The following is a 288,358-nucleotide window of genomic DNA, read 5'->3' on the forward strand; positions in this document are numbered from 1 at the left end:
CTTGGCAAAGATACTGGAGTGGTTTGCCATTTCCTTCTCCAGGTTATTTTATAGACAAGGAAACCGAGGTTAATAGGGTGAAGTGACTTGCCCAGGGTCACACAGCTAGGAAGTGTCTGAAGCCCATTTTCAGCTCAGGTAGATGAGTGTGCCTGACTTCAGGTCAGTACTCTATCCACTAAGCCACTTTGCTGCCTCAGGCAGGTTCTATCAACCTAGAAAAAGTTACAATACAAACTGGGGACTAGAAAATGCTTTTCTCAGAAGACCTACCTCAATAAAATAGAAGAGGCTCATGACCAGAATGATGTCTCTCCTATGTGGTGGATTTCTGCTCTCTCCAGAAATTTAGGTCATCCTTTAAGAATTTGTCATGAGAATGAACAGAGGAACACAGAGATAATCCTAGGTCCTAATATATGATGATATGGTCACAGCTTAATGAATTACTCCTTCTAGGATTATTTTTATTTTGAAAAGGAACTCTTGAAAAACCTCACCCTATCCTTCTCACTCTTCCTTTTGGAAGAAGGAAAGCAAGAATAGGAAGGGAATAGTCTTTTTGCAATCTTTTCTTATCAGATCTGATTGGAAGTATTATGTTCAGTTTGGGTATCACAATTTAATGTCATTGATGAGCTGTGATGGGTAGAGATGAGCCAATGTCATTTGAGGGGAAGCTGAATTGCTGAAGTTTAGTAGCCTGGGGAAGACTCAGGGGGGACATGACTGATAGCCCTGTTCAAGTATATGAAAGCATTTCCCGCACCTCTCTTCAAAGGGCAGAACCAGGAAGCAAATTAGGACTTGCCAGGAAAATCTTTCTAATAATGAGTGCTATCCCAAAGTGGATGGGCTATCTCGAAAGGTAGTGGAGGCTTCCTCTGGAGGTCTTCAAGTAGAGACTGGATGACCTCTTGCTAGGTATATTACAGACTCCTTTGCAGTATGGGCTGGACCAGATAGGTCTCTTCTAACCCTCACAGTGTTTCTGAAAGCAAGCTGTCAAAAGACATTTAAAGCTGTGTCCTAGGAGGCTCTAAAGGGGATTCGAAGCCCTCTTAAAGGAAGGAGCTCAGACTTGAGCGTCATTAGATCATAGACCTAGAGCTGAAAGGGGTGTTAAAAGTCATCTAGTCCAAGCTCCTCATTTTATAGAATGAGGAAACAGTACCAGAAAAGTGCAGTTTACTTGCCCAAAGTCATGGGTAGTAAGTAGCAAACCCTGCATTTGAACCTAGGTCCTTCAGCTCCAGATCACAACCCAGGGCTCTTTGTACACCATTCAGCCCCTCTCTTCCAGAAGACCTAGGCTCTGATCCCGACACCGGACACTTCATCTCCATGACTGTCGGTCATCCCGTGCCAGCAACACTGCCTTCTTCGAGGCCTGGTTCCACCCTTTCCTTCTTTAAGAAGCAGCCTTTCCCGATTACCCTTAGTGCTAGCGCCTGGGCTCTGAGATTACTCCCAGTTCGCCCTCGTAAATGGGTCGTTTGCGTGTAGTCTCCCCCATTAGGCTGAGCTCCTAAAGGGCGAGGCTGCTTTTGCTTTTCTTTGTATCTCCTGCTGCTGCTCCTAGCACCGCGCCTGGCACGCAGGACGCACTTGATACGTGCCTCTGGACGGAGTGGACCTGCCCCGCATTACCACTGTAACCTCGGGCGAACCCTTTCACTTCTCTGGGCCTCAGCTTCCCCAAGCTGAGCTATCTCTAGGGTCCAAGAATCCAGGTCCCATTCACCCTTCCCAGAACGGGCGGCCAGGCCCTTTCCCTGGGGTTTTAAGGCGACTGGGCCTAGCGTGACCTCACCCCGGTTACCCTGCGGGGTCGGTTCGGGACACTCCCCCTACACCCAGCCCCTCTTCCCGCTTCTCCTGCCGCCCCCTCTAACTCTTCGCTCCTTTTCTGGGCGGGGAGCGGAAGTGACGTCAGGCGCATAGGAAGTCCCTGCGGCCGCGGTGTTGTGCTGTGGGTAAGAGAGAGACAGCTTTAGGAGCCCGGGAGAGTGATTTTCGCCTTTCCGAGGCCGGTATCGCGCCGAGACCCCCGGGGAGAAGCAGCCGTCGCCATGTCTGACCAGGTAGGCGGCTTAGGACCTCGGCTTGGCGGGGAGTCGGGCCCACGGCCTTCGATCTCGCGGTCCCTCCGGCCCCCTCGGCTGGGGCCGGGAATGGGGGCGGGGAAGAGAGGGCACAGGAGACAGGGGAGGGGGCTGCGGGCACTGGGCGAGGAGCGAGCCAGGGCCGGCGCCGGACTCCCGAACGTCCGGGGCCAGGTTTCCCGAGGTCGGAGCCTCCTCGCCCCCTGCGAGGAGTCCGAGCACTTCCCCGTGCCCCGGGGCGCCCGAGGCACCTCGGGTCGCCGGCCCCTCGGGCCAGGTGTCAGCCGGCCCCGGAGCTTTGCCCGCCGCCCTGGCGAAGGCCCCCGGGGAGTGTCCGGGCCCCGCGGGGCCCCATCGCGCCTGGCGGCGGCCGCGGGCACCTAGGCCCCGGTTATGTAACGGGAGAGGGAGCTCGCCGCGGAGGGCGGCGGGGCCTCGAGCGCGGGGGGGCCCGGCTAAAGCGCGGATTCCCCGTCGGATGCTGGGGACGCCGCGGCGGCGGGGGCTGCAAGGTCGCCTGGGAGCCCAACAGCGCCGGCTTGTAGCCTGGCGACTGGGCCCTTGGCGGGGCCCGGCCCCGCGCCTGCCCGCGCCTCGGGCTTTCTCTCGCTTGATTTTTCATTATTTTCCAGTGGCTGGGGTGGCTGGGGATGGTGGCGGCTCCCCCGGTTCGTGAACTTTTCCTGTTTGTTACTTTCGATTGGTTCGGCGTTTGCCCGCATTATTGCACCAGCCCCGGCTCGCCCACCCCAGCCCTTTATCTAGGCATTGGCCTAGCGATGACTGATGTTCGCGTCCACCCCGGAGTAAAACAAAAGGAGAGCGACGGAGGAGCTTCCCGCGGGTTTCCGAACGCTATTATGCCCGAGACCCCCTTCCCATCCAAGCCCGGGTGAAGCAATCGAGGCTTTGAGTCCAACCAGAATCTGTGTAGAGGAGTCTTGCCCCACTTCTACGTAGTTTGCCCCGTGTTTATAGCTCATTTACAGCGCACTTGGTAATGTTGAAAGTATTCCATTAAAGTCAAATGGAGAGATTGAGTCAATTTGCTTATAGGAAAGAAAGCCCTAATTTTTTTTTTTCCTTTTCATTCAAAACACTGCGGCAGGGTTGGAATTTTAAATTTGGCAAACTTATCCACGTGTCTGTTTATTTGCCAGTTCTGTGCAGCATTGCTGTTGAGGGAAACACATTGGATTTTAGGAAATTAAGACATTTGGAAACGTTTTTTTGTTATAAAAGGCAAGCCATTATTTAGGTTAGTTCTGGATTGGTACTCAGGACATTGGTACTCAGGCTAATTCCCAAGTTGGCATCTGAATATCATTATAACATATCTCATTAAATTGTTTATTCAGTTACCAGTTAGAGAATACAGAATACATGTGAAAAAATGTTTCATCAGTCTTTTGTTTGATGCTTAAGTAGTACTTGGGAAACATGTTGCAAATGTCTTATGTAAAAGTATTTTGGGGGGAATGAGTGAACCTACAAGAATGAGTGAACCAACAATGAAACAAGCACTTACTAAGCACCTGCTATGTGCTAGGGGATTTACAAATATCTTATTTGATCCTCAAAACAACCCTGTTAACTGTCATTATTATCCTTCATTTTACAGTTTGAGGAAACTAAGGCAGACAGGTTAAATCACTTGCCCAGGATTACAGAGCTGAGAAAGAATCCTGAGATTCAGTACTGGTTTTTTGACTCTAGGTGCAGTGCTCTGTGTACTGTGACACCTTGCAGCCTCAAAATAGAAAGGAATTTTTTTAGAAAATGAAAATTACTGAATATCTTGCTCCAGAATAAAGTAGACAAGAGCTTAGAAAACTAGGAGCTAAGTTAGTAATTCTAGATTGGGAATTCAAATCTTCATCAGTTAACATTTATTAAAAGATGAAAGACCTGATTTTTTAAAAAAGGTGAACAACACTCAGAGGATTTAAAAATCAAGAGCAGGAGTCCTAAATTTTCAAGTACAGTGCCATTCAATTTATAGAATATCATATCAAAAATTCTGCATTAAGTCCCGTTGGAAGGGTATCTTTCTAAGGGACCTCTCAATTTATTATTAGTCATAATGGCAAAAACCAAGGAATAATTCTCACACTTAAACTTTAAAAAAGGTTTATTGGGCTAGCTGTCATCATAGAGAATAAATTACTTGCTTTTGGAGGTAAAGTGAAACTCCTTTATATTGAAGGTGTAAAGAAACAGGACTGACACCTATATATTGTGGATTTAGGAATCTCTAAATGATCACTAGGTAACCACTGGGGGGAAAATGCTTTCTGGGGCACTGGTATGGAAGAGTTGTCTATGATTACTATAATGGCTTTGTATGCTGTATCCCCATAAATCATCCTATCCCCTTCAATCTAAGTGTAGGATCATAAACTTGGAGCTGTATGAGAATTTTTAAAGCTCCTCTATTCCAGCCCCCACTTGATTTTACTGATGGGCCATCTGAAGTCCAGAGAGGTTAAAAGACTCGCCTAAAGGTTCCAAATAGTGAGCTGGGATCAGAACAGGGGTTATCTCCTTCCAGAGCCAGTCTCTTTCCATTACAACATTATACCTCCCCAAAGCCACCTGAAGGCCTACATTAAAGCAAAACAACACAGAAAGACACATTGAAGTGGACCTTTTATTTCTTTATTGGTAAAAGGAGGGCTTTTTGGACTTTGGCATTTCTAAGGTTCTTTTCAACTGTGATACTCTCTGAGCATCCTAGGAAAGAATGAAAAGGGGTCCAACATCAACTGTTTTGTTTCAGCACTGCTGGTTTCCAGCCGTGTATTAATTGGAACAGAATGACATTACAACAAAAAGATGTCTTGTGGAATTTGTTATATAAGAATTTTACTTGTAGTAGTTACTTTTGGGGTGAGGTATCATTGGATTTGAATCTATTTTTACAGGATTCACCTATACATCGTTAATGAACCTTCCAAAAATGAAATTTCTTTCCTCCACAAAATATTCAGGTACATTATATAATCTTTTTTTTTCTGTGGGGGTAGTAATATTCCCTACAGTGTTCTTTATAGCTGGGTAATAATTGTTTATGCTACTAATCTTAGCTGCACTAGTTTGAAGTTGGAATGAGTATGGTAAATTGATTCGTAATGAAAATTTACCAGTTATGTTTCACATATATATAGGAACACAAATATATCAGAATTTAACTGTGACTTGAGCATGTGGTTACTGAAAAAATACATTGTTGAACTCAAAACCTTTATATATAAGCTTCTTTGGGGCAAGGAAAATTTTTCATTTTTTCCTGCATGAGGCTGACTTAGGAGTTGCTGCTCTTGGAAGCTACAGATTGTAATTACAAACCAGTCTGAAGAAACCTCTAGTTAAAGTACTAGCATTTTGGAACCTGAATACAGAGGTCATTTTTATATCACTGATGTAAGAGAAAGGTGAATAGTTCATATTGGAAACCTAAGACATGAGGGAGTTTAAATATATTGTATTTTGCCAGGTGTAGCATTGATACCTCAGCTCAAATGAAATAACATGTAAAGAGCTTAGCAAACTTTAAAATGTTATTTAGTGTCAGTTATTGTTATTTTTATTACCTCCTTTTCCAGTAATAGGGAGGGTACCTAGAAAGAAATGAAATAGATTCATGATTCAGTGGGAACTCTTATGATACTTTTAAGTACTTTCTTTGTCCCCTCTGCTTTGAAGGGAGAAATTCCAAGGAAATGAAAGTGATCACAATTTAAATCTATATTTTACTTGATTAAATTAGGACTAGTGCATTAACCTTCTGATTGTTTTCTCTGCCCCAAGTCTCTTCCCATTCCACTCCATCCTCCACTCACTGGTTAAATTGATCTTTCTAAGGTTCAAGGTCAAACCATGTCACTCCCCCTATTCAATAAACTCCAGTGGTTCCCTGTCACCTCCAGGATTAGTTAAAAACAATTCTCTGTTTGGTTTTCAAAGCCCTTCATAGTCTGACCCCTTTCTGCTTTTCCATTTTCTTTGTACCTTCTCTCCTCCACAGACTCTGCAGTTCAGTGACTGACCTTGCTGTTTGGTGAACAAGACTTCCTCTTAGTATTTTCACTGGTTCTCTCTTCTCTTGGTTTCCCTTGCTTCCTTCAAGTCCCAGCTAAAATCCCACTTTATAGAAGAAGCCTTTCTCCATCTTCCTGAGTACTAGCATCTTTCCTCTGTTGATAGATAATCTCTTAATTGAGCCTATATGAAATATCGTTCGCATGGTTGTTTTCATATTTGTTTCCCCTCATTAGACTGTGAGCTTCTCAATAGCAGGGCCTTTTTTTTTTTTCTGTGGGGGTAGTAATATTCCCTATAGTGTTTTTTATAGCTGGGTAATAATTGTTACCAATTGGGCTTGGTATCTCCAGAGCTTAGCACAGTGGCACACAGCGGGGGGCTTAATGAATACTTCTTATCTGACTTATTGATACTTCATTTTATTACTGGGTATTTCAACTTTATTTACTGCGTGTTCTCTTACTGAGTATTTCAACCTTTGGAGAATCTTACATTTAATATTTAATTTTTGTTTTTTTGTTTTTTTAGTGAGGCAATTGGGGTTAACTGACTTGCCCAAAGTCATACAGCTAGTAAGTGTCAAGTGTCTGAGGCCAGATTTGAACTCAGGTCCTCCTGACTCCAGGGCCAGTGCTCTATGCACTGCACCACCTAGCTGCCCCTAATATTTAATTTTTTTTTTTTTTGGTGAGGCAATTGGGGTTAAGTGACTTGCCCAGGGTCACACAGCTAGTAAGTGTTAAGTGTCTGAGGTCGGATTTGAACTCAGGTCCTCCTGACTCCAGAGTCGGTGCTCTATTCACTGCGCCACCCAGCTGCCCCCCTAATATTTAATTTTAAGAGGTTTGTTGTTCAGTTTTGTTCAACTCTTGGTAACCCCATTTGGGGTTTTCGTGACAAAGATACTGGAGTGGTTTTGCTCTTTCCTTTTCTGGCTCATTTTACAGATGAGGAACTGAAACAAACAGGGTTAAGTGACTTGCTCAGGGTCACAAGTGTCTGAAGCCCGATTTGAACTCATGAAGATGAATCTTTCTGATTTTAAGCCTAGCGCTCTATCCACTGTGCCACCTAGTTGCCTAAGAGGCATGAGTTGTACTAATAATCTTGGTGCCTTTGGGGACTTTTTTTGTCTGTAACTGGTAGAACTGATGTTAGGTTGTTTTTTCCAGTTCTGGAAGCTGTGCAAGATTTATTGGCTAGGCCAGAATATCCCTTCTTCATTCATTCAATAAACATTGAATGCCACTAGCATAGAATCATTTTAATACTGGAATATAACATATATACAAATAGCTATAATATGTAAGTGCAAAATAGAGAAGTACATAAAGCACCCTGTGAAATCTTAGATGATGGAAAGTCATTAACAGCTTGGGTGGAAAGTATTTTAATTGGAGGTTAAAGGAGCGGTAGGAATTTAGTAGGCTCAGACAGTGTTAGAGGAGGGGAGGGATGGGAGAATGGAAAGGCATGGAGGATAAATAGCATGTGCAAAGGCATAGAGCTAACAAGGCATGTGGAGGGGTATGAAGGGAATGCCAAATAATCTAGTTGGTCTTGAGTATAGAGTGGAGTTCTATGAGACAAAACTGTAAATTAAGGTTGATTCCAGATGGTGGAGACCCTTGAATGTAAGACTAAGGTGTTTAGTTAAAAGGCAGAAGAAGTAAGCCATTGAAGGGTTTTGAACAGAAGAGTGATAGGAGCAGATCTATGCATATGGAAGATTGATTTGGCAGTGATACCAAGGAGGTACTTGGCAATACTCTAGATCAGGGATCCCCCTTGCCTGGCATAGTAGCTAAGAATGATTTTTAAATTTAATTAAATTAATTTTTTGGTAGTATTTTATTTTACAATTACATGTAAAGATTATTTTCAACATTTATTTTTGTAAGATTTTGAGTTACAAATTTTTCTCCCTCCTTCCTCTCCAAGAGAGCAAGCAGATACAGGCTATATATGTACAATCATGTTATATACATATTTCCATATAAGTCATCTTGTAAAAGAAGAATCAGAACAAAAGAGAAAAAAAACACAACAAAAAATAACAACAACAAAAAAAGTGAAAATAGTGAACTTCAATCTGCATTCACACTCCATAGTTCTTTTTCTAGATATGGAGAGCATTTTCCATCATAAGTCTTTTGGAATTGCCCTTGATCATTACGTTGCTGAGAAGAGCCAAATCCTTCACAGTCGATCATCACACAATGTTGCTATTACTGTGTACAATGTTCTCTTGGTTCTGCTCACTTCATTCAGCATCAATTCACATAAGTCTTTCCAGGTTTTTCTGAAATCCAGCTGCTCATCATTTCTTTCAGCACAATAGTATTCCATTACATTCATATACCACAACATGTTTAGCCATTCCCCAATTGACAAGAATCCTCCCAATTTCTAATTTGCCACCACAAAAAGAGCTGCTATAAATAAAATCTGATTTTATTTAAGAATATAAAAATACATTAAAAAAACATTCTTAGCTCTGTAGGGCCCAGTATATATACTCAGCTTTAGTTTTCCAACCCTTGGTCTAGATAAGTGGTGATGAGGCCTACACTAGGATGATGGTGGTGAAAATGAAGAGAATGAGGCATACATGGAGGGGGATAGTGTGAAGTAAAATTGATAGGACTTGACACCTGATTCAGTTCAGAGAGGAAAGGGTCAAAGGTTTCCAATAAGACAGACTGAGTAAATGGTGGTACTTTTTTTAATAGTTCAATTTTAAGTTAAAACCAATTACATGTAAAAATAATTTTTAACATTCATTTAAAAAAATTTTGAGTTCTAAATTTTCTCCCTCCATTCTCTCTTTCCTTCTCCGTTGAGAAGGCAAGCAGTTTGATATAGGTTATATATGCAGTCATGCAAAACCTATTTCCATATTAATCATGTTGTAAAAGACAAAAAAACCCCATGAAAAAATAAAGTTAAAAAAAAATAGCATGGTTCCATCTGCATTCCTACTTCATCACTTCTTTCTTTGGAGGTGGATAGCATTTTTTCATCATAAATCCTTTAGAATTTTGGTAAATCTTTGTATTGCAGAGACTAGCTAAGTCATCCACTGTTGATCATTGTACAGTATTACCATTACTGTGTATAGTGATCTCCTGCTTACTTCACTTTTCATCAGTTTGTGTAAATTTCCCCAAGTTTTTGATAGCCCTTTGGGTATGGTCCCAAATTGCTCTCCAGACTAGTTGGATCAGTTTACAACTCCACCAATGGTGCATTAGTGTCCCATTTCTCTCACATCCCCTCTAACATTTGCCATTTTCCTTTTCTATCATATTAGCCAGTCTTTTTATGGTGGGATTTTTTTTTATTTGTTCATTCCTCCAGGCTGCTTCCTGACTTTTACCTTTTTGTTAGGGCTGGGCTTTGTTCATTTCTGGAGGGAAGGTCTGAGCTAGTCCTTTTGCTGCTTTCTTGGGATAATGAGTGTTGTGTCATTCCGGAATCTCAAGCCACAGTTTGGCTGGGAACCTGAAAGCTTTCTGTGCTCCTAAAGTATTTTGATCCAGGGCAAAGTTTGATCACTCCCCCTGACCTCATCCAGAGCTCTGCAAGTTCCTGACCTGTGTTTGGGTTTGTACAATATTAGACTGCTGTTAAAACCTTAACCCTGGCCTATCAGCCAGCTGAGAAACTACTAGTTCAGTGTGACCGAACTGTAAGCTTGTGTTTAGATTCCTGTCTTGGTTATTCTTCTGCAGGCTTCAGGCTTCTAAAAACTGGAACTGAGACCCTGTCCTGCTCTCAGAGTCCAAGTTACATGGTTGCTCTTTTTTTTTTTTTTAAGTGAGGCAATTGGGGTTAAGTGACTTGCCCAGGGTCACACAGCTAGCTAGTAAGTGTTAAGTGTCTGAGGCCGGATTTGAACTCAGGTACTCCTGACTCCAGGGCTGGTGCTCTATCCACTGCGCCACCTAGCTGCCCCTGCTCTTTGTTTTTAAGCTTATTTTTTTCTTCTGCCACTGTTCTTTACTTTTGGGTGCAGTTCCCTCCTCAGGCTGACCTAGGTACGTAAACCCACTGGATAGTGGATGACAGAGTTCCCAGATGGCACCTACAATTGTCTTGATGACCTGCTATGGATCTGGGACTTCTTTTGCCAGGGTCCATAGACTTCTCTGGGTATCTTCTCTATGCAGGCTCCAGCTAGAAAAGTGACTCATTGATTTGGATTTCTCCATCAGGGTTTGGACTGGTGTGTTTTCTAAATCTGTTTGGATGAGTTGGGGGAGGGACAAGGAGGTGTTTGTAATAATTGTTTTCTGCTACTCTCCCATCTTGACTCTACCTCAGTCTTTATTTTCTACTGCACACTGCTGCCACTGCAGTGGTGAATACCTTCAGTGAATATATATTTCCTGGTTTTTGCTTTTCTTAATAAAAATCAGAGATCATTGAACAAAGTTATCTCCTAACTGGGTCCTCTAGTCTCTCAACTTGCCACGATCTCATTAACTCCCATAGATTCAACTGCACTGAGCAAAGTGCCTGGCACATAAATGCTTCTTGACTTACCTTTATGCAGATGTCACCAGGTCTGCATATTTATCCTTAGTCTCTTCCTCCCTTGAGTTTCAGTCCTGCTTCACCTTACCAACTGCTTATGGAGCACTTCAGACTGGACGTCTGCATAGGCACCTCCAGAACGATATTTACTGTTTTTTATAACTAAACTCTACCTTTTCTTCCCTATTTCTATCAAGAGTACCACCCTTCTTCCAGTCACCTTGGTTTATGTACTTGGAATCATCCTTGACTCTTCACTCTCCAACACCTCATCTCCGGTCAGTTGCTTGTCGTGTTCTCTCAGTTCTATTTTTGCAACATCTCTTGGATCCATGCCCTTTTCTTTGTCTTTTTCTTTGCCATTGCCCTGCTTCAAGCCCTTGATGCCTCAAGGTCCACGGCGTAGCAGCCTCTTATTTGGCCTCCTCAGGTTGGGTCTCTCCCCACTCCATCCAGACCAGCCTCGACACAATTGCCAAAGAGATTCTCCTAAAGCACAGGTTGGATCTTGGGGGCACTTTTGCTTATTGAGCTCCAGTGGCTCTGGGGTCCCATTCAGACTTTGCAGCCTGGCTTCAGCCAGCCCTTTCTGTTTTATTGTACATTACTATCTTGCACATGTACTTCAGTGAAACTGGATTATTTAAGTCACACACTCCTGGTTTTCTACACCTCTATGCCTTTGAACAGGGTGTCCTTCATGCCTGGAATTCACTTCTTCCTTCCAGCTGCCTTTTAGCAGACAATATGAATAATTATTATTCAAAGCTCATCTCATGACATTTCCTATCCTAGGAGGCCTCTCCTAATCCTCCCTAATTGCTGGTGTACTCTCCCTTGGAAAGTACTTTGTTTTTATTTTCTATATCTGCGTATTTATTGTTTCCTACTGTCATGAATGTAAGCTCCTTGATGACAGAGACTGTTATACTTGTATCCTAGGTGTCCATTGCATGGTACTTGGCACACAAAAAAGCACAACTGGTTGAATTGAATTGCATTGAATGACCGAATATAGTGTAGAGCCGTGGTGTCCGCTTCCATGGCTGGTAACTGAATGGGATCTTGAAGTCAGGAGAGGAGGATGGAGGTGGTAGGGAGTTCTGTCAAAGTTCCTGTCTGAATAAAAAGTGGTGATCCCATCTCCTGGGCAGGTTGAACTTGTATTTGATGTCAGTTGAGTAGTCTTACTCCAAGAAAAATGGCGACGCCTACACAGAAGATTCCTAAATCACTTTTTGTAGAGCAAGCAAACACTCAGTTTCTAGCCCTTGAGTCCTCAGAAGCCCCAGTCCCCCTATTCCTTTGTTATCTGGAGGCTAAGAAAGGGAGTTAAGGGAGAACTAGTTTCTTTACATTTCAGTGAATATTAGGATTGGAGGCAGCTAAGTGACTCAGGGGATAGAGGGCTGGGCCTGGAATCAGAAAGACCTGAGTTCTAATTTGGCCGCAAATATCTAGTAGCTGTGTGAACCTCAGCAAGTCACTTAACCTTTGTTTGTCTTATTCCACTGGAGAAGGAAATGGCAAACTATTCCAGTATCTTTGCCAAGAAAACAACATGGATATTATGGGCCACAGGGTCCCAAAGAGTCAGATTAAACAGTAACATAGAAGATTAGAGTTAGTTTGTAGGAAATAGACTTCAAGAATTTTTGTAACTTTAATTTTCTGTGGGGGGCTACTTTAAACTCCTGCTTCCTTGTTTTGTAACCAATAAAAACACTTGGGGGTGAAAATCCTGTTACTTATTGGGAGGGGTGGCAGAGTTAGGAATCTGTCTTCCATTTCCATGTGAACCTTGGGAGGAGAATTAGCCAGGTGGACAAGTGAGAGGGTATGGCAGGGAACCAGGGAGCACAGGTGTGACAATCTGGGGTCCTGTAGGAGGAAAGAAAGTACAGCATGGGGAGCTGGCCCAGGATGAAAAGTGATTCCAGGGGGCAAATACTGATCGACAGGGAGGGCTCCATGTATCTGTCCACCTTAGAATCCAGCGAGGAGACTTGATGTTATAAGGCAGAGCGATAAAAGAACTAGTAAGGAAGAAGCACGCTACACACCAGTTAATAAAATATATTCTGAGTGGTCAGAATAGATGCCATGAAATCCATGTTCTATAATTCATGTACTTTGCTCATTTTTGAAGCTCTTTGGCCAGAACTCAGACCATTTAAACTTGAAAGCTTGTAGCAAGTAAGAGAAGGGTGAGGACTGCATATACTGATAGTAAGGAAGGGGAGAGAAAAACTATAAAAAGCAAAAAACACAGCAGTCTGGATTAATTTACTATAGTTTAGGAATATACGACTTTAAATACGTAAAAATAGATTCCAAGGGCATCAACATGTTACAAATGACAAAATGATACAATTATACTAGGTTTATGATGTGCAGCTAGGTGGTACAGTAGACAGAGTCCAGACTTGGAGTCAGGAAACTATCTTCTTGAGTTCAAATTTGACCTCAGACACTTAGTAGCTATGTGACCGTGGGCAAGTCACTTAACCCTCTGCCTCAGTTTCCTCATCTATAACATGAACTAGAGAAGGAAATGGCAAACCCCTCCATTATTTTTGCCAAGAAAACTCCAAATTGTATAACTTGTTCTCCTTTTCCTGTTCACTTCATTTTGTGTTATTTCCTATTTCCTAGGATTCTTTGACGTTATCTCTTATCATTTCTTGTAGTGTAGTAATATTCCATTATATTCCTATACCACAATTTGCTCATCCATCCTCCAAATATTGGGTATCACCTTAGTTTCCAGTTAACTTTTTAAAATTTTCTTTAAATCCTTCCTTTGAAAGTTTTGTTCTTATTCTTCCTTTTCCAGTATTCTCTTCCTTTCTCTTCCAGTTTCCCTGCAGAGTTTGATGTATGTGTGTTTGTCGATAATCATTTATTAAGTGCTTACTATTTGCCAGGCACTGTGCTCATTTCTGGGAATACATAGAAAAGTATATGTGATCTTCATTGGTCTAGACAATGCCTTACCTGATGCAGATCACAGCCCTTTGATGCCTGCGCATCTTATGTCATTCTTGTCTGTGTCCTCCTGTATGTTTGATTTAGCAAGTTCATCTACCTAACTGGAGGTCTTCCAGGGGAGAACTCGGACTGTCCACCCACGTAACTGGTTTTCATAAAGCTGTATAATCTGCAAATAAAACATAAACCCTAATTTCAACTGCATTTATGTTGAAGTTCAACACACATCCCCAAATCATTAGAGTAGAGCCACTCTGACACTAACAAATTAATGAACAATCATTAAGTGCCACTTTGTACCTGGCACTGTACTAGGTGCTGAGACTTCAGATACATAAGTGAGACAGTCCCTGCCCTCAAGGAGCTTACATTCATTCTAGTCAATCAGTAAACATTTATTAAACACCTACAATGTGCCAGGTACTTTGCTAAGTACTAGGGAGAAAAAAAGAAGCAAAAGACAATCTCTGCCCTCAAGGAGCTCACAATCTAAGCAAACAAATATGTATAAGCAACTATATAGAAGATAAATAGGAAATAACAAACAGAAGGAAGGCAGTAGAATTAAGAAAGATTGGGGAAAGCTTCCTATAGAAGTTGAGATTTTTTGCTGGAACTTGAAGCCAGAAAAGCAAGGAGAGATAGCTTTCCAGGTATGGGGGACAGCCGGACAAAATATCTGGAAGCAAGAGATGAAGTATCTTGTTCAAGGAACAGTAAGGAACAGTGTCACTAATTCAGAGAGAGTGTGTGGGATGGTATATGATGTAAGAAGACTGGAAAGATAGGAGTGGCAGGGGCAGGTTATAAAGGTCCCGTCTTCCCCATTTTTTTTTGGCAGGGCAATGTGGGTTAAGTGACTTGGGCCAGGGTCACACAGCTAGTAAGTGTCAAGTGTCTTAAAGCTAGATTTGAACTCAGGTCCTCCTGAATCCAGGGCAGATGCTTTATCCACTGTGCCACCTAGCTGCCCTTATAAAGGACTTTGAATAACAGATGATTTTTTAAAAAAATTTGATCCTGGAGGTGATAGTGAACCGCTGTAGTTTATTGAATATGGTTGTACTTTTTGTGAGTGTGTGCATGTGTGTTTTCATTCCTCCATTTCTGGTTCAAATGAATGAGCCCACTCTTTCCACCCCTTCATGTTTTTGTATGCTCTTATTCTTAGGAACCCTGATTGTGAGAAATGGTAAGTTCCACTCTCCTTCTTCCTTTCTACAATAGAGTAATCTTTTTACCCTCCTTTTTTCTTTAAAACAGACCAATTCATCTTCAGGTCCTCTTTTTTAAATTAACTCCCTCAAAACCTTTTGAAGACATTCAGAATCTAGAGGGACCCTTGTTTCTTCTCCCTCTATTGGAATGTTAGCCCTTCCTTTGTCATCATACAGCCTTAAAAATTGCTCAAGTAAATTTACCCTTTTAAGTTCTCTTGAATTTATATTTATGTTTCAAAATTCCTACTCCACTTTGGGCTTTTTATCAGGAGTACTTGGAAGTCTTCTTTTTCTATTAACAACCTATTTTCCCCCCTATTGAATTATACTCATCATTGCATGGCAAGTTTTCTTCAGTGTTAGCCTTTGTCTTTTGGAATATGGTATTTTATGATCCCCTTTTTATAATAGTAAAAGTTGCTAGATCTTTTGTGTTACCATGGATCCTTGGTACTTTAACTCAACTCTTTCTAGCTGCTTTCTATTTTTTCTTTAATTTTGAAACACTGGATTTTGGCTATGATGTTCCTCAGACACTTCCTTTTGTGGTTTCAGGAGGTGATTAGATTCTTTATTACTTAACCCTCTTGTCTTTTCCTCAACCCTCCCTTTTTCCCCCTTTCCTTTCTCTTTTCCCTTTATATTTTCAGTGTTTTGATTTTGTTCTGATATTTCTTTCAGTCTCATGGCATCATTGAATTCTGTTTGGTCTATTCTAGTTTTCATGGAGTTTATTACTTGAATAAGGTTTATATAACACTTTCTGTTCTAAGTGATTTTCTCCTAATTCTCCTACAGAAATTTTACTTCATTAAAAAAAAAGTCTCTTTACTTTCTAGGTCCTTTTTTACATTGTGGAAAATCTGTTTTTGGAAATCTGTTTTTTCTTCTAGTTTCTGCTTGCAGTTGTTATAAAGTTAATCCTTTTCTTCTAGATTTGATTTTTGGTTATCTGGTTCTCTTAAAATTTATAATACTCCCTATCTTGTGTTTACTTATCTCTCTGGCTACAACCAGACCCCCTCTTCATTTATGTGCTTTTGGTTGGGTTGATCAGGCCTGCTTGGTCACATGGATTCTGACACTGACCTCTACCCGCCAGAGTTTGGCTTCCCCTGAATATTTGAGGTTCAGAGATAAGTGTTAGATTTTCAGGTACCTCTGGCATTTCAGGACATGAATGCTAGTCCCTGAGTGTTGTTGACATGAATGCTTGTCCCTGTACTGGTTGCTCCTGTCACTTTCAGAATACCTACTGATGGGTTTCTGAACTTCCAAGGGCTTTGCCAGAATAGACACTTGTTTATTGGGCTGTTTTTTTGGTTGTGGTAGGGGACTGCATTTGTTTGAGCTAGGGTGGGGTTTTCCAGTATCCCCCTTTCAATATCGCCACTGGCTTGCCATTGGGCCTCTGGCCGATGTTTTATGTAGTTCTGGAGTGGAAAAAGTTATTTAATGTAGTTTCACATTGAATTTCTTGACCATTATGGGATCTGGTGTGATTTTTAGGTTTTTGCTAGAGTGGGCCTGCCTGTCTCTGTGTAGGCCAGAAGTCCTATATGTTGAATATTTTTGGAGATAAAGTACTACATAAATGCCAAATTTTTTTCACAAACAAAATAAATGCAGCTAAAAATTAGAAGGAAGCAATTAACTGGGATAAGAAAATCTTGCAAGTTTATTTTATAAAACTCATATCCAGGATATATATGGAATTGGTTTAAGCATCTCTAAAAGATAAATTGTTGAAAGGTAAAAAACAGCTGATTTTCAAAGAAAGAATTCAAGCTATCAGTAACCATCTGAAAAAAAATCCACATCACTCATAATGAATTACAAATTAAAGTTTCTCTGAGGTTCTACTTCATATCCATCAGATTGGCAAAAATGACAAAAAGGAAAAGTGTTAATTGTTGAAATTTGTTAATTGTAGGGAAATAGGGACACATACAATATTGGTGGAGCTGTGAATTTATTCAACCATTCTGCGAAACAATTTGGAATTGTGCCCCAAAAGTCACTAAACTGCTTGATACCCAGAAATGTAGAAGCAAGAGGAAAAGAACATATATATATATATATATAGTATGCAGAAAAATAATTTGTAGTAGCTACTTTTGTTATACCACTGAACAGGAAACTAAGGGAGTACCCATCACCTGGGAAATGGCTGAACAAATTATGGTGTGTGGATGTAATAGAGTATTATTGTGTTGTAAGAAATGATGAAAGGACCATTTTCAGCCAAATCTGGAAAGTCATGTATGAATTGATGCAGAGTGGAGTGAGTAGATCTGGTAAAACAATTTATACAACAGTAACAGACAAACTTTGATCAACTGTGCTTCTTGTTTGTCCTTTGTTCTCGAAGAGGACGGTGACAGATGTCATGACTTGCAGTGAATTGGATTTAAGTGAGGGAGGGCTGTGCAAGGTCACCAACCTCACTCTCCTTCAGAGCCATCGGGTCCAGTGGCAAGATATACATCAGGATGACTGGAGATGGCCTTGGATGTTTAAGGCAATTGGGATTAAGTGACTTGCCCAGAGTCACACAGTTACTAAGTGTCTGAGGTGAGGCTTGAACTCAGATTCTCCCAACTTCAGGGCCTGTGCTCTATCTACTGTGTTACCTAGTTGTCCCTAAACTGTGCTACCAACTTCCTGCCTGAAGAGGTGATACACTTAATGCAAAATGAGACTTACTATTGGACATGGCCACTGTGGAAATTGCTTTGTTTGATTGCACTTATTTGTAAAAGGGTTTCTTTTCTCCACTCCCTCTCTCCTCCATTGGAGTAGGAATCCCTTCCTACTATAGATCTATGTTCTATTAAAACATTCATTTTCCTAAGCATTCTTTTGAGTTAGGATGTCCATATAGAGACTTGACCAAAATGTGACTAAACTCAACGTTGAGCTATCATGATTTTTTGGGTTATAGATAGGAAATTGAAATTGTTCATTTCATAATGGCCTTTAATTGTTATATATGTTAATTATTTTGAGACTCTTTTTGGAATATTAAAATTTAAGACTTGATGGTTAATATAATTGATTTTTACTATGTTTAATCACATTAGGACATATTTTAAATTCTATAATGATGTAGATATTGTAAAATATTAGCATTATTACAAATTTGGTAAAATAAGAACTTTGTTAATATCTTTAGTTTTTTCATCAGCTACATTTCCCATCCTTCCTAGGTAGCAGCTCTTATAACAAAGAAGAACAAAGAAGAAAAATCAGTTCAGCAAACCTAACGTGATCATACCTCTGCTTTTGCATGGTTGTTTTGGCAATAATTTTGATTATACATCAACGTTTATTAAGGATATTTGATGTTATATGGGTATTTAGATAGATTCTATACAAGAATTACCTTACTTGGAAGGTCAGCACCTTTGTTAAAAGACTTGTCTGCTAAAAGGACAAAACATTCTTTTTAAGGAGCTAGGAAAGACCTTGGAGATCATTTAGTACAATCCTTTCATTTTATAGATAATGTAATTAAGGCCCAGAGAGGTTAAAGGTCATATTGCTTGTTAGTGCTAGAATTAAGCTTAGAACTCAGTCTTCTAACTCATTCTAGGGCCTTTTTGAGACACTGTGGTCAATACATCTTTTTTTTTTTTAAAAACAACAACACTTTATTGATGCTTTTTAAAAATCACTGTCACTTTCCAATTCTCCCATCCCACCTTAACCTCCCCAAGAAGATTTCAGCTACAAATTAGGATAGTTAAGCAAAAAACAAAACAAAGAACCCCCCCCCCCAAAAAAACCCAAACCATAATACATTGGAGTTTTCTTTTCTGTTGAGAGGTGAGAAACATGTTTACATGCCTTATTAAGTCATGTATGCTGTCATGCAAACATTGTCATGTTTACATGTCTTATTAAGTCATACTTGGTTACTGATCAGAGTTCTGAAATCTTTCAATGTTAAATTAATAAAAAAGCATTTATTAAATACTTACTACATGTGAAACACTTGCTAAGTGTTAAGGATACAGAGTAAAAGTAAGATAGTTCCTTTTGTCAAGAAGTTTCCATATCAGCAAAAACTTGTTAGTTTGGGTGGTTGTACAGATTTTTTTTTAAATTATAAAAGTATTTTATTATTTTCCAGTTACATGTAGAGATAGTTTTCAAAATTTGTTCTTGTAAGATTTCTAGTTTCAAATTTTTTCCCTCCCCCCCAAGACAGCAAGTAATCTGATATAGGTTATATATGTATAATGACATTAAATATATTTCTTGCATTAGTCATGTTATAAGAGAAGAATCAGGGCAAAAAGGAAAAACCTCAAAAAAGAAAAACAACAGCACCAAAACCAAAAGAAATGCTATCGTTCAATCTGCATCCATATTCCACAGTTCCTTTTTTTTTTTCCTGGATTTGGAGAGCCTTTTCCATCATGAGTCCTTTGGAACTGTCTTGTACCATTGTATTGCTGAGAAGAATCAAGTCTATTACATAATGTTGATGATACTGTGTGGTTGTACAGAATTTGGAAATAATTATTGTTATACTGAATGGCAAGAGAATGTTATTATATCATAATAGTTTATTAAACAACAAATGAAACCGGAGGTCCATAATATGTTGTAATGCATTCTTGGTTGTGTGAACATGGGTTCTATAATGACTATAATAACCTGTCAGAGTTACACAACTACTAGCCAATAGAAAGGGAAAATTATTTGGACATTGGAAAACTGAGTTGGATGGAGTGATGAACTGAGAGAGCAGAATATTTTTTCTGACTTAAAACTTTAAAGCTACAAGATGGATTATCCAGGAAGTGGATCAGAAAACTTATTAATAAAAGCTTTTAAAAAACTCCCAACATTGTAAATTCTACTAATGTACTTGACCCATTGATGTCTGCCTTTATTACAATCAGTGCTGACTCCCCAAAATCTTGCTCCATGACATGGAGGTGTCCCTGGATTTTTGAAGGCTCCGGGAAGGTCTACCATGCTGGAAAGGAGATTCTGGGAACAGAATGAGTCTTTTCCAAGAACCAGCCTAGTAAATCATAGAGATGCTTATTACCAATAGGCTGGCTGCCTGGTGATGGAATTTCTTTGGCCGTGGCAACCCATGAAACAAACAAAACAAAGACAAGACAAAAAATGAGCCTTAGTCCTGTATTATCCCCCCTCTGCTTATTCAGTGATGGTGGCAGATTAAGTACAAAATGATGGTGGCGGGAAAGGATGAAGAAGGTACTAAGAATCACACAGTTGTAGACAGTCAAGCTTTAATTAGACTGTTGGCACTCTAAATGGGAGATCCTTGTTACAGTGATCAACAAGTGGACATATTTACTGGAGGAGCTAAATAATATTAAATCTGAACAAAAATGAAAGTTGCAGCAAATTGAACTATGGCTCACAGATACTCCCCCCCCCCCCCCGCCCCTCTTCTCTGGCAATGAGGGTTAAGTGACTTGCCCAGAGTCACACAGCTAGTCAAGTGTCTGAGGCTGGATTTGAACTCAGGTCCTCCTGAATCCAGGGCTGATGCTTTATCCACTGCGCCACCTAGCTGCCCTACAGATACTCTTTTGATAGACAAAGAAAGAAGTTGCCCGAGTATATTTTATCATGAACCCCAAAGCTACAAGAAATATTTAATGTGATATTTAGTCTTCACCTACTGCAGTACTAATGATAAACTACCAGGAAAATAATTGCAGCCTATGTAACAACATTGGTTACTGAGGGTGAAGTGGTAAAGAGCTGTTATGAAGAATTTGATAAATCCCTCCCTATCAAATCAATATACCCATGGTCACTTCCGTGCAAATGGAGGAAAAGTTGAAGATGGAGAAAAATACATGAAAATATCTGATTCAGGAGAAAGAAATTAGGCTACAAAGACTTGTAGATCATACAGAAGTCCCATGCCTCTAACCACCATCACTTTATTAAAAAAAAAAAATTGGTAGGTGCTAATCATGGAGAGCACCAAATAATACTCACTATATTTTAACAGATAGGAAAAGACTTATGGATGTGGGATTTATCCCGAAGTCACCTGTCTTGTGTATAGTCACACTATTGGCTCATTAGAATTAAATTAGAATCTCAAATGTAAAAGAAAAAGGAAAATGAAAATTTAATCTCAAATTATTTAAATAAATTATTAAAAATAATCACAGTGCTTGGTGCATAGTAGGTACTTAATAAATGCATGCTGACAGACTTTTGACAACACACATGTCATTAGCACTGACTTAATTTCATCTAAAACAGGAGTCAAAATCCAGCCTTTCATCTTTTTTTTTTTTTTGGTAAGGCCCTTGAGCTAAAAATAACTTCATTTAAAAAAGGAAAGCCATTTTTTCCTCTCACAAATTAATGTAAATTAATTGCAAGAAAGTAAGCAAAAAAGTACAGAAAGTGCTCTAGCAAACATTTGACTCCTTTTCCAAATAGATGATCACTAAAGGCAACACTGAGTAAGAGTATATGTGTCTACAAAAATCTTACTTAGAAGGATGATGGATGAATATGAATGGGATCATCTCAAAGCAGAGAAGTTTGGCAAGAAAGCTTTGCTAACTAAGCAAATTCATCCCAGATATATTCAAGAATGAAAATAGAGTACTACATATAGAAGAAAAGTGGAAAATATTTGCAAAAATTATTGTAACTCCATGAAGGATAGTGGAACTATCACACTTGGAGCCTAATATCATAATCTCTGAGGTACCTGCAGAAGGAGAGGTGGCACAAAGGAGAACAAAGATGAGAAAAGCACTCAGATTGCATCAGGCATACATAGAGGAGATCTGTGTGGATAATGATACAAATGTGAGGACATTGAGGGACCTATTTACAAGGTATCTAAAGGAGGGAAAGCTAGGAAAGGTATGGAAAATATCTTGGACCTATTGATACCAAAAAACAATAAATGAAAACGTCAGTAACTACCAACCTTTATGCTTTCTGTCATCTGTACAAAATGTTTATCTGTAAGTGAATTGAGGGCATTTTTGGATGAGGATATTATTAGTAGGGAGCAAGCAAGTTTTTGCAAATGGTATTAACAAAGGTCACATTTTAACCATGTCACAAATGTCACCATGTCTAAAAGATGTAGATAACATAAGGTTGTATTGTGATTTTTTTTGTATATTGATTATGAAAAATAATTGATTTGGTAGATTTTTTAGACTCTCTTACAAGGAGGCTTTCAGTCATGTGTTGAGATCATTTAGGATTCCTTAGAAGATGTAACAACAGAAAGAATATTTTTAAGTGACTCTCTGATAATAAACACCAGATGAGGCATTAAACAGGAAAATTTGTATGTTTGCCAAAAGTATTCACCAGTGTGATGTGGAGATCAGTTCAGAATCTTGGTTGTATAGGGATTCCCTGTGGATGTTGCGGTCCTTCATATATTTGTGGATAGTAGTACTATGTTGATTACATCAAGTCTCAAAACATTGCAGAACCTCATGGAAAAGATAAAGGAGATTGCCTTGTCCATTTACATAGGAAAGAACAAATGGATGAACAACATCTATTGCCCAAATTTCAAGATGAATCTGAATAGAGGTCTTACAGAGCTTTCCAATGGTATGTATGCATGTCTGCAAGAGACAGTACTGATGGACAGAGTGACCTGGGCCCAAAGTTGAAAAGGAAGAGTGCTCTGCATTGCTTTTGGGAAATTGCATAGGTTTTTATTGACCTCAAGCTTCCCATAACAGCATATGCCTAGTTTTAAAAAATACACATTTTACTGCATGGCAGCAAGACCTGGGCCACAACTACTTCTGAAGAACTAAAGATGAGTATCAAACAGAAAACAAAAGGCTCCCTGTGGCTGTGATCATAGAAGCAATGGGGAACACCAAAAAAGAACAGGAGTAAAGGATATGAAGGAATTGTATGACAGAGAAGATGAACTTGTCATGTGGTGACATGAGCAAAGTGTGACAGATGACTGGCCAGAATATTCATTTGATATTCTTTCAAGGACATGGACAAAAGTCACACAGGATAGGAACCCATGAATGGATGGGTTGTGATCAGGATTGTTGGAGGGAATTCTGAAATTGGCTAAATCACAGATCATTTGAATATTGAATGCCAGCTAGTGAAATTGGGGAGAAAACAACATCAAATTGAACAACTATTTTGTAATTATTTAAAAATATTAATGAATGTTTAAAAAATTTACACATCTTAAATTTCTTAGCAATATATATATATTTTTTTGGTGAGGCACTTGGGGTTAAGTGACTTGCCCAAGGTCACACAGCTAGTTAAGTGAAGTGTCTGAGGTCAGATTTGAACTCAGGTCTTCCTGAATCCAGGGCCAGTGCTCTATCCACTGTGCCACCTAGCTGCCCAGCAATATTTTTACATACTGGTAACCATAACTAAAGCATAGGACCTTACTTAAACTAACAAAATATCATGTTCAAAATAAAATCATATTAACACTCAGATTAACATATTTACTAATGGTTTTTAGCAGCATTCTTTTGGTGTTTAGTTTCTGAGGATATTATGGGTAAAGTCTTGAGAGAAGAAAGAATTTTTAGGAAATTTAGGGAAAATAATCCTCTTTCTTGTAAAGGATTATTATTTATTAGCTTAAATAACAGGGTGAATTGATGGGACCTGTAACACTCTGGACCCTGCTAGGAAATTAAAGACTACACTTCACATATTCTTGTGAAATTCAAATATATTATTTTGGCAAACATACATATTTTCCTGTTTAATGCTTCACCTGGTATTTATTATCAGAGTCACTGAAAAGTATTATTTCACTTACTTTCAGTAATTTAATGTAATAAATTTGAAGGGATTTTTATGTTGTTGATTATAATTCATAACTGTAGGTATAAAATAGGACTTATTTTGTGATGTGATAAAGATTACTATTTTACCTTCTACTTACTGTAGTAGGTGGAGTGAAGTAGGATCAAAATGGATATCAAAGGTCAGAGCAGGTAATTGGGTCCAGAGTCCAGGTTTTCTGACAAAATCCATAGGATTAAGTGGGTATCAAAAATTGTAGCCATGTAGCTAGGTGGTGAAATGAAGAGGGTTGTCAGGAGGACTCATTGGCCTCAGATACTAGCTGTGTGACTCTATTCTAGTTACTTAACCCCATTTGCCTCGGTTTCTCCTCTTTAAATGAGCTGGAGAAGGTAATGGCAAACCACTCCAGTATCTTTGCCAAGAAAACCCAAATGAGGTCACAAAGAGTTGGACATGACTGAAATGACAGAACTATATGGCTCAGAACTAAAGTCAGGGTATTATATAGGTTAGTAGTAAAGATCAAGAAAAGTTGTAGATGATAAACTGAGTAAACAGAATGGAATCAGGAAGATTTAATTATTGGAAGTCACAGGAAAATAAACATAAGTCTATAAAATCAGAAGTAAGAAAATTTATCGAAGTTGAAGGGCACAGAGGTCTCTATACAGGAAACTGGATTGGAGGTGACAAAGAAAAGATGACCTTTATAACTAAGACAACTTTTTGCTGTTTCAGCAGCTTTTTTCTTTTTTTCTTTCTGACCATGTAGTAGCTGATTTTCAAGTTTAGTTTAGAGCTTGCAAGTTGAAATAAGTGACAATACTTTGCGTACAGATTGGGAAAAGAGAAAAGAGAAAAGAGAGAGAGGACAATTCCTGCCTATTGTATCATACAGTTTTAGTTTATTTTATTGGGCAAGTTAGTTAACCTCTAGTGTCCCAATGATTCAGTTGACAAAATGAGGATAATACCTCCTCTTTCTCACAAGGTATGAATTGGGAGAGGTGAGGTGAACATGCCAAGATAACATTCTGAACATTTTCTAAGTTTATAATCCTAACTTTCAGGTCAAATACTATTATCAACAAAGGTTATTTTTATTTACTGTGCCATTTTGCTGCAGTCAGCAAAAATTCAAAACACTGCAGCATGACAAGCAGGCAGGGGTTCATACTAACTAAGCCAGTTCTGTGATCTAAGCTATTTTTATTATAGATACACAAAAGCTACAACTTGTCTATTATAGTCTGTTAATTCTTGAATAAGCATTTTGCTCTTCATAAGATTTATTGGTTTTATATTGTTAGCAGGAAGCAAGTAGATGCCCACATTTAAACTACAGCATATTACATGGGGCGGGGAGGGGGGGTGTTTGTTAAATTTCTGAAGAAGCAATGAAGAGTAGAAAAACATATTTAAGTTTAAATGACTGAATTATATGGTGGTCAGAATGTTTGTTATTAGATAACATAGGAATAACATTTCCAATGACGTGAATTCTCTCATAATTTTGTACAGAGTGCTTTCAAATGAATACAAGAGATTCATTTCCTAAAAATGGCTCATTTTCTTCCTGTGATGTATCATGATAAAGCTGTTTCTCATAATTAATTTTGTTTACTTCCTTTGAAATCTTCTTTTGTTTGAGATTCATATTTTACCTCCCTTTTCTCCTTACCGGTAGGGATTCATCCTGTTTCTTTTATTATATACCTATTTTGTTATGCAATCAATTCCTGCATATCAGCACCTTTGTAGGGAGCACTGGTGCATAATGGTAGATAATCTCAAAGCCATTTCACTTTGACTCTGTAATGGATATCACCATTTTGGCAGCAGATTTTCCTTCCCAATCATGCTTTTTAAAAATATACACCCTTACTGGGTAGCTAGTTGGATCATAATCATGGTTGTCAGTAAAGAGAATATGACCTAAGATTAAAAGTATGAATAATAAAGATTTCACTATGCTAAAACAAATTATTCATAGAAACAAACCATCCTTTCTTTATCTCTCTCCTTCCTCAACTTAGTGCTTTAGACTAAAGTTGACTCACTACCAATTTTTGGACTAATTTCACATGCAGAAAAAAGCTAATAGTATTTTCCAGTACAGAGTTTCTGCTTTAAGTAGAAAATGAGAAATTAATCTTGATTTTTTTTTTCTTTTTTTTTTTTTGGTAGGAAGCAAAGCCTTCTGCTGAGGACTTGGGGGAAAAGAAAGAAGGAGAATACATTAAACTCAAAGTCATTGGGCAGGTGAGTACCATCATTTACCTAATCTATCTGGTTCCATCCCATCCCTTTGTCTTTCCCTTTGTTTTCTTCTTGTTTTTGTTTTGTTTGTTTGTTTGTTTGTTTTTGTGGGGCAGTGAGGGTTAAGTGACTTGCCCAAGGTCACACAGCTAGTAAGTGTCAAGTGTCTGAGGCTGGATTTGAACTCAGGTCCTCCTGAATCCAAGGCCGGTGCTTTATCCACTGCGCCACCTAGCTGCCCTGTTTTATTCTTCTTAAACCTATTTTTTATTCTCATGGAGATCTTGGCCTAGTAGACTTGGTCTACTTAATACTGTCTCTCCCCTTGAATTCTTTGCCTTCTCTTCATATCCCCATTCCTGCCTTGCTGTATCCAAACCCAGGCCTACCCCCACCGTACCTTTGCTACTCATATTAGGGTTATGGACTGTTGAATGGAGCCTGAGGGTATCACATAACCCTTTCAACTGGATTTTTACCAATTTATCTAAAATTTTATCTACCAGACCTTCCCAGTGTGTTATTCTTCTCTAACTCTACTACAAAGGTTTCACACCTCTTTTTTCTTCTATACCATTCTGTCACCCCCTTCATTTTAGTAGAGGATCTCACCTCATTCTTTTTTTTTTTTTTTTTTTGCGGGGCAATGGGGGTTGAGTGACTTGCCCAGGGTCACACAGCTAGTAAGTGTTAAGTGTCTAGGCTGAATTTGAACTCAGGTCCTCCTGAATCCAGAGCTGGTGCTTTATCCACTGCGCCACCTAGTTGCCCCATCTAGTGATTTCTTAATTGCTAAATCTGATGGCGTTTTTTCAATCTTCATTCTTCTTGACCTTTCTGTAGCTTTTTATGCTTGACCACGTCATCCTCTTGGATTCTCTATTCCTTTGGCTTTTGTGACACTGCTCTTTCCTGATTCTCTGCTGGTTCCTTATCCATAGCTAACCTCCAATTATTTGTCCCTGAGGCTCTGGCCTGGTCCCTCTCTGTACTTGCTCTTGGTGATCTCATCCATTTCCTTTGGTTGAATTATTATCTCCATGTAGATGGCTCCCAAATCTATATATCCAGCCTTAATCTCTCTCCTGAGTTCTCCAACTCTGCATCACCAACTGCAGGTTAGAACTCCTTACCTGGATGTTATATCAGCAGCTCAAACTCAATATGTCTATACAGAACTCATTATCTTCTTTCTGAAATCTACCCAGGTTCATGGCCTTGAAGTTATCCTTAACTCTTTTCTGTCCTCCCCATAGCCATTTAGTTGCCAAATCTAGTCAATTAAAAAAAATTTTTTTTATCATAAAAGTATTTTATTATTTCCTAGTTATGTGAAGAGATGGTTTTCAAAATTTGTTTTTATAAGAATTCTAGTTTCAAATTTTTCTCCCTTCCTCCCCTTCTTCCCCTCCCTCCCCCCGCTCCAAGATAGCAAGCAATTTGATATAGGTACAATCACATTAAACATATTTCTGCATTAGTCATGTTGTGAAAGAAGAATCAGAGCAAAAGGGGAAAACCTCAAAAAAGAAAACCCCAAAAAAGTAGAAGTGGTATGGTTCAATCTGCTTCTAGGTTCCACAGTTCTTTTTTTCTGGATTTGGAGAACATTTTCCATGATGAGTCGTTTGGAACTATCTTGGACTATTGTATTGCTTAGAAGAGTCAAGTCTATTACAATTGATCAACACACAGTGTTGTTGATAATGTGTACAATGTTCTCCTGGTTCTGCTTATCTCACTCAGCATCAGTTCATGTAAGTCCTTCCAGGTTTCTCTGAAATCTCCCTGTTCATCATTTCTTACAGCACAATAGTATTCCATTACAACTTGTTTAGCCATTCCCCAATTGATGGGTATCTCCTCAATTTCCAATTCCTTGCCATCACAAAAAGAGCAGCTATAAATATTTTTGTACATGTGGGTCCTTTTCCCTTTTTTATGATCTCTTTGGGAAAAAGAACTAATAGTGGTATTGCTGGGTCAAAGGTTATGCACAACTTTATAGCCCTTTGGGCATAGTTGCAAATTGCTCTCCAGAATGGTTGGATCAGTTCACAGCTCTACCAACAATGCATTAAATCTTGTCAGTTCTACCTTAGAACATTTCTCTGTTCCTCCTTTTTTTTTCTTTTTGGGCAGGACAATGAGGGTTAAGTGACTTGCCCAAGGTCACACAGCTAGTAAGTGTCAAGTGTCTGAGGCCAGATTTGAACTTGGGTCCTCCTGAATCCAGGGCCTGTGCCCTATCCACTGCCCCCTGTTCCTCCTTTTTAAATTTACATGATCACCACCCTATTTCAGACCCATATCACGGCTTGCTTGCGTTATTGCAGCAGCCTCCTAATTGTACTCCCCGCTTATGATCTTTACCTTCTCTAATTCCTCTTCCACACAGCTGCCAAAATAATCTTGAAGTTTTCATCATTGTTATTACCTGACAAAAAAATCTTCAGTGGCTCCTTATTGCCTTTAGGATAACTCTGCTGCTTGGGATTTATAGCAGACAGAGCCAATATTTTTGGCTAACATCAGGAAACACAAGTTGTTTCTAGTTTTTCATTATTACATCAAAGAAGCTATGAATATTTTTATGCAGAAAGATCTTTTTTCTTTTAATAATATCATTATGATACAGTCCTAATAATGTGATCAGTGGCTCGAGTGTTATAATCAGTATTAAAAATTTGTCCTCACCTTCACTAGTAATGTTACAGTAGGCCTGTTTTCCAGTAGTTTGCCAACATTTAATTTTTATTTTTTCTTATAAAATTTGTTTACAATGAGTAATCATATATAATATGTACTTTCTTCATCTGGCCCATGTTTTGATGGGCAAAAAACGGTACAAAAGTTATTTTAGTTTCTGTTGCTCAGAGTTTGAACAATTTTCAAGTGATTGTTAACCATTTGTGTTTCCTCCTTTGAGAATTATCCGTTCACATTCTTTTTAAAACCATTTCATGATCAAGATGTTGGTAGGATTCTATCTAGAATTTAAAGCTGGAAGGAATTTTGGAAGTCATTTTCATTTTTTCACTTGATAAATGAGGAGACTGGGATCAGAAAGCTTAAGGAGCTTGTGGAAGGTTAGCAGAGCTGTCAGTGAACGATGATCCTCCACAGCCAGTTTGTTACTCTTATAAATTTGTATCCGTTCCTTGTCCTGAGTGTCAGATTTTTATCAGATACATTTACTATAAAATCTCTCCCCAATCCCCCTTTAAGAATATTTTGGCAACGTTTCTCTTTTTTGTACAAGTGCTCTTACACAGTAGTCATTTTTGACTGGTAAATATCTTCCATTTGTATCATGTAACTTTCCAAAATTGGGACAAGCAAATTACTAATTTTCTGCCATCTTAATATTTCTCTCTCTTTTTAGAAGATCTTAGATCACTTGGAATTTATTGAAACAGATGATATGAGTTGTGGACCTAAACTTATTTTTTGCCTTCCTCTTAATTGATTTCCTTAATTCTCAGCTATTCTTTTCTCTGATATTTTATAATCTTGGATTTATCAAATGATTTTGTTTTGTGTATTTTTTGGTTCCAAGTTTTCTCTTTTGTTTCATTGATTTCTTTTTCTGCTTGTTACGTGATACCAAATGGCTTTTTTTCTTGCTGAAAAAATTTTATTTTAAACATTTTCTTTTCAAATTTTGAGTTCCAAATTATCTCCCTCCCTCCCTCCTAATCCTCTCCCTCACTCACTGAAAAGGCAAGCAATATGATATCAATTATCCATATGAAGTCATACAAAACATTTCTTTCACAGCCATATTTTTAAAAAAGCAAGAAAAATAAAGTGAGAAAATTATACTTCAGTTTGTACTCAGGATTCATCACTTCTCTCTTTGGAGGTGGATAGCTTTTTTTTTCATCATGAGTCTTGAAGTTGTCTTGGATCGTTGTATTGATCAGAGTAGGCAAGTCTTTCACAGGTGATTGTCATTACAACATTGCTGTTACTGTGCACAATGATTTCCCAGTTGTTCTCACTTTATTTGCATCAGTTCATATAGGTCTTGCCATGTTTTTCTGAAAATACTCCCTCATCATTTCTTATAGCGCAATAATACTCCATTACAATCATATGCCACAGCTTGTTCATTCATTCCCCAGTTGATGAGCATCCCCTCAATTTCCATTTCTTTGCCACCACAAAAAGAGCTGCTATAAATATTTTTGTGCATATAGATTCTTTTCCTTTGATCTCTTTGATCTTCTTTGAGGTAGTAAAGGTATTGCTGAGTCAGTATGCACAGTTTTATAACCCTTCGAGCATAGTTCCAAATTAATTTTCCAGAAAGGTTGGATCAGTTCACAGATTTACCAACAGTACACTTGTCTACCTATTTTCTCCTCATTCTCTTTAGCATTTATCATTTCTGTTGGGTGTGAGATGAATACCAAATAGTTTGGTTAATTTTTTGCTTTATTTTTTAATCTAATAGTATAAGACTTCTCTCTCCCCCCCCCCCATCATGTATCTTATTTTTCTTCATGGTTTCTCCTTAATATTCTCTTAGTTTCATCTTTTTAGAAGACATAAGGATTCACACTGGAGTGTCTGTTTGCAGGGGACAGAGATGTGGGATTAGGAACTATCTTTACAAAGCCATGTAGAGATGCTTTTGAAGCATTAGTGAAAATATTACAGTCTTTTGGGGCCAAATTTAAAAAGTCCTTGATAAAAAGAAGTAACTTTTTTCTTTTCTGTTCTTAGGACAGCAGTGAAATTCACTTCAAGGTGAAAATGACAACACATCTCAAGAAACTCAAAGAATCATACTGTCAAAGACAGGTTTGTATAGTACAATGTAGTACAATTTCCTTTCATCAGAAAAAAAAAACCTTAAGAATTTATTTGAGACAGAATAACCATAGGAAAAATTATTTCCTTTCCTTCCTTTAACCATTAATAACTCTGGAAGAATACTAATATTACTTTTACCATATTTGCTGGGATTTACTTGATGTGGGCCATTTCTCGTTGAGAATTCATAATAGAGGTGAAACCATTTTCAGATGTTAAGTGCTATACAAATGCTAGGTATTAAATCATAACCAATTAGAAAATTTTCTCTGTGTTGGCTCACTGTTGCATTTAAAACTAAAGATAAGTGTCAAGTGTCTGAGGCCGGATTTGAACTCAGGTCCTCCTGACTCCAGGGCTGCTGATCTATCCACTGTGCCCCCTAGCTGCCCCATGATAGTATTTTTCAACATAAACTCTTCAGAATTAGTTTTGAATCACTGTATTGCTGAGAATAGCAATAGTTGATCATTATACAATATTGCTGTTACTGTATACAGTGTTACACTGGTTCTGTTCATTTCACTTTGCATCAGTTTGTGTAAGTCTTTCCAGGTTTTTCTGAAAGCATCCTGCTCATCATTTCTGATAGCAGAGTAGTATTCCATCAAAATCTTACACCACAACTTGTTTATCCATTCCCCAATTGATGGGCATCCCCTCTTTTTCAATTTTTTGCCTCCAGAAAAGAGGTACTATATTTTTTGTACATATAGTTCCTTTTCCTTTTTGTTTTTGAACTCAGTGGGATACAGACTAAGTAGTGGTATAGTTGGGTCAAAGGATATGCATGGTCTTATAGTCCTGTGGGCACAGTTCCAAATTGTTTTCCAGAATGGTTGAATCAGTTGACAACTCCATCAACAATGCATTCTTAGTGTCTCAATTTTCCTACGTTCCCTCCAAATTTGTCATTTTCCTTTTCTGTCACATTAACCAATTTGATAGGTGTGAGGTGGCACCTCAGAATTGTTTTAATTTGCATTTCTTTAACCAATAGTGATTTAGAAGCTAGCTTCTTAAACTGTGGGTTGTGACCCCATTTGGGGTCGTGTAACTGAATGTGGGGGTTGGGGAAAAATTTGGCAACATACCTATATACCCAGGGTTGAGTTAAAATTTCTCAGGCGAAAATGGGTCACGAGTGGAAAAAGTTTAAGAAGCCCTGATTTAGAACATTTTTTCATATGACTAGATAGCTTTGATTACATTGATTGAAAACTGCCTGCTCATATCCTTTGACCATTTATCAGTTGGGGAGTGTGGCTCTTATTTTTATAAATTTGACTCAGTTCTCTATATATCTGAGAAATGAGGTCTTTATCAGAGAAACTTGCTGTAAAATTTTTTCCACAATGTTTACTAAATGTATTTCCCTCTATCCTATTTTCCCTGTTTATTCATTCTCTCTCTCTCATTCTCTCCCTCTCCCTCTCCCTCTCCCTCTCCCTCTCCCTCTCCCTCTCCCTCTCCCTCTGCCCCCCCCCCCCTTCCTCTGCCCTCCCTCCCCCCAGGCAGTTAGGAGATTTTAGTTCATGGTTCTCATCACTCTTACAGGCAGTGTTCTTATTCTTTAATAGATGAGGAAATTGAAACAAGGTATGTAGCATGCCTAAGGTCTTAGTATGGCAGCTAGACTTAAAATCAGGTTTTAGGACTTTGACTAGTGGTTCTTTCCAGTATTGCATACTGCTTATTTTAATTTCAAGTGGCTACATTCTAAGATGAGGAGGAATTACAGCTTTTGGGTATTTGGATATATTGTAATTATTTCTGTAATTCAAGGATTTTTGAGTTCACTGATGTGGGTAATTGTTCCAACACCAAGGATTGCAAACCATCCATGCCTTCTCTCACTTTTTTTGACATTCTTTTTAAATCTTGGATCTTCTAGATCTCAAAGAGTTAGTGTGTGCAGTAGAAAAGGGATGTGATTAGAGTCAGAGGACTTGGTCAGATTTGGGTTTTAGCACTTTCAAGCTGTGTGACCCTGGGCAAATCTGTTACATCTATAATTCTTACATAGATCTAATAAAAGAAAACAGCATTCTGTTTCTAGGATTAAGAAAGATCTTAATTTATAGAATACTACTTATTTCATAGTTTTTTTGATGTTGAGGGAAGTGTTGCATGTAACTTAAAAGGCTATATAAATGTACATTATTTTTATTTCTATTGTTTATATTTAGAAATAAGCATTTAACCTGGAAATTCAAGTTCGTTTGAGTTTGGTACCTTCCAGTTTTCTACATTTTCCTTCATTAAATAAGAAATGGAGACTCTCACAGTTCTCTTTTTCCAGAACTTGATCATCCACAGATGATGCAAAGGAGGAACTAATTGCCCTATTTATTGTTTTAAAATAGAACATCCTTAGCTTGGTGCATACACATTTTGTGTTTCTGCTTTAGCAGGGATCTCCCCGCCCCGCTCCCCCCCCCCCCTTTTTCCTATGATGGCCTATGGCGAGGAAAAAAAAACACCAAAAAATGTACGTTTGATTGCTTCTGGGCAAATTATTTGGTTTCCAGGAAAGACATTTTATAAACAATCTGAAAAGAGAATGATCTTTGCTGTAGAATTAAACCCCTTTATATTTTCAAACAAAATTTCTGACTTAATGTAATCCATTTTCAGCCTATCACTGTCATTACCTCCCTGGATTCCATCTGTTTGTCTTCTCTCAACAGTCATATTAGACTGTCAGAATTAGGTTTATTTTTGTATTTGTTAGCCTTTCTTGTGCTGATTTGTTGCTACAGGAAGATTCTTCTCTTGTGTTGGCAGTCTGTATAATTACAGTTATTTAACCCTGGTCATTGGGCAGCTAGGTGGTGCTCGGTAGAGCACTGGGCCTAGAGTCAGAAGACTCATCTGCCTAAGTTCAAATTTGCCCTCACACACTTAGTAGTAACTGTGTGACCCTGGGCAGGTCATTTCACCTGACTTTCTTACATAGGGAAACACCTGCTTTCTACAGGTTGTTGCTTTTCTCAGTTGCTGCTTTGAGATCCCCCCCTCCCCCGCTCCCTTCCTCAGAGCCACTCAGCTAAGGATAGAGAAGCCCAGCTTCTCTCCTTGGCCGGCCCACTGTCCATTCAAGGAGGTCTGCTGACTTGCTGGGCCAACAATGGCAGGAATGGGAGGGGAAAACCTCTTCACTGCCCTTTCTTTCTGCAGGCTAGTACAGACTTAGAGCTGGTTTCCTAGGCAGCAGCCCCAGCCTCAGCCCCATCTTCCCAGGAGCTCCTTTCTGAGAGAATATCCAGGAGAATTAGAATCTTACTCTGAAATCAAGCTAAATCTTAGTTAATCTTTTCTATTCCCTAAGATCCACCATTATGTCCTGTGTATATTGTCTTTCTCTCCAAGGTTTAATAATTATTGTAGCTCGTGTTCACGTTGTAATATCACATTCTCCTTCTCAGCTTACTGAAAGCAGTATGTGAGGGGCTAGTGTGAGAGAGAGGCAGGCAGCATGGCTTATGGAAAGAAAGAGCACTGGACTGGACAGATCATTTAAATCTCCCCAGTCTTGTTTTCCTCATTTATAAAATGTGGATAATACCTTTTTCTACCAATTTCATAGGGTTTGTGTGGGGGAAATATTTTGTAAACTGTAAAGCATTCTAGAAATGTGTATAGTTATTACTGAGATCTGGGGAAAGCTGGCTTCTGACTTCATGTCTGTTGAAGTCCACTACAAAGTCCTGGCTCAGGCTTCTTAAACAAAAGAGAAGGGGGGGGGGGGTGGTAGGGTGGGAATTAGATAATAATGGCAGCTAGCTAGTGTGTGTATCTATCTATATATCTCTGTCTATCTATCTATCTATCTATCTATCTATCTATCTCACTTTAAAGTTTGCAAAGCACTTTACAAATATAATTTCATTTGACCCTCACAACAGCCTTGGGAGACGGGTGCTATTATCAACTCCATTTTACAGACGAGGAAACCAAGACAGAGAGAAGTTAAGTGACTTTCAGAGGGTGACACAGCTAAAGAAGTGTCTGAGGCTGGATTTGAACTCAGGGCTTCCTGATTCTAGATTTAGCATTCTGCCCAATGTACCACCTAGCTGCTCACATAGGTGGAAATCTTCTTAACCCCTTCTTTTCCCTATTAAAAAAAAATGTAATTTACATCTTTTTTTTTTTTTTTTTAGTGAGGCAATTGGGGTTAAGTGACTTGCCCAGGGTCACACAGCTAGTAAGTGTTAAGTGTCTGGGGCCAGATTTGAACTCAGGTACTCCTGACTCCAGGGCTGGTGCTCTATCCACTGCGCCACCTAGCTGCCCCTAATTTACATCTTTTTAAAAAAATATCACCTACATTTCTTCCCAAAGCAGCTCCCTCTTCAGAGAGCTTATAACATAGAATTTAAAAGGGAGAAAAAAACCAGTTCAGCAAAACTAACACAAAATATTTTTTTTAAATCTGATGTTTTATATAGTGTTCCATACCCTCCATTTCCCATTGTTGCTACTAAGAAAAACATATAGAGAACTTCAAAAGGACTGTATACTTGTTTCAGGGAAGGGAAAGTTGTGATTTGGGGGCTAGGTTGGAGTGGGGGGAGGGAGGAGGAGTTGTCTTATTGAAAGAAATTTTGGTTGGAATTTTAAAGTGGTGACTCTGGATGGGAGAAGGCCCACCAGTTCCTGGAGCACTTAGCTCCCTCCAGCTGAGAAATGTACAACAATTGACTTGCAAGTTTTATACCCTTAACCCCAGGAAGCAGGATTTTGCTACCCTCCGACCCTGCCCTTGTTTGAGCCACTGCTTTAGGCCTGGACCCCCACTTGTTTGGAATTGGAGTGTTCTCATTGTTGGGGGAAGGGAGGGAAGATGAAAGAGGGGAAGGGCAGTCCTCTGCTTCAGTGAAGAGAATGTGTTTCTCCTGGCACACCAAGTTGGACCTGTGAATGCATTTTCCTGAAGAAATAGTAATTGTATTATAATTGGCTTTTTTTGTACTTTGTAGTAAAATAGTAAGATTCAGCTATATAAAGGGTTAAGTAGATTTCTGTGAGCTAACATAGGAATTTATCCACCATTCACAAAAATGCATTCTGAGTTGCAAACACCTGGCTTAGGAGCAAACTTTTGGAAGACAGCCTATTCGGGCAAAATGAGCTCATAGTAGGTATTCAGTTTAGACAGATAATTGATATAACTAGTTTTAGGACAACAATAGAGGGTTTTTTTGTTTTTTTTTTTGGGGGGGCAGGGCAAAGGGGGTTAAGTGACTTGCCCAGTGTTACACAGCTAGTAAGTGTCAAGTGTCTGAGGTCAGATTTGAACTCGGTACTCCTGAATCCAGGGCTGGTGCTTTATCCACTGCGCCACCTAGCTACCCCAACAATAGAGTTTTAATTTAAAAATATTTGAATAATGTTGTATGTTATGGTTATATGAGTGTAATGGGGAATAAATATTTCTTTTTTTTTTTAACTTAATAAAGTATTTTATTTTTTTTTCATTACATGTAAAGATAGTTCTCAACCTTTGTTTATACAAGCTTTACAATTTCAGATTTTTCTCCCTCCCCCCTCCCCTAGACAGCAGGCAATCTGATATAGGATATATATATCCTATATATATATATATATATATATATATATATATATATATATATATACACACATAATAACATTAATCCTATTTCTGCATTAGTCATGTTATAAGAGAAAAAAATCAGAGCAATGATGGAAAACCTCAAAATAGAAAAAAAACAACAGCATCAAAAACAAAAGAAATAGTATGGTTCATTTAGCATCTATACTCCACAGTTCTTTTTTTTTTTTTCCCCCCTGGATTTGGTGATCCTCTTCTATCATGAGTTCCCTGGAACTCTTCTGTGCCATTGCATTGGTGCATTGGTGAGAAGAATATAGTCCATCACAGTAGATCAACACTCAATGTTGATGTTACTGTGTACAGTGTTCTTCTAGTTCTGCTCATCTCACTCATCATCAGCCCATGCAAGACCCTCCAGGTTTCTCTGAACTCCTCCTGCTCATCGTTTCTTATAGCACAATAGTATTCCATTGTATTCATATGCCACAACTTGTCCAGCCATTCCCCAGTTGATGGGCACCCCCTCAACTTCCAATTCTTTGCCACCATGTAAAGAGCAGCTATAAATATTTTTGTACATGTGGGTCCCTTTCCCCTTTCCATGGTTTCTTTGGGAAAAAGACCCAAAAGTGGTATTGCTGGGTCAAAGGGTATGCACAGCTTTATCGCCCTTTGGGCATAATTCCAAATTGCTCTCCAGAATGGTTGGATCAGTTCACAGCTCCACCAACAATGCATTAGTGTTCCAATTTTCCCACAGCTTCTCCAACATTTATTATTTTCCTTTTTTGTCATTTTAGCCAATCTGATAGGTGTCAGGTGGTACCTCAGAGTTGTTTTTATTTGCATCTCTCTAATCATTAGAGATTTAGAGCATGGAATAAATATTTCTAATCAAAGTATTAACTTGTTAATGGTAGCTTAACTTTGAAAGGAAGAGACCTTAGTCAATCTTGTTCATCTTTTGTCTCTACGCTGAAAAAAACTGTAATGTATTAACTTAGCAGTAATGAAGGGCAATTGATATTGTTTCTCTTTCCTGTTGAGGAAAAAAGTTTTCAAGGGAAGCCACAAAGCAAAGAAGAAAATTGAGTCTTAATCCCAAATGGAACACAGCTAAACAATGAAAAACACTGCACAGAGGTCATCTTTCCAAAAAACTCTGGCCTTTCAGAGCTGGTTCCATTTTTCTTTTTCATGTCTTAGAAGCTCTAGATAATTTCTAAATATGCCAGAACATTCTCATTTTCCATATGAAATGAATAGAAAACTAAATTTATCTGAACCATGTAACAGATTGTTTTCCCATCAACTTCCATAGTACTTCAGAGTTTTATTTCTACAGATACTTTTGATTCTAGTACACAATAATCCCACATATGAATCCTAATCAGTTTACTGGCATTTAATTCTTTCATATGTTCCCTGTAATTCATATGGATAATCAATTTACATGATCTCAGACTCATTTAAAAGCATATATGTATTAAAATTTAATATAAAAAGCATATATAAAATCATGTAATTAAAGCACACACACACACACACACATATATTTTTTGGGGGGGCAGGGCAATGAGGGTTAAGTGACTTGCCCAGGGTCACACAGTGAGTAAGTGTCAAGTGTCTGAGGTTGCATTTGAACTCAGGTCCACCTGAATCCAGGGCCAGTGCTTTATCCACTGTGCCACCTAGCTGCCCCACACATATATTTAAAAAATTTTTTTTAAATGCAGAGATAGGAGGTAGAGTGTATAGAGAGCTAGTCTCAGAGCTAAGGAAGACTGGTCTGAGTCTCACCACAGACACATCATGGTATGTGATCCTGAGCTCATAACATAATCATTCAGGGCTCCAGGCAATTCTTGAACACTGTAAAATCACAGAACAGGTGATCTTCATTGGCTAAAGTCATTTGCTCACAGGTATAGAGCTAAATCCCCAAATATATTAAAATAGAGTCAGAATTTTTAAAAAGGAATTCTCTTTGACCTTATGGGTCTTGGATGTGTAACTAGCCACAGTTACTATGCCACTACCTTAGGGTATTAAGTAGGAATTCCTAGCTAAAAGATATTTTCATGTTTGTAGATGAGGTAAGCAGTCACTGATTTGCCCCATAATAAAGTAATGTGCTCATTCTTTCCTCTCAGCTATTGTTAATTCTAATGGCTAATTTGGTTGGGAGTGGTGTCTAGGTCACCAGGGCTTTCTGTAGCTCAGCTGCTAGCTATTGGGAGATGCTAGATTGTTTATTGAGTCTCATTTCTAAATTTAGATCCGCAGAAAGCAGAATTTGCCTGTAATGTTGGGAGTTGAATTGAGGGTTGTTTAGCACATTTTATGTTAACTTTGTGATCTCTGTCATTGCAAGGAGTAGTCAGATTGATGACATCATGGCCTTTTGGAGTATGTTAACCGTACAGCTTTAATTTTATGGGTTATTAGTTCTTTGAAACTTGCTGGAGCATCAGAGTTTGTAATTTTATGCAATAAACATTTAAAGCTAATGCGCTTTTCTAAATTCCTCTTTTCAAAATCTTTTTTTAGGGTGTTCCAATGAACTCACTCAGGTTTCTCTTTGAAGGTCAGAGAATTGCTGATAATCATACTCCAAAAGAGGTGAGTCTTTGTTTTTGTTGCTTGGGGTTTTTTGTTTGTTTGTTTGTTTTTGTTTTGTTTTGTTTTGTTTTTTGGTAGGGCAGTTGGGGTTAATGGACTTGCCCAGGGCCATATATCTGGTAAGTGTCAAGTATCTGAGGCTGGATTTGAACTTAGCTCCTCCTGATTCCAGGGCCAATGCTTTATCCACTGTGCCACCTATCTGCCCCTGAATACCATCTTTACTGGAAATGAGCAAATAAAATTTATTTTAAAGCACTTTTATTCTGAAATCTAATTTGAATTGTGATGACAAAGTAGTCTTTTAGATTAAGTTCCTGTTATTCCTCTTGAAAAATTTATTGTTTGAGGGAAAAAAAGGAGATATAATTATAAAGCCACGAATTTATTTGTATAGTTAGCTACATCTAGCTCCTTTGGTGAAAATGGCCAAATATTTCTCTAGTATGGCATGTTCAGTAGTGAGACTGTGGATCAGTTCTATATCTTTACACATTTAGAAAATGGGCAGAAGAAATGCCTATAATCCCATATAATTAAATTCAATTTAAAAATAGCTCTTTGCCCTACTATTAAATTACATTTTTCTTTTTTCTCTCACAGCTGGGCATGGAGGAAGAAGATGTGATTGAAGTTTATCAGGAACAGACAGGGGGTCATTCAGCAGTTTAGATCATCTGTTTTTTTTTTTCCTTTTCCCTTAATCCTTTTTTATTTTTAAACAATAGTTCTTTTGTAATGTGGTGTTTGACACTGAATTGAAACTGGCACCCTATCTCTGGGAGTCTTACTTTCAAAGTCTGGTATTTTGAATTCTAGTGCTCATTATACACTATCATTTGTTTTCATTGTGCTGAACTCTTGTGATCAAGCCGCAGCCCCCTTCCTACTTCCCTACCATCTTTTTTGAAATACGTGTATGTACATACATGCCACATTCACTAGGACTGTGCATTGCAGGCTTGAAGGTGATAAGATCTGCCAGAGCGAGTGTTCTAAATGACTTTCATATTGACCCTGAAGTTCTGGTGTGTCATTGCTTCACTCCTGGACTATAACTTTCAGTGGGCGATGGAAGTTTTTCAGAGGACTGAACTGTGGAAAAATGATGTATCCTTAATTTGAAGCTACTTTTTAACAAATCTGATGGCCTGGACCAGAAGAGGAATATCAGGTTGGAAATGGAGATGATAGATCAGGTTACAGTCATGACTAACTCCAGAGGTGCTTCACTGAAGAGACAAACCATTTTACGATTTTAAATCTTGTCAGAAGAACCCAGAAAAGTTACTAATTTTCCATTAGCAATTAATAAAGGTATTGATGCAGAAATGTATGTAGCAGACCACTGCTATCTTTTGACTTTATTGTACTTTTTGGCCTGGGACATGGGTTTTAAATGGACATTATCTGTACCAGCTTCATTAAAATAAACAAAATATTTGTAAAAACTGTATTAATGTTCTTTTTCTTTTCAGATTTGGAGAAAAACTAAAAACAAACATCCCCAACAAATTCTTCTAACAGTACAGTAGACATCTGTTAATTCTGAGTCCAAGTAATCATTTTCCTCAGTACTCTGTTGTGATTGTCATCAAATTCACCCTACAGCATCAGACTGAAATTCCTTCTGAATCTGCATAAAAATACTAAATTGTGTCCAATGTAGCTTCGGTGTTAAGTATGTTATTGTATTCTGATTTTTTAAAAATTGGTCATGTCTACATAGTAATTTTTCAGCTAACCAGAAATAGGACCTTTTCCAGTTCTAGATAAATGGGAGTTTACTGTAAATAATGAATGATGCTCCAAAGTCTTATGTAAATCCTTAATCTATAGTGATAATTTTAATACTCTTTTTAACACAGATTATTTCCTGCTAAGTTAAGATCTGCTAAATTTATAGATTGTATACCTTTCTTTGATTTTTTTTTCTTCTAGTCATTTGAAAGATTGATACTTTGTATAAAATTTAAAAAACCAACCCAACTTGTTTCAGATTAGAAGACTGTTTTTCTGTGATGCGTTCCACACCAAAAAAAAATGTTTATAACATCTCATTTCATGTTGAGCTTGATTCGTAGTCATATTCACCTTCCAGATTTGGCAGGTAAAAGTCAGCTGAACATACTTGAAAAGAACAGATGAATTTTTATGTTTTGGGCAATAGCTGAGCTTCAAAACTCTTCTAGTATGAAATATGCATTTCATAAACTATTGTCTCACATATCGTACTAAACACAATTTGAAAATAAAGTAATTGAACCATTTTGCCATATTAATATATTCCTGTATCTATGACTTTAGAAAACTAATCGTTTTCTTTACATATACATAATCTCTGAATAAGTTATTAGAGAATTGAATGCTGAACTGTTTGTTTGGCACCTGTAATTAAATACTTGGCAAAGAATTAAACCATGTTTTAAAAAAGAATTAAACCATGTTTTTTTAAGTCTAGAGTTGTATCTTTTAAAGTCTTGATTGGTAATCTCAGTTGAATGATTTAACTGTCTGGAAACATGAATACATTATTTTGCTACTTTAAGGACTTATATTTTGAATGTTTTGATATGCTGGGCAATAGAGCTCAGGGAAGGAAATTTCTTGATTTTAAACTTAGGGGATTCTTCTCAAGATTCATTGTACTTTGATGCTATGATTAGATTACAGGTGTATGTATTTGGTGTATTAAGGAGAAAATAAATTTCAGTGTAAGCAGTTTGTAAAATGAAAGAGGAATTGGTTTTTCCTTAATTCTGTTTTGCTTGATTGATTCATTTCACTGGCCTCTTCATAAAGTAGCACAAACCAGAAACAGGCTATTTAGATCTACCCTTTCTATTTCTCAGTTCGGGGGCCACAGAACCATATTCTCTGACCTGTCTGATCTACCTAAAGCAAGGTTGTCAGTAAAATATGGGCAGCTAGGTGGCGCAGTGGATAAAGCACCGGCCCTAGAGTCAGGAGTACCTGAGTTCAAATCCAGCCTCAGACACTTAACACTAGCTGTGTGACCCTGGGCAAGTCACTTAACCCCAATTGCCTCACTAAAAAAAAAAAAATAGCATCAGATTGAAAATCATGTTTGTCCAGTAGTAAAGTAACACAGAGCAGCATGGTTAATTTACATTTGTACACTATTAATTCCTATTCAAATTGAGACAGTTGCAGGAAAAAAGTCCTCGTTTAGGAATAACATTGTGTAGGAAATGACATGCAGAAATGAACCTTAAAAAAGATAGTGTAATATAGTCCCCAAATCACCTTTCCTTGAGGTTTTTACTGATTTGTTTGGAATGGCCTTAATGGATAAGACTTGTCAGGTCTATTCAGTGACAAATCATTTCCACTTGGCCTCTACTTAAAATTTCTTTTCAGTTCAGGCATAGAAAATCTGAATCTATGGTCACTTGAGCTTTAACTTTGTATGAGTAGTAGATAAGAACTCTAAAAAGACAGACATACACATACATACATACAAAATGCATATATGTAAATTTTATATAATCCTATACTTCATATAGGATGTAAATTCCTTTCATATTCTCTTTGAAGCACCTATTTTTTTAAGATGGAACTCAGAAGTGAGTCCATTTTGTCTCCACACATGGAAGAACATTTTGTCCAACATTAGAATGGACTGCCTCATGAAGTTTCATACTTTTTTTTTTTGGTGGGGCAATGGGGGTTAAGTGACTTGCCCAGGGCCACACAGCTAGTAAGTGTCAAGTGTCTGAGGCCGGATTTGAACTCAGGTACTCCTGAATCCAAGGACGGGGCTTTATCCACTGCGCCACCTAGCCGCCCCAAGGCAAAATGTTAAAGTTTTGGTGGGAATACCACTTTTTAGAGATAGTATAGAAGGGATTCCAGCACTGGGTGGGCATTTGGACCAGGTGACTTCTAAGACCCGGGCCAGTTTGTAAGATTTTATGGTTCCTAAGTGCTACAGTCCCCACTTCTACAAGCATCCTTTCCTAGTCCTTTTAAATCTTGGTGCCTTCCCCTGAGATGATTTCCAGTTTAACTTTTTTTTTTTTTTTTTTTTTTTTTTTTTTAGTGAGGCAATTGGGGTTAAGTGACTTGCCAAGGGTCACACAGCTAGTAAGTGTTAAGTGTCTGAGGCCAGATTTGAACTCAGGTACTCCTGACTCCAGGGCCGGTGCTCTATCCACTGCGCCACCTAGCTGCCCCAGTTTACCTTGTTTTAACTGCTGTTTGCAATTCATTTTCTACCTTAGACAATGAACTCCTTGAGAGTAGGGTCTGTCTTGCTACACTTCTTTCCACATAATAGATGCTTAATAAATGCTAATTGACTGAGTTTATTTTTCCCTTTTTTTAAAGGAAGAACCAAGAGCACTTGGAAGGTACCTTAAAGTGACCTATCACTAGTAATATAAATATGCTTTAGTAGGGTATTAATAAACGTTAGAGGATTTTTTTTCACATAAAATTAAAAAATAGATTTATTACAATTTACATCCAGTACAACTTAGACTAAATCTACATTCTTAGTACTCAAACCATGAAAAACAAACAAAAAATAGCTTACAGAGTTAGAGGCTCTTCTTGTCCAAATAGGTCCAAAAGAGGTCAGATACTTTATTAAATTAAAATTATTGATCACCTCTTCTTTGCCTTAAATTTCTAGATTTTCTGTTATCAAATCTTCTCTTTTTGAAGACTGGAGCTACTCCTTCTGCCACATCTTCAAGAGAAGTGACTGTATTTTTGTCACTTTTGGGTCCCCACTCATATCAGCAACTAGAGCTCCTACGTATTCATCCTCTGTGGTTGGAAGTTCCAAATCTCTCTTCTCATGGGGATTATCCTCTTGTTTAATTTCTTCCCAATCCCCATAAGGGTTTGGCTTTTTAGGAAATTTGGGTTTTTCTTCTAATGGACCTGATGAGTATTTGAACATTAGATCATTAAAGGTGTCAGTTACAGTGTTCCTATGGATATTAGTTACCTGAGTTTCTTTATAATGACAAACTTCTAAATTTGTGAACCTGAACCAAACTGTTGCTCTTTCACATTACACTTTGAGTATTTGGGGGCTGGAAACAGAGATTTCCTTAAATATCTTACAGTACACAAAGCAGAGCATTTCCTTATAAAGTTGAGCTGGCTTTGATCAAAGTTTAGTAGGCAGTGGGTCCCAATGGGGCACCACAAAGACCATCAACAATGTTATTTAGAAAGAAAGCTTCCCCCTGCCCCAGATAGCTCTAAGCTGTGATCTCAAGTAGAATATTTAAGTATGGATATAATATAAAAAAGTATCTATAAACATAGCTCGTTTAAAGCTAAGGTAAATCAAGTGGGGGTGGTTGATACCATCATGAATCTTTGTAAAGCAAGATTCCTTAAATAGATTTCCCATAACCATTGAATGTAATTTGATTTACAAATTCCACTTATATGTAATTTTTCAGGGTTACATTTACTGAATAAAATATACAATGGTAATGGTCTCAGTGTTTTGCCCTGAGAATGTAGACTCAGCAGTTTTAGTATATCTAACTGCATTACCACTAGAGGCATGTTTTAAACTTTAAAGATCTAAACATTAAAAGTTGTAGTTTGGCTAAACCTTTCTGTTTATTGTTGGGATTGGAAAAGTAATTGAGAGTAGACTATTGCAATAGCTTCATATCTTGCCTCCTCCCAGTCCAATTCAGCCAGTAATTTTCTTTCAAAGTGCTTGCTATGTGCAGAGCATTGTGTAAGTTACTAGGATACTAAGACAGAACAACTGTTCCTGTCCTCAGAGAGCTTAGATTCTCTAATCCATCCTTCTTGTTGCATTTAGACTAATCTTTCTCATACCTTGATCTGATTTTATTCTCCAAAATACTTCAGTGAGTCCTTATTGCTAAATACCTTAGCTTGGCATTCAAGGCCCTTTACAATCTTGTTGTAGTCTACCTTTCCAGCTTGATAAGCTTTTATTAAGGGCCTGCTATGTGTCAAACTCTGTGTTAGGTATTGGGGATATAAAGGCAAAGATTACTTGCCTTCAAGTTTATATTCTATAAGGAGAGAGAATATGTATACATATAGGTGTATAAACAAAACCAATACAAGATAATTTGGAGGATGGGGCAGTGAAGGGTATCAATAAAATCTTTTAAGTTTAAGCTGAGCTTTGAAGGATACTAGGAACTCAAAAGTTAGAGTAATGTATTTCAGTTATAGGAAAAGGCCTGTGCAAAGGTAGAGGAGTGAAATGGAATGTCATGTATGAGGAACAATAAGAAGGCAAATTTGACTTTTGAATATAGAGGGTATGTGGAAGGTAGGTTGGGGCCAGATTGTGAAGATTGTAAATGCCAGAAAATATTATATTTGATTTTAAAGTTATTAAGGAGTCACTGGAGTTTCTTATGTAGGGGAATGAACAAAGTCAGGCCAGTATTTTAGGAATTGTCATTTTGGTAGCTTTATGGAAGAGCCCTGGCCTCCTTTCAGATATCTTAAAACTAGATGTCTTATAGGCATCTCAAACTCTATTTGTCTAAAATAGAATCATCTTCCTGAGCCCCACTGTGTCCTGTCTTCTGAGCTTCCTTATTACTGCTGGGGGCGTTATAATCCTCTCAGTCATCCAGCTTCAGAACCTCAGTGTCGTCCTCAATTTCTCACCCTACATATATCCAATCCATTGCCAAATCTTGTCATTTTCAGCTCAATAGCATTTCTCTCATACATCACTTTCTCTCTCTGCTCACACAGAACAACCCTCATTCAGGCCCTCATCATTTCTTGCCTAGACTGTTTAGTTGGTCTTCCTGTTTCAAGTTTCCTTACTTCAATCCATTCTCCACTCAGTTACCAATGTGGTTTTTCAAAAGGCCTGACCTTCCCCCCCCCCCCCCCCCCAATAAACTTCACCGACTCCATATTACCTCCATGGTCAAATAGAAAGTCCTTTGGCATTGGAAGTTCTTCATAATGTGGTACCTTTCCACCTTTCCAGTCTACTTATACTTTATTCCCTGTACACAAGGTACTGTCCGGCTACATTGGCCTTACTTGCCGTTTATTCAATACATTTCATCCCTTATCCCTGAAACTAGCTGTTCACTGTGCCTGGAATGCTTCCTTATGCCTCTTACCTTTGCCTCTTTCAGAATCAGTTGAGAGCAGCTAGGTGGCGCAGTGGATAAAGCACCAGCCTTGGATTCAGGAGGACCTGAGTTCAAAGCTGTCCTCAGACACTTGACACTACTAGCAGTGTGACTCTGGGCCAGTCACTCAACCCTCATTGCCCCGCCCAAAAAAAAAAAAAAGGAAAAAAGAAAGTCAGTTGAAACTGGGCTCTACAACATGTCTTTCCCAGTCTTTCCAGCTGATAGGGTAAGGACTTTGTGTGTGTGTGTGTGTGTGTGTGTGTGTGTGTGTGTGTGTGTGCGTGCGTGTGCGTGTGCGCGCCCTTATTTGTATCTCCAGTGGTTGGTCTACTACCTGACACTTTGTAAATATTTAATAAATGCTTGTTAACTGGCTGTATTGGAACTGATCCAGGGAGTCCAAATAGGAAGCTGTTGCAATAATCCAAGCTAAATATGATAAGGGCCTGAAGGAGCATGATTGTATGAATGGAGAGCTGGGGAGGTAGAATTGGTGAGACTCAACACTTGATTAGATGGGTGAGTAAGAAGCTAAGGATGACTCTGAGGTAGCAAACCTTGTTAACTTGAAGAATAGTTATGCCTTCTAAAGAATAGTTTGGAAGAGGTAGGTTTGGGTAAAAGACAATGAATTTTGCTTTGGACATACTGAGTTTGAGATGCTGACCCAAATTTGAGTTTGAAATGTCCAATAGGCCCCCGGTGATGTTGATCCATCATCATTTGAGGATAATAGAACTCATGTGAGCTGATGAACTCATCAAGGGAAAATATAGACAGAAGATTAGAGTGTCTATTACAGTCTTAGGTTATACCCCCAGTTAGGGTTGAATGTGGCTGATGATCCAATAAAGGAGGGGTCCATACTAAAGGAGAACCAAGGCAGCAATATCACTGAAGCAAAGGGTGGGGAGATTACAAAGAAGTATAGGTGGTCCATAGTATCCAGTGCTGCAAATGCCAAGAAGGATTGGGATTGAGGAAGTCATCAGGTTTACATTTTCGGTTGGTGGATGAAGTCAGAAGTCAGAAGTCAGATTGTACATTGTTGAGATATGAGAGAGAAAGTGGAGGCACTATGTAGTTTTTTGTTTTCTAAAAGTCTGAATGTTAAAAAGGAGGAAAGATATAGAATGATGTAATCAAATAAGGACTTTTTAAAAGATGGGTAAGATCTGGGCATACTTTTTTTTTTTTTGGTGAGGCAGTTGGGGTTAAGTGACTTGCCCAAGATCACACAGCTAGTTAAGTGTCAAGTGTCTGAGGCCCGATTTGAACTCAGGTCCTCCTGAATCCAGGGCCAGTGCTCTATCCACTGCACCACCTAGCCGTCCCTGGGCATACTTGTAAGTGGGGAATGAGCCTCGATAGGGAGAGTTATGGTGGGGAATGGTTGGGAGGAGAAAGAAGAGAGAAATAGAGAATGTGAAAATCAACTGGAGACATGCTCCTGGAGGAGAGAGGATGGCAGTCTTCCCATGGACTTTATAAAGTCCTTTGAAAAGGATTTTTGAGGTTTGGGGATTTTGTTTTGATTTTTTGCTCCAACCCAAATTTCATTGGTGTAGGGTACTCTTGTGCTGTGGAAACTCCCTCACTCAGAGTAACTTGCAGTTCAGATGTGATTTATAGTCTTAGAGAATTGCCTGAGGGCACTAAGAGGTTAAATGATTGATTGGCTGGTGTTCACACAGTAAATATTAGAGACTAGACTTAAATCCAGGCCTCCCTGACTCCAACCCTCTATCCAACATGTCATGCTATTTCATTCTTTATTTTTGTTTAAAAACACAAACAAACAAAAACCTTTGGTGAATTAACAAAATCAAAGTTACATATAGACATTTAACAAGGATATGTAATGTATCAATGAACACAGTTCTCCAGGCTCCCCAATTCCTCATGATATATGCCAACATTGGTAGGAACAGTCATCCAAACAAAAGGGAGGAGTTTGTCAGGTCCAAAGAGCTTGCTGTCTCTCTCTCTTTTTTTTTTTTTTGCAGGGCAGTGAGGGTTAAGTGACTTGCCCAGGGTCACACAGCTAGTAAGTGTTAAGTGTCTGAGGCCGCATTTGAACTCAGGCCCTCCTGAATCCAGGGCTGGTGCTTTATTCACTGCACTACCTAGCTGCCCCTTGCTGTCTCATTCTTATGGATTATTTTATATTATAGATTATATCATATCCCTTTGCTAAACTGTAAGCTCAATGAGGGCAAAGACCGTACATTATATAAACTTTTATCTGCCACAATGTAGTTTATGCAGTAGGTTTTGAATGGATTGCACCTGGTTGGGCCAGGCCAGTTGAAGTGCAACTCATAACTTGACATTTACACTTCAAATGGAAATTAGAACCCAACATTGTCTTACTTCCCACATGCCAACTTACTTCTCTTTTGTAACAGTCGCAGACCCGGATACTTGTAACAACTGGAAATAAGAGTAGACCCATGGTCGGGAAATGCTCTGAATATGCTTCAGTTCATTGGCTTCCTTTAGTAGCTCTTGACTGAACTGCTGGTGTGCCTCTAAAACTGCCTTCTCCCTGAGGAGACAAACCCCCTAGGATCACAATACTGATTCAGCACCAGGAAAACAAGTGGCATTACTGTGACCAACCACCAGCCCCAAACTGGGATTTAACATATTCCATTTCCAGTGTCTTACACTTGTGGTATCATTGACCACCTAGTAAAAGGAGTGGCACACCTTCTTAGACAACTACAAGGGAGTTGTAAGATCATATAGGACCATCCTCTCAGTAAAGAACAGCCTAGAAAATGCCTTGTCCCAAGTCACACTAGTTAGTTACAGGGGGACTAGAGAGAAGCCAGGTCTTCTGTCTCAATTTCCCTTCTTCACATCATAGCCTCTTTGATGAGTAGCTTTATTGTTTCTACTTTCAACTGCTCAGATTGAGGGCTGTTCATAGACAATTTTCCTTTTCTTTGGTATGTTTTCTTGTATCTTAATATTGGAACATAATGCTGAATTCTGAAAGTTTATTATTGGTTGGAAAAGGCTTGGAGAAGACTTTCTTTGGCTCTCATTTCTTTCTGCACTACCACACTTCCAAATTATATCCCTTATATTCATTCCAAGCCGTGGAGTGAATTTAAGGTAATGTATACATTTTGGGGAAGCTAGGTGGCACAGTGGATAGAGCACCAGGTGGGGAGTCAGGAAGACTCCCAAATTAAATCCAGCCTCAGAGACTTACCAGCTGTGTGACCCTGGGCCAGTCACTTCACCCTGTTTGACTCAGTTCCTCATTTTTAAAATGAGCTAGAGAAGGACAAGTCACTTCAGTATGTTTGCCAAGAAAACCCCAAATGGGGTTATGAAGAATTGAACTTGACTGAAATGACAGAACAAACCAATATATGGGGATATTTTCCATATTCTGCCTCTAGGTCTCAATTTTGATGATTTGTAAATAGGGCAACTACCTACAGCTATGCCTATTGTTAGAGAAATACAGGGCAAAGATCTTTTTTTTTTCCACCTCACTCCTCAAATGTCGTTAAGAGAAGCTCTGAAACTAACTGCTAGCGGCATAATGGACAGTGAAAACGATCTACTCCCTCCTACCCAAATATCAGGCAGGCCTTGGGTATCTAAGTGATGGAAAATAGAGACTTTCCTTCAGGGACTTGCTGCACCTGTTTGGTGTTTCACAAAAGAGCTGCCAATATGGAGAAGCATCCTGGGGGAAGCAGTTAAGCCAAGAAGCAGCAGATGACAGTGGTCCCCTTCACCTTGGCAGCCTTTATCTGGGACTTCCCCAATTCTCAAGGGCAGAGGGGGAGAGGCACAAACATGCTATTCCCTCTTCCTCTCCATATGGTCAGTCATCTGGTTCTAACAGTCCTTCTGTAAGTGAAATATGAGGCCTCTGGTTGGCCTGCTTAGCTGACTCTTCCTTGCTGCAGTCCTGATAAGAAGGAAAAAATCAGACTCAACCTCCTTAGTGCATCATCAGGTGGGTACCTTGTATTGTCTTTGTTGGGCCCTGTCCATTCATCTGGGATTATTTTAAAGTACGACAAATAATTCAGCTATTTGGTACAGGGTGCCCCTCCCATTCTGCCATCTTGTGGATACCAAGATTAATTAGCAGAACTCTACCCCTGGTTAAAATGCCTGATGGCCAACTCGGATACGGCACCACTTGTTCCTCTCTGAGCTTTGCTGTGCTGAGGCCATAGCTAGGTAGGAGGTCTTTATTTCATTTATGTTTCAGGGACATGCTGGTTGTGAGTCTCCCTCTATTTTCCATCTCCTGAGACTTCTAAGTCAGCGGGTTATCAGGGTTCTCATCCAGACGTTAAGCAGGTATTAGGCCTTGCTTGGTGGCATGTCATACACATGCTAGAAATGCCACCTGCTGCCGCTACTCTGCCCCTCCTCTCCCCACTGTCGGTGCTTTTTATTTCCTTTAGTGGTAATGCATGCTTTGGACTATTTTAGCTCTTTTGTGAGCTAGGCCCACAGCTATCTCCCCTCTTCCTCCAGCAAATAAATCCCCAAGTCTGTCTTTTTTTTGTTTATTTGTTTGGTTTTTTGCAGGGCAATGAGGGTTAAGTGACTTGCCCAGGGTCACACAGCTAGTAAGTGTCAAGTGTCTGAGGCTGGATTTGAACTCGGGTCCTCCTGAATCCAGGGCCAGTGCTGTATCCACTAAGTCTGTCTTTTTTTTTTTTTTTTTAGCCAACTCGATAACCCATTCATAGCAACCCTGGAGAAAGAAGGATGAAACTGTTTATGTCTGTCTCTGCAATTCCAGCCCCCCTCACCCTCAGGCCGCTTACCAACCTAGCCACACTGGGAATGCCCAGGACATCTCTTCCATGGGAACCCAGAATCTTAGGGAGGTGTGAAAAACCTGACTTCCAAGTTTTGCCTGGCTGAATCTTAATATCAAGAACTGTTTCCCTCCTCCCCCCCCCACCCCATTCCCCAAATCATGAGAGTCTAGGACTAATCACAGAGACCCCTGCTCCCTCCCCCCTGAGTCACCAGTAGCAAGTACCTTTTCAGTTGCTTGGCCTGTTTCATGGCCTCCTCCAAAGCCAGTCGAGCCTCTTCCTCCTCTTTTAGCTTTTTTGCCTCAGCATCCTTCCTGGCCTTCTCTTCTTCCTCTTCCTTCCTCCTCTGATATATCAGACGTTCCTCCTTGGCCATTTCCATCAACCTTTGCTGTTCTTCCTCAAGCTGTCTTTCCAACTCCTTTTGCCTTTGCTTCTCTGCCTCTACAGGACAAAAAACAGTAACAGCCAACACTTAATATTTTATTTTGACAACAAGGGGGCAGCTAGGTGGCGCAGTGGATAAAGCACTGGCCCTGGATTCAGGAGAACCTGAGTTCAAATCCAGCCTCAAACACTTGACACTTATTAGCTGTGTGACCCTGGGCAAGTCACTTAACCTCCATTGCCCTGCAAAAAAAAAAAAGGAATACTTATTTTGACAACAGCCTTGTAAGGTAGACACTATGGATAGTATTCTCATTTTCAGATGGAGAAACAAGCTTAGATAAGTTAAATGATGCCCTTTGTCACAGATCTGATAAGTATCAAAAAGTAATTGCAAACAGTAATCATTATGAGGAGGGACCGCTAGGTGGTACAGTGGATAGAGTGCTGAATTCATACTCAGCCTCAGATATTAGCCCGGGGAAGTCACTTAACCTCTGCCTCAGTTTCCTCAACTGTAAAATGGGAATAATAGTAGAACCTACCTCCTAGGGTTGTTGTAACGATCAAATGAGATATTTGTAAAGCACTTGTTAGCATGGTGCATGGCACAATGTTAGCTTTTTGGGAAATAACCATCAGCAACCATTATATGTAATGGAGATAAGTTAGAGGCATTCCCATCAGGGGTGAAACAGGGATGTCCATTATGACCTCTATTATTCAATATTGTACCAGAAAGGTTAGCTTTAGCAATAAGGGAAGAAAAAAAAATAGAAGGAATAGGCAAGGAGGAAACAAAACCACCACTCTTTGTTTTTTGTTTTTCGTGGCAATGAGGGTTAAGTGACTTGCCCAGGGTCACACAGCTAGTAAGTGCCAAGTGTCTGAGGCCAGATTTGAACTCAGGTCCTTCTGAATCCAGGGCTGGTGCTTTATCCACTGTGGCCACCTAGGTGCCCCCGACCATCACTCTATTTGGAAGAGAATACTTCACTTCAACATCAGGTGTGAAATTACCAGGGACCCTTGAAAAATTCAACAATTTGGGATCATAGGATTTTAGAAATTTAAGACCTTAGACACCATTGGGTTATGTGCCAGCATGCTGTCCAACCCTTCGGGAATTAACTGGAGCTGAATAAAACACTCCAGTTTAGGGCACTTTAGGCAAGGAGGGAGATAAAACCCAGTAGCCTAGAGGGCTCTTTTCACATCAGTTTGTTCTTTTCCTTTTGAACTAGTCTTCCAATCTATCCTGCCTGTAGCACATTCAAAGCAGCATAATTGACCTCGTGGCCATTGGATTTCTGGTTTAAATTTGAAATAATCCTGCGTGAATTATACTGGGGACACCACCACAAAGAGATCTCCTCGGGGTTCTTCTGATGCCAGGACATAGGCTCCGGACCCTCCCTCTCCCACCTGCCCTCCTGGCTTCCTCCTCCTGCTTTTTCCTCTGTATCTCCCGCATCTTCCTGCGGAATTCCTCCTGCTGCTGCCTGGCACGGGCCTGAGCTGCTTGCTCTTGTTGCAGCTTCCTCCTCTCCTCCTCCTCCTGTTTTTTCTGTTCTTCTTCCAGTCTCTGTTTCTGTAAGCTGAAAAAAATGTAGTGGGAGTGATTAAGACACTTCAGTGGAACAAGCACTTGTTAAATACCTACCATGTGCCAGGCCCACAGGGTGCTGCTATCCATGGAAAATGCAGAGACAGCAACAGTAAAGAATGAGTCCCTACCCCTCAGGGCAGCTAGGTGGTGCAGTGTCACTGGCCCTCAATTCAAGAGGACCTGAATTCAAATTTGTCCTCAGACACGTGGCACTTACTAGCTGTGTGACCCTGGGCAAGTCACTTAACCCCTATTGCCCCACCAAAAAAAACAAAAACAAAAAAACCCGAAAAAGGAAAAAAAAAAAGAAGAGTCCCTACCCTTCAAGGAACTTACATTTGACTGGAAGATTCCTTAGGATAGTGCAGCTATCCTCTTTACAAACCAAACCTGGTATCCTGTCTTTGGCATAATGGGCTCCCAACTTTTTCCAGAGTGAGAATCTTTTTTTTTTTTTGTCAAAGCATTTCCCTGAACCCCATGATATTAATTCTGCCGTTATTATTCGCTGATTGAGAAAATGCATCATAACAAACTATTATGAATTCATCAAACCTTTTAATCGCATTTATGTTTTTTCCTTTTAGGCCCAAATGAAACACTGAATGATAGTAACATTTAAAAGTAAAGTCTCTCATCTTTGGGGTTGGCTTTGCCTCCTTATGATTTAAGGGGTGCCAAAAAGGCCTCCTCCCCTGGAATTCTACCAGTTAAAAATTCTTTGGAGTTTGTAATTAGCTTCTTTTAAGATATAAATCTGGCTTTCAACCTCACACTGAAACTACCTTCTCAGAAGTTATCAGTGATCTCTTAATTGTCAAATCTGATGGCTTTCTTTCTCTAAATCCTCATTCTCCTTGGTCTCTCTGCAGCTTTGGGCACTGCTGACCACCTTCTCCTCTTGGGTACTTTCTCCTCCCTTGGTTTCTGTGACACTATTTTGTGTTCTCTTTTTACTTCTCTCGAGATTTCTTCTCATTCTCTTCTGCTGACTCATCCATGTCCCACTCACTAACTGTGGCTGTCTTCCAAGACTCTGTTCTGAACCCTTGTCTTTATTTTCTCTATGTTCTTTTACCTGGTGATCTCATCAGCTCTCTTATGTAGGTTCAATGATCATTTTTATGCATATGACTCCCAGGTCTATCTGTTCACCCTTAGTTCTTTCCTAAGTTTCGATCCAACCCCAACATCACCTTTTGGACATTTCAAACTTAATGTCTCCTAGGCATCTCAAACTTAACAAGTCCAAAACAGAAATAATTCTATTTCCTTCCTCCCCTGCCCCTTCCTTTTTTTTTTTCTTTTTCTTTTTTCTTTTTTTTTTTGGTGAGGCAACTGGGGTTAAGTGACTTGCCCAGGATCACACAGCTAGTAAGTGTCAAGGGTCTGAGGCTGGATTTGAACTCAGGTCCTCCTGAATCCAGGGCCGGTGCTCTATCCACTGCGCCACCCAGCTGCCCCCCTTCCTTTTCTACTTATCTCTTTCTGCTGAGGGTGTTACCATCTTTTCATTTACCAATTATGAGCTCTTGTAGTCATCCTCAACTTCTCATTTTCCCTCACCCCATATATCCAATCATTCATCAAATCTTGTTGCTTCTCCCTTTAAAACATTTCTTGTATCTGTCCCCTTCTTTCTACTCATTGCGTTACTGATGTTCAGGCCCTCTTCACCTCTGGCCTGGATTATTGTGATAGACTAGGCCTTCCTCCCTCAGGTTCTTTCTATTCTGTCCTCCCCACAGTTACCAAAATGAGATTCCTAAAACACAAGCAAGACTTTGATATTCCCCTGTTTAAGAAACTCTGGTACCTCTAGAATCAAATACAAATGCCTTTGTTTGGCAATCTACCTTCCCTGGCTTATTACATTACTTCCCTTCATACCTTGTACATTTCAGCAAAAGTAGCCTATAACTGTTTGTCACACATGACACTCCATTTCCTGCCTTTGCAAAGGCTGATTCCCATACCTAGAAGGCACTCTGTCCTCAACATCACCACTTTGAATCCCTAGAAATACTGCATCCTACATGAAGGTTTTCCCTCAGTGCTTCCTTCTACTTTCTTGCTTATACTGCTTTACCTTGAAATTCCCTTGTATTTATATATATTTATATATAAAGTAAATACAAGGGAGTTTTCTCATATGTATACACATTTCCCTCTATACAATGTAAGCTTGGGGAGGGCAGGGAAGTCTTTCTGACTTCCTTTTTTGTCTGTATCCCCAGCATAATGCCTGGTACATAGCAGACACTTAATAAATACTTATTGATTGACTGATTGATCAGTTTCAAGGATTTGAGTTCAAAATCAGTCCCATATACTAGCTGTGTGATCTTGAACAGGTCACTTAACCTACGTTTGTCTCAGTTTCCTCAACTGTAAAATTGGGATAATAATAGTACCTACTTACTTTCTACTGTTGTGAAGATCAAATGAGATATTTGTAAAGTGCTTAACAAAGTGCCTGGCACATAGTAGGTGCTATATAAATGTTAACTATTATTAGCTATCATATGATTTCTCTGTAAAAGAGTGGTTTCTATTAGATGGCCTTTCAGGGTCATCTTCTTAACCTAAAGCTAACTTTCCTAATATTATAAACACCCACAAAGTGTTAGTGCAGGATTGAACAGGACTAAGTTATTCTTCTCCATACCCCAAAAGGCCCCTCTCTTCTGTGTCCAGGATTTTCACTAAAATGAAGCACTGATTCCAGGGTGGCTTTGTCCCTTAATGACTCTTCATGAGAGAGTTCTCTTTGTGAAGAATTTCACAGTTTTTTTTTTTAAGAGGGAGGTAGGGGATACAGGTTTCTTTCACAATAACATCTAATTTCTTTTTCTTTTTTTTTCTTTTGTGGGACAATGAGGGTTAAGTGACTTGCCCAGGGTCACACAGCTAGTAAGTGTCAAGTGTCTGAGTTCAAATTTGAACTCAGGTCTCCCGAATCCAGGGCCGGTGCTTTATCCACTGCGCCATCTAGCTGCCCCTGATTTCACAGTTCTTTGCAAACTTCTTTAGCATTAAGAAATACTAGGCTACAGTGGTTGTTGAATGGAAGCTGTTGGACCCCAGGGTATCATCTCCTTTCTTCCCTGCTTTGGAAGGACAAGACTGATGCTATTCCAACCAGATGACAATTTAAACTATTTTAGAGGCCTATCAAAAAGGAGATTCCACAACTTTTTTTTGTTTGTTTTTTTTTGGCCACCCATTCTAGCCTTTCTTTAGTGATAATGAGGATGTCTTTCTAGGGAATGGTGTGGCACAGTGAGAAGAATACTGGATATGAAGTCACAAGTCCTGGGTTCTCATCCTGGCTCTGCCACCTTTACAAGTTGCTACAGCCCCCTAAGCCTCATCTTCCTCCTGCACTGTGCAAGGGGGCTAAGAACATCTGCACTTTGTAGCTCACAGGGTTTAGTAAGTAGCTCTACTAAACGGGAGCTATCGGCTGCTAGGTGGCGCCATAGTGCACAGAGCACTGGGCCTGGAGTCAGGAAGATCTGAGTTCAAATGTGTCCTTAGACACTTCCTAGCTGTGTGACCCTGGGCAAGTCACTTCACCCTGTTTGCCTCAGTTTCCTCATTTATAAAATGAGCAGGAGAAGGGAAAGGCAAACCACTCCAGTAACTTTGCCAAGAAAATCCCAAATGGGTTGGATGTGGCTGAACAACAACAAATGGGAGCTGTCATTAAAACCCCAAGTTGGTCCTCAGGCTCTCCAGGGACAGACACAAGGCAAACTCCTTTACTCTGTGGAAAGAGCCTAGAATGCAGACTTCATGCGGTTGTGGCCAAGCCATCCCTTGCTTCGCCTCCCAATCCTCCGTACCCCCCACTCCACCACCCCTGTGCCCCTTGCTATATCCAGCCTGGAACATCGAGCCAACCAACCGCTTCTCCTCGGCTCTCCTCTGCTGCTCCTGCTCTAGCTCTTCCTTCATCTTCTCCAGCCTCTGCTGCTCTTCTTGTAGCTGCCTTCTCCTCTCCTCCTTCTGCCGTCTTCTCCTCTCCACCTCCTGGAGCCTCATCTCCGCCCTTTCGGCGAGGATCTTTTCCCTCGACACTTTCTCCTGCTGCTGCTGCTCCTCGACAGGGAGGGACTAGGAGAGCACAGGAGAGAAGCAGCCGTCAGCAGCTCATTCAAGTTCGGGTGGTTTTAGCCAGAGGCTTCTGTCTCTGGTCCTTGTTGCCTTTCATCCGCGTGCGGCAGCAGATTCCCCTCACCCACATTGGACCAACTACTACGCAGGTCTCTGAGAGCGCTCTCTTCCAGCGATGCTGGCCTTAGGGAGATGCCGCTCATGGGCCTGCCTCACAGGCTGGCCCAGAGAACCTCACACTCCATATACACACAGTCAGGGATCTATAGCATCCGTTCAACCAGAATTCCATAGGGCCAGGGATCTAGAGCTGGAAGGGACCTCAGAAGCCATCTAGTCCAACCCCTTCCCTTTACAGATGAAAAAACTGAAGCCCAGGGAAGTTAAGTGACTTAGCCAAAGTCTCACAGACAGTAAGTGGCAGAGGAAAGATTTGAACCTGGGTCTTCTGATTCTAGAAAAAGGCAGTGTTCTTGCCACTATATCACGATCATCTCCTATTTGCTGACACACACACACATATAGATATAGATAAATACACATGTGCATAGGCATATACACATACCGCACACATATACAGACATACACATAGACATATACACATGTGCATAGGTACATACACATACCACATGCATACAAATACTATATACGTACATGTGAATAGGTACATACACACACCACACACATATACAGACACATACACATGTGCATAGGTATATACACATACCACACACATATACAGACACATAGACACATACACATGTGCATAGGTACATACACATACCACACGCATACAAATACTATATGCGCACATGTGCATAGGTACATACACATACCACACACATATATAAACACATACACATAGACATATACACATGTGCATAGGTATATACACATACCACACACATATACAAACACATACACACAGACATATACACATGTGCATAGGTATATACACATACCACACACATATACAGAAACACAGACATATACACATGTGCATAGGCATATACACATACCACACACATATACAAACACATACACATAGACATATACACATGTGCATAGGTATATACACGTACCACACACATATACAGACACACAGACATATACACATGTGCATAGGTATATACATACCACATGCATACACACATATACACATGTGCATAGGTATACATACACAAAATAATATACACATGTATATGTTACACATGTACATGCATATCACACATACACGACATGTTTATTATATGTGTACACAATGTCTATGTAATAGGCAGTATATTCACATATTAATATACATACATATAGATACACAAAATATAGATTATATGACATGTGCAGTATCTTGTGTGAAACATGCACGTATGCATATGTGTGTACACTTATATACATACACACATATATCTGTCTCTATCATCTATCTATCTGTGGCACTGGGCTAGGCATTGGGAATATAGAGACAAAAAAAATGAAATAGTCTCTGCCCTTGAGCTTACGTTCTATCAAGGAAACAACAAGTATACACATGAATGAAAACAGAATGTATCCAAGTAAACAGAAAGTAATTGGGGGTGATGGACTCTATGCTGGGGAGATTAGGAAAGTATTCATGTAAGAAGTGACACTTTAGGGGCAGCTAGGTGGTGCAGTGGATAAAGCACTGGCCTTGGATTCAGGGGGACCTGATTTCAAATCCAGCTTCAGACACTGTGTGACCCTGGGCAAGTCATTTAACCCTCATTGCCTTGCCAAAAAAAAAAAAGTGGCACTTTAGCTGATCTTTGAAGAAAGCTAAGGATTCTAAGAGTGGCAGGTGAGAAAGCAGTATGCTCCAGGCAAAGGGGAACAGCCTCTTGGAGGTAGGAAATGGAACGTAGCATAAGAAAACCAAAGCTGAGGACATGAAGAACAGGAACGTGTAGGTGGTTCCCCAGAAGCAACCCCCAGTTTTCTGTTTGGGTCTCCTAGAGACATTGCTCTAGCTTCAAAGTACTTTGTGAACCTACAGTCCTGAAACTATACCTCAGAGGCCCCAATTTATATGTTTATTTTCAGAAGTCAGACAGAGAATACAGTTAATTCAAAGCAAAGGCATTTGCTAAAATGTGAGTAAAGGAGGAAATAGTAATAAAAGTGGCATAAGTCATCTCCATAAAACTTGTTTGCCCACAAATACATGCAGAATCAAGGAAGAGAATCGATACTCATAGTAGTCACAAGAAGAGAGGCATACACATAGGGAACCCATATGGCCAATGCACACATGTGGAGGTCTGAGCAAGGTGTGTGTAAAGAGGGACAAGTAATGTCTCCATTGCACCTGGGCTCTCGGGTCGCTGCTTCAGCTGGCCTTGATCTTGTAGTCTCTCCTGAATACTGTTGGATGTTGCTTGCTCATGGTCTCCACTGATCTAGCTTCTGGCTCAGCTGAAATTCTTGACTAAGGGTAGTGCTATGTTCTTTTACCCAACATGTTTAGAAAACAAAATAATTATCGCTATCCCAGGACCAGCAGAACCTTTTCAATTTTGTTCTCTCAGAATCTTGGCTCTGAGGACAATCACTGAGCAAAAGATTCTCAGCTCTTGCCACCAACTTTGTTGGAACAAAGAGAATGGTTGTCTGGGAAAGCTAGATGCCCCTTTGCTTTTCTGGTCTCTCTTTATTGCACTAAAGAGTCTTAGCAGACTACCAAAAAACCTCAGTGTTCTTGGACATCCTGGAATTAATTAGTATTTTGTGAGTCTCCAAACCTGCTATAACTTGTAGGTTGGGAGAAATTCACTCACCTCCAAAATACATGGTGATACAAATTAAAAAAAAACCCAAAACATTTTACAAAATTCTCATAGGTTAGGAGTTGTCTTGGTACATGTAAAGTCCTGCCCCAGCTTAAAAATAACTGGAGAAAGAAAAAAAAATGAAGAAATGAAAAAAAAGAGAGAAAGAAAAAAAAGGGGAAAAAAAGCTTCCCATTTCTTAGGAAAAGTCTAGTTCCAAATGAGCTCCCAGACTATGTGAGGAATTTATTTACAACATGAATTAAGGACCTGATGTTGGCTGGAAGTTCTGGGTAAAAAATTACTCTAAGGCTCTTCCTTTGGCACAAAGACAGTCCATCAATTTCTCCATTGGATCCATGTAAGAATCACAAAACATTCCAAATCGAAGTCCAGTCAAAAATTTCTCCAATAAGTCCTTATAACACATTCTGCATTCCAAACAGAGGTCTGAACTCATATAGTGCTAGGATAATTAGGCTAGCTAGAGAAGAAATCAAACAGCCTCAGAAAAGGACCCACTATGTTTGGGGCTTTCAAAAGAAGAGATTAAATCCTCAAGGTCAAGGTATTCAGAGTTTCTAGGCCATCAGACAACTTACTCTCACCATTAGGCTCTTGGACAAGTTGTCCATACCCATGTTGCAATACAACTTAAAAGTAAAAAAACCAAAAAAACCCCAAAACCACATGTCTGAGTCTACACAGTATGCTCTTCCTAGCCTTATCTCTCTCTTTTGGTGAGGCAATTGGGGTTAAGTGACTTGCCCAGGGTCACACAGCTAGTAAGTGTCAAGTATCTGAGGTTGGATTTGAACTCAGGTCCTCCTGAATCCAGGGCCAGTGCTTTATCCACCGTGCCATCTAGTTGCCCCAAGCCTTATCTCTTAAGTCATGAGACACTTCCTTAACTAGAGTCCTCTCTCTGGCTCTAGGCACCCATATTCTAGGGATAAAACATACACAGGTCATAGCAGCATTTATAATGGACTTCATACAACAATCATTAGTACTTTAGACTTAAACCATGCAAAAGTTATATTACAAAGCAATAGCTCTGATTAATAAAGGAAACACATCAGAAAACCGAGTAGTTACAGCCTGAAAACTAAAGAGTCTATAAAGAGATCCACTCCCCACCTTGTTCTCTGGAAGAGATGTAAAGGGGCAAAAGTAAAAGAGCCGGTTTTCAAGAGCTCAGAGCCTCTTTAAAAGCTAAGTCCTTTGTCCAGGGCTGACTTCTAAGAGCCTACAGTTCACAGAGTTGGCTAGCTTGATTTTTTTTAAGGTCACCAAAGAGTGTGGCTGGATCCTTAATTAGTCAGCTGCTAGAATTGTGTTTTATCCAGTGGGTCAAATCCCTACTATGTTGTGAAAGGAAACTTCTCATATTCTGCTATTGGGTTATTTAGGAAAATCCTACCACCTGCTTTGATTTTGTCCTCTACCTAATAATTCTGGAAAGAGAGGTTAAGATCAGATTGTGATAGTTTTTTAATTTTAAATTTTTTTGAGTGTGTGTGTGTGATAGTTTTTAAATGCCACCTTCCCTGCAGCCTTTGCAAAGGCAAAATTCACTGTTATGGACATAAAGACCAAGGTAATAAAACCAGAAGATTCTCCGCCCCTTCCCCCTCCCAAAAAAGGTTTTTAGAGAATTTTCATCGCCAACACAAAGACGATTCCTTGCGATGGAATCAAGGAGTGAGCAAGTCCCTTTGGAAAGCTGGCTAACTACATGAATCTAATATGATATCAAGTTCCAGTCAAATGAAAGGGCAGTGCATCAGGGCTATTACCTGACCTTTAATTCAAAAGATGCAATTCAACATTTATTGAGCACCTGTTATGTGCAAAGCACAGTTACAGGTGGAGGGGCTACAAAGTAGTCCCTGCCCTCAAGGAACTTACATTCTACTGGGATCTTCTTAAAAGAGAGACCTCCCAAAGCTTTGAAAGGAGTGAAAAATGTCCTGGAAGTCTGGTATTCTTTATAGCCTGTATCTCATCAGAAGGGTTTTTCTTACCTATACCTTATGATGTATCTGGAACCCAGGTGGAAAATTATCAGCACAGGTCTAGAGCTTCTCTGGAAGGATTTATCTGCTATATCTCAGGCATAATACAAAGTATGTCTTGATAACTTTGAAAACTTTTTAGGACTTTTTATCCACTTAGAAGCCTCAGCTAATTTTACCTGCTCTTTTATTTATATTCTTTGCAGTTTTTTTTTTAAAACAAAAATTGAAAAAAAAAAGAATCCTGTCTCTTCAGAATATCTATCAAGTGGCCCATTAATAAAACATAGCTGGGGGCGGCTAGGTGGTGCAGTGGATAAAGCACCGGCTCTGGATTCAGGAGTACCTGAGTTCAAATCCGGCCTCAGACACTTGACACTTACTAGCTGTGTGACCCTGGGCAAGTCACTTAACCCCCATTGCCCCGCAAAAAACAAAAACAAAAACAAAAAAAACCATATCTGGCTTTTTATCAATGTCTTGTGTCAATCTCAAATCATAAAACCATAAGATATATTAGAGCATGAACCAGAATAACATAATGATAAGAACTAATTCACATTTTTTTTACATTTTAGAAACTACTTTCATAACAACTCCAGGAGGTAAGATGTGAAAATATTTTTATGCCCATTTTTAGAAGAAGAAACTGAGTATCAGAGACATTGCGACTCTCATAATCACACAGATAGCAATCTTACTAGTAAATAACAGAGTCAGGATTCAACTTTGTCTTAATTCTTAAAATATATATATATATATATATGTATATATATATACACACACATATATACACATATGTCTTCAGTTTTAAATATTTTTCCTTCTCCACTCATTGAGAAGGCAAAAAAGTAAAAACCCATTACAAATATGACTAATCATGCAAAACAAATTTCCTATTAGCCATGTTCTCCTAAAAAAAAAGCCATAAAAAGCAATAGAAAGAAAATAGACTTTAATCTTCACTCAGTCCATCAGTTCTCTACAATGCTTGGCATATAGTAAGTGCTGTCTATTTGTTTAGAATTTTATTTTCCAAATTACATGTAAAAACAAATTTTGACATCATTTAAAAAAACTTTGTGGTCCAACTTCTCTTCCCATCCTCCACCCCCAAGAACTCAAGCAATTCAATATAAGTTATACATGAGTAATCATGCAAAACATCTCCACATTAGCCAGGTTGTGAAAGAAAACAGACAAAAATAAAACTTCAGATTTAGGAACTATCAAAAAAAATTATGTTTCAATCTGTTTTCAAATACCATCAGTTCTTTCTCTATAGATGGATTGCAACTTTCATAAGTCCTTCAGAGTTATATTTGATCATTGAATTGCTGAAAATAACCATGCCCTTCACAACAGATCATCTTACACTATTGCTGTTATTCTGTATACAGTACATTTCGCTCTACTTCAGTTAATGTAGGTCTTTCCAGGTTTTTCTGATAGCATCCTGTTCATCATAACTTTTATATAGTGCCTTAACCTTGATAAAGAATTTTCTTCACAATAGCCCAGCAAAGTGTTTTGCCATTATAATCAATCATCATAGCTGTTTCCTTCCATCCTATTCCTTTACCATTATATTTACTCTATTTTCTATCTTCTTTTACCCTATTCCTCCTCAGAAGTGTTTTGCTTCTGACTGCCCCCTCCCCCACTCTGCCTTCCCTTCTTTCACCCTCCCCTCCTTATCCCCGTCCCTTCCTACTTTCCTGCAGGGTTAGAGAGATTGCTCCACCCAATTGGTTGTGTATGTTATTCCCTCCTTGAGCCAACTCTGATGAGATTAAGGTCTTTGAGCTAATTCTGATATGTGTAAAACTCCTTCACTTCCCCACACTTCTCCCATCTCTTCCCCCACTCCATATGCCCTTTCCTGCTTCTTTCATGTGAGATTTCACCCCATTCTGCCACTCACCATTCCCTCCCCCAGTGTATTTCTCTCCCCCCTCAATTTTACCCCAAAGATGTCTTCATGGGGCAGCTAGATGACAAAGTGGACAAAGCACCCTCCCTGGACCTAGGAGGACCTGAGCCCAAATTCTGCCTCAGACACAAGACACTCATCAACCCCACTGCTCCCCCCCCAAAAAAAAAGAGAAACAAAAAAAATAAATGCTTTACAGGTATCATCCCTTCATAATCAATTCCCACCTGTGCCCTCTGTCTCAATTTATTCCTATCATCTGCCCTACTACTCAGAAGGCTCTTATGATTTAGACATAGCATCTTCCCATGTAGGAATGTAAACAGTTTTAACCTTTTAACATCTCTCATGATTTCTTTTTCCTGTTTATCCTTTTTATACTTCTCTAGGGTCTTGCATTTGAAAGTCAAATTTCTTTATTCAGTTCAGGTCTTTTCATCACGAATATTTGAAAGTCCTCTTTTTCATTGAAGTCCCATTTTTCGCCCCTGAAAGATTATATTGAGTTTTGCTGGGTAGGTGATTTTTGGTTATAGACCCAATTCCTTTGCCCTCCAGAATATCATATTCCATGCCCTCTTATCCTTTAATGTAGAAGCTGCTAGATCTTGTGCTATCCTAACTGTGGCTCCACAGTATTTGAATTACTTCTTTCTGGCTGCTTGAAATATTTTTTCCTTGACCTGGGAGCTCTGGAATTTGGCTATAATATTCCTGGAAGTTTTCCATTTGGGATCTCTTTCAGGAGGTGATCAGTGGATTCTTTAAATTTCTATTTTACCTTCTGCTTCTGGAATATCAGGGAAATTTCCCCTGACAATTTCTTGGAAGATGATGTCTAAGCTCTTTCCTTGATCATGGTTTTCAGGTAGTCAAATAGTTTTCAAATTATCTCTCCTGGATCTATTTTCCAGGTCAGCAGTTTTTCCAAGAAGATATTTCACATTGCCCTCTATTTTTTTGTTTTTCATTCATTTGGATTTACTTTATTGTGTCTTGGTTTGTCATAAAGTCACTAACTTCCATTTGTTCAATCCTAATTCTTAGGCAATTATTTTTGTCAGAGAGCTTTTGAATCTCCTTTGCCATTTGACTTTTCAAGCTGTTGTCTTTTTTCTCATGTCTTTTCTTCAATACCTTCATTTCTCTTTCCATTTTTTCCTCTATCTCTCTAATTTTATCTTTAAAGTCCTTTTTGAATACCTCTATGGCCTGAGACCGATTCATATTTTTCTTAGAAGCTTTAGATATAGGGGCTCTGATGTTGCTATCCTCTTCTGAGGGTGAACCTCGATCTTCTTTGTCACTAAAAAAGCTTTCTATGGTTTGCAACTTTCTGTGCCTTCTCAACCCGGCTATCTTTCACTTGACTTTTAATTCCTTCTTAGTGTGGGGTCCTGCTTCCAGGATATACTGTCCCAAGCTTCTGGGGGTCCCAGTTGTTACGATTTAATGAGGGGCAGTTTCTTCACTCACCTGGCCCTTTCTCTGGTCCACAGATAACCCCAGGCCAACTTGCCAATCAACCAGGCAGCAAAATTTTGTGTGCTGTGGTTGCTAGCTCCAACGAGCCTGCACCCCTCCCCCATCTGGGCCGCCACTGCTCAAGGTTTCTTTCTGGTTTCCCACTGGGGTAGGATATCCAAATCCCCCCTTAGCTCCTGTATACACCCTGTAGACTCCCCCCAGCCAGCCGTTTAGCCCTATTACCAGACCATGAGCTTACTTCCAGAAGATGCTGGCCTGCAGTTGATTTGGAGACTCTGGGGTAGGTTTCTCTGATGCAGTCTGTCTGGGGCTGGTTCTGTGTCAGCACCATCGAAGGGCTGGACTCCACTCCCAGACCAGCTCCCCCTTCTGTTGAACTTCCAAGCTGTCTTTGGCTGGAAAATAGTCTCAGCTGTCTCTTTGTGGGTTCTGCTGCTCCAGGAGTTGTTTTCTGGCTGTGTTCAGAGTTTTTTTGGAGTAATTGTGTCAGGAAGTCTGAGCATTTACTGCCTTTCATCTGCCAACTTGGCTCTGCCCCTACTTGCCAGTTGTAAGTGCTGTCTAAATGTTACTAGTTATTATTATTACCTGGAGGTTGATAACATGTTTTATAAATTATGAGTCCTTTGGAATTGTTTGTTACCAGGTTGGTCAGTTACTAAGTCTTTCAATGTTTATTATCTTTACAATATTGCTATTACTATTTAAATTGTTTTCCTAGTGCTGCTCACTTTATTTTTTTCTTTTCTTTTCTTTCTTTCTTTTTTTTTTTTTTCAGGGTGATGAGGGTTAAGTGACTTGCCCAGGGTCACACAGCTTAGTTAAGTGTCAAGTGTCTGACGCTGGATTTGAACTCAGGTCCTCCTGAATCCAAGGACAGTGCTTTATCCACTGCGCCACCTAGCTGCCCCTGCTCACTTTATTTTGCATCAGTTCAAACAGATCTTTCCAGGTTTTTCTGAAACCATGCCCATCATCATTTCTTATAGCAAATAGTATTCCATCATTCATATACCATGACTTATTTAGCCATTTCCCAACTGATGGGCACCTCCACAGTTTCCATATCTTTGCCACCACAAAAAGAGCTGTTATAAATATATCTGTATATATGGGTCCTATTACTCTTTTATTTTTATTTTATTTTTTGGTGAGGCAATTGGGGTTAAGTGACTTGCTCAGGGTCACACAGCTAGTAAGTGCTAAGTGTCTGAGGCCGGATTTGAACTCAGGTACTCCTGAATCCAGGGCCAGTGCTCTATCCACTGTGCCATCTAGCTGCCCCTCCTATTATTCTTTTTAAAAAATTCTCTTTGGGTGTATAGATGTAGCAGTATTACTGGGTCAAGGAATACGCACAATTTAATAGCTTTTTGGACGTAGTTCCAAATTGCTTTCCAGAATGGCTGAACTAATTCACAGTTCTACTAAGTGCATTAGTGTACCTATTTCCCCACATCCTCCCCGGAATTTGTCATTTTCCTCTTTTTTTTTTTTTTTTGGTCATCTTAGTACTTAGGTCATAATTCAATTCTGGGCACCATAATCACTTGTTTACTCTGCGATGCTGAAAACCAAATCATTTTCAAGTGTAAGAGTCAAGAGAGAATGACACCTTCCCTCCCCTTAATTTAAATTATTAAAGTGAATTGTTAATTAGGAAGAGGAATAGGCTAAACACTATCTAAAGGGTGGTTTTAAAATCTGCTTAGATTAAGATCAAATTAACTCCCAAGGTCTTGCCTTATAAAATTATTGCTTAATAAAATCTGCACTTATTTGGGTCAAATATAGGCAAACAAAATCTACTTGCATAATGCATACTATCATGTTTACTCATGGAGAGAGGAGTTGCGCCCTTATTTTAGGGGGTGGGGATCCTTCTATATATGGTTCTCTGGGCCCATTTGTTGCTATACATTTCAGATTCTAGATCCTGGTGTTAATGTGATTAGAGACTTGTGTACAAATGATACTCAATTCATCAATACTCTGCAGTTACTATGTTATTTTGAAAGGCATAGTGGTGCCACTGAGATATGGCAGACCTTCAAAAGATGTTAGTTATGGCTCTTCCACTTACATCCTGTGGCACTTTCTTTTTTTTTTAAGTAATAAACATTTTTATTTATAGTTTTGGGTTCCTATTTTTTATCCCTTGTTCCCTCCCTCCCTTCCCCCTTCCCTGAGTCAGTAAGCAATCAGATATAGGTTATACGTGTACGATTATGTAAAACATTATCTGGACAAATTTCTTAACCTCTTTATGCCTTAAGTTCTTCATTGATAAAATTGCCCTGTATCCTTCACAGAGTTTGGGATGATGATCAAATGAAGTGATATGTGCGAAAGTACTTTGTGGACTCTGATTGCTATATAAAGGTGAACTATTTATGATAATTGTCATTATTATGATTTGAAGTTGAGAATAGTAAATATATCTGCACACAGCATATGTTTAGTAAATAATATTAACTGATATGCCATACTTTGCAAACACTTTGCATTAAAGGGAAAGATACTAGAAAAAAAGTTGAAAATAATACTTTTTTTTTCCCCTCAGGGGAGGCGAAGTGATGACTCAGTCATTTTTCCTGCGCCACCAGGCTTTTGTACCTCTGCCCCAGAAGCCTCACCCTGGGGTGTGCCAGAGCCAAGCTCTAACCTGTAATAGTCCATCGTTAAATTTTCAGTATGAGCCATTTACATCTTAGAAATTGGTGGGCCTACAAATCAGGGCTTGATTTATTATTTTGCTGTCTAGACATAAAAAATGTTAGAAATTCAGATTAAACTTTAAAAAGTATTTGTGAATGTATTTTATTAGGAGCCTGGTTGTTAAACATTTACCAGCACACCCCTGTACTACTCTATAAACAGGGTTTGAGATCAGCAGGAGTACAGTAAAAGGCTCAGAGAATGAAGTCATCTTCAGTCAGGAGTGACTGTAGGCTAACAAAACCTACAACCATCATCATCACCACCCCTCCACTACCACCACCACAGACATTTATATAGAGCTTTAAGGTTCACCAAGTGCCTTATATATGTTATCTAAGTTGAGCCTCACTACAGCCCTGTCTCTTCCCCTGTGCCCCCTTCCTCAGATTGGCGAGTTCCTTTTTCAAACCTCCATCTGAGAGACCAGCCATGTTCTCTTCTCTGAACTCCCCCTCACTTATGACCCCCTTTTATCTGCTATTGTACTCTATTAGAATGAAAGGGGTTTGAGGGTAGGGCCTGTCTTTCTTTTTGCTTGTATTGTATTTGTATCACCAGAAATTAGCACAGTAACTGGCACACAGTCAATATAAATAATATATAGCAATAAAGTGAGTCACATGAATTTTTTGGTTTCCCTGTGCATATAAAAGTTATGTTTATACTATATTGTTGTCTACTAAGTGTGTAAGAGTATTATGTAAAAAAGTATATATATACCTTAATTAAAAATACTTTATTGATTAAAAAAATGCTATCATCTGAGCCTTCAGTGAATCATAATTTTTTGCTTGTGGAAGATCTTGCCTCCATGCTGTTGACTGCTGACTGATCAGGGTTGTGACTGCTGAAGGTTGGGGCAGCTGGGGCAATTTCTTAGAATAAGACAACAATGGAGTTTGCCACATTGATTGACTTCCTTTCACTTGAACACTTAGAGGCCATTATAGGGTTATTCATTGGCCTAATTTCAATATTGTTGTGTCTCTGGGAATAGGGAGACCCCAGGGAAGAGAGAGAAGAAGGGGGTAAGAGAGAGAGGGACAAGGAGAGAGGGAGGGGGAGGGAGTTAGTTGGTGGAGCAGCCAGAACACATACAACATTTATCAATAAGATCATGGTCTTATATGGGTGTGGTTTATAGTGCCCCCAAACAATTAAAATAGCAACATAAAAGGTCACTGATCACAGTTCACCATAACAGATATAATAATGAAAAAAATTGAAATTTTGTGAGAATTACCAAAATGTGACAGAGACACAATGTGAGCACATACTGTTGAAAAAATGGGACTGATAGACTCATTTGATGCAGTGTCCACAAACCTTCAATTTGAAAAAATGCAATATTTGTGAAACGCAATGAAGCAAAGTGCAATAAAATGAGGTATGCCTGTAAATGCTTTCTTTATCTTTCTAGTTTGAGCCTCTATTATTTCAGCTATAAACTGGAGATAGGGATTAGATTAGACTGATCAACAAACATTTATTAAGCTCCTGGTATGGTCCAGGCATTGTGCTAGGTGCTGGAGATACAAATATAAAAATGGGATGGTGTCTGTCCTCAAAAAGCTTCCATTCTACTGGACGAACATTAAAATACAGAAGGCAGCATGACACAGTAAATAAGAGTGTCACACTTGGAAACTTGGATTCATATCATATTCCTGACATTTATTAGCTATGTGACATTGGATGAATCACTTAATCTCCCTGAGACTCAGTTTAATAATCCATAAAATGGGAATAATAATAATAATACCTATATATATATATATATAATACCATATGTAATGATTGGAATGATGCCACCTACTGAAGACTTGCTGTGGGAAAGCTCCACCATGAGGAAAATGCCTCAGAGGCATTGTGGCTTTTCCTTGGCATCAGGAAATGACGTTTGCTCATGGGTGCTGTCTATCAAGGCTACCAGCCAATCAACTTGAGGAGCCTCCTATGGTCTGGGAGGAGACAGGAAGGAGGAAAGGGAGCCTGCGCGGAGAGCTCTGGGGCTTTTGGGGTTCCTGACTTGTATATACTATCTGTAACATGTACTCTCTGCAGAGGCTCTCCCTTTGCAAGACTAATGTCAAAGCGTCGGTTCATGAGGACAAAAAAAAAAAAATCGCCCCTCTGGACAAAACTTTCCTCTCTTCCTTTTCTATATTGTTGTTCACATATTATTAGTTAGCAATAGTTATTATATTCTTTTTACTGTTCCATCAAGGAAACATTCCGTTTCTTGAGGAAGCAAAGGGGGGAAATGTGGTAAAAAAATATGAAAGTTTTTTAACAGTTGGTTAGGATAACTGAAAGACGCCAGTTTTTCTTTAAGGACCACCCTTTCGGGGAGGAGACCAATGGCATGAGCTACGCACGCCAGTGCGCCTGCTGCGCATGTCAGACTGCCTGCTATACACTCGACTTCCGGGGTGCGAGCTGAAAAGACAAGGAGAGAACAGAAGTGGAGCTTTTTCCTACTCCGCTGGTCTCTTGGCTGTGTTGCACAGACAGACGCGGACTGGAGTTTGACTCAGCCCGGCTCTCGGTTAACAGCACGCACTTGACTCGGTCTCTCTCCCCAAAAGTGGCCTTGGGTTTTGGTGAGTTTTATACAGAATATAGACTAAGCCTAGACTTAAGACGATTTGTATTGTATTTCTACTTTCCTATCCTTCTAATCAACATCACCTTGTGACTACCATACAATAAAGGTTCTATCTAGAAAACCGGAAGCTTCTTCCATTTACTAGTCTGGGAGATAAATTAAGGGAAAGGTTAAGTAGGGGAGATTTATGATCTAATATCCAATTTTAATCTCACACATATAAGATACATCCTGATTGCTTCTGTTAGTACCTACCAGTGTTTGTGAAGCTCAAATAAGATAGTGTTTGTAATGTGCTTTATAACTCCAAAACTCTTTAGAAATGTTTATCCTTCAAACCTCAGGTGTAAATCTATGATTTCTCAGATCTCAAGATCTGACTCTAAAATGCTACATTTAGGGACTCTCTCACTGCTTCTTTCTTATCTTCTGACCATATAGACCATGGGATTTATACTAATATTCTGTATGGGAGGCCATGGAGGGGCATCAAATATCACTGATAAAAGTGTGATAAACAAAATATCCGAAACTGACATAGATGTATAACACCAAGAATAATTCCTCAACAGAGAATGTAAATAAAGGTTAAGGACAAAAAAATTTCCGGAGAAGAATTGAAAATAACAAATGATCCCACAGAAATATGCAGCTAGAATGGCAATAAGAGAAAGAGAAATGAAAGGAATTAGAATAGGTAATGAGGAAACAAACTATCACTCTTTGCAGATGATGTAATGTTATACTTAGGGAACCCTAGAGAATCAACTAAAAAGCTTCTTGAAACTGTTAACAACTTTAGCAAAGTTGCAGGATACAAAATAAACCCAGATAAATTATCAGCATTTCTACATATTACCAACAAAGTCCAGCAACAGATAGAGAAATTCCATTTAAAATAACAGTGGCTTGGGGCAGCTAGGTGGTACAGTGGATAAAGCACCGGCCCTGGATTCAGGAGGACCCAAGTTCAAATCTGGCCTCAGACACTTGACACTTACTAGTTGTGTGACCCTGGGCAAGTCACTTAACCCCCCTTGCCCTGCAAAAAACAAACAAAAAACAACACAAAAAACTGTGGCTAATATAAAATACTTGGGAGTCTGCCTGCCAAGACAAACACAGGAACTATATGTCCAGAACTACAAAACACTTTTCACACAAATAAAGACAGATCTAAATAATTGGAAAAATCAATTGCTCATGGATAGGCCGAGCTAATATAATAAAAATGATAATTATACCTAAATTAATTTACTTATGCAGTGCCATACCAATCAGACTTAAGTAGTTTTTGGAGATGGAAAAAATAATAACAAAATTCATCTGGAAGAACAAAAGGTCAAGAATATTAAGGGAACTAATGACAAAAAATGCACAGGAAGGTGACTAGCCATACCAAATCTGAAGTTATATTATAAAGTGTCAGTCATCAAAACTATTTGGCACTGGTTAAGAATTAGAGTGGCAGATCAGTGGAATAGGTTAGGCACAGGAGACACAGCAGTAAATGACTATAGTAATCTACTGTTTGATATATCCAAAGACTCCAGCTTCTGGGATAAAAACTCACTATTTGACAAAAACTGTTGGGAAAATTGGAAGATAGTATGGCAGAAACTAGGCATAGACGAACATCTTACACCATATACCAAAATAAGGTCAAAACAGGTACATGATTTAGACATAAAGGGTGATACCATAGGTAAATTAGGAGAGGAAGGAATAGTTTGCCTCTCAGATCTATGAAGAGGAGAAGAATTTATGACCAAACAAGAGACAGAGAATATTACAAAATGTAAAATAGTTGATTTTGATTACATTAAATTAAGAAGTTTTTGTATAAAGAGAAGAAATGCAGCCAAAATTAGAAAGGAAGCAGAAAGCTGGGAAATAATTTTTACCACCAGGGTTTCTGATAAAGGCCTCATTTCTAAAATATATAGGGAATTAAATCAAATTTATAATAATGTAAGTCATTCCCCAATTGAGAAATGTTCAAGGGATATGAACAGGCAGTTTTCAGATGAAGAGATCAAAGCTATCTATTGCCTAATGAAAAAATGCTCTAAATCACTATGGGTTAGAGAAATGCAAATTAAAACAACTCTTATGTACCACCTGACACCTATCAGATTGGCTAATATGATAAAAAAGGAAAATAATAAATATTGGAGAAGCTGTGGAAAAATTGGAAAGCTAATGCATTGTTGGTGGAGCTGTGAACCGATACAACCATTCTGGAGAGCAATTTGAAAGTATGCTCAAAGGGATATAAAACTGTGCATACCCTTTGATCCAGCAATACCACTATTAGGTCTATATCCCAAAGAGATCATAAACAAGGGAAAAGGACCCACATGTACAAAAATATTTGTAGCTCTTCTTTTCGTGGTGGCAAAGAATTGGAAATTGAGGGGATGCCCAACATTTGGGTATTTCTAAACAAGTTGTGGTATATGAATGTAATGGAATGTTATTGTGGTGTAAGAAATGATAAGCAGGCAGATTTCAGAAAAACCTGGAAAGACTTACATGAATTGATGCTGAGTGAAATGAGCAGAACCAGGAGAACATTGTACAGAGTATCAATAACATTGTGTGATGATCAACTGTGATAGACAACTCTTTTCAGCAATACAATGATCCAAGACAATTCCAAAGGACTCATGATGGAAAATGCTCTCCACATCCAGAAAAAAGAATTGTAGAATCTGGATGCAGATTGAACCATACTATGCCTATTTTTTTGTTTTCTTTTTTGTTTTTCCCTTTTGTTCTGATTCTTCTTTCACAGCATGACTAATGCAGAAATATGTTTAATGTGATTGTTAATGTGATTGTTCATATATAACCTATATCAGATTGCTTGCTGCCTTGGGGAGGGGGGAGGGAAGGGAGAAAGCGAGAAAACTTTGGAAGTAGAAATCTTATAAAAATAAATGTTGAAAACTAAAAAAAAAAACCCAAACCAAAAAAATTTTTAAAAATTAAAAAATGCTTATTGACTGATTAATTATTAATTGATAACAACATAAATGGAAAGATCACTTTGAGGAAGCTGAACCCTGAGTACCTGAAAATCAATATTGATCCTGGGGAACAGATAATGAAACATACCTCCCTTGTCACAGCAGGGAGGTAGAGGACAGAATAAGGTCAGAAGGTTTTGCTCAGTGATTTTTCTTTGTCACAAAGGGAGAGGAAGAGGGTGCAGTTTGGAAAGACTGATGTAAAGATAAAAGGCACCCATAAAAACCTATTTAAAATAAAAAATTTAAAACTATGGGGGAAAATCTTTATTATTTCAGATAAAACTTGGTTTATTTTGGCATTTTAAAGGCCTTCCTTGGTTTTGTTCCCGACTACATTTCTGTGTCCCCCCCCCCCCGCCCCCGCCCCAGGGCAATGAGGGTTAAGTGACTTGCCCAGGGTCACACAGCTAGTAAGTATCAAGTGTCTGAGGCAGAATTTGAACTCTAGTCCTCCTGAATCCAGGGCCAGTGCTTTATCCACTGTGCCACCTAGCTGCCCCTCCTGACAACTTTTCTAGCATCTATGTACCTTCCTTTCCATCATATACTTTTTCTGCTCTAGCCAAACACCACCATGCTATCTTTTCCTAAATTCCACATGAGGAAGAATTATACAGAATGCTGGAGGGTGGAAGACCCTGGTCCAAATCTCAGCTTTGTCACTTGATCTTTGTGTAACTTTGGGTCAATCCTCTTACCTCTCTGAGCCTTCTTTTCCTTCTCTGCAAAATAAGGGAGTTGGACTAGATAGTCTCTCAGTCTAAAGCTACACTCCAATGGCATCCATGTCTGCAAAACATCCCGTCTTTCCTCATCTCCACAGTTCAGGATCTTTTTTGCTCCTTTGAGACTAAGTTCAGTTACCACTGCCTTAAAGTCTATGACTAGAGCTCACATTCTGATTCCCCCAAGTCCAAATCCCCAAGGCTGAACACTTTCTCTCTTCTTCTAATTTTCCTAGAGAACTTTGTGTGGAGCTCTCATTCCCTCCCCCCCACCCCAAGACCAACCATACTATTTTCCCGTTTGATATATTTGTGTTCATGTTATATTTTGCCCAGTAGAATGTAAGGGCAATGAAGGCAGGGATTAAGTTGATTTTCATCTTTATTTCACCAGCATCCAGTGCAGCATGCTACACAGAAGTAATAGTAAAGGCAACATTGGATGTGGAATCAAATTTAAAAAATAATATTTTTCTCCTTTCTGAGTTCCATCAATATATGAAGAGAGATTCTATTCTCCATCCTCGGTCAGAAGCAGAAAACCCATTCTTACCTGGGAAGTATCAGCGATTTTGTCCTTTTCAGAACTTATATTTTCTGCAACAATTTTAGGTTGGGTAGCATGTAATCTTTCATCTCTGGAAACTTGACTTTCAGGAATTTGATACTTTGGAGGAAGTGTAAATTCCTGTGAGTTATAGCTTGAGAGAGAGCCCTCTTCATCAGATGCGTCCTCTGCAGAGTTACTTATCTCTGACTCTATCTCTAGGGTAGTGTCCTTCTGCACCATCTCTTTCATCTTGGCTCTTGGCTTTTTCTTCTTGGAGACCGATGTTGTCTTCTTTTCAATTTTTTGTTTCTTTGGCTTTGCTATAGACACACAATCAAGATACAGGCAATCAGTCAATCATTAAGCAGTTAATAAGTGCCCACTACATACCTGGCACTATGCTAGGCCCTGGGGAAACAGGAACAAAAGTGAGTCTTTGGCCTTGAGTAGTTTCAATCTAGCTGGAAGAGAAAACATATTTAAAAGCTTTCATACCTTAAGACAACACTAAGATTTTTGTGACATCCTGTATTAGTACAAAGTAGACAGAAGGTGATTTTGGGGGGAAAGGCACCGGCATCTGTAGGGACCAGTGAAGGCTTCATGTAGCTTCACAGAGTTTGAGCTAAGTATTGAAAAAAACCCTACTGCAACTTAGTTCATTCCAAGCAAGGATCAAGGCTAGTACAAAAGCATGGAAATGGAAGATAGAACACCAGGCAAGAGAAACAGTGACAAGGCTAATGTAGCTGGATTGTACAGTTAACCCTTCCTCATCTCAGTGGCTCCTTCTCCCTTGCCCCCCCAATCTGGAAAATCTGCATAAAATTTTCTGGGTCTCCCTGCTTATCAAAGAAAAAGTCTGAAGTATTAAGATATTAAAAGATAAAATATGTTGATATTATACAGTATCATACATATATTTTATGCATTTCTTAGTTTCTAAAGTTTTTCTGTGTCATCTACTGGCCTTTGTGTGTTTGTCTGTGACTTCTGCAAAACTCCTGCCAAATTCTCATTAAAATTTTTTTTTTTAGTGAGGCAATTGGGGTTAAGTGACTTGCCCAGGGTCACACAGCTAGTAAGTGTTAAGTGTCTGAGGCCGGATTTGAACTCAGGTACTCCCGACTCCAGGGCTGGTGCTCTATCCACTGTGCCACCTAGCTGCCCCCTATTATTATTTTTTTTCTCATTTAATTTTTTATGCTGACCCATGATGTATTTTGAAACCATGATGGGGCAATTCATTATGTAGTAGGGTTCACTGTAGCATATAGGGAGGGGAGTAATGTGTACTAAAGCTGGAGAGTTAGGGCGGGGTCAGGTTGAGAAAGGCTTTAAATAACAAATAAAGGGATTTATATTTGAAAGGTATAGTCACTTCACCCCAAATATTGCACATATACATCAACAGAAATTTGGCAGACTTGCCATTAGCAAAGCATTCTTTCATCTTGAGAGTTGGATAAATGGCAGTTCTCTAGAGGGAGTGATCTTGTTAGAAGCTCTATGGTTAAGGGGCAGCTAGATGGCACAGTGGATAGAGCACTGGCCCTGGATTCAGGAGGACCTGAGTTCAAATCCAGCCTCAGACGCTTAACACTTACTAGCTGTGTGACCCTGGGCAAGTCACTTAACCCCAATTGCCTCACTAAAAAAAACAAAAACAAACAAAAAAAAGAAGCTCTATGGTTTTCTCTTGGTTTGGACATCCTTTCTCCTCAGGAACCTCCTACCTATTAAGGGTCTCCCATCCCAGTAAGTTTTATTATTATTTTTCCTATGTGCATATTTCCTTACCTTCGACAAACTCTGTTTTGTTTGGGGGCTTTTCTCCTTTGCCAACATTAGGAGGAGCCTTAGACTTGTTTACCTCATTTCTTTTCCTCCTTTTGGTTTTCTCAGGCATCTGTCTCTCCTGGAGAAGAAAAATCAAAGGAAAGGGAATATGGAGAGCCAGAGACACTTTTGTTAGCTGGGGGATGTTTAGGTGGAGTGATGGGAGCAGGATATGTTTGGGGATAGGGAAGGCAATCAGAAACCATATTGGGAATTTTAAAGCTGGTGAGACAAACTGGCCAGATTTGGTTTGGGGTTTAGGGCAACAGTGGGGAAAGAGATCTAAATATAGTACATTTCCTTCTCATTGTTGAAAAGGAGGTATTAAGGGCATCCTTAGTGTCCCTTCAACATCTGTCTTTGATGCTGATGGAATCCTGCTCCCCAGAGCTAGACCAAAAGCTCCATCTATATATATCACAGGGTTCTTGTGAGAAAAGTACTTTGTCAACTATAAAGCATAAAAATATGAGTTGTGGTGGTAGTGGTGATAATGATGGTGGTGGTGATGATGGTTATGGTGGTGGTGGTGGAGGTGGGAGGTGATGGTGGTGGTGGTTATGGTGATGATGGTGGTGGTGTTGGATCTGAGCACCAGCCTAGCCAAGTGCAGATAGCCACATCATCAGAAGTTTGGTCACTAGGCAATACAGGCAAAGAGCTTCCTCATCTATAAAATGGAGATAATAATAGCACCTACCTTCCCAGGGTTGTTGTGAAGATCAAATGAGATCATAGTTAGAAAGTACTTATCACAGTGCCTGGCACAAAATAAGTGCTGAACCATGTGGTTGGCACGGTGCTAAGTGCTTTACAAACCTCTTTCTAGCTTTACTACACATTATGTTCCTCCCTACACACTACAGTCCAGCCTAAGATGAAGGTAGCATATAATTATCCCAGTTTTACAGATAAGGAAACTGAGGCTCAGAGAGCTTTAAAGCACTTGCTCATCATAGCAAGACCAATCAGAACTTGTGCTCTGTTGTCTTAACTGTTGGGAATCCAGGGTGCATACCATGATGAGGCATGGTGTGTAAGCTGTGAATACTATTATTAATTCTTTCTAATCAGGGCAGGCAGCTTTCAAGGCTGCATCATTCCATATCTCCCTAAAGCACAGTTTCCTGGCCTCAGATTAAGGACAGGGAAACTTCTATAAAAGATGAATTTTTCAGGAAATTCTTAGTAGAAGACAATAACTTTGTTGTGGTTGTAGGGCTCCTGCAAACTTCACCTTTCTTTCTCCATGATGGAAGTTCCTATAAAGGCTCTTCATAGAGGAAGAAAGGAAGAAGGTAGTACACAGACTTTGACTTTGGACTAGTCCTCATCTACTTACAGGGCTGATGCTGTCTGCAGCCGATTTGCCAAGCTTTGGGGACACATCTTTCCCTTTTCTACTTCTTGAGAGACGTTGTTTCTCAGTAGGATTCCTCTTAGTTCCCACCTTCTTTGATGGTGCTGGGGCATTTCCTGGAGGTCTTGTGGGAAGGTGCAGCAGTTCATTATCTCCACCTCTGTCAAAACCAATGGGACTGTTCTCAAGGGAGAGATCTCTGACTGGAGCTAGGATACTCCCCTTCTCTTAATCCTGCACTAGCTAAGAAGCTTTGATAGGACTGATCCTTTACTTTCTGGCTTCTTCCTGTAAGCCCTGAAACTCATAGGGTGGGGGAGGTGGTGTATTCTAAGTGTTATTTAATCAAGCATACAATCTGTGCCTTTCCCTGGGCAGCTGGGATTATTTTCAATGAAATTCTTCAGATAGCTGCCTCACCCCACTGAGCTATCTCTTCTATTTGCTTCCAGAGAGAGTAACAAATAATCTTTCTGTGCTCCAAATAGCCTTCCCAGACTCCCTTGCAGGTGCAAGTCACAGAATTTGCTTCTACTCAGTTACCACAGCAAGATTCAGTGAGAGAACAAAGGGAGAACAATTCTAGGGAGTATCAGGATGTTCAATCAGGAGCTGGGGATGGGGAGCCTCCATCAGTCATGCTGCTCTAGCCCCGAATGGGCTTTGGGTCACCTTGTCACATTACCTAGGACACTTTCTCCCTTTCTCCCAATCTAAGGGGGTTTTCTTCTTTAACATGGTGTCTGCTCTTAGAAAAGGACACTTTGAGAGGAGAGAGACAGGTGCTATTGTGACAATTTGAGGCCTCTCTATATGCATTTTGTATTGTCTCTATTGCTTTTCCATTAGCAGTGATTTTGAGTAGTTTTTGCAGATGGAAAGAAGACCCTTTTTAAGGTCACATCTGAGCTTTACTCTCTGCCTACCAGACACAACAAATACAGACTTCTCCAGCAAATAAATCTTCCTGGTGGGATTGTCACAGGGAAATCATCATTTATTCCAAGGCTAGAATTTAATTTGAGGAATGTAACTGTTTGTTTAGCTTTTTATGCCCCTCAACTCATAGCAACCAGGAAAAAAAATGCAAACTGAAAAACAAAAGGAAGGAGAAGCCAAGCCCATTGTTTTCTTTATAAACCTACAATTCTTTGGTGGTTTCTGCCCAAGGAGTGAGGTTTTGTTCCAACTCTGAAGTGCCAAATGATCCAGAGGTTCCATCTCTCTGCTTCTCCACCTCTGTGAACAAAAAGAATATTCATAGAGACCTTCATAGGGTCCTGTGTAATGATATCCTCAGCAGGATTTTGTGCTGGGCTTGGGCTCCTTCCCTCCCTGCTTGCTTGCTTGCTTCCTTCTTTCCTTTCTGGCAATTTGGGTTAAGTGACTTGCCTTGGGTCCCACAACTAGTAAGTATCTGAGGCCAGATCTGAACTCAGGTCCTCCTGACTCTAGGATCCATGCTCTATCCACTGCACCTCCAGCTGCCCCCTATTTCTTATTTCTGGAAGGTGTTCAATGAGTCAATGTGAAATCTCCTTAGTTTGAGACAGAGTGGTCATTACTTTGCTGTTCCTCAGTTTCCACTTTAACTCCTCCCCCAGAGTCTTAAGGATTTACTTTTTCTTTGTAGATTCTTTGTGTTATTTCTGTGGAATAAAACCTTTCTATGGCTTTATTACTTTTCTAGAATAGCAGAATATGGTTTGTTGGTCAGAATCAATCTGTTATTTTGGTTTTAGCTAAGTAAATCACATAATCTGTATTTTAAAAGCTATGATAGAATTCGCTTGACTCAGCTCTTTTTAGCAATACAATGATCCAAGACAATCCCAAAGGACTCATGATGAAAAGTCATATTTGCCTCCAGAGAAAGAACTATGTCATCTGAGTACAGAATCAAGCATACAAAAAAAAAATATAACTCTCTAACAGTTCATTTTTACAGAGATCTAGATAAGCCATGGATGAATTTTGTCCACAAAACACAATAAAATCAATTAGTATTTGTTAAAGACACATACTATCTGCTAGGTGCTGTGCTAGGTGCTTGTTTGTTTCTTTATTCTCTGACCTTCTTTCCTTTTACAATAATCATGTCCTCTATGAGGATGACTCCCAAATATGTAGCTCCAAACCATCCCTCTCTTCAGTGGTTTAGTCCTTTATTTCCAATTAGTCTTTTTAGGTCCTCTCAAAATGAATAAGTCAAAAATGAAACTCATTACCTTTCTCCTCAAAACAGTTCCTTTTTTCTATTTCTATCAATTGTACTTATTCTCCTAGTCACTTGGTCTCAGAACCTTGTGTCACTCTTATCTTCAATTCCCAGATCTATTAGTCGCCATAGACTACCTATTCTTCCTTATCCATTCTTTCCTTTCTTTTCTCATTGCCACATACTAGTCCTCATCTTTTATTCTAGTTCATGTCTGAAATACTGTTAACAACTAGTCTTCCCAGTTTCCAGTCTTATCCCCTTTCTGTCCATCCTACATAGAGCCACCATATTAGTCTTCCTAGGTGACCACTTTGGATTACAATCACAAGAATGATTGTGTGGTATAGTGGAAAAAGCAAAAGACTTCATTAAAGAAACCTAGCTTGGAATGCTTCCTCTGACATTTACTAGCTGTATGACCCCCAAGGTCACTTACCATCTCTGAGTCTTCAGTTTCCTCACTTGTAAAAAGAGCTGGTGTTGTTGTGGGGAAGTGCATTGTAGATCTCAAAGATATAAGTGAATTATTTTAATTTTGTCATATGTCTATTCAAAAACTTTTGGAGGCTCCTCATTGCCTATGAAATAAACTCCTTAACTTTATCTTTTTTTTTTTTTTTGGTGAGGCAATTGGGGTTAAGTAACTTGCCCAGGGTCACACAGCTAGTAAGTACCAAGTGTCTGAGGCCTGGAATTTGAACTTAGGTCCTCCTGACTCCAGGGCGGGTGCTTTATCCACTGCGTCACCTAGATGCCCTCCTTAACTTTATCTTAATACTACCCTCTCAAATAACCAAGTTAGTTCCAATTTACCTTCCCAACCATATCTCCTACTAGGTCCCTACCTTTCATTCAAGGGTGGTCAATTGGCTGTCCCCCCCAAATGAATGTACCTTCCTTTTCCATTTTTTATCTCCATACTATTATTCATATTTTGCCTCAACTCCCTCCATTGCCATTTAAGTGATAGAATATTTATAAAAATGCTTGCAAATGTTAAAAGCACTATATAGGGCAGCTAGATGGCGCAGTGGTAAAGCACCGGCCCTGGATTCAGGAGTACCTGAGTTCAAATCCAGCCTCAGACACTTGACACTTACTAGCTGTGTGATCCTGGGCAAGTCACTTAACCCTCATTGCCCTGCAAAAACCAAAACAAAACAAAAGTACTATATAAATGCAAGCTATCATCACTGTCATTCCTACTTCCAATGTTCTCTTATTCTTCCTCAATATTAGTTACTACTACTACTAGTTATTACCTTGCTAATACCTAACTTCTCCTGCCCAGCCTTATCTGACCATTCTCTGCCCATGGTAGTAATCTTTTCTTCTCCTGAACTCATGCCATTCCCCCACCCCCATTACTTGCCCCAACTCATTTGATGCATCATATAAAGTATGATACTGTGCGTTACCTTTTGGGATGGATATTCTCTCCCTCTGACTTAGATATGAACTCCTTGGAGGAGAATCCATAGCATTGGGGCATAGTGGAGGATTATTGAATTAAGTGGTTCTAGGATAAAATCTCAGCTCTCTCATTTACAAGGTTCTTGACCTTGGGTAAGTCACTTTCCCTCTGTTTCCTGGTCTATACAATTGAGATAATTGTGCTGGCACTGCCAACCTCACAAGATTATGGTGAGAATCCAAGAGACAATGTATGTAAAGGACTTTATAAATGGTAAAGCACTATATGAACAAGAGCTATTGTTATACACTAGGGAATACCATTGTCTTCTAATTCTGGATTTATTTTGATGTAAAAAAAATAGTTATATTGAAAGACAGCATAAATGGATGAGAGTAGTTTACTATTGTGGGAAATTTAGATGCCAACTCCAGGAACTTTTCTTTCTTTTACATAGAGGGAGCAGGGAGAGCTAAGTCACTGAAAATTGCTCATTCCTCTACTCTGGACTCTGGGACAGGGCATAACTTCATCAGCAGAGGGTGCTGTTGCACCAGACATAGACTAGCAAGTTAACTTGAAAAGATCACTTTGAGAGGTAACTACAATGTTTTGGACAAGGATGAAACCCGAGAGGGCCCACATTTGGGACCTGGAAGAAAAAGAAACCAACATGGGCTTTAGAAAGCAAGGGCACAAGCCAATACAGTGATATTGAGAACACTAACTTGCAGGTCTCAGCTGCTTTTTGGGCGTTAGCTGTATTTTTGTGAATTTCAGTCAATTAAAATTTGAACCTTGGCCTTTAGGACAGCAAAGAGTTTCTCTTTAAAACAAAATCTATTGCACATAAATGACATCATGGGCCATCTTCCTGGGTTAGATTCATTGGATCATAGATTCAGAGCTGGAAGATGCTGCCTAGTCCAACCCCTCTCAGAAACATTAAATAGCTTGCTTGTGGTCAGGCAGCTTGTAAAGAAGTGGGATTTGAACCCAGATCATAAGATTGTAGATTTAGGGCTTTAAGGGCATTTAGAGGTTATTTAGAGGTTATCCAACCTTCTTATTTTACAGATGAAGACCTGAGGCCCAGGTGAAGTGATGTGCCCAAGGTCACACAAATGGTCAAGCTGGGATTTGAATTCAGGTCCTGATTAACACTGTTTCAATTTTACTGTGCTGCTTCTCAGTATCTTTGGCTGCAGTATTCAAAAATCCTAGGTTGGACACACCTTGATATGGGATATCATGATGGCTCTAAAAGTTTTCAGAACATTAACCCACCCAATATCCAAGAGACAGAAGAAGGGACAGCAACAGAAGGAAAGCTAACATTTTGCTCAGGGTTGCCATAAACCAGTGACAATCCTTGCCTGCTCTTTCAGATTGTAAATTCATTGAGGACAGGAACTGTCTTTCGCCTCTTTAAAAATTTTTTATTATATTTGTTATTATATATAATATTATAACAACTATAATATATTATATATTATGTATACATTATATTTATATATTGATTGCTCCCTTGGCCTGACCCCTAAAATCCAGTGGCCACTCCCCAGATTTATCTCTTCCATAACCAGGATCTGAGATGTTATAATAATTATGCAAAGAGCATAGTATGAACCTGTTGTGTGTGTGTGTGTGTGTGTGAGAGATGGTTTGTTACATACCAGTGGAGATTATAATATGTTATGGTTCTGAGGCAAATAGGTTTGGAAAGTGAAAGTCTTCTGTCCCCTCATAGTGGACATTTATATAGTACTTAAAGATTTGCAAAGCATTTGATAGATGTTATCTGAATTGATTCTTACAAAAACCCTGTGAGGTAAGAATTTTAAGTATTGTTATCCTCATTTCATAGATAAGGAAAATGAGGTAGCATTCAAACTTAGGTCTCCTCTACCTCTAGATTCAGTACTCTTTCTCTGTTCTTCGTGGTCTCTCTAGGGTAAGTACTAAATGATTTGGAGTCAAAGATAGGACAATGGAAAGAACTCTCCTTTAGGAGTCAGAAGATACAAAAAAAAAAAAAAAGAATCCTTTCCAGCTGCTGGCTCAGGTTTTGGGGGCAGCTAGGTGGCACAGTGGATAGAGCACTGGCCCTGGAGTCAGTAGGACCTGAGTTCAAATCTGACCTCAGACACTTGACACTTACTAGCTGTGTGACCCTGGGAAAGTCACTTAACTCCAATTACCCCACCAAAAAAAAAAGGAGCCAGAAGATTCAGGTTCAAATACAAACCACTTACTACCTTTATGACCTTGGGCAAATCACTTCACTTCCCTGGCCCCAGTTTCCTCATCTGCAAATGAGGAATTTGGCTTAGATGGCTTCCCTTCAGCTCCATCTCTTTAGTTCTGTGAGAGTTATTTTCCATGTTCTGGGAGAGCACTAACATGCTACCTTCCACATGTATAATCTCACTGCAATGATGCCCCACCATAGTGAAGGATTCTGAAGTATAATTAGGGCAGAAACGCAGGAATGCTTAGTGCATTTTGCTTATCTACAACACTAAATGCTACCAGACATTTGATATAACACATTTATTAAATACCTATAATGTTTAGGGTACTGTTCCAGCTTTGCAGCTACTAAGATGAAAAATGACATGGTTCGTGCTCTCAAGGAAGTTGTTACCTACTAGAGCGATGAGATATGTAAACAAATAAATATAAATACAAGGTAGGATGTATGAAAGAGGGATCAAAAAGAGAAGGGTGAGTGATCAGGGAGGGGGGGGTGATCAGGACCACATGGAGGTAACCTGGGACTTTGAAAAAGGGAAAGATTTCATTGGGCAGAGTAATATGCGAGGAGCATGTTACAGAGATGGGGGCAGCACTGGACAAAAGTAGAGATTGGAGAATGGCTCATGTTTCGTTTTGTTCTAAAATTAGTATTTCGTCTTCAGACTCAGATCTATTTTTTTCAGGGCAATGAGGGTTAAATGATTTGCCCAGGGTTACACAGCTAGTGAGTGTTAAGTGTCTGAGGCTGGATTTGAACTCAGGTCCTCCTGAATCCAGGACCAGTGCTTTATCCACTGTACCACCTAGCTGCCCCAGACTCAGATCTGTAACAGAACACAGGATGTCTAAAGAGGAAAAGTATGAAAATAGGGTTGGATAGTGTCAAATGGCAGAGTAAGGAGTTTGTGTTGGTCACAGCATTGATAAGGCCAGTCTGGTGCATTAGGATGGTTACTTTGGCATCAGTAGGAAAGATGGATAGGAAATAGGATGAACTAGAGTATAGGAGACTATTGTTTTTTTGGTGGGGCAATGAGGGTTAAGTGACTTGTCCAGGGTCACATGGCTAGTGTCAAGTGTCTGAGGTCAGATTTGAACTCAGGTCCTCCTGAATCCAGGGCTGGTGCTTTATCCACTGTACCACCTAGCTGTTGGAGACTATTGTAATAATCCAAGCAATAGGTAATTAGGACTTGAACTAGACTAGATGCAAAAGAGAGTGGAGGTAGAATCACCAATTGACTAAATAGGAGAGATGAGGGGAAGAGAAGAGTAAAAAAGTGGGGTCACCCAAATACTGAGCCCAGGCAATGGAGAGGATGGTGCCAGCTGCAGAAATAAGGAATTTAGGTGAGCGTGTGGGTTTGGAGATAAGAAGATGAATTCAATTTTGGACATGTTGAGGTTGAAGTGCTGGGGGCTTATCCAGGTAAAAATGGGTTGCATGCAATTGGGAATTTGAGATCGAGTTGATTGATGATGGAGATTGAGATCTGGAAATCATTCGTATGAAGTTGATGCCATGGGAGTGCATGAGGTAACTAAAGGGGAGAGAAAATGGGGCAGGGGGGGGGGGCGGAAGAGAGAAAAGAAGAAGAGACTGGAAAGCAGAGCACAGACATAAACCATGGATAGTTAGGAACCCAAACTCCAACCACAAAAGAAAAGACCTTTGTGTAATTTCAGGTTTTTGATCTATGGAATTGGGAAATGGATAGCCCATTGATTCTGTCTTTCTATGCGATGACCTTCTATGCCCTTTTGTACCTCTGGTTCTGCCCCTTACAAAACACTTCCACAGTCCAGTCTCTGCATTTACTCCATAGGTTAAAGGAAAACCTTTTTGAAGACCTTTTTTTTTTTTTTAACCCTTTTCATTCTTAGCCAAATGGTAGGGGTTTCTTTCATATATGTTTTGCTTCTTGAGTTGGGAATTGCTCCGGGGGAAAGGTCACTAAGATGATACTTTGTCCTGTTCTCTTATATTTTTTCCCTCCTAAGATGCAACACATTCTTAGAGTTACAAAGTATTAAGCATTACAAAGCTTAAAGTTTCAGATTTTTACATCTCTAGCCTTTCCATTAAGTCCTGGCTTTTGCTTTTGCTTTTATGCCCTAAGCGGCCCTGTTGTGTAGCAAGAGATCTTGGGTCTTATGTTGGGGGGGCTGTCACCGGGAAGAAGAGGATAAAAGGGATGTAATCCACACAGAGAATGGCCCCCTAGCATCAGGCACTAGAGGGAGTAGCTAGGACTGAATTCTGTGCAACTGTTCTGGGCTCACTAACAAGAGATCCTATGTGGGACGAGTTCAGAAGTGAGCAGGCAGGCGTAGCCCATGCTGTGTGGAAAGGTGTGCTTGAAGAACTTCCCTGGTGAGCCAGAGCCCTGGGGAGCTGGAGGAGGTGGAGGCACTTAACTAACAAATGCTGCAGAGCTAAAGATAAGAGAAATAAACTCCCCTGCTCATGCACTGCTGGGAGCACACAGACAACACAACACCACTTCCTTTAGTGGAACCGGCAGCAGGAGAGACAGCTGGTGTTTTCTCAGCTGTAGTTCCTATTACCCAGAAACTAAATTGGTCACAGGACACCCAGGAAAAGCCAGGCTGGGCTGGTCCCACGTCCCCCCCCCCCAAACTGCCCCCTCCAATCTCCTTCTACTCTCTATTCCTTTCAGCATTCTGCTCTCAGATTTTCCAGCCAGGTTCTCCTATGAGTTATATATGAAGTTTCCCAAAATTGTGTCTATTTTAGTTTTTTTTCTGATTTCCCACTCTTTCCATGAGGAAATCCCAAATAATGTAGAATTTCCTTTTGATATAAGAAAACAATAAGTAGAATATACTCTTCTGGGCATCTTGGGGTGCTATTTATTAAACTAGTGGAATTCTCCCTGGTTAACAGTTCATCCAGTTGCATTATTCCAGCTGTAACAGAGACAAGAAGATTTAGGAATTTCAACTCAGATCACATTTGATTATACTAATGCTCATGTCCAGTCACCAGGAAATCCCATCTACTCTGTCATATGTGCTATTGAAAGTCTTCCTATTTACCTTTAATCTTAGGCTTTATAATTATATTATAATATAATACATAATATATGATATCATATTTATTATATTAAATGTGATCATGTATAAGGGGCAGCTAGATGATGCAGTAGATAGAGTACTGAGGCCTGGAATCAGGAAGTCCTGAATTCAAATCTGGCTTCAGACACTTAATGACTATGTGACCCTGGACAAGTAACTTAACCCTATTTGCATTAGTTTTCTCATCTACAAAATGAGCTGGAGAAGGGAATGGCAAACCCCTCTAGTATCTCTGCCAAGAAAACCCCAAATGGGGTCACAAAGAATCAGGAACGACAGAAACGACTGAACATCATTGTATATAAAGTGCTGCTATATGTATGCCAGCTCTTTGTTTGTTTTTGGTGGGGGCAATGAGGGTTAAGTGACTTGCCCAGGGTCACACAGCTAGTAAGGGTCAAGTATCTGAGGCAGGATTTGAAGTCAGGTACTCCTGAATCCAGGGCCAGTGCTTTATTCACTGTACCACCTAGCTGCTCCTGCCAGCTCTTCTTATTATTGCTACTAAAAATTTTTTTTATTGCTCAACTCTTTTCCCTCTCCAATTTACCCTCCCCATAGATTTCAAATTAGTGCAATTAGTAAAGGGAAAGTTTGTTGAAGACATTGATATTCAGTTAAACTCTAGGGGTTTCCTATGACCTTAGGGCAGGGGCTCTTAACCTGAGGTCTGGGAACATAGTTTTTAAAAAAATGTATTTTGGAAACTATATTTGAATGTTATTGTTTTCCTTTGTAATTCTGTGTGCTTTATTTTGTGCTTTAAAAATATATATTAAGAAGGGATCTCATCAGACTGCCAAAGGGGGTCCATGACCCCTGTGTGGGGTCAAATAGAAACTTCTCTGGTATTTGAAGCTCTTCACAACCTGGCTCCAGTCTGCTTTGCTAGGTCTTGTTCACACACACAGCAGTCCAATCAGACTGGCCACCTTGCTATATTCCTCACATAAAATGCCGCATCTCCCCTACAGTCTGCCTCCTATTTATGGAATGTATTCTTTCCTCCTCTTAGCCCATTAGAATCCCTAGTTTCCTTCAAAGTTCAGCTCTAGTGCCTGCTCCTATAGGAAACAATCCAGAGATTACTGTAGCAGTTTGGCAAAAAAAAAAAAAAAAGGATCAATATCAATACATCCTTTGCCAATGGACTCATTTGCATTGTAAGTAGCAGAGAAAAGGCATTGTGAATCTGGACTCCTACCTAGGCATAAAAAGGAGAGCCATGGCAGGAGGTATTGCAAATGAACTGGAGATGTTCTTTTGAGGCAGTGGCCTCCGGCACCTCAGTTAGCCCTTTGTTCTTCCCCTAGCAGGTTGAAAAGAAACCCCATTCCCCCAGGGGCAAAACTAGGGGATTGGCTAAAGAGAAAGCCACACCTGAAGGTAAGAGTTGGAATGAGTGGTGCCAGCCACATGGGGGGGGGGGGGCAGGAGGGGGCAGGGGGGGGCACCCAAAAGGGAATAATTATTGGTCACCTGCTAACCAACCTTTCACCATGTATCAAAAGACTCTACTGGAAGCATATAAACTGACTTGAAAGCGTTAAATGGACTTATCTCTTCCAATTGAATGGAAACTCCTTGAGGGCAGGCACTGTTTTTTTTTTTTTTTTTGTCTTTTTATCCCAAGCGCCTGGTACATAATATACCATGTCTAAAATGGAACTCATCATCTTTTCTTCCCCAAACCTGCTCTTACTCTAAACTAGTGGTTCTCAAATTTTTGGAGACTCCCATTGGTCCACAGACCACATTTTGAGCACTTTTTTTTTTTTTTTAGTATTTTGAGCACTTCTGCTCTAAACTATCCTATTTCTGTTGAGGGCATTACCAGCTGTATAAACTCAGAGTTATTTTTCCCTCTTCCATGCCTCCAACATCAATCAAGTCTCTTGACTGTATATCCGTAACATCTTTTGAATCCATCTCTTTCTCTCTATTCAAACAGTCAATATCCTAGTTTAGGGGTCCTTATCACCTCTCAATGAGCTGCTGTAATTGTCTCAATTTTACTCCTTGCCTCCAGTATCCCCCTCTCTTCAATCCACCTCCCATAGAGTTGCCAAAATAATCTTCCTCTGGCATAAGTCTGATCATGTTACTCCCCTGCTCATAAGTCTTTAGGGGTTCCCTATTGCCTTTAGGATAAAAAGCAAACTCCTAACTGGTGATTAAGTGCTTACACAATATAACTCCAACTTACCTTTCCAGCTTTCTATTACATACTCCCCGTCCTATGCTCTATGTTGTAGACAAACTGGACTACTTAAAAGATAAAAAAAAAAAATAAATCAAGTGCTGGAGGAGCCGTGGGAAGACGGGCACAACTAGTATATACTGTTTGTGGAGCTACGGATTAGTCTAACTGGAATTAGATTTGTGGCACTATGAATTTAGCTAGATTTGAATTGGAATAAATGAATTTGAATTCAAATAAATGAGTTTAGTTCAGTTTGTGGAGTTAGATTGTGGAGCTACAAATTAGTCTCTTCTGGAAAACAGTGTGTAATTTTGTAAGAATTTATGAGAGAAAAATAATATGTGGAATCATATGAGAAAAATCATGAAGCTGCTCATCCCCTTTTGAGCCAATGATCTCACTTACTGAGCATCTATTCCAAAGAGGTTGAAGACCTCTTGATAGGTTCCATGGATGCCAAAATACCAGTAACACTTTTTTGTGGCAGTAAAACCCTGGAAATAGTTGGGTTTCTAACAATTTAGAAACTTGAATAAATGTAAGGAGATACTACTGTGATAATAAAGGAGGGTTTAGAGAATCCTGGGGAGGTTTTTAAAAACTAATTCATGATTAATCAAAGGAGAATGATATGCACCATGATTACAATAACATAAATGAAGAAAACACTGAACGTGTCTAAGCTCTGGTTTAATTTATATCCCTAATACTGTGCTATTATAGTAAAAAAAAAACACAACAAAAAACAAAACAAAAACCAAAAAAACAAAAGCAAATAAACAGTCCCCACCTTCAAAGAATTTTAATTGTTATGACCAATCTTGGTCCAGGAGAAGAGATGATGAAACACTTCTCTACTCTGTGTGTGTGGCTATGGAGATAGAATGTGTTGTATATTGTCAGACACAGTTATTGTTAATTGGTTTTGCTTAACTGCTTTTCCTTTTTTTTCCTTCTCTCTCTCTCTTTCTTTCTTTTACAAGTGAGAGAGAGGGGAGAAAGAGCATATACTGGGAAACGAGAAAACAAAAGGCATTAATAAAACTTTTAAAAAAGTTGCTTGAAATTGACATTCGATCTCTTGCCTCCAATGCATTTGCATACCCCCCCCCCTCATTCCTAGACTATATTGCCTCCTAATACACAGAATCTTGGAATCTTTTACTCTTTCTTTAAGGTCCAACTGAGATGTCATCTTGATGCAGTGGATAGTGAGATAAGCCTGGAAGTTAGGAAGTGGGGAAGATCTAAATTCAAATCTGGCTTCAGACACTTTCTAGTTGTGTAATCCTAGGCAAGTCACTTAATGAAGCTCTGTCTGCCTCAGTTTACTCAACTGCAAAATGAGGTTAATAATGGCATCTACCATGCAGAGTAGATGTTGTGAGGATCAAATGAGATAATAATTGTAAAGTTCATAGTACAGTGCCTGGCATAGCAAGAGCTATGGCTATCACTATTATTATTATTCTCATATTTTTTCTAGTAATTGAAGTTTGCTTCCTCCCCAAATTACCTTTTTTTTTTTTTTGGTTTTTTTGGCAGGGCAATGAGGGTTAAGTGATTTGCCCAGGGTCACACAGCTAGTAAGTGTCAAATGTCTGAGGCCAGATTTGAACTCAGGTCCTCCTGAATCCAGGGCTGGTGCTTTATCCACTGTGCCACCTAGCTGCTCCCAAAATTACCTCTTAATTGTGTATCTGTGAACATGTTGTATCTCTCCATCCCCCAGTGACATATAAACTCCTTGAGGGTAGGTATTATTTCATTTCTGTCATTGTCTCTCTCTCACCTTAGATAGTGCCCTGTACCCAGTAGGCACTAAATGTTTGTTGAATTGCCATGGAGTTGAATTCATTAAGGGTCAGCTAGGTGGCACAGTGGATAAAGCACCAGGCCTGGAGTCAGGAACACTCATCTTTCTGAGTTCAAATATGGCCTCAGATACTTATTAGCTATGTGACCCTGGGCAAGTAATTTTACCATTTGCTTCAGTTTCCTCATCTGTAAAATGAGATGGAGAAGGAAGTGGCAAGCCATTTAACCAGTTCTTTCCTATACAAGCATGTTCTCTGAATTCTTAGGTAAGATTTGACTGACTGGCCTTTTTCTAACTGTTAGCCAAGTAGTAGCAGTGAAAAGAACTTTGGATTCAGAATCAGGAAAGGGACCTGAGTTCTAGTCCCTGTTTTGATTCTTCCTTCCTATATGGCTTCGTACAAATCATTTAATCTGTCAGAGATTAATTTTTCTCATCTGAACAATGTGCTCCCTCTACCATCAAGATCATAAGGTTTTGAGGAAAGCCCTTTTTAAAACGTGAAAGTGTTAAATACATTTGAGTAGTTATTATTAGCGAAATGGTTGCATCAAAAGCAGCCATGTTCCGATTTAACCAATCCTTCAATAACCATTTTAAAACACCTGCTATGTATTAGATATTGTGCTAGGTGATAGGATGTGAAGTTGGCAGAGACTCCAGCAGCTTAGCTAAGAGGCTGTCTCAGTTGTCTATCACACATAGAAGAGGTCTCATGAGAACCTAAGGGGAGAAATTGGGCAGCAGTAGGAATTTACTTTTCCTTCATTTTTGTTTTTTGGTGGGGCAATGAGGGTTAAGTGACTTGCCCAAGGTCACACAGCTAGTGAGTGTCAAGTGTCTGAGGCTGGCTTTGAACTCAGGTCCTCCTGAATCCAGGGCCAGTGCTTTGTCCACTGTGCCACCTAGCTTCCCCCAGTAGGAATTTACTAATGGAAGTACTCTCAGAACCAAAGACCTGGAGGAGACTATAGAGAATATATAGATGAGCAATAAAGATGATCATGGTAGAATCTTTTCCCCTGAAGACTTTGAGATCACCATCTTGATACCATCTTGCTGGCTTTGTGTTGATGTCAGGACCTTATGGGTTTCATGTCTATAACAGTTGAGCCTTGTTGGGGGTAGAAGGGAAAATATGGGCAACCAGATGACACAGACATAGCATTTCTTTCTATTTTGTGTCACTTACTCCACCCCCAGGGGCTCTATTTATGCCTCATGATGTAGGGAGTTGGACGCAAGTCTAGTGTGTCTGTTGCAAAGCCATCCAGACTGACTACAGTGTGATTGGTGGGGTGGGGGGGGTAGGGTTGATGGATGCTGAGACTTGGATGAAGGAAGATATAACAATGTGATGGAATTGCCTCTTTCATGGTTTGTGTCCAGAGTCTGCCTGACTCTTCAGTAAGTCATAGAGCTCAGAGGAAAGTGGAGACAGGGAAATTGATATTGCTTACTCACAAATTCACAATGAAAAGCCAGAAAGTGCCAACAACTTACACTATAAGGGGCACATTTGCAAAGTGGAGTGCACTCAGCCAGGCAGTGCCTAGCAAGATCAATGGTCCTCAAGTGATGTTGTTGAAAGCCATTACAGTTCTGTCCTTTAAGAAATTATAAGGGAGGGGCAGTTAGGTGGTGAAGTGGATAAAGCACTGGCCCTGGATTCAGGAGGACCCGAGTTCAAATCTGGCCTCAGACACTTGACACTTACTAGCTGTGTGACCCTGGGCAAGTCACTTAACTCCTATTGCCCCGCAAAAACAAACAAAAGACAAAAAACTTATGTTTTTAAAAAAAGAAATTATAAGGGAAACTGAGGGGGTGCCCATCAATTGGGGAATGGCTGAACATGTTGTGGTATATGTATGTGATGGAATACTATTGTGCTATAAGAAATGATGAACAGGTAGCTTTCAGAAAAACCTGGAAAGACTTACATGAACTTATCCTGAGTGAAATGAGCAGAACCCAGAGAACATTGTACACAGTAACAGTAACATTGTGTGATGATCAAGAAATTATGAGGCAAAATTTCAGGGTTTTGTAGTCTTCAAGTGCAATGGAAAACATTTAAGAGGAAATGAAAAATGCCTCAGCTTCTCTTTTTTCTTTTTTGTTTTGTTTTTGTGGGGCAATGAAGGTTAAGTGACTTGTCCAGGGTCACACAGCTAGTAAGTATCAAATATCTGAGGCAGGATTTAAACTCAGGTCTTCCTGAATCCAAGGCCAGCGTCTTATCCACTGCACCACCTAGCTGCCCCATCCACCTAGCTGCCTCCTCAGCTTCTCTTACTAGACAAGACTACAGAGACCAAGCTGAGATTTGTGGCTAAGGGGGAAGGAGGGACGAGAGAGACAGCAGTAAAAGAAACAGGTGGAGATAAATTACATGGCTTGTGAGTCCCAGATCTGAGAGGGAGGATAGATACAGGCATTGAAAGAGGGGCAGAATGTCAGTTGCTCCATTGGCCTATAAAGGCCCAGAATCTCAGGGAATAGAAGAACAGAGTAAGTTTTGGTCAGGCTGATTTCCTACCACCTCAGCAATACCAGCAACATCAGGTTCTTTCCCTCCCTGGCTGGAAGCTTGCTCATTAGTGACCTTCTCTATAATAAATAGGCCACCCCAAACCTCTCCGGCCCCCTAAGAATATTTTTTAACTGGCCCTGCTGCTTCTTGGATGGTTTGTGGCCTGAGAGGCGGATCATTTGCTGCATGCTGGGGCTGGAGATGCTGCTACCTTATGCAAATTCAGCCTGCTGCAGGCTTGAGCAGGAGAGAGGCCCCCATGATTAAAGGGACCCAGGGAGATAAACAGATGGAGATGGTGGGATGCTGAATCCCCACAGACGCCTTGCCTTCTCCAATGCCAGAACAAACCCAATTTGAAAAGTAAAGGAACCATCATCTAATTAACTCCTGACTAGCTGTAACTCATAACTACTGAAATGTATCACACGCATACATTTGTTTGTGTCCTTGATCAGCGGTTTAAAAAAAAAAGCATCCAACAACATGGAAAAAATTAAATTGTATAACTCCTGACTCCAAGGAAATAAACCCTGGAAGGGGAGCCTAGAAATAAACAGTAGCAGTTATATGATAATTTGTTTGTAGGAACTGGGAACGTTTATCCTGGAGAAGTTTCAGGGAAGGGACTTGATAACTCCCTTTGAGTATTTGAAGGCTGTCCTATGAAAGAAGGATTTGATTTGATCTGTTTGGCCTGAGAGAGTGAAACCAGGAGTAGTAGGTAGAAATTGCCAAGAAGCAAATTGGGGCTTGTTGAAAAATTTCCCTGATGATTAGAGTTGTCCCAAAGTGGAATGGACTGCCCCTTGGGGTGGGGGTGGGGGGGCTCCCTCTCACTTGAGATCTACAAGCAGAGTCTGGAGGACCACTTGTCAGGTGTATGTGTGGGGGATTTCTTCTGGGGAGGAGTTGGGCCACATGGCTGCCAAAATTCCCTTCCAACCCTCAAATTCAGTCATATTGAATTTCTTTTCTTTCTCTTTATGGGCTAGTGGGAAGAGGATTCCTTGAGGCATGCTGGTAGCATAAAAAGAGAATTGGATAGGAAGCTGGAATGCCCTGAATTACCCAGAGCTCCAGCTATGACCCTGGACAGCTCACTTCACTTTATTTATTTATTTTTTTGCGGGGCAATGGGGGTTAAGTGACTTGCCCAGGGTCACACAGCTAGTAAGTGTCAAGTGTCTGAGGCCGGATTTGAACTCAGGTACTCCTGAATCCAGGGCCAGTGCTTTATCCACTGCACCACCTAGCTGCCCCCTCACTTCACTTTATTGAGCCTTGGTTTCCTCATTTGTCAAATGAGGACAACAACATTTGTTCTAGCCACCTCACAGGGTGCTTTCTTGTGAGGAGAATGCTTCGTAAACCTTAAAATGCCACATAGATGTCATTATTATTATTATTCTTTTGATTCAACACAGGAACAGATTCTTAAATACTTGAAAGAAGGACAGATGGCCTTCTCCAGACCTCCAAGTCAACTTTTGAACTCAGGTCTTTTGCCAAAAATTGGCATCCTAGAGTCATATAAATAACAAAGATTTGTGTGAGTGTTTTTGGAAGACTTCACTGGGGTGCTGTGAGGTACTCTACTTAGATCCTTGTCTAATTTAGAACAGCAAAATTACCTCAAAACGGCCCTCAAGTTCCAAGGAAAATTTGATCCCCAAATTAATGCAAATAGTCTCACAGTCCATTATATAGAGCTGGAAGAAAACCCAGAGGTTGTCAAGGCTTAGGATCATTGGCTTAGAGCTGAAAGTGACCTTAGGGGCTATTTATCTAGCTCAACCTCCTTTTAGAGATGAGAAAACTGAAGTCCGAGAAGGTGAAATGATTTGGCCAAAGTTACCTACGTGGGAAGCAGCAGAGCCAAGATGAATCCAGGTCCTCTGACCTGAAACCCTATGTTCTTTCCACTGTACCATGCCTCTTCTCTTTCAAACACTTTACTTTTCAGATGAGGAAACTGAGGCCCAAAGAGTTAAGTGATTTGCTCAAGGTCACAAGTGTTAAGCATCAGAGCCAAGATTTGAACCTAGGTCTTCCAACTCCAGATGCAGCATTCTGCTCAGTATTCCACAAGGTTTGTCACCTATCGCAACCATTGAGCTTTAGCACTTGGGCTGAGCAAATGCCTGTAGTTCATTCTCTACCAGGAAATTTCACAGTTACCAAATTCATGGGATAAAGCCAGCCCATGGCTCTGTTTCTATGAGATAGAAAGTTTGTTTTGATCAACTTTGTTATATTCATCAAATGTTTTAGGCTGAGCAACCTCCAAATGTACTTGGCCAAGTGCTTGAGTTGTCAGTATTTAAAAACCTGCATATTTAATGTGCTAGAAAGGATCCAGAAGGACTCTGGCTTGCTGGTATCGTTCCACTCTGAATTTGGAGGTGACAAGACCATCAAATATCAGCCTGTAATATCACACACCCATGTAAAAGCCTGAGCAGCCAGAGTTGTCAGGATAACATGATGCTGTTTTATCTGTAGCAGTAGGAGGCCCAGATCACTTTGGAGCAGTTTAAACATATTTTTAAAAGTTATTTATTTTTCCTTGAGGCTAGAAAATTGTGGCTTAAAAATAGTAACATATGAACAGCAAATAGATTAGGCTCTGTGTGAAACCATAAATTTATGATATCACTTTTAACACAGTCAGGACCAGGGGTGAACAAGATAGACAGCCACCTAGGGTGCCCCCCGGGATGCTTTTTAATAGTACTTTGTATAACTGCACATATTTTTATTGCTGAAAACCTGGCTTTCCATGGCACATATGTATTTGTTTTGTGCCACATTAAACCACGTGTTACTGTGAAGCCTTAACGTCTCCCATAAGACATAGGGAATAACATTGTCAAGCCTTGGTTAGAATACACTAATGCCTTGTCCCAGTGGTACATTGTAAGGTATCTTCCCACCTCATCTTCCAAAAGAGATAGGATGTGTTAGCAATGCTTATCTGCAAGTCCTTAAAAACACTGTGTCCACATTCTCTGCCAGTGTATTCTGAACAATGCTCCAGGGACCAATTCCTCTCCTGGGAAGCTATCCATAGGATCTTGAAGCAGGTGACTCAAAGATTGTGGTGGTGTATTGAATCTCTTTCAACAAAATAGACATGGCCTTCCTCAAGAAATCAAGAAGGGTATTTAATGAGGACTTTCAAACTCATGGATTTCAGGGAAATTTCTGTGCGTGTTTTTCATCTAACAAAAATGACTTGTAAAATTTGAAATGTAATTTTAAACAATAATCCTAAAGGAATAGTAAAGTTGGAGGTGATGTAGAAAAACAGGCACATTATTGGTGGATTTGTGAATTGATTTAACCATTCTGGAAAGCAATTTGGAATTAAGCTAACAATGTGACCAAAAGTGGTATACCCTTTGACCCAGAGATCCTAGCACTTTGACTAAGTTGTCCAAAGACAGAAAGAAAGGACACATGTATATAACAAAATATTGATAGCAATTATGGTAACAAAGAATTGTACATGAAATAGTAGATGCCTATTCACTGGGGGAATAGCTAAACAAATTGTGGTTCATGAATGGTACCATGCTATAAGAAATGGTAAACATGAATAATTCAGAAAGGCATTAGAAGATTTAGATGAACTGATACAGAGTAAAACAGAATCAGGAAAACAACATGCACAATGTCTACCAAAATGTAATGGAAACAACAACAAAGAGAAGAAACTGAACTCTAATTATAATAATCAAAATTGGACCCAAGAGCTAAAAAAAAAATCGAGCCTTGTTCAGGCCACATTTAAACTCAGAAAGATGAGTCTTCTTCCTGATTCTAGATCCAGTGTTATCCACTATACCACTTAGCTGCCCCATTATTCTAGCTAAGTGCTAAATTCAGATGTTTTTTCACTGGTAGAGACCTACAGGCCCTAATCTAATTTTTGGCACCTTGGAACAAAGCCCTGGTCACTCTACTAGTTATACAGGTCTTCTCTAGGATCTGTCCCAACTCTAAAATTCTATGATTCCTTAAGTTATCTCATTGTTTTATTTTCATTCCTATACCACATGGGATATGAGAGAGAATTCTAATGTTACAAATTAAATAAACATCTATTATTTACTCATTGTGATTAAGATTGTTGGAAATATGTGAAGGGTGTGTGGTTATGGAAACTGTCTACACTAAGAGAGATTGCAATCAATCTAGAATTTGTACATATGTCTCAGAGAATTTCCCAGGATTCAGAGAGGCTAAATTATTTGATATCACACAGCTATTAAGTGTCAGAGGCAGGATTTGACCCCGGGTCTTCCAAGTAGAACATTCTAAACCCCATGCCACACTGCTTCTCTGGCACTGGGAATGTAGAGACCAAAAAGGCCCTGCCACTCAAGAAACAACATTATGTAAGTGAGAGGGAGGGACTGGCAATAGAAGCCCAGTCCTTAGAGCATGTATAAGAGGTTGAGCCTGCACATCTGATTATGTGGAATGGCTGGGGTGGAGTTGCCCCCAACTCAGGACATGCACAAGTATTCTTGGACTGGTTCTTGTCCACTTACTGAGTGGTAAAGGATGGAGGCTGAGCCAGAGCTGAGAGTGTGTTCACAAGGCACCAGTGGATAAACTGGCTTGTTCCTTCCTGCTGGTCATGCAGCAAAGGGATGAGTTTCTGAGCTCTGGTTGACCCTATTTCTGAACATGAAGCAGGCACAGGATACTTAGATATTCTTTGATTCAGGGGCAGGCCTCCTTCATTCCATGACATCCTTGATTTCCAGAAGCAGGCTCAACCCCTTGCACGAGCTTCCAGGACTAAAATTTTCATTGGCTAATCTTCTTATTACAACTGTACTAGGGGAAAGCCAATATATACAGATAAATAAAGGTAACTGAAATAGGCAAAAAGCACTGACAATTCAGTGAAGCCAGGATGGGTTTATGGCAAGATGATGAGTCTAAGATGAGTCTGAAGGCAGATGAGAATTTGATGAGGAAAGAGTACATTCCATGAATGAGGGAGGTCTTTGGCAAACATATGGGAGAGGAGGTCACATTCAGCATGAAGAAATCTAGTTTGGTTGAGATGTAGAATATGTAGAGGGAAAGAATGTGAAATATGAATGGGAAGGTAGATTAGAGCCATGTTGTAAAGGATCTTTTTTTTTTTTTTTTTTGCGGGGCAGTTGGGGTTAAGTGACTTGCCCAGGGTCACACAGCTAGTAAGTGTTAAGTGTCTGAGGCCGGATTTGAACTCAGGTACTCCTGAATCCAGGGCCGGTGCTCTATCCACTGTACCACCTAGCTGCCCCTGTAAAGGATCTTTAATGGCAACTTGAAGAATTTTTGTTTTATTCTGGGAGCAATAGGGAGCCATGGAACATTTTTGAACAGGGGAATCATATAGTCAGACTCATACCTCAGAAAGGTAATTTTGGCAGCTATGTGAAGGATTAATTTGGAAAGGGGAGAAAATGGAGACAAGGAGACTAATTAGGAGACCATTACAGTAGTGCAGATGAATGGTAATGAGGGTTTTGGCAGCGTGAGTAAGAGAAGAGGATGGATTCAAGATGAAGGTGATGATGTAGATGTAAACTTGACAAATGATTAAATATGGGAGTAAAGGTCAAAGATGACTCTGGTATATTACAAACCTGGGTGATTAGAAGGATGGTGGTGTCTTCGAAGGAAATAAGGAAGTTTGGAAGAAAGGTGGGAATTGCCACCATGGCCCAGAAATAATCAAAACTTCAGTATTACTTTTACAATTTAAAAGTTAAATATACTAGCCATCTTGCTGGTATTAGAGGATGTGCCTTAGAGGTTTTAATCCATTTAGCCCTCTCCTGGGGCTCTGCTCTCTACATTGATGAGTGCCTTACTTGATCCATTATTACAGGTAGTCTCAGTCTTCCTTTGCTTCCTACCTGGCTAGGTGGCACAGTGGATAGAGCACTGGTCCTGAAGTTGGGAGGACCTGAGTTCAAATCTCTCACCTCAGACACTCACTAGCAGTGTGACCCTGAGCAAGTCACTTAACCCCAATTGCCTTAAATATCTGGGGCCATCTCCAGTCATCCTGATGTATATCTTGCCACTGGACTCACATGGCTCTGGAGGAGAAAGTGAGATTGGTGACCTTGTACAGCCCTCCCTCACTTAAATCCAATTCACTGCAAGTCATGACATCACCCCGAAGTCATGTTCCTCTTCAAGCATGAGGTACAAACAACAACAACTCATCAGGTTTCTCCTTTCCAGCCACCTAGGGACCAACCCTCTCCCTTTCCCCACCACGTTTTAGGATCTGGAACCATAAGCAAATCAATACTGCTATTAACGCCTTGAAAGGGTATGCCAGTTTGCTCCCTATAGCTTCATTTAAAGCAAAATACCTTTCCTTGGCTACCACTCCCTCTTAGGTGCTATCTCTCTCATTAGAATATAAATTCCTTGAAGGCAGGGACTAGCTTCACTTTTATATTTGTTTTTACAGAATTTAGATTCATGCCTGGCACATAATAAGCACTTAAATGTTTTTCATTCATTCATTCATTCATTCATTCACAGGGCTTTGGTAGGAAAAAAAAAATCTCCTTGCTGTTCTGACAGCTGTCCAAATTATATATAGTATCTTATTGCAGCTTTAACCTTTAATTGTTATGAAACCATGTGAAGACTTTTGGGACATCCTATACATTAACTTACTACCATGCACTTGACAGCAATGATTAACGTTGAGGCAAGCCATTGGCTTTTGGTTGCTACCCAATGTGAATATAGAACCACTGTGAGACTAAGGATCTAGGTTGATGGGTCCAGAAGATCCAAGCTACCTTGGGTGATGCTTCCATTTGCTTTCTTACCGGTTTTCTGCCTTGGAAGCCACTAAAAGAAGTAGGCTTGCCAACCAGCCAGATCTTGGGATGAAGCTCTGGTTCTAGGGATGTGGGCTATGATAAAGAGTCCAATGTTTAGATTTCTAGCTTTCCAGGAACAAAAGGATCCTCTATCATTTCCATGAGGCATCTAAATGAACTACCTCTGTCTACTCAGCTTCAGAAAGCGTGGGAAGAGCAATATTTTGCTAGGTAGTCTAGGCTAATGTTTCCTTAAAAGGTTTTGAAACCATCTTCAAGTTTTATTTAGCTCAGGGGAATGAGCCTCTGACTATTAATATAGCTTCCTGGTTGCTTAAGTACAAAAACCAGTGTACAAACATTCAGGAGTTCCTCCTTTGGGCTTCCTGATTGGCAGACCCTCATGGCCAATAAGAGGAGTCAGGGGAGTGGGGTCCAACTGAGTCAATGTGTCGTCCTTGCTGAATATTCTTCCCCTTATGTAGCTAAATGAATCTCCTTTGGCTAAACGTAAGATTGTCTACAAGTATCTCATTTAGCCCCAATTAAAAAACCCGAAGCACTACGCTGGCCCAGGCTAACAGGAAGCAGTCTACAAAAGGGGCATTATTTGAGCCAATGGTGGGCAATTTCTTTGTCCACAGGCCCATGCCTAGCAGTAAATAGCAGGAAAAATAGGAGGTGATACCTGAGTCCTTACTGAAATGGGTACCCTGGGCTAGTTGAATAGCTTTTACCTTTTGTTGAACTTTGATCAACTTGAGGCATGGACTTCTCTGTGTCCATGACAGAAGGGGACCTTGCCCCTGGCTGCAGATGCAAGGGAGCACATGCATCTTGTGTTGGTCTCTGGTGTTCTGGAAATACATCAGAACCTGAACATGGTTCCTTAGACTGTATTCGAATTTTCAGCCCAGTGTCTCCATTTCCTAGGAGAGATAATGGAAGGGTAGGTGCTTTTAACAACATCAATTAATCCAGAATCTGTAGTGCTCAAGTCAGGAAATAAGATATGACTAATCTTACCGAGATCGTGTTGATGGTTTTCTGTGATGGTTCTTGATTGTCTTCTCTGATATTCCTGTCTTTTTTTATTTTCCTGTTAAGTTAATAATACCACAAAGAACATTAAATAACAATAGATGGCATTTATATAGTGTTTTTAAGGTTTGCAAAGTGCTCTATGCAGGTTATCTCATTTGATCCTCACAATAACCCTGGGAGGGAGATGCTATTTTTATCATTCTCATTTTACAAATGAGGAAACTGAGGTTTGCTCGAGAGTCAGATAGCTAGTAAGTGTCTGAGGTGGGATTTGATCTCAGGCCTTCCTGACTCCAGGTTCAGCACTCTATCCACTGTGTCACCTAGCTACCCTTCCTCACGGCCTATATACTCTTTGCAAATTCATTGTTCTTTCCACTGTGCTTCCTCTTTTCTTAAGTCATGGAGGATGCCCTCAAACTTGACTCCCTAAGCTCTCCAAATCTTCCCTACAGTTTCTGAAGGCTTGGTCTTCATTGTCAAGGTTATGTGGAGGCTCAAGGTAATAATTAAAATAATTGGGGTAAAGACTCCATTTGGGTTGAAATTATCAAGAATTTTTCCCCTTAATTATCTAGATTACTGTTCATTTTTCGACTTCACTTTGGTAATGGAGGCCTGATTTTTACCTGGAGGTCTCCTCTAGCCTGTCCTTGCCCTTAAGTGAGGCTGTTTTCTACTTTATCAGCAAATTCATGGGCTACTATGGATCAAAATGCTTAATTAGCAGCTAATTTGTTTGACATTTTTAATCTTAATATCTACTCTGAGTTTCCTCACTTGATTTGCTATCCTGAATGTTTCTTCAGTTATTGGTCCATCAAGCTTTCACAGCTGATAAAATTTTCTGTCTTAAGTGTTGAAAGTTGGTAAGGAAGATTACATATTTATCTGTCTCTTATTTTTCTCAGTTTTTTTCATTAGAGATGGAGCAGATCTATGCCAGTAGCATATTTGCTTTTGCACCTAGCAAATGCAGCTCAAGCTCTCTTACTTGTGGGTTTCTGAAAGTTATCCTGGGTCTAAGGCATTTTTGGGGTCAGTATCCATTCAAAACCACAGCTTATGAGTCTCTCCCCCCCCACTACTATTCCTTTGACCAGCTTGAATTTCTCAAGTCACTTGCACATTCATTATCTTTTTTTATCCTCACAGTCCTACCTTGAAATAATTAGTCTTAGGTATATAAATGGATCTAAAAACTTAAAGCGATATGAAAATGTATAACAATTCCAAATCCCACAATCTCTTCTCTTAGTCTCTTACATTTAGTCCAAACTAAGAACTCAATTCAAAGCAAAAGGAATTTGATTAAATGAAGTAGAAAGAGCAATAACAAGGATAATACTACAGAGTGAGTTCTGGAAGTCAGGGACTGTCTTTTTTTTTTTTTAATCCTTAGCACTTCATACAATGCCTTGTACACAGTAGGCACTTTTTAAATGTTTATTGCCTGACTGACATACTCTGACACAGATTTTCAAAGAGGAAACAAAGAGAGAGAATATGTATAGTCACAGCATTTCATACTCTGTAGGTTGTTTTCAAGTTGGAGAGTGCTTTTCTGCTTCTGAAGTTACCATTGCTGATGCCATCTGCTGGGAGGCTTTCCCTGTACAGCTGTGAACTGCTTTCTCCTCTCATATGTGAGCTGCTGACCTCATCTGCTGGGCTATTTTCATCCCTTTGCTACCTTCTGCTGATCCTCTGCTTAACTGTTGCCATTTATTGGGGTCTCCATTATTATGGATCATAATGATGGATGTTACATATCTTCCCCTAAGAAGAGCAATAGTTACAGTATTTCTGGTGCTTCCAGCCCATAATCTCCAGACCAATAGCCAGAAAACCAGGAAAGGTCTTTAGGTCAAATAGGTCTTTGAGTTCATTTGTACCTGCCTTAGCAATCACTTCTCCAGGATTGCCTGCTCTTTAGGCTAGGGTAAGACAATTCCACTCATCTTCCATCTTGGCCTTGACTGCCAGTCCCAGGGCCATGCAAATTACCCCGGATCTTCATTTAGAAGGACAGAGTGGAACTGATGACTTTTGTCCGTACATTCCTGCTGGTGCTACCATCAATGCTCTCCCTACATAAGGAGTCATATATGATCTTAATATGTGTGTGAGAGATTCCTTGTTGGAGCAGAGCCTTTAAGGCTAAAGCCTTCCTCAATGAATTGAATTTTATTTTCAGGTCTGTCCTCCCATTATAGACAAGGAAGATGAAACAATAGCGTTATGATAGTGGCTGATCCCATTGAGAGAAGAGACAGACTGAGTCAATGTCAGATTCTTCTAAAAAACTGGAAAAGATTAGAAAACTAAAGCTAGAAAACTTTAACGTCTAATAGATTCTGATAAAATGTTTCCTCTGTAAAAGGCGTTATACTCCTAAAATCACTTTAAAAACCATTATTTTATTTAATCCTCACCATACTACCTTGAAATAGTCAAGTCACTATTAGGTATGTAAATGGTTTTGAAAATTTACATGATATATAAATGTCAGCTATTTTAACCATCCCAAGACTCTCTTCTCTTAGTCTTTCCTAACATCTGCCAGCTAGGAGATATGTCAGATCTGTTTTCTCAGGACCAGCCTAGTTAAATTCAGAGAAACTCTTCACCAACTACTTGGCCATTTGTTGATGAATTCTTTGTTTGTGGCAATCAGTTGAATAAAGGAAGATACAAAATGGCCTGAGATGTCTCTTTGTGGGTCTTGCAGACCCTTGCAAGAAACCCTTTTACTTATCTTCCAACTAGGAGCAATGGAGAACTGAATTTCTGAGTTAGCTCTCATCCTTAGGCCGGGAGATGAGAAAGAGTTAGAAATATTGACTTCTGTCTTCAGAGGGTTTCCTAGTTTGGGGTGGGGGGTAGTTGGGTCTAGGAATTGAATAGAATGTATATGTCTGTTAAGGGCAGTTTGATGGTGAAGTGGATAGTGTGCCAGGCCTGAAGTCAGGAAGACTCACATCATATTAAAATCTGGTCTCAGACTCTTACTAGTTGTGTGAACTTGGGCAAGTCACTTAGCCCTATTTGCCTCAGTTCTTCATCTGTCAAATAAGCTGGAGAATGAAATGGCAAACCACTCTAGTATCTTTGCCAAGAAATTCCCAAATGGGGTCATGAAGAGTCAGACACGACTGAACAACACCATTAAAGCCTTTGCTTTAATCCCATTAAATGCTTATTATATAAGTCCTTGAGCTAGAGGTAAACAAATTAGGAAACACAACTGGGTAAGGGATAAAGAGATGTGTTTTCCTAGAACAGGGCCTGTGATCTGGTTGCATAATTCACACTAACCCCTAGACCAATGAGAGAAAAGTGTTCTGGTCCACAAAGGGGTGGAACTAAGGGCAAGGAGGCAGCCAGCTTTCTGAGAACCTGGTAGGGTTTAGCAAATGTCCCAGAAGGCCCCCTGGTGTTGGATGGTGTGCATGACAAGTGGAATGAGCATTTGATTGACAGCTGACTGCTGAATAGGACCAGGTAACGCCCCCCTGCCCCCCTCCCACAAGTGTCATGCTAAGAACCACACAGTTGTTAGACCATCTATACACATAAACTGTTAGTACTCTAAATGTGAGATTCGTCTTAAGCAGTCAATGATTTGATATTACTGGGAGTACTGAATTAATAATCTCCTTATAAATGAAACAGAAGATGCCAGAGAAATGTTTGATTGGGAAAGGAAATGGACTTGCAATGTAGCAAGAGCCACTGGACAGCTGAATGTTAAGCTCCTTAAACATCCAGCTCTCTAACTCTGTAGGTTTAATGGGAACTTCCTCCTTATCCCATGGAGAGGGATACTTTATGTATCCTGAACAAAACTTTGGCCATGGCATACCAGTCTTATATCTGGCCATCCAATTACCCAAGGCCCTGTTTCCTCTGCTTCACCCTTTACCCACTTAAAAAATTAATCACAAAGGCATTTCAAACAACCCCTATCTAAGAAGCCAAATATTCTGGGCCAGGCCCAACTCGCTAGTACAGAGATTCAGGCTTGGGGTTAGAATAAAATGACACACCTGTGAGCTATAAAATGTGATAAACATGAAACTAATAACAGAGGACAGCACTTCTAAGATGAAAAATATAGTAATGCAGACAAAATGTCAACTCCCCTCCATCTCTGCATGCACTCAAGCACTGGCTGAACCAAGGGAGAAAGGCTTTTCCCTTGGAACATTTTGGAACTTCTCATGATCTGGGCCTTTTATGCTTCAGGCAGCAAGGAAACAAAACCAGTCATAATCCTGAGAATGATCTCCATTTTTCCTTTAAGAGAAACTAGCCCAGCCTACATAAAGCACTTGCCACTCCCATCACAAGTGGTAGTTATTAATATTTTCTTGGTTACCTTTTTGAGTAAAAGCACCTTTCTTTCAGGTATCTTGAGAATCAATCATCCTTCAATGCTCTCAAAACAGTGCTGGCTCCATCACGGATCTCCTCTCTGGGCACTTGGTTTAGTTCAGCTAGCCTTGCCATCTTTGCTTTCTTGAATGTCATTTCTACTTCTTTGGAAAGCATTTGTGGAGGCTCAAGGTTCATTTGTGGAGAAGAGAGTTTGTTCTGGAGACATCTGCGTATACTTTACATTTTTTTGTCTGTTCTTTGTCCTTCTAGTTTCATCTTTAAATGCCCTTCAGATAATCTGGCTTTTTTGGAATTGTTGGGAAAGTTTCTGTAAACTTGGTTTTTCTCTCCACTGCTTGATGAGGTGATACCATTCACAATCCTTCACTGTCCTTCTCCAGGAGATTTTTGCTAATGAATATGTGTTCTTAAAGGGGTGCTGCTCTTGGCTGCCATCTCTCCTGTTCTTATAGGAGACCAAGGATCTGCTAGTAGAGGTGGTTTGCAGGCTTTTTAGGGTTTTATCTTTGGGACAATTGCTTTCTCTTGGTTAAACTTCCTTAGAAAATGGAAACTAATTTTTTTTTAAAGAAGCATTTTAGATTGGGGGTGGGACATTTTTGATACTTTAGGTATTTTCTTTATATTACCCTGTTGTTTTTGATAAGTTACTTTAAGTACTTAGTACTTACATACCTAGTACAACCTCTGAGTGCAAAGCTTTCTGGGAAGGTTAAAGCCTCTTTCTGTTACCTCATGACCCTCACATGGGATTTTCTTTGGTCTCTGGGCAGGGTAGTGCAGTAAAGAGTTCTAGACTTGGAATCAAGAGAAAGCTAGATGTGATTATGAGCAAATCCCCTAACCTTCTATGGATGGCAGTTTCCTCATCTGCAAAATGGGGATAATAATAACATCCACGGTATCTTCTTCATTGGCTTTGGTGCAAGGATCCAGTGAAATAATATCTATAAATCCCTTTTAAATAATCTAGAAGCAGTGTTTAATTGTCAGCTATTATTTAGGGCTTCAAGGTTTAAAATATATATATATATATATAAATCTCCTCAGCAGCCCTGTGAGTACTATTATGATTGTCCCCATTTTACAGATGGGGAAACTGAGGATGGGAGAGATTAAGTGACTTATCCAGGGTCTTATAACTATTATTGTATTTGAGGCAAGATTTGAACTCAGGTCTTCCTGACTCCAAGTCCAATGTTCTTATCCGTTGCACCCACCCAGTCTTCTAAGGGTTCAGGAATTCTTAGTGAGGAAAACAAAGGTACTTTGAGGAGAGGAATTAATACTAAACATTACAAAAAGAAGGGAGTGATCTGCTGAACAAAGAACTTGACTATAGATCAAGAGACCTGTGGACTGCTCCATCACTGATGGATGGTAAGACCTTTGACAAATAATTTCTGAGTCTAAAATTTGTTTGCTATGAAATGGGTATGATAACATCCTACCTAGAGTGAAGTGTACTAGAGTGTACTAGATTTAGAGTCAGGAAGACCTGGTTTGAATTCTGCCTTAGAATCTACTGGCAAGTCATTTAATCTAAGTCTTAGTGTTCTCATCTGTAAGATAGACATAATAATATCTGTACTCCTTTTCCCAAGGGCTGTTGTGAAGATCAAATGACACAAAGCATGTAAAGTGCTTTCCAAACGTACATATGTGTCAGTTATTATTATAGTTACCTTATGCATAATGTGTTTTAAATAAATATTTGGGAAGAAATGTAATTTGCATACAGTAGGCACTTAATATTTGTTGAACTAAATTGAGTGAATGAATGAAAACACAGAAAGCTTATACACATTAAGTATTTTCATTTGTACAGAGCTTATTTTGAAATCCATGAGCATTAGCCTAGAACACAGCAAATGCTTAATAAATGCTTGATTGGCCAATTTAAACTTCATCTCTGACGATAAATGTTACTGTGAGTTACCCTCTCTGAGCTGCAGTTTCCTCATCTGTAAAATCGGGATTTTGATTAGCTGCGTATGATTAATTAGGTATTATGACTGACTATATAATAATATACATGGGCAACTAGGTGGGGCAGTGGTTAGAGTGCTGGACCTGGAGTCAGGAAGACTTGGGTTCAAATCTGGCTTCACTTATAGCTGTGTGACCCTGGGCAAGCCACTTAACCCTGTTGCCTTCACTTTCCTCATCTGTTAAATGGGTTGGAGAAGAAAATGGTAAACCACTCCAGTGTCTCTGCCAAGAAAATCCCAAATGAGGTCATGAAGAGTTGGATACGACTGAAATGACTGAACAACAAAAATAGAATAGTATCTCCCTGTTGGAAGTGCCAATTAGGATATTGCAAATATCAGAGGAGAGATAGACCTGTGACCAAGTAGGAATAATTTCACTGAAGTTCTAGAATTCATAGAATTTCCTTAGGCTAATAAGCTCATAGATTTAGATCTGGAACAAACTTCATGTACTGAGGAAGGCATTGAAAAACAGAGAGGATAAGGAACTTTTATAGCTCCATACAGGGAATAAATGACTGAGCCAGTGTTTGGACCCTGGTTCTCTGACTCCAAAGATCCTCTATTTTAACACTCTGCTGAGGGAACCCCCAGATATGCAGTCTCAGAGACATCCTCATCTTCCTCCATCACTCTCTCTCTCCTCACACAGTTCCAGTCTCTTGCCAAGTCTTGCCCTTTCTATCTCTATGACAAACCTCACAACTAACCATCCTTTTCCTTCTTTGGATTCATAACCTCTTGCCTGAATTACTGTAATAGCCTCCTACCTGGCTAATTCCTCGATTAAAACTTTCCTCTTTCTAATCCATTCTCCCCACGGAAGCCAAAGGGATAATCTGAAAATACAGATCTGACCGTGTCACTCCCTCATTCAGAAAAAACAAAACAGAACAAAACTCCCCTGGCTCTTTTATTGTCTCTAGGAGAAAATACAAGCTCCTCTGTGCAGTTTATAAAGCTTTTCACAGTGTGGCTCTAGAATACCTCCCTGAATTTCTTACATATCAATCCCTTTCACACATTCTACATTCTGGTCAAACTGGCTTATTTGCTTATTCCTCACACATGACATCCCTTCTCTCTTTTCTGTGCCTTTGTACAGACAGGAAAATGCTCCTTTCTGATCCCCCCCACCCCGAAAGCTCTATTTTCCTTCACAGATCACCTTCCTCAGTCCTCCCTTCCAAAATTCCTTTGCATTTCATCCATTGCCTAGTCCTGTCTGTCGTTTCTGCTTTTGTGACATCTCTTGTATAAATTCTCTCTTCTGATGTTGACTGGGTCAGGCCCTTATTTCTTCATACCTAGACTCTTGAAATAGTCTGCTAGCTGGCTGGTGCCTCTGCCTCAAGTCTCTCTCCTCTCCATTCATATGTCACATTCATCTTCCTAAAGGACAGGTCTGACCATGCCACCTTCTTATTCAATAAACTCCATTAACTCCCTGTCACCTCTGCTATCAAACAGAATGTCTTTTGTTTGATTGTTAATGTTCTTTATGACCTGGATCCTAGCTATACTTTACTCCCCTCCATTTATGGTTCAATTTAGTGACACTGGCTACCTTGCTACTCTGTGTACGTGACAGTCCCCCTTCCACTTCTAGGCATGTTCATTGCTTGTCCCCCATGCCTGGAATTCTCTTCCTCCTCATCTCCTGACTTCTTTGACTTTCTTCTTTCAGATCACAGCTAAAACCCCTTGTACAAGAAGTCTTTCCCAATGTTGGTACCTTCGCTCTGTTGATTCTCCCCAGTTCATACTGTATATAGCATGTGTGTACGTAACTGCATGTTATCTCCCCCATTAGTCTGTGAACTCTTCAAGGATAGGGAGTGTTTTTGTGCCTTTCCTTGGATCTCTAGAGCTTAGCATAGTGCCTGGCACATAGGAGGCTCTTAATAAATGCCTGTTAATGGATTCATTAATAAAGTTAAATTAATATCAATTAATATTAATTGTTAAATTGATATTAATAAAGGAGGCAGCTAGGTGGAGTCAGAAAGAACTGAGTTCTAACCTGGCCTCATATGCTTACTAGCTGTGTGATCTTGGACAAGTCACTTAACTTCTATTTGCTTTACTCCACCAGCAAAGGAAATGGCAAACCACTTCAGTACCTTTGCCAAGAAAACCCCATGGGCAGTATGGTCCACAGGATCACGAAGAATCAGACATGACTGAACAACAACATTAATATTAAGAAAGTTAAAATAAGCAGCAGAGGCCAAACTAGAACCTATATCGTCTAACAGTCTAGTGCTTTCTCTGCTATGCCTCTCCTATTTTAGTAGTAATAAAACTTTCCCACTAGGGGTGTTTTCTGATACCCAGTGAGAATCCAAGGCTCTACCAAGAAGGAAATTGTCATTATCCTTCATTTTACCTGCAGTAAAAGCAAGGTCATGGCAGTGAAAATATTCTTTGTGTGTGTGTGTGTGTGTGGGGGGGGCAATGAGGGTTAAGTGACTTGCCCAGGGCCACACAGCTAGTAAGTGTCAAGTGTCTGAGACTGGACCTGAATGCAGGTTTTCCTGAATTCAGGACTGGTGACCTATCCACTGCACCACCATCTGCCCCTGTGAAAATATTCTCAAGTATTACTTGTTATTATACTCCCATCTATTTCCTGAATAACTCTGGGCCATACAGTATTTTAGGGCAGTTCAGAAGGAGCAAACCAGAAGGGTTAGATCAGTTGACTATGTAGAACAGTCAACCAAGCACCTCCACAGGTTCTTTTAGCTTGAATCACTAGCTAGCTCCATCCTGAGGATATTGAAAAGTTTTGTGTCCTCTTCTGATTCTCTTTCATGGAATTTGCAATGTTGGGAGCCTAGGCATCTCCCAAGGTCCCTTTCAACTCTAAATCTATGATTCTGAGAGAAATGACGGAGCAGCAGACTTCACCTTGTTCAACCATCATTTTGGTCATTGCCAGAGCTGGGACTAGAAACTCAGTCCTCTGATTCTCAGGTCCATTTCTGTGTGGCATAGAGTCCTGAAGTTGAATTCATCAAGGCCTGGGACCTGTGTGGCCATGAGCAAATCACTTAATCTCTCCAAACCCAAGGTTTCTCATCTGTAAAATGGGGCTAATAACATCTGTACTACTCTCTTCATTGATTTGTTGTGAGATAATGTAAAGAAAGTGATAAGTAAATATCAGTTATTCTCATGGACTTTTTCACTAGACATTTTTTTTACTTGTTTAGGGGTAATCTCCTTTGGCCTCACACAGTGTTTTAGGCCAATGCCCTCTGCTCCCATTTGGGGCAACTCTGACAAGCAAAGAATGTATGGGGATACTCAATGAAGTCAGCTCATAGTGGGAAGTAAAGACTGGTTGAAGACTAACCCCACTTTACAATAAAGCAGATGTCTGGCTATCAAGTTCCTCCAAAGGAAAGAGGAAGATGGCATGATATCTAAAAGAGATCTGTTTTGATTGGCTTCTTAATATATTCAGTAACAATTCCCAGTATTTAATTCAAGGTTGTCGTTGAGTGGTTTTAGTCATGGCTGACTCTTTGTGACCCTCTGTGGGGTTTTTCTTGGCAGAGATACTGGAGTGGTTTTCCATTTCCTTCTCCAGCTCATTTTACAGATGAGGAAACTGAGGCACACAGGAGAGATAGGTGGTATAGTGGACAGAATGCTGGATGTGGAGTCAGAAAGACCTGGGTCTGAATCCTGCCTCAGGAACTTATCAGCTGTGTGAGCCTGGGGCAAGTAAGTTGCTTAACCTTTGTCTGTCTCAGTTTCTTCAACTACAAAAGGGTGATAATAATAGCACCTGCCTCACAGGGTGGCTGGGAGGATCAAATGAGATAAATTAATGTTAAGCTCTTTGCAAACCTTCAAGCATCATAAATATGCTATTACTACTATTATTATGTACTCCATCATTTTGTTATCTTTGCTCTCCACCCCTCCCTGCATCAGGAAAACCATCCATCTCAAGAGAGAGCTATAAAATATTAAGAATTATTTTAGCTATTGTTAAGATCAGCCCCCTTCTTAGGAAGTGGTTTGTGATTTTCCACTTCCTTGTCCTCTGCCAGACAAATCCAGATACTTCCTTGATCTGTCCCCAACAGGTGATGCTGATTACCAGCCTAATTCATCCTTGCTTGATGTGCTATAAACTGCCTGTTTTTGCGTGTGTTCTTTCTGATAAAACAGGAGATCTGAGGGCTTCTGAAGCTGTTTTGATTCAGTACAGGAATGTTGTAACTGAAATTCCTGTATGTGTGGATATAAAACCCCTAGTATTCTCAGTGTGAGATCACCTTCAGTAACGGCATAATGTCAATGTACTGTTCACTCATGTAAAATTCTTTCCTGTTTGAACATACCAGCTCTTTATTTATAAAACTTTGAGACTCCCCTGTCTTCAGCACAGCTGCCTCTAAGGACTGAGGGGCTCCCTGGGAAGAGAAACAGAGCGCCTCACTTTCAGAGAAATGAGATACAGCAGGACAAGAGCTAGTCTACATCCCCAAATATTTATAGAAAGAAATTTTCATCATTGAAATGCAAATGGTAGTGCACATTTTAACTGCTAAAGGCATAAAAGAACCCCAACATGAAACAGAGAAAGTCAAACTTGGCTATATTGCTATCCATGGAGGTTAGGGTGGGTAGAAAAGGATTAGGGGAGGCGGCAGACCCATGGGACCATCTTATAGGTTAGGCTTCCTTCTAATAAGATCCTCTTGGTTGAGGCCATCCAAGATGACCATTGACTCTGTAGAAAAAATGGCCATTGTGAAGTCTCAATTGGTCTGTAATGACCAGTCTTGTCCACAGAGAACAAATGATAAAGAATACCACCCCTAGACATGTGGGGAATTGTAGATGCAAAGTGCTGGAAAGAGTTGCTGTGTTGGTTAGTTTGGTTAGTTGGTTAGTGGTTTGTTATAAGGGTTACAATGAATTACTGCTCATTGTGTCGGGATGGGGAAATATAACTAGATATGACTATGCTATAAAAACAAATGTCTTCAATAAAACATTTAAAAAAGTAGCTTGTCTGGGGCAGCTAGGTGGCGCAGTGGATAAAGCACTGGCCCTGGATTCAGGAGGACCTGAGTTCAAATCCGAACTCAGACACTTGACACTAGCTGTGTGACCCTGGGCAAATCACTTAACCCTCATTGCCCTGCAAAAAAACCAACAAAAAAACCCCAACAAAAACCCAAACCAAACCAAAACAAAAAATTAGCTTGTCGAAGAGACAGAGATAGGATAGGGAGACTCCATGAAGGTCCGCTATACTTAATCAGGGCCTACAAACCATTTTGTACTTAATCATCTCTAGTTGTTTTCTCATGTTACTCCATAAAATATGGCCTGCGGATGGATATATAGTGGAAAGATCATTGAATCTGGCCTAGGAAAAGCTCTGGCTTCTAATCTCTATGTTACTAGATATACGATCATGAACAAATCAATCTCTCTGAGCCTCCATTCCTTCATCTGCAAACTGATCATATCTATCTACTTCTTGGGGTTGTTGTGGGGATCAGATGAGATAATGTAGCTAAAGTGCTATATAAATGCCAGTTATTATTATTGTTATTATGTTGTCATTCAAGGCAACTTAGGAATGTTATCCCCTTTTTACAGAAGGCCAAAGTAGCCCTGGAAACTCCCTTTAAGTCATGAACTGAGTCACATTTGAAGTCAGGTAGACTATATTTCACCTCTAAGGCCATGTTGCTTCCTGTTTTTACCAATGTAAAAATGGTGTCACTTTTCAAAGACTCATCAATTTAGGGGCAGCTAGGTGGTGCAGTGGATAAAGCACTGGCCCTGGATTCAGGAGGACCTGAGTTCAAATCCAGCCTCATACACTTGACACTTACTAGTTGTGTGACACTGGGTAAGTCACTTAGCCCTCTTTGCCCCAGAAAAAAAAAAACAAACCCAACCAACCAAACAGAAAAAAGACTCATAGATTAAAGCTGGAAGGGTTCTTAGAGGTCACCATGTCCAACCCCTTCATTTTATGGATGAGGAAACTGAGGCTCAAGGGAGTTTAGTGGCTTGCCAGGTACTAAGCGGGAGAGCTGAGATTTGAACCCAGGTCTTCTGACTTTAAATCCCTATCATACAGGGAGGGGGCAGCTAGGTGGCACAGTGGATAGAGCACTGGCCCTGGAGTCAGGAGGACCTGAGTTCAAATCCGGCCTCAGGCACTTGACACTTATTAGCTGTGTGACCTTGGGCAAGTCACTTAACCCTCATTGCCCAACCAAAAAACAAACAAACAAACAAATCCCTATCATACTGTCTTCAGGTTACCACATGTGTGGTAAACTAGCACAATTGTGATAACAATTATATCCCAGGGGTAAAAGCTATACATGATGGTCAACCATTATGGGCTTGACTGGGGAGGGGGGATAGGGAAGAAGCAGAAATTAACAACCAGAGACCAGTCTCACCAGCAGCACTATTCTCTTAACTCAAGGGGGAAAAGTTGATTTTCCTGGCCAATTTGTCAACTTCTCAGGTCATCGAAGGGGCCACAAACATTCATATGCTATGAGATCATAGTGGGTGTGCATTTGATCATTCCTATACTTTCTAAGAGACTATCTTTCAGATGTCTCCCCATCCAGCCATAAATTCTTTCTCTCTCCTTCTTCAACCCATGACATTTTGTGTTGTTTTTTAAGAATTGGTGATGAATTAGCAATTGTTAGGCCTCCACAAGCCACCAACTTTTCAATGAATGCCCACACCCATTTGTTTTGAAATGTGGCTGGAGATGGAAAGTTTTCGGGACAGATTCCTATCCAATTTCTTGTCATCTCCACCATATATTGGATTAGGTTCTCATTTTGAGATGAGTACCTCCCCTTTTCCTGATCAAATGAGTAGAGCGGGTCCAAACTGGAATTAGACAAAGGAGTCTCATTTTCCACCCTGCCAAACATCATGCATGAATCATAAGATAGGATGTTTTAAGTCAGATATTCAGAATGGGGAGAAAATTTTCCACTTCTCTTGAAGGTAACCATAGTATATAGGCTGGAGGGTGAGGAAGGAGTGTCATGAATAGTTCCCATGCCTGGAACTATCCTTAGTCCTTTCTTGGGGCTGGGGAATATGTGGCAAAATCTCCCTTAGATTATTAGATCCATAAATCCTTTCATAAATAAAAATCCCTAACCATATAGTAGTTATCTTTAATATTTAACGTCCATTAACTATTCTGTTGATGCTTTTCCCAAATGCTTATTGTTGTTGTTAAGTCATTTAATTCTTCTCTGACTCTTCATGACCCCATTTGGGGTTTTCTTGGCAAAGATACTGTACTGGCTTGCCATTTCTTTCTCTGTCTCCTTTTACAGATGGGGGAACTGAGGGAAACAGAGTGAAGTGACTTGCTGTGGGTCACACAGCTAGCCTGAGGCCAGATTTGAGCTCAGGAAGATGAATCTTCCTGATTCTAGGCCTGGCCGTCTATCCACTGCACCACCTAGCTGCTCCAAATGCTACAACTTCTTTTTTGTTTATTTGTTTGTTTGGTTTTTTTGGTGAGGAAATTGGGGTTAAGTGACTTGCCCAGGGTCACATAGCTAGTAAGTGTCAAATGTCTGAGGCCGGATTTGAACTCAGGTCCTCCTGACTCTAGGGCTGGTGCTCTATCCACTGCAGCACCTAGCTGCCCCTACAACTTCTTTAAAAAGATGACAAGAGCTCCATTTGAAAACACTAAATAATATATAATATATAAATATACAAGAATTGTGAGGAAACCTGTGTATACCAACAGGTTTTATTATCCCCATGGAGAAACTAAGGCTTTGAGAAGTTAAATGGTCACACAACTTTTGAGTATCTCAGGTGAGATATGATGCCTTGTCTCTGGATTCTAAGTCCAGCATTCTATCTACTATACCGTGTATTTTTATGTAAAAATTATAAAATAAATATTTATTATCATGGTGTAGTTGGCACAAAACATTTCTCCATAGTCTGATATCTTTCCACAAGGACATGTGGAATCTGGGGAAAGTGGGCTCAAGCTCAGTGAGTTGCTAGGAGCAACTGGTTGTTAGAAGTCTTTTACTTAAGGTACTCAAGAATTCTCCCCCCATACACTAGTCTTGTAGCTTCTCTGTTGGGCTCCTTGTAGGGTCTTCAAGCAACCTTTCCTCAGTGGCTTTCTGTTCTCTCCTTGGTTCCCAATATTTCATCAGCTACTCCAGGGACACCACTAGGACAGGGATGCTGATGAGATCAAAGCTCTTTTGGCCCTCACAAATTCACAAGGTCCTTCTCTTGTAAAGGAGAGGAGACCAAGGCTGAGATCAGGTATCTTATCTTTCCTTTTGCCAACTCCTTCTCCAAAGCTATTCCTCCTTAGGGGTTTGCCTGGAGGTTTCTACCACAGACGCACCAGGTCTTTAGTGGTACAATACCTTGTTGGTATTGTACATGCCTCACAGAGCATGGCCAAGTTCCCCAGTCAATCCAAACAGACTTCCTTTCATATCTAGTTGAAATGTTATTGATTGATCAACTCAGCAGATGTGCCCAGACCTTGTCCACAAGTCTGACTGATTGATTCAGTCAAGATGTGTTTTTATCTGAGAATGGTATCAGAGCTAAGTTGGTTGGTATGATTTGTTGAATGGCTTACAAAGGATTATGGGAATTATAGAAGGATGAGTGTTTAACAACCTGAAAGTTATTTTCCATATATGTGTATGTTGTCCATATGTAAACTATTTTCTTTATGTTTCTCCTGTAAAAACACATATAAATCTATTTCTTCACTTAAAAAAATGACAGCCCTATGAGAATTTATGAGTGAATTTGTCAAAGCATATTTGAATAGCACATGGGAAGATATTGCTGACATTTAAAAGGAGATTTCTCCTAATATAAGGACTAATTTTATACATGCCAGGGAAGATTACAGATCATATATAACACAATTTAGCTAAAAGCTAGTATAAATGCAACATAAACTTTAAGAGGTATCTTGTTAAATTAAGTAAATCTCATCCTTATCTGCTCCTTTCTAATTTTTACCTAGCTAATTACCTCCCAGCTCTAAATCAGATGTTTTGGAGGTAAGATGAGGAGGTAGGTACATGATATTCTGGGAAACCTTCCAAATTTTTACCTTCCCCATCTACATCTACTTTCTCACTTTTTATAACTTGAAATTGTACAAAGACCAGCAGTTCTCAAAGTGTTGTCTGAGGGCCTCTGGGTGTCCCTGAAACCCTTTCAAGGGATCCATGAGGTTAAAACTATTTTAATAATAATAATACTAAAATACTAATTTAATTCTCACTGTGGAGTATGTTGTTGTTCAGTTGTCTTGAACTCTTTCTGATTTTGTGCACCATGGAGTCCATGGGATTTTCTTGCAAAGATACTGGAGGGGTTTGCCATTACATCCTCCAGTTTTATGCAGGTGAGGGTTAAATGACTTGCCCAGGGTCACACAGCTAGTAAGTACCTGAGGCCAGATTTGAACTCAGGTTTTCCTGTCTCCAGGTCCAGTGCTCTATCCACTGAGCCACCTTGCTGCCCAATATGGCATATATTGGTAGATATGACTGACAAAAAATATCTCTGGCTGGGGCCATAATTTTTAAGAGTGTAAAAGGGTCCTGAGACCCAAAAAGTTTGAAAACTTCTGTGGTAGACCTGGATCTAGAAACAAACCCTGGACCTTCTCAACCTCAGAAGAAAATGAGTTTCTAAACACAAGTAACTAAGGTCTACATCTGCCCAGTTCCACAGGATGAATGATTTAGCATCCTGATGGTGAAGCAAACTGGTGGGCTTCCATTTTGGCTTCTCTTGAACCCCTTATTGGGGTTCCCCATCTTCATGCCTATGGCATCAAGTGGGGCTTTTGTCACCTAATTAAAGAAGTTGTTAACACTTGGTCTCTGAATGCCTGTCACTCAGCTCTCTCTGACAAGCTTTCAAAACCCTATGGGTATATTTGGTGTACATGGTGCTTATGTCTGTGTATTCCCAGTCTGAGAGGTCCTCCTCCATTATCTCTAACATACAGTGAGTGAGGAAAGGGGGAGGTCCCTTGCCAAAGCTCACACTGTCCAGCAAATGTTTTGAATCATTCCTGTCACATCAAACTACTTTGCACACAAGGGATTTCCCAATCAATGAACAAGTAAGGTTTGTTCTACTGAGTGCTGGGGTCATCCGCCAAGAAGCTACAAAGTGAAGTCTCAGCTTTTTTTTCTCTTTTGTAGTGCTAGAAATCAGCATGTGGGCTAGAAAAAAAAATCTAAGTTAGTTTGTCACTTCTGGAGAGGGTTAATCCAAATTAAAGAGACAGTTGTGACACAATGGAGTGGTCTCCAAAGTGGGGACTCTGGCTCCTTGAGGGGGGTTGTTCATGACCCCCAGGGATGACAGCATTACTGGATAACCAATTGAAGGGTGGGAAGATGGTGACATTCACCCCACCCAAAGATAGCCACTGGTGGGACCTCTCTATGATACAACCAAAATGAAGAATCCTTCTCCTGTTAAACCCCAACACTTTCCTACTCCAGCCCTTCCTCTGTTATAGAAGCTCTCAACTTCTCCCCCTCCTGAGAGGGTCCCTTTAGGGTAGTTATCACTTAATCCTGACCCAGAAAACAAATCTAAATGTGACATTGGAAAAATTCTTCTCTATCCAGGATACCTACCCCCTCTCCTCAGATCAGAGCTGGGGCAGGGGTGAGGGGCAAAGGGAGTGACTGGAGAGTAAAGGCCCCACCCCACCTCCTCATTTTAGATGGCATGTCACACAGGATGAATAGGCATGGAAATGGTTTGTAATAAGAGTTACATATCTTAGCACATTATTTTCCCTTCAAACTCATCCCTCTTAGGGATGTCCCTATTTCTTCTGAGAAATGTCTCTCCTTTTAGTCACTCAGGGTTGTATCACTCCCAGTCTCTCACTTTTCTTCATCTTACTCAGTCAAGCAGTTGTTAAATCTCATCATTTCTACCTCCACAACATCGCTCCATCTATCTTACCCGACTATTGCAATAGCCTCCTTATGTGGTAGGGCAGCTAGTTGGTGCAGTGGATAGACTGCCAGGTCTAGAGTCAGGAAGGCTCATCTTCCTGAGTTAAAATCTGGACTCAGATGCTTATTAGCTGTGTGACCCTAAGCAAGTCACTTAACCTTGTTTGCCTCAGTTTTCTTATGTGGTAAAAAGTTTTTACAGTCGGTTAGATAATGGAGAGACGCCAGTTTTTTTTTAGGGCCACCCTTTTAGGGAGGAGACCAACAGCATGAGCTACGCACACCAGTCCGCCTGTGACGGACGCCAGATTGCCTGCTGAGCACTCGACTTCCGGGGTGCGAGCTTAAAAGGCAAGGAGAGAACGGAAGTGGGGGCTTTTTCCTGCTCCGCTGGTCTCCTGGCTGCACTGCACAGACAGACGCGGACTGGAGTTTGACTTGGCCCGGTTCTCGGTTAACAGCATGCGATTGACTCGGTCTCTCTCCCCAAAGGTGGCCTTCTGCTTTTGGTGAGTTTTATACAGAATATAGACTAAGCCTAGACTTAAGACGATTTGTATTGTATTTCTACTTTCCTATCCTTCTAATCAACATCACCTTGTGACTACCATACAATAACAGCTCTATCTAGAAAACCAGAAGCTTCTTCCATTTACTAGTCTGGGAGATAAATTAAGGGAAAGGTTAAGTAGGGTAGATTTATGATCTAATATCCAATTTTAATCTCACACTTATCTGTAAAATGAGCTGGAGAGGGAAATGGCAAACCACTAGATCTTTGCCAAGAAAATCCCAACTGGGTCATATAGAGTTGATATAAACAACAATAACTGTAAGTCACTTAACCCTGTTTGCCTCAGTTTCCTCACCTGTAAAGTGAGGAATAATAATAGGATGACAATAGCATCTACCTCCAGGGGTGGTTGTAAGGATCAAATGAGATATTTATAAAGCACTTAGTGCAGTGTCTAGCACAGAGTAGGCACTATATAAATGATAACCATTATCATTATTATTACCTCATATTTAGGGAGCTGATTATTTTGTATTTGAGTACAAGACCACATTTATGATACAACCCGTTGCTCTAGTCCACTACATTAGTTTTCCCTTCCAGCTATGTCATCTGCAAATCTGATGATCATCTATAATTTTATCTAAGTCATTGGTATGAATTTTAGTTTAGTTTTTTTTTTTTTTGGTAAGGCCATTGGGGTTAAGTGACTTGCCCAGGATCACACAGCTAGTACATGTCAAGTGTCTGAGGTCAGATTTGAACTCAGTTCTTCCTGATTCCAGGGCCGGTGCTCTATCCACTGCACCACCTAGTTGCCCCCTTAGGTATGAATTTTAAGTGGCTCTTGCCCAAACCCAGATTCTCCCTGGGGTACATCACTGGAAAATTCCTGCCACTTAAGACATTAAACTCTTAACTCTCTGAGTCCAACCGTCTAACTAGTCCTGAATACAACTAATTGTGTGATTGTTTAATACATTTCTCTCCATCTTCTCTACAATTACAGTATGATATACTTAATCAAAAGCTTTTCTAAAGTCTAGGTAAACTATACTCAGGGCATTCTCCTCATCTACTAATTTAGTAATCCTGTCAGAAAAGGAAATGAGATTAGCCTGGCATGACTTGTTCTTGATGAAGCCCATTTTCCCTTTTTTAATCACTGCTTCTCATTCTGTAATTCATCAACTATCTCTTTAATCATTCATGCTATAATTTCCCCAGGAATTGAAGTGATTGAGTTATAGCTTAGAAACTCTTCTCTTGCCTTTTTTGAAAACTAGGACACTTACCCTTCTTCAATCTCATTGTACCTTTTTAATGTGCCATGATCTTTCAAATGTCTTTGATAGTAGACTCAGCAATCACATCCCATGGGCACATAGTAGGCACTTAATAAATGCTTATTGACTGACTGATTCAGTTCAGTATAGACTGTCAGGTCAACATGGCTCTGATTTCTTACATGGCTGCTGTATTCCTCTGTCCATGGATAAATTCTAAGTTATAGGCAGGGTTGGTAATTTAACCAGTGGGATAGCTGTCCCCTTAGTTTGGTCTACCTAAGATCAGGGAGGATCACCCTTGGTTTCCTTGTCATCCTTTCATCTTGTCTTCCACCTAAAAACCAGTCATCATTCAGTATTGTTTAATATATTAATTGCTCCCAAGGGGACCTAGACTATGGGGAATCTTATACTTGCTATATTTACTGTGTAGGCTACTGTCTATGCCCCAGTTTTCCTGAACAGTTAATAGACCAAGTAAGCAATGGCTTTTAAAGAAGTTCCAACTGGTAATATTGATCTTTTACCAAAGTCTGAAGTGAAAAATGAGGAAGAGGAAGAGGAGAAGGAGGAGGGGAAAGCAGAGAAGAAAAGGAGAAGGAAAAGGAGAAGATGGAGGGAAAGGAGGAGAAGAGAAGAAAGAAAAGAGGAGGAGAAGAAGAAGGAGGAAAAGAAGAAGAAGAAAGAGGAAGAGGAGGAGAAGGAGGAGAAACTGATGGTGATAGTGGTGCTAGGCTGAAAACAAGACACCTCTATGAGCCAGAAAAGAGATACCATGGGTTTTCTGGCAGCTTTACAAACTCTCCCTCCCTTCCTGCCACCATCTACCCACCTATCTATCAGACTAAGTGCAAGTCTGCTGGTTACACTAACACAGGCAGGAAACTTTCTACCTCATTTAAAAAAAATCTTCAAATAAAGATTTTACATCTCCCCTGATACCTTAAGAAACAGATCCCAGTGTATAGAATAGGCTAGATTGGAAGAAGGAATCTAGTGCCTTCATCTCCCTATCTCTAAAATGAGGATAATCACATGCTCCCCTCACCTTTTTGTTTTGTTTTGTTTTTTGGTGTGGCAATTGGGGTTCAGTGACTTGCCCAGGGTCACACAGCTAGTAAGTGTCAAGTGTCTGAGGTCAAATTTGAACTCAGGTCCTCCTGAATCCAGGGCTGGTGCCTTATCCACTGCGCCACCTAGCTGCCCCACAGGCTTTTTGACAAATGAGAATATATACATTCTTTGTCCTTAGACAGAAGCAGATCTTATTCTTAAATTCCAATTGGCATACATATGACAGTTCCATTCATGTCAATAAGCATTTATTAAGCACCTACTATGTACAATGCACTGAACTAGGTGCTGGGTATTAAAAAAATGTGAAAAATAGCTCCAGGGAGCTATTTTACTGGGGGCTGCAACAGCTATGTCAATACAATTTAATCTGAGGAGGGAGAAAGCAGTAAGGGAACATCAGGAATGCTTCCCTTAGGAGGGAGCACCATAGCTGAGTTCTCAAGGAAGTCATGTCCTCTTCTAGTCTGATTAATTGAACACTTTGTTGATATACCTTTGTTGACATAACAGGATCTTTGTTGACTCTGGCTTTGAAGGAACTCAAGGAAATCCTGAATCATCCTCTCTCTCCCCTCTGGAAGACAGGGAATAGCTTCATCCAAATGGATTGGTTTTGCTTTAGGCTAGAGATTTGCATTCCTCTGTGGGATAATATAGCCCATTCTCTGCTTAGAGTGGGAAGTCGGGAAGAAGAAAAGCAGAGACACATAGGAGTAGAGGCTGGATAACCTTGCCAAACCCCCAGAGTTGGACCTTCAGTGTGTGATTTGGTTGTAAGGAGGATAAAATGAGATAGCATTTGAAAAGCACTTTGTAAACCTTAAAGCACTATATAAATGGTAGCTTTGTTATTATTAGGATGATTATTATTACTATTGTGACTACCATTACTATGATTACTGTTACTATCATTACTACTATTACTATGATTATTGTTTCTATTGTTATTACTAATACTATTTTTTTGTGTGTGGGGGGCAATGAGGGTTAAATGACTTGCCCAGGGTCACACAGCTAGTAAGTGTCAAGTATCTGATGTCGGATTTGAACTCAGGTCCTCCTGAATCCAGGGCCAGTGCTCTATCCACTGCGCCACCTAGCTGCCCCAACTATTACTATTATTAATGTTATTTAGTTTCAGGTGCTGCAAGTATCCAGATCAGACAAAAAAAAAAAAAAAGAGGTCAGCTATTTTATTAAAGTCCAAAAGTTCCTTTGTAAACCAGTTTGGAATTCTAGAGAATTTTCCCCATAGAAACAATGATTTATAGAAATAACAAAAGAGCAGTTAGTGTCCTAGGCAAATTCACAGAAATCTATTCAATTCATAAGCATCATTATCAATATTAGCTTGAGTACTGAGGGCTGGAGGTAGACAGGTGGTACCTAGGAAAAGGCAACAGAATACCTTCTAGCATCGGGAAAAGTACTAGAAATAAAATATTAACTTTGGGTCCTTGTACAAAATGCATTTTCATTTAGAATCCTGTATGTAGCTTTACTGATCTTAAAGAAAGCCGTTACTACAGGTCTGAGAACAGAGTATTTAAAATGCTGGAGGAAGTTGAGAGAGGGAGGCATAGCCAATGAGGGGAGATGAAAACGGCCAAGACTCCACAGTGTGGAAAGATGTTGGCTGAGAGCAGTATACAAAACATAGTGTATGAAATACAGACATGTTAATGGGAACCCAAATCATTAGAACCAGGGGGCCCTCCTGAAACTTGAAAGAAACAAATTTAGTACAAATATAAAGAAATATTACTGAATTCCACAGGTGATAGATATGCTTTTTCTTTTTAAGAAGTGGTAAATATAAACTTATTCCAAAACAGATCATGAAAATTCATGGGTAATAGAGTTATTTAATGAGTGATTCAGAGAAGTCAAGAAAGGTTTAAATAAAATGCAAGCTACATAAGGCTGTTTTATTTCTATCTTTGTATTCCCAGAGCCTGGCTAACACAATCCCACAGCCTAGCCTGGCATATCATAGAAAGGGGAAGAGAACAAGCATTTTCTTTTCTTTTCTTTTCCTTCCTTCCTTCCTTCCTTCCTTCCTTCCTTCCTTCCTTCCTTCCTTCCTTCCTTCCTTCCTTCCTTCCTTCCTTCCTTCCTTCTTTCCTTCCTTCCTTCCTTTCGTAGGGCAATGAGGGTTAAGTGACTTGCCCAGGGTCACACAGCTAGTAAGTGTCAAGTGTCTGAGGCTGGATTTGAACTCAAGTCCTCCTGAATCCAGGGCAGGTGCTTTATCCACTGAACTACTTGATTGCCCCCCAGCATTTTCTAGTTGTCTATTAGGCGCTTTGCAAATATTATTATCTCATTCACTTTTCCAAACAATCCTGGGACGTAGGTGCTATTATTATCAGCCCCATTTCATAGTTGAGGAAAATGAGACATATAATGGTAAGTGATTTGCCCAGGTCCATATAGCTACTTAAGTATCTGATGCAAGTTTTGAACTTAGGACTTCCTGACTGTAAGCCCTATCCACTCTTCCAATCAGAAACTTAATAAGTCTAGGGCACCTAGGTGGCACAGTGGATAGAGTGCCTGGCCTGGAGTCGGGAAGAGTCATCTTCCTGAGTTCGAATTTGGCTTCAGACACTTACTAGCTGTGTGATCCTGGGCAAGTCACTTAACCCTGTTTGCCTTAGTTTCCTCTTCTGTAAAATGAGCCGGAGAAGGAAACGGCAAAGCACTCTAGTATCTTTGCCAAGAAAACCCCAAATGGGGTCATGAAGAATCAGACATGACTGAACAACAACTGAAGCCTTTGTTGAATTGAGTTAAGGTACATCCCTACTGTTTTGAGAGCAACACAAATAGAACAGCTCCACCTTTCCACAGCATGCCCCTTGGTAACAGTGCCTGTCAGACAGAATTGGGCTCTCAAGCAGAGACTTGGGTCTCATTCACTCTGACAATTCTTATATCTTTAAATATTGTAGAATTGCCAAATTTGAGAATTGTTCTTTAAGAAATGATGAGTTGGTTGATTTTTAGAAAAACATGGAAAGTCTTGCATGAAATAATAAAAAGTGAAGTGAGCAGAACCAAGAGAACATTGTTTACAGTAACAGCAAAGGATCATTGTGAACAACCAGGTTATTCTGGGTACTATAAATACTCAAATCAATTATAAAGGACCTATGAAGGAAGACGCTTTCCATTTCCAGAGAAACAATAAACAGAGGTATGTATACTATGGTTTTACATGTATTTATAGGGGGCAGCCAAGTGATGCAGTGGATAAAGCACCGGCCCTGGATTCAGGAGGACCTGACTTCCAAATCCAGCCTCAGACGCTTGACACTTACTAGCTGTGTGACCCTGGGCAAGTCACTTAATCCTCATTGCCCTGCCCGCCCCCCCCCCCAAAAGAGGTAGTGTTTGAACCTAATGTTGGTTCCTGACTGATACTCTGTCTTTGCAAGTTAAATACATTTCTCTCCACCCCTTTTTTGTTGTTGAGGCAATTGAGGTCAAGTGACTTGCCCAGGGCCACACAGTTAGTGAGGCCAGATTTGAATTCAGGTCCTCCTGACCCTGGTGCTCCATCCACTGTGCTACCTAACTGTACCCCCACTTCCCCCACCCCACTCCCTTCACAATCTGACTGCTCTAGGCCTGGAGTCCTGTTGCTCAGCACCCTCAGTATAGTATTTTTTGTTTGTTTGTTTTTGGTGGGGCAATTGGGGTTAAGTGACTTGCCCAGGGTCACACAGCTAGTAAGTGTTAAGTATCTGAGGCCAGATTTGAACTCAGGTCCTCCTGAATCCAGGGCCGGTGCTCTATCCACTGCGCCACCTAGCTGCCCCAGTATAGTATTTTAATGTTATAGTCTGGGACAGTGGAAACACCATTGGAGTAGGAATTTAAGTCCCATTTTTCCCCACTACGAACTAGCTATGTGACCTTGGGCACACCTTTATCTCCTTATGCTTCAGTTTCCTCATCTGAAAAATAAAGGGATTGGACTAGTTCTTCAAGGTTTCCCTCAACTCTGAAATTCTGTTGAATTCCATTCTTCACTTCTGTATTCCTTTTAAGAGGCTCCATAGTTCTAAATCCCTCAGCTTCCCCATGTCCCATGGTCCCTGAACATTTATTCATTTTTGCCATTCTATTCTTTTTCTTTTCTTTTCTTTTTTGCAGGGCAATGAGGGTTAAGTGACCTGCCCAGGGTCACACAGCTAGTGAGTGTCAAGTGTCTGAGGCTGGATTTGAACTCAGGATCTCCTGAATCCAGGGTCAGTGCTTTATCTACTGTACCATCTAGCTACCCCCTTGTCATTCTATTCTTGAAATTACACATGTGTCACAATATTAGGTCAACCAGATTTGTAAAATGGGAAAACAAATCATTCTGATGGGAGATCAAAAGACACTACAAAGTTCTAAAAAAGATTAGTGATAAATCTGATGAAAAGGTTTATTTGGTCACCCTTACCTAGAGATAAAACAAGTGAAGGGAAACTTTTGGGTGGTGAGGAAGGTTCAAATCAGTGATGTAAAAAGTGGATGAAGGTCTTCTTTCTCTTTTCTAAGGGGAATGCAATGGGGGGAAACCCCATTAAAGCTTGGCTCTTCTCAGTGGTATTCCTCCTTGACAACATCTCCAGAGAGCTCTGCACCTCCTCAGTGCTTTCTCTGACAGCCCTGTAACCATTTGCCCCCAGGAATGTGTCAGCATGGGCTCACATGGCTAGATCTGTGGAAAGGCTGTGTGATACTTTCAGATCTTATACTTAAATTTATAAGAAGATTAATTACTTTTTCCCAAAGCATTCTGGAAGAACTAAGATTAAAAAGCTGAAAATAAGAAATATTTCCTTAAAAGGAAGCTATCTGCTTATCCTGTTCAAGAATCCAAGAAAGACCTGAACAATGGTGACTATTATGGGAGGGGTGGGGGAGGACCTCCGTGGTCCCTTTTCAGCATTAAATCTGAGATCCTATGCATCTGCATTGGTGACTCAGTCTACTGTGTCCCCTCGAGGTTTTTCTGCCAGACTGGTACACGCTCAGTTCTTTCCTTATAGACTTGTATTCCCTCTTTAAACTTTGTGAGCTATTTAAAAATTCTTACACCTTCAGGTGAGGGCAACTTCACCTTTGGCAAGTGATTTCACTTCTGGGCCCCAGTTTTGCCACCTAAAAAACAAGAGGCTTGAACTGAATGTTCTCTAAGGCCCCTTTTACCCCTGCCACCCTTGGATCCTATAATGCTAGTAGCCTAGTCAGAAGGGGCATTAGAATCACAGACTCTCTGTCCTCTTCCAAATGAAATTTAAGCCTTTAGAGGGGCCCAAGGGAAACAAATCTGAGGGAGAATACAGAGCCTTTTGAGACCTTTGGATGGCTTGAAAAGACTCCCTCCTTCTCCCCCACCCCCCAAAAGCCAACATACCTTTAGGACTTCAGAACTTGGAATGTTCCATGTGCAGTCATTAATATGCAAAAAATGCCTTCATAAATACTTGATACTGAACACAGTAGGGAATCAGTTCATTTGAAAGAGGAAATGGGAGCTTGGAGTTGAAACATGTCTGCTTGTCTTTTTTTTTTATTCCTCTTTTCATCTCCACATTTCCCCTTGTAGTTTCACTCCCCCCTGTCCCTCATAGCCGCTCAGTCCCCCACCTCCATCCCCGGTATCTCCTGGGCTGTTGTTGATTTCAGCTGCTAATTTCACTGCTACTTCTCTTTGCGTTTGATTTAGAGCCCAGACCGCCATTGGCAGATGAGCAGCTTCCACGATCGCTATCCTAACAATTTGCCACCTACGCGCTGGACATGAGGGTCCAACACTTTCTTGCCATCTGTGAAGGTACAGAGATGGCTTGTTAAAAAAAAAAAATCACCACTCTAAACGTCTTTTTGTCGCCGTAGCAACCAGTAGGGGGCATCCTAGTGTAGCATCTTGAAGCTGGTCCTAGTCACAGTCAATGACCCTGCCTTATCCGGACCTCAGGACGCCTTCTGAAATCCAGGTTCTGTGGATTTCCAATAAAGGGTGGCTGGAAATACTAAACTATGCCCTCGTTCCCCTCCTCATCCCTCCTCCCCCTTCCCCTCGCCCCCCCCCCCCCAGTCCTCCACGGGTAAATGAAAAAGTAAATTTATTTTCCATAGTGAAAATCATAATAATGCCAACTCTTAAAGGGAAAATGTGATAGAAAGAGAAAGAGAAGAACAGTAACAACAACAAAAATCTGCTGCTGCTGCTGCAGATCGATTTGGCTTGGAAGCTGCTTGCCTGAATGAAAAAGGATGGACATGTCAGTGAGATTCACCAGACAGAGACTGGAGGCATCTCCCTGAATATCTGCCAGTGGTATATCAGGGGACTGTAAACTAAAGTCTGCTAAGCATGAAGCCTTAGCCCCCCAAATTGATCCCAGATGCTTTAAATGGTAAACATTAAATTAGCCATTTATATCAAGTAAGGATAAGAAAGTAGTTAAAATGGATGTCTGGGACTGTATCATGGCGAAGTGGAAAGAATGCTGGTTTTGGAGTCAAAAGATGTGGGTTCCAATCTTGACTGCCATTTACTTACCTGATGTTGGGTGAATCACTTAATATTTCTGGTCTTAGTTTCCTTATTAAAAAAAATGAGGGGATTAGACTAGATGACCTCTAAAATCCTTTTCCAGTTCTAAATCCAATGAAATTTAATTGAGGATTTGGTAGCCAGAGGAGGTTTGGGCGCTCTCTGATGGTCTGGCTGCTTCAACCATCAGACCTTTCTTCATAAGGAGATGACAACCATTATGGAGGTCTTTCTCCAAAAGAGATTCCCCTCAGTAAATATTAAAAAAATGCCTGTGAGGGGCAGCTAGGTAGCGCAGTGGATAGAGCATCAGCCCTGGATTCAGGAGGATCTGAGTTCAAATGTGACCTCAGACACTTAACAATTACTAGCTGTGTGACCCTAGGCAAGTCACTTAACCCCAATTGCCTCACCCCCCCCCCCAAAAAAAAGCCTGTGAAATCCTCTAAGATGTAGGCAGATAACTGTAGATTCAGGCCTTAGCAGGTAAAGAGAAAATTTAAAGCTTTGAAAAAAGTCTCTCTGTTTCTACAAGGCCACGATCATGGAATCATGGATTTGGGGGGGGGGAAGGGGGAAGGGACCCTAATGGCTATATAGCCTAACCCTTTCACTTTATAGATGAGGTAAGTGAGGTCATCTATCAGTGACAGAGGCAGGATCTATACTCTGGTTCTCTGACTCAAAAATCCAATGTTCTTTCTACTCAATGGCATTGCCAAGATGGTGGGAGACAGTGTTTTAGATGGGAAATTAAAGCACCTGGCTTCTGCCGCTTATGGCCTGTGAGACTCTAGGCAAGTGACTTAACTTGGGTCTTGGTTTCTTCATCTGTAAAACGAGGGAGTTGGATTTAATGGCTTCTGACGCATCGTTTCCAGCTCTAGGTCTATGCTCTTGTGATTACTCATTGGGTCACCTCAGGGACATCAGGAGAAAGTCCAGACTGGCATTCTAAGAGAGCTGGATAAGCAACCCCCCCCTCTGCAGACTAATATAACACAGTGACCTAACAAATCTGGCTTGCTGCTTCTACCACGGTTGCTTGGTTTTCATCTTGTTCCCGTCTAAGAGGAGGGTCTTGATTTTCCTACTATGCGTGGCACGCAGTAGGCACTCAACAAATCTTGTAAATTGAATATAATTCTAATTTAGCCCCTTTCGTGAGAATAATCCTGTTAACAATCCCCCTCTCCACATCTTAAAGTGTGACAGTGGGCCTCCAGGATTCTCTTCAAAGTAAGGACGCCTTCATTTCATGTTTCTCACTCTTTTATTTCTATCTGATTAAAGGTTGATATTAATATAGGGTCTCTATGGACTAAGGTTACTCTGAAAATTTCCCTGGGAAGATTTTAATGTTTGCCTGGGGATTTCATCCATGTGTTTGTGTAGCCCTTTAACTTTAAAAAATTTTTTATTTTGGTCTAGACTTGTAATTTCATCTGCAGAGGGAACTCTGGTGTGGAAATTTCCTCCTCCAACACAGACTGGCAACTCATCTGCCAGTTGTGGGCTTGGAGTTGTGTGTAGAAATGAGAGATGACGAGAATTGCCCTCAGTCTCACAGTTGGAATTGGGCAGAGGAGAACTTGAACCCAGGTCTTCTGAACTCCAAGCATAGTCCTCCTTCTGTTATTCTACAGCAGTTTCCCAGGCTTTTAATGGGAGAGAGGGGGCAGTGGTAGGACACCAATCAAGAAAACATTTTCAACTCTGCCATTGACTTACAGTGTGATGCAATGCTGGCTGAAATGTTCCTAGACGTATAATTTAATTGTTCAAGGGAACTTCTGGTTTGCAAAACCTCTCCATAGATTCATCTTGGCAACTCTCTCTTAATTAATTAATTAATCAATTAATTCATTCATGGCAGGGCAATGAGGGTTAAGTGACTTGCCCAAGGTCACACAGCTAGTAATTATCAAGTGTCTGAGGCTGGATTTGAACTCAGGTCCTCCTGAATCCAGGGCTGGTGCTTTATCCACTGTGCCACCTAGCTGCCCCCTCTCTCCTAATTTATAGTCTTAGGGAGTTGCTGGGCAGTTTGGTGGCTCCATAGTGCACACAGTGCTGGGCCTGGGGTCAGGAAGATCTGAGTTCAAGTCTAACTCCAGACACTTACTAGCTTGTGTGAACCTGGGCGAATCCTTTAAGTTTTCTCTGCCTCAGTTTCTCCAACTGTAATACCACTTACCCCAAGGGTTATTATGAGGATCAAATGAAATAGACACTTAGTAATTGCTTGTTCTCACCCTTTTTTCTCCCCTCAGGGGTTAAATGACTTGTTTAAGGTTAGACAGTATTTGTCATATTCAGGATTTGAATCCAGGTCTTGGCTCCAAGGAACGGGCTGCCTCTCTGCTCTATTATATTTAAATGGTTAAATATAATACTCTTATAGTGTCACATTATGTTATTGGGGTTGATATTAGCTCTCTTGGTGCAAGCATGACCTTTTTATTTATGTGGTCTGTGGTGAATTTATAATGGTTTTAGATATAGTCTCTGAGGTGCTATAAGGCATTTAGATTCTGATAACCCCCCAAAGTATATTAATTTAATATTTTCTTTTGTCACAAAGTCTCCTTCAAAGAGTCTCTAGATACTCACTTATAAAGGACAGCTTCAAGGTAGGCATTTTTATAAGATGAAAATATTGTTCCTATGATAATTCCTTTCCTTATCTGAAAATTTCTACTTTGTTCTTGTTCTTGTTTTTTTTTTTTTTTTTTGTGAGGCAATTGGGGTTAAGTGACTTGCCCAGGGTCACACAGCTAGTAAGTGTTAAGTGTCTGAGGCCGAATTTGAACTCAGGTCCTCCTGACTCCAGGGCTGGTGGTCTATCCACTGAGCCACCTAGCTGCCCCTGAAAATTTCTACTTTGATTTGTCTTATCTCAGCAGCAATCTCCTAGGACCTGCAGACCTATTAAGTGATAACCCATCTCTTTCCTTGACCTCTGGGCAGTCACTTATGTCTTTTTAAAAACAACGACAATAAACTTTCAGAAGTTGAAGGGGAAAAAATGAAAGAGACTAGAAATTGGAGAGAAGGAGGGAAGGACTAGGGAAGCATGCGATCCAGGATGGCAGCGAAGCTAAATCAGGGAGAGCTCAATGTCAACTTTTCACTTTGTTCCTTTTCTAGGTTTCTCAGTTCTAGAAATTCCTTTGGTTTCTTCTACTAGGAGCATTTTAATATAATCACAATTGCATAGCTTCCAGTGGCCAACAACTTTATAAAAATTGGTAAATACATTGCTCTAGAGCCATGTGAAAATGGTTACTCCTATTCTTGGTAGAGCAGCAAATGAGGCTAACCATTTTGGAAAACAGTTTTCAAACTATGCAAAAAAAGTGACTTTATTGCTCATACTCTTGAATGAAGTGATACCATAACTGGGCATATGGCAGGTCAAATACAGAGCAAAAGGTCTTCTATATGCCCAAAATATGCTTAGCAATCCTTTTCTTTATGGTAAAAAAAAGTGGAAACAAAGTAGGTACTCATCAATGGGGGACAAATTGTGTTATGTGAATGTGATGGAATATTATGTAAAAGGAAATAATGGAATATGGAGAATTCAGAGAAACTTGGGAGACTTACTTGAACAGATATAGAACCAGGTAAGCAAGATCAAAAGAATAATATCCACAATGACCATGATAAAATTAAAAAAAAAAACAACACTTGGGGGGGGCAGCTAGGTGGCGCAGTGGATAAAGCACTGGTCCTGGATTCAGGAGGACCTGAGTTCAAATCTGGCCTTAGACACTTGACATTTACTAGCTGTGTGACCCTGGGCCAGTCCATTAACCCCCCATTGCCCCACCAAAACCCCCCAAACCAAAACAAAAAACAAAAAAACCCCACTAAGATACCTAGCAATTTAGATCTACACAATGACAAATCTTGACTCCAGAGGGTAATAGGATCATAAATGTAGGAAGGAATCTTAAAGGTCATCTAGTCTAACCCTCTCACTTTACCAATAAGGAAACAGATTCAGAGAGGTTAGCTTGCTTATTCCCTTTCACACAGGTAGTAAATAGAAGAGTTAGGATTTGAACCAGGTCCATGACTCCAAACCTGTCATGTTTTTACACTGTATTATACCGACTGATGATGAGATAAATTTTTTCCTCTCAGTAGGCTGGTGGTGGAGTATGTATACAGAAAGAGGTATATAATGCCAGACATGTTCAATGTGTTCATTTATTTGTTTACCTGCACTTCTTTGTTATAAGGAAAGTTAGCACAGTGGATAGAACTTTAGACTTGGAATCAGGGAGACCTGAGTTCAAATTTAACCTTAAAATACTTACTTAGCTGTGTGTGACCTTGAATAACCTCCCTCAGAACTCAGTTTCTTTATCTGAAAAATGGGGATAGTAATAGCACCTATTCTTTCAGAGTAGTGAGATCAAATGAGATATTTGTAAAATGCTTTGCAAACCTTAAAGTTCTATATAAATGCTAGCTATTATTATTATTATTACATTAGGAAGTAACAACAATATTAAAAGATAAAAACATAACAATCCAAAGCATAAAAGATTTAAAAAACCCAGACATTATCCTTGCATAGAAACTAATTTCCAGACAAACTCTCTTCTGTTTTTCTCAAGGTTATCTTTTGTGGGCTTTTCCATCATTTTCTACTTTTTATTTTTTGCTTGTTTCCTATCTTAAGCACACTGACCAATTAGTTTATAAAAGACCAGTACATCTTACTTACAGTGGTTAAGTGCTCAGGGTTTTAATGAAGACGCCTTTCTGTCTGTCTTTGTTCACTTACATTGCTTGCATGTGGCAGGTAGGGAAACTGTCTATTCATCTTATTAGTGTACTGGAAAAACCCTGAAATTATTGGATCTAGAAGGGACCTTAATGATTATCTCCAGGGGTTCTTAATGTAGGGTCCAAGAAGTTGATTAAAAAAAAACATTTTGATGACTGTATCTCAATATAATTTGTTTCTTTGATAATCTTATATTTTTTTTATTTTATACATTTAAAATCACTAATTTGAGCAGGGGTCCATAGGCTGCACCAGACTTCCAAGGGGCTTATGACACAGAAAAGGTTAAGAAGCTATGCCCTAGCTCCCACTACACTCCATCATTTTATGAATGAATGAATACACCAAAGGCTGGAAAAGTGAAGAGACTCCCCTAAAATCATTCAGTTAGTAGAAGAGTTAGGAGTAAAATCCACAACTCTGTGCTATCCCTCTCTCTGTCTGTATAGCTAGTAACACATACTAGCACTTGTGGCTTTACCATTGTTCTCTCATGCCTGGAGCCTTACGACTCTTTATAGAAAAAAGCTTGAAAAGCAGGATCAATAACCATACCTTTTCCGCTGACTCTGACATCAAGGATGAGGTTTCATAGGCATTCACATGAAGGACTAGTTTCTGAATGAGTGTTTCCTTCAGTGAAAGGCAGAGAGAAAAGAATCAGAAATTTCAGCTGTATTTTCCCCCTGGTTTTTTATATAAATGATACAGAATCATTTAGATCTAGGATTATAAGGGACATCAGAGTTCATATAATTCAACCTCCAAAATTTTCCAGTTGAAGAAACTGAGACCCAGGTTACATGACCTTCCACAGTCACACAAGTAAGTAAACAGCAGAGAAGGGATTTGAACCTGGGCCATCTGCCTCTAAAACCAGTATTTGTTGTATTGTATCACCCCCACCCACCGAATTCACATTATATGTATATAGCATTCACGTGTACTCGAAACATCTCTACAAAGCCACATTCCCAAAGCTGTTTATATTAAGTGATGCTGAATCTCTTACATACAAATAAGTATTTTCTTGTTTCCGTTTGCTTATTACGGGGATAAAATGGAATTCTTTCTATGACCAAAATTCAGAGACAGAAAGGAAAAATAAAAGAGAAAGACGTTGATAGGGAAAATTGCTGATGTTGGTGAAATATAAATATTGCCTGATGGAAGCTCAATCCTGCTGGAAATCCTCTAGATAGAGAGAATAGAAATCTCTCTTTTCCTATTTATCTGTTGAAGGAGACCTTCAGTGAAGTTCTATTCTGGTCCTTCATCCTGGCATAGAGGTGAATCTGGGGCCTTAGAGGCTGTTGCCCGCAGAGGTCATGCTCTGACAGGTTTTCATCAATCTGGAAACTTTTTAAGTACTAGCAGGTTTCAAATGGTAGAATGTCTATTGTCTAAGGACTGTCTTGCCTAAATTTGAAGAGGTTCGGTTCAATTCAACTCGAGACATTTATCACCCCCGATAAACATGGACCTGTGCTAGACTGCTGGAATGCAAAGCCAAGAAAACACTCATTTGCTTCCATGGATGTTACATTTAGGGGTTGAGGGTGGGGAGGGATACAGCATGTACACAAATAAATAAAGACAAAGCAACTTAGTAGGGAGAGAATACAATAACTGGGAAGATCGGGGAGGTGGTACCTCACCTGATCCTTGAGGAAGATAAGGATTCTTAGAGAGAGTATGAGGAGTGTAGCTATGTATGATTTTTTTTTTGGCGGGGGCAATGATGTTTAAGTGACTTGCCCAGGGTCACACAGGCTATGTATGATTAAAAAAAGAGTCTAGACATCACCATTTCAAGAAATTATCTTACTGCATTTTTTGGGGGTGGGGCAATGAGGGTTAAGTGACTTGCCCAGGGTCACACAGCTAGTAAATGTCAAGTGTCTGAGGCTGGATTTGAATTTAGGTCCTCCTGAATCCAGGACCAGTGCTTTATCCACTGCACTACCTAGCTGCCCATTTCAAGAAATTATCAAGGAAAACTGCCCTGTTATCCTAGATCTAGAGGATAAAATAGAAATTGAAGGAATCCACTGATCACCTACCTCCTGAAAGAGATCCCCAATGAGAACTTCCAGGAATATTATAGTCAAGTTCCAGAGCTCCCAGCTCAATAGTGAAATAGCAGGAAAAGAGATAAGAGATATGGTGTAGGGGGTTGATAAAAGGGAGAGTGGATTAAGGGAGGCAGCAGCCAGAAGCAAAACAGACTTTTGAGGAAGGATAGGATAAAAAGAGAGACAGAGAGAAGGATTAACAAAAGAAAGTAGGATGGAGGGAAATGTACAGTAATCATAACTGTGAATGCTAATGAGATAAACTCACTCATAAAATGGAAGCAGATAGCAGAATGGATTAGAAACCAGAATCCAACAATATGTTGCTTACAAGAGACACACTTGAAACAGAAAGATACACACAGAATTAAAATAAAGGGTTAAGCAGAATCTATTATGTTTTAACTGAAGTAAAAAAGGCAGTAAGTATATCAGACTTCAGATAAAGCAAAGCAAAAACAGACCTAATTAAAGGAGATAATCAAGGAAACTTCTTTTGCTAAAGGTGACATAGATAATGAAATGATATAATTTTTTTTAATAGCAAGTTTCTTGACAATGGCCTCATTTCTCAAATATATAGGGACTGAGTCAAATTAATAGTATAAGGGCTATTCCCAATTAATAAATATGTACAGGCAGTTTTCAGAAGAAGAAATCAAAGCTATCTATAGTCATATAAAAATGCTTTAAATCACTATTGATTAGAAAAATGCAAATTAAAACACCTCCAAGGTACTACCTCACACCTATTAGAAATGACATGCTGGAAGGGGATGAGGAAAATAGATATCCTAATAACCTGTTGATGGAGTTGTAAACTGGTCCAATCATTCTGGAGGACAATTTGGAACTATGCCAAGCACTATATATAAACTTTGCATACTTTTGACTCAGCAATACCACTACTTGGTCTGTATCTCAAAGAGATAAAAGAAAAAGGAAAAGGATCACTATGTACAAAAATATTCATAGCAGTTCTTTTTGTGGTGGCAAAGAATTGGAAATGGAGAGGATGCTCATCAATTGGGATCAGCTGGAACAAGTTGTGGCATATAATTGTGATGGAGTACTATTGTATTATAAGAAATGACCAGGAGGGTGACTTCAGAAAAAACATGGTAAGACTATATGAACTGATGCAAAGTGAACTGAGAAGAACTCAGAGATCATTGTGTACAGTAATAGCAATGTTGTAATGATGATCAACTGGTGAAAAACCTTGGCTACTCTGATATCAATACAATGACACAAGACAATTCCAAAGTAGTCTTGAAGAAAAAAAATACTATCTGCCTCCAGAGAGAAACTGATATATTTTGAGTGCAAATTGAAGTATAATTGCCTAGCTCATTTATCCATTTATTTATTCATTCATTCATTCATTTATCTATCTATCTATCTATTATTTGTTAATTTATTTAATTGTTTGTGCTTGGGTGAGGTGGGGCAACATGGCTAATATGGAAATGTTTTACTGATTTTCACAAGTCAAATTGATACCATTTTTATTTACCTTCTCAGTAGGTGGAGGAAGGGGTGGATAGAAGGGGGAGTATTTGGAACTCAAAAATTAAAAAATGTTAAAAGCAATATTTTTTAAAGGTGAGATAATAAGGATACAGACTTATTTAGTTGAGCAGAGCTAGCCCCTGCATCCATATCTGACAGTGCTTGGTCAGAAAGGTATGTGAACTTGTGTGGCATTGGGGATTCTGACAAGCCTGAGGAATGTGAAGTTGACTGGGCCTATTTAAGCCCTGGAAGCGCATTCCAATTGCTCAAGCGCCAGTCACTTGACCATTAAGTCTTGAGGACATTCCTGTCCGTTAGGAGAAAACTGGCACAGTATATATGAATCAAATATTGTTCCTACAACAAGTTTTAATTGATAAGACTTGACAACTGATTGGATGTGGCTAGGGTTAGGAAGAGGTCAAAGTCAAAGATAACTCAGATTATAAATCTGGGTGACTGGGAGAATGGTGGTACCCCTGACAGAAGTACAGAAACTTGGAAGAGGGGTGAATTTAGGGGGGAGAGACAATGGATTCCATTTGGACCTTCTGAGTTTGAGATGTGTGTGAACCATTCAGGAGAAGATATTCCCTGGAGGTTGACTTTTTTGGGGAAGGGAAGGGGTCGCAGCAATTCCCAAGTCTGTGTACCAAAGTAGTGAGGGGTGACAGTAGAGTATAGACTTTGTCTTTTATTTATTTACTCATTCATTTGGTATTTTTTCCCAGCCTTACATGTAAAAACAATTTGTAATATCAATTTTTAAAAACTTTGTGTTCCAAATTCTCATCATTTCCCCCTATCCCCCCTTAAGAACTCAGGCATTCAATATAAGTTAGTAGAGTATAGACTTCTTTAGGGCAGGTGTGATTGTTTTATTTTTTTCTACATATATTACCAGTACCCACCATTGTGCTCAACATAGTAAGTGATTATATCAATGCCTGTTGAATCTCAGTGTACATTGGTGGAAGGGAGTGATTCATGCCATGAAATCATGGCCCCCTGAAGTATAGCAAAGGGTGCTTCTGGGGATGTGAATAAGAGGAGGGTCCCAGGATTTCATTAGTTTCATTTTTTTCATAAAACAGTACATTTAGTGCAGAGAAAAATATCTGTATCAAGAGATAAGGAGATATCCATTTCTTAAGAAGCAGACCCAACCAAACAGATGCTCTTGGCTTGCATCATGTAAGCCTGGTCATTATATCTATTTATATATTTTAATCCATCACTGTCCTTTATCTTTGAAGATAAAGTCCATTGACAATGATTATGATGTGTCACCTCAAGTGACTGAAAAGACCATGTCCATTTAATGGTCCTTTCCCACAATCTGTATGTGTGAACATTCTCCCTTTGAGTTCCACCCTAGTGGTTCATTGGAGGCTCTCTCATTGTTTGGATCACTGTAAACCTGAAATGTTGGTGGACCTGAAGACTTTCCTTGGAATGGCTTCCCCACTCCTTGTTCCTCATGGTCTGATCCATTACTTCTTTTGTCTCCCAGCCGTCCATATTAAGAGATCAAAGGATGGCAGGATCATCCATTTAGGATTAAAAGGGACCTCAAAATTTAACTAGTCTAACCCCCATCACTTTATAGATGAGAAAAACAAGGACCACTGACCACAGGCTGTTTGAAAATGGGCTTCAGTATATCTTGAAAACATTTCTCTCTTCCTGTCCTGCTTGTAGTTACCCCACTTCATCTTGCCATACAACAGTTACTTGGCCATGGTTCATTCTTCAGACAGATTCGGTCTGCAGACTTGTGTCCCTTCTCTGTACCTTGGAAGGCCCCATTGATAGCCTTGACATAAAACTTATGAATTCTAATAAATGGGGAAATGCTTCTTACACAAGCAGAAGGCTTCTATCACCCAGGGTTCAAGAAATGTAAACACATTTTAGACAGAAGGCTGAAAAATCACTTAGCTTGGCTATGTGACCCTGGCAATTCACTAAAGGTCTAAGTTGTCAGGAGGAAAGACTCTTAACTGAAACCACATTCCTTAGAGATAAAGCAATGGACTGGTCAAACATCCTCTCTGAAGAGCCGGGCAATCTCTAACACTATTATCAAGGCCAAGAAAACTAACTAAATCTGCCAATTCACTGGGGCAGGGCCCATTCCTTTGTGAGCCATAGGGGTTGATGTGTACACTCACAGATTAGGAACTGGATGACATGAAGTTATGGCTAAAAATAGGAGAAGCAATGCCTTTCTGTGGTGAACATTCCTCTGGCTCAAAGATAAACCGTGAACCCTCTCTGTAACTGGCTGCCCACCATCTCATCTAGGAAGGCAGACTCACGGGCCCTTGCATTAATTGGGCTGCGGGCTTTGAGCTCAGAGATAGCATTCTTGCTCGATAATCTGTCAGCTTCGGAGATGACCCTTGTTAGAATCTCATCCCAAACCTCCCTTTTCTTCTTTTCCAGAGCATGGAATCCTTCATCAAACACTCAAAACTTGAAAAGCAGGCTAGAAGAAGAGATTAGTAGTTCAGAAGACAGATCCTGAAATGTCCTGTAATCCAAATACTTCACCAAATGTTCTTAACTCCCAAGCTTGGTTCCTATAAAGAAAGCTTAACCAAATTTCATTCTGAATTTTGATCCTTCTTTTATGTTTTCTTTCTTCCCAGGATGGGAAGACTCCCCTCCCCTACCACCACCCTCCTCCCCGACCTCAATCGGTTTGTCAATATGGAGATGGTAGCCACCAAGGGGTCTACTTATCAGGTGAGGTAAGATATCTGACTCCTTCCCAGATCTTTGTCAGAGCCTGGGAAAGAAAGCTCAGACAGTCAGGCTCCAACGTTATAACAGTGGGTGGCAAGGAAGACAGGGCCACAGTCACAAGCGTTCACAGAAACCTCTCAGCAAGGGTTCAAGGCCAACCCGTTTCCAAAGCCCAAGGTCCCCAAGTTTTACCCGGTGAGAAGCAGTAACATCCTTTAAAGAACAAACTGCACCAAGGTCAGGTGCTGGCAATTCCTGTCCCCAGCTCTCTTTCACTCAAGTATTGGGCTTCTCAACAGTGATCAATGATAGAATTAAGTCAGAGGAAATTTAACTTGTGATTTATAAAGTGCTCAATATAATGTGGCTGTTGCTGTTGCTGTTGTTTTATGTTAGTCTGGTAAATCCTAATATCACTCAAGTCTTCTGGGTTTTTAAAAAAAGTCATTTTTCTTCTTTGGTTTCTTTTGTCATACATGAAAAAAGGGAAAAATGCAAATTCAGATGATTTTTAAAAGTTTTTTTCCAGTGAAAAGTTAACCATAAAAGGAAGGACAATCTTCATCCCTCTGCATAGCCTCTTTGGGCTTTCCTCAAGAGGAAGACTTCTAAAAATACTTTATTTTATACGTGGTGACTCAAGAAGCCAATGACCTATAGAGTGTTTGTCCTGTAACAATAAATCTCAAGTCTCTACTTGTTTAACCCTGGAGACCAAGACCCAAGATAGTAATTTTATATCCTAGACATTATCAAATTTGGGGGACAAGATTTAAGATCCTGCCTACCCCAGACATTTTCGCTTGGAAACTTCTTTGATAGGGAGGGGAGGATGGGGGCTTTGTGTAAATAGTTCTTAGACCTGAAAAAAGTCTCAGGGCCAGATTCAAACCTTAGGGAATTCTATCAAAGGATCCCAAAGGAACAGTCTAGAAGAGATCAGTCAGCCTGAATTTAAATATGGCAATGCCTAGTAAATCCAAGGGAGATTTTTTTTCTTCCAAATTGGAATAAAACATCTTTTTACTCAACTTCTGTTTTCTTAGACTATAGCAAGCCCCAGTCTCAAGGGTCTGGCTATGTCTTGGGAACAAAAGCTTCTCACAAAAGTTAATAAATTATTTTTTATAGTGACATTCGAATGTAAATGGCCCATTACCAAGCTTGAATTGGAAGAAGGCAAGCTTATTAATGGAGTTTTAAGCTTGAGTTGGGGGAGTAACAGAACATAAAACACAGGAGAAACTTTCCAATCAAGCCAATATGATTAGAGAAGCAGAGACCAGTGGTGTTAGCCTGGATAGAATTGTCAGAGAGACCAAGAGTACATCAGCTATATAACTAGTTGGAATGATTTGGGGGCTCAATCGTTCATTGCAAACGTAGGAGGCAATGTGAGCTTAGAGGATCCCTGGACATCCTGGTCTATGCTCCTTGGATACCATCATCTCCATGGATTTTGTGAATTGGACCCAATGAATTTTTCAGTTGGATTAGTTATGAGGCCCAAGAGCATAGATTCATTTTCAAATAAGGAATTGTAGAACACATAATTCACACAAAGCAAAGCAAAAACTTCTAAAAGTATGGAGAATTGCAAGAGAAGTGGTAGAAAAAGGAAGAAGAGAATATGAGTACGCCCTTGGGGAAGACAACTGGAACGTCTGAAGAGTAATGTAGGAGGTAGTAGATCAGCTATTGTAGACATAAAAAATGAAAAAATATATAACCCAGTGTATTTCTATGTATTTGGATTTGTGTACCATGTAGCATGTATAAGGATGTGCTTGAGTACCTTTAGTAACTTCTTGGGATATGTGGGGTTCAGTGCTTTTAGATGATGATGCAATGTACCATACTGCCTACTTGATGTACCTTTTTTGGGGGGGTGGGGTGGGGCAATGAGGGTTAAGTGACTTGCCTAGGGTCACACTGCTAGTGTCAAGTGTCTGAGGCTGGATTTGAACTCAGGTCCTCCTGAATCCAGGGCCGGTGCTTTATCCACTGTGCCACCTAGCTGCCCCGTAGATAGTATTTTATTGGTTGTAACAAGAGATTCCTAGAAGAGATCTGTAACCACTCACCAGAGTTTGACTTGACCTTCCGTACAGGAAAAGTAGATGAGGAATGTTTATTGCTCAGGTTACAACATGGGTTTGGGTGGCCAACTTCTAGAACTTCTGGATCAATACACACATGTGTGTATATATATTTACATGCATCTATCTATCTACGTATATCTCAGAGACAGCTAGTACATCTGGGCAATGAGTTGAGTTCATAATTGAACAAGAAAAGTAGAACAAGGGGAAACAATTTATACAATAACAATATTGTAAAGTCATACAACTTTGAAAGACTTAAGAACTCTGAACAATGCAATAATCAATCATGATTCTAGAGGACTGATGATGAAGTACTCTATTACCTGTTCTCCTTTTCAGTGAGATGCAGTGAGACATACATTTTTTGGACACGACCAAGATAGAAATTTGTTTTACTTGTCTATACATATTTGTTACAAAAGTTTTTCTTTTTCCTTTTTATCCCAGTGAAGGTGGGGTATAAGGGGAAAAACCCTTATTAATTGAAAATTAAATTAAATATAAAAATTCCCCAGAAATGAGTCAAGTAGCTTATAAATAACACATATGTAGGTTTTCTGGGTGGTTGGGTGGGGGGGAACCTTACCTTTCCTGACATGCTGATCCCTTGAGCACTCTTCACCAAGGTTGGTACTTGAATCTACAAACTGATGTGCTGGAAAGAAAAGAGGGAGGTATTAAATGATCATTTCAATATGTGTTGAGAGAATTGTCATGCACACACAAAAGGGGAGAATGAATAAATTATTATTGTGTTAGCTTTTAATAATAAATATTAATACATGAATATAATGGAATACCACAGCACTATTTAGAAACGATTGAAGGATTGGTTCAGACAAATCTGAGCAGCCTTGGATGAACTGTCTCAGAGCAAAGTGAGTGAAACCAAGGAAACAGCAGTATTATAAAGAACTCTGACTGATGTGAAAACCAACTACAATTCCAGAGGATCTGATGATGAAGAATGCTACCCACCCTCCTGACAGAGAGGTGATGGATTCAATATGCAGAATGAATGTAGATTTTTGGACACAGCCAATATGGAATTATTGTTACAGAGTTTTTCTTTTCTTTTCTGCACTGGAATAGGCAGGTGGAAAGGAGAAAAAGTAAATGCTTGTTCATTGAAAAAAATTTAATTAAATTTTTTTAAGGGAGGGGATAGTAATCATGGACAGAAATACTGACTCTTAAGTCCAGAGATGAATTAGATCATTTGGAAAACTTGCAGATGTTGTCATGGAGAATAACCTTTTTTAGGTCACTGTTTAACAATCCCCCAGAAAGGAACAACTAAAATATTAGGAATGCAAAAACCTGGAGCTAAGAGCTTTCATTAGGAGAACAGCACTAAACAGTTAATTCCAGACATAAAATCTGAGTAGATAACACAAATTTGGACAGCAGATGTTTCGCGACAAGCAACATGAGCAGTGGCGGCCTCATTGTGGATGATAGACAAGCATGTGGAATCCACAGTCTCTAGTGGAAGTCCAAATATGAGAGTTGGAAAAGTAGAGTCATGGGGGGGGGTGGAGATTGGAAAATTGCACTGGCAATCCAATTCTAGCCAAAAAGACAGGTTTTTCTCAAAACTCCCCTCCCTCAAACCCATCCCCTTTTGTTATAGATATCTTGGGTGAGAGTCATTCTCCTTCCTTGTTGTTCAGTCATTTCAGCAGTGTCCAACTATACATGACCCCATTTGGGGTTTTCTTGGCAAAGAGCCTGGTTTGCTGTTTCCTTCTCCAGCTCATTTTACAGATGAGGAAATCGAGACAAACAGGGTTAAGTGACTTGCCTAGGGTCACACAGCTGGCAAGTGTCTGAGGCCAGATTTGAACTCAGGAAGATGAGTCTTCTTGACTCTAGTCCCAGTGCTCTATCTGCTGTACCACCTAGTTGCCCATTCTCCTTTCTACAGTTATCATTTCAATACAAAGTGGAAGCAAATTTTCAGACAGTAGCTCAAGCCAGATATTTTAAAGACTGAAGATGTTGTGATGTAAAGACAACAGACCTGAGTGATGGAGAATCCTGTGTAGATATATGTATACATACTTATATGGTATGTATATATGCAACACACACACATACACACACACACATATATATATATACTGGAAGCTATAAATTCATATTTGTATTGTGTGTGTGTATATATATATATAATATATATATATATGTAGATACACAAAGCATATAAATGTATATATTTCCACCAACAGAATATGAACTCCTTAAAAATAAGACTTGTACCTGGAACATAGTAGGTGCTTAATTAATCCTTGTTCATTGATTGGACAAAGAACAGTAACGAGTTCAAGGGGTAGATCCTTGGTTGAAAAGAGATGGTTTGAATCTTTCTTAAAAAGAAACTTAAATAAATGCTGTGGGGGACAGCTAGGTGGCAGTGGCTAGAGCACAGGCCCTGGAGTCAGGAGGACTGGCCTTAGACTCTTATCAGTTGTGTGGCCCTGGGCAAGTTACTTAACCTCAATTGCCTCCAAAAAAAAAATGTGGGATGGAGGGAGCAAGAGAAGAAGAAGAGACTGAGTCAGAGTTGGAAAGGGCCTTAGAAGGCATCTAGTACAAACCCTAGAGAGTCAGTGTGGTATATGGACTGGATTTGAACTCAAGTCCTCTGAACTCAGAATCTTTTCTCTGCTCCCTGGACATCCTTAGGTCAGTCATTTACTGAAATTTCTTTGTACCTAAGTTTCCTCTATGTAAATTGAAGGGATTGAGCTAAATGACCTCTAAGGTCTTCCTCCTTTAAATATTTCAATTCAAAGTATTAATTCAATTCAATAAATATTTATTAATCCTTAAATCATTAAAATATTTATTAATCATTGAAAGGCAGCATGGGGGTAGTGGTTAGAAAGCTTTAGTCAGCAAGACCTGGGTTCAAATCCTGCCTCTGACACTCACTGCATGCTTCTGGACTAGTCACTTAACCCTTTGTGCCTCGAAAGCAGTCTCTATAAGGCCTATAAGTTACAGAACAATTGCTGACCTGGGAGGGAGGGAGTGTCGTTAATGAGAGTTCTCTATGCCAAAGAAATGACAAGTCTACATTAAAAAGTAAACAAGAGTTTGAAGCACTGAGGGGACAAGGCTAAAAAAAAAAAAAAAGATTTCTGGCCGGAAGGAGCTTACATCCTAGTGATGGTGGTGGTGGTAGTGGTGGTGTGAGGTGGGGCTGAGGGAATGGAAGAGAAATAAGACTTGTATACACACAAGTATGAAACGGGGATAAGTGAGAGATCCTAAGTTCCCTTACCTCACCAAATCCTATGATCTATGTTCTATGGTGAATCTTCCAGCCAAATTTGTTTACGAATACTCATTCCTTTGTCATTCCACTACTGATAATAAATACATTAGTGAATAGGTCAGAAAAAAACAAAACAAAACAAAACACGGTAGGGTTTTGATTGATTTGTTACTGTGGTGGGGCTTGCTTAATGGGGCTTGCGTACCAGCAGGCCCACATGTACATACACGCATCCAGATAACTTAGGATAAACAGGGTAACTTGGGATTCTGGGAACTAGCATTGTAGAGAGAAAAAGCCATGATTAGTGTTAATTGTTGACCCTACCGTTCAGAATAGATGCTCTTGAGAATGGAAAATGAGAACAGACATTAATTATTGAGCACGGACCTTGGAGACTGGCATTCTGGATTAAAAGGGGAGAGATAAATTGCATAATGAAATGTTAATTTTTCCCTCAAGAATTGAGTGATCCTGGTTGAAAGGGAAAACGAGGCTAAAACAATCATGAAAGGGAAAGCTCAGTATGTGTTGGGGGCAGAGGCTGTTGGAGGGTTACACAAACAATTCGAGGCTTCCAGTTGTGCCCTTTGCCTCACATCTCCCAAGAAATCCACTGTCGGGTTTCCCTTTCAAACTTATTTACCACAGTTGTCTGTGTGGAGGTTCAACCACTTCCATTGGAGCCCCCAAGACTGAGAAGAGCCACACTATGTTAATGGAAATTGGAGGAGAATGTGACACTTGCGTGCATGTATGTATGTGTGTGTGTGTGTGTGTGTTTTGTTTTTTGCTGGTACTTGGGGGATTTGACTCGGCAGAGACCAGCTGTGCGTGCCACATAAAGAATGAATCTGTGGTCCCTGTGAAAGTTGCTGAGCAAAGTCTGTCTCTTTGACGTCTTTAATTGCTATCTTGTCCCAATTAGAAGTGGCTGGATACTTGGGGAAAATATATCAAATGAATCCTCTTGACTGGGAGGGAAAAGGGAAATAGAAAAGTCACTGGTTAGAGGCTTTCTGGCTCAGGAAGTGTGGTGAAGTTGGTCGGCTTCCAAAAAAAGGACTAAAACAATTAGACACCCTTGCAAACGTGGTTGTTATTAGTGCCAAAACTACAGGTGCTTTCTGAGTGCCACTGAACTCCTTCCTTCAATGGGTGATGTGCAACTGTGTCTTTTCCCATGTGGAGTATCAATCAGTAATGATAATTGCTTTAGACTTTATAAGGCACTTTCACAGTTGTTACCTCATGGGAGCCTACCAATAAACCTAGGAGGTAGGGAGTCTCATTTTACCATAAGAGACAGCATGACATTAGAGAGACCAGGGTTCAAATTTAGCCTCTGATACATACTTGCTGTGGGACTTGTAGACGGGTAACAACTTCTTAATGTGATAGGCAACTCATGGGAGTCACGGTTCAGAAAGGACACTGATAACTGGAGAGTATACCAAGCAGGACAGACAGGATTGTGAAGGGTGTCGAATTCATGCTTGTGAGGAACTGGGGGGCTTTAGCCTGAGGAAGAGAAGACTTAGGGGGATCATGCCAGCTGTGCTCATAAGATTATAGATTTAGAGTTCAGAGAGAGCTTAAAAGCCATTTAGTACAATCTCTTCATTTTATAGATGAAGAAACTCAGGCCCAGAAGAGTTTATAGAATTGATCAAGATCACATAGGTAGGGGGCAGCTAGGTGGCTCAGTGAATAAAGCACCGGCCCTGGATTCAGGAGGACCTGAGCTCAAATCCAGCCCCAGACACTTGATACTTACTAGTAGTGTGACCCTGGGCAAGTCACTTAACCCTCATTGCCCAGCAAAAAACAACCAACCAACCAACCAAAGAAAATCACATGGGTAGTAAGAAGCAGAACTGGGATTTGAACTCAGAACCTCTGACTCCAAATGCACCACATCTTGCTGCTCCTTATGTGTGTTCAGATGTGGCAAGAAACATTAGACTTGTCTTCTTTAGCCTTAGAAGACAGAACCAGGAGCAGTGGGCATATGTTGAAAAAGACGAAAATCTAGGTTTGATTAATTAGGATAAGCATCCTAACAATTAGAGCAGTTAGGGGAATGGGCTGTCCAGTGAGGTGGTGAGCTCTAAATCATGAGGTGTCTTCAAGCAGAGGCTGGATAATCATAATCAGCTATGTTATAGTGGCGATTCCTTTGGTGGGTATGGTTACACTGGATGACTACTGAGGTTCCTTGATTTCCCAAATGCTGTGAAATTACAAATGAGTTACAGATTTGTTCAGTAGAGGAAGTTCTCTATACTGATTAAATCATGGGAATGATAAATGTGTTTTGAGGGATTTCTTAGACCTTGTGCTGATTGTATCCCCCCCTCTCCCCCCAGAATACCATGGGACCGCCTCGCTGAGATCCATGACCACCCAAAGGAGACTAGCCTAACAAGGTGCAAAGTAAAAACTAATGACTGAAGAATGTATATTATTCAGACTATAAATGTGGTTGTATAGGCAGCCTGCTGAGTGAGTCCCTCAGTACATATATCTTGGACAAACACTGCAGATGGACAATGAACTGGGGCCAGAAGTGAATTAAAGAAATAGAGCAAGCTGGATTGCATTTGGGAAATTGTGCAGTGCTTTCAACAATCCCAAGCTGCTCCCTGAGACAAATACACATCTTTTAAATGCCAATATTCTGCCAGTAATGCTAGATGGTTACAAATCATGGAAAACTGTGAAACTGAAAAATCAAATTTGTGAGCCATTGAAAGGATAACAGAGAGATGCATGATAGATCTAAATAGGCTATGGTGCATTATCAATTTTGACTTGTATGTGATGAGTGGCATAGAAGATATGGTAGGAAATTTACAATTGGATATAAAGTAAAGAATAACAATATGGATAAACTCCAGTCCTTCATTGGCACTCAGTAAAGAGAAATCCAAAAGCCCTGAAAGGGGGCAGCTAGGGTGGTGCAGTGGAATAAGCACTGGCCCTGGGATTTAGGAGGACCTGAGTTCAAATCCAGCCTCAGACACTTGACCCTTACTAGCTGTGTGACCCTGGGCAAGTCACTTCACCCTTATTGCCATGCCAAAAAAAAAAGCCCTGAAAGAAGCCCTCCAACATATTGGGTAGAGCCTCTATTGAGGATTTATGGGAGGGCATATTCAAAAATTACAGATGATGAGTTACAATCTGTGCTATTCGAGGGAAGACCCACAACATGGAGGACATGTATCCAACACCTCTTAGATACAAGGCATAGTGCTGGGTGATATGAAGTTGTGTAAGAAATGGTCCCTGCTCTCAGTAAGTTTACATTCTAATTGGGGAGATGAAATATATTTTGTTATTTCAATCCTTTCATGATTATGTGATCTCATGGATGGGAGGGGCTCTCTCTAATGGTCTAGATCTTGACCCATTTGAATCTTCTCATCCTTTGTGTCCATGTCCTCCCATAAATCCTTCACAATGGGACCACCCAACTTGCTGTGGGGGCTAACATCGCAAGGATACCAATACAGCACAAAGGCTATTCATCTCTTACCCTTGCTCTCACTACATGACTGACCATCTCCTTTTCTGGTCATATGGCTCTTTGAGGATATCTTTTACTCTACTTCCTGTGTGCAATTTGTCAATGATAATATACTGCAGCTCGCCATGTGTGTCTCTCCATTGCCCTTTGGATGACCCACATTTTGATTTTTCAGAGATTGTAGTATGCCATGATTCACAGTTGTAGAGTCAAGAGTCATCTCAGTAAATTTTTGTTTTGGGAAGACTTAGAGTCCTTGAAAACACTACACACAATTTCTATTTTTTGAATTGTCTTAAAAAAATTTTTTTAATGACATCTTTTGTTTTTACATCACCTATATTTCCCAATGTGTCCATCCCCTTGCTTTCTATCAAAAATCCATGCTGTATAATGAAGAATAAGATGAGGAAAAAAAAAAAACCCTAGTTCAGCAAACACTAAACCAAACATTGAAACACCACATGCAGAGCACTACACAGTTTCTCAAATGCATTTCATCCTGTTTTTTTCCTCTGGTTCATTCAAGGTCAGTTAGTGTTGATCTACAATGTTGTTGTTGTTTTAAATACTCATGAACTAATTTAATGGATGTTCATAGAGCTGCCTATTAGAGTCTGATAATGAGCATTCTTTATATACTTTCATAGAAATTACAAGCCCATGTAATGAGAGGGTAAATGCTATTGTGGGCTGAGGTGGGCTTCTTAGCAAGAGATAGGACGTTAAGGTGGGCTTTTGAATTACCAAGAATTGGGAGAAATGGAACTAAGAGAAAGAAACCCAATACAATGAAGTGTATTGTATTTACATACATACCTACATACATATGTGTGTGCATGTGAGATAAGGTAGAACTTAAGCAAATATTTTACTTTTTTGTTCTCTTAATTTACCAAAAAATTGATCTCGGGCAGATTCTGATCCCAATGTTGGATTTTCCCCCCCATCCCCCAAATCCAGAGGCTATGGAAATAGCATTAGATTCTCAGCCAAATTGCTGGGGTAGGGGATTGTCTTTGCTATGTTTAGATTCTAGATACCCTTGGGCATATGCCTCAAAGTGAAGTAGCCGGACAAGTATAACCCATATCTGATTGCTCAGCACCTCAGGGAGTGGGGAGGGAGGGAATGAGAGAGGGATAGAATTTGGAACTCAAACTTTAAACAAACAAACAAACAAACAAACAAATAAATAAATAAATAAAAAGGTGAAGTAGCCCTCTCTGAACTTGGGACTCTTGGGGTCCCTCTAATCAGGGCCATAGTGAAATTTCATGAAGGTGAAAGAAAAGATCCCCTACTTCACTCTCTTGATATGGCTGTGCTAGCAGTGCTTTTAAGACCTCTAAAACTATTTGGGGGGATTTTATGCACATCTGATAGGTCCAGGCTGTCCTATTTACAGTGTTAAGCTTAATGCACCTCTCTAACAAGTTCTATTAAGGGAGCTAAGTGTCCTTGTCATTCAAAATAAGACTAATATGAAAAGGTTTTGTTATCAGAAGGAACTCAAGTTGTCTATGGCTTGAATAATTAGTCCTAGGGAATTGCCTAAGACATGTAGAGGAGAGTTTAGCTCAGAGTCATATAGTTAATAAGTGTTACAAGTGAGATCTGAACCCAGGTCTTTCTGACTCTAAGCCCCACTATTCTCTGTCTTTTTTCCTAAAACAGCTGACCTGCATTCAGTTGGTGTTATCTGCTGATGTCAGTCCTTGTGAGTCAGTGGCCAGAAACCACTGGGAGCAAGGGTAAAAGTGCTCTCAGGAATCCCCGCTTTGCCCTCCTTATCATTTCTCCCTCTAAGACTGGAAAGATACACCCATGTAATGAGGATTGATGGATAGAGTGTTGGCCTTAGAGTCAGAAAGACCTGAGCTCTGAGCCTATCTCAAACATTACTAGCTTTGCTACCCTGGGCAAGTCACTTGATTTCTCTCAGCCTCGGTTTCTTTATCTATAAAATGGGAATAATTAATAATAGCACTTATTTCACAATAAGTTGTTATAAGAATCAAAATGAGATAATAAATGTAAAGCACATTTCAAACTATAAAGCATAATGCAAATTTAGCTATTTTTATTATTCAGGTTTGGATAACTATTTTGAGGAGGTCCTTCATAGAAAGAACGGCACATTTTGGTTGGGTGACATTGGCACACAGAAATGACTCTTTTTCTTTTCTTTTCTTTTCTTTTTTTTTTTTTGGTGGAGGATGCGGGCATTGATCCCGAGAAATGACTCTTTTAAAGATGCCTAAACATAGGCATTAGGAAGGAAGTTGTTCAGAGAATAGGTCCTGAGGAAAAGCTATATTTTGCTAACAATCCCATTGATGAAAGAGGACCTTCTATCCCAGAGGACCCAGGAAGTAGTAAGGGAGGCTAAGGGTGGCTAAACACTCCTCCCAACCAAAACACTATTTAAGTGGCAAAAAGAGAAGAAAGGGGGCAGTTAGGTGGCACAGTGGATAAAACATCAGCTTTGGATTCAGGAAGACCTGAGTTCAAATCTGGCCTCAGACACTTAACACTAGCTGTGTGACCCTGGGGAAGTCACTTAATCCCCATTGCCCTGCAAAAAATAAAAATAAAAAAAAGAGAGGAAAAAGGAAAAAACTAATCAACTGAGCATATTCTTGTTCTAATTGTCAAAGGCAACCTAGGGTCAGCTGAAACATTCTTGCGTCATTTATTCAGTTCCTCTAATTCCATGCCCCTAGAAAATGACACATTAGAAAAACCTAGTAGTGAAGCTATCAGAAAGAAAGAAACACTTTTGGAGAGAAAAGTCAGAAACAGGCTAGGAACAAATTGCCAATGGAAATTGTAAAGAAAAACTAAGAATATAGTTCACATGAAATAAAAACGCCAGCTGGAATTGGCAATATGGAGAACAAAAATGTTTAACAGGGAATTGAAACCCAAGATGAATGAAGAGATGGTCGTCTTCAATGGATTAAAGTCACCAGTCTCAGACAAAGAATAGCTCAGATTACTGAAAGAAACTGAGGGTATAATTATTGAGTCACTTAGAGTGTGCTTTAAAAAATCATGGATAGGGCAGCTAGGTGGCGCAATGGATAAAGCACTGGTCTTGGAGTCAGGAGGACCTGAGTTCAAATCCGGCCTCAGACACTTAACACTTACTGGCTGTGTGACCCTGGGCAAGTCACTTAACCCCAATTGCCTCACATACACAAAAAATCATGGATAACAGCACAGACATGGAAAAAGAGGGGTTGAATTCAACAGCTGCTAAATTTCCTTCTAGCTCTAAATCTATGATCTTATGATTAATAATAACCCTCAGGGAAATATGTAATGGAACATATACTGGAGGAATATTTTTGCTCCATTCTGTTCAACATTTTCATCAATGACTTGGATAAAATCATAGATGGTTTACTTTTCTTTTTTTAGGTAATAAACTTTTTTTTTTTTTGCAGGGCAGTGAGGGTTAAGTGACTTGCCCAGGGTCACACAGCTAGTAAGTGTGAAGTGTCTGAGTCTGGATTTGAACTCAGGTCCTCCTGAATCCAGGGCTGGTGCTTTATCCACTGTGCCACCTAGCTGCTCCCATAATAAATATTTTTATTTATAGTTTTGGGTTCTATTTTTTTATCCCTCCTTCCCTTCCTCCCCTTCCTCCTCCCTGAGGCAGTTAGCAATCAGATATGGGTTATACTGGTATGATTATGTAAAACATTACCATATTAGTAATTTTGTATAAGAAAACTTGAATAAAAAAATAAAAAGTGAAAAATATCATGCTTTAGTTTGTTCCATCAATATCAGATCTTTCTTTGGAGTTGCATAGTATGTTTCATCAATAGTCCTTTGGGATTGTCTTGGATCTGTAACGATTGGAATGACGCCACCTGCTGGAGACTTACTGTAGAAGAGTTCTGCCCATGAAGCGAAGGTCTTTGAGGGCAAGACCAGGAGTCAGGAAGTGACGCGGGCTAGTGGGAGGAGGAAGGAAGAGACTGGCGCTCGCTCTCGGGCTCTCTTTCCTTTGGACTCTGGTGGAGAGCGGAGCTAGAAATGTGCTCTTCCTTTAATAGATAGAAATCTAGGCCTTTCTCTCTCTCTTTACCAAATTCTTATTCTCCTTAATAAATGCTTAAAAGTCTAACTCTTGCTAAAGCTTATAATTTATTGGCGACCACTCATTAGATATTTTAGAGAGACTAGCTAGAATTTTAGCCCTTAACAGATCATTGTATTGTTGAGAATAGTTGTCATTCACAGTTCTTAAACAATATTGCTGTTTTTGTGTACAATATTCTCTTGGTTCTGCTCACTTCACTATACATCAGTTCATATAAGTCTTTCCAGGCCTTTCTGAAATCTTCCTGCTTGTCATTTCTTATAGCACAATAATATTACATCACCATCATATGATGGTATACTTTTCTTTTTTCTTTTTTTAATTTTTTTTTAAGTGAGGCAATTGGGGTTAAGTGACTTTCCCAGGGTCACACAGCTAGTAAGTGTTAAGTGTCTGAGGCTGGATTTGAACTCAGGATCTCCTGAATCCAGGGCCGGTGCTCTATCCACTGCGCCACCTAGCTGCCCCAGATGGTATACTTTTCTAACAGCAGCTAAGTGTCACAGTAGATAGAGTGCAGAGCCTGGAGTCAGGGAGACTCATCTTCCTGGGTTCAAATTTGGTCTTAGACACTTCTTAGCTGTGTGATCCTGGGAAAGTCACTGGACCCTGTTTGCCTCAGTTTCCTCATTTGTAAAATGAGATGGAGAAGGAAATGGCCAACCATACCAGTACTTTTGCCAAGATAAGGTCACAAAGAGTCAAACACGTCTGAAAACAACTGAACAAGAATGATTTTCTAATTTGTCAATGGCATGAAACTAGAAGAGATAACTAACCTATTCGTTGAGAGAATCTGGATATGAATGTCCTTGCCAGGCACAAATGATGGACCAAATTGGGTAAAATGAGACTTAAGAGGGATATGTGAAAGATTCTTTACTTGGTTTTAAAAAAAATCACCAGTACAAATACATCATGGGGCAATGAAAATAGATGATAGATAGTTCATAGGGAAAAGACCTGAGGGTTTTAGTGGACTGCAAGTTCAATAAAAATCAAATAAGCAGAGTCACATAGAATTTCAGAGCTGGAAGAAACTTCAATGGCTATTTATAGCAATCTGTACCTTAGGCAGCTAATTGGCATCGAGTGTTGGGTCTGGAGTCACAAAGAACTGAGATCAAATATGGTCTTAGATATTTACTAGTGTGACTCTGGGCAAGTCACTTCACCTTTGTTTACCTCAGTTTCCTCAACTGTAAAATGGGGATAATAATAACACCTACCTCCCAGGGTTGCTGTGAGGATAAGATATTTATAAAGTACTTAACTTAGTGCCTGTTCCATTCTCCTTTAAATACAACATCCCCCTGGGGGCAGCTAGATGACGCAGTGGATAGAGCACCGGCCCTGGAGTCAGGAGGACCTGAGTTCAAATCCGACCTCAGACACTTAACACTTACTAGCTGTGTGACCCTGGGAAAGTCACTTAACCCCAATTGCCTCACTAAAAACAAAAACAAAAACAACATCCCGCCCTACAACATCTCTACCAAGTGGTTAGTAAGCCTTTGACTGAAGACAACCAGAGGGAGGGAACCTACCAACTCATGAGGAAGTTTCATTCCCTTTTAGATTGCTTATTGTTAGGAAGTTTTTCCTCATATCAAGCCCAAGTTTGCCCATCATTGTACCCAGGCAAGATTTTTTAAGTATTTAATTCTTTTGTCTACTGTGTTAACTTCCCCTTGCGCCATGATTTATAATTGTCAAGTCATTGTATTTTGTGAATCATTGCAAGATTCTTCTTTTGAACACACCATGCTACCATTTGTGGAGTGGCTTAAAACATTTTTAGTGGCTCAAACTTTGACCCTTTCCCCTTTGACCATCACCAGAAAGGATGATTTGGCTAAAATCACTTTGCCTTTAATCTCCTAAATTACAATGCTACTTACTACTGATACTGCAGGTTAATGGAATCACATTTACTTTCCAGCTTTTATACCAATTGGATAATGCTGCTGGTGTTTAACACTTGTCTAATTAAAGTGTCCTCTGGAATAGTATAGAATAAAGTGGTTATTTGCAGTTACTTTGAGATATAAGCCATGCAGGAATAAGATTCAGGAGCTGTGGTCAGGCCACACACATTCATGGAAGGACTGGAAAGAATATACAATTGGACTTTTAAATAAAAATGTCATTCAGAGGAAACAAACAACCACTAAGTATGAACCTCTGGAACACCATGGTCCAAAAGTGGCTACTTCAATAGCAGGAAATTACCTTTCACCCAAATGTAATTTACCATAATAGAAAATAATAGGATGTTTGAGCTGGAGAGAACTATATTCATTCATTCATTTATTAGAAGGAACCTAAAAAATCATCTAGTTGAGAAACTAAGGACCAGAGAGAAATGACTCGCCCTAGTTCATCCAGCTAGACAAAGAGCTTGATTGAGAATCTCAATCTCCTGACTCTCATCACTTGAAAAGCCATGACATTAACCTCCTAGATCACTATGTTCTTTATCTCCATCATCAACACCCCTGATGACCATATTTATGCAAACACATCACAATATTTATTGACCATCTGACACTCTCTACTGTCTGCTTTCAGGGTTTTTTTTTTTGCATACTGCTTTGCAAAATGGCTCTAACCCCAAAATCAGCTATCCTCTTTCCCAACAAGCTAACACGCCAGAAGGGTTTTTGGAAATTGTTTTGCATATCTGTCAGGAGCCAGATGATTCACACTGGTGAACCGACGCACATAACACGAATACCTGACCCGCTACCAGTAGCCACCTCTGATTCTAGAGGTTGGCTGGAAAGAAAAGAAGGGCAGTGTTTAGTTTGGGCAAATACCAAAGGGGCGTTATCATTCTCATCAAGGAATCAACCATGTACATTAGATCTCCTCCTCCCCCTCCTCCAAGTGAGGCCCAGGCCTGGAACTTCTCTCCCAAGATTCTCCAGCGTGAGTAAACTTGTTATGCAAACATTAGCTTATTGTACCGAACTACAGAAGCAGCACTGTGTCAGCGAGAGGGGGGAAACTGCTGACTTTGGTCTGATTTTAATGATGTCTCTCCATCGCTGGGAAGTTTTAGGAGCTATAAGGCCAAAATTTTTCCCCTTTGAAAAAGAAGAGTGACCTGGAGTGTGTCAGCTTACCTTCACCTGATGCAAAGTCAAGCTGAAGAGGGAGGTCTGTGCTTTGGACAGAACCCAAGAGAGGCTGGAAAACAATATCTCCAGCAGGCCCCATCAAGATGTTTCCAAGTGCTGGGTCCTGAGAACTCCCTTGAAAATAAACACAAGGCATTAGCCCAGGGGCTCTAACTAAAACCTCTTTTTTGTGTGCTGTGGGCCCCCTTGGCAGTCTGATGAAGCCTGTGGACCCCTTCTCAGATTAATGCTTTTAAGTGTATAAAATAAAGTACATAGGATTGCAAAGGGAACAAATTATATTGAAGTCCAGTCCCCAATATATTTTCTTTCTTTTTTTTTTAGGGGAATGAGGGTTAAGTGACTTGCCCAGGGACACACAGCTGTCAAGTGTCTGAGGCCAGATTTGAACTTAGGTCCTCCTGAATCCAGGGCCGGTGCTTTGTCTACTGTACCACCTAGCTGCCCCCCTCCCCAATATATTTTCAAAGAGAACAACCAAGTTCACAGGCTTCAGGTAAAGAATCCCTGAATTAGCAGGACTAGCAACACCTGAAGGAGTGAAAGGTCAAGAAACCATCCCATTCACAAAAAAACAAAACAAAAAACCCAACATGTTTTGTAGCCCTGCAGGGCAGTCACACACATACATTTGTATGTTTTTGGGTGCTGACAAGAGCCAACTGCTGATCAAGGTGATTATTTCAAGGAGGAGGAGGAGGAGGAGGAGGATGAGGAGAAGGAAGCTTTACCCAGTTAGTGCTTTTAAAAAAGACTTTGGAGGCACTTGTATAAAAATCCCCTGGCACCCAGGCAAATGTTGGCAAAACTGAGACTGGCTGCCTAGCAACAGTGCCCCCTCTTTCCCTTCCTACAAACAGCCCCCTCGGGCTGCACGCTGCCCTTTTATCCCATCTCCTCTTATTTTCTTTCCTCTTCTACACCGCCCTTGACTTTCGTTTTAACCTAGATTTCACCTGTATAAATGTGTTGAAGGGTAGGTGGGATAGGCACTTGGCATGATTAGCTCAAGGTCCTGGAACTTAATAATAATTGACATATAGTACTCTAAGGTTTACAAATGACTGTACATCTGGTCTTCAAAACAATTCTTCCAAATGAGTACCATTTGGTAGGTATTATTGCTCCCCTTTATAGTAGAGGAAAATGAGGTTCAAGGAGGCTAAGTGACTCCATTATGGTCATCTAGATAGTCAATGTCAGAGGTGGGATTTAAGTTTGTTTTTTTCCTTATCCCAACTCTAGCTGCTATTGTACTATTTCATGTTGCTTCTCTATAGAATGGCCTCAGTGCTGGGATATATATCTTCAGGGGCACCCAAAATGTGTGATGATGTCATCATCATCAACAACAACAGTCATTCTGTTACACTACTGACCGGATGATATTCTCTAAAATCTCTGGTTCAAGCCAATTCTATGATGTGACCACTGAGGAAAAAACTAGGAAGTTTCCACCTGATCTGAGGGAAGTTAGGGAGGTTCCAGTGGCTTCTAAGGGACAGTAACTTCTTTTTGAAGAAACTTGGCTTTGCACTAAAGAAGACAAGATGAAAGTATCTATCCTTCCATTCAGGCAAAAAGTCAACAAATGGCCAATAAGCTAAGTAGCAACAGCTGGCATCATGGATGAATGGTGTTTGGGGGCCATACTTTTTCTGTAAGAGTGGCTCCCAAATTCTGTATTTCTCGGATCTTGCCTTGGCTAAAATGAGGCTAGGGGAAATCTCTGCTTTTTTTCTGGACCAGTCTGATATTCACTATGTTTGTTGGACTCGATTTCATGCAGAAGGCACATGATAACTCTGGGTGGCATGTTCGGGGTAAACAGGGTACCTAATGCCTTATCCATTAGCTCAATGAGGCTATGTCATCGCATTGCTCTTGCCAGGGATGAGGAAAATCCAAAATGGCTTGGCAGTGCAAGTTGGTGCAGCGAAGCCTTCAAACATGTACTGACTCTTTAGGAATGAAGCTGCGGGGTGAACGCTAACCCCACTGACATTCCCAAAGTTGATGCTGATTTTCTTCATCAGTGTAGTGACCATCGGAGATCTCATAGTTCTGCCCAGATATGCTATTTTGGATCCCTGTCAAATCACAAGCACACATCAGGCAAGATGGAGTGGTTGGCTACCTGTGAGCTCTTCTGGGAGGCCACACCGGCTGATTCTATCATCCAGAAGTTCTTTGGGATCTCTGGCACCAGATGTTTTCTGCTCAGTCTTGCTACTCTTTGTCTCTGAATCCCTTATTTCATGAGTAATTGCATGTGGGTGAGAAAAATCATTATCTGGACAAAGCAAAGAGAGAGAAACAAATGAGACAAAAGAACATATTTATTAGTAAGAGGGAAACGATAAGAGTATGCATGATGACTCTTAGTGAACAATGTGGGTTAGCTCCAATCATTCCTAATTCTGTTCCTCTTTGGTCTTGCAAAAGGGGAAGTGGACAAGTGCTTTATGTGATTGGATGAAATAGAATTGGCAAGATTATGTGTCTTGCCTTTGGGGGGTAGCTAAGCACTTTAGCCACAACCTATGGGAAGATCATAGACTTAAAATTGGAAGAGACTCTAGATTGTCATGCAATATAATCCCTTCATTTCCTAGGAGAGGACCTGAGGCTCAGGGAAATTAACTGATTTACCATGGTCACACTGGGGCTAGGATTCAAACAGGGGGCCACTGGCCCCAAATCCAGAGTTCCAGAGGATCCTCAGATGAACCAATCTAGTCCAATCCAAATCTAAACAAGGATCTGCCCTGCCATCTTCTTGAGAAGGGATCATTCGGCCTTTTCTCCATTGAGGAGAAATTTCTACCTGAGGCATCCTATTTCACTTGTGAAATTAGGAAGATTTTCCTTATATCAAGCTTAAAACTACCTCTTAGAAAACCCCACCCATCATTCTTTTTTTTTTTTTTTTTTGGTGGGGCAATGGAGGTTAAGTGACTGGCCCAGGGTCACACAGCTACTAAGTGTCAAGTGTCTGAGGCTGGATTTGAACTCAGGTACTCCTGAATCCAGAGCCAGTGCTTTATCCACTGCACCCCCCCCCCCCATCGTTCTTAATGTTGATCTCTTGGGACAAGTTGAATAAGTCTAATAACAACTAACATGCCTGCTATGTGCCAGACACTATGCTGAGCACTTTACAATTATCTCATTTGATCCTCCCAACAACATTGGGAGGTAGGTGCTATTATTATCACCCCCATTTTACAGATGGGGAAACGGAGGAAAACAGGGTTAAATGACTTGCCTAGGGTCACACAGCTAGTAAGGTGTCTGAGGCCAGATCTGAACTCAGTTCTTACTGACTCCAGGTTTGGAGCTCTATCCGCTGTGTCACCTAGCTGTCCCTCTTTCAAATACAGTTTTTCAAGTACTTGAAGACATGTTACTCCTAAGTCTTCCTAGGCTAAATATCCCCTGGGTATATTCAACATATGACATGAGTTTGAGAACTTCCACCAATCTCTTTTGGATGTTCTTTACGGTTCTCAGAAGTGAACAAAAAACTCAAACTGAACATCACACATTAAATGAGGTCTAGAGAGATCAGAATGTAGAGCTCCCACCTCCTTGGTATTAGACTCTCTCCTTCTCAATGAAGCCTAAGTTGCATTAGGTTTTTAGCCACAATATCATACTATTGACTTATCTTGGGCTTGTTGTCTACTAAAACCTTCAGATCTTTTTCTATCAAACTTTTGTCTTAATCAGGACTACCTAATCTTGCTCTTGTGAAGTTAATTTAAAAATAATTACTAATGTAAGGACTTTGCATTTTATCTCTCTTAAATTTTATCTTATTAGATCTGACTCTATGTATTAACCAGTTTAAGTATTTAGGAGTAAATAATTAAATTATTATCTTATTCATCTTTAAGATTTTATAAACATCATATAATAAATAGCAAAGCATTTTATAGAATTTAAGGTTTGCAAGCATATGTGTCATATGATTTGATCCTCATAACAATCCTGTGAGTTTGGTGGCTATTATTATCCACATTTATATAGGTCGAGGAACCTCACATGAGAGTTTAAATGGACTAGCCCAAGATCATGCAGCTAGATAGTGTCAGAGCAGGATTTGAACTCAGGTTTTCCTGACTTCAAGTTCAGCAGTCTATCTACTCTGCCATGTAACGACATGACATGTTTGTTCAGGACAGCTGGGTAGCACAATGGATAGAGCACCAGCCCGAAGTCAGGAAGACCTGAGTTGAAATCTGACCTCAGAGGCTCACTAGCTATGTGATCCTGGGCAAGTCACTTAACCCCAATTGCCTCCAAAAAACAAACAAATCCCATGTTTCTCAGCAAAACCTCACTACCTCCTTTACACCTGTTCCAGTAGAAACCTAAAAGTTGCACAAAACTCATAATGATAACGAAGTCCAAGAAGGAATTATAGTAAGTGATTTCTTCAGAAACTGCAAAAGTCAGACATAAGTCCATAGACAATAAAAAAGGGGCTGGCAGAAAAACAGCCCAAATGTATGAAAAGCATGAAAATATTCTCCCACCATGCCTAGAAATGTACCAGAGACATTGTGCAACCTACCAGACTCTGTACCCTGGGCTAGTGAGAGCTTTTGCAGGATCCTGTAAACTAATGTGTGCAAAGCATGTTGCAAATCTTGAAGTGCTTTGTAAATGATAGGCCATTTTTATTGAGACTCTTTTCACAAGACTATTCCATGCTTTGTGAATGCTTGATTACTTGCTCTTGCTTCCATATCTGTACAAGGCTTTTTAAAGGTCGAAATGATTGGTGAGTTCCCAGTATATCCATGTCAATCTCTTTAGATAACGTCTTTCTTGGAATTATGCTTTTTTGTGTCTTCATAATTTTGTCGAGAGCTTTTCCATTCATCCTGTTGGTGACTTCCCATGTACAAGGTGAGTTAATAGAATCCATCCTATCCTTTTTATCTGAACCCCTTGAAATCTCTCCCTAATCATAGGCTGCATGTCAGACTATGCCTATTTTTCTTCTCCTTGACCACAAATTCCATGTAGTTCTCATTCTTTCTTTCTTTCTTTTTTGCAGGGCAATTGGGGTTAAGTGACTTGCCCAGAGTCACACAGCTAGTAAGTGTTAAGTGTCTGAGGCTGGATTTGAACTCAGGTCCTCCTGACTCCAGGGCCAGTGCTCTATCCACTGCACCACCTAGCTGCCCCTAGTTCTCATCATTTCTAACTCAGAAGCAAGCAGCTTTTTTTTTTGTTAAAATATAGATTCAGAATAGAATTTCATAGGGTTGTGGACTTAGAGTTGGAAGGAGCCTCCCGGGCCATCCAGTCCAGTGTCCTCATTTTACAGATGGGAAGCTAAGAGAGGCTCAGAATGATTTGCCTAAGATTCGACTCCAAGGCCAGTACTCCTTCTGCCATACTACCTACCTCCTTGGGTCCTCCATCTTTTTTTGGTGGGGTAATGAGGGTTAAGTGACTTTCCCAGGATCACATAGCTAGTAAGTGTCAAGTGTCCTATTTTTTTGGGGGGGTCCTCCATCTTTTGAAGGATGAAATTGTCATTCAGGTAAACCAAGAAATAGCTTTTCTGCTTTGGCCAAGAAGACACTCCAGTAGATGTCTGAATAACTGAAATCTCCTATCTCTGTTATACCATACTTCTTTCTTAGGCTTTTTATCTATTTCCTAAATTCCTCATATATTTCTTCTGTCTGAATATAATCCAATGATCTATCACATTCTCTGATGACAATACCTCTTCTATTTCTAACTAGATTCTCTCCACCATGTTTTCTCCTTCTGATTCCTGGATTTCATCAACTCAACATATCTTAATTTACAATGATCCTCTGCCCACCCTTTTACTTCTCCTGATTCTTTTAAAGGTGGAATTTATTAGGTGTCTGCTATGTACAGAGCACTGCTCTAGGTGCTGGGTGAAATAAATATTTTTTAAAAAATTACATTTTATTTTCTGATCTGCATTTTCTCCTTTTCATCTCCCCCTCCCTAATCCAGAAAACAAGAAAAACAACACACTGTTACAAACATGTATAGACAAGAAAAACAGATTCCTGAATTCTCTCTCTCTCTCTCTCTCTCTTTCTCTCTCTCTCTCTCCATATACAAACATATAGAAAAATAACAATAACTGACTATTAAATTGTAAGCTCCATGAGGGCACAAACTGTCTTTTGTCTCTTTTTGTATCCATATTGCTGAGCCCAGGGCCTGGCACATAGTAGGTGCTTAATAAGTTTTTACTGATTGTGACATGTTTATGTTCTTAGATTCATAACTATATGGTCCAATTTGAGAGGTTATTGGTTAAAAGGTCTCTCTCCCACCAAGGTGCTACAGTTTCTAAAATTCTACTTTATGAAATTCTAGGTTGCTCTCCTGGCCACATTTCTTTTAACAAAATCTATTGTGAGTAGGATGGTTTAATTTATTATATTTGTATCCATGGTACTGTTAAGGGCTAAAATTCTAGCTAAACTGTCTAAACTATTTAATGAGTGGTCGCCAATAAATTATAAGCTTTAGCAAGAGTTAGACTTTTAAGCATTTATTAAGGAGAATAAGAATTCGATAAAGAGAGAAGAAAGGCCCTAGATTCCTATCTATTAAAGGGAGAGCACATTTCTAGCTCTGCTCTCCACCAGAGTCCTCAGGAAAGAGAGGGAAGACTGAGCCCCAGTCTCTTCCTTCCTCCTCCCACTAGCCCGCGTCACTTCCTGATGCCAAAGAAAAGACTCCTGGTCTTGCCCTCAAAGACCTTCGTTGTCATGGGCGGAACTCTTCTACAGTAAGTCTCCAGCAGGTGGCATCATTCCAATCGTTACAGTACCTAGCATGTTGTTGTTCAGTTGTTTCAGTTGTGTCCAACTTTTGTGACCCCATTTAGGGTTTTCTTGGCAAAGATACTAGAGTGGTTTCTCATTCCTTCTCCATGTTATTTTATAGATAAGGAAACTGAGGCAAACAGGCTTAAGTGACTTGTCCTGGGTCAAAAGCTGGTAAGTGTTTGAGGATGGATTTGAATTCAAGTCTTTCTGACTCCAATTCCAGCATCACCCTGTCATCCAACCTAACATATAGTAGGTACTTAATAAATACTTATTGATTGTTCAATAGATTCAGCCAAGTAAATGAGAAAGGGAAGAGAGACTGGGAATCAGGAAACCTGGGTTCTAGTCCCATCTCTGCAACCATCTACCTGTATAGCTTTGGGTAATCATTTAGCCTTTTTCTTCTTCAGGATCCTCATTGGAAAAGGAAAGAACTGGGCTAGATTATCTTGAGTGCTTCAATCTCTAAATTACAGAATCACAGAATACCATAAGGGACCACAGAGCCTTGTGGTTCAACCTATAACTGACAAGAATGTCCTCAACACCAAGTATAGACTTTGAGGCAGCTAAGAGGTACAGTGGATAGTGAGGTAGACTTAGAATCAGGAAACTCTGAGTTCAAATCCTGTCTTAGATATTTTCTTAGCTGTGTGACCCTGGGTAAGACACTTACCACTTTCAGCCTCAGTTTCCTCATCTATAAAATGGAAATAATGATAATACTGCTATTATTGCCCTCCTTTTGTTGTGAAGATCAAATGAGATAATATTTGTAAAGAGCTCAACACAATACTTGGCACATAGTAGGCATTTAATTAATGTTTTTCTCCTTCTTTCCTTTCTTTGCTCAAAGACATGTTAAGATAGAATATCTATTCCCAAGGCAGTACATTGTACTTTTAGAAGCTCTAACTCTTAGGATTTTATTTTTATATCAAGCCCAAATTTGTCTCTTTGCAACTTTTACCCATTGCTCCTAGTTAACACTTCTGTACAAATCATGATCTATGACCTTGTGAAAGATTATTAGCCATAGATAATATTTAATTTATGACAAAAAAGTATCAGCAGAGAGTGATCATAGGATTTAGAGCCTTTGAGGTCATTGAGTCCAAACCCTTCATCTTACAGAGAGGAAACTGAGGTCCAGAGAGGTCCAGTGACTTTTCCAGGGTCACACAGCTAGTACACTGAGGCAGGATCCAAACAAAGGTCTTCTTGACTCCAAGTCCAGTGTTCAGTCCTCTACAATACTCTGATGGGCTAGGAACAAAATTAGCTCAAGCTAACCTGATCCAAATAATTGACCTCTCCTTCAGATGTCTTGCTGAGGGAGAATCTGTTTTTCCTCCCTCCCTCCCTTCATTCCTTCCTTCCTTCCAGAACAAGTTGCCTAAAATATAATGGAGGGCAGGGAGGAAGTACCTGGAATCAGTGGTGAGTTTCTACCCAAGCCCTTTGGGAGATGCATAGTCAGTGGTGGCTGAGAGTAAGAGTCGTGCTTCAGAGAAAGTTTTGGCAAAGATCTCCCTTCTATGTTAGCCTCGGATCTGCATTCAGTATTCCAAGACCCTAGAAAGTGAAGACATAGTAGAATGAAAATCAACTGGCTTGCCATTATTAGCTATTTTTTCTCCTAAGATTGAGGTTGTATTTTCCTCCCAAGATGACGTCTCTCACTGGTTTTCCTGATCTTTTGTAAGGTTGAGGAAGACTCACCATACACACATCATAGTCTATTAGGAGTCCTCTAGTTAAACCCCTTCACTTTAGAGAGGAAGATACCAAGGCCAAGATAGAGGAAATGACTGTCAATTAGTGCAGAGCAGGGATGAGAGCTAAGGACTCCCAACACCCAGCCCAGGGGTCTTTCCACTATACCAAGTTGACTATGGCATTTTAAGATACTAATTCAGAGTCCACGAAATGGATAGGATTATAAGATCTCTCTCTCTCCTCTCTCTCTCTCTCTCTCTCTCTCTCTCTCTCTCTCTCTCCCTCTCTCCCCTCCCTTTCCTCTTTCTCTACCCTTCTTCTCTTTCTTCCCTTTCTCTCTCCCTTCTTTCTTCCCCCCTCTCTTTCCTCTGTACTTCTTTCTCACTCCTTCCCTCACTCCCTCCTTATTTCTCTCTTTCAACAAGCATTTATTTCCTCTCCTTCCCTCAACACTGAAAAACCCCCAAAATGCATTGGAACAAATATGCATAGTTAAGCAAAGCAAAAATCTCATATTGGCCATTGGTACAGAAATGTGTTTCATTCTGTGTATGAATTTTTTTTTTTTTGCGGGCCAATGGGGGTTAAGTGACTTGCCCAGGGTCACACAGCTAGTAAGTGTCAAGTGTCTGAGGCCAGATTTGAAATCAGGTCCTCCTGAATCCAAGGCCGGTGCTTTATCTACTGCGCCACCTAGCTGCCCCCATTCTGAATATTAATTCAGAAGTTAGGTAGCATTCTTCATTATTGGTCATCTGGGTTCATGGTTGATCATTGCTTAATGTTTTCCAAAATTGTTTATTTTGACAATATTGTTATTACTGTATACAATTATTTTCCTCGTTCTGCTCACTTCACTCTGTATCAGTTCATATAAGCCTTCCCAGGTTTCTCTGAAACCAACTCTTTTGTCATTTCTTTGTGTATTCATTACATTTATGGACAACTCCTTAATTCCCATTTCTTTGCTACCACAAAAAGAGCTTCAGGCCTCTCTGCTTCTTTCTCTACACTCCCTTCCTTAGTAAGTTCATTCACTCCTATAGCTTTAAATATAATTTCTTCGAGTATGTCTAATGAGGCATTTAAATCTTTATGGCCAGTCACAATCTCTTGTCAGAGCTCTAGACATGATTTAAATGTCCCCTGTCTGCTGGACAGCTCTGATGTTCAAAACATTGTATCCCTGTCCCCTTCTATCCAAAAAGTCTCCTGACATTCTTCTTTTTGTTAATGGACTCACCATTTTCCTAGTCACTCATGTGAAGTTGTCATCTTCTTGAAGTTGTCATCTTCTTGACTCTTTTCCCTCCTTCTCCTTCTACAACTAAATCCCACCAATTCTCTCCCCAATTCCTCTTGCTTCTGTCTTCTCCTTACTATTTCCACTGCTACCATCCTAGTTCAGGTCCTCATTACCATTTTGCCTGCCCTACGATATTACCTTTCTCACTGATCTCCTCCTTCCAGGCCCTTCTTTCTCCAATCTATTTGCTATACCATTGTCAGTTAGATGATGTAGGAGATAGTGTATTGGGCCAGAAGAAGAAGACTTGAGTTCAAATCCAATCTCAGACACTTACTTGCTGTGTGGTCCTGGGTAAATCACTTAATTTCTCTCAGCCTCTGTTCCCTTAACTGGGGATAATAGTAGCAACTACCTCCAGGCTTGTTGTGAGAATAAATATTACTTATAGTCATGTCTCATATAATACAGTAATATCTCATTTATAAGATAACATTTAGGTTACCCATTACTTATAATAATTATGGATAACATAAATATTATCTTATAAAATGAGACATTTATAAAGTGCTGATCATAGTCCCTGACTCACAGTAGGTATTTAATCAATGTTTTTTTACCCTTCTATATCAAATTTTAAAATAAATGCTTGTTTCCTTCCATATCAATTTTTCTAAATCAAAGCTATGATTATGGTATTCCATTGCTTAAAAATCTTTAGTGGCATATTCAATACAGTTCAAACATCTACAAACATTGAAGGTTTTACAAGATTTAGATCTAATATACCTTTCTGACCTTTTCTCAGACTATCTCTTGTCTTATGTTCCTTGTTCCAGCCAAACTGAAACTTATGATCTCTCTACTATGTTTCCCCTTTTCACCTTTCTTCCTTTCTTATACTGTTCCTTATGCCCAGAAAGTCCTTCCTATCTGTCTCAAGGGTCAACTCAACTTCCCTCTGTTGCATGATGACTTCTTGTGATTCCCCTCAGCCAAGAATTGACCTCTCCTCTCCTCTATGCCTTATTGTATCTCATAAGTACATCTCATGAGTTTTTCATATTGTGTATAGTACTGTCATTATTTGTGTCTCTATCATCCTTCCTACAAAGCTATAAGCTCTTCACCCCTATGCCTATCACATTGCCATATGTCCATATGACTTATTTTTGTTTAATGAATGAACCTCATGATTCCTTACATGACTCCAAATTCAAGCCTCCCTAGAGAAATGATAGTCACTTATGGAAAATGCCTTGCACTTAGTTTAATAAAGAGTTGTTGAATGATTGATGCCTGAAAGGAAGATAAAAGGCAGTCAACTGCTCAGGAGCAATCATCTTATTGGCTGGTTAACTGGCTGATTGGATTCATTCATTCAGTCATTTACTAAGCACCTATTATATTAAAGGGCAGGTAGGGGGTACAATGGATAGCATGCTGCACCTGGAGTCAAGAAGACTCATCTTCCTTGATTCAAATCCAGCCTCAGACTCTAAACTGAGCAAGTTACTTAATCTGGTTTTGCCTCAGTTTTCTCATCTGGAAAAGGAAATGGCAAACCACTCCAGTATCTTTGCCAAGAAAACCCAAGTGTGGTCATGAAGAGTTGGACACAATTGAAACGGCTGAACAACAACCAAAAATTACATGAAAGGGACTGTGCTGATCCCAGGCTAAAGGAATGCAGGAAGGAAATAAATTACCAATGGCAAAGGAGTAGCTACAATAGAATGGCTTAGGAAGCACCTGAAAGAATCTTTCCTTGGGACCCAGGACTGAAAATTTGCACTGACATAGGTGAACCAACTTTAAATCCCTGTAGATGCATTCTGTGATCATTTCTGTCTTCTTTAACTTGTCCTATCCCCAGCACACTTACCTCCTTTTTTGTCCCTCTCTTTGGGCTGGTTCTCAGCAAACAAATGAAAGTCCGTGGAAGATAAGCAGCTCCTCTGGGATGCCATAGTCATTGAGCTGACTCTTCTTGGCATCGTGGGCTCTTGGTGCTTCTTCTGTGATTGAGGGTAATTTCAAAGCCTTTGGCACCTACGCAAAAATTACAAACGGAGCAAAAACCAATATAGTAAGTATTTAAACACTGACGTCTGATACACAAATATTACGGCGAGCCACCCAATTAACTCTCCCCATATTAAATTTGGCCCCTGCATTTGCTATCCTTTCATGATACTGCTCATCTCTATTCTAATGCAGCTTCGGTGGATGTGAGATAGCTAATGTGAGAAAGCCAAATCTGGGGGTCAGGCACTCTAAGTTCTGACTCTAGATGAGACACCATCCAGTGTCAGTTTGCCTAATTGTAAAATAGGAGTAATGAAGAAGCCCTGTCTAATTCAGCACAGGCAGATAGAATGAATTCATGATCTTAGGACAATTTTGAGAGGAAACTATTTTTTTTCCCTTTCACTTGCAGATGAGGGAACTGAGAAGAAGTGAGATTGAGCAACTAGTCCCAAATCCAGCCGCTCAGCAGCAGAGTTTTAAGTAGAACCTAGGCCTTCCAGTCTACTTTTCTAGGTGGCTAACTCTTCTCCATTCTTTCAGAGTTTAGACCAACATCCCTGTTGCCAGGGTGTCCAGACTTTACTGTTTCTCTAACATGAACATAGCTGGAAAAACAAACCCTGAGTGTCAAGAATCAGTCACAGGCTTGGCCCAGATTTCTTCTGTTTTTAAAAAAAATGTGGAATAGAGATAGTAATAAAACCTTCTGTTTTCAATTATTTAGAAGTTACTGAAAATTTCTTCTTTTTGGTTTGCTATTTTGGACATATGGTCCTCTGCTCTCAGAAATGTTTTAATGCAAGGTTTCAGGGAGCTCAGTTTCACAGGAGGAAAAACATACACTTTTTTCATTCTCAAAAAAAAAAAAAAAGCAGGGGGTGGGGGAAAAGCGGGTGGGGAAGAAATAGGAACCATAGCTGTGTGTTAACTTCTAATGAAGTTAAATTTGAACAAGGAAGGTAATTCAACCTCAAATGTGTAGGCTAGTATTTATCACTGGTGAAACATTAAGAAAATTATTAGCTGAATACAAGCAACATAAGTTCTTTATACTTTGGAGACATGACAACACAGGTGCTCAATGACCATCAACTGCACTCTTTGAGTCCAGAGTTGGCCTAATTTCTTTGACAAAAGTAATGCATTTAGGATTCCAAGTAGAAATCAAAACCATCCGCTCGAACTGTGCACAGGTTTGTCTGACAGTCCATCCTAAACCTGACTTCTTCGTCCCAATTAAAACACACAGAATTTGTAGTTTTAATAGTGAATAGGAGAATTTTCATTCCATAAATCTTGGCGATAGAAGAGGGGTGGTGCTTCTGTTCCTCTTGCCTAATGACGTCTTTTCCTGGTTTGGATCAGGGGATGGAGAGCTGAAAAGACCCTTAGAGATCACCTAGTCCAATTGCCTTGTTTTACAGAGGGAGAAGAAAATGATGCCTGGAGAGCTAGAAGTGATTTGCCCAAGGTTACAGAAGCAGATTTTAGACCCACATCTCTGACTCCAAAGCATATCTTCACAAAGCACATCTTCATTCTTCCTATTTACCAGGTTACGTTGGCATATTTATTCCCATTTTTAAATTAAATTAAATTAAATTAAATTTAAATTTATTAATTATTTTTTTAGTTGAGGTAATTGGGGTTAAGTGACTTGCCCAGGGTCACGCAGCTAGTAAGTGGTTAAGTGTCTGAGGCCGGATTTGAACTCAGGTACTCTGACTCCAGGGCCGGTGCTCTATCCACTGCGCCACCTAGCTGCCCCCCTATTTTTTAATTTAAAAAATGAAGGTCAGAGAGATTTGTCTGTGGTCACACATCCAAGGCTACTGGAAAGTCCACTAGCCTAAGCTGCTGGTGTGTGTGTGTATGTGTGTGTGTGTGTGTGTGTGTGTGAGAGAGAGAGAAGAGAGGAGAGAGAAGAGAGAGAGAGAGAGAGAGAGAGAGAGAGAGAGTGGTGGGGAGCAAATCCAGCTTCTAGAGTTTTCTTAGATTATTCAGTTTGGATATGACTCTCAGGGCCACTTCTGAAACAAATTCCCACCCCACCCCCAAATCAACCAAAGTTGAAACTGAATATGGGGTCAGGCTTTAAACTGACCTATCACTCATGGAAATGGGGCTGGGCAGCAGCAGGTGAACCAATGTTTGGCTCCATAGATTATCTGCTTTCTTTCATTGGACAAGAAACATATGTCCTCAAGTTTTGGAAAGTGACACCAAGTTGAGCTCAAAACCACTCCCAGATTTAAGTTTCCCAGGATTTAGTGGAGAGCTCAGGTTTGACAAAGGTCAGTTTCTACAAGCTCAAGTTCCTATGTGGACAACATATTGCCCCGTCTCTCCCCACTCCAAGTAACCCTCCCCCTTCCCTCCTGACCTCTAACCCACCCTAACCAGTCCCTCTGGTCCTTTTGAAAAGCTATTTTATTGCTGTTACTAAGATGACAGTTGTATCATAACTTTAAATGTCTCATCTAGAAAATGGGGGTAATAAGAGCACCTAACCTCAAAGGTTTGTGGTAAGGCTCACATTAGATGCTAACCTTAAAGAACCATATAAAATGTTAGCTATTTAGGGACAGATTGAAAGTCAGTCCACTTTTTTTTTTCCAGTTTTACTATTTGCATTGTATTTACTTCTTCCTTGAAGTCCTATACTTATGTGTCATTGTATCGAAGAGGTGTCTGGGTTATTCTGGCTGTTACTAGAATATGTAGGCTACTTATTAATTAGAAGGCTAACTTAGTCGGCTCATCAAAAAAGAATGGCCACTAGATGATGAATTTGGGGGAATCATCAAGAATTTTTGAAACTGCTGAGAATTCGTTTCAGTTAAATGTGAATTAAGTATTTTGTTGTTTTGTTGTTTTTCAGTCATGCCCCACTCTTTGTGACCCCATTTGGGTTTTCTTGGCAAAGATATTGGAGTAATTTGCCATTTCCTTCAGCAGCTTATTTACAGATGTGGAAAACTGAGTCAAACAGGGTCCAGTGACTTGACTTGCTCAGGGTCACATGGCCAGTAAATGTCTGAGGCCAGATTTGAATTTAGGAAGATGAGTCTTCCCGATTCCAAGTCCTGTGCTCTATTCACTGAGACACCTAGCTGTCCCAAATTCACATAGCTGCCTCAAATTAAGTATTAAAAGAGACTAATTCTCTCTCCATGGAGATATGTACCTTTAGGGTTATATTCCTAGATGTAGAGCTCAAAAAGACCTCAGAAGCCATCTAGTCTAAAGCCCCTATTTTACAGATGATGAAATTGAGGCAGATAAGCAAAGGGGCTTGCCAAAGATCAGATTGTAGGTGACAAAGGCAGGATATGAACCCAGGCTCTCTGATTCCAAAGCCAATGTTATTTTTTTTTATTTGTTATTTTTTAGTGAGGCAATTGGGGTTAAGTGACTTGCCCAGGGTCACACAGCTAGTAAGTGTTAAGTGTCTGAGGCTGGATTTGAACTCAGGTACTCCTGAATCCAGGCCAGTGCTCTATCCACTGTGCCACTTATCTGCCCCGTCAATGTTCTTTTGACTGTATCAAAGTATTTCAATGAGTAGAGTGCTCCTCTGGAATCAGGAAGAGCTGGATTCAAATCCTGCTCTGACACTAACTCTGAGACCTTGAGTAAGTCACATAAAATCTCTGAATCTCCGTTTCCTCATTGTAAAATGATGGCTTTGGAATAGATGGCCTCCAATTTCTCACCTAGCTCTAAAATCTTTGATCTTAGGAAAACAAGAACCATATTCACTGAATGTCTGAATCCTGATTAATTTTATTGAAACGAACCTTTTTTTTCTTTACTTTTCTAGGCACATTTGGCTCTGCGTTGATGTGGGTTGAACAGGTGGTAAGACACATTTTTCAACCGGAAGTTCTGGAACAATTGGTGTCTGCTTTTGGAGATCTTCTGGTTCCCTTGTGAACAAACAAAAGAAGATTAACTTACCCGAGAGACATTTATTAAGTGCTTGCTGTGTACCAAGCATAGTACTACTTGCTCTGGGGAATAAGATGATTAAGATGTGTTCCCTGACCTCACGAACAACCAATAGCAGGGAGAGAATACAGGGGACACAAATACCCATAATACAGAGAGAATACGAAAGTGCAAACAGTGAAGCACAAAGGAAGAGAGATTGTTTCCAACCAAGAAGGGACGAGGGTAAGATACAGATGAGAACCTGTTTGTGATGGGTGGTGGAGTGAAAGGTGGGTGTGTTAGTTCTCTGTTCTCTAGAAGAAAGGCAGAGAGTGATGTCACGGACATCAGGAAGGCTCAGGACATCATTTTTGGACCTTCAACTGTCTGTTGGGTGGGAGAAATGCTGGATGGGTGATTAGGAGAGAGATGTTCACCTAAAAAATTTATTATTACTAATAAATGCAAGTTAACTATAATTGTAACTTAACTTCTATAATAGTAAATATAATTAAATATTATTAAATAACAAATAAGTTAATGAGATTTGTTATTTAATTCATATTTGTTATTTAATCAATAACTATTAACATTCATAATTGATGATGATGATAGGCATTTACATAGTGCTTTGAAGTTTGTAAAATGTTTTATTTCTGATATGGGCCTCACAAGTACCCTGTGAGGTAGATACTAATAGGTATTATTGCCCCCACTTGGCAGATGAGAAAACTGAGGTTAAAAGTGACTTGCCCGGGGGCAGCTAGGTGGCGCAGTGGATAGAGCACTGGCCCTGGAGTCAGGAGTACTTGAGTTCAAATCTGGCCTCAGACACTTAACACTTACTAGCTGTGTGACCCTGGGCAAGTCACTTAACCCCAATTGCCTCACTAAAAAAACAACAAACAAACAAACAAACAAAAAAGTGACTTGCCCAAGTCGACATGGCTAGAATGGTGTCCAAATTGGGGCTTTTAATCTAGTCCTTGCAGATTCCAAGTCCAACACTGTATCTCCACTGTAACTATTCTTGCCTCTTAGTCAACCAACAGGAATTCCAACCCCCTCCTTCCTGGAATTCTTGCTTTGTCTTCTTTCCGAAGTGATAGGGGTCAAGACAAAGTAGTATGTTCTGTATCTCTCTGGTTTTCCAGGGCAATCAGATTTACACTGACCTAGAGACAGGGCCCTTGTGTTCCTTACCACTGAGGTAGGTCTTTCTGTCTGGGAAGGTGCCTCCGTAAAATGTACTGTGAGATCTTTGATTTGGGAACTGAGAAGCTTCGATGTCAGTAAACAAAGAGTCACTCCCCAAAGGTGGGTGGGACTTTCCGCGGTGTCCCTGGCTCTTTTTTAAAGCTGGCGTTCCTTGGTGAGCCTCCATCCATGCATCCTAGGAAACAGCAGACACGCATAATTATAAACATGCTTTCGGGAGGATCCGTGAAAAGTATCCCCTTTTCAGCAACCAGACTGTTGCTTGACTAGTGGAATTAAGGATCACATATCGCCCCCTCCCCCCATTATGTCTGAAGGACATGAGTGAGTTCCCCTTCACTCAGATGTTCTGTTCTGCTGCTATTTACCACGATTGAAAATATTTATCAGCATCAATTAGGACAATATGTTGGACTGAAAGATTTAAACAGATATGGGTCCTGCCCCTCTAAGCATTATGATTTAAAGCTAAATTGTCCTGGTATAATTACTTCAGGCATTTCTCTATCAGCACTTCCTACGTCTAACTTAATATATGACTAAGGGTTAGTCATTTAACCTCTCGAAATGTCTGGCAACTCTCTAAGACTCGCCCCTTCCAGATCGAAATCCATGATTTTATGAATCTACGAACATACACACCCTAAGTTAGAGATGGGTTTGCTGACCCTCATCGCCTCTTGCCTATTTGATTGTGAGAGCTTCCCATTAGACCTCCTGTTTCAAATCTCTCCTTTCTCCAGCCCATTCTACAAAGACCCAGCAGGACTGCTAGGTGATGCAGTGGATAAAGCACTGGCCCCTGAAGTTGGAGGATCTGAGTTCAAATCTCACCTCAGACACTTATTAGCTATATGATCCAGGGCAAGTCACTTAACTCCATTTGCTTTAAACATGCAGGGGTCATCTCTAGTCATCCTGTTGTATATCTTGCCACTGGACCCAGATGGCTCTGGAGGAGAAAGTAAGGTTGGTGACCTTGTACAGCCCTCCCTCATTTAAATCCAATTCACAGCAAGTCATGACATCATCCCAATGCCATGGTCCTCTTCGAGAATGAAGGACAAACAAGAACAAATTCCTGTCAAAGTGATTTTCCTCCATCACATACCTAGCCGTGACAATCAACTCTAGTGATTTCCTATTGTTTCTAGGATAAAATGTAAATTCTCTTGTTTGGCCTTTAAGACCCTGCACAGCCAAGTTCCAAACTCTCTTTCCAGACAAAGTGGACATTTACTTTTTCTCTTTCACACTTTGTGATCCAGCTAAATTGGTCTTGTCTTCACACATGTTTGTTTCCCATCTCCAGGCTTTTTTACTGACCATCCTCACTCCTAGAATGCAGTCCTTCCTTACTTCTACCTCAAAAAAAGTTCTGCTTTTCCTTTATTATGCAATACAAGTACCATTTTTTTTGGGGGGGGTTGCAGGGCAATGAGGGTTAAGTGACTTGCCCAGGGTCACACAACTAGTAAGTGTCAAATGTATGAGGCTGGACTTGAACTTAGGTCCTCCTAAATCCAGGGCCGGCACTTTATCCACTGCACCACCTCACTGTCCAAGTACCATTTTTTTTTTGCATGAAGCCTTTTTCTGATCCTTTCAACTGCTCTCTTTCCTTCTAAATTACATTATATTTATTAACTTTATATTTATACTGTAAATATTTTATATGTTCTTGTTCCCCCCATTTAGCACCTTAGCAACTGAGATCATCTCATTCTCTGTACTTGTATTCCCAGTGCCTGACACATAGTAGGTGCTTGTCGAGTCATTGATTGATTTTCCCCCTGATAAAATCACAGGATCATAGCTAAAGATCTGAAAGGGAGCACAGTGTGCCATTTAACCAGCCCCCCTTTTTACATATGGAGGATCGAGCCCTGGGGGAACTTAGTGACTTGTCTTTCCAAGGTCACACAGATGGGTAAGTATCATAGGTGGATTCAGACTCAGGTCCTCTGACTCTTGACCCTTTCCACCATATATACTTCTTCCTTAGTTACAGGTCCTTGTTAACATTTTCCCATAGTTACATGGGAATAATTATATGCTTTCTGATACTGTGTGAAGGGCCAAAATGCTCAGAAGCCCCAAGTAGCTTCTAATGAGGAGGAATAGCATTTAATCAGAAGTCAGAAAGAATCATAAAAGATAGCAGATAGGAAATTAGAAATGATACCTCTGCACAGGCTTCATCCTCCAGCCAATCGACCTTCCCTGGAGGCTTCTGTCTCAGCGGGGGTAGTGGGACCTTTTCCTCCTGGTGTTTCTCAGCTTTGGCACCTTCTTTCCCCGCATCACTCTCTTCCAATCCCTCATTATCAAGGTCACTTTCATCTGGAAGGCAGACAGTGGATCAGTAGAGAGAACAGAACAGATGGGCACGGTGGAGGCTGCTGGGCTTAAGCTGGTTTCCCAGAGCTGCCAGCTTGCTGTTACTCTTAGTTCCACAACTGGCATTCCATCACTTTCATATCCAAAGTAAACAGCACATCTTCACATTTAAAGGCTCTCCCCCACTATGCCCTTGTCTCCATCTCTCTCTGCTCTTCTGATCTGCTTCAAAGGGTTGTGAAGACTATGTTCTTTATAAACCTTGATGCACTTAATAAATGTGAGTTATTTCTTCTTCATTGATTATTATTTACCATCATCATCATCTGCCCCTGGAATGTGAGAACTAGAAAATGTCATAGGATCACTGAGCTTAACCTTTCATTTTGCCAATGAAAAACCAGAGCACCAGAACAACTAAGATTTGCTCCGATCACCCAAGTTTGAAGTAGGGAAACTGGTCCTCTGTCACCAAGTCCAATACTCCCCCCCCCCCAAGATTCCACCAGTGCTTCTCTCATATTAATCAATCAATTAATTAAAGTTGATTAAGTACCTGCTCTGTGCAAGCACAATTAATTTTAGTATTTCATACTATTAATTAGCTATAATTAATTATTAATTGCTACAATCTTAATTTGCCTCAAGTTTTCTCCGTCTGGAGGTGGAGAAGGAAATGGCCAACCACTCCAATATCTTTGCCAAGAAAACCCTAAATGAGGTCACGAAGAGTCAGGCACGACTGAAAAATGGCTAAACAAATACTATTAATTAATTACTACCCTATTAATTTTGGTCTTCCTTATTAGTATTCCTATAATTATTGCTATCATTATTATTATCGTCATTATCAGCTATAGGAGTAGTAGCAGAAGAGGTTAGAAAACAAATAGTTTAACAAAGAAGGAAGCCAAAGTCTGGAACCTATTTGAGGGCATGCAGAAAAATTAGCCGCAGTCAATTCTTATGCTTTTTCGATAGATGAATGTCAGCCCTAACCCATAGTCAGTGAAATCAGTTTGCTATAAGCTTCTACTTGGTTGGCTGCTACTATTTTTTTTTTTTTGCTTGCTAACAATAATAGTTAGCATTTGCAAACTACTTTACAACATTACCTCATCTGATTCTCACAACAACCCTGGGAAGTAGGTGCTATTGTTACCCCCAGTTTACAGATGAGCAAACTGAGGTTGACCAGTTAAGTGACTTGCACAGGGTCACAGGCTAGTGTAACGATTGGAATGACACCACCTGCTGGAGACCTACTGTAGAAAAGCTCCCCCATGAGGTGAAGGTCTTTGAGGGCAAGACCATGCATCTTTTCTTTGGCGTCAGGAAGTGACGTTTGCTTGTGGAGGAAGAAGAGGAGCCTGGCGCTCTGACTCAGGCTCTTTCCTGAGACTCCAGTGGAGAAGGGAGCGAGAAATGAGCTCTCCCTTTAATAGATAGATGAATTAGGCCTTTCTCTCTCTTCTACCAAATTCTTATTCTCCTTAATAAATGCTTAAAAGTCTAACTCTTGCTAAAGCTTATAATTTATTGGCGACCACTCATTAGATATTTTAGCCAGACTAGCTAGAATTTTTAGCCTTAACTCGTAGTAAGTATCTCTGGCTGGATTTGAACTCACACCCTCCTTGACTTTCAACCTAGTGCTTCAGCCACTGCACCACCAACCACTGTATGTGGCATAGTTGAGAGAACTCTGAATTTGGAGGCAGAGAGGAGGATTGAATCCCAACTTTGCCATTAGCTACTTTGCAACTTTGGGCAAGAGCACTTCATTTAACTGGGCCTCAGTTTCTTCATCTGTAAAATGAGGGGATAGATCAGATAATCTCTGAGGTCCCGTCTGGCTCTCAACCCTAAGATATTATTACTGTGTAGAATCTCTGAATTACACTGTTACCTTTTTTTTTTATCTGCAGGAAGGATCTGAGTCAACAGATGACTGAAGCACAGTTAACAAATCTTTCAACAGTGGTTTAAAGGGTCCTGCAGCGATTTTCATCACTTACTCAAGGTAGATTTATAGATGAAATAATCTGGCAAACGTACCGTCATTTGGAGCCAACCTTCAGCACACCCTCCACTCACAGGGGGTTGAGCCTTAAAACATTGTGGGGGTTGTCCTTCAGACCCGAGGCCGTCCTAAGGTAGCTGTGCTGACTTTCTGATGATGTTTCTCATTTCCTCTTGTCTCCCTGTCTCCTCTTCTGAGCATCCCCTCCTTGTCTGTCCTCATCCTCATTCGGCAGCCTGGACTCTATCGGCTTGAGCCTGGTATCTGTTTGTTATTGCCCCATTCCTACCCCTGCTCTCCAATCCCACTTTGGAAGCTAGTTTGGCTTGCCATTAGCACCAAAGACTAGGTCTGACTAGGGTTCGGCTCTCTCTGAAATATGATAGAGCTCGGGGACATTTTCAGACCACTTTGTTCCAGCTCTCTAGCCATCTCTAGTCTTTGCAGTCCTGCTGGGGGGGGGGGGGGGGGGGGGGGGGGCGGGGAGGGCGCATCTCCAGTCACCCTGATCTATATCTTGCCACTGGACCCAGATTGTCTCCAGAGGAGAAGTGAGGCTGGTGACTTTGCACAGTTTCTGCTTCACTTTCAATTCACTTGCAAGTCAAGACATCACCTTCTGATGTCATTGGGAACTGCTTCAAGAATGAAGGCTGAACAACCACCACTAAGAGCTTTTGCCGACCAGAGAAACATCCTCTCTGGAGCCCTACTTTCCAGACTGGTGACAATTGTTCCTATGTAATTATTTTATTTTTTTATTTTTGCAGGAGCAATGGTGGGTTAAGTGACTTGCCCAGGGTCCACACAGCTAGTAAATGTCAAGTGTCTGAGGCTGGATTTTGAACTCAGATCCTCCTGAATCCAGGGCTGGCACTTATCCCTGCACCACCTAGCTGCCCCCTGAGTAATTATTTAAGGAAAAAATATAGTCCTCTTCACTTCACTCCTGATTCTCCAGTCATGTCCACTGTAGACTTCCTGAGAATCTCCCCATGCCCCCAATCCAGTTTTTAATCGTGATTAAATCATCTCTGTCATTGTTTCTGGATGATTGTTGGGAGTACATCAGTCTACTTCCCTAGCATCCCACTCACCATTCTCATAACTTTCCAGACCAAAGTATCTCTCTTGCCTACCATGGCCCTTTTGGTGTTTGACTCCTTCCATAGATGTAACCTCCTTGAGGGCAGGGACTGTCTTTTAAAAAATGTGTATTTCTAGCACAGCACAGTGCTTGGCACATAGGAAGCACATAATAAAGGGCTTTTGGTCTGAGAAGACTCCATGGAGATGGGGTGGTTTCAGGACCATCTCTAGCAAAGCCCTAGAATAGGCATAACCGTCCCCCCGCGCGCCCCCCAGCCCTGTGATCTATGAATTAACTTGTTCATACTGGTCCTCTGATATTTCACCTGGTGCCAGGCCAGAATCTCCAGAGCTTTCGTGGTGAAAAAACGTGGCCCAAACCAGTCCTCTTGTAAACACAGAGAGGAAGTAAAATGGTGACCAAATGACCCCTCACCTCATTCAATTTTCTTCCAAGTGAGACCAGGGAGAGAGGTCTGTCCAGTGGCAGATTGCTATAGGTGGGACTGAACAAATAGCTTAATCTGTCGCTGGATTTTTTTTTTAGTAAACATCACCACCTGTTTCATTTGCTTGCGCTTAATCACAACAGGCTGACCCAGGATGTTGGAAACAAAAGACAAGGCCTTGTATCACTATATCACACCAAAAAAAAAAAAATCCAAAAGAACGTCCTTGATGTAGGAGTGGAAGGAGAGGGGGACTGAGGTGAACTTAGGTGAGTTTCCACTGATGTAAAAGGTGCTTTTTGCCTCATGGGGCTTCTCGTCTTCCAATTAGGCAGAAGTGATGTGTTGGAGCAGATAAACTGGGGGCTGGTATGAAGTCTATCTCTCTTTCCTTCCTGGCCTCTTCATCCTCCCTTGACTTCTTCCAACAGTTAGGCAAGTCCTAATAGCTCCTCTCCACTTAGGGTTAAAGTGATGGGATAGTTCATTGTGTGTTCCTTCCCTAAGGAACGGTAGTGGACTATTGGGGTACCCTGTGATTCTACAGAAATGGCCATTGAGATCATCACAGTGAAGGGCAGGGAACCCTTTGTTTAAGGGAAAGTTAAGAATGAAAGAAAAGAGGGTACTTTTTTTATGGAGCAATGAGGGTTAAGTAACTTGCCCAGGGTCACAGAGTAAGTGTCAAGTGTCTGAGGCTGGATTTGAACTCAGGTCCTCCTGAATTCAGGGCTTGTGCTTTATCCACTGTGCCACCTAGCTGCCCCAAAAAGAGGGTACTCTTCATGAAAAGGTAAGATCAATTAGTAATCTGCATCAAATATGTTCTCATATTAAACGTGCCATTTATCAGTTAAAAAGAAAAGTTATCTCCTCCTGAAATTTCTTACAAATGGATTCCTCGCTGGGGTCCCAGAAATTCAAGACAGAGTTCTAAGGAGCTAATAGACATTAGTTATGCACTTAGATCAGAGGTGTCAAACATGTGGCCTATAGGGCAGGCAAGTACCCCCCTTCCACAGTCCCCCAACCAGATGAAAATATAGTTGGGAAATACTTAATAAAATAAGTAAAAATACAATAAAACATCAATAACACTACATTTGGGGGGGGCGGGGCAATGAGGGTTATGTGACTTGCCCAGGGTCACACAGCTAGTAAGTGTCAAGTGTCTGAAGTCGGATTTAAACTCAAATCCTCCTGAATCCAGACCAGTGCTTTATGCACTGCGCCATCTAGCTGCCCCCCAAATAACACTACATTTTAAAACTAAGGCAACATATGCCAGCAGAGCTCCTTATGTATGTACGGATTGGTGGTCCTGCTTCTATTTGTTTGACACCACTGATTTAGATCACAGAATCTTTGAGATGGGAGGGATCATTGGTATGCTGAGCCAGCTGAAGGACTGGTTTTTGAAAGCTAATAGTTGGGGGCGGCTAGGTGGTGCAGGTGGATAAAGCACTGGCCCTGGATTCAGGAGTACCTGAGTTCAAATCCGGCCTCAGACACTTGACATGACTAGCTGTGTGACTCTGGGCAAGTCACTGAACCCCCATTGCCCCGCAAAAAAATAAAGAGAGAGAGCTAATAGTTAAGTTTTCAGTGAGAGCATTTACACTTCAGAAAACCAAGCAAATGCTAAAAGTCAGGGCTGAATAGATTGTTTTGTTGATTTTCTAGACTTAAGAAAGTGAAGGAGAAATGTTAATAATGCTGATTTAACTTAAGAGTGTGTCCGTTGAAAAGGAGAAACATTTTCCCCACATATACCACTGGATGGAATTCTGAGGATTATCTAACTCAACCCACTTTGGTCCAAAAATTCCCTCTATGATCTTCTTAACAAGCCTCCACTTGACCTCCACTGAAGAGGAATCACTACCTTTCAAAGCAGCCTATTCCATTCTGGGACAATTCTTAATGGATGTGCCTGTCCTGGAGTCTGGAAGACCCAAGTTCAAATCTGGCCTCAGACACTTACTAGCTGTTGTGACGCTGGGCAAGTCACTTAACCCTGTGTGCCTCAGTTTCCTCATCTGTAAAATGAGCTGCAGAAGGAAATGATATCGCTCCAGTATCTTTGCCAAAAAAACCCCAAATGGGGCCACAAAGAGTTGAACATGACTGAAAGGACTGAACAACAAGAACAAAAGGAAGTTTTTCCTTACAGCGATCCCTAATCATCCTCTTTGCAATTTCCTCCATTATTTCTTGTTCTGTTTTCTATGGGCAAGTAGAATAATTCTAATCTCTCTACACAGCAATAGTCCTTCAAATCCTTGAAGACAGCTATAGTGTCTTCTTTTCTCCAGGTTAAACATTCCCAATTCTTTTCCAGTGATCTTCACGTGGCTTGGCATAGCATCCCGTCATCATCCTAGTCACCCCTCTGCATGTACTTCAGCCTGTCCATGTTCTTCCTAAAATGGAACACCCCGAATTGGGTACCAGTTCTCCAGATATTATCTAGCCAACCAGCCTACCTGGTTTCTAAGATTCTGGGCTTTCTTTGTGGAGTGGTATGGGCCAGCAGCTCTACAAATAGGTACTACCAGTGGTAGAAACCACACTGGCCTAAGAGTCAAGACTAGCTCTCATTCAAGTTCCTCCACTTAACCAGCTATGGTAGACCACGGACAACTCATGATGAATGGTCTTTCCTGATAATCTTTTGTCTTTGACTATAATCCTTCCATTCATCCCAATCTTTGACATCTCAGCAAATCTTAATAAAAAAAATGGACATTTGGACAGCTAGGTGGCACAGTGGATAGAGTCACCAGCCTGGAGTCAGGAGGACCTGAGTTCAAATCTGGCCTCAACAAATGACACTTACTAGCTGTGTGACCCTGGGCAAGTCACTTAACCCCAATTGCCTCACCAAAAAGCCCAAAACCAACCAAACCAAAATCAAAAAAAAAAAAAATGGGCTTTTTTCTCTTAAAGTTTGTGGAGATGAGCAAATTAAATTCTTTTCCCTTCAAGGTTCCTCTTTCCAGCATTCCCCACAATTAATGTTTATTTTTATTAATCTTTATGATACTCTAGACTCTTTCGTCTTTCCCCTAGAGATACTATTGTACCTGGTCTTGTACTTTCCTTCCCCTTAGTATACCTCCAGGTTTCACTCGACATTTTTTCCACCAAAGTCACTACCGCGATAGCAACTTCTGAAACATTCAACACGTCATTCTGCCACACATATAGATTGTTAGAACTGGCAAGAACATCAGAGGCCATTAATTTCACAAATGAGTCACTCAGATTCCAGATCCTTAGGCTTTATTTTGGGAAATGCCATTAAAAGAAGGTACAGGCCCAAATATATTTGAAAAAAAAAACTAGCCCTAAGTTCACCACAAACCTTCATCCGCCAGTTGTTCTTTCTGAATCCAGAAAGGAGAGACTGAAGGGTAAACAGGCAGGAGGATGGTATTTGATGGTACAGCTGAGAGATCCTGTTGCCTACCTGATGTGATTTGGCAAGTAAAGCCGCTTGTCCTGGAACAACCTAGGGTCCCTGATAAACCCTGAAATAATGGAGCATATCAGTTATCTGGCTGGGGTAACCATTTGAACAGTGTGAAGTGGGTGGGAGGGAATGCTCAGAGGAATCCTTATCACTTTGGCCAGTTCCCCAATGATCTGGTTAGATTACCGGCAGTGAGAGAGAAATCTGGACCCAGCATCCTTAGCATCCCAGTGAACCACAAAGACAGCGAGGGCCCAAGGGGAAAAGAGGTCACTTCTCTGTTAAACCCAAACTATCTTTGCCTTCTGGGGGAGATTCTAGGCCAGTGGTGTCACGATCAAATAAAAACACCTGCAGATAGCAAGTCACCTTAGAAACCACATATTAACATTGTCTATGAAGATTTCATGAAGGTTAAATAGATGTGACTACCTAGAACCCAGGGCCTGGCACTTAAATATATTTATCCCCAAGGTTACAACCTAGCTACCACTTCCTTGGAAGGCAGCTGTCCTCTTTTCACTCAAACATAGCTTATATGGCAAGAGAAAAAATTATTCTCTGGTGATTTTTGAGCATCTAAGGGAAGTTGTATATAGTTCGTGCTAAGGTCAGTTGATAAAGTGTGACCTTGGTTGTTTGTCCAACAGTTTGTACCAAAGGAAGGAAAGGATAAAGCCCCCCTACACTCACAGCAATGTCACATAACTGTTTCCCCTCCCCCAATCCCCCTTCTCTTCATTCATTCATTCATTCATTCGTTCATTCATTCATTTCACTTCATTCATTCATTCAGTTTGTTCATTCATTGCTCATTTATGTATGTATGTATGTATCGATTTGTTTATTCCTTTATTTATTTGCAATGAGAATGAGCTTCTTTCAGGGTTTCCACCTCACTTTGGAGCCATTTCCACTGGGGAATTGACAACCTTTATAACGGGGGTCCCCAAACTTTTCTGGCAAGGGGAAAGAAGTGACTTCTTACTTCCTTGAAGCTCTGAGATCACCTCAGAGCAGGGGGAGAGGTTGCTCATAGGGACGTGTCCAAATGGGCTGTTAAGAATGATGGTGGTAAAGTCCATCGATGTGGTGGGCTGGATGGAGGAGGGTGCCAAAGGCAGCTGTATTTCCTTGGCAGTTGGTGGACAGTGGACTCACTGGGGGAGTTGGTTAGATTTTTTTTTTGGTGAGGCAATTGGGGTTAAGTGACTTGCCCAGGTCACACAGCTAGTAAGTGTTAAGTTGTCATGAGGTCGGATTTGAACTCAGATACTCCTGAATCCAGGGCTGGTGCTCTATCCACCGAGCCACCAGCTGCCCCAAGTTGGTAGATTTTGATCTACTGGTTTGGTACCCCTAATTTAAAGCAAAATTGACCCATACTTAGATATGGGCAGTAATATTGTTTCCTTAAGGTTTTTTTTGTTTTGTTTTTTGGCTGAGGCAATTGGGTTAAGTGACTTGCCTAGGGTCGCACAGCTAGTAAGTGTTAAGTGTCTGAGTTTCAGATTTGAACTCAGGTCCTTCCTGACTCCAGGACCACTGCTCTATCCACTGTACCCCTAGCTGCCCCTGTTTCCTTAAGTTTTAATAGAGGATTATATATGGAAGAGAACAGTAGAGATCAACTAGACTAACCTGGTTGATTTCAGATGAGGAAGTTGAACGCTATAGGGTTCAATGACATGCCTAAAGTCACCAATGGTTAAGTAGAAGAGCTGGAATTTGAACCCTGGTCCTCAACTCAACTTTAGAATACTTGGGACATAAGGGCCCAACTAGGTGGCACCATAGTGCACCAGAGCACTGGGAACTGGAGTCAGAAGACCTGAGTTCAAATCTGCCTCAGACAACCTACTAGCTGTGTGACCCTGGTTAAGTCACTTAACCCTGTTTGCTTAGTTCCCTCACCTGTAAATAAGCTGGAGAAGGAAAATGACAAACTGTTCTAGTAATCTCTGCAAAGAAAACCCACAAATGGGGTCACAAGACACAACCAAAATGACTCAACAACAATGGGATATTAGGGTTGGGTTTATCCTACCTCCCCTCACTCACCAATCTTATCACTGACCTGAACACTGGAGCTTGTACAAAGTGCCCGTTGTCCAATTTTGAAAAAGGCTGAGGAGGTACCTCTTGGCTGAATATCCTGGACGGATCTGTTGTTCAGTCTGGCTATCCTGCTTACTTAGGAAATGTAAGTATGGTTGCCAACCCCGGTCCCTTCTGATCCTTCTGCGGGAATAACAGACAAGAGACAACTCATCTGTTAGGGGCTCAGAGGCCTCATGCAGCTGATAACAGTTGGGTTCACAGATCCCTCATCAATAATCTTGGGAAACTCCCCAGAGATGCCTGAAGGCAACAAGAGTGATCTCTCCGCCAACCAGCACAAAAAAAAAATAAAAAAAAAAACAACAAACTGAGAAACTGCAGGCTGAAACTTCTTCAAGGCCCAGCAAATTTGGAGTTGGAGGGAGTCTGAAAGGGATGACGAACACCAGATCCTGAGTTAAGATAGAACATCAGAGAGTGAATAAAACTCCTTGGAAGAAAATACGTGACTTAACGCACTCTATGGAAATTATTTCCTAAGTGTAAATAGAGGTTCTTTTAGTCCGACTCATGTACCACCCCATTTAATTTATAGGAGGGGTGGGAGAAGCTCTTACTGACTGTGTCTCACCTCCATCACTTACTGTGCCATCCTGGATGATTTGCTTAAAATGCCTCAGTTTCTTCATCTGTCAGATGTCTGTCTACCTCACAGGGTTATTATGAGGAACAGTTCAGCAAATGTGAAAGTGTTATTCTGTACTTCAACCCAGTTGTTGTTATATTTATGAAATTAATAATGGGATATTTTTTCTTTTGGGTCTGTTTCTTTTACAATGTGACTAATATTGAAATGTTTTACATGATGCCCATCTATAACCTATATCAAATTGCTTACCATTCTAGAGTAGGAGGAGGGGAGAGAGGGAGGAAGATAATTTGGAACTCAAAATGTTTTTTAATGAATATTACAAATTGTCTCTGCACATAATCAGGAAAAATAAAATATTGTTTAAAAATTAATCAAGCCATACTCCAAGCCCGTGTACGCATAGCTCAGAATCCTTTCCCTGAAATCACAGCTCACTTAATTTTCTTTTCTCTAGGCTAACCATTCTCAGTTTCCTCAATTGATCCTTACATGGTATAATTTCGAGGCTTCTGACTAGCCTTTCTGATATCCCCTAAAAGTTTCCTGCTTTTCAATGTTGCTCCTAAATTATGGCATCAAAAAGTGAATACAATAATACAGATGTAGCATAAGCAGGACAGAGTACAACTTGACCACCACTTCCATAGTCTTACCAGCCCATGCCTCTCTATTCAGCCAAAAATAAATGAGCTCTTTGGGTTCCTGTATCTCACTGCTGGTTCATATTGCAGAGTGCTGAGACCCCAAGATCGTTTTCAGACAAACTATCTCCCACCTGGCATTCGTAAAGTTGATTTAAAAAAACCAACAAACCCTAATTCAAGTGTGAGATCTTACAATGACTTTTATTAACTTAAATCTTTTTAGACTTGGCCCAATGTTTTATTTATTTAATTTTTTTTTTGTTTTATTTTTTGGTGAGGCGATGAGGGTTAAGTGACTTGCCCAGGGTCACACAGCTAGTAAGTGTCAAGTGTCTGAGGCAGATTTGAACTCAGGTACTCCTGAATCCAGGGCCGGTGCTTTATCCACTGCACCACCTAGCTGCCCCCGCCGCCCCCTTTTTAAATTTTATTTTTTAAAATTTTATTGGCCCAATGTTTTAGCCTGACATGATCTTTTTGGACCCTGCCTCTGTCATCCAAGTGTTAGCTCCTCTTCCCAGCTTGGTGTTATCTGCTAACTTGATGAGCATGCCCTTGGTACTTTTAGGCAAGTTGTCAATGTTAGATGACTTGGGGCCAAATTCAGATCCCAGGAGCACCCCCACCAAAGATCTCCTTCCATGCTAACATTGAACCTTTAATGACTATCATTGGATGTGGCCATTTTCTCCATTTCCAAATCTCCCAAGCCATAGTATCGGCTAGCCCACATCTCCTGGATTTTCCATAGAAATAGGAGAAACTCTGTGAAGGGCTTTGCTCAGATTCCTTCTTTTAAATTTTGTTTTTCCAAACCCTGAATCCACTATTATGGAAGGAGAGAGATTGTGAAACAGCTTCCAACTGGAGGGTTCTCCAAAGTCGAGGCTCTGAGCTATATGACTTAACCTAATAAAGTAATTTGCTAGGGATACACCAAGCTGGGAAGGTGAGAGGAGAAAGGTAGTTAGTTGTCTGTTTGCTTAGGTGCCAAGCTGGCTTAATTAGATTGTGAAAAACCAGTGCTGACCTTGGGCTTTAATTATGCTGCTTGGTGGAACCAATTCACACCTTGAAACTATAAACCCATTTGTGCTAGGGGAACAGGAGAAGCTTTCTGGTTGCCAGCTTCCAGCCAGACGAGAAAGCTTCTGCCATTTAGCTGATGAGAAACTGTCTGCCTGTAGTTTGTCTTAGGAAGAGGTGTTTGTAAAAATGTCCTGATCTGTGGCTACAGCACGGAAAGGTCCCTGATGGTAGATTCTTGCCTGAAGGAGAAAGAAGGTGTGAATTTAGGATCGATGTAAGGAAAACCACCTCATAATCGGCACTATCCAAAAGCAGAATGGGATATTGGGGCGTAGTGGGCTCCCCCTCATTAAGGATCTTCATGGAAATGCAGAATGAACACTTCTCGGGTATATGTATACGGTACAAGGAATTCTTTTTTGGTATTTTTAAAAAATCATAAAAGTATTTTATTATTTTTCAGTTACATGTAGAGATAGTTTTCAGTATTTGTTTTTATAAGATTTCTAGTTCCAAATTTTTCTTCCTCCCCCCTCTCCAAGACAGCAAACCAATCTGATATAGGTTACATATGTACAATCCCATTAGACATATTTCTGCATTAGTCATATTGTGAAAGAAGAATTAGGACACAAGGGAAAAACCTCAAAAAAAGGAATTCTTCTCAGATGTGGGCTGATGTCTACACCAGCTTCTGAGCTCCCTCCCAACTCTACCATCTTGTGAATGAGGAACATGGAACTTGTAAAAAAAACCCCAAAACTCAAAGCAAGTGGGGTCGAACAAGGTTGTTTTTACACATAGATGGTGTGGACAGCCACCTATGTGATCACCTATGTGATCACCTATGTGATATTATCTGAGAGAGTGGAAGAAGGCACAAAAAACCTGAACCCCCACCCCAACACACACATAAGATGATGGGTTTAGAGGAAAGAACACTGCCAACTCTGTTACTGTCTGTGTAACCTTGAATAAGTCACTCATCTATTCCGGGCCCCAGTTTCCCATATCAGCAAAAGCAAGGCCTTGGCCTAGATCAGAGATTCTGATTGAGTGGTCCATGCGATAGATTTCAGGGGGCTTGTGAATTTAGATGGGAAAACAATTTATACTTTTATTTTCATTAAAGTTTAAACTGAAATTTGTTAATTTCTTCAACTATGGATGTAGGTAACAGACATCATTCTGAGAATGGGTGCAGTCACCATGCATTTATGAAGTGCTGACTATGTGAGGCACTGTGCCAGGCACTGGACTTCCCCAGACTGTCAAAGCGGTTCAGGACACAGAAGAAGATTAAGGATCCCTCAACGAGATGATCTCTAAGGTCCCTTCCGGATTTTATGAGCTTTGAAATCCTGAAGGGAGCCATGCAGGCAGGGAGACCCCTCCTATCTTTCTCAGCTCTTCACACCATGAAAGGCTGGTGAGAGACCTTAAGAGCTTCAAAAACACAGGCATAGAAGGTGTGGGGGTGAGGCGAGCATGGACTCAACCTTAGCCCACATATGTCCACTGTAGATGGAAATGCTACAGAGATAGGGGAGTGGGAGGTGATAACAGCTATCAGACTAAGAAACCTAGAGAATGGAGAACACAAGTGAAGGGGTTTGGTGGGGATGGGGAGCCAGAAGTGTCCCTGAGGAATACAGGAAGTTCGGCTGTACTAGAGACATGTCCTAGAATCAAACTGTGGTGAAGATGTGTCAGGATGTGCTGGTTGTGGGGAGAGGGACAAGGATTAGGTGACATTTACCTAGTTTTGCTCCTGTTAGTTCTATCTTGGGGTTCAGGCACAGGTCTAACTTCAAACCGCGGTCCACATTACGGGACTAAATATGAAAGCTTTGAAGTCCATGTACCTCCTTCCCACTTAGATTGTAATTCCTCAAATTGTAAGTGCTGTGTTTTACACTATGTATATTAATACCTTGCTCAATGACTTACTTTTTGCGTGAGCTTTCAAGGCATTTAACTTCTCTGGGTCTCAGTTTTTTTTTTTATCTGTAAAATGAGGGGGTTAGCCTAGGGGTCTTTTAAAATCCCTTCTAGCTCTAAATCTATGATCCTAATTAAGGATAAGCCACCAAAGGGGGCAGCTAGGTGGTGCAGTGGATAAAGCACTGACCCTGGATTCAGAAGGACTTGAGTTCAAATCTGGCCTCAGACACTTGACACTAACTGTGTGACCCTGGGAAAGTCACTTAACCCTCATTGCCCGCCCCCCCAAAAAAGGATAAGCCACCAACACAGGTAGAGATAATACATAATATAACATGATGCTGTAAATACATTGGAAAGTTTGAGAACAAATTGAAGTCCCAGGGTGGGTGACCCCGACCAATCAGGGGACATGAGGGAAGACTTTGGTGGAAGAGACAGCATTTAAGTTAAATAGCAACTTGACAGGCAAAGAGGTAAGAGGACATTAAGGCATAAGGAACACTGTGAGTAAGGGTATGGCAATATGAGATCTCAGGGTTTGTATGGGAAGGGAGGAAGGGAACAAGCATTTATTAAATACCTAATGTATGCCAGACACTGTGCTAAGCACTTTACACATATCTCATTTGATTGTCCACAATAACACTATGAGTTAAGTGCTATTGTTATCCTCATTTTATAGTTAAGGAAACTGAGGCAGAAAAAGTGAGGTGGCTTGCTCAGGGTCACAGAAGCGATAAGTGTCTTAAGGTAGATTTAAACTCGAGAGTAGGAGGAAAAGAAATATAATTCAAAGAGTGGGAGAGGGAGCAATCAGAGCCCCAGAGAAGGGGTTTAGCAGGGATTGGAGTGTGACCGGGGATTTGAAGAAGAGCAATATGAAATAAATATGAAAAATGGGGCTAGTTCAGATTACGGAGAGCCAGCCTATGGCTCTGATCACTAGAAAGTCTAAATTGCATTTGAGGATGTTTGGGATCTCAGTGCAGAGCATTGAGTAACCTTTCAAGTGTCTAGACAATTACATAGTACTAGGTGTGTACCTAGTGCCATTGAGATGCATGAAGAGACTGGAAAAAACAGCCAGTTCAATGTAGAATTCTCATGGCCCTTTCCAAAAGGCATGTAAAAACAGTAAGGGAGGGTGGGGGTGGTAGATTCAAAATGACCTTACAATTGGCTGTCTTGTTTCCCAATTCCCAACCCAAACCGGGAAGTACAGGCCTTAGAGACATCGCTAGTTAGAGATGGCTGGTTGCTAAATGTTGCTATTGCTATTTCTCCTGTTTATTCTTCTACCAGTGTTTCCCCTGGCCCATCAGGATACCACCTCTCCAGAGAGGCCTCTGTCAGTTTAAGGATGGGGATGACACACCGTATGGGTTCAGGACAAGCCCTATGTTGTTATTATTCTCATTATTTAGTATTTCTGGAGCACAGCAGAGTTGCAAAGTGCTTTATTGTACGTAGCTTGTGCAATAGCAGAGTCAACTGCCAAAAAAAGTTGGGGGAATCTCTTTTCCTGGGGGCTAGAGATCCTCAGTTGTACTTTTGCCTGAAGTGGGAGGCTGCTATTCCCCTCCTGAAGTATTGTCCAACCTTATTCCATTCAAAAACAAAAATACATTTAGTGCCTGCTGTGTAAAAAGTGCCGAGCTGGGTGCTTGGATATAAAGATGAGAGAAGAGATAGATGCTTAAGGAACTTATAGTTTAATTAGGGAGGGGAAGAATAACATGTATAACAGCTCTGATGCAAACAAGAGAGAGATCATGGCAGAAGAAAAGTCCACACAAATACGAGAAATTTAAGGAGAGAGAAATCTTCTATCTGGGGGAATCAGTGAAGACTTCATGGATACAGGGGCACCTGAGTTGGGCCTTGAAGGAAAGGAAATATTTAAACAGGCAGAAACATTAGGTGACGTTTTATGGGGAGGGGAGGAGGACTGGGGGGCAATGGCTGGTGAGGCCTGTTCCAAGGTAGAATAGACCAAGGAAGAAGTATGGTAAGCGTACAGTTTGGGCAGAGTGTAAATTCCATGAGGTGGAATCGTTATGAGATATATACTAAGAGGGGATGGGAATCAGGATGATGGAGGTCACTGAATACCAGAGGCCATAGTTTGTTTTGTTTTGTTTTTAGCAGAGTTATGTAATGAGAATGTTATATTTGGAGACTCATATGGGCAGCATGAAAGATATTAGGAAAGGAAGTGTAGTTAGAAGGAGATTGGAACGGCCCGGGTGAGAGGTGCTAAGAGCCTTCATTAGGATGGCCTGATGTAGAATTAGGAAAAAAAGGGGGGCAGTTGTGATAGATATTATGGCTCTGGGAATAACAGGACTTAGAAACTGATTGGACATTGGGATTGGAGAGGGAAATGGAAGTCAAAGATGAATCTGACGTTTTTAAGCCTGAGTGATTTGGAAAATAATGATGTGAAGAGAAATGGAAATGTTGGTAGGGAGGACTTATGGGGGAAAGATGATGAATTTAGTTTTGGGACATATGGGATTTGAAGGTAGTAATATCTATCTACCTAGTAAGAGGGACTATTATGGAAGGAAGATGATGAATTTAGTTTTGGACGTATTGAGTTGAAGGTGGAAATGATATATCAGTAAGAGATATGTAGCAGGCAGCCAGTTTTCAAAATAATTTCTCATGTGTATTTTGAGATATTAATGGAATTGATTTCATCATCCTCCTTATAAAAAGAGGGATGTACTGAGGCTAAGGAAAACAGAGAAAGCAGATTAGGGCCACACAAGAAGTCATCACATGAGGGAGGTTTCATTCTGGAGAGAGGAGGCAAATGATTGTGATGTAAGGACAAAAGGCATAAATTTAAAAATTATCAAAGTGTTGTAGAATTTAGAATTGAATTCATGCATTTATTCCTTGCAGCTAGGTGACACAGTGGATGGAATACCGGGCTTTAGGTCAGACACTTCCTAGCTGTGTGACCATGGGTAAGTCAGTTAACTCTGTTGGCCTTAGTTTCCTCTTCTGCTGCAATGAGCTGGAGAAGGAAATAGCAAACCGTTTCCAGTATCTTTGCCAAGAAAACCCCAAAATGGGGTCATGAAGAGTCAGACACGACTGAATAACACAACAACATTCATTAACTTGCATGAAGAATTTACAGTTGGAAAGGGGCTATCTAGACTTCCCCGTGCCAGAAAAAGAATGTAATAATCCCCTTTACAAGCTAACCAACAAGTAGTAATCCAGACTTTGCTTTAAAATTTTCAGTGGGGGAACCCACAACATTCCAAGGTTATCTCATTGCACTTTAGATAGAACTAATAGGAAATTTTCCCATACATCAAGTCTCAATCCGCCTCTGCAACCTAAGCTCTAGGACATATATAATTCCATGAAGCACCTGAGACATCCCCCTCTCACACTCCAGGTCCCCAGAATAACCACTCCAGATTTAAGGTCCTCTGTGTACTTAAACAACACTCAGAATTGCTCACTAACTAGTCCCTACCAATGTGCCCTCTTGTCTTAACTTTTGTCTTGCCACTGGTCTTCCGATGACTCAGAAAGAGAGTGAGGCTGATGACTTTGCAAAACTCTGCCTCACAGATCCATTTCACTCCCTAGTCAAGAATCACACTCATGATGCCAATGGTCCTCTTCAAAAAAACAAAGGACAAACAGCAATACTTTTTTCAGTCTTCCAAAGGACACAATTATTTTAATGCAAAGACATTTAATGAAATAGTCTAATTACAAAAATAGCAATAGAACTTTCCTTCATACAATCTGGGTAATTCTCACAAATACACAAACCATCAGTAAGAAGAGTAGACACAGAGAGAAATAATGCAGAGGGGGAGGGTCAGTGTGATCAAATTGCCAACATGCAACCCCCTCAAATTAATTTCAGGGCTGCCTTCCAATAACCACAAAGGGCTTTGGGGGTCTGGAACATCATGATTTTCTTCAGGCCTCCCAAACCCTTTGGGTCTTGCCTTACAAATAAATCTGAGCAAGTACAAAAGCTAAGCTAAGAGGAAAATTCATTATTTTCTTCCTGTCCCCACATTCCTGCTTTATTATGTATGTGTGGCCACCAATAAGCATCCCAGGCTTTTAGTTGCCTTACTCATATGACAATCCTTAAATTCTTAGTCAGTGATCATATTTCCATAAATCTTCTTTTCTCCAGGACTAGTATCCCCAATCCTTTCAATCCATCCTCATAAGGCATGGTCATCCAGGTGGGCCTCTGGCTGATCTCCAGCTTGTCAGTGTCATTCCTAAAATATGGTGCCCCAAACATGAACAAGATACCCCAGATGTGCCTGACCAGGCAGAGTACAGCAGGGCTACTGCTAATCACCTCCCAGATCTTGAAAACTATATCTCTTAATGCAGACTGATCACATTACCTTTTTCTTCTTCCTTTTTTGTTTTGCTGAAATATCACATTGTTGACTTTATTACCCTGTGGTACCATAAAACCTGGAATTTTTTTCAATTTTTTTTTGATCCAAGCATAAGACTATATTCTATCCATATTAAATTTCATCTCTTATGATAAAATATGGAAAGTGTAGGAGGAGCTATGTTAAGACATGTATACTTATACCCTGTTGTAGCTATGAACTGGTCTGATCATCTTTTTTTTTTTTTTTGGTCCAATCATCTTAAAAAATTATTTGAAATTATGCAAGAAAATTCCCTAAGCTGTTTATATAAGCACCTAGGATGTACTAATCATGATAATAAGCAACTTTTTACAAATATTATTTCATTTGGTTCTCACAACAACCCTACAAAGTAAATGTTATTATTGTTGTTGTTGTGTCATCATTCCTATTTTACACTTGAGGAAACTAATGCAGAGGTTAAGTGACTTGCCTAGAGTCACATAGCTAGGAAGTATCTGAGGCCAGATTTGAACTCAGGTCTTCCTGACTCCAGGTCCAACAGCCCCTTCTATCTACTGTGCACCAGCTGCATGCCTCTACTGCTCCAAAGAGCTCAAAGATCCCAGGATATAGGAAAATATTTTTAAAGCAGCTTTTGTGGTAGCAAAAAATATCTGGAAAAAAGTAGATTACCATAAATTGGGGAATGATTGAACAAACTGTCTCATAAGGTGTTTGGAGCCAGCTTCTAACTGGCTTGCAAGAACTGATTATTAAATTTTCAGTGGGACCATTTACATCTCAGAAAGTGGCAATCACTGCAAATCAGGGCTTAATTTATTGTTTTGTGAATTGTCTAGGTGTAAGAAAGTGTTAATAATTCAGAGGGGGCAGCTAGGTGGTGCAGTGGATAAAGCACTTGCCCTGGATTCAGGAGGACCTGAGTTCAAATCCGGTCTCAGACACTTGACACTTACTAGCTGTGTGATCCTGGGCAAGTCACTTAACTCTCATTGCCCTTCATCATCATCATAATTAAAAGTGGGTATGTAAAATTTGTGGGAGGACTGCCTGGTTGTGGACCATTTACCAGAACAACTGTATATTGCTCTCTATGTACGTTGCTTGAGCACAGTAGAAGGCTCAAGGAATGAAGAAGTCGTCAGCCAACTGGAGGCCTGTTGACTATCGGCTATTTTTTTTTTTTGGTGAGGCAATTGGGGTTAAGTGACTTGCCCAGGGTCACACAGCTAGTAAGTGTTAAGTGTCTGAGGCCGGTTTGAACTCAGGTCCTCCTGAATCCAGGGCCGGTGCTTTATCCACTGTGCCACCTAGCTGCCCCTAACTATCAGCTATTAATAACAACCATAACCGAAATTTATATAGTGCTTTGAGCAACTAGGTGGCTCATTGGATACAGTGATGGGCTTGGAGTGGAAAGACCTGAGGTTAAATTTGGCCTCAGACACTTACTAGCTGTGTGAGCTTGAGCAAGTCACTTAACATCTGTCTGACTCAATTTTCTCGACTGTAAAATGAGTGGAGAAGGAAATGGCAAACTACTCAAGTAGCTTTGCCAAGAAACACCAAATGGGGCCACAAAGGGTCGGACTGACTGAACAACAACAAATACAGCTTTAAGGTTCTGTTTCACTTCACTCAGCATCAGTCCACTTAAGTCTTTCCAGGTTTTTCTGAAATCTGCCTGCTCATTATTTCTTACAGCACAATAGTATTCCATTACATTCATATACCATAACTTGTTCAGGCCATTCCCTAATTGATGGGCAATCCCTTGATTTCAAGTTTTTGCCATCACAAAGTGAGCAACTCTAAATATTTTTGTACATGTGGGTCCTTTTCCCCTTTTTATGATTTCTTTGGGATACAGACCGAGTAGTGGTCTTACCAGGTCAATGGGTATGCACAATCCCATGGCCCTTTGGGCATAGTTTTGCAAATTGCTCTCCAGAATGGTTGGCTCAGTTCACAACTCCACCACAATGCATTAGTGTTCCAATTTTTTCCACAGCTTCTCCAACATTTATTATTTTCTTTTTTGCATATGAAATATTTTTAAGGATCCTGAGATTATAAAGTTTGAGAACCTTAGCACTATAATTACTATAATTCTATCATTGAACATGGTAGCTATTTAGGCTTTCCCTTCTCTGTAAACTTGAGAAACATGCCCCCTTTATCATCTAATAAAAATGTCTAATAGCCTAGGGCCAAGGACAAATCCCTGCTTTTTCTGCTAGGGGGTTCCTTCTGAGTAACCATTTAGGATTGATTTTTGGATCTAGTCATTCAAACCAATTCCAAGACTACCTCATGTTCCTTTTATTTGACTTTCATGATGCCATCTTGCCCATGCTATGAGCATAAGAGATCTTTTGTCAATTTGTCCAATGCTAGTAAATGAAGTAGGCAAACTATAGCTATAGTATTGTGTCTATTAGCCTCTCACAAAGGAAATGAGTTAGGCTGCTATGATCTGGTTTTGATGAAGGTATGTTAGCTAGCTCCTTGTGATCATTATTTCTTTTTCTGGACATTTACTAAGCCATCCCTTTAATAATACAATCTAAAATTTTACAAATAGTGATGCAAGATATTACTAGCTTACAGTTCGTAGATTTTATTCTCTTCCCTATTTGAAAATCAGGACATTTGCCCTTCTTTGGCCCTGTATCACCTCTCTTAGTATCTGTAATTTATTGACAGTCATTGACAATGAATAACTCAATAGTCACAAGAGTTTTTTTCCATCCATAGGATGTAGTTCTTTTGGGTAACATGAACTCACCAAGGACAAACTAGATACTGATTTATTATCTCCCTTACTTATTTTCAGGTTTTAAACTTCCTAACAGCCATTCTTTTTGGTTCTGTCCTTTACAATCCCATGCTTATTCTTGTTGGCAGAGAAAACATAACTAAATAAGATCTGAGTAGCTCAGTATTCCTCTCATACCTTGTCATATTCTTTTCCATCACAGTCAGCAGTCCCTGCTCTTCTTTGAGCCTTCCTCTTGTCCCTGACATAGCTAAAGAAGAAGTCCAACCCTATTTGTTGTTTAGGCATTTGTTATCAACTTCACTTACTCAGGGCTTCAAAGCTCTTGATGAGAATTTTATAGGACCACTTTGCCCATCCTTACTTCTATCTACAATGGTAGCGGTAGCAGTAGCTGTGGTGTTGTTTGGTCTTTTAGTTGTGTCTAACTCTTTACAACCCCATGGACATAGTGCTTGGGTTTTGGTGGTGGTTTTTTTGGGGGGGGGGCAAGTATTTGAGTGGTTTGATATTTCCTTCCCTAGTGTGTTCCATTTTACAGATGAGGAACTAAGGCAAATAGGGGTTAAGTGACATGCCCAAGGTCACATAGAACTCAGGTCTTCCTGACTCCAGGCCCAGTGCTCTATCCACCTGTACCACCTAGCTGCCCCAATAATAATAACTGACATATACACAGCACTTATTAGGTACCAGGCATTATGCTAAGCACTTTACAGTTATCTCATTTGTTCCTCACAACCACCCTGGGAGGGAGGTGCTTTTACAAATGAAGAAACTATATCGTTTTTTCAAATCTAAGCCGATGAATGAGTTCCCTGTGTAGTCACATCAGTCTCTTCAATTCTCTCCCCCTCCGCCATAATTTCTCTTTTTGTTTTCATAATATGGTCAGCTGTGAACTTCCTTAAAACAATTTCTATCTGTAGAACTTCCTCTCTCTCGAGACAAAATTTTTGTCCATGGGAATCCTACTTATCCTTTCTCTGAACCCTTTGAAATCTGCTCTCCAAAAATCTAGGGTGCGGTTCAGACTATTCCTGGCTTTCTTTCCCTTTTCTATGGTGAATGCTAAGATGGAACAATTACTTGCCCAGAAGAAGTAATTCTGCTGGAGCAACCACTGCTTCCTTGGTGAGAATCAAGTCTTCAGCAGCAGTTTCCCTTTGCCCCAAACTTAACTTCTCACCCCTCTCTCCAAAGTCTCTCCTAACCTTAAAAGAACAAGCAAAAGAAAATCGGGATCCAGAAGGGAACTGGAAGGCAGGTTCTGAAGCAGGGAAGTAAACAATGACAGGAGGAGGTTATTGGCTGTGGATTTGATTCAGATTGCTCAAACCTGCTATTGTGGTGTTTGCCAATCAACTTTTGGCTTCTAGTTTCTACTGAAATGACTAATTAGTGTTGCACAGAGCAGCCCATTATCCAAACTCCCACACCACGTGCTCCATTTAACAGCTGGCCTGTACCGACCTGTCTTCCCGAATACCAGGTATAATGAATGGCTCCCAGGGTCCTGAGGACTTGGGAGGTGCCTGACCTCAATGACTCTCTTGACCACATTAGCCAAGTGCTAAAGGGTTGAAAACTAACCCTCCCTGGCACCTGAAGCAATGTTGATATTAGGAAGACGAGGCAACTGGCAATGCTTAAAGACTTGCTAGGGCTCATGGTCCTGCAGAAGAATCAGAGGCATGGCTATTAGCTGAGTTCTTAAGGGGGAAAAAAGCAACAGGAAGCTGGCTGCCTTCTTGTCCCTGAGTCACAAGGTAAATGGCCAGGCTAGGGGTTGAGGAAGGAAAGCTAAATTGATATAATGGAAAGACTTCTAGATTATAATCAGAAGACCTGGCTTTGAATCCTTCTTCTGACAATGGCAACTAGGTAGTGCAGTGGGTAGAGCACTGGCTCTGGAGTCAAGAGGACCTGAGTTCAAATCTCACCTCAGACACTTGCTAGCTGTGTGACCCTGGGCAAATCACTTAACCTCAATTGCTTTAAACATCTGGGGCCATCTCCAGTCGTCCTTAGATATACCTTGCCACTGGACCCAGTCTGGAGGAAAGACTGAGGCTGGTGACTTTGCACAGTAAGTCATGACATCACCCCTATGTTATGGTCCCTCTTGGAGAATGAAGGACAATGACAATTACCTGTGTGACATTGAGAAAATCACTTTACTTCTCTGGGCTTAAGTGTTTGTAAAATAAAAAGGTATGAGTGTGGCAGCCCACACCTGTGATCCCTGCTACTGGGGCTAGCAGATCTCTTGAGCTGCATTGGGCTGGACCGATAAGGTATCCATACTAAGTTCAGCATTGATAAGCTTGGTTGGGCATTGATAAGTTGGGTAGGGAGGGAGTTAGAGCAGGTCAAAGATCTTATGCTGATTGGAGTGGGACCAGGCTGTGAGCAGTCCCTGTATTTTCAGCCTGGACAAGATTTGGAGACTCAGCTTAAAAAAAGAGGATGTCGGACCAAAGTAGAGATAAAATTTAACAGTGAACATTTATATAGTGCTTTAAGGTTCGCAAAATGATTTATAAATATTATTTAATTTTATTCTCACAACAACTCTGGGTAGTAGGTGCTATTATTATACCTCTTTTGTAGATGAGGAAACTGAGGCAGACAGAAGTTAAGTGACTTGCCCAGAATCACACAGCTAGTAAGTGTTTGTGGTCACATTTGTAGACAATACAAATATTTGGGAGTCTTCCTGCCAAGGCAAACCCAGGAACAATATGAACACAATTACAGCATACTTTTCACACAGATAAAGTCAGATCTAAACAAGTGGAAAAATCTCAATTGCTCATGGATAGGCCATGCTAATAAAATAAAAATGACAATTCTACCTAAATTAATTTGCTTATTCAGTGCCATACCAAACTGCCAAAAATTATTTTATAGAACTAGAAAAGATAATAACAAAATTGATCTGGATGAAAAAAAGTTCAAGAACATCAAGGGAATTAATGAAAAAAAAAATGCAAAGGAAGGTGGCCTATCTTATAAAGTGGCAACCATCAAAACTATTTGGTACTGGCTAAGAAATAGAGTGGTGTGGGCAGCTAGGTGGCATAGTGGATAAAGCACTGGCCCTGAATTCAGGAGGACCTGAGTTAAAATCTGGCCTCAGACACTTGACGCTTACTAGCTGTGTGACCCTGGGCAAATCACTTAACCCTCATTGCCCCACAAAAAATAAGAAAGAAAGAGAGTGGTGGATCATGGAATAGGTTAGGCACACAAAACACAGTAGTTAATGAATATAGCCATCTACTGTTTGGTAAACCAAAAGACTCCAGCTTCTGGGATAAGAACTTACTATTAGACAAAAACTGCTGGGAAAACTGGAAAATAGTATGGCAGAAACAAGGCATAGACCAACATCTTACATCACATACCAAAGTAAAGTCAAAACAGGTACATAAATTAGACATAAAGGGTGATACCATAGGCAAATTAGAAGGGGAAGGAATTCTCTGCCTGTCATATATATGGAGAAGGGAAGAATTTATGATAAAATATGAGATAGAGAACATTAAGAAATGCAAAATGGATCATTTTTATTACATTAAATTAAAAAAGTTTGCACAAACAAAATTAATGCAACCAAGATTAAAAGGAAAGCAGATAGCTGGGAAACAGTATTTCTGATAAAAGGACTCATTTCTAAAATATATAGAGAACTGAATCAAATGTATAAGAATACAAATCATTCCCCAATTGATAAATGGTCAAAGAATACAGATAGGCAGTTTTCAGATGAAGAAATTAAAGCTATCTATAGCCATATGAAAAAAAAATTTTTAATCACTATTGATTAGAGAAATGCAAATTCAAACTCTGAGGTACTGCCTCACACCTATCAGATTGGCTAATATAACAAAAATGGAAAACGATAAATGTTGGAGAAGATGTGGGAAAATTGGAACACTAATGCACAGTTGGTAGAGTTGTAAACTGATCCAATCATTCTGGAGAGCATTTTGCAACTATGCCCAGAAGACTATAAAACTGTTCATGGCCTTTGACCCAGCAATGCCACTACTAGTTCTGTATCCCAAAGAGATCATAAAAAAGGGAAAAGGACCCATGTGTAAAACATATTTATAGCTACAGTTTTTGTGGTGACAAAGAATTTGAAATTGAGGGGATGCCCATCAATTGGGGAATGGCTGATCAAATTGTGGTATATGATGATAGTGGAATATTATTGTGCTATAAGAAATGAAAAACAGGATGATTTCAGAAAAAACCTGAAAAGACTTCCATGAACTGATGTAGAATAAGTAAAATGAGCAGAACCAGGAGATCATTGTGCACAGTAACAGCAATATTGTAAGATGAACAACTGTGAATGACTTGGCTAATCTCAGCAATACAATGTTCTAAGACAATCCCAAAGGACTCCTGATGAAAACTACAATCTGCTTCCAGAGAAAGAACTGATGGAGTCTGAATACAGATCGAAGCATACTATTTTTCATTTTCCTTCTCTCTCTTTTGTTCCGGTTTTCTTCCACAAAATGACTAATATGAAAACGTTTTACATAATTATACATGTATAACCTATGTCAGATTGCTTACCATCTCAGGAGAGGGGAAGTAAGAGAGGGAGAGAATTTGGAACTCAAAAAATATTACAAATTGTTTTCACATGTAATTGAGGGAAAATAAAATGTTAAAAAAATAAAATGCTGTGATCCTGGAAAAAAGAAATGACGGCATGAATTGTGGTATATGAATATAATGGAATCCTATTGTGCTGTAAGAAATGAGGAAATGGATGATTTCGGAGACATGGAAAGACTTGTAGGGATGCAGAATGAAATAAATGGAACCACAAGAACAATTTATAAAATAACATCAATGCTATAAAACAAACCATTTTGAAGACTTTTATAAACCAATGATGAATAAATTGAGCAGAACTAAGAGAACAATTTGTACAGTAACAAGAAGACTGTAAAGACAAGAACACTGACCAATGGAATGAACATCCATGATCCTGAAGGATCAACATGAAAGATGTTATCTACCTCTTGACAGTGGTGATGGACTTAGGGTTCAGAATGAGACATATACATTTTTGAATATTGCCAGTGAGGAAATTTACCTTACTTGACTATTCATGTTTGAAAAAAGGAATTTGTTCTCCTTTACTTTTTCCCAATGGGAGGAGGGGATGGGAAATAGATTAAATAGATTTCTATTCATTAAAAAAACCAATACTTTGGAACAAAAAAGCAAAATACCCCTTGTTTTTCAAGTATATAGCAATGTTCTTTCCAAACCATGCTGCTGATACCTGAGATCTAAGACTCTCATGCAATCATATTCTGAGACTTCTTATGCTGACTGGCATTATCAACCTCTCCAGGACTGGTGCTGTTAAAATTAGCATGTACTCAACAAAAGCCAAGCTTTCAAACATAAATTGCACACCTGTGATGGCTGCACCTGTAGAGATTCAGGTGTGATTAGAAAGGTCCTATGAGTGCAGCCAGCCAAGCAGAGTTGGAAAAGGAGTATGAAGGGGAAGAGAAGTGAGAGAGGTCTCTTGCTTCTGGAAGTTGCTAAAAGCTCAGGTAAATAAATTAGTTATGGGGGCAGCTAGGTGGCACAGTGGATAAAGCACCAGCCCTGGATTCAGGAGGACCAGAGTTCAAATCAAACCTCAGACACATGACACTTAATAGTTGTATGACCCTGGACAAGTCACTTAACCCTCATTGTCCCCACAAACAAACAAACAAACAAACAAAACCAAAACAAAATAAATTAGTTATTCTCAGAAAGCATCATTTGGTGCTAGCCATGTTTCCTCACAAAGCTGTAATTTTGTGTATATGCCACCATTATCTCTTTCCAAATAGCCCAATTCTCCCCATGTTTAATGTGGTTTAATTTTCAGGAGTTGGCAGGATATTCTCTCTCACACACGCATGAGAATAGGAAAGACACCTCTCCCATTTTTCGCTAGAATGAATTCTAAGAAACTATGTTGTCAAGAAAACTTGGGTTCAAATCTGACCTCAAATACTGACTAGCTGTGTGATGTGTGTCAAGTTACTTAACTGCCATTTGCCTCAGTTTCCTCATCCGTAAAAGAGGGATGATAATAGCAACTAACTCCCAGAGTTGTTGGGAGGATAAAATAATGTTTGTCAAGCACTTTGAAATCCTTAAAGCACCATATAAATGCTATTTATGATGAAAATACATGAGATGCAAACTCTCATCACTGTATTTTTCTGCTGAGCATGAGGAAGACTCCTGTGGAGTAGATGGAGCGATATGGGGTAGATGAGAGTAAATAGAATCAGTACAAGTTGAGTGATTGGAACTCAAAAGCAGAGATCCCATGTTAACTTGGGAGGAGAATTGCAATGAGGTACCCCATGAATTTGTGCTTGATCCTGTGACATTTAAAATTTAACATATGGTGGTTGCCTATTCCTGTCCCAAGTGTAGGGAAAATTAGCTGGGGCTTCTAATATATTTGTTACTTAGAAATTAGAAGTTACTGCATCAGTTTTGGGCATTAAGCATTTATTAAAGTATATTAAATATTAGTAAAGAGAGTATGCATGGCTCTGAAAGATAGGAAAGCCTAGGTAGGATCTAAGCAAGAGAGAAGAGAAAAAGAGCCACCTTCACCTACAAGTCTCAGGCCAAAAAGTGGAAGTTCCTGTGCCTGTGAGAGTGGAAGCTCCCTGTGGTCCAGAAGAGAGGCAGTCCCTACATACGGCACCAAGCTAATTGGCTGGTAGCATTCAAGTCCATTGATTGACTTGACTTGAAGGTGGTCTTAAGTTGGTTAACTTCCTTTAGTTAGTTAGGAGTTCCTGTGTGTGTATATGGGGGCGGGGTCTGAGTCTCCAAAACCCTATTATTTTCTCACAATCCTATGCTATTTAATATTTTTATCAATGGTTTGGATAAAGGTTTAGCTAGAATGCTTATCAAATTTTCAGAATGGAGGATAACCAACATACTGGATGACAATCAGAATTTGAAAAGATCTTATATGCTAGAACCATTGGGTTGAAAAATTAGATGATGCGGCAGCTAAGTAGTTCAGTGGATAAAGCACCGGCCTTGGATTCAGAGGATCTGAGTTCAAATCTGGCCTCAGCCACTTGACACTTACTAGCTGTGTGACCCTGGACAAGTCACTTAACCCTCATTGCCCCACCAAAAACAAAGAAAGAAAAAAAAGAATTAAATTAGATAAAAGTTAATAGAGATACATGTAAAGTCCTACACTCAGATTCAAAAAATCAATTTCACAGGTACAAGATGGGTGAATGTTGTTATACTGTGGTTCTGAAAAAAGATCTAGGGGAACTTAATGTGCTGCAATCTCAACTTGAATCAATAGTATGATATGGAAGCAACTCCCTCCCCCAAACAAATCCTGAATATGATCTTAGGTTGCAATGAGAGAGATGGCTTTTAGAAACTACTGTATTTTGCCCTGGTTAGACCACATTTCGAGTATTATATTCAGTTCTGAGCACCACATTTCAAGGACATTAAGATTCATAGCATCCAAAAGAGGGCAAGTAAGATGGTGATGGGACTTGAGATCATGACATATGAGAATGAGTTGAAGGAACCGAGGATGGTTAGCCTGGAGAAGAGAAGCCTTGGGGGACAGGAGGGGATATTACAGGATAACTATCTTCAGGTATTTGAAGGGCTTAGAATTATTCTGTTTGGCCATAGGGACAGAACTAGGAATAATTGGTGGAAGTTGCAAAGAGGCCAATTTGGCTTGATATAAGGTGAAAGTTTCCATGAACACTTAGAACTATTAAAAAATGGAATGAGCTGCTTCTGGAGGTAGTGGATTTCCCCTCATTAGAGATGTTCAAGAAAAGGCTGGATGATAACTTGTCATATATGTTGTAGAAGAAATTCTTTTAACATAATAATTAACATTTATATAGTGCTTTAAGGCTCACAATATACTTTATGTAAATCATCTTATTCTCACAACATCCCTATGAGGTCTCCAATTTTACTGATGAGGAAACAAAGAGTCAGACAGAAACGGTTAAGTGACTTGCCCAGGATCATGCAGCTAGTAAATACTTTGGTCAAGATTCAAGCTCATTGACTATGAGTCTCTGGGCTTTATCTACTATCCCACCTGCTACCTTTTTTCAGGTATAGGTTGAACTGAAGGGCCTTTGAGGCTTCTTCTGATTCTGAAATCCTGTGACTTTGTTGTTCTCAGAATGAACAGTTAAACTTTTTAAGAACTGAGGTATGCAGAGAGCATACAGTGGATGTGACGGTGCCAATTAGGAGAGGTGGGGCAAATGCTGTCAGTATAATGAGAAAGAAAAGATAAAGGCTACATCAATAGTACCGAGGCTTAAATAATTTACAGTAAATCACTTTTTGCTGTATGGTTAAAAAATAAGGTATTTGAGTTACATGAATATTCTGGTTCAGTGAAACTTACCCCACCAATAACTCTGGATAGCCAATTTCCCAGTAAATACAATAAAACACATGACACCAAAATGATACTGATCATAATTTAATCTCTTTGATGATTCATAAGGCACATTTGGGATCTTACAGTGCCTCAGGTGCATACTTTTGTATGTTATCAATAGATAGCACTATGAAAAAAGTCTGGTTATTTAAATTTCCAGGTTGTTTATGTTCTGGACCTACAGTAGGGAATAAGGGAAGGGAACAAACATTCAAATAATGCCTACTATGTGCCAGGAACTGTGCTAAGTGCTTTTTACAAATATGATCTCATTTAATCTTCACTGCAACCCTGAGAGGTATGTGCTATTATTATTCCCATTTCACAGTTGAAGAAACTGAGGCAAACAGAGGTTAAGTAACTTGTTCAGGGCCACACAGCTGATTAGTATTGGAGAAGGTATTTAAACTAGGTGGCATGGTCAGCATAGTTTCAACCCTGGAGTCAGGAAAACCTGAGTTAAAATCTGACCGTAGATACTAGCTGTGTGACCCTGAACAAGTCACTTAATCCTGTTTGCCTCAGTTTCCTCATCTGTAAAATGAGCTGGAGAAGGAAATGGCAAACAATTTCAGTATCTTTCCCAAGAAAACTACAAAATGGGGTCACAGAATAAGACATGACTGGAAAAAAAGATGATGACTTCTTAACTCCAGGCACATCACTCTATCCACTGCCCCACCAGCTGCCCACAATAATGTATTTGTGTGAAACTTAGGCTCAAAAAGATAGCGTTCAATTTAGGAATGTTTGAAAATGGTTGCTTATGTTTGGGGGGGGGGAAACAACCCAGGCAACAAAAATGACATTGCTGTATTTCCCTGGAAGCCTGAGAGCTTTGACATCTAACTTCTTAGTTTAACATTTATCTTTGCTCGTTAAGAAGTTGTGTCATCAAAAAAGTCAAGGAGTAGGTGTGCGTTGAGCTATAAAACTCAGACATATTGCCACATCTATTTCAGTAGATCCATATATAGAACTTGAGATGATGTAGGATGCTTTAAAATTTTAATTGCCACCTATTTGAGACAACCTCATTTCCCACAGGTTTGAGTGGAGACTAAGTTATGTAGGTCTTCCTAATTAGTAGTTAAGCCTTTATAGATTTTTTCTCTAAGCCCCACTATACACTGAGCTGACTTTTTTTCTACTGCCCCCTCTAGCCACTCTCAGCCCCCCCATCTTTATCTGCTGATCTTCATTTTGGGGACAAAGAAATAATAACGTGCAACATTCTATAGGAGACAATCAGTTTTTATCATCTGTGGACTTTCCTATTTCCCTTACTTCCCTCACTTGACTCTCCAGGCTCTCCTCTCTCCCATCATCCCTCCCCTAACCTATAGGTTTTTTTTTCCAGATCAAACGATTCCATTTCCTAGCTCTCTAATATTCTTGTTTCTTCTATTCCTCAATACTGTCGCTACTTATTTTGTGCCTGCCTTCCCAATGAAGTAATGAAAAATCCTTATAAGCAGCAAGGATGGTGAAACAAAATTTTAAAATAGAATGCCTGAAATCACCTCCCTTAGCCAAAAGCACCTTTAGAGCCCCTGGGTATTACAATTTGTGTGGATGTAGAATATTATAAGCAAAGCCATGACCAGCAATTTTTGTGCCTCAGGTAAGTGGAATGAAACAAACCCTCAATTCAGTTGGCCTGGGGAGGAGGTGGAAACTCCTGAATACTGCAAAGTTGCTGGGGTGGACACAGTGTGGGAAGGAGGGGGGATGTCAGGCTAGAGGAGAACTCACCTGTGTAGCTGCTGGGGAGGGAGAAGTGCCACCTGGTAGTTTCCCATTTTAACTAATTATCTTCCCTGGGGTTCTGTTGTTTCTAATCTTTTGGACTGCAAGAACTGTTGGCACCCTCTAAATTTCAGCACCCCGGTTCAGAACTCTAGTTGCTCAACCCTAGTGATAGTTCTGATCAAAAGCCTCAAGTCTTTACAATATTTAAGTTCCTGTAGGTTCATTTAAATATTCCCTTCTTGTATTCATATCTTTATGACTATTTTTATGAGCTCCAGATCTGTAAGATACATATATATTTATATATTTTGTGTGTTTTTTAATTTTAATTTTTTGTGGGGCAATGAGGGTTAAGTGACTTGCTCAGAGTCACACAACTAGTAAGTGTCAAGTGTCTCAAGCCGGATTTGAACTCAGGTCCTTCTGAATCCAGGGCTGGTGCTTTATCCACTGCAACACCTAGGTGTTCTATGTACATGCAAGTAAATTTCCTTTGGTACAGTTAGACTAGAATGATGGAGGAATAACATAGACTTACTGAGACATGCGTGTTTTGCAACCTCTCTGAAATGTGTGTGATGGATGCTTTATGTATAATGCATTATAGATGTCCATGAGATCCACCTTACCAGAATGGTCACTGTGCAGTTTATCAAAATGAATAGAATGGAATTATAAATTGTGACTTGAAAACAAAGAACAAGATAGCACAGTTTGTATCTACTTTGCCCATATCAATTTGCCACCAATTATCCTCAGATTCACTGACTAATCTGAGTTTTGCTTTTCTTTTCTTTTGTTTTTCTTTTTTTTTTGTGGGGCAATGAGAGTTAAGTGAGTTGCCCAGGGTCACACAGCTAGTAAGTGTCATGTGTCTGAGGTTGGATTTGAACTCAGGTCCTCCTGAATCCAGGACTGATGCTTTATCCACTGTGCCACCTAGCTGCCCCCTACTCTGGGATTTGCACAGAAGATGAAGTAAAACTCACAGGTAAGGGAATCAGGATAATCTCCACCAAGCAGGTGAAATAAATTCATGTGATATAAAGCCATCTGTCAGAATTTCTGAGAGTGACATGGCCTACCATTTTTCCTAGCTCTCTAAGGATTGAAAGGCCAAGTGGACCTCTATACACCTTCCTAAGAAAATATTGGACTAGTCTTTTCAGTATCATTAGAATGCTAAAACCTGGAAAGAGTCTTAGAAGTTGCCTCATCTAGCTCTCTACCCAATATCTCAGGAATACCTCCTGTAGGCATCTCTGACAGCTGGTCATCCAGCTTCATTTGAATACCTCCAGGGATAGGGATGGGGAGAGTAATTAAGCCATGAAGCTGCACATTTCATCATTCCACAACTCCAGCTGTTAGAAAGTTCTTTCTTAGGCTGATCCTGTAGCTTTCATTCATTGGTCATAGTTCTGACCCCTGGAGCAAAACAGAAGACAGGAGTCTACTGATGACTATGGGGAGAGGAAAAGTATAGGGTGAGTGTAACAGGGAAGAGGAGGCATCAAGTAAAAAGAGGAAGGACTTAAGACATTTGAAGAAGACAAAACCACCAGAATAGGTGCCTTGCATCTGTATAGTGTTGGATAATCTGTTTCCTTCTGGCTCTGATTCCATTATTCAATGTAGCATCATTTCATGCTTTTTGTTTTTTCAAAGAAATATGACCCATAATCCATTTGAATCTCATAACAAGTCTGTAGTATCCATCCATCTGGAGGACTGATAGCATTATCTGCATTTTATAAATAATCATGCCTTAAAGTTTACAAAGAGCTATGGCTACAGTATCTTATTTGCTTCTTGCAACAATCCTATGAGGAAGCGTTCCTTCCACACTAGGTAGAAGGGACCTTGGAAGCCACCTAGTCAAACTTCCTCATTTTACATATTAGGAAACTGAGCAGGGGCAGTTAGGTGGCACAGTGGATAGAGCAGCGGCCCTGGAGTCAGGAGGACCTGAGTTCAAATCTGGCCTCAGGCACTTGACACTTACTAGCTGTGTGACCCTGGCAAGTCACTTAGCCCTGATTGCCTCATGAAAAGAAAAGAAAAGAAAAGGAAAGGAAACAAAACTGAGGCCTAGTAAGCTGAAATAACCTGTCTAAAGTTGCACAGGTAGTAGGTGCTAGAGGTGGATTTTGAACCCAGTATTTGCTCTTTCAGCTGTACCATGGAAGTACAAGTGTTAGTATCCTCATTTTATAAAGGAGAAAACCAAGACTCAAAGAGTGACTTGCCAAAGGCCATCTGGCCAACAAGCACCAAGGCTTGGATTCAAACGTTGGTCTTCTGACTTCACGTTTGGTGTTCTTTCTCTTCCATCACACTTAGAAGAATGAATGAGTTGTCTGGGGTTGCATAGGAAGTTACCATCAGAGCTAGGATGATAGCTGGGATCTGCTGATTCTTTCCCCAGCACACCTCCTGAACACCAGTGGAAAGAGCCTTAGCACTGCTTGTACTCACCCCTTCACTCCCATATGCCAATATGGCGACTGTCAGATCCTTGAGTGTATGTAGTACAAAATCTGACTTCTTCTTACGGCGACGGTAAGGACGGGGCCCTTTTTTCCTGTCTTCTTGTTTCCATGATGGCTCAGCAAAGTCTTCTGAATAAAGAATTAAGACCCCCTTTCTGGTACTGTAAGTTTTAGGAAGGGTCCCCCGTGTCATTGGTGCTCCATCCTGAGACTTGCTGGTCAGGGCTTTGCCTTGGGGTGTCCAGTTCAAATAATCCTATAAAGAAAAGCAACAACCACCAGAATATGGGCCACTATAACCAACCACCTTGGACGGCATCACAGAAGGCATGCATTTGTGTGTTTGATGTTTTCCTGACACTGGTTGGTTCTTGCTAGGTCTTCTTAATATCGGACGTCTCAATATAATCCACATAACCAAAGTTGCTCCTTACTACTAAAAATTAGTAGGCAGAATAGCTAGATTCCAACCTACATAACTTTCAAGTGAGCTATTCATTCTAGCAGATTTTAGTAGCAGTAAATATGGATTGAGAGGCAATATGGAATGGTAGATAGAGAACTGTCCTTGATGGCAGAAAGACCTGCGTTCAAGTTCTGTCTCTGACAAATACTAGCTGTGTGATACTGGGTGAATTGCTTAACTTCTCCATGCTCCAGGCAAATTCTCTTAGACAACAAGTCGCAGTCTGCATTGCTAGAAAATGTTTCCTCATGTAGGGAGTTCCCTACACCATTGAAATCACAGAGTCAGTCCCTGTCGCTATCTCCTAAATGTGGGCTACAAGCCCACATTTGTAAGGTCATTGGTAAGCCATTTCTTTAGCTTGGAGGTCAGCAGGTAACTTGAAACTGACTCCAGTCATGGGGATGTTTCTATGGTAGAGTTCTCTGTTCTGACCACCATCACTCTAAACATTCGGTCAGAACAAAGGTCCACGCATCCTCCAGATATTATATAGCTTTATCTAATTTGCCTCTACAGAGGTTATAAAGGCTTTCCCTCACTTGGTGAGTCTACACCATCATCAGCTGTGGAAGTGCTCTGCAGTATGAGCTTCTAACCCTGGACAGAACAAATACCAACATAATGATCACCATCACAACTGAAATCTCTTCAGACTCAAGACTTTCCAAGGCCCCTCAAGTGTCTTGTTTGTCTTCTAGTGGCATCTGATTCGACAAAATTCCATCACAACAAAGAATCTGGCCACCTTTCTATCCCCATCTTAAATTTGTCATTATAAAATGTTACTATATTAAATGTTGGCGATGAGACAAGAGTCCCAGCACATAAGGAGAGTGTCATAAATTGTTGTGCAGGTGCACACCCCTCCAGCCACAATAGCATACTCTGTTCTGAAAACCCAGTCCATCAACATCTTTGGAAGTTTCCTATATGAAAATTTTAATCTTGCACCAAATCCCCTCAATTTCGGGTTACTTAGCCCCAACACACTAATCTGACAACCGCAGATGAGGAGGTTGGGGTAGGTGGGTGGGGGAAACCTCCTCTGGGAGATCTGATTCTGCTAGGCAAAGTAAAGAACCCCTCAGAGTTTCCCAAAGCCCAAGGAACAACCAGCCACAGGAACACGAATGACCACCACACCAGGAACCACAAAATTTAGAGACCAAAAGGACAGCCTGCTCGCTCCTTCTACCCCCAAATGTATGAGGCTGTCAGCTGCTGGACTGACCTCTGGTTCCAAGTAGACCTCCAACCTCTTCTGTTTGCTCTGGACCACTTGCCCATTTCCACGGCTCAGGCGGGAGAGAGTGAACATGTTTCATTGCCGGCCCCTTCTTTTCAGGAGTCATTCATTTTGCTTTGGAAGACTGAAACTGCTCACACCTCAAGGTTTCTTTGGGTCAGCAGTGAACCCCAGAATTTCACACACTGGGCCTTTTATTAGAGGCATTTTCTCTCTCTTACAGCAGCTTCTTAATGACGCCCTGCTCCACAATTTATACGGTGTGAGTCTTTGTCGGAAAAAAGAACTCCTCAGATCTTTCCAGTCCCAAATCATCCATCCCTCCCAACAGCCTCTTCCTCTCCTGCCCACTATGAGGACTTGTTGATGTTCTGTCCTGGTTGCTTTGCTACGGGATTTGTGCATCCAGAGATTCATGGAACACCACCACCATCCTTCTCTTTGTCCGCAAAGGTTGTTTCCTGGTTGCCATGGTAGCAAAGGGAAATGAAGTCCCTTAAACCAGCATGGGAAAGCAAAATAGTAACTGAGAGCTCCCTCAAGGGAGAGCAAGGGCACTGAATGGGCCAGGCTCCAATTTCAAGCCCTAACAGGGGTGATCCTTCCCTTCTTATAGAGCTTGTCTTTCGTTTACAGACCCACCCAAATCCCAGCATGTGAGTGTGCTGCTCTCAACTAACGATTAACTGACTCATAACAATTTTACACGGGTCACCTAGTTCAAACCCCGCCCCTTTGATGTTTCTCTTGGTTGGACTCTGGTATCCCCAGGCTGGACTCACAGTGTCGTTTTCATTTGTTATTGTTTTGGGGGGCTCTTGTGTGTGCCTGTGTGTGGTGTGCACGGTGAGTGGAGGGGGCAGTAGATGGGTTTGCCAAATTCCTTTGCAAACACGCTCAGACCCCTATAAACCCATGTTCTTTCTTCTAGGGGCAAGGTTGTTGTTAAGAGGCTTGTGACCGATCCCGCTTGGTTTGCTTTGGCTCTTTGGAAACAGCAAAAGAGAAAAGGGAGAGCAAACAAAAGTCACCGGGGCGAAGGGTGGTCCCTGGACTGGCCCTGAAACCACCCATACCTCTCATCCACCAGTGGTCTTTCCCCATCTTGCTTACAGGCGTGCCCCCTGCCGACTTTTACAAAGGTGTACAGCAGGCAACAGTCCTGTTTGCTTTCAAGCTCATTTTAAACGGGGCTTTTCACAGAAGGCAGCCTTGATGTGCTTTATACAAACAACAGTAGGTAGCAGACAAAACAAATGAGGCGTCGGGATAGGCCCATCCAGCTTCCTGAGCTGACAGAACTAGCTTGGTTTCAGTGCCAAGTTATTAGGAGATGTTAGCAAAAATGAACTTTTCTGGGCTTCATTTTCTTCATCTGGAAAATGAGGAGTGAGGACCAGAGGACCCCCAAGTTCCCTTTGGATTTTATTATCTTATGTTCCATATTTCTGTACTTTATGGAATGGAATTGAATATAAAAGTAAGGAAAAAAGGGTACGGTGGAAGGGATAATGATGCAGGAAAACAAAGAGGTTTCGTGGCTGACAGGTAGATATAATAAAGGTAGGAATCTGAGCCAAGAGGGTAGATCATAGAATTGTAGATTCAGAGCTAGAAGGGAACCCAGATATCATCTAGTTTAACCTCCTTCTATTGGGAATGAGGAACCGAAGCCCAAAAAATTAATTCAATTCACGTCAATAAACCTTTATTAAGCACCTACTGATGTGTCAGGCACTGTGCTAAATACTGGGTTAAGTAACTTGTCCAAGGTCACACAGGTAATAAACAACAAAGACATGATTTGAACCCAGGTTCACTGATTCCAAAGCTTAATGTCCTATCTACTGTATCACAGGGTGTCTTTCAGTGAGCTTGTCCCTTTTACTTTAGCTTTTGTTCTAGCTCACAGTGCCTAGTTCTTATTAAACTTATTAGCACGTTAAGCCAAAGAGGAACCTAGGGAATTTCTAACCCTATGTTAGATAGTTGTCTGATTCTGAGGTATGTGATCATTGGCCTAGCTACAGAAGTTGAAAAACAGCCTGAGGGCATTTTGCTTGATTTTTTTTTTCTATGTTAAAAGAACTATTTGCCTGTCCTTATGAGGCTTAACCACCTAGAACTGGGAAAGCTAGAGTTGGTCCTGAAAAGGTGAAGCCCAGAAGCTGATGGTAGGGAGCAATGACCAGCAGATATGTCCAGCAGCCACAATGAAACTGTCAAATCAATGGCCAGCAGACAGTCCAGAGTTAGTGTGGAGCATACTCAGAAAGGTCAGCGCAATGGCATTACCAGAAGATAGGAGTGGTCTCATGGTATGAGAGGCACAAGGTGACTTTCCATATGTATCCCTGGTCATGTGTGTGTCTCTTACCTTGGTACATTTGTGTGTGCTCTGGCCATATCTGTTCTCTATATGTGCACACCTGATGCATGATTCCTATGTGTGCTCATTCTTCCCACTGATGATGTGTATATTTTTTTGGGAAAGTGCCCCAGGTTTATTTATTATGGAAGGAAGATGTTTTATTGCTACTTTTAAAAAAGACTATTTTACTATTTTTATTAAATGACTTCATTGCATTTGTTTTGACCTCTGGCTATTAAAAAAGAAAAGTAAACATGTTAGTGGGGAGTGGTGAGCTGTGGTTCTTGACTGGATGTATTGCCACCTTGAACCTATCCTATTGAAGCCATCCTAGAGGGCCCCATGTGTTACAAAGGAAAGGAAATAAAGGAAAGAAAAAGGGAGAGTAGAGAAAAGGCCGAAAAGGCAGTAAGTACTTAGACGGAAGTAAGTCTTAAGTGCTTTATGGACTAACAAGAAAGTGAACAAAGATAATAGATGTAGAGGTGGAAGGGACCTAAGGTGTCATTGGGTCCAACCCCCTCATGTTATAGATGAGGAAACCGAGGTTCAGAGAGGATGAGTGACTTGTCTGAGGTCACAGAGCTGGTAAAGATCTTACTGAGGGAGGATTTGAATTCAAATCCAAAGGATTCTAACAGTAATTCAACAAAAATTTATTTTAAGTGTTCAGTATGTGCCAGTCATAGTACTAAGTATTGGGGAAGCAAAAAAAGACAAAAAAATAAAATAAAAACACAGTCCCTGTTCTCAAGGACCTCACAGTCTAATGGAGCAGACAACATGTAAACAACTACGTACAAGCAAGATATATACTGGTTAAATTGGAGAGGATAATAGAAGGAAAGAACTAGAATTAAGAAGGATCAGGAAAGGCATCTTGTGAAGATGGGACTTTAACCAGGGAAGCCAGGGGGCAGAAATGAGGAAGAAGAGAATTCCAAGCATGGGGGACAAGCTCTGAAAATATATAGTTGGAAGATGGGATTGTTGTATTTGAGGAACAGCAAGGAGCCCAGTGTCTCTGTATCTCAGAGTATGGTGCTCTAGCCATTATACCACAATGTCTCACTCTACTAAAAATTAAAGATGGCACCATCTCACTGAAAAGTGGTCTGCCTATCATGGTCCATGCCATGGACCACCTATGTCTGGTCTGACCCCTTCATTTTTCAGGAAACCGAAGCTTAGAAGACTAAGTGATATATCCAAGGTGACAAAAGGAAGATTTGAACCCAGGTCAGTACTCTTTCTACCCTAGCATGCCAGATAAAGGTAAGGTCAGCATCTATCCAAAAGGTTTGATAAATCCCCTCCTGTGTACTGTTACTTTCTTTTCTTCCCACCCCTCAGAAATATTCCTTTTATACTTTCCCCAGGTGTAACACGGCTATTCCCTCTGGAGGGATCCCCGCACTATACTTGGGTTCAATTTGGATAAGAGAAATGTGGTTTCATCTTGAACCCCCCAAACAGTGTAGACTCTACTCATGGACTAAACAAATCAACAGAACTCAAACCATAAAGCATATAATTGAACTATAGCAACAAAAACAAAACAGGAAAACTCATAAAATAAAATCACTCTTAACATGGAAGGGAGGCACCAGGGTACTGAAGACAGAACACTACATCTGGGATCAGAAGACTTGGGTTTAAATCCTGGCCTTGCCTCTTACTTGACCGTGGCCATGACACAGCCTCTCTGGGTTTGTTTCCTCCTCTATAAAAATCAGAGGGTGGGACTGGATGCTCTCTAAAGGTCCTTGTAGTTCTAAATCTCTGACTTCTCTCATAAACTAATGGAAGACAACCCCCAGCACAGACTCACTAGTAGAGGCCTCCAGAATGAGGGCTGCCTTGAGCTGCTACTAGAACATCTCTTGAAGCAACTCCTTGACTGCTTTGATGGTCATTGGGTCTTTCTGTCTCTGCCACTATCAATCATAGCTACCTCTGTCTCAGCAGCCATAGTTCAGTCCTAGAGCCACATCTCTATCATCCATCCTCCACACCTTTGTCCCAAAGCTATTACCTCAAACTTTTTTTTGCTGCCATCCTGAAAAACTTCATTCAGTCTCTACCCTCTAGAACTTCCAGTAAACACTCCTTTGGTTTTAAGATCTTCTAGAAAGCAAATATAGACACCATCATTTAATCATCTTTTAGCTTAAAATTGCCTAGGCCTTAAATCTCATTACTTCCTTAGAATAAGACCACTGGGGATGGGAAGAAGCTTCCTTGCCCCTTTTCCATAGTGTCTCCAGCTCTAACTCCTAACTAGGTTAGGGTAAGCTAGTTTCTTTTACCCCTTCTCTAATCCAGACAAGTAGCATCTCTCCCCTGACTGGTCATACCTAATCTTGTGATTTCCTGAGCCTGGTGATAAACATATATGCTCTTTTTCTTTATTGTTTCTGACTCCCATCATGCCTTGTCATGCAAATTGTCTTGAAGTTTTATTCAGTCTCAAGGTGATAGGATAGGGCATATTCAAGGAATCTTTTGCTGGCATTCCTGCCATCACAGTAATGTCCCGTTCTCTCTACACTGACAGATGTCAAATTGACCACAACCCTGGCCTGTATTTCCCCCTGAGTTTAACTGATCTTATCTTTTTTTAATTAAAAAATTGTTTTTATTTTTTTTAACTGATCTTATCAAGGAAAGCAGAGATGATTTCTTTCTGCAAGGTCTTTGGGTGGTGTGCCCAAGGGAAAACGTTCGTGTAAATTGAAGAGTCACATTTAACAAAACCTCTCGACATTAAGGGCTATCCAAAAGTGGAACAGATTTCCTCTTACTCGAGGTATTCAAATAAATGCTGGATGATAACTTGTTAGGTAATGAAAATTATTCATAATAACATCTAACATTTATATAGCACTCACTATATACTAGGCTCTGTGCTAAATGCCAGATTCTGTGATTTACTTTTTTGTTTGTTTGTTTTCTTTTTGTAAGTATTTATTTATTTTTATATCATAAAAGTATTTTATTATTTTCTAGTTACATGTAGAGATAGTTTTCAACATTTGTTTTTCTAAGATTTCTAGTTTCAAATTTTTCTCCCTCCCTCCCCAAGACAATCTGATATAGGCTATATATGTACAATGTGATGTCTTTTCTTTTTTCTTTCTTTCTTTCTTTTTTTTGCAGGGCAATGAGGGTTAAGTGACTTGCTCAGGGTCACACAGTTAGTAAGTGTGTCAAGTGTCTGAGGCCAGATTTGAACTCAGGTCCTCCTGAATCCAGGGCTGGTGCTTTATCCACTGCAATGTGATTTCTTTTTAATATCAGAACATTTCACAGACTCCCTTTCCTCCTCCCCTCCCCCATTATGGCAATTACATGATTGTTGTCTATTGATTGAGATGAAAAGCTATTATAAATTCAGCAGCACTTTAAAATGAATGTCTATTTTATTAATCACAATATCATCTACATATATTTGAAAAATTCTCATACATATATGTGACCCATTATTTATTCAGTCTAAATTAGGTGCATTTGCTTATTTATCACACTGAGTAGCACTATATACTTTGTTGGGGCTAAATGAAGAGCAAAATGGTAATGCTTGGTTAACATCTTGTTTGTGGACTCCTTGCTGTAACTCCATGATTCCCTAGGATTCTTCGGTGCATAAATTGGGAATCAGTGCCGTATTGTGTGGAATAAAATTGGTTTGAAAACATTTTTCACATAAGAAGTAGAGAAAGGGGAAAAGACAGAGACAGGTTAAGAGGGATATGCTGGAAAACTGGAAATCTAAAGGATGATAACAACACCTATCGGCTCTGCCCAAAGGGATTTGGGGATTGACAGCCAGCCGATTCATCCCATTTTTGAGAGGTTAGGTCATCCTTACAAGGTGACTATGGAATCCTGAGAAGGAAGCATAGTCTGGTGGGTAAATCAGTATCCTGACCAAGGGAGGATTCGATTTTCTAGCTTTGTAGGCAAATGCTCTGGGCCTCCCTGTCCCTGCAATATGTAAGCAGCCAGACCAAAAGCCCAAAGTGAGCTGCCCCTAAACTGTTGTGTTTACATTCATGCTGTTTAATACAGACAATGAACAGATGCAGAGATCAATTAATAGACATTTAAAAGCATTTACTCAGTCTCCACGGCAGTTTATGGGAAGCGCATTTAGAAAGCAATAGAAGTTATTGCTATTATAAAGTGCTTGGGGATCCCAGATGAAAGCCCCTTGTAACTAGAAAGTATTTATAACTCAAGAAGAAACCCTCCACACCCATGTTATACAACACCAACACCACATCCTGGCATGCTTGAACTGTCAGCCCATGCAGCCTTGTCTGTTTAAATTACACTGTAAACCCTATAGGGTGGGGAGCTTTTCTATACATATATATATATATATGATTTGCAAAGCATCATGCGCAACCCTGGCATTGTGTAAATAAATAAAAACCACATGAAACAAAGAAAAAAATATTTCTTCTTAGTAAAGAGTTGAAGATGCTATTCAACTACCTTGTCATTAGCACTTCCAGGGGCATGACACCAAATGATGCATTAGAACGATTAGGGCAATAGTTGAGGAAGTAGCCTGTGAAATATTGTAATCATCATGTAGCCTTTATGAAACATTTCAGATTAGCTAAGTGCTCTATAATCATCTTAGTCATTGTTCCTCACAAGTCGTCCATGAGATCAGTTAGATTGCTGGTATTATTCCTTTTGTTTTACATATGTTCAGGTATAGGCACCATGACTTAGGAAACACATCAAAAAGATGAAGAACATCCAGAGACCAGCAACTAGAATGGCAGAGGCTTATTCCAAATGAGGAACAGGGAGCGGTGTTTAGTCTGGAGAAGAAAAGACTCAAGGGACCCATTATAAAAACCTTCAAATATTTGAAAAATTGTCTTGTATGTAGAAAAGGGGTTAGGCCCGGCCTGCTTGGCCCTGGAGGGCAGAACTAGGAACAATAGGTGGAAATTACAAAGAGGCATCTAGGCTTGTAACTTAGAGAAGTCCCCAGATGACAGATCTAGATGCGGTTTGGGTGGTGTTAGTGGGGGGGGAGGGGGAGGGAAGGAAGAGTTCCCTCTTGTAGGTATTTCAATAAAAGGTGGATGAAATTCTTTTCAGGTATGACTTGGGACTTGGTGTCCTTTTAGGTCTTTCCAACTACGAAATTCTGTGATAGATAAACAGATTGGGATACAGAAGGATGACGCAATTTGCCCACGGTCACATAGAAGCAAATCACAACTTCTGTCATCTGCATAAACAATATAATTGGCTTAGTGTCTGGCTCCAGATTCCACCATATTGTTTCAGCCCTGTAATCCACATCACTACTGCAGTGTCATAATTGAATTATCTGGATGACAAAATGAATGTGTAAAGTTTTATTTAGTAGAAGATGAGAACTATCTCTCTTTCCCATTATGTTGCTCCTATTTATTTGACTTCAGGCATACTTTTATAAGTGGAGAAGCTGAGGCACACACAGATTGCTCAATGCCAGGGCATGAATCTCACTGTCTTGTATAGAACTCCATGGTAGACTTCCCAGAAAGCAGCAGCTGGGCAAATATGCTCCCTCTAAAATGTTCTGAAGTCTTTTGTGATAGGAATTCAAAATGTCACTCAGGTGAAATAATAAGTTCCCTGTGCAGTTAAATGTCTGAAATCCTTTGCTTCTTTATAAAACCCATATCATAATACAAGAGTGAAGGGTGATTTTGAATTAGAATGTTTATTTCCCCAATAAAGAATTTGAAGCAAAGGGCTAAGGATTGGACCTCATAAGGGAAAACAACTTCCTTAGCTAAGAGATAAATAATCACTTAGGAAAAATGACTGGAGCTTTTGAAATGAAGATGAGTCAACTCCTCCCTTTAAAGTGACACATATGTCTCCTTGAATGTAATAAAACTTTAAAATGAGGGACAATGATTATTATAAAGGTTGAGAAATATGTTGAACTTCCACCAACAGCTGACCACCAGAACAAACTTCACAAAATATATCCAGGGCAAGAAACACGCCCTAAAATTAGCTTTGTAAGACAAATCCAGTTGAGGAAGGGGGAGAACTTAAGCTATGAGGCCCAGTGGAGGAGAGAACCCAGGACACTTTGAGGCTGCTGTTTGGGGGAGGGGGATTGGGGAGGACAGAGATCCAAGGTGGAATTAATAGCACAGAAAAGTTACACCTGTGGAGGAAACGGGAGTATTGACATCCTCTGGTAGCTTCCTACCAGAAAGCTTGTTAGGTGCTACATTCAGTTGTTTATATACTTTTTTTTTTTCTTTTTGGTGGGGCAATGAGGGCTAAGTGACTTGCCCAAGGTCACACAGCTAGTAAGTGTCAAATGTCTGAGGCTGGATTTGAACTCAAGCCCTCCTGAATCCAGGGCCAGTGCTTTATCCACTTCACCACCTAGCTGCCCCCATTTATATACTTCTTAAGAAGTGCTATCTGCACCCTCTAAATGTTGGTGCTCTGGGTCTAATTCTAGCTTGTCCCACCCTAGTAATTGCTCTGTACCTATAGGCTACTTTCATTGAACCATATGAGAAAGTACCAACAAAAGGTATGGATTCTTATCAATATGTATGGAAGAGAGATCAGAAAGAGGTTGAACAACAGGTAGGCAGATTCCCAAATCGTAGTACCTAGTCACTTGCCTGCATTAGGTGTGACTACTTCCAAACAGACCCTGCAAGGATTGGGAGCCCAGAGGCTGAAGAAACAGCAAGAGATCAATTGGGAAGACACAGTCCAAGACAGTGGGGCCCACACAAACAAGCAGCCCTGTGTTGGAAGGTTCTACCAGTTCTAGAAGGATTATCTAGTGTTGTTAGAAACACTCAAGGCTCTGTGTTGACGCTTCTCCCTGACAACCTGATCACACAATTCCTTTACTTCCTTAGACCTCTTCTGAGTCACAATTCACTCTCATGTGCACATGGGCAACCCTTAGATCTTACTTTCTCCTAAAATTATAATACCTCCAAGATTCAGAAATGATCATTTTTCCTACTAGCTCCATCACAAACCTTCCACCAAGTTCAGACAAGTGGGGCAGCTTTGAAAGTAACAAATTGAATTGATTATATACTAAAACATTTTTTTAAATTCAGTTTTATTTAATTTTCAGTTCTGAATTCTTTCCCTCCCACTTCCCAATGAGAAGGGAAGAAAAACAAAACTTGTTATGAATATGTATAGTCAAACAAAACAAATTCTTACATCAGCTTTATTATATACAATATATATATGTATTTTTTTTTTTGCAAAAAGTAAACTATATGTCAGAGGTCCAAAATTCCCCTTTTCTGTAACACTTTGTATGTGGAAATGCTCTTTTTGATTTGGTGTTTGTTAAGTTTAGAATTTTAAAAATTAATATAATGTTTAAAATATACAAACACTTAAACTCTCCACTCCAGTGAGGCCAATATCTTTACTATCCTTGGTGCAGGCTCTCATCACTTTATGTCTAGACTATTGCAATAGCCATTGGTGGGTTTGCCTACCCCAAGTCTCTCACCATTCCAGTCCATCATCTATTTAGCCACCAAAGTGATTTTTCTAAAGTGCACCCCCTTATGTCACCCCCTTATTCAATAAACTCCAATAGCTTCATATTGCCTTCAGGATCAAATACAAAATTCTGTTTGGCATTCGAAGTCCTTCATAACCTAGCCCCATTCTATCTTTCTAGTCTTCTTACATCTTACTCCCCAAAATGTGCTCTTGGATCCAGTGACACTGGCTTCTGACTTGTCCACCAACAAGACACTCTGATACCTGAGTGGAGGATGGATTGGTGTAGTGGAGACATTTGAGGTGGGGAGACTGATTGGAAGGCTAGACACCAAAAGATGAGAGATTGGAATAGGGTGGGGATTGTTTGAGTGAAGAGAAGAGGGTGTATATGACAAATGTTTGTTATGAAGATAGAAACAAGATTTTGAGAAAGGTTGGATATATGGGTTGTTGTTGTTGTTGAATCGTTTCAGTCACGTACAACACTTCATGACCCTATTTGAGGTTTTCTTGGTGAAGATACTGGAATGGTTTGTAATTTCCTTCTCCAGCTCCTTTGACATATGAGGAAACTGAGGCAAACAAGGCGAAGCGACTTGCCCAGGGTTACACAGCTGGTAAGTAGATAAGTGGTAAGTGGATATATAGGTGGGTGTGAGTAAATTGTTGAAGATGACACTGCGCTTGGGAGCCTCGGTTATTAGAAATGATAGTACCCTCCACAGTAAGTTAGGAATCCTTTAGTGATGTACAGGGGTACATCTTTGAAGGTTCCATTCAAATCTTACCTCCTCTAAGAAGCCTTTCCTAAGTACTGTCCCTCACATTGATTTTGGAGGTAGTATCTTAGAACTCTATAGCTGGAGGGGACCTCAGAAGCCATCTAGTCTAATTCCCTTATACAAATGGGAAAACTCAGAGCCAAGGAGGTTGTGACTTACTCTGCTCACGGTTATATGAGTAACAAGTACAGATACCTGTGGCATTTGAACATAGATTCTCTGACTCTTTGTTATTTAGTCATTTGTCAGTCACGTCTAACTCTTCATCACTCCATGTGGGATTTTCTTGGCAAAGATACTGGAGCGGTTTGCCATTTCCTTCTCCAGCTCATTTTACAGATGAGGAAACTGAGGCAAACAGGTTGAAGCAACTTGTCCAGGGTCACAAAGCTAGTAAGTATCTGAGGCTGGATTTGAACTCAGATTTTTTAAACTTTAGGCTCAGCACTCTACCCCCTGCACAACTTAGCTGCCCTTTCTCTGACTCTAGACCCTGTGTTCTTTTCACCTTTATAGCCTTTGATACTTTGAGAACACCTTCTACTTGTACCATAGATATCTTGTATATAAACAGTTGTTTACATATTTTCTCTCTCACTATTGAGAACAGGGGTCACCATGTTTTTGCCTTTCTACCCCCCCCCCCAGCACTTGGCACAGTGTACCTGACCCATAGCAAGCACTTCAGAAATGCTTGTCGATTGACTGTCAACTACCTACTCCAGTGCTCTGTATCAACTCATTTTTTACACTTAATCCAAATACATCAACACATCCCCATATTTATATCTTCTGGTGTGTGTTTTCTTTCCTTAGCTAGATTATAAACATATTTTAGATTCCCCTATAGCACAGTTGTTTTTTTTTAATGCATCCAGTAATACATAGCTGTTGAATGGGTGAATCATCACTGTGATGAACCCTTGTGTGGGCGGCAGTGTGTGTGTGTGTGTGTGTGTGTGTGTGTGTGTGTGTGTGTGTTTTCTTCTGGGAGGTGACAAATGTGGTTTTAACTGCACAGCTCCTCACCTCCAAAGCTATGGAGAGCGTCCCTCCCTTTCCCCCATTGTACTGATGAAGTATGAGTACAACAGTCTTCTCCATCCCCAAGCTACCCTTTCTATCTCTCTTATTCTTGAGCCTAAGGTCAACGTCGAGGGCTGAGCAGTGGAGTGACCCTGAGTGATTCCACGGGAAGGACATGCCTTGTGACTGACTCCAGTCTGAAGCTTTAGCAAACAAATATTTTTCTCTGCCTCTCCCCTGAAATAGCACGTTTTAATGGGGAGAGACATCAACAGCCAGGGAACTTTGGCTCTTCTGACACTTTGGCTCTAAAACACTAAATTCTCTCTCTCTCTCTCTCTCTCTCTCTCTCTCTCTCTCTCTCTCTCTCTCTCTCTCTCTCTCTCTCTCACTAAATGCTCTTTCCAACGCCCTCCCTGAGTGCTCTTTGGCGCTCAAAGAGTTAACGCCACACTGCGTTTCGGGCCTCAGCTGCCAAGTGCAGTTAATGCTCAGTCCAGCACTCACATGGTTTGTATTCTTACTCGACTGGAGTGGCCTGTTCATGGCATCTGGTTCCCTGGCAACAGCTTTCATTGGCTCCATCAAAGTCTTTTCTTCTTAAGAAAGCTCACACTGTGACACCCCACCACCACCACTAATCACCATCTTAACTCAGTGTTCAGGATGCAGCTGGTATGAAAAATAGCATTTGTGAATGTGAGAAGATTAAGTGACCGCTGCATTGAGCACACCTGCCCTGAGTGCTTTGCTTCTCTTCCTGCTCTCTCCTGGGCCAGGAGGAAAGAACCTGCTTTTTCTGTTGGAGGGAGGCTAGGAACTGGGTCCAGAAAGTTTCCCGGAGATGGAGTCCTTTGTTCGGCCGTACTCCAGAAGTCTCTGTGATTCATGACTGGCTGTTTTCTGTGTCGAACAGTGCTTGAGCTGTAGGCTCTCTTCTTTTGACAAGGGGCGCTGATGGGTTAAGGGAGATCAGACAACACAGTCCATATTGTAGGAACCTTGTCCCCAGTCAGCAACAGACAGGAGGAAGAATCTGCCAATGTCTGAACCTGGGGAGAGTAAAGAGTCTGCTTCAAGCCCTGTCAAAAGTCACACTCCTCTCGCATTTGGAGGAACACACTGGGGATGGAGAGACGACTGTGTATGAGGGCACACTCAGGAAGAGCTGGGTTTGAACCTTGAACTGTCCAACTCATCAAGATGGGAATTTTCAGGGAGAGGGAGAGTCTTTGAAAGTCTTTTCTTCATATTGGTTGTTTTTTTTTTTTTTTTCGTTTTTTTGCCTAGGGAAGCAATAAAGTTAGAAGCAACAAATGAGATGTGGGAGAGAAAATAACCAGCTCTCACTGTTGACTCACCCCTATGGCTCCAGAGTCTCACTCCACTCCCCCCTTTCTTGGATGGGGACGGGCAGAGGGTTTTAATAAAATTGTTATTAGTTGTGGTTATACTGACGAGAGTCTAAACACAGAACAAATTCAGGATCCAAATTCAAGATGAATAATGTTAACAAAGTATATCTCCTTTCTACTCTGTTGTCCCACCTGGTGATTTGGACCTGTCTAACGTCAGGGAGCTAGGTGGCTCAGTGGATAGCGCAATGGGCTTGGAATCAGGAAGATTCATCCTCGTGAGTTCAAATTTGGCCTCAGTCACTTACTAGCTGTGTGACCCTGGCCAAGTCACTTCACCCTGTTTGCCTCAGTTTTGTCATCTGTAAAATGAGCTGGAGAAGGAAATGGCAAACCACTCTAGTCCCTTTGCCAAGAAAACTGCAAATGGGCTTACAACAACTGAATGGAAAGTGATTCCTTTCCCAGAAGCTTTTGGGGGAGGGCAGAGCAGTGAGGGTTAAGTGACTTGCCCAGGGTCACACAGCTAGTAAGTATCAAGTGTCTGAGCCACCTAGCTGCCTCTCTCCCTAAAGCTTTTTAAGAGAAAACTAGGGGGCAGCTAGATGGCGCAGTGGTTAAAGCACTGGCCCTGGATTCGGGAGTACCTGAGTTCAAATCCAGCCTCAGACACCTGACACCAGCTGTGTGACCCTGGGCAAGTCACTTAACCCCCATTGCCTGCAAAAAAAAAAAAAGAGAGAGAGAAAACCATCTCCTTGGTCATAGTGCTGAGAGTAAGCAGGAGAAATTTCAGGCCAAAGAAAAAGGTTTTGTGACAGTTCTGTGCACTGCTAGGATCAGCCTTGAAAGGTAGTAGGGGTTTACACCTATTCCGTATGAAGTAGCCTGGCTATTCTGAAATCTGGTGTAATAGATTTGAAGTTTACTTTCCAGGGTAAGAAACTCCTCCCACATTAAGATTCTGAGGTAGGGCAGGAAAAGGGAAAGGTAAACTTTACACAATTAATTTATTCCACAGCCCAAAGGCTAGAGTTGGGGGTCAAAGGATTATAGAGTCATATTATATTTTATATTCTATATGGAAGAAATATAGATGATATAGCTAGGTCAACTAATCCAGAAGCATCAAACTCTGGCCTCCCAGCCAAATTCGGCCTGCAAAACTCATGAGGCAGGCAGAACCAGATTAAAAAGCAACTAGGGGTGCATTGTTGGTGGAGCTGTGAACTGGTCCAACCATTCTGGAGAGCAATTTGTAATTATGCCCAAAGGGCTATAAAGCTGTGCATACCCTTTGACCCAGCAATAACACTTTTGGGTCTTTTTCCCAAAGAGATCATAAAAAAGGGAAAAGGACCCACATGTACAAAAATATTTATAGCTGCTCTTTTTGTGGTGGCAAGGAATTGGAAATTGAGGGGATGCCCATCAATTGGGGAATGGCTGAATAAGTTGTGGTATATGAATGTAATGGAATTCTATTGTGCTGTAAGAAATGATGAGCAGGAGGAGTTCAGAGAAACCTGGAAGGACTTGCATGAACTGATGATGAGTGAGATGAGCAGAACCAGAAGAACATTGCACACAGTATCATCAACATTATGTGTTGATCAACTGTGATAGACTAGATTCTTCTCACCAATACAACATTACAAGAAAATTCCGAAGGACTCATGGAAAAGGCTTTCCAAATCCAGGAAAAAAAAGAACCGTGGAATATGGATGCAGATTGAACCATACTATTTCTTTTGTTTTTGGTGCTTTTGCTCTGATTCTTCTCTTATAACATGACTAATGCCAAAATATGTTTAATGTTATTATACATATATAACCTATATCTGATTACCTGCTGTCTTGGGGAGGGAGGAGGGGGGGAGGGAGGGAGGGAGAAAAATTTGAAACTAGAAATCTTATAAAAACAAATGTTGAAAACTATCTCTGCATGTAACTGGAAAAAAAGCAATTGCGGGGGTGGGGTGGGGTGCAGCTAGGTGGCACAGTGAATAAAGCACTGGTCTTGGATTCAGGAGGACCTGAGTTCAAATCCGGCTTCAGCCACTTGACACTTACTAACTGTGTGACCTTGGGCAAGTCACTTAACCCTCATTGCCCAGAGGAAAAAAAAAGCAATTAGGAAATGTTTAACAAAATAAATAACATTACAATATGAATAAAGTTAATTTGTGGTTTTCTCAATATGCCTGATCTAAATCCAATCCTTTCATTTTATATTCTAGGAACTGAAGCACAGGGAGGTTCAGTGATTTACCCAAGGTAATACGTTTGCCCAAGGTAAGTGAGAGAGCTGCATTTTGAACTCAGGTCCTAAGCTCTTTTCACTACACCATGATTAGTTGAAGCCTAATACAAAGGGGGTTTCTCTCCATTCAACAAAATCTTAGTAGAAGTAACTAGTGCATGTAAGAAAATCTCATGAGCAAGTGAAATACTTACAAAGCTCTCCTCTCAGGAGCATAATAAGCCCATCCCTTGTTCCATCCCAGTTTCTTACCTCCTCTCAAGTTCTCTCTCCCCCTCCTCCCACTTTCTGGAGATTTCCTTTTTTTATTAAAATTTACCTTTCTGTTTTCTATTTTTTCTTGCTTCCACACCCATTTCTGCTTAACTGGAATTCCAGCGTCAGTGGTCATTTGGGCATTCTTCTCTGGCTGACATTTGGTAAGGATAAGGAGGAAGGGAAGAGATGGTGTTTTAGGGATATAGCTATAGGCATAAAGATAGCTCCTAGGGAAAGAGGCAGATGGCCCAGACCAGGAGGGACAATTTTCAGCAACAGCTACTCTCTTTGTAGTTTTGGAAACTGACCCGGTGGCAAATCTACGGCGTCAGAGAGGTATGTGTTTACAATATTATTGCTTCTCAGCTAACATAAAACCTGCACTCCCAGTTGAGTCTTTGCTGTGGCACAGGGCTTACATATATTTAAGCATAATATTAACAAATTCCTAAAGAAGGCAGTGTGGCCATGGACACGAGGCTTTAGGATTCAGGAGCATGAATTTTCATAACCCTAGCAAGGGACTCCTAAATTAGAGGATTATCGATTCAGCATTGGAAAGGAATTAGAGACTATTTAGTTCAGTTGTTACCAATCTGGGGGCTAAAGAGCAAGAATCAGAGACTCTCAGAGATGGAAGGTACCATCAAATCCAACTGGTAACTGAATAAGAATCATTACTATGCCATGAGAGGTAGCTTGAGGATTAGTTTTGGAACCCAGAAGCCCTGGGTTCAAATTCCTCCTCTGACACATGTTGGCTATGTGACCCTGGGCAATTCACAACCTTTCAATGCTCTAACTAGCTCTTTGTGAGACCTGGACAGGAGTGTGTTGGAGACAACTCTAGCTACCTTATTCGAATCAGGGCTTGATTTTGTTTTTGTTGATTGTCTGGACTTCAGAAAATATGATAATGCAGATTCAGTTTCAAAGTGTGTGCATATATATATCCCTCCTCTTTCCCCAAACCTGATTGTTAAACATTTACTAGCACACACCAGTATGGCTATGTAAATGTTGCTTGAGCACATCAGGGGTGTGCTAGAAGTTTCAGGGAATAATAATACTAACTGGCTATTAGACTGTAAACTCCTTGAAGGCAGGAACTGTCTTTTCCCCCTTTTTGTATCCTTGGTACTTAGTAGAATGCCTGTCAGGTGGGTAAGTGCTTCATAACTGTTTATTTATTGGTGGATTTAAATAGGGCTTTAAGTTTTGAAGAGTATTTTACATCCAATAGCTCATTTGAGCTTCACAACACCCCTGGACCAGGGGGTTAAGGATAAGGTTAAGGTTAAACCTTTTTGTGTCATGGACACCTTTGGCAGTTTGATGGACTATGTTTTCAAATAATAGAAGGAAATTATAAATATCAGTTACTAATTAGTTAAAATAGACATTTTCCCCCCTAAAAGTTCAAACTCTCTGAAATCTATCCATAGACCCTTGGGAGTTGGACCCAGGTTAGGAACCTGCACTCTAAGACTTTAAGTTGTGTAGAAGATGCTGATCTGAATTGGTAAAAGGGATTACTTTCTCAAGAGAATTCCCTACAACAATGAAATTGATCACAAGTTTGGTCCCTATCAATATATTGTACTAAGAAGTGGTCATCTGGATTTGCATGAAGGGAAGCCCACCATCTCCCAAGGCAGCTCATTCTACTTTGGGATAGCTTTAATTGTTAAGAAATAAGTTCCTGGGGCAGCTAGGTGGCGCAATAGATAGAGGTCTGGCCCTGGATTCAGGAGGACCTGAGTTCAAATCCCACCTCAGACACTTGACACTTACTAGCTGTGTGACCTTGGGTAAGTCACTTAACCCCATTGCTCCCGCCAAAAAGAAAGAAAGCAGTTCCTTTTAGGACCCATGATATTTATGGTCATCCTAAGGAGTTGAGCCCATACTACTCAGTCTCCATCCTGTGGTCTGACCCCAAAGGATCATTTTCTTTCTTTTTGTCTGCTTTATGGTCCATTTTGTCATTCCTGAATGTGGTTCTGGAGAAATCTCAACAATAATGTTAGCTATGGCTCATATTTAGGTTTTCTCCAAAGGGAGTAATAGGGTTCCTAACTAGAATTTAATTAACAATATGAGTATCAGGTGAGGAACAGCTTTTATTATCACTTCTAGGTAGATGATTCCCAGAACAACATATCCATCCCTTCCCTGAGTTACATCAACACATATCACTAACTACCTCTTGGACATGTAGAACTGAATATCTGGAGGCATCTGACTCCTGACTTCTGACTCCAACCTTTGTATTCTTTGTACCATACTGGCCAGAGCCAGCATATTAGCAAGAGCCCTTTCTTCTTCAATTCTGGGCTGTCATTCTCTCCCCAAACTGTTAAAGATAATTCTCTCATGGACATGTGCTTCTTTTGTATATGCTACAAGAGTCTCGTGAATCTTGTAACTTTGGTAATAGCATGTCTTGGCAAATTGTATGGAACAACTCATGTTCTCATGAGTCCTTCTCTGAAAACAGGTGTGTAAATTCACTATACATACAGAATTAAAATATTTATTGTTCACATGGGGAAATTTTAGCTCAAAGGCAAATATGCAAATCATCATTTATCAAAATGGGAATTAGCTCAATCAGATAATTACTTTGCATGAAGAACTTTAAAAAAAACCAATGTTAAATAGTAACTTGCACATAAACCAGTCAGGTGGAGAAAACACACATGGAAGAGAAACGAATAGGGCTAATAATGTTTGTCAGAAGAAGAAATATACCACATAGAGAATGCAGGGGACAGATGTGGATGGAAATGTAGACAGATGTAAAAGGCAAGGAAAGTATCTCCAGAAATATGAGGTGGTACAGTGCTGATGCCTTTCCCAGAGCCCCATTAATCCACTCTTGCTAGGCTATGTTGAAGTTCTTGGTTCAGTGGGAAAAGTGAGAGAACCTGAGCATCTTATCTCTTACAAAGAGAGAGAATTGACACACGTGAACAGAGACAGAGCGAGATCCTTTTTTGAGAGAGGCCCAGAGTGTCACCCCCTCCCCCTGCAAAGAGAGAGGTAGGATGGGGGAGAGGAAGGGAAGAAAGAAGGGGAGAAGGAGTAGAGGGGAAATGAGGGGGGAGGGAGACAGAGAGGGAGAAAGGGGGAGAGAGGAAGAGAACAGGGAGAAACAAACATGGAGACAGAGAGTGATTGAGATAGAGCATCATTGCTCTTTAAACCCGCCCCCCACCAATCTACAACTCTAACACAAAACCACCCTTCCCAAAACAAGAAACAACATCAGTCAATTAGGATTTATTAAGTGCTTACTATGTGCCAATGCTGTGCTAGAGAGTGAAAGAAGTGTTGTCTCTACTCTGCAGTTTATATCTGTCTATATATACATATATGTATGTTATACTAATATATCTTATGTGTGCACATGTATGTATATGTGTATATACACATATATACACACATATATAACTTTTTCTCTATATATATATAAAATTTTTGTTCTATTCCAATTAAGCCTTACAAATATGTGATCATTTTAAATATATACTTGAGTTAAATATCTGTGCAAAAGATCCTTAAGTATCTTCTTTAAGGACCAGAAGAATTTACTGGGAAAAGGAATATCCTTTCTGTGGATATTCCATAGATGGTATTCTGCCGATTTCTGATCTGGGAATTTCAGACTGATTTTTCATAGTTCTGCTGGGCCTTGGTTTTATTTGACCCTTGGTAGAGTGTGGCTACAAGAGATAATTTATGCCGTACACTTTATGCTATATAAGGGATACATGAGTAGGAACTGTGGTCAACTAGGTGGGGGCACCCCTTTCAAAGGAGCCTTCAGAAAAATCCTGCTACTACCACCTACCTTCGTGAATCTTCTTCTGATACCTGGTACTAATTAAAAAGTTAAATGTGCCAATTTTGCATTGTTATGGCTCCTGTGTCCAATGCTTTCTTCTGCTCTGCCTGGTTTCCTCAGTTGGGACTGGACTAGACACCCTGACATTAAAGGACAACCTTACATATCAGTATCTGCTGAGCTGTAATTTTAGAAACAGATTATAACTGGATAGCTTCTTATTTTCATGGCCAGGACCAATAGTATAGAAAAAAATCCTGCATTACTTAAAAGACTAGTTCTAGATGAAAGGATTGCTAAGATTTTTTTCCAATTCTTAAATACTGTGCTTCCATGCCTTATTAAGTCTATTCATCAGAACATCTTAGGAACTTCCTTTTTGTTAATATTTTATTGATGTCTTTTATTTTTTACTTCAAGGTCATTTCCTGATCTCACCTTGTGACCCTCCTCTACCACATACACACATACATTGAAGCCCCCTAACAACAACAACAATAACAACACTGAACCACCTTTAGACAACACATATAGTCCTCCACCTTTCTACAAAGAGTAAGAAAGGTTATCTGTTAATCTATTCTACAGGGCTGAGATTGGTCGCCACTAATAAATTGCATCAACTGACAGACCTATTTATGAGAATTTGGAACCCTTTAGGAGTAGAAATGGATGACACTCTTTCCCTCTTAGTCCTGTTATCTCCCCACCTCCATCTTCCCTTGGGTGGCTACCTTAGAAATGTTCATGCTGTTTCCAAATCACAACTGTCAGCTCCTGAAGCTGTTCACCCTGAATACCTCTTGTTTTTCTTATACTTCAGGAGAAAATAGATGTTTTCTGTAATACCTTCCATTAACCTAATGCCACTAGTTCTACACAACTACTGGGGGCTCATCACCAACCCTCCAGCATTTCCAGTGGGAGTTGGTTGTATGTGGCTAGAGCTTTGCATTTTGTCAGAACTAACTTAAGTTAGTTTAAACTCCGATCACAGGCTGGGCTTGTAATGAAAAGTAGATTCCAAAGGCTGCTCTTGGAATGTGAGCTTTTGCTGGAAACTATCCATGCTGCCTTTTAGGGAACAGCAGGTATCAACTTATTCACACTGGGAGTCAATGAAAGAAACCCGAATTATTGCCATTCTGATAAACAAGTATTTCTCTTATTTCTCAAAGAAGCTTGTCATGGTGAACTAAAGGCCAGAACAAATTAAATGATCTGACGGTATAAATCTGATTAGAAGCACTTTATCTACTCTAATTAATTTCTTCCTGCAACCACAGCTATTTTCAGTAAATGTTAAATATATTTTTAAACAGGCTCAATTAATACCTTTCTAAAAAGACTGTCAGGAGTCTCATACATTTTCTCTCTCTCTCTCTTTTTTTTGTTTGTTTGTTTGTTTTTTAGCAAGACAATTGGGGTTAAGTGACTTGCCCAGGGTCACACAGCTAGTAAGTGTTAAGTGTCTGAGGCCGGATTTGAACTCAGGTCCTCCTGACTCCAGGACCGGTGCTCTATCCACTGTGCCACCTAGCTGCCCCTCTTTCTTTTTTTTTTTTTTTTGATGATACATGAAAGTTTTAGGATCATCATCCTTAATTGTAAGAGATGTTGGGACATACTTTTCCTATATAACTCATCCTATAATGTAAAAGAATCTATTGTGAGTATAAATAGATACATTAATATGTGTGTCTCACAGGTTAATGAAAGGGCCGTTTTTTATCTGATCTTGAGAAAAGGAAATCAGGGTTGAGGGATTGCTAGCAAAAGAGACTTAAGTGCATTACATTTCAACCCTTTATTTCCTGGCTTTGGTGGCAACTCATAATATCATAGCTATGGAAACTTAGAGGTCATTTAGCCCAACTCTTCATTTTATAGGTAAAGAAATTAAAGGCCAGATAGAATAAATGAATTTTCCCCAGATCACAAAGGTAGCAAATATCAGTGTTAGGATTTGAACCCAAATCCTCTAAGTTTAGTATACTTTCTCCAATGCCCATTCAAAGCACAGTCATTCTTTTTAAAAATTTTTGTGAGGCAATTGGAATTAAGTGATTTGCCCAGGGTCACACAGCTAGTGAGTGTCAAGGGTTTGAGATCAGATTTGAACTCAGGTCCTCCTGAATCCAGGGCTGGTGCTCTATCCACTGCACCATCTAGCTGCCCCAACATCCATTCTTATAATAAGCATCTCTCCTCTGATACTAATGACTGCCGCCACACACACAAAATATTCTTGTTAAATACAGCACATATGTTGAGGCTAGCCTCCTAGCTTCCACTACACTAATGAGTCTCTTCCCCAGACCTTGGCCATGACTTCCTCTCAGAATCACAGGGGTAGCCATGAGACATTGGGGGTTGTCTTTCTAGTGCCTTTGGGCTCATGAGCCCCCACCATTTTTCTTTCTACCATGAATCAATTAGGCAGCCAGATTTAATTAGCTTTTAGAAAGGGTATTTACTAAGGTGATACAGTGAGGACAGCTGGTACAAAAATCACTCCAAAAAGTCTGTGACTCTCCCACCAGAACATACAGAATCCAAGGAAAAGTAGGTTCAAGCTTAGAGATCAAATGTGTCAAAAGATGTAACTCATATCTCCTGGAAGTCTATTTACTGGCATCTTCAAGGTGGTCCCCTTAGCCATGGTGTAGTTTTATGATGGGATTTTTGTACTGCTATGGATCTGAATCCAGTCTGTCCTTGGCTCCCAAAGCATGATTGATCCCTAGTTGTTCCAGAGATGATGCTAGGATGCCAATGAGAAGAAAGGAAATTCTACAAACCTCTAGAGCTCACCAGGTCCTCCTCTAGTCAATGAGAAGAAGGGAGGGACTAAGGCTAAAGTGCTCTCTTCCCCATCCACCCTCCAGACCCTCCCCCCCAAAAACCCCCCAAATTCTAGCTGAGAAGCTCTCTCCTCTTTTGCTGGATGGAATTTCCATATCTTTCAGTATTTTCATTACTTTGCTATTTTATAGAAGAACCTTGGGACATGACCAAGTTTCCTTAGCCAATCCACTCTTCTTGTGCATTCCAGTTCACCCAATGGCTCACAAGAGACATCTAAATTGATCGAGGTCTTTTCATGCTAAATTGAAATACCTTTGGTTGATTAAATTCAATTGAGACATTCCCACTTGGTTAAGATACCAAGGCAAACCATTTTATCATTCACTTTAGGGGTGTGTGGGGTATAATTTGATTTATTTCCTTAAAAAAAACCTTTTAGGAATACTTTAACCAGTCCCTTCTCCTCACATCTACTAGAATTGCTGAGATCTCAATTAGTTTAAGTTCTGATACCAATAATAGAATGAAGTTGAGAAGATCATATCCCTCAGACTACAAAAACCAGTAACTATTTTGACAGGTAATCAATCCTTCAGGCTTGAAAGCAGAGACTGTTTCATTTTGTCTTTGCCGGCTCATTGTTTAGCATAGTGCCTGGCACACAGTAGGCATTTAATAAATGTTTGTTAAATCCAACAACATTTGGTATAGTTCGTTGATGTTTTAGCTTAGCAATGGTCCGGTACAATGGGGGTGTTTATACTTTAGGATATCAATCAGACATCCTCTTGTGTAGGTGTTGGGAGGAGAATAATTGTAGCTAAACTGGTTTTTCTTTGCAGAATTTCTTAAGGGTATGAGTTAAGGGTCTCTATCATCTCCTGCTGATGAAAATCATCACTACTATTTTCCCTTGGTGCCAGTACATTTTCCCTTGACTGATTCTCCCAGTGGAAACAGGCCCGGAGACATTTTTTGAAAAGCATCCCCTAGAATGGAGAAGAGCCAGAGCTCTGTTGAAAGCAATGATGGTAAAGCATCACATTCTGACCATCCTCTCCTGAGAGGAGATATGATAAGATTCATCTTAAAAGAGGGTTTGGATGTTCCATAACAAGCACCAATAAAATGCACTTTATGGCCCTCGTTTAAATGTTGTTTGGTGTTGAAAAAGCCATAGAGACATTTTAAAATAGGCTGATTTAAGAATGTTTTCAAAGAGGCAAGTCAAGTGAAAATAATAAATTATGCATTGATTATAACGCCTTTCCCCTATAGATCTGAGCACTTTGCAGACACTTCCTGACTTTTAAGTCGGCCATATTTGCTTCATTTTGGAAAACAGCCTTTGAATCATTGAGCTAAGTGGTCTGCTAATGCAGGCTATGCCTGGTCCCTAAATCATGGCCGTTTTCGATGCCTGTTTGATGGTGGTGTTGATGGGCCACTGAGTTGAGCACAGGCTGGGGCTGTAGCTGACAGTCTAATTTTCAGAGCTGATCTCCAAGCCAAGAGGATTCGCTTTGAGAAAAGCAATCTGTAATAGTAGAAGAAAAGAATGGTAAAAATAAAGTGTTGCATGATTGTAATAACCAATCTTTGGCCTAGAGGAAACATGAGGAAATGCTGCTCTCTCCTTTTGTTAGAGAGGTGGGGGACTATGAGTATGGAATTTGGGATATGTAGTCACATGTGATCGCTGTGTTTGTGGGTTTTGCTTAACTGTTTAACCCTTCCTTGGTGGTACTGGGTTTGGGGGAGGCAGAAGAGAAGGGGTAGCTAAGAGGTACAATAGATAGAGTGAGAGGCCTAGAATCAGGAAGACTCATCTTTCTGAGTTCAAATACAGCCCCAGACACTTACTAGCTGTGTCACTTCACCCTGTTTGCCTCAGTTTCCTCATCTATAAAATGGACTGGAGAAGGAAATGGCAAACTACTCCAGTCCCTTTGCCGAGAAAACTTCAAATGGGGTCACCACAACTGAATGGAAAGTGATTCCTTTCCCAGAAGCTTTTTTTGGGAGGGGAGGGCAGGGCAATGAGGGAGCTGAGGCAAACTACTCCAGTATCCTTGCCAAAAAAATCCCAAATGGGGTCCTCAACTGAAAAACACAACTGAAAAACAACTGAACAGCCACATGATTAAACAAAAATATATATGTAAAAAACATAAAAATGGTGCCCTATATAAAAACAAAAGGTATAAATAAGTTTTCTTAAAAAATATATTATGAATTCTGGAGGTATCTAGAGGTAGCAAACTACTAGTGTTATAAAAAGATTGACCATGATAGCCTTTTTTGGAAGTCCCTATAATCAAAGCAGTATCCAAGATGAAATAAATTCAATGAAACCTCATTTATTTGCCTATTTTAAAAATATTTTAAAGCTGTCCAAAGAAAGAAGAATAAAGTCAGGGGGTGGGGTGTGCAGAGTATGTGATCATTCCTAAGTGGTAATAAAAAGTCATAACCACTGAGCGTAAATTGAGATTGACTCTCCTGTTGATATATTTGAATAATTCACATTGAAGTTAACACACACACACACAGTGAAGGGAGAATTCCCAGATGATTATTACTTCAATATGCATGTACAAAGAAGAGATTTGGGGATAACTGCAAATGCTGGGCTGGAGGTCTTCAGTCAAATACAGCCAAATGATCTGTTTACATTGATAAAGGATAGGTAATATAATTTTTTTTTACTTGCCAGAGTCCCCAGCTGTCAGCTAACAGGAGACCTTTAGAGAGGTCTGATCTCATGAAGAAATTCTAATTTGGCCAGAATAGATAAGGATGAGGACTCACCACCATGAGCTGGCCAGACTCAGGTTAATATCTAATAATTCATTGAGTTTAATGTCAGGGCCATTTTCCTGGCCTATTCACAATGCCTCATATCTCCCTATCTCACCAACCTTCCCTGTGATCTTGCCATTATTCACGTTTTCCCTGGAGAGGGTGAGATAGATGGAAAGGAAATTTTAAACGACTTCCCTAAGATCACACATCAAGCTAATGATAGAGCTGGGGCCAGGTCACAGGTCTCTGTACTTGTCATTTAGTGGTGTGCCAATTTTGCCCTACAACTGTCTTCAGATAGCCAGATCCTTCCCTCTCCCCTCACCTTCTTTTCCTCCCTTCTGAAGAGCTCTCTGTTAGGAATATAAGAAAAGGTGAAACATTAATCCAATTCCATTGAGAGTGGGATTCACGACAACATGCTTTCTTCTGAAAGACTGGTCCGTTTAGTTGACCCCAAACAATTGTCCATCTTTTCATGTATGCAAATAAGCTTCCCTGTACTGGGTTTTATGGGAACCCATTTTACTTTCCCTTAGGAATTTACACAACATTTGATGAAACTTCAAAAATTAAAACAACAACAACAACAAAAAGCAACAAACCTAGAATGGAGAATAATAGTTGACATCTATACAGCACTTGCAAAGTGTTTTGCATGGATGATCTTGATTCGTATAACAACCTTGTGAGGTAGGTTGCTATGATTGTCTTCATTTTAAATGTGAGAAGTCTGAGTTTCAGAGAAGTTAAGTGACTTGCCCAGAATCACTTAGCTAGGATGCATCTAAGGTAGGATTCACAGTTAAGCCTTCCTGACTTCAGGTCCAACACTCCATCCACACTGCCTTTGCAAGTGAAAAGGCTACATTTATATTATATGAGATAAACAATATTCCCAGCTGTGTCTAGAGTTTTTTTCCTCAAAAATATTAATTTAATTATGAGTAGAATAGAAACTCCTGGAGGACAGGGGCTGGTATATATTTTTTTTTATCTTGGTATCCCTAGGGCCTAGGACATGACCCTACACACACACACACACACCCCAGGTGATTAATAAATGATTTTTGAATTACCATGGGATAGAGTGGGAATGGGGGGAGGGCTGTAGTATTAGAGATATCTGGACTTTCACTCAGATTTCTTCCTTTGATCCAAAATATCAAAGTGTTTCATCAGTGTACAGGCAACATAGAGTTAATTCTTAGTGTTTTTCTTTAAAATAAATCCGTATTGATGTCTTTGGGGTTTTGTTGTTTCTCACTTGTTTCAGTTTTATCTGACTCTTTGTGCCCATTTGGGATTTTCTTGGCAAAGATACTGGAGTGCTTTGCTATTTCTTTCTCCAGCTCATTATACAGATGAGGAAAGTGAGGCAAGCAGGGCGAAGTGATTCGCTTGGGGGTTACACAGCTAATAAGAGTCTGAGGTCAGAATTGAACTTGGGAAGATGAGTCTTCCTGACTTCAGGCCTGGCACGCTGTACACTGTGCCACCTAGCTGCTCCTTTTTTTTTATGTCACCAATATTTCCTCATATATCACTCCCTTCTCCGTCCAGAGAGCTATCTCTTATAGCAAATATTTTAAGATGAAAAAAGAATAAAAAGAATAGAAAAAATCAGCAAAGCTAATTAATATATAATCAAAGTTTAAAAATGTGTGGAGTGAGTGTGCCACATTTATGGACCTCCCACCTCTGCAAAGGGGTAGAGTAAGTGGGTATCTTCTCACATGTTCTCTTTTCTTTTCTTTTTTTTGGCAGGCAGTGAGGGTTAAGTGACTTGCCCAGGGTCACACAGCTAGTAAGTGTCAAGTGTTTGAGACTGGATTTGAACTCAGGTCCTTCTGAATACAGGGCCGGTGCTTTATCTACTGCGCCAGGTAGCTGCCCCCTTCTCACATGTTTTCTTTGAAGTCATGATTGTTTTTTGTAATAGTGCAACATTCACTTTTGATTTTTTTTTTTAGTTGTGGTAATTTTGTATATTTTGGGGTCATTTTGCATGTTTTCTTGGCTCTACTTACTTGACTCTACATCTCTTTCTTTTGATCTTTCTATGGTTCTCTGTATTTATCATATTCACCATTTTTATAGTATAGTAATATTCCATAATGTTTGTACCACAATTTGTTTAGCCATTCCCTGAACAATGGGCAGCTAGTGGTGCAGTGGATAAAAGATTGGACATAGAGTCAGGGAGACCTGAATTCAGATCCAGCCTCAGACACTTACCAGTTGTGTGACCCTGGACAAGTCAATTCATCATGCTGGCCTCGGTTTCCTCATCTGTAAAATGAACTGGAGAGGGAAATGGAAAACTCCTCCTGTGTTTTTGCCGAGAAAACCCCAAATAGGGACATGACTAAAATGACTCAACAACAACAACAAAATCAATGGGCATCTACTTGTTTACAATTCTTAGCTATCCCTAAAGATGCTGCTATACACATTTTTGTATATATGGGAATTTTCTTTTCAGTGACCTCCTTGGGGTTAGAAGCCTAGTAGTGGAATCTCTGCGTCAAAGCGTATGGATGTTTTAAGTCATTTTATTTTCATAATTCCAAGTTGCTTTCCAAAATGGTTGTCCTGATTCATATATCCACCAACAAAGTAGCAGTGCACTTACCTTCCCATAATCCTTCCAACATTGACTTCCCATCTTTTGTCATCTTTTCCTTTTTCTCAGGGTGTGAGATGATACCTCTTATTTTTGAAATTCCTAGGGTTTTTTTTTCTTACCAAACAGTATGAACCTAGAAGGACTGAGCCAGAATCAGAGAATTTTTTAAAAGCCATTAGTTTCAATATGCCATCCTCTCCTTTGTTGGGGACAATAACAACCACCCAATGCTGTTTCTATAATTTTTCTAAATTGTCGTTTGTAGACTTTATGAATCACATACCAGTAAGGCTGAGCAAAAAAATGAACAGTTTAGTGTTGTAACCAAATAAAACTTATAACAGTTAACCTGGAAGGTATAATCATTATTATTCTTCATGGTCATTAGATATAAATGGAAAGCAGTTTGGAAAAAATTACTGTAATTAGCATCACATTACTATACCTGGCATTTTGGGGGTCAGCTGGTACTGTTTCCTCTTCTCTTAAAGGACTAAACCAAACATTTAAAGCTGTAAGGGACCTTGGAGACTATCAAATTTAACCGTATCATCTTACGGATGAGAAAACTGAGGCACAGAAATGTTATACTACATACATAGCTAGTAAGTATCTGAGATAGGATTTGAAGCAAGGCCTTCCTCACTGGAGGTCCAGTTAACCACTAGGCATACTGCTTCTCATAAGAATTATCATCCACTAATCTCTTAGATTGTATTAGAAATCTGAAGGGCAGCTAGGTGGCACAGTGGATAGAGTACCGGCCCTGGATTCAGGAGGATCTGAGTTCAAATCCAGCCTCGGACACTTAACAATTGCTAGCTGTGCGACCCTGGGCAAGTCACTTAACCCCAATTGCCTCACAAAAACAAAAAACAAAAAAAAAGAAATCAGAGAATGTAGAAAGAATAGAAAGTCACTTTGAGGACCCACTGATGACTCCAGGAGATGGAGATGGGGCGGAGGTCAGAACTGAGCTTTCCTTTTCTCCAGCAGGGGCCACCTACAACCTAGGTGTTTTAGAATCTAGGGGCCACAAACCTCATTTTCCTTATATGCTCCTTCAAGTTTCTCACACTGAAGGGAGTAGAATGAATACTGATATTTAAGGGAAGACCTCTTACTTTAGTCAACCCATTTCTACAACGTAGATTTTTGTCACTCTTTTTTTTTTTTTGGAAGGCAGTGGGGGTTAAGTGACTTGCCCAGGGTCACACTGCTAGTAAGTGTCAAGTGTCTGAGGCCGGATTTGAACTCAGGTCCTCCTGAATCCAGGGCCGGTGCTTTATCTACTGCGCCACCTAGCTGCCCTCCCCCTCCAAAATAGATATTAAGAATCTCTTGGGGGCAGCTAGGTGGCGCAGTAGATAGAGCACCGGCCCTGGATTCAGGAGGACCTGAGTTCAAATCCGGCCTCAGACACTTGACACTTACTAGCAGTGTGACCCTGGGCAAGTCACTTAACCCCAATTGCCTCACTAAAAAAAAAAAGAAAAGAAAAAGAAACTCTTGGCATTCTCAGAGGTCCTATTCTAGGGGTCTGGGGAATAGGGAAAAGTCCCTGATATCTTACTGTAACAAACTGATAAAGCTGATTTTAAAAGGGGGGAGGAGAGGAGGGATGGGGTGGTGTGTGGTACATAAAGGTATATCTCTTCCTCCTTTGTCTTTCTGCTTATTTTTTCTCTTCCTTTTCTTCCCCAAACTCATCCTGCTATTTTAACTAGGGCACAGGATATTGGTAGTTTCTTGACCCAAAGCTCAATTTCAAAGCCCTTAGAGCTTTCTCACCTCTCTTAGGGCACATGGGCTCCATATTTTCTGGCTGTCCCTACTCCACTGAATCCTAATCTCCAAAAAATTTTTTCCCTTCTGCCAAATGTTTGTTCTTAACTCTTCACTCTCTTTTACTCCTTATATCCAATTGATCGTCCATTCCTGACATTTCTACAATTGTGACATCTCTCCTATGTGTCTCCTCTTCTCTGACAGTACAACCACCCCAGAGTAGGCTGTCATCACCTCACATCTGGACTATTGAAGATTCTCCTGGTCTCCCTGACTCCTATCTCTTCCTACTGCAATCCATTGTCCATCCAGCTATAAAATTAATCTTCTTAAAACACAAGTCTGATCATATCACTCCCTTATTCAATAAACTCAAGTGACTATTCGTTGCTCTTGAAATCAAATATAAAATCTGCTGTTTGGCTTTTAAAATCCTTCCTAATTTGATCCCTTCCTATTTTTCTAGTCTTCTGATACCTTATTCTTCTCCCTATACTGTGTTTTGTGGTTAATTGCATTTACGTGGAACCAGATTTGGATCCATCAATCTTTTACCCTATTTTTTTCAAGCTGGATCCAAGCTCAGTAAACCCCACCACCCACCACCCCAAAATCCAGAACAGGAAAACCCCCCTGTAGCTTAATAAAATTGCTATAGTAAACAGGATGGTGGAAACCTATTTAATGAGGTTGCTCTTTGGTAAACATATTATGTGTCGATTACTGTGTGAGGTCCTGGCACACATAAAGAGACAAAAACAAAGCAACCAGGGGCAGCTAGGTGGCACAGTGGATAAAGCACCTGCCCTGAATTCAGGAGTACCTAAATTCAAATCCGGCCTCAGACACTTGACACTTACTAGCTGTGTGACCCTGGGCAAGTCACTTAACACTCATTGGCCTGCAAAAAACCCCAAACAAACAACAAAGCAACCTCTTGCCCTATAGGATCTTACATTCCATTGTGAGTCATAATGAGAAAAATGGACACATACCTTCCCTTGATGGAGATACCTCATATCTTGACAAGGATCTGATGCCCTTCAGGGCTGGGGGAGTGCTCCCCTTAAGGAATGAGAATTATCCTACTCACCCCCTATTAGGAGCACTCTGGCTTTGTCTCATTTCCCCCAGTAGTCAGGGTGGGTCTGCCCTGACTCAACCGCACTTCTTCAATTTGTCTGTCTGGAGATCAACAGAACACATTCATAAAATGATTAGGATGAGCAATTCACTTTCCACCATAGAACAGGGCTTTCTCTTTGGATTTCAAAGTTGTGGCCTTGACTTAATTATCACCTTTCACTAAAATAATGAGCTAAGGAAAGGGACTTTAGATTCTTTACACTAACTAGTGTTCTTAACCTGGGGTCTGGGAACTTGTTTCTACCTGTATTTCCATAGGTTTGTTTTCCTTCATAACCTTATGCATTTTATTTTATGCATTTAAATTCTGAGAAGTAGGGGTCCATGACATGAAAAAAGTTTAAGAACCTTTGTACTAGAATAACTAAAGCCCTCGACTCCTCCCCTCAGCTCCAAAGCATTTCACGTATTTTGGCATTCTCTCCCAGCCTCCCTCTTCTTAATAATGGATTTAGAGAGCTCTACATGGGAACCAAAGAAAATTATCTCACATTGATTCAAATATTACTCCATCTGGGACCCTTTTCCATGGGGGCAGGAAAGGGGGGGGGGCTTTATCTGGCTGTGAAGGGTCCTATTTCTTGAAAGAAAACAATCTAGATGACTTCAAATCTTTTATTTTCCAAATTAAGAATGAGAATAATCATGTTATACTTTGTAAATATGTAATACCTCGCACTTATGGCCTGCTTTAAGGTTTGCAAAGCATTTATGTGTTATCTCATTTGGTCCTCACAATAACCTTATGAAGCAGGTGGTATTATTCTCATTCCCTCCCCCTTTACAGATGAGAAAACTGAGGCTAAGAGATGTAAAGTGGGGGACAGCTAGGTGGCACAGTGGATAAAGCACCGACCCTAGATTCAGGAGGACCTGAGCTCAAATTTGGTTTCAGACACTTGACACTTACTAGCTGTGTGACTCTGGGCAAGTCATTTAACCCTCACTGCCATGCAAGAAAAAAAAAGAGATGTAAAGTGACTTGTCCAGGATCAGACAGACCATAGGCTTCTGAGGCCGTATCTGAACTTCAGTCTTCCTAATTCTAAGTCTAGCATTCTAACGTCTTTCTCACTTCATCGGTCTATCAGACTCTCTTAGCCCTCATAACTATAGCTCCATCGTGGGTCACTCACAAGGGATAAAGTCATTAATGTTGTTGTTCAACTCTTCGTGACCTATTTGGGGTTTTCTTGGCAAAGATACCGTACTGGTTGGCCATTTCCTTCTCCAGCTCATATTACAAATGAGGAAACTCAGGCAAACAGGGTTAAATGACTTGCCCAGAGTCACCCAGCTAGTAAGTTCCTGAGACCAGATTTGAACTCAGGAAGAGGAGTCTTCCTGACTCCAACATGGTATAATGATAAAGAGATAAATACAGCATTTTCCCACTCCTGAGAAAACTAACTTAGCTGGTCTACTGTTCTAAGTCCTGGGGGTCCTAACAATTTCTTAGTGGGTACTAGGAGAATAGGGTGCTTATTTAGCCAGGTTCATAGAGGCATAAAAATGGGAACTGTGAAAAGGCTGATAACTGAGGATCAGGGCCAGGCTCCCCATCTCCTCCTCCTTCTCCCACACTTTTCCTTTGATCTCCTTTTTGATGCATTTGGTCTCAGTGTCACCTTTTTTTCTTCATTAAGGGTGACAGGTAAGAACCTTTTTAGAGACAGAGAAATAGTTGGAAATCAGCCCCTGTGGAAATTAAAAAGCTCTCTTCTGGCCTTTTGAAAAGCCCAGTCATTTTTAAAAAGGGAAGTCAGACATTTGCTGGTTAAACTCTTTCAGCATCAACACATGGAATCAAATACCAACATGGGTTTTCAGGAATACTATGATCTCTGGATGTTTTTCCCTTCCCCTGAGTAACAGCGAATGCTATTGATTTTGGAGCACTGAATAACTTGGAGAGCAAACCCATTGTCTAGATCTATTCATAAACGATTCTTAGCAAACTGCCCTTCTGACGGGTAGAAGGATGTAGCCATGACTTTGAAATCGGTGAATTGCTCGTTTAATTAACCACCAGATCCATTTTCGTTTTGCTGGGTAGTAACCGCTTTAGTTATAATTCAAACAGAATCCTCCAGCCTAGTTAAGAGCCTATAGTACAATTCTTTAGAATAATAGCAACCTTCATCTGAAAAGGGAAGTGAGTGGCCTGTGTTAAACATTCTGTATGAGCCTTGGCCCAAACACACCTGGTGAATAGAAGCGTTGTCCAGTCACTCCCCCTCTTGCAGGGGATGAACTAAATTTCTTGGCTGTCTTCCTTCACTCTCAGATACTGAGTCTAACCGTTTTTCCCTCCCCACAGAAAAATGAAATGTGAATCTGCTTTCTCTAGGGGAGGTTGCCCCGGAGGACTACAGACCAAGATTCACAAGCCAGAATGTGAAAGGACTCATCTATCTGGAACTCTGTTCAAGCCTCTGCCTTAACTTGTGAAACAAAGCTTCTCTTCATAAGAGGATACTTTGGGTTTGAAACATTTGTTCTCTCTCCTTCTCTGGGCCCTTCTGCCTTCCTCAAGCCATTTGGCCTTTTGCAGTGTGCAAAGACTGTCTAAGGCAGGGCTTCTTTTTTTTTTTTTTTTTTGTAGCATGGGCCTCTTTTGCAACCTCTTGAAGCCTATGGATTTTTTCTCAGAATAATGCCTTTCAGTGAATAAAACAAAATACATATGATGATAAAGGAAACCAATAACATTGAAATAGTCATTAAAAGAATTCTTTTTTTCAAATCCAGCCTCAGACACTTGATACTTCACAGTTACTAGCTGTGTGACCCTGGGCAAGTCACTTAACCCTCATTGCCCTGAAAAAAAATTCTTTTTAACACACACACACACACACACACACACACACACACACACACACACACACACACAAGTTCATGGCTCCCTAAGTTAGAAAGACCTAGAAGGGAAAGAGTGTAGGAAGCTAGAAGCCAAAGTCACAGAGCTTTGACTTCTGTCTGAAGAAAATAGCATTTGCTAGCTTTACTCCATCAGGAAAGTAAATGCAGGTGGGGATAAACAGTATCAGTATCAAATAGTACTCGCCAGAGATTCATGGCTGCTAAAAAAAAAATGTAGTCTCGTTTCAGGCTGGGCTGCATTACTTTGCAAGGGTGTCAGGTGACATTCCCTTTGCCTGTTCCTCATGGAATGTTGCCCAGGAAGTGACTATGGGAAATGCTGCTTAAACTTTTACATTTCAATGTTAATTAAGAGAGTGAGGCAGAAATAGAGCACTATGAGTAAAAAGTGATCTTTTCATCATGGATTAAATTTGAAAAAAAATGTTCACCTTTACATTTAGACCCCCCCCCTTTAAATCTGGCTCTCTCTTTGGATAATCAAAGCCCACTTTGAACTAACTCTCCCACACAAAACTCCCTTTTATTGAAAAATAGTCCTATAGATAGATATACATATCACCACCTTTCGTTTCTTTTATGGATGACTTCATTTTCTGTGAGAATCTAAACATTCTGAGCAAACTGAAGTTCACCCAAGGCTGTATAACAAACAGGAGTGAGGATCCAGTTACCCTCTTGCAATTAACACCAGTGTTTAATTAGCAGCCAACTGCACTGAGCAAAGTCTTTTGATTCCCCCCGCCCTCCAATTTGCCAGATTTTGATGATAAATTCACCTACAACTATAGCTCTCCTGGCAAGGATGCAAGCTAGAAATTCTTCTGGCAAATTGTGTAAGATACAGGGAGTATAGTAGGGAAATCAGAGAGGAGAAGGAATGAAGGGTGTCCTCTCTATTGCCTTCATTCAGCAAAACCGGAAGTTGGGAGAAGAGTTCAGGCTTGCTGCTTTCACTAAAAATGCATTTCAAATGTTTGCCATGAACTTTATTTTAAATCAAAAGTCGACAAATAATTGGTATTCACTTTCAGAATTCTGACATTTGGGGGGATGGGGAGAATCCAGGGGCAACTAATTTTGCTTTCTGTGAAATTCGAAGTTTTTTACCCTAGAGGCAAATGTATTAAGAATCAGGAAACCAGGGCTCTGGTTCCAATCCACCCCTTCTTCCAACACTCAGCCTCTCTGTAGCCTCTTCAGTAAATTGTGATTAATACTTTATCTCCCTGATGACAAGAGACAGTCTGGACCAGACCAGCTCTTGAGGTTCCCCCCACATTTCTGAGATGTATGGTTCCTTGATTACACATTGACAGGTCTTCCCCACTATAAGCCTCCAGGGGCTGAGTAAAGCACTTAATTCCTTTGCTGTGAAACATGACAAATCTTACCCGAGCAAGGGGTTAGAGGGGGGGCTTCCTGGGATTCCCCCTTTGTTTTCCAACTTGGTCAGGGCAGCTGAACACGTTCACCACTGGAGCTAAGACACCATGTATTGGTCACCCACTGGCATGGGCTTTCCCACTGCCCTCTCTACCCATTGTGAGCCTCTCTCTTGTTCAGTGCTGTGATTTAGCAGGGAATAGACAGACCCCCTGCAAGAGAGAAGGCCTTCAGGGTAGATGATGATCCTTTTAAAAATCACATGTTGCATATCTAGAGATTATTCCTTTAGAAAGTTCTAGCCCCAAATTGGAGACAAGACAGACATAGAAGTACAAGGATTGTTTTGCCTTTCATTTTTCTTCGTATCCTTAACAGTGTGCCTAGCAAATAGTAGTGGTGGTGGTGTTCAATCATTTCAGTTGTATCTGACTCATGACCCATTTGGGGTTCCTTTGGCAAAGACACTAAAGTGGTTTGCCATTTCCTTCTCCACCTCATTTTACAGATGAGGAAACTGAAGCAAACAGGGTGAAGTGACTTGGCCAGGGTCACACAGCTAGTAAGTGTCTGAGGTCAGATTTGAACTCAGGTCTTCCTGACTCCAGGCCCAGGACTCTATCCATTGTCTTCTGGCATATAGTAGATGCATAATAAATGCTCTCCAAATAGAAAACAATACAAAAAAGATAAAAGATAAAATGCCGGGTCACTCTAGCCCTTCAGAATTTAGGAGAATATGACTTCTGCTTGTAATTAAAAGAATACTGGGGAATAGCATTGAAAATTATCTTGTCAAAAAAAAAGAAAATTCTTTTATCAACTGGTTATACTACTAAAATAAATTAGGTGACATTTTTCACACTTTGTGATAGATGTGGATTAAATCCAAAAGAATGTAGGAAAGTAGAAATTGATAAGACCTCAAAAAAAAAATCTTTAAATCCCTCAGGAATCCTGTTAAGAATGTATTCAAATATTCAAAGCTAATGGAAATTAGCAATTATTTCTGGCTGGCTGGCTGGCTGGCTGGCTGGCTGGGTTCATTTCTAGTGTCAGGCCTTGCCATATCTCAAAGTAAGGCTCCAAAAGCCCTGGGTTCGGAGACAGGAGATGTGGACCCTACCATGACCTGAACAATGATTACCTGTGTGCACAATGAGAAGCTCACTTAACCTCTGGGCCCTGGGTTCCCTATCTAAAAAATGTGATTGAAGATAACGTTACCCATTAATATTTGTAAAGTACTTTAGGATCCTGGGCAAAAGACACTCTGTAAACATGAAAAAGAATGATTTTAGTCTGGTGATTTTTTAGCCCAAGCCACATAGTTGGCTGCCTATGTTCACAAGATATTACAGGTCAAGCCCAAGGTGAATTGGTAAGAATGCTCCTGTATATCATTCCAACAGCCAGTGTGCTGTACTTTAATGGATGCCTTGTATGCAGTGTAAAATTTTAGAGTAGAAAGAAAAATTAAAACTTAGAAAATGAAAGAATGTTCCAAACCACTATAAGAGAAATGGAAATCAAACCAACTATGAGGTTTTATCTCATGCAGCAAATTAACAAAGAGGACAAAAGATGGCAAGTCAATGTAGGCTGGGCTGTGGGAAGACTGGTGCTCTAATTCACTGATGCTAGGGTTGTGAACTGGCCCAATTATCCTGGAAAGCCATTGGAAATTATTTGGAGAAAGTGACTAGAAAGTCTAGACCCTTTGACTGAGAAAGTTAAGTTGTAGTACATGAATGCAATGAAACATTACCATGCTGTAAGAAGCCATGAGTATACGGGGGCAGCTAGGTGGCGCAGTGGATAAAGCACTGGCCTTGGATTCAGGAGGACCTGAGTTCAAATCCAGCCTCAGACACTTGACACTTAACGAGCTGTGTGACCCTGGGCAAGTCACTTAACCCTCATTGCCCTGCAAAAAAACAAAAAACAAAACCAAACAAAAACCAAACAAAACAAAAAAAAAAGAAACCCTGAGTATGATTACCACAGAGAAGTATGAAATGATTTACATGAATTGATGCAGACTGAAAAAAGTGCCCAATGTCTACAGCAATGTAAATAGAAAGAACTGTTAAGTCAATAAGAAATGAATGGGCAGTTATGAATAAGGTTGACCCCAAAGAATAGATATAAGACATCTTCCCCTTTGCAACTACTCTGTAGAGGTAGAGAAGAACACATGGGTTGTGGAGGATTGTAGGTACTGTCAGATATTTTTTTCCTATGTATTAATTAGTGTTACTGATTATTTTTCTCTTTTTCATCTTTTTCTTCTTAGAAACATCTTTGATAGAAGAAATGGCTCTCTGGGCGATCAAGGACATAGGGAAAAATCTAGGCAATTATAAAAACAAAAGTGCTTGGCTCCCCAAAAAATGATCTGAGAAAGCACCTCCCTCCTTTCTTTGAAGAAGTGAGGGATTATGGATATATTTTACAGATACTGTGAGACTTTCCCCAATATTCTGGATAGTTTTGTTTAACTCCCCACCCACCCTTTTTTATTCTTTGTTAGAAGAGATGGCTCTGGGAGGGCAAAGGAGAATGGATACACTAGGGAATATACCTAGTATAAAAAAATCACCAAAAAATCTTTTTTTTAAAAGACCTTAGAGAATATTTGAACCAACCTCCTTATTTTATCAATGATACCCAGAGAGGTTGTGATATATCATATTAATCTGGCCAGAGGCTGCCTTTTCTGCCATATCCCACCTCCCAAATCTGGCTTGCGTAAAACTTGAATGTGAAAAATGTGTTGTTTTTTCAGTGTATACCCATATATTTACTTCTACCCCTTTCTTTTTTTTTTTTTAGTGGGGCAATGGGAGTTAAGTGACTTGCCCAGGGTCACACAGCTAGTAAGTGCCTAGTGTCTGAGGCTGGATTTGAACTCAGGTACTCCTGAATCCAGGGCCAGTGCTCTATCCACTGTGCCATCTAGCTGCCCCCTACTTCTACCCCTTTCAAAAAGATCACATTATTGATGCAAGACTGATACTTGGCCAAAAATGTAAATATTTGTTTATGTTGTTCAGTTGTTTTTCAGTAGTGTCCAATTCTTCACGACTTCATTTAGGTATTTTTGGCAAAGATACTGGACTGGTTTGCCATTTCCTTCTCCAGCTCATTTTATAGATGAAGAGACTGAGGCAAACAGGGTTAAGTGACTTGCCCAGGATCACATGACTAGAAAGTGTCTGAGACCAAATTTGAACTCAGGAAGATGCCTTCCTGACTCTTGGCTCTCTATCTATTGTGCCACCTAGTTGCCCTATCTATCTATGATATACCCCTAAAATTCCCCCCAAAATGAAAAAAAAAGCCCCTATGATTTTTTTTTTTGGTGAGGCAATTGGGGTTAAGTGACTTGCCCAGGGTCACACAGCTAGTAAGTGTCAAGGGTCTGAGGCCAGATTTGAACTCAGGTTCTCCTGAATCCAGGACCCGGGCTTTATCCACTGCTCCACCTAGCTGCCCCCTTGATTTTTAGTATAATAGCTCTCATAAAATATGCTGTAATTTACAAACTGTTCCCCTTACAACCACTATGTAGGGCAGAGAGTACAAGTAATTTAATTTTTAATTCTATCCAGGAGCATCAATAGAACATTTCTTTAGGAAGGAGCCCCAAATCTTATCCAAATCCATCATTTCACAGATGAGGAAACTGAGGCCCAAAGAGGTTAATATGACTTACACATGGTAAGTAGCAGAGCAAGATTCAGACCCAAATAATTTTAAAAAGAATAGTAGTCATTAAAAATAAATAAACCAGCTAAGTGTAACAGGGTATAGAGTGCAGGGTATAGTCAGAAGGAGCTGAGTTCAAAATCTGTTTCATACTTTGTATGATCCTGGACAAGTCACTTTACTTCTATATAATGGACTTAAATGGTGGGGCAGCTAGATGGCGCAGTGGATAGAGCACCGGCCCTGGATTCAGGAATACCTGAGTTCAAATCCAGCCTCAGACACTTAACACTTACTAGCTGTGTGACCCTGGGCAAGTCACTTAGCCCCAATTGCCCCTCAAAAAAACCCAAAAACAAACAAACAAAAATAATGGACTTAAATGAAATACAATACCCAAAGTACTTTGGAAGCCTTTAAGTTTTATCTAAATGCTAGCTATTATTAATACCAGTACTGCTAAAGTCATGGAGTGGTTGTGGGGATCAAATACAAACACTTTTTTAATGTAAACTATTGTTAATAACATCTACCTTGGTTTAGGTAAACAGCAATCTCTAGCTCATTATTTCAGATACTAAAAGGCTATTTCAGATTAGGACTTTATTGGGACTTTATAAAGCAAGAAACTATTGCTCATCAAAATGAATAGAAATCCCAAATTAACCCTAGTGGCTGATTTTGACTTTGGTAAAAGAAGAAAGCAATTAAAAGCTAACTTAAAGCTAAATCTGTTGAGTGTTGGAGAAGACTCACTATTGGACAGGAATTTTGAAAGCAATGTTTAGCTAGGAGTGGAAACAAACAATAGAAAAATTGGATACAACTTTAAATATTAATATATTACATATTCCATTCTTTATTTACCCATGCTGGAGGGAAATGCTGGTGGAGAATCCAAAAGAATGGGCGGCCCCAAAATATATAACATAACCAAGCCACAGACATTATTTTTACAACAGCAACAGTTTGATCTTACTAATTATTTGTTTAGACCAGGGAGTCCATGAACTTAAAATTTTTTAAATAATGTATTTTTAAAATAATGTATTTTAAAAGAGATGATGTATTTCATTATAATTGGTTTCCTTTGTAATGTTATGTATGTCATTGTATACATTTGAAAACATCATTCTGCAGAGGGTTCCATAGACTTCATCAGACTACCAAAGAGGTCCATGGTGGGGGAAAGGTTAAGAACTGCTGGTTTAGACTAATATGAAATTAGGAACAAGAATATGACAGGGTACAGAGGTGGCTGAAGAGACATAATTAACTTGTTTAAATTTTTTTCTGCAAATAATTCACAAATGAATAGTTGAGCTGAGTCATTTAAAATATTCACTTTTAAATTTCAGAGGTTTGAAGCTTCTGAGAAATTTGATCTTGCTAGATATAAACTTAGCATATTTGTCAAGATTTCTTTTCTTTTCTTTTCCAACATAAATCAATCAGGGTCCTGACTGAGCACAGTCTATCCTAATGTACTTAGCTACATATCAGGAAAGATTCACTTTACTCACAGTCACAAGCACAAACCCTGAAAGCCACAGCATTCTTTTGAATTGTTCCTTTGTACCAAGAGTTTTGTTCATGGTGATTCTGACATTTACATGCATAGAATTTGCCTCTCCTACTCTGACTTTCTGGGTCATAACATCTGTGACACCACTAAAAAGGAAAACATAGATATTTTGGATATTTGCTTATGAAAATGAGTGATGAAGTTGTTGTAGAGAGGGTTTTTTGAGGGGTCCCTCCTATGACTGTCTCAAGTCCCCAAGGCTGTTTCACACCCCACATATGCTTACATAAATATACCATCTATAAATAGCCACCTGCATGAAATGAAAGATGGGAGAGTTAGGACAGCTTTACCCAGTGAAATTACAGGACACAGTCTTACAGCTGTTGTGTCCATTTATTCCCACCAACCTGAATTTCTAACATCTCCAATCTATATTCACACACATTCCATACATTTCAGCTTTTGAAGACAATGTGTTTGCAGAGACTTAAAAAAGATATGTGTATATACATATATGTGTGTGTATATATATATTTCTTATAAAGCTGACTTAAAAGTAGTATAGGAGGTATGTTTGTGTGTAGCAAGTTTTTGTTTTATAGAAGTAAAGAAAATTTGTTTTCACAAGTGTTTCTATTCCTTATCTAGGGATTAACACCAGACCCCTGCCAGTTTTTTTTCTTCAACTATACTCAGGAGCCCTTTCCAAAAAAACCCACCAAGTTCTCCTTTACCCATTTTCTGACAAAATCCTTCTGAAGAAAAAATACTGCACTTCCAAACCTTCTTGGGTAAGAATCCAACTGTAAGAAATTCACTTTGGTATGCATAGATGGCAACAAGGACAAAAATATGCCTGGACACCTTTAGGAAGGAACATTATTTGTCTTCTGAGAAGGCAGGTAGTAATTTAGACATATACAGCTCTAGTACACAAAACACCAAGCATTTCTCAGCCTTTCAGGGCCCTGAAAGAGCTGTGACTACTAATAAAACAGGAGGCAAATTTACAGAAGCAAAGTCACAGTTCTCTAAATAGAAGGGACTAAGTCCTTCAGCACTTAATTTGTGAATCAAAAAGCCCTATTGGGACCCTTCCACCCCCACTAAAAACAAACACTCTTAACAGCAGGCATTAGTAAGAGTGTTCAGTGGAATGTGTGTCTTAACATAAAAGGTGTCACTTTATGAGAAAAAAAAAAAACTCAGACAATCCTTAGGAGAATTGAAGTCATGTTTCTTCCTTCATGCAGAAATCTTCACAGGTTAAAATGACTTCACACTCATTACAATGCTCAAAACCCAAGAGGATCCTAAAGGGAAGATATCCTGCTCTCAAATGCAGAGCTCAGAGATGAAGAAAGCAAAGTCTGACCCTACTATCTGTCTTTCTTGTGTGGATGGACTCCCACTAGCAATGGGTTTAGCTGCTGTTTTTTTTTAAACAACCCAGTTTCTATAATAAGTTTATAGTCTTTGTGTGAGGAGACGGAGAGGAAAACTCAATTTCTAGAAGTAAAAAAAAATCATATTTGGGGCCAGTTGATATAGTACACAATGAACAACAAACTACAGTTGTTAAGAGAGAGAGAGCAAACAGGATTCCTTACTTTCAAAAAGAAAAGGGAGGTGGGCTAGTAGAAGAAAGTCTAGTTGATTTGACACTGAAAGAGACAGCACCAAACAAATAAAAAAACCCACTGGAAGACCTTCATCATTTCTCCCTTGTTACTGTTTAAATATCAGATTATTTAAACCATGCAGCTTTCTCTGTCAAATCATCGTGGAAGTTGGTTTCAAAGTTAGGCTCCCCTGCAAGGGGAAAGAATGACTTTGGTGACTTATGAGGCCCCCCTGGGGTCAGAAGTTTATTCTATTCCTGGTTGAGCTGCAGACTTCCCTGCCCCCTCAGGGAATCACTTGACCTGTCTCAGTTTACCTAACTAGAAGGTGGTAATAATAATAATAATAGCTCAAATTTATGTAGCAGGAGCTACTTCCCCCTTCACAAGGATCCTGAAAGGTAGAGAGTAAGAAAGGTACTATGCTTTAACCTATAAAGCATCACATGAAAGCTATTATGAAAATACACTGGCCACTTGCATGAAAAATGGCTTGTTTTTACATAAACCTTACATTAGGAGAATTTATTTGTCATACTTTATATTACTGAAGACTAAGCAGGGGAAAAAAGACAGCTAGTTAAAATATCACAGAAAAATCACAAATTTATATGCCAAAGAAATCTTTCAAATATCCTCTGAATATGAATCTTACTGGGGAAGAAGGTTTCTATTGTCTGTCTTTAAAAGAATATTTATAGCGTGCTCTTATAACGCCATCTAAATATGTCTAAACTGTGAAAAGAAAAAAAATGGTTTGTATTAAGTAGAGGCTGAAAAAAAATCAAATAAGAATACAACCAGGAAACTTGAAAAATGCTTTATACCACCCCTTTCCCCCCTTTTAAAGCAAACTACCCTTCTTTTTACTTACTCTACTTATTAGATCCACTGAACACTTATTATTGAATTTTACCGTCTTTCATCACAACATAAAGGAACACAAAACCAAATAAGCATTCAGATTTACATTTTTAAAAAAATTTATTTGTGATCTGTACATGTGGTAAAGTGGGGAGCCTCATTTATAGACTTTCAGAGGCAAAAACCAAAAAATCCAAAGTAAAAATGTATAAATACAATATATATCTTCTTACAAAAATGGGAGATTTACAAAATATACATACTGCAATTGTCTCTTCTATTTTACAATTTTCACATGCACTTGAGAGAGACAACATGAATGATGCCACAGTTTGAGAGCTGGTAATGCTCTGTAAGGATTTGATTTGGAGATTCTAGGGGCTAGAATGTCAGTTTTTCCTCCCTTTAATTAACCTGGCAGCTCTGATCTCCAGCACTTCATATATAAAGTTAGTTTCCAAATAGTGACAGTATCCTCTACAGAATTACTGTTAGGAAACATTGTGGAGAGTAGGATAGGAGGGCAGTGTCCAACAGTGGAGAAGAAAAGGCTACACTGGGATTCTCTGTAAAATCAGTAATTAGGCAAAACCCATGAAAGTTATACTCCAGGAAACTTTGCAAAAGAATCCATGTTCTACCCCAAGATAAAACAAAACAAACAAAAAAAACAAGAAAGAAGGAAACATGATTTAAGATGAATAAATTTAAGTCATCTAGTACATTTCAAAAGAACTGTGGAATTACTTTGAAGTTTACCTTTTAATCACTTTTCCTAAAAAATGGGGCCCACAAAATGAACTTTCCTCTTTTGGTTTTAGGAGAGATTAATCTTGATCACTTTAACAGTGCTCTCATCTTTCCAGATTACAATCCCCCACAAAAATAAAAGTCTGTGGGTCAGCATACGCATGTTTTAAAAACAGATTTATGGATGGAACTAAAAAAAAAAAAGGACAAAATGGTTCTTTATGGTTTAAACTTTTCCTTTATCACAGGACTCAAGGCATTATGCTTTTCCTTTCATCTAGAAAGGTTCAAATAGAAAAAAGAAAGCCTAAATACAGGCTTATAAGGAGAAGGGATATAAAGGGAGAGATTTCTCTGAACATTTTAGCAGCGCTTGCTATGTCAGGTGTTCTGAATTAAATTCCCAGTTTAAGACAAATAGAGTAACAACAAAAAAATAAAAACCCCCAAACAACCCAACCCTACCCTTCAGTTTCCTTTAAACCAGAAAATTTAAGATTAAGCAAGAGTATAAAAATACTTTTACTTTTTAAATAAAGGAAATGATCATCTATACTAAATTAGCATCCAAAGGTAAACTTCTGATCTTTAGGGGGGGGGCGGGCTACTTTGTCAAAGAAAGTTGCCCTCTTTAGTTATATCTTTCCACTCACACTTTTTTGTTTCCTCTTTTGTGTCTGGCAACAAAGACAAGGAGTTGGGTTATTTGTTTTTTGTTTTAAAAGCAGCATTCTGGTTGTGAAAAGAAGTGTTGTGACCTGTTGCTTTTCAACATAAAGAACATTATTAAATACTTCATTCCCTACCAATACAATTTAAAAGTGGAGATTTGGGGAAGAGGGCAAGCAAAAGGTGCCGATTATCTTAGAAAAGTTATAGCTGAGGCATCCAGAGCAGCCTGGTTCTTTTTTAGGAACTCCACTCGGTTCTTTAACATATAGAATAGGATTTAAAATTATTGCCTCTCAAGATTTTCAAATGCTTATTTTACACGACTTGAAAGGAGTAAGGGACTGAAACAGAAGTCGGGGAGGGGGAGGAGAGGGAATTGGATAGAAGGAGACTAATGTCTGACCCTGGAAATTAACCCATCTGGGCTCCAGTTTGGCCCTAGTGAAAAGAGATTATGGTTTGACCACTGCTTGACAAGGACACTGCATGGGGTCCTCCCTTCTCCCAACAAAGCCGCAGCAGACACAGCTTTACCTTTCACCCGGGCACCACAGGAGTTAGACAAGCAACTTTCCTTGGAGCAGAGAGCCAACAGTACTGCCCCAGAGTTCAGCCCCCTGAGAGGGGGAAGCCTTCAGAATCTCTTCTTCAGGATTTTCTTTGCCGGACCAATGTCCTACTGTACCTTTAAGTGATTTTTAAATTATTATTATTATTCTCGTGGAAGTCTGTATCCAGAGTGTCTCTTCTCCCCGCCCCCCCCCCCAACCTCCCCAACGTAAAAGTCTTTACATTCAAGGCTCCCTTGTTCAACCCACCCCTCTGCCAGGCTCTGCAACCAAGACTACAGAATGTTCTTTGGTGAAGGGAAGGAGGGGAGGGAGTTTGAAACAAAACAAAAAAGAAAATGCGAAAAGTTCTTTCCCCAGCCTCCCCTCCGCCCCGCAGCGGATTTGGTGGGGATGGGAGGCTGGACAGGAGGCCAGAGCCGGGCCGGTTCATACCGCGGTCTCCCCTTTGCTGCTGTGACTAAGTCTGTGATAAAAGCGACGCCACGACTGCAGGGTCTTGCCCGACCAGATCCAGAAGCCGGTGGTGATGCCCACGATCATGGTCATTAAGTACTTGATCATGAAGACCGTAAAGTCAGGGCTCATGGGGGGGAAGTGACCCGGGGGACAGGGCACGGCATAGCTTTTACAAGTCTGCAGCAGCCAGGTGCGCTCCCAATGCTCCCGGAACGCCTGCTCGTAGAAATAGCAGGCCAGGACGATGGTGGCCGGCACGGTGTAGAGCACGCTGAAGACCCCGATGCGCACCATGAGCTTCTCCAGCTTCTCAGTCTTGGTGCCATCATGCTTCATGATGGTGCGGATGCGGAAGAGGGACACGAAGCCGGCCAGCAGAAAGGAGGTGCCGATGAAGAGGTAGACGAAGAGCGGGGCCAGCACAAAGCCCCGCAGCGCATCCACGCTGGACAGGCCCACGTAGCACACCCCACTCAGCAGGTCGCCGTCCACCTGCCCCATGGCCAAAATGGTGATGGTCTTCACGGCCGGCACGGCCCAGGCGGCCAGGTGGAAGTACTGGGAGTTGGCTTCGATGGCTTCGTGGCCCCACTTCATGCCGGCCGCCAGGAACCAGGTGAGGGAGAGGATGACCCACCAGATGGAGCTGGCCATGCCGAAGAAGTAAAGCACCATGAAGAGGATGGTGCAGCCCTCCTTCTTAGTGCCCTGCGCCACCGTGCGGTAGCCCTCCTCCGAGAAGCGCTCCACGCACACGGCCCGGTCCTCCAGAAGGAAGCCGGCCACGTGGGCCACCGCCACCATGAAGTAGCAGCCGGACAGGAAGATGATGGGCCGCTCGGGGTAGCTGAAGCGCCGCATGTCCACCAAGTAGGTGAGCACGGTGAAGAGCGTGGAGGCGCAGCACAGCACGGACCACACGCCCACCCACAACCGGGCAAAGCGCCTCTCCTCCTCCTTAAAGTACATGAGCCCGTTGGCCCGACTCGGCTCGCAAGGGGCCCCGCAGTCCCGCTCTCCCAGGAAGCGGTAGCCCAGGTAGGGCGGCACCTTCAGCTGCCGGGGGCAGGAGAAAGGGAAGGAGGGACGTCCGCGCCCCTGGGGCTGCGCCGTGAAGGGCAGGTCGGGCAGGTAGGGCGCCGTGGGGTAGGCGGTGGGCCCTCCGCCCGCGCCTCCAGCGCTGTCCGATGTGTTCTGCCCCACACAGATCTCGCCCGCCCCGTGCACCGGGAAGTTTTCGCAACGGAGCCGCTCGGGCCACTGGAAGCCGAACTTGTTCATGAGCGCCTCGCAGCCCTGGCGGGCCCGCTCACACAGCGAGCGGCAGGGAGGGATGGCCTGCTCCAGGACCGTGCACACGGGCGCGTACATGGAGCACAGGAAGAAGCGCAGCTCTGGCGAGCACTGCACCTTCACCAGAGGGTAGAACTGGTGCACCTCCAGCCCGGCGTCCTCCTGGTTCGTGTGGCCCAGCAGATTGGGCAGAATGGTCTGGTTGTAGGCAATGTCCGTGCACAGAGGGATGGAGATGGGCTGGCAGAAGCCGTGATCGGGCACCGAGATGCCTTTCTCGCCATGGTAAGGCTGCGCCCCCGAGCCCGCCGGCAGCAAGCCCAGCAGCGCGGCGCCCACTAGGGCGCACAGGCCCAGCGAGGCGGAGGGGACGGCCGTGCCTAGGCCCAGCATTGCTAGCCTCGGGAGAAGCGCGCTCCTCACCCGGAGTTCGGGGAAGCCGGCTTAGGCGTCTGAAGAGGCGAGGAAGGGATCCCGGGGAGGCGTCGCCGCTGCTCCCCGCACATGAGAGTCTAGAGGCGGGGCGCTGAGAACAAGGGCAGGGGTCCGGAGGTGGGGGAGAAGGTGTCAAGCCAAGGGTGCAGCCGCCGTCCCCCTCCCACCCCGGGCTGAGGTCTAATAGCGCTCAGCCACCGGGGCGCCAGAGATGGCTTCTCCACCAGTCCTAAGCTCTTCGGCCTTTCCCCGGGGCCCGGAGAGGAGAGATTCCCCTCCACCACCCCACCCTACCAAGCCGGGACGTAACGGTTTGTCTTTCTGGGTCGAGAAGCAACAAGCGCCTCCGATTTCGTTCGAAAGTTTCCCGAGGTCCCTTTAATCTCCTCCTCCTTCCTGGTCTCTTCTCCCTCTTTCCCCCTCCCCCCCCAAAAAACCCCAAGTCTGTCCCCGCCAAGCACGGGGCTGGAGCAGCCACTGGCTCACTCAGGCTGCAGCCGCCGCCGCCTCTACTCCTGCAGCTCCTCCTCCTTCTCCTCCGCTGCAGCCGCCGCCGCCGCCGCCGCCGCCTCCTCCTTTCTCGCCTCGCCTCTCTTTCTCCTGCCGCTGTCTCCTCCTGCTCCTTTCCTCTCAGCTCGCGGCCCCACGAGCTCCGACCAAAGCTCCAGCTAAACGGATTATTCCTGCTTCGAGCCTTATCCGCGTCTTTCCTCAGAGAGTTCAATAAGTTTGGGAAATCCAATTACTGGGCGTCTTGGGCCTCCCCCTTGGATTCCCTCTGTGGCACCGGCCCGGGCTCGCGTGGCAGTCCCGACGTACAGCCCCGGGGCCCTTTCGGCCACTCGATCCCAGCGGTGGCTTCAGGAACCACCTCCCAGGGCCGAGAAGGCGATCTCGAGGTCTTGAGGAACGAATTCCAACTCGCCGCACTCCCCAAAGGAAGAGTATATCTCGCAGTGTTCCAAGGAGCCCCGCCTCCTTTGCCCCCCCCTCCACCCCATTCACAAACCACCCAGGGGGGCGGGTCTCAGCGGCCCGGCCAGATCCAATGGTAGCCTTTGTTTTCTCTGTAGCTTCCTCTCGATTGGTCAGAAGTCGAATGGGGGCGGGGGAGGGTTTAGGGGGAGGCTGTGTCTGGAGCGCTTTGGGCGGATTCCTTAGGGGAGGGGAAGGAGGAGGGGGGAAGGAAACTTTTAAGAAACTTTTTTTTTAATGCCCCTTATTCGCTTTGCGGGGAGAAACGCACTGTAAGGCAAACTGGGTTTCAACTTCTATCTTTCTTTGGAAAGATTCGTCTTCCTTCTAGGTATATTAAAATACCTATTTAAAGATGTCGGGAGGGGTATAGTCATCTGAGAGAAGAAAAGGGTTGGAAGGACTCTCCCAAGGAGTGTCAGGCTTGGGTGGAAGGGCTCGAGTCACGCTCAATAGGCTCCGAGCTTAGGCGGGCGGGGTGGCTGCTTAGCTAAGGCTATTCTTAAAGTGTGGGACTAGGCTCAGTTTGGGAAGCAGGAACCCTATTCGGGTTTCTTTCTGCTTTAAACTCTGCACCAGGCTAACCACGTGAGAATGCCACTGCTTTCCCGTCGTCCTCCCCCCTCCACTTTTTTCAAATTTGTTTTTAGACAGGAATTTGGAGGAGGGAAGGAGAAAGTCTCTCCTTGCTTGTCTCCAGGAGGAGCACGAGTATCTCGGCGGGCCTGGGCTGAGGGAAGTCATTCTTAGGGGCGGGAGAAAGATTGGTTTCTCGACCCATCTCCCTGCTCCCCAGTAGGAGTGGGCGGGAGAGCTACGGGAAGCTTTTCCCGATTCCCTCTTAATTCTAGCGCCTTCTCTTTGCTGATAATCTTTTATATAATAGCTTGTTTGTACATAATTGTTTTCATGTGGCCTCTCCCTGTTAGACTGTGTGTTACTTGAGAGTCGGGACTTTCTTTCCCCCCCTCCTTTCTTGCATCTTTTTGTATCCCCAGAGTTTAACACAAGGCCTGGCACGTAGTAGGCGCTTAATAAATGTTTCTAGACTATTGACTTCCGAAAAAAGGGGAAGAAACGTGGGTAGGATGGATGCATCTGTTCCTTAGGGATCCTCCTCCCTCCAGTCTGCCCGGTGTGCCAGCGGTGAAGTACCTTGGAATGCAGGAATTCTTCAACTTTTTGTGTGGATTGGACCCCTTTGGCAGTCTGGTGCAGCCTAGGGAACACTTCTCAGAATGATGTTTTTAAATGCGTAAAATAAAATACATAGGATGACAAAAGAAACAAATGATAGTGAAATATTTCTCAAAATGCAACATTTTTTTTAAAAAGTTCACAGTCCCCAGGCTAAGAAGCTCTATACTGAACTTAAATACTGATTTTGGGAGGGAAAAACCCATATAGAGAAAAACAATGCAATAGGGGAGTGGGGGGACCCGCTGGGGGAAGCCTTGATGATTCTCAAAATAAGATCAAAGCCCCCAGGTGCTACTCCACCGATGTCCTCAGGAATACTTAGTTCATAAGCTCCTAGAGGTAGAAAGAGCCTTAGAGGTCGTCTCATTATCATCAAGAAGATTGAACCACCTCCACTGAGTCAGGCCCAGTGCTAAACTCTGGGATACAAAGAAGGCAAAAACCGAGCCCCTGGCCTCAAAGAGCTCATATTCTAATGGGGGGAGGCAAACTACAAATAACTATATACCCACAAGAGATAGTCTGTGTAAATAGGAAGTAATCTCAGAGGGAAAGTACCAGACTATCTCTAAAGTGTGGTCCCAAACCCCTGAAGGTCCCAGAGACCTCTTCAGGGGATCTGCAGAGTCAAAGCCATTTTCATAATAACACAGAAATGTTATTTACCTGTTAAAATACTCCTTGTTTTTCCACTTACATATCTCTGTAAGGCAGAATTTTCTTAATATATCTCAACCCAAACAAAGTATCATATCAAATTGAATGCAGAAGCAGATGTAAGAATCCAGCTATTTTCTATTGAGCCAGACATTAAAGAGAAATGCAAAAAGTATGTTTGAAATTCCAGTAGTTTTTTTTGGGGGAAATATAGTTATGTTTCATTAAAATGTTATTTATGTGTTAAAATCTAATGGGTTTAACTATTATTGTTATTTTTAATGATTTAATAAATACTTTAAAACTTATCAGCTTTAATTTTTAATATGCTGAATGTTGCAAGGTACCCACATAAACTTTTTGGGGTTCTCAGTAATCTGTAATAGTGTAAAGGGATCAAAAGACTGAAACGTTTGAGAATGACTTATCTAGTCCAATCCCCTAATATTACAATGAGGAAAATGAGGCTTGGGAAATTTAAATAGCTGTCTTGAATTTCTTCTTCATTGTAAGAGAGTGGGGAAACTTTTTATTTTCCACCATTGCAGCAAATGTTTTCCCCTCATAGAAATGAGTGGTATAAGGAATTTTCCTAATAAATCTGGGTTATCATTTCTGTTTGGAGATTTTTTGATCAATGACTTAACAAACTTTTTTTTTTTGAGGGATGCTTCATCTCTTTAATACTTCCTTGCCTATGTTCAGGTTATACCATTGGCAGTTGTGATATATCAGATTCGTTTTGGAGGGTCCAAATTTTTTCTACTAGTTGTAATATAATATAATGGATTGACGTGTGTCAGAAAGTTTCCATATTCATAGAGAAAAATTAAATCAATTAGATTGACCATAGAGGGTTTATGCTTCACCCCACTAACTGCCCATAACCACCACCACCCCCCCAAAAAAATCAAAACCCAATAGTGATTTCAGGCTTTTGTTTTGTTTTTGTTTTTGCCTTTGCCTCTCCCTCCAACCAAGTTTATTTTTGGTTAATGGAGAGCTGAGAAAACTTTGTTACAGTTGCTTCAACCTTATCTAGAAGGTTTAAATGATTACAAAGTTGTGTCAAAGCAAAAGCAAGAAATTTACACTTGGAGGCTGATATTGTGTTGCCTATTTGAGAGATACTTTTTATTTATTATTTTTTATTTGTTTTTGTTTTTAGTGAGGCAATTGGGGTTAAGTGACTTGCCCAGGGTCACACAGCTAGTAAGTGTTAAGTGTCTGAGGCCAGATTTGAACTCAGGTACACCTGACTCCAGGGTCGGTGCTCTATCCACTGCACCACCTAGCTGCCCCAGATACTTTTTATTTTTTGAAGCCTAAAAGTGAATATAAAGACCTTTCTCTTGAGGAGAATGTTTTAAAACCAACCCCTTTTTGATCATCAGAGGATTTTTATTTTTGTTTTTGTTGTTATTTACACCTTGACCACAAATGAATAATGTTTCTAGTTATCTCTCTTTGTTATGCCTAAAAAATAAAATTGGGTGTTATCCTTCACTCTCGTAAGATGGTCCCTAACTTGTTTCCTTGATCATATGGCCTCACTTAAAAAATATTTCATCGATGTTCAATCCTTTGGTCTCATTGGATCATAGATTTAGAGCTGGAAAGGACCTTAGAGATCCTTGAGTTCAATCCTCTCATTTTATAAATGAGAAAACTAAGTCCCAGAGAGGTCTGGTCTACATCACTCCTAGGTCTTTCTAACTCTCAAGCTGAGCACTCATGTGATACTACCTGACTCTGTGCCATATTACCTCACTTTTCACGGTCTTAGTTTCTCCATGAGGGATGATAACTTTGTACTAGAGTATCTTGTAGGTATTTTGTTCTTCAACAATATAAATGGAAGGAAAAGTAACAACAAAACAATGGAAACAGAACCATCCAATGATGATCCAATGATCCGTCCAATGATCAAGATTGGCCACAAAAAAAGAGATAAGAGGGGGCAGTTAGGTGGCACAGTGGATAGCTCTGGATTCAGGAGGACCTGAATTCAAATCTGACCTCAGACACTTGACACTTACTAGCTGTGTGACCCTGGGCAAGTCACTTAACCCTCATTGCCCTGCAAAAAACCCCAAATAAATAGATAGAGAGATAGATAGATAGGTAGATAGGTAGATAGATAAGAGAAGGTACTTCCCCCTGCTTTGTTGAACTGCATATAATGTCAGATTTTTTCTGATTAGTTTTGCTGAACTTCCCTTTTAAAAATTATTTGTTATTGGGGATAATTCTCTGGAAAAGAGTAAGGAAGAGGGAGTCACTGGGAAATGTAGATGATGGAAAAAGAAGATATCAGTGGTTTTATTTCTAAAAAAAAAATTAAGGATTCTTCCTTCCAATTTCTAGTTGAAGGATACTGTAGATATAGTTGATCTAGATCTAGATATTGAAGGATCTAATTGAAGGATACTTTTATTTTATTTTTTTAATTATAAAAGTATTTTATTATTTTCCAGTTACATGTAGAGATAGTTTTCGATAATTGTTTTCATAAGATTTCTAGTTTCAAATTTTTTCCCTCCCTCCCCTCCTTCCTCCCTCCCCAAGGCAGCAAGTAGTCTGATATAGGTTATATATACAATAACATTAAACATATTTCTGAATTAGTTATGTTATGAGAGAAGAATCAGAGCAAAAAGGAAAAACCTCAGAAAAGAAAAACACCACCACCAAAACCAAAAGAAATAGTATGGTTCAATCTGCATCCGTATTCCACAGTTTTGGTTTTTTTTCCTGGATTTGGAGAGCCTTTTCCATCATGAGTCCTTTAGTCCTTGGACCATTGTATTGCTGAGAAGAATCAAGTCCATCACAGTTGATCAACACACAATGTTGATGATAATGTGTACAATATTCTCCTGGTTCTGCTCATCTCACTCATCATCAGTTTGTGCAAGTCAAAGGATACATTTTTAAAAAGAAAATACTTTATATGTATACATATACAATTGCACATGTATAAAGAAAATACTTTTTCTTCTCTTCTTTTGATTTGTTTCCTGTCTTTTAAATCAAAGTTTTATGCTTGCTCATCAGGCCACAGGTTGTTTTTCTGTTTCCAGGAAGAAATGTCATCCACTGTCACTAAATAAAAGAACTAACTGGCTGATGAACTATAGTAATTCAAATACAACCCAAACCTGTTCGTTTGATGTGGAATGTCTTCCTGTGTAAGCTCTATCCTCTAAACCCTTTGCTAATATTAGTAATCAGGATAAGAAATTGGAAAAACAAAACTTGCAGCAACTGCCAAGACAAGAAAGAAACTGAGATTTTAAAATCAAACTCAAGTGTGAGGACATGGACAAATTGTTCTATGTGAGAAATTGACTACCTCTCTCCTCAACCCTCCCCAGAAGGTAAGAAAGCAAAGATTATTTGCTGGAGAGCATATGGGCTTTTCAAAAGTGATTTTTGATTGGATTCCTCCCACAGATAATAGAAATTTACTGTTTTTGAAAACACGGGAGAAATTGGCTACAGCAGAATGAATTGGAGTCAGGAGACCTGAGTTCAAATGCAGATTTCAAACACTTGCCAGTTGTGTGAATCTGGCTCTCTACCCTTCTTATATATTACTTCCTTTCATCCATTCCATAGTCTAGCTGTGTTGGCTTACTTGCTGTTCTGAATATGTCAAGCTCTAGCTCCCTTCACCTGCTCTTTGGGCTGTCTGTTCCCCATGCCTAAAATGTCCTACCTCTTCATTTCCACCTGGAAGAATTCTTAGTTTGTCTAAAGATTTGACTTAGCCTCAATAAGAAGACACTTTTGATAGTTCCCTCTCCCAGGTGCTAGTTCTGTCCCCAAACAAACTTGTGTCCATTTTGTATTTATCATGTATATACTGACTATATGATAGAGACTGACTATATGTTATCTCTGTTGATAGACACTCCCCTACCCCCATTAAATCATAAATTCCTTGAGAGTCAGGACTATTTCCCTTTTATCTTTGTTTCCCCATTGGATATCATCATTTCTGGCAGATAATAGGGACTTAATAAATGCTCCTCCTCCAATTGGTTGGTTAACCTCTCTGAACCTCAGTTCTCTTATCTGTAAAATGGAGGTAATAGTACATGCACAATCTACTCTCACAGGGTTGTTGAACTATGGAGAAATGTTTCCTTTCCTCTCCCCTCCTCTTCCCTCCACTCTCCTCCACTTCCCTCCTCTTCCCTCCTCTCCCCTCCACTCCTTTCCTCCCCCCCACTCTCTTCCATTTCTCTCCTTTTCCCTCCTCTCCCCTCTACTCCCCTCCTCCCCCCTCCACTCCCCTCCACTCCCCTCCACTCCTCTCCACTCCCCTCCTCACCCCTCCACTCCCCTTTCTCCTGTCCTGTCCTCTCCTCTCCTTTCCTTTCTTCTTTTCTTCCCCTACCCTCTCCTCTCCTCCCCTCTTCCTTCCTTCCTTTCTTTTTTTTTAAGGTTGGAAAGCTAAAATTTAGTGCAACTAGATGACAAAAGTAATAGGTTGGGGAAAAGAGGGACACAATGCAGGGGCTTCCTTACAGAGGTGGTACTATTTAGGAAAGTAATTTCTTGTTGGCTTTTGGAATCTTAGAGTTGGAAGGAGCCTTAGAGGTCTTCTGATCCAACTGTTACCTCAAGCATGAATCCTTTAAAATTTCTTCAGCCATAGATCCATTTATTTTTCTTTTATTCAGGCCCATTTTGGGGGGGTGGGTGGAAGGGTGAGGTCATTCCCCTTTAAAACCTTTCTCCAAAGTCACTAACTGGTATCTTCTCAGAAAAAGCTATGGGTGGAAAACTTTTTAATTGTCTGCTGCAAAACTCATTATCCCTGCCCTTTAAAATAGCAAAGACCTTGCAGGGCCTTCAAAATTTTTAAATGCTACTTATTTTTTCCAAGTTCCAGGTTTTAATTATATTCTGATGTCAGGCCAGATTGGAAAATAGTCACCTCCCCTTTCCCTGCTAAAATGCCAGGATTGTAGAGAACTTCAGATGTGGAGAAGTATGAAAGATGGGACAAGATCCCTTTTTAAATGAGTTCCCTTTTATGCTTTCTATTCAGCCAAATATTTAGAGCTCTAACACAGGAGGCTTGGAATTGGCAGTTTTTGTGTAGCTATTGGCTTCCCATAGTTTGGGCTAAAGGGTAGGTTCAATCCCACAAATAATAACATCATTATTCTTGAAACATTGCATTGGGGGGCACAGCTAGGTGGCGCAGTGGATAAAGCACTTGTCCTGGATTCAGGAGGACCTGAGTTCAAATTTGACCTCAGACACTTGAAACTTACTAGCTGTGTGACCTTGGGCAAATCACTTAACCCTAATTGCCTTGCAAAAATTAATAACAACAATAATGATAATAATAATAAACATTGCATTGGTGGAATGAATTTCCATACTGGAAGTTCTCCACACTGATGAAATCACAGAAATGACCCTGAATTGATCTAGATACTTGAAACAAACTTTCACAAGTCATAGATGTAAAAGTTAGAGATATACAGATTTAGGAAGCCCAAGAGTTACACTGAGAACGTATCAGGATTTTGTGGAGCTCTCTGTGTTTATATGATTTTTTTAAAAAGCATATGTATAGTCAGAATCAACAGCCACTTTATTTGCTTGATTGGTAATTCCCTAATTCAGGTATTGATAGACACACATAGGTTGGTATGAAGTTGTCCAAAGGAGATCGTGTGCATCTCAGGACTGAGTGGGTGGGTGGGTGGGGGATGGTACAGGATAATTCACAGATTATTTAGATCTGAGTTGGATGATTCTAGGAGGTCATCTAGTGTCCCAAAAGCAGTCATCCAGCTTTTGATTCAAAATGACTAGAAAAGGGGGCAGCTGGGTGGTGCAATGGATAAAGTCCTAGCCCTGGATTCAGGAGGACCTGAGTTCAAATCCAGCCTCAGACACTTGACATTTGCTAGCTGTGTGACCCTGGGCAAGTCACTTAACCCTTATTGTCCCACAAAAAACAAAACAAAACAAAACAACAAAAAACAAAAACAAAATGACTAGAAAAGAAGAATGTGCTACCTCCTGATAGAAGAGCCAGACCCACTGTTTGGGCAAACATTATTAGAAAGTTTTTCTTTATATTGATCCCAGATTAGTTTCCCTGCAACTTTTACCCATTAGCTAGTTTTCTACTTCTGGCCCAAGGAACATAAATCTATTCCCTCTTCCATGTCACATAGTCCTTCAAATGTTTGAAGACAGTGATCATCAATGCCCCCTATGTCTTCTCTTCTACAGGCAAAACATCCCCACTTCCTTCAACTGACACTTTTATGACTTGGTTTGTAGGTCTTTTACCATCCTAATAACCCTCTTCTGGACATGCTCTATCTTGCCCATGGTCCTCTTAAAATGCGGTGCACAAAACTGGACACAATCCCATAAAGATAGCCTGTGACTGAGACAAAGTGCACCAAGATTATAGTCTCCCTCATTCTGGACATAATTTCTGTTAAGGAGACCTAAGATCATATTAGCCTGTGACAGCCACATAACAAACACTATTAACTCATTATCTGGTGTCAGCTAAAAAGTCAGGGTCTTTTTAATGGGATTTTCTGTCTAGTTAGGTCTTCTAAATCTTATATTTGTACACTTGATTTAAAAAAAACTTATATGAAGGATTTTGCATGTATATGTATTACATTTCATCCTATTAGATTGCCCTACCATTCCAATCTGCCTTAATCCTTTGGGATCTTGTTTTTGTTATCAAAAGAATCAGCCCTCCCTCTCCTAACTTTATGTCATCAATGAATGTAACTTTATCCAAGTAACTGATAAAGACTGAATTTGTTGAGGCTTACCACCACCACTGTTGGAAAAACCATTCAATGCTTAACATGAAGGTGTTTTGTTGTCATTTACATTCAAAGAATAGCATGATTGGGTCACAGATTATACTTTTGTGTAAAAAAAAAGTCTTTATTGATGTCTTTTATTCATTATAGTTTACCCCAGTATTTTCCCCCTCCCCTCCTAGAGAGCCATCCCATATAATAAATAGTATTTTTGAGAAAGAGAGAGAACAAAAAAGAAGATTAAAAAAGAGCACAAACTAATACATTGAAAAATTCTGGAAACATGTGCTATGTACAATGTGTAGACCTGCTACCTTCATGAAGGGGTAGGTTGGAGGTGTCCTCAAATATCCCTTTTTTTCAAGTCAAGCTTGATCTTTAAAACTTTGCAACATTCACTTTTGATTATGTGTGTTTGTTCTTTCCAAATATATAATATAATATATAATAATATTAACGATATTATATATTACATTACAATACATTATATTAATTCTATTATATATAATATATCTTATCTTATATAATATTGATAATATTATATATAATAATATAACATGTCATGGCTTATATATAGGCTCTACTTACTTTACTCAGAATCAGTTCATGTATGTCTCTCCATGATTTTTTGTATTCATCACATTTATCATTTCTCACAGCACAGTGATATTCTTCTGTTACATTCATGTACCACAATTTGTCCATTCCTCAATCAATGTGCACCTTAAGTGTTTCCCAGTCTTTGCTATAGCTAAAAGTATTGCTATAAATATTTTGGTGTCTATGGGGACAAATTATTTCTAAAAATATGGCATACTTAATTCTTAAGGGAAAAAGCACTTCTAATAATGGCTACATATATCTCTAGTACCACCCCATACAAAATTTAGCACGAAGAAGTCAGGTTGCTGATGTAGTTATTACAGGCTAAGTCCATTTCAGCTTTTCACCATTAATTCCCTGGGTGGTGAGGACAAGTCCCTTAACTTCCTTACACTTTCCCAGGTATGGGGGAGGGTAATAAAAAATCAATGAGATGATGTTTACAAAATGGTTTGGGATCTTTGGGTGAGAGGAAGTAAGATAGGAGTCAACTGATACAATGTATGTATGTATGTTATATATATATATACACATACATATATACACACACATATATATAGTGTGTGTGTACACACACACACACACACACAGAGTTTCATCTGATGAAACAAAAGGCCAGATTAGTACCTTTATTGTATTCACCTTTCATCACTGTGGCATTTTGCAGTACCCATTGTAGGCAATTATTTGACACTTTTATTGTCCTCCAAAGTTATTTGTTAGAGGAAACACACAAGCTCTGAGTGGTCTTTGCAATAACTCTACATGTCCCAGAATGACCTTCACACAGGTTACAGGGTTACAAAGAGGAAAGAGACCCCAAATTTGGGCAGGGGAAGAGAAGAAGCCAAGGAGAATGCTACATAGATGACAAGCCTGAACACCAAGCCCTTCCAAACTTCTTCAATAAAATCAGAGGTGGTGATGCTTTTCTGATTCCTCTGTCTTCACTGGGACAACTTTATAGAGGTAGTTTAATATAGTGGTTAGCATATTGAACTTGGGGTCAAGAAGCACATTATAATGATTTCTAGACTGACCCTTTTGAGGTGCCATTTAAGCATTCCCTTCTTTCCTCCCTTTCCTAGCACTCTCCCTCTGTTTAGACATTGATTGACAGACCCACAACTTTCAGGAAATTAAATTCAAAAGACTTTGGACAATAAGAATATTGTCTAGATTAGTGATTTCCTAACCTTTTTCAATTTGATACACCTGCAGACTTGTTGAATAAATGAGTGGCATGCCTCTGAAAAATCTGGACCCAGTCATCTGGCTGCCCATACTCCCAACTATTAATATTATGTGTAATACATACTTGTCTAAGAACTATGTGTATCTGGAACAGATGGACAGTGAGTGGAGAAATTTTTAGGTAAAGCTTAGGCTGGATGGCTTCTGGGAAATTTCAAAGCTCTTTTACTGACTCCCAAGCTCCTCATAATGGCAAAGGCCCACCTTTTCAACTCAAACACTTTTACCGGCATTATTTTATGACCTAGAATAGCACTGCCTTCACAGAACTAAAGATGAGGCTCACATCGAAGGCAACAGAAGAGTGCAAGGTGGGTATGAGCAGGCTGCAACAGGGAACCAAGAAAGAACTCCAAAGATGTGAAATAAAGAATGTAACCAAGGAATTATATGACAGAAAAACAAGCTGGTCATGTGGTAAGAATAGAGGATGACAGGTGGATGGCCAGAGGCAAAGGTGCTGCATTGGCACCCTTGAGATACGGGAAGAAATTGAAGAAGGCTTCTAGCAAGGTGAGTGGACTACTGTGGTGAACTTGGGAGGATGTAGACAAGAAAAAAAGGGACAGGAATACATGTATAGGTTCTGATGCATATGATCTGCATTTTTGGTGGGAACTCTCAAATCAATTAGATGCCAGACCCACCTGAGGACATACATGTAAAATCGGCATCATAACAAACTAAGGGGACATTTTTATGATAAACCCAAAGGGTTGCATCACTTAGGTTGGGAAACAGTGCCCTGGGCCAGGACCAGAACCAGGGCTTGTGCCCCAAGATTAGCACCTTGAGATGCCCAGGTCACATTATAGATCTCTTTAGTTGGTTGAATATATCATTGTGGTAACCTTTAGATGACGAATCAGTTTCAGAAGAGAAACTAGTACTTAGCCTCATGGATTATCTAGTTCAAGCTCATCATTTTATGAATGAGAAAACTGTAGCCTAGAGAGGGAAATCAACTTGCCCCAGGTTAAACAGATAGAAGACCTGAGTTCAAATTTTGTTTCTACTGATCCAAATGCAGTGCTCTTTTTACTATTTACTCCAAAAATCATTGCTTTTCTCCCCACACCAGATGGCCTCCTTTGGAGAAGTAGTACAAGCTTAGAAAACAAACATGAAAATTCTCATTGACGCCACTGGTTTGGACCAGTCACCTTTTTTTTTTTTTTTTTTTTTGGTGAGGCAATTGGGGTTAAGTGACTTGCCTAGGGTCACACAGCTAGTAAGTGTTAAGCGTCTGAGGTTGGATTTGAACTCAGGTACTCCTGAATCCAGAGTTAGTGCTCTATCCACTGTGTCATCTAGCTGCCCCCGACCAGTCACCTTTAATTTGAAAATTTTTCTAGATATTGATTTATTTCTCTATCATCTATCTCTTTATCTATGAATATATTTATTGTTTGTTTATTAGCTATCATTGTTTATTTGTATCCTTCTTACTGCTTCCTATGTATGCCATGCAGAATTGTTTAAATTGCCAGAATGGGGGCAGCTAGGTGGTGCAGTAGATAGAGCATCGGCCCTGGAGTCATGAGTACCTGGTTCAAATCCGGCCTCAGACACTTAACACTTACTAGCTGTGTGACTCTGGGCAAGTCACTTAACCTCAATTGCCTCACTAAATAAATAAATAAATTGCCAGAATGCTGTTAAAATAATAACAATGCTCATTTTATTGTTAGATTTCCCATCTGCCCTGGGACTGCCAGATACCTAGAATAAACCCAGTCTACCCAACCAACCCATCTGCCTCATAGATCTCCAGACTAATGCAATTGAGGACCTGGGACTAAATTATTATAAATAGTAATTGTTCATATGTATATAGTGCTTTAAGGTCTGAAAAGTGTTTGACATACCTTATTCCACTTGATTCTCTTAGCAGCCCTGTAAAGGTCAATGCTATTATTGTCTTTATTTTACAGAGCGGGAAACCAAGGCTTAGAGGTTATATGCTTTGACCAGTCCTACCCCAGACACTTACCAGCTGTATTACCTTGGGCAATTCACTTATCTTTTCTCAGTCTCAGTTTCCTCATCTGTAATATGGGGAAGGGTACTAATAGCAGGCACCCAGCAGGATTGTTGTGAGGGTCAAAAGGATCATGTATGGCAAGGTCTTTGCAGTTCTTAAAGTGATTTATATACATGTGATGTACGTAAATCAAGAAAGCAGAACCCACACATCTATTAAGTCCCTACTATGTAGTTGGCATGGTGCTAAGTTCTGGAAAAACAAAGTTTAAAAAAATAAAAAGGTTTCCCTATCTTCCAAGGAGCTCACATTCTAATGGGCAAGCATTCACATACAAGACACACACACACACACACACACACACACACACGGGCATACATACATACATATACATACACATAGATACACACATATAGGTATATATGTGTGTGTGTATATGTATAAAACCATCAATTTACCATAGATGTAAATGTATATCTATATTTATGTGTTTTATATGTATGTGTGTACATGTGTATGTAATTTGAATGTCTTCTCTCTGTCGATTACATAAATTTATCCTGTATATAGCTTGTTTGTACAATATTGTTTGCATTTTGTCTCCCCGATTAGACTGTGAGCCCCTTGGGGCCAGGGACTTTTTTGTTTTTGTCTTTATAGCCCCATCGCTTAACACAATGCCTGGCACTTAGTAGGTGCTCAATAAATATTTATTGACTGACTGGGAGAAGGTGTTTTTTTTTTTCCAGTTGAGACAAAGGAAGCCAGAAGGTAGAAAGAAAGAGGGAGCATTTTATGCATGGGAGACAGCCAGTGAAAAGGCTGGAGATTGAATGTCCTGTGAGGGAAACTTCCAGGAGGCCAATGGTGCTGGTTATGGAAGGGAGTAAACCCAAAGATTAATATGCCCCTCAAACTATAAATGAAACCAACTTTATGTGGCAACAAAACTCAGATCAAAAAACCTTAGGCGGGGCAGCTAGGTGGCGCAGAGGATAGAGCACCAGTCCTGGATTCAGGAGGACCTGAGTTCAAATCCGACCTCAGACATTTAACACTTACTAGCTGTGTGATCCTGGGCAAGTCACTTAACCCCAATTGCCAAAACAAAACAAAAAAACCCTTAGGTAATGCTGATTCTAACTTAGAATGTGTACACCTGTCCTTCCTTCTATGCAAGTATAAAGTTGCATGTGCTCCTAGTTAAAACATCACCCTCTTATGTTGCTCTTTAGGGTTATTTTAGACTTTGTGAGGGATTGATTCGGAAACATGGTAGGTATAGCTTGTATGAGGTGGTAAAACAAAATTTATTAACAGAAATCGATGTTTAAAAAACAAAAACGCTTCTGAGATCTCAGATCCTTACCTGGCTTTACCATCCAAAGGGTTCAGTTTTCAGAACTCTTGACTTCCCAGGATTTACCCAGGGATCACCTTTCCTACAGATTATGTGGAAATCACCTTTGAACAAAGGCTAGGTTCACTCTGAACCTAGTTACAGTCAGAACTCTGTGGTGGGTTCCCAGGACATGCTTCCTTTGGTCAGGAGCAGATGGAGATTCTCCCTAAGGTCCCCTGGTGATAGGACATTAGGCCCAGAATTAAGTTTTCTGAAAGAAAGTCAGAGCTGCTCTATATGCTGCCCATGTGTTGAGAAAGCCGGGCTCTTCCTTCTACTGAAAGGTCAATTAACAAGGGCCACTTGGTTATTGCTTTCCCTCCTCTTAAAAAAAATAGTTCTTCCTTTCACTTTTTCCCTTTTCTCTTACTCTCTTCTCTTCCCCATCCCCCACTGGTATAAATAGCACTTTTAACTTTAGGTCTCTGCACTTCATTCAGGTGCAGACAAAGTGGATGCACGATGTAAGTATGCCTGATTTTAAAACTGTGTGAATGAGAGAGAAAGCAAACCTCAAAACATTTGCTTTACAAAGCCAGGAGAGGGGGAGAGAGAGAAACTGTTATTTGATACCGATTTTGCCAGATGTCAGTTTAAAGGGGCTTGAAGAATTCTTAAGCCTTTGTTTACAAAATCCTCCCTTCCCCCTTCACCAGAGCCTCAGTGAAGCTGGGGCTGTGATTAAGTTACTGGTAGAACTTTAAGACTGTATTTCCAAAATTGGATGGGAAGGAGCGGGAGGAAGGGAAATGGGGAGGAATTTTAATTTTGTTTTTCCTTTCTAATTAAGTAGGGCTGCCATCTACGGATATCTCCTTTGGCTTGGGGAAAAATAACCCTTAATCTTCACCAATAAAGAGCAATCAAACCATTTACTAAATAAACACAGATCATTGCGGAATGGCCACCTCTTTGTGATTTAATTTGCCTGATACCTCACCTGAGAGAGGAGGGACTGAGACCACAGGTTTGTCCGATTCAAAGGGGAGCAGACAGAGGGGGGAGGAGAATCTTCTAATAGCAGGGAGGGAGGGAGAGCTTGGTGGCTGTTGCTGCAGTCCACAGAATGTACAGATATTTTCTTTGAATTAGCAAGCCATTAAAAATATCACTCTCTCCCAGTCTTGGGCCTTATCTTTTGAACTGACTTGGGACTGCCAGCTCAGAAGTGGCTAGTTTGGGTTTTGAAATTCTTAAGTTAATAAAGCAAATGTTAAGTCCCCCACGTCCTCCATGGGGAACTTGAGAGGACAATGCGCCCGGTTTCTTCATACAGTCATAGAGCTAAAGCTAGGAAGGACCTCAAAGACTATTTTAGCCCAATCCCTCAATTTAAAGATGAGGAAACTGAGGCTCAAAGAGAATTCATTTAATTGCTTGCTAGTATGTTGAGGGCTCGAACCCTTACTAGCTGTGTGACCCCGGGTAAGTCACTTAATCCTGTTTGCCTTGGTTTCCTCATCTGTAAGATGAGCTGGAGAAGGAAATGCCAAACCACTCCAGTATCTTTGCCAACAAAACCCCAAATGGGGCCACAAAGAGTCAATTATGAATGAAAAATGTCTGAACAAACAATGCTGAGGGATTTCTTTTTTTTTTTGAAGGGAAAACAGTGATCCATAAGATCATCTTATAGTATTGCTGTTATTTTGTATACAGTATATTTCACATTGCATAAGCTCATGTAGGTCTTTCCAGTGTTTTTTTTTTTCCTGATAGCATCCTGCTCATCATTTTTTTTTTTGTTAATAGTAAGAGGGGGGCAGCTAGGTGGCACAGTGGATAGAGCACTGGGCCTGGAGTCAGGAGTACCTGAGTTCAAATCCGGCCTCAGACACTTAACACTTACTAGTTGTGTGACCCTGGACAAGTCACTTAACCCTCATTGCCTAGCTCCAAAAAAAAAAAATTACAGCATGGAACATTGACTAGATATAGGTTTAAAAAACCATATTATTTGGTGTGTATTTCTAAGTGTACATGACTTTCCAGGTAAAAAAAATGCCAGCTCCTTGATTGAAAGGGAGCATTTTGTTTTTGTCTTTGTGTTTCTAGCCCCTAACACCCAGTGCCTGGCACTTAAGAGACAATTAGTAAATATAGGATGATCAAGTATCTTTTTTTATTTCAGTGATATATAGCGTTCCCAAAGTCTTAGCGCAATTCTAAGCTTTTAATAACAGAAAACTACACTAAGACTTTTTTTGAATAAAAGTATTTTATTATTTTCCAGTTACATATAGAGATAGTTTTCAACATTTGTTTTTATGAGATTTCCAATTTAAAATTGTTCTCTCTCCCTCCCCTCTCTACCCCCCTCCCCTAGATAGCAGGTAATCTGACATAGGTTTTATATATATATATATATATGTGTGTGTGTGTGTGTGTGTGTGTTTTATATTATATATAATAACATTAAATATATTTCTGCACTAGTCATGTTATAAGAGAAGAATCAGAGCAAAAAGGAAAAACCTCAAAAAAGAAAAACAACAGCACAAAAAAACAAAAGAAATAGTATGGTTCAATCAGCATCCATATTCCACAGTTCTTTATTTTTTTTTTCTGGATTTGGAGAACCTTTTTTATCATGAGTCCTTTGGAACTTTCTTGTAACGTTGTATTGGTGAGAAGAATCTAGTCTATCACAGTTGATCAACACATAATGTTGATGATACTGTGTACAATGTTCTGGTTCTGCTCATCTCACTCATCATCAGTTCATGCAAGTCCTTCCAGGTTTCTCTGAACTCCTCCTGCTCATTGTTTCTTACAGCACAATAGAATTCCATTACATTCATATGCCACAACTTGTTCAGCCATTCCCCAATTGATGGACAGCCCCTCAATTTCCAATTCCTTGCCACCACAAAAAGAGCAGCTAAAAATATTTTTGTACATATGGGTCCTTTTTCCTTTTTTGTGATCTCTTTGGGGAAAAGACCAAAAAGTGGTATTGCTGGGTCAAAGGGTATGTGCAGCTTTATAGCCCTTTGGGCATAATTCTAAATTGCTCTCCAGAATGGTTGGATCAGTTCACAGCTTCACCAACAATGCATTAACCACACTGACTTTTGAGAAATTCTGTGTATGCCTGACCCTCTAACTACAGTTTGGAACTAAAGGGCAAACAGATCCTCCAATTTTCACAAATCTGAAAAGGGAGAGGTCTCCCAAGAACCAAAAATAACCCTGTCCTGATTGTTGTTCTCAGTAGCTTTGCACTACTGGTTCAATTTCATACCCACAAATTTGCATTCAAGTCAGAGTAAGAGTTTGGCTTTGAGCTGAGTCAGCCTGGTATGTAAACAAATAAGACAACTTGGAAAGGAAACATGGGCAGCAGCAGGGGCAGAAGGAAGTGGGAAGAAGAGAGAGCAGTCAGCCTTAGAGTCAGAAAGATGTAGGTTCAAGTCCTGTCTCTGTTACAGACAGATTGCATTTGTCCATAGGTAAGTCAGGACCTCTCAAAGCCAGTGCCCCAGAGGCAAGTCTTTAAGACTCTGTTACAGATGAGTTGTTGATGTACATCAATGGAGCATGTCCTCATACAAGAAATTCCCAACACTGATGAAATCACAGGTTTAAACCCACTTTCTCTCCCCACCTCACCCAGCTTAGAAAGGCAAGGATCACCGATGGGGGCAGCTCAGTGGCACAGTGGATAAAGCACTGGCCCTGGATGCAGGAGTAATCGAGTTCAAATCCAACCTCAGACATTTAACACTTACTAGCTGCGTGACCCTGGGCAAGTCACTTAACCCCAATTGCCTCACAAAAAAAAAAAAAAAGGATCACAGGTGTAGGAAGGGATATTAGAAGTCATTTAGTCCAAATTCTCTTATTTTACAAGTGAGAGAATTGTGACCTTGAGAAATGAAATAAATGCTTTGTATGACCCATAAGGGGTGGAAACCAAGATTTGAACATAGGTTCTCTTCATCCAAATCCTGCACTGTGCTTCCTTCTCAAAGTAGTTTCAGAAATCACTCAAAGATGGCAGTTTACTTAACTGTGAATGTCTTACAAAAAACCAAAAACAAACAAAAGCAAATCAAATAGTCTTTCTGTCCCCTATCCACTCCGACACTGAAAAGATCTGGCTTTTATGGGGGGGAATTATCCAATGATCTTTTCTACCCTAGCACATGAAAAGTTAAGATTGGTTCAACAAATTTCCTTCTGGGCAAGCCAGTCATAGCATGTCTTCTGTAGATACTGCAAATCCCCATGTAGGTTGATGTGGTCACAGCTGTGACATCAGAAAGGGATCTGGTGAGAGTTTTCTTTTCATAAATCACTAAGTCTAGTCTGGCCGTCTGTCCATCAGGTTGAATGGCTACTGACTTCTTCCAGGTGTGGCTGGGCTAGATGCAGAGCTGACTATGCCCCAGCAAATTTGTAAAGAGGTGCTACCAAAATGGAGGGGTTTTGAAAACAGTACTGGAGGCAGGAGAGGAAACATTCCGAGGGAAAATAAATAGAGCAAAGTGATGGACTTGTCACAGGAGCAAAAATTGCCTAGGCTGAGCTGTGAAATTTCACCCTTTCTCTTCCTCTTGCCTAGAATATTTCCCTAGCAAAGTCATAGCCCTTGATTATGCTTTGTTTTACTTTCCTAGTTCTGAGGGCCAGGTTTGCCTTAGCCCAGAGGCTTGGGGGTGGCCTGCAGAGTTCTGACAGATCGGTTTAAGGAGTGGGGGCTGGCTGGTGGGTTCCAGTTACGGCATGAACAGCAAAGTGGTGGGGGGAGGGAAACAATTCAGCCTATTTCTGCCATTTATCCAACCCCTGTAAAGGCCTTGTAGGGGCAGAGCCCCCAGAGAGGAGGCAGATAAAAGGGGATTCCTCATTCCGTTTGAAGCTTCTGTCAGAACTTTTACCCACCTCTCTCCTTGCATCCCAGGGCTGTTGGAGCAGGTGGTTAGGTGCCGACTTAGGGAGCCCGGGACAACTGTCTACACGGAATTGGGTTTTTCTCTCTGTTGCCTCACATTCTCAGCTCCAGGGACTCTGAGTACAGACTCAAAAGGATGAAGGAGGCCTAAGGTTCATAACCTTAGAACTCAAGGGGACCTCAGAGATTAATTGGACCACCCCTTCATTTTATAGAAGCAGAAACAGAAAGTCAGAGAGATAAAGTCATTTGCTCAATCAAGTCACAGGGGTAGAAAAGTCGTAGGCAGGAGGGGAAACTGGGACTTCTGGCTCCAAATGCAATGCTTTCCCCACTGCATTGCAAAGTGTGATTCTCTCCTTAGCATCTCTTTAGGTTTGCATTGTTATCATACTTCTGGAATTTCTTGGAAAAATGTCCTTCTAGAAAAAGAAAATAATGAAGGAAATACCAGATCTAGGCAGATTAGGAAATCAAGACTCTAGTTTGTTCAAAGTCTGGAATGGTATAATCTCTATCCCTTATACTATTTCCAAACCCAAGATACCAGGGTAGTAGATGAGGAGGGAGGGAAGATATTTTCATCTGAGCTGTTCAGATGAGCTGGTGAGCCGAGGCTGCTGAGTGACATTAGGAATTTGCTACAGATCACAGGGGCGCCTGAAAAGAGAGCTTTCTTTTTCTTTTTCTTTTTTTCCCTTTTTACCTGAAACCACCTCACATCCAGGATCTACAGATAAAAGGCATTTTGTGATTTCCTTTTTATTTCCCCAGAGCCCCTCCCCCCCACATGTGTCCTTCATGCATGGAACTTTCAGAGCGAAGTGGGCTAAGTGCAAATGAATATTAGCAATATTAATCAGTCTTTCATTTTCAGGTGTTCCACACAGGCAGCATATCAACATGTTCCAAATCCTTAGGGAGGTTAGACTGCTAATGAAAGGGAGAAAATCCACTTGTTATTCTTCCTCCCTTCCTCGCCACCCATCCAGTCCCCCATTACCACCATCCTGAAATGTCTGATAGACATGCCTTGCTTATTGTTGTGTTCTTCCCTCCACTCCCCTGTCCCCACCCCCCACCCCCATTCCTCAACAAAATGCTGTGTGAAGATGTTTCAAGGGTCTATGGTCCAGTTGTTCCTGTGAAAATATTCATTCAGTTACAAAAATGCCACAGCAGGGTAAGAATCAATAATCACTGGGAACAAATTGGTATGTATGGAATATGTCTGATTGTTTATATGTTCTGTTGTTATTATTGTTTTAATTATGCCTGAGATCTCCAATGCCAGAATGGAAACAAAGGGTTTGGATTTCTTCTTCTAGTTCCTGAAAATGACTGATTGCAAAAATGCTGTTGTACATTATGTGTATTTAGGAGGGAAAAAAAGAAACAACTTAAATATTCAACAATAGGGGACTAGTTAAATCATTATGTTAATATAACAGAATACTATAAATATTTAAAACAATGAATCAATGAAGAATACAAAGAAATCTTCAAAGACAATTAAATAAATGCAAACAAAGGAGAGTCAGAAGAATGAATACACATAATTATAAGCATAATAGAGGGAAAATTAAAGAGAATGAATGTACAAGCAAACAATTCTGATAAGGTCTTAGAGTGACTGAATAATTTTTGTAATTCTAAAGCACTGATTAAAAAAAAGTTATGTAGGCCATAAAGAGCCTTGTTTTGGGAAATAAAGGTTTTCTCTTTAAGAATATTATTAAGGAGCATCTAGATGGCGCAGTGGATAAAGCACCAGTCCTGGATTCAGGAAGACCTGAGTTCAATTCCAGCCTCAGACACTTGACACTTACTAGCTGTGTGACCCTGGGCAAGTCACTTAACCTTCATTACTCTGCAAAAAAAAAAAAAGAATATTATTAAGTACTTGTCAAAAGAAGTATTGCAAACTATTATCAATCATATGAAAGGATCCTCCAAATCACTAGTGATAAGAGAAATACAAATCCCTGAAACTTCACCTCATACCCAGCAAATGGAAAAGATGACAAAAGATGGGAATAGTCAGGGTTGCGGGAGTTAAGGAGAGGTACACTAATGCATTGCTACTGGCGAAGCTATGAATCAGTACAACTGGAAAAGCAATTTAGAATTGTGTAAATAAAATGGATAAAATGTTCAGAGATTTCACAGGTAGGCATTTATTGAAAGGAGTTCATTGCTAAAAAGGAAGGCTCTCCATACACCAAAAATATTTATGGCAGACTTTTTTTTGTGTGCTAGTAAAGAACTGGAAACAAAGTAGATATGCATAGACTTGGAAATGGTTAAACAGATGGCGGTACAGGAATGTCATAAAATATTACTTTGCTATAAGAAACTATAAAGATGAATACAGAGAAGCATAGACAGACTTAAATGAACTGATGCAAAATGGAGTAAGCAAAGTCAGGAAAAAATGCACAAATTACAACAGCAATATAAAATAAATGATAATCACAAAACAATAAAAATGAATGATATGAAATTGCAAAGAATAAGCATAGCTCCAAAGAAGAGGTATGAAAAGCACTTCCTTTACAGGGGTAAAGAAGTCTACTGATATGGAACACTATATAATGCCAAGTTTTTTAAAAAAAATGTAGTGATGGGTTTTGCTGAATTTTTTCTCTTCCTCTTTATTTTTTGTTGTTGTTTGTTGTTGTTTTCTGGGACAATGAGGGTTAAGTGACTTGCCTAAGGTCACACAGCTAGTAAGTGTCAAGTATTTGGGGTCAGATTTGAACTCAGGTCCTCCCTCCAGGGCTGGTGCTTTATCCACTGTGCCAACTAGCTGCTCCTTCTGCTTTATTTTTTAAAAAAATTCTTTCTTCTGAGAGGTTACTTTTAAGCAGGGGAGAAATCTGGGTAATCTGAAAACAAAAGATATCAATAAAATCTATTTTAAAAGAGGATGCAAATTTTTAAAAGGATTATTAAAATGAATATATGAAGGTATTTATCTAATAGTTGAATCCTTGATGGGTCAGTATTTACTAAATGGTCATCAGGAATTGGGAGGGGGGCAGGAAATGAGATACAAAGAAGTGGTTTACTGAAGAGTTTTGAAAGAAGAAAGAGGAGACCTGAGTTCTGGGCCCCATTTTTCTACAACTGGGCAATATCACTTACCTTTCTAGGTTATGGTTTCCTTGTCTGTAAAAAGAAATAGATAGTTAGATTTGGAAGGGATAGACTCTTAGAGACATTTGGTTTAGCATTCCATGAAGACTCTTCACTTTAAGGAGTTTAAAGTCTAGTTAGGGATACAAGAAGCCAACAAACATTCATTTTAAAAATATCTATATAACCCAACATGTGGTAAGTGACAAATGAGTGGTATGCTAGGATAGTCAAAGAAGGCTGCAGAAGGGAGACAAAACCTGATCTGAGCTTGACAGACAGATTGTTTTCAGTGCCTTTGTTATCATCCCTTCTTTGCTGAGGTCACAAAAAGACCGGTAGTGGTCAGTGTACACCTTACCATTTAATAGTACAGTTTGGTGTTGGAGATTTCTGCCAAGATCTAGAAAGTCCAACTAACCTGGATCCATTTAATTTATTCCTCAATGAACTCAAATGAACTTTTGTGGTATGTTGGAAGGGGTATTTATTTGCATTGGACCTCTGTCACCTGTCAGCTCTATGGCCAGCTGCCAAGAATCCCCATGGGCATATTCTAACCTCAGCAGTCTCAGGCTGGTTTAATATTCTACTGTCATCCTTTTTTTCTTTTGTAAAAAGATCAGATTTTGCAACAGTTGTGAGCTTAGAAACTCAGGGCTCCCAAGCAAACATTTCAGAAAGGGTACCATTGTTGGGTTCTTGTGATCTCTGACTGTTGGGATCCTATGACCTCTGACACAAGCATACCCAAGAATACAAGGAAGCTATCAGAAGAGGTTATCACAGAACCATCACTTCCCAAACTTTTTGTGCATGTCCCCTGGGATGTTTTGTGTTCTAGGCTGTGCTGAAAGCTGCCTGAGGTCTTGGGTGTGGGAAACAGAAGAAGCATAGAGAAAGGGGACCACCAGACTCCTCCTACCGATCCCCTACTTCATTGCTCTACCATGACAAGTCTTGTCTCACTTTCATGCTCTCCCTCCAGTCAAGACCGTCAGCTCTGTAGCCACATTATAACAAGGGCCCTTTAGGAACTTTATTTCACAGATACTGTATTTCCCTGATTTTTACATGTTACTTGAGTTATAATCTGGTTGGGGAGTGAATGATGCCCTCTTTGGGGCTACTGCTTTCCTGCTTCTACTGACAACCCCCTTAGGTGAATGTAATTTTCTAATGACAAATAAACAGATCTCTAGCTTGTTCTTTCAATGTTTGGAATTACCTATTTGTGTATTTGCTCCTAAGGAAAAAGAAAAAAGCAGTCACCACCTGTATCCTCACTTAACTAGCTTGAATTCATTGCCTACTGTCATTTGTACTTAAAGTTGCCTAGACCTGGTCCCATTGAGCAACTGGACCTTCAAATAGTTGGTTTGGGGCATAATATTTTATGAAGCTTTAAAGATTTGTGATCAATCCATAACCAAGGATCTAGCACAATGAATTGCACATATTTGTTGACCCAGCTACAATACTTCTAGTCCTATACCTCCAAAGAATTTTTTGAAAAAGGAAAAGGTTCCATAAGTACAAAAATATTTGTAGCAGCTCTGGAAACCTGGAAACTAAGGGGATGCCCATAAATTAGGAATGGCTGAATAAATTGTAGAATATGAATATAATGGAATATTTTGGGGCTTTAAGAAATGAGGAAAAAGACTTTTGAAGAGACAAGGAAAGACTAGTATGCAGAATGAAGTGAGTAGGACCAGAAGGATTTATAACAATTTATACTTTAACATCAATATTAAGAAATGAATAATTTTGAAGGACTTAAGAATGAAAGGAAAGAAAAACTCTGCCTACCTCATGACATCATGAAGAGGTGCTGGCCTAATATGAAGAATAAGAAACACATTTTTTTATGTGACCAATATAGGATTGTGTTTTTTCTTGACTGTGCTTCCTTCCTTTTTTCCTTCTTTCCTTCCTTGCTTTCTTCTTCTCTCCATCCCTCCTTCTGTCCCTCACTCCCATCCTCCTTCCCTTCCTTTCTTCTTCCCTCCATCCCACCTTCCCTCCTTTTCTTTCTCCATCTCTTCCTCCCTCCCTTCCTTCTTCTTCCCCTTCCTCTCTTCCTTTTCTCCTCCCTCCTTTCCTTCTTCCTTCTTCCCTTCCCTCACTCCCTCCCTTCCTCCCTCTCTCTCCCCTTTCTCATTTCCTACTTTCATCTCTCCTTCTCTTCCTCCCTCCTTATACCCCTTTCTTCCTCCCTTCCACCTTCTCCTCCTCTCTCCTTCCTTCCCTTTATCCTTTCCTCTTTTTGTCCTTCCCTTCCTCCCTCTTTTCCTTCCTCCATTCCTTCTTCCTTCCCTCCCTCTTCCCTCCCTCCTTTTCTCCTTCAATTCTTCATTCTTCCATCATTTCCTCCCTCCCTCTCTTCCTCCATCTCTTCCTTTCCAGTGGGTAAAGCTTGGTGAGAAGGAGAAGAAAAGAATCCTTCATAATTGAAAATATAAAATAATAAAAAAATTAAAACTATTTGTCAACTGAAAGAAAGCAATCTTTTATTGAACTTTCCAAACACTTATGAAGTACAGGGACCACCTGTGTGGTAGCTCTACCTACACTTTCTAAGCATTTTCTTCACTTTGGTTCTTGAAGTAATTGACTACAATGGAATAGCAATGAGTCCTGTTTCTGACTCCAAAGCAGAATCTTTATTCAATTCTATACAGGAGTTCAGAGGGGATGAGTCAGAACCACAAAAGTGGCAAGAATGGACTTCAGATAATTATCTTTAAATTTGTTTATTTCTATTTGCCTGTGTTTATAATCTATCCCTCCTAACCTTCCTTCCCTCCCCCATTAAACAAACAAAAAGAAAGAAGGGGAAAACCCTCTTATCATAAACATGGATAGTTCAACAAAACAAATCTCCACATTGGCCATGCCCCTCAGTGTATGTCTCTCTGAATTTTGAGTTCATCACCTCTCTGGCGGGAGGTGAGGGATGTGTTTCATCTTCAATCTTCCAGGTTTGTGGTTTATCATTGCTGTCACCAGAGTTGTAAAGTCTTTGAAAGTTATTTTTTTCAACGTTAGTCCTCGTATCAGTTGTACTTCTGTTCATTTTGCTCAGCATCTGTTCATGGAAGTCTTCCCACTTTCCTCCAAATGCGATTCATTCTCTCATCTCTAATAGCACAATAATCTTCCATTCCAATCACACACCAGAATTTGTGTAGCCATTTGAAGACAGGAAGATGGCTCCCAAATTTCTCATTTTGGTTACTACAAAAAGAGCAGCTAGATGGGGGTAGCTAGGTGGCGCAGTGGATAAGGCACTGGCCCTGGATTCAGGAGGACGTGAGTTCAAATCTTGTCTCGGACATTTGACACTTACTAGCTGGGTGAACCTGAGCAAGTCACTCATTGCCCCGCAAAAAAAAAAAAAAAAAAAGAGCTGCTTAGAAATACTTCTGTAGCTATTGGTCCTTTTCCTCTTGCTTTGTACATTGTTTTTACTGGGGGGAAAAAGAGATTATATCATCTCCTAGGTCATAATAATTTTAAAAAACAAATGAAGCAAGATATCTTATTAAATACATGAGAAATATATGAATAACCATACTTCACATTTGTATGGAGTTCTATGGCCTCTAGAGCACTTTCCTCGTGGCAGTTCTCAAGCAATCTGAGAGGTCAATTGACTCATTCTAGGTCACCCAGACCACCATTTTCTTTCCACTCTATGAATACTTTAGTTTGATAGAGATACAGAAATGCACGCACTGATTTCGGTAGCATTTGTTATCCAGGAGTTAAGAGCAAAAAATGAAGAGTATCCATTCGCTTGGCTAAGTTTTCACAGACATGCTGACTGTACAGCACACAGATACATACACAGAGAAGGAAGGCATCTCCTGGCTGCCCCTCAAAATGATAACCCCACCTCCCCTTCCCCACCCCACCCTTCTTGGCATAGATGCACAACGGGCAGATAGATGACTAACTTAGGTTGGGGTAGCTAGATGGTTGGACCATCTTGTCAGGACAGCAAAAAAGGGTGATGGCACCAAAACTTGGAACAGAAATTGCCTGGAAACCAGAAAAATAGAGGAGAGGCTATAGAGAATACAAAAAGCCACCATCTTCCCTGAGCCAAGAGTCTCCTGCCAGGCTCAGTGAGACATCTAAATCCCCCCACCCCCTCTTTTTTGAGGGAAGGGGGATCAAGTTGTGGAAGAAAGTTCTGAAGGACTGAATTCTTACTCCTTGCAGGAAATAGACTTTATCCCTGACCAGGGCTGCAGGCAGAAGAAGGTTGGGAACTGTGGTCTACTGCTCCCCACCCCCAGCTCATGCTGGCTGTAAGTCTCAGAGAGGAGAGGTGTGCCCTGCTGCGGAGGGCCTCTCTGAGTAATGCTGCTAGGGGCTCTTCCCTCCCCCCTTCCCTCCTTCTCCTTTTATCTGCCCTCCTCTTGGAGACAAATTACCCTTTGTCTAAATCGGAACATTGTTCTCTGTAATGGAGCAGAGAGTGTAATTCTAGTAATGCACTTAGATGGTCAGCTACCCTCGGAATTCGAGCCCAGGTCTTTGAGCAGGCATTCCTCTTATTTAAGTCTCTCAGCATCGGCCTGTGATTAACATAATGTGACACCAGGCCCATCAAGATAAGAATTCTAATGGCCACAATGGCTTCCCTTTCTTTCCCCAGCCTTCCTTTATGACTCTGTACATTACATTCGCTTCCAGCAGGGAAGAGTTTATAAGCATGGGGCTAGCCTAGCAGTACTGTATTCAGCTCCCTACGTGGCTGTGTGGATGGGCTCCAGGGACAGAGATGCACTTCCCTTTAATAAGCTTCTCACACTACATTAAAGATAAAAGGGGAAGGGAAATATTTATATTCTGACAAAGCAGCTCTTCCCTTCAGGCTCTTGTTTTATTTATTAGCTTGCTCTGTCCCTCTCTCCCATTTCCCCCCTCTCTTTCTGTTGCAGTGGCTAGGCAGGCATTTCCTCTCTTCCTCCCCTCTAGTCATTAATTTTGTGTGTGAGTGACAGTGACAGGGAGACTTTAGAGTTGTTGTCAGAGAGATCAGATTAGTCTGTGTGCCATTCCCAGGTGAGACAAACAGCTGTTCCTGAGCTCTCCCCAGAGGGGCTTCACGCTATCACACTTATTACATAGTACTTAGCCATCCTGAGATATTCAGTTGTAGAAATTATATCACTTAAACTGAACCATACCAGCCTAGCAAATTGTTCAGATACAGTGACCCTGGTACATGCTGGCAACATACCTCTCTAGCCTCTTTTGTCAGAGCTTTCTTTTCCTTATGGAGGTGATTAATCCCTTGGGAGAACAGTTTTTTCTCTGTGTAATCTAACAAAACATGGACACACATTTTGGAATCTGGATGCAGTCCAGATTATAATTGATGTGACTTCCTGGCCATCTCCACTCCAGGTTACCTCCACTAGCTCTATCATCCCCATCTTTTTGTCTCCTCCCCACCCCCACCCCCCAACCAAGACCTTGAACTCCACTTCTGAAATAAAGGACTCCACTAGGGTAAGCTTTCACTCATTTCCACATAGAACTAGACTTCCACTACACTTCCCAGCCACCTCAACATTCACCAATTCCCTCTCCCTCCAATTTTCCAGGTCAATTTTATTTTCCAGGTACCTTCTTCCATTAGAATGTAAGTCCCTTGAGGGCAAGGGCTATCTTGTTCACTCGAATTTGTATACCTGGTATTTAGTAGAATGCCAAGCACAGGTCCATCAAATTGGCAAAGATGAGCAAAGGAAAAAAACAACTGGCAAATGTTGGAAAATCTGTAGGAAGACAGGCACATTGATGTACTGTTGGTGAAGCTGTGAACAGGTCTAGCCATTTGAGAAAGCAATTTGGAATTATATGCAAAAAATTACTAAACAGTGCATAAGCTTAGACCCAGCTATACCAATGCTAGGTCTATACCCCTAGGAGATCAAAGAAAGAGGAAAAGGTCTCATATGTATATAAATATTTATAGCAACTCTTTTTATGGTGGCAAAAATCCAGAAATTAAGGAGGTGGCCATCGATTGAAGAATGGGTGAACAAATTGTGTTAGACACCTATAATGGAATGTTATTGTGTGAGGGAAAAGACAATTTCTTGGGTTTTTTTTTGTTTTGTTTTTTAAGGGTTTATTGAAAGATAGAAAGAGAAAGATTGAGAACAGAATTCCTACAGCCTGGCAATCCTATCTTTCCTCAATTTCTCTGTGAAGTCCTCTGGAGTCTGTCTCCTCCACCACGCTGAAGTCGGGAACCCTGGGAAAAGACAATTTCAAAAAGACATGGAAAGGACTTGTATAAACTGATTCAGAATGAAGTGAGGAAAACAATTTTCACTGCAACATCAATAAAAATGAACTCTTCAGAAAGACATAAGAACTCTTATCAATTAAATAATTATCTATAATTCCAGAGGACTGATGTAGAAGAATGCTACCCACTTCATGACAGAGATGATGCGCTAACATCCAGAATAAGAAATTTCTTTTTTTATGTGACAGATATGGGAATATGTTTTACTTAATTGTGCTTCTGTGAGATAGGGGTTCTGTATTTCTTCCTCACTCCCCCCCCAAAGAGATAGGAGGGAAAAGGAATAGTTGATAATTTTAAAAAATGATAAAAAATTAAAAATAGCATAAATTGCTAATAAAAGTGTTAGCTGTTATCTATATCTGTCATCTCATCATCATCATCATTTAAACATGTAGGTAGCATCTTGTCATTTCAAAACTAAGTCATAATCATCATGATGGTGACTTAATCCTTGTTCCTTACCTCTGAAAATTCACTTTCCATACGAAGTCTTCCTTGATGGATCAGAAGAAAGCCCATTGCTCTTCTTGGCTCCATGTAGCTTGGAACTCTAGGCTACTCAGTCTGATCTCCATCTAGATGTGAACTCATCATTTAATCAATATATTGATGTCTATCTTTGAAGTTTTGAAGTATTAGATGCCAAAAGCATAATAATATCTAGGACAGGGGTTCCTAACCTAGGGTTTCTGGAATCCCTAAAGGGTCTATGGATAGATTTGGGAGTACCTAAATTTGGATGAAAACTAAATTACATCTTCATTTTAATATAATTAGTTACCTTCAAAATTTTATATACTTAAGAACATTATTCTGAGAAGGGATCCATAGATTTCATTAAGTTGCTAAAGGAAGTTGTGACACACAAAAAAAGGTTAAGAACTTCTGATCTAAGATATGGCTAATGTCAAAAGAAGGGTCTGGCTAACTTTGGATCAAAGGAAGACTAGATAATAAATCAAAACCATGAAAATCTAACAATTTCGGGTCTACTATTTGAAGTAAAGAGCTACGGTTGAACATATTAAATATCAATTCAACAACAGAAATAGTCAATAAAAACAAACATTTACGTAGCATTTTAAGATGTGAAAAGCATTATAGCATGTTGGAAGTGCTTTGTAAATCTTAAAGTGCTATTATAAATGCTATTGTTATTATTATTAGTAGGATTATCTCATTTGATCCTCACAACAACCCTAGGAAGTAGGTACTGTGGTTATCTTCATTTTACAAATGAGGAAACTTGTAAGTGTCTGAGGCTGGATTTAAATTCAGGACTCCCTGACTCTAGGTCCAGCACACTATCCATTGTTTATACCTCGTTTCTGCTAGGCAACAAGCATTTTGCTGAACTGCCTACTATGGGCAAGATGTTTACTTTATAGGTTATGTTGTCAGGTGGTAGAATGCTGGATTTAGAGTTTTAGGACCTGGTTTCAAGTCGTAACTCTTCCACTTACTCCTTGTGAGACTATAATTAAATTTCTTTCCCTCTCTGGGCCTCAGTTTCCTTGTCTGTAAAATAAGGGGCTTGGACTGGATGACCCCCCAGACCCCAACGATCTTGTAGTTAGTTACAAATGGGACATTTTACCATTTCCTGTGTATTTTGGTGGCTTATCCCTTCACTGCTCCCTCACTCCAACAGACTACTTCCTGCCAGCTAGATGCTAACAACAAGCAAATCAAGTCAACAAACATTAAGATTCTTCTGTTCGAAGGGTATCCTGAATATGTTACACAGGATGCAGGACTCCATTCTTCAGGTCGCCCCCCCCCCCCGACCATTTATAGGCTTTTACTTCCTCGATACCTGGGGAACCCAGGAGTTTGAGAAGTCAAAGAGGAAGAAGCCAACCGACTTTGAAGAAGAAAAATAAGCTATTCAGAGGGAAGTGCAACAATATTGGTTACCTGGTGGTCAGCTCTGTGATGTAGAAGAAGAGTGTATAAAGATAGTTTAAAGATGTAATAAACTTCACATTTCACACACAAAAAATAATCTTCTGTGACAGACACTATACTAAGCTATAAAGACAAAGAAGTTCGTCCTCCTCTCAAAGAGCTCACAGTCTAATGGAAAGTAGCCAGTAGATGCTATTATTATCCTTAATTTTTTCCAGATAAAGAAACCAAGACGGACAGAGAGGTTAAA

The 288,358-nt window shown here is 40.4% G+C and overlaps 3 protein-coding genes across 3 annotated transcripts; 1 reads left to right on the forward strand and 2 right to left on the reverse strand.

Annotated features, from left to right (window-relative positions):
- Positions 1 to 1,923: 1,923 nt before the first annotated feature.
- On the forward strand, positions 1,924 to 40,440 carry SUMO1 (small ubiquitin like modifier 1). The gene is made up of 5 exons (XM_043996184.1): positions 1,924 to 2,084; positions 25,889 to 25,963; positions 30,692 to 30,769; positions 38,913 to 38,984; positions 39,588 to 40,440. The coding sequence occupies exons 1-5, from the start codon at positions 2,073 to 2,075 to the stop codon at positions 39,654 to 39,656; spliced, it is 306 nt and encodes a 101-aa protein (XP_043852119.1). The 5' UTR covers positions 1,924 to 2,072; the 3' UTR covers positions 39,657 to 40,440.
- Positions 40,441 to 43,193: 2,753 nt separating this feature from the next.
- KIAA2012 (KIAA2012 ortholog) lies at positions 43,194 to 210,653 on the reverse strand. The gene is given in 31 exon segments (XM_043995853.1): positions 43,194 to 43,895; positions 48,519 to 48,674; positions 51,162 to 51,381; positions 52,750 to 52,922; positions 56,844 to 57,052; positions 74,917 to 75,233; positions 76,714 to 76,831; positions 78,095 to 78,272; positions 79,258 to 79,351; positions 101,261 to 101,452; positions 101,550 to 101,622; positions 112,324 to 112,395; positions 133,797 to 133,850; positions 133,852 to 133,874; positions 142,274 to 142,342; positions 155,748 to 155,876; positions 157,900 to 158,055; positions 164,036 to 164,182; positions 167,458 to 167,513; positions 167,515 to 167,624; positions 171,404 to 171,447; positions 171,450 to 171,497; positions 171,500 to 171,532; positions 172,740 to 172,929; positions 174,940 to 175,097; positions 182,023 to 182,125; positions 182,127 to 182,188; positions 184,208 to 184,359; positions 197,505 to 197,515; positions 208,403 to 208,672; positions 210,117 to 210,653. Coding segments are annotated over 31 exon segments (3,735 nt in total). The 5' UTR covers positions 210,204 to 210,653; the 3' UTR covers positions 43,194 to 43,864.
- Positions 210,654 to 252,854: 42,201 nt separating this feature from the next.
- Positions 252,855 to 257,321, reverse strand: FZD7 (frizzled class receptor 7). Its single transcript, XM_043990618.1, has one exon. The coding sequence runs from the start codon at positions 256,876 to 256,878 to the stop codon at positions 255,163 to 255,165; it is 1,716 nt and encodes a 571-aa protein (XP_043846553.1). The 5' UTR covers positions 256,879 to 257,321; the 3' UTR covers positions 252,855 to 255,162.
- Between the last annotated feature and the right edge of the window lie 31,037 nt (positions 257,322 to 288,358).

Source organism: Dromiciops gliroides, chromosome 3 (genome assembly GCF_019393635.1).
Source record: "Dromiciops gliroides isolate mDroGli1 chromosome 3, mDroGli1.pri, whole genome shotgun sequence".
NCBI lineage: Eukaryota > Metazoa > Chordata > Mammalia > Microbiotheria > Microbiotheriidae > Dromiciops > Dromiciops gliroides.

Bases quoted from the DNA above. Each gene is read 5' to 3' on its own strand.
- SUMO1 (XM_043996184.1), top strand. The intron at 30,770-38,912 runs GTTTGTATAGTA...ATCTTTTTTTAG, and splicing joins AATCATACTGTCAAAGACAG to GGTGTTCCAATGAACTCACT. The intron at 38,985-39,587 runs GTGAGTCTTTGT...TTTCTCTCACAG, and splicing joins ATAATCATACTCCAAAAGAG to CTGGGCATGGAGGAAGAAGA.
- FZD7 (XM_043990618.1), bottom strand. From the start codon at position 256,878: ATGCTGGGCCTAGGCACGGCCGTCCCCTCCGCCTCGCTGGGCCTGTGC.